Below are 288,358 nucleotides of genomic sequence, written 5' to 3'. Positions count from 1 at the left end.
GTTTATCTCACTCTCTCCATTCTATCAATGTGTTTATCTCACTGTCTCCATTCTATTAGTGAGTTTATGTCAGTCTCCATTCTATCAATGTGTTTATCTCACTCTCTCCATTCTATCAATGTGTTTATGTCAGTCTCCATTCTATCAATGTGTTTTTCTCACTGTCTCCATTCTATCAGTGTGTTTATCTCACTCTCTCCATTCTATCAATGTGTTTTTCTCACTGTCTCCATTCTATCAGTGTGTTTATCTCATCGTCTCCATTCTATCAGTGTGTTTATCTCACTGTCTCCATTCTATCATTGTGTTTATCTCACTCTCTCCATTCTATCAGTGTGTTTATGTCAGTCTCCATTCTATCAATGTGTTTTTCTCACTGTCTCCATTCTATCAATGTGTTTATCTCACTGTCTCCATTCTATCAGTGTGTTTATCTCACTCTCTCCATTCTATCAGTGTGTTTATCTCACTCTCTCCATTCTATCAGTGTGTTTATCTCACTCTCTCCATTCTATCAATGTGTTTATCTCACTGTCTCCATTCTATCAATGTGTTTATCTCACTCTCTCCATTCTATCAGTGTGTTTATCTCACTCTCTCCATTCTATCAATGTGTTTATCTCACTCTCTCCATTCTATCGGTGTGTTTATCTCACTCTCTCCATTCTATCAATGTGTTTATCTCACTCTCTCCATTCTATCAATGTGTTTATCTCACTCTCTCCATTCTATCAATGTGTTTATCTCACTCTCTCCATTCTATCAATGTGTTTATCTCACTCTCTCCATTCTATCAGTGTGTTTATCTCACTCTCTCCATTCTATCAATGTGTTTATCTCACTCTCTCCATTCTGTCAATGTGTTTATCTCACTCTCTCCATTCTATCAGTGTGTTTATCTCATCGTCTCCATTCTATCAATGTGTTTATCTCACTCTCTCCATTCTATCAATGTGTTTATCTCACTCTCTCCATTCTATCAATGTGTTTATCTCACTCTCTCCATTCTATCAATGTGTTTATCTCACTGTCTCCATTCTATCAATGTGTTTATCTCACTGTCTCCATTCTATCAGTGTGTTCATCTCACTCTCTCCATTCTATCAGTGTGTTTATCTCACTCTCTCCATTCTATCAGTGTGTTTATCTCACTCTCTCCATTCTATCAGTGTGTTTATCTCACTCTCTCCATTCTATCAATGTGTTTATCTCACTCTCTCCATTCTATCAGTGTGTTTATCTCACTCTCTCCATTCTATCAATGTGTTTATCTCACTCTCTCCATTCTATCAATGTGTTTATCTCACTGTCTCCATTCTATCAATATGTTTATCTCACTCTCTCCATTATATCAATGTGTTTATCTCACTGTCTCCATTCTATCAATGTGTTTATCTCACTCTCTCCATTCTATCAATATGTTTATCTCACTTTCTCCATTCTATCAATGTGTTTATCTCACTCTCTCCATTATATCAATGTGTTTATCTCACTCTCTCCATTCTATCAATGTGTTTATCTCACTCTCTCCATTATATCAATGTGTTTATCTCACTTTCTCCATTCTATCAATGTGTTTATCTCACTCTCTCCATTCTATCAATGTGTTTATCTCACTCTCTCCATTCTATCAATGTGTTTATCTCACTCTCTCCATTCTATCAATGTGTTTATCTCACTGTCTCCATTCTATCAATGTGTTTATCTCACTCTCTCCATTCTATCAATGTGTTTATCTCACTCTCTCCATTCTATCAATGTGTTTATCTCACTGTCTCCATTCTATCAATGTGTTTATCTCACTCTCTCCATTCTATCAATGTGTTTATCTCACTCTCTCCATTCTATCAATGTGTTTATCTCACTCTCTCCATTCTATCAGTGTGTTTATCTCACTCTCTCCATTCTATCAATGTGTTTATGTCACTCTCTCCATTCTATCAATGTGTTTATCTCACTGTCTCCATTCTATCAATGTGTTTATCTCACTCTCTCCATTCTATCAATGTGTTTATCTCACTCTCTCCATTCTATCAATGTGTTTATCTCACTCTCTCCATTCTATCAATGTGTTTATCTCACTCTCTCCATTCTATCAATGTGTTTATCTCACTGTCTCCATTCTATTAGTGTGTTTATGTCAGTCTCCATTCTATCAATATGTTTTTCTCACTGTCTCCATTCTATCAATGTGTTTATCTCACTGTCTCCATTCTATTAGTGTGTTTATCTCACTCTCTCCATTCTATCAATGTGTTTATCTCACTCTCTCCATTCTATCAATGTGTTTATCTCACTCTCTCCATTCTATCAATGTGTTTATCTCACTCTCTCCATTCTATCAATGTGTTTATCTCACTGTCTCCATTCTATTAGTGTGTTTATGTCAGTCTCCATTCTATCAATGTGTTTATCTCACTCTCTCCATTCTATCAATGTGTTTATGTCAGTCTCCATTCTATCAATGTGTTTTTCTCACTGTCTCCATTCTATCAGTGTGTTTATCTCACTCTCTCCATTCTATCAATGTGTTTTTCTCACTGTCTCCATTCTATCAGTGTGTTTATCTCATCGTCTCCATTCTATCAATGTGTTTATCTCACTGTCTCCATTCTATCAGTGTGTTTATCTCACTCTCTCCATTCTGTCAATGTGTTTATCTCACTGTCTCCATTCTATTAGTGTGTTTATGTCTGTCTCCATTCTATCAATGTGTTTTTCTCACTGTCTCCATTCTATCAGTGTGTTCATCTCACTGTCTCCATTCTATCAATGTGTTTATCTCACTGTCTCCATTCTATCAGTGTGTTTATCTCACTGTCTCCATTCTATCAGTGTGTTTATCTCACTCTCTCCATTCTATCAATGTGTTTATCTCACTCTCTCCATTCAATCAATGTGTTTTTCTCACTCTCTCCATTCTATCAATGTGTTTTTCTCACTCTCTCCATTCTATCAATGTGTTTTTCTCACTCTCTCCATTCTATCAATGTGTTTATCTCACTGTCTCCATTCTATCAGTGTGTTTATCTCACTCTCTCCATTATATCAATGTGTTTATGTCACTCTCTCCATTCTATCAGTGTGTTTATCTCACTCTCTCCATTCTATCAGTGTGTTTATCTCACTCTCTTCATTCTATCTGTGTGTTTATCTCACTCTCTCCATTCTAACAATGTGTTTATCTCACTCTCTCCATTCTATCAGTGTGTTTATCTCACTCTCTCCATTCTATCAATGTGTTTATGTCACTCTCTCCATTCTATCAGTGTGTTTATCTCACTCTCTCCATTCTATCAATGTGTTTATGTCACTCTCTCAATTCTATCAATGTGTTTATCTCACTCTCTCCATTCTATCAGTGTGTTCATCTCACTCTCTCCATTCTATCAATGTGTTTATCTCACTCTCTCCATTCTATCAATGTGTTTATCTCACTCTCTCCATTCTATCAATGTGTTTATCTCACTCTCTCCATTCTATCAGTGTGTTCATCTCACTCTCTCCATTCTATCAGTGTGTTTATCTCACTCTCTCCATTCTATCAGTGTGTTTATCTCACTCTCTCCATTCTATCAATGTGTTTATCTCACTCTCTCCATTCTATCAGTGTGTTCATCTCACTCTCTCCATTCTATCAATGTGTTTATGTCACTCTCTCCATTCTATCAGTGTGTTTATCTCACTCTCTCCATTCTATCAGTGTGTTTATCTCACTCTCTCCATTCCATCAATGTGTTTATGTCACTCTCTCCATTCTATCAGTGTGTTTATCTCACTCTCTCCATTCTATCAGTGTGTTTATCTCACTCTCTCCATTATATCAATGTGTTTATCTCACTCTCTCCATTCTATCAGTGTGTTTATCTCACTCTCTCCATTCTATCAGTGTGTTTATCTCACTCTCTCCATTCTATCAGTGTGTTTATCTCACTCTCTCCATTCTATCAATGTGTTTATCTCACTCTCTCCATTCTATCAGTGTGTTCATCTCACTCTCTCCATTCTATCAATGTGTTTATGTCACTCTCTCCATTCTATCAGTGTGTTTATCTCACTCTCTCCATTCTATCAGTGTGTTTATCTCACTCTCTCCATTCCATCAATGTGTTTATGTCACTCTCTCCATTCTATCAGTGTGTTTATCTCACTCTCTCCATTCTATCAGTGTGTTTATCTCACTCTCTCCATTCTATCAGTGTGTTTATCTCACTCTCTCCATTATATCAATGTGTTTATGTCACTCTCTCCATTCTATCAGTGTGTTTATCTCACTCTCTCCATTCTATCAGTGTGTTTATCTCACTCTCTTCATTCTATCTGTGTGTTTATCTCACTCTCTCCATTCTAACAATGTGTTTATCTCACTCTCTCCATTCTATCAGTGTGTTTATCTCACTCTCTCCATTCTATCAATGTGTTTATGTCACTCTCTCCATTCTATCAGTGTGTTTATCTCACTCTCTCCATTCTATCAATGTGTTTATCTCACTCTCTCCATTCTATCAGTGTGTTTATCTCACTGTCTCCATTCTATCAATGTGTTTATCTCACTGTCTCCATTCTATCAGTGTGTTTATCTCACTCTCTCCATTCTATCAGTGTGTTTATCTCACTCTCTCCATTATATCAATGTGTTTATGTCACTCTCTCCATTCTATCAGTGTGTTTATCTCACTCTCTCCATTCTATCAGTGTGTTTATCTCACTCTCTTCATTCTATCTGTGTGTTTATCTCACTCTCTCCATTCTAACAATGTGTTTATCTCACTCTCTCCATTCTATCAGTGTGTTTATCTCACTCTCTCCATTCTATCAATGTGTTTATGTCACTCTCTCCATTCTATCAGTGTGTTTATCTCACTCTCTCCATTCTATCAATGTGTTTATCTCACTCTCTCCATTCTATCAGTGTGTTTATCTCACTGTCTCCATTCTATCAATGTGTTTATCTCACTGTCTCCATTCTATCAGTGTGTTTATGTCACTCTCTCCATTCCATCAATGTGTTTATGTCACTCTCTCCATTCTATCAGTGTGTTTATCTCACTCTCACCATTCTATCAGTGTGTTTATCTCACTCTCTCCATTCTATCAGTGTGTTCATCTCACTCTCACCATTCTATCAGTGTGTTTATCTCACTCTCTCCATTCTATCAATGTGTTTATGTCACTCTCTCCATTCTATCAGTGTGTTTATCTCACTCTCTCCATTCTATCAATGTGTTTATCTCACTCTCTCCATTCTATCAGTGTGTTTATCTCACTCTCTCCATTCTATCAGTGTGTTCATCTCACTCTCTCCATTCTATCAATGTGTTTATCTCACTCTCTCCATTCTATCAGTGTGTTTATCTCACTCTCTCCATTCTATCAATGTGTTTATCTCACTCTCTCCATTCTATCAGTGTGTTTATCTCACTCTCTCCATTCTATCAGTGTGTTTATCTCACTCTCTCCATTCTATCAATGTGTTTATGTCACTCTCTCCATTCTATCAGTGTGTTTATCTCACTCTCTCCATTCTATCAATGTGTTTATCTCACTCTCTCCATTCTATCAGTGTGTTTATCTCACTCTCTCCATTCTATCAGTGTGTTCATCTCACTCTCTCCATTCTATCAATGTGTTTATCTCACTCTCTCCATTCTATCAGTGTGTTTATCTCACTCTCTCCATTCTATCAATGTGTTTATCTCACTCTCTCCATTCTATCAGTGTGTTTATCTCACTCTCTCCATTCTATCAGTGTGTTTATCTCACTCTCTCCATTCTATCAGTGTGTTTATCTCACTCTCTCCATTCTATCAGTGTGTTCATCTCACTCTCACCATTCTATCAGTGTGTTTATCTCACTCTCTCCATTCTATCAATGTGTTTATCTCACTGTCTCCATTCTATCAGTGTGTTCATCTCACTCTCTCCATTCTATCAATGTGTTTATCTCACTCTCTCCATTCTATCAGTGTGTTCATCTCACTCTCACCATTCTATCAGTGTGTTTATCTCACTCTCTCCATTCTATCAATGTGTTTATCTCACTCTCTCCATTCTATCAGTGTGTTTATCTCACTCTCTCCATTCTATCAGTGTGTTTATCTCACTCTCTCCATTCTATCAGTGTGTTTATCTCACTCTCTCCATTCTATCAGTGTGTTCATCTCACTCTCACCATTCTATCAGTGTGTTTATCTCACTCTCTCCATTCTATCAATGTGTTTATCTCACTCTCTCCATTCTATCAATGTGTTTATCTCACTCTCTCCATTCTATCAATGTGTTTATCTCACTGTCTCCATTCTATCAATGTGTTTATCTCACTCTCTCCATTCTATCAGTGTGTTTATCTCACTCTCTCCATTCTATCAATGTGTTTATCTCACTCTCTCCATTCTATCAATGTGTTTATCTCACTCTCTCCATTCTATCAGTGTGTTCATCTCACTCTCTCCATTCTATCAATGTGTTTATGTCACTCTCTCCATTCTATCAGTGTGTTTATCTCACTCTCTCCATTCTATCAGTGTGTTTATCTCACTCTCTCCATTCCATCAATGTGTTTATGTCACTCTCTCCATTCTATCAGTGTGTTTATCTCACTCTCTCCATTCCATCAATGTGTTTATCTCACTCTCTCCATTCTATCAGTGTGTTTATCTCACTCTCTCCATTCTATCAGTGTGTTTATCTCACTCTCTCCATTCCATCAATGTGTTTATCTCACTCTCTCCATTCTATCAGTGTGTTTATCTCACTCTCTCCATTCTATCAATGTGTTTATCTCACTCTCTCCATTCTATCAGTGTGTTTATCTCACTCTCTCCATTCCATCAATGTGTTTATCTCACTCTCTCCATTCTATCAGTGTGTTTATCTCACTCTCTCCATTCTATCAATGTGTTTATCTCACTGTCTCCATTCTATCAGTGTGTTTATCTCACTCTCTCCATTCCATCAATGTGTTTATCTCACTCTCTCCATTCTATCAGTGTGTTTATCTCACTCTCTCCATTCTATCAATGTGTTTATCTCACTGTCTCCATTCTATCAGTGTGTTCATCTCACTCTCTCCATTCTATCAATGTGTTTATCTCACTCTCTCCATTCTATCAATGTGTTTATCTCACTCTCTCCATTCTATCAATGTGTTTATCTCACTCTCTCCATTCTATCAATGTGTTTATCTCACTGTCTCCATTCTATCAGTGTGTTCATCTCACTCTCTCCATTCTATCAATGTGTTTATGTCACTCTCTCCATTCTATCAGTGTGTTTATCTCACTCTCTCCATTCTATCAGTGTGTTTATCTCACTCTCTCCATTCCATCAATGTGTTTATGTCACTCTCTCCATTCTATCAGTGTGTTCATCTCACTCTCTCCATTCTATCAATGTGTTTATGTCACTCTCTCAATTCTATCAATGTGTTTATCTCACTCTCTCCATTCTATCAGTGTGTTCATCTCACTCTCACCATTCTATCAATGTGTTTATGTCACTCTCTCCATTCTATCAATGTGTTTATCTCACTCTCTCCATTCTATCAGTGTGTTCATCTCACTCTCACCATTCTATCAATGTGTTTATGTCACTCTCTCCATTCTATCAATGTGTTTATCTCACTCTCTCCATTCTATCAATGTGTTTATGTCACTCTCTCAATTCTATCAATGTGTTCATCTCACTCTCACCATTCGATCAATGTGTTTATGTCACTCTCTCCATTCTATCAGTGTGTTTATCTCACTCTCTCCATTCTATCAATGTGTTTATCTCACTCTCTCCATTCTATCAATGTGTTTATGTCACTCTCTCCATTCTATCAATGTGTTTATGTCACTCTCTCCATTCTATCAGTGTTTTCATCTCACTCTCACCATTCTATCAATGTGTTTATGTCACTCTCTCCATTCTATCAGTGTGTTTATCTCACTCTCTCCATTCTATAAATGTGTTTTTCTCACTCTCTCCATTCTATCAATGTGTTTTTCTCACTCTCTTCATTCTATCAGTGTGTTTATCTCACTGTCTCCATTCTATCAGTGTGTTCATCTCACTCTCTCCATTCTATCAATGTGTTTATGTCACTCTCTCCATTCTATCAGTGTGTTTATCTCACTCTCTCCATTCTATCAATGTGTTTATGTCACTCTCTCCATTCTATCAGTGTGTTTATCTCACTCTCTCCATTCTATCAGTGTGTTCATCTCACTCTCTCCATTCTATCAATGTGTTTATGTCACTCTCTCCATTCTATCAGTGTGTTTATCTCACTCTCTCCATTCTATCAATGTGTTTATCTCACTCTCTCCATTCTATCAATGTGTTTATCTCACTGTCTCCATTCTATCAATGTGTTTATCTCACTCTCTCCATTCTATCAGTGTGTTTATCTCACTGTCTCCATTCTATCAATGTGTTTATCTCACTGTCTCCATTCTATCAATGTGTTTATCTCACTGTCTCCATTCTATCAATGTGTTTATCTCACTCTCTCCATTCTATCAGTGTGTTTATCTCACTCTCTCCATTCTATCAGTGTGTTTATCTCACTGTCTCCATTCTATCGGTGTGTTTATCTCACTCTCTCCATTCTATCAATGTGTTTATCTCACTCTCTCCATTCCATCAATGTGTTTATCTCACTCTCTCCATTCTATCAGTGTGTTTATCTCACTCTCTCCATTCTATCAATGTGTTTATCTCACTGTCTCCATTCTATCAGTGTGTTTATCTCACTCTCTCCATTCTGTCAATGTGTTTATCTCACTGTCTCCATTCTATTAGTGTGTTTATGTCTGTCTCCATTCTATCAATGTGTTTTTCTCACTGTCTCCATTCTATCAGTGTGTTTATCTCACTGTCTCCATTCTATCAGTGTGTTTATCTCACTGTCTCCATTCTATCAGTGTGTTTATCTCACTCTCTCCATTCTATCAGTGTGTTTATCTCACTCTCTCCATTCTATCAGTGTGTTTATCTCACTCTCTCCATTCTATCAGTGTGTTTATCTCACTCTCTCCATTCCATCAATGTGTTTATCTCACTCTCTCCATTCTATCAGTGTGTTTATCTCACTCTCTCCATTCTATCAATGTGTTTATCTCACTCTCTCCATTCTATCAGTGTGTTTATCTCACTCTCTCCATTCCATCAATGTGTTTATCTCACTCTCTCCATTCTATCAGTGTGTTTATCTCACTCTCTCCATTCTATCAATGTGTTTATCTCACTGTCTCCATTCTATCAGTGTGTTTATCTCACTCTCTCCATTCCATCAATGTGTTTATCTCACTCTCTCCATTCTATCAGTGTGTTTATCTCACTCTCTCCATTCTATCAATGTGTTTATCTCACTGTCTCCATTCTATCAGTGTGTTCATCTCACTCTCTCCATTCTATCAATGTGTTTATCTCACTCTCTCCATTCTATCAATGTGTTTATCTCACTCTCTCCATTCTATCAATGTGTTTATCTCACTCTCTCCATTCTATCAATGTGTTTATCTCACTGTCTCCATTCTATCAGTGTGTTCATCTCACTCTCTCCATTCTATCAATGTGTTTATGTCACTCTCTCCATTCTATCAGTGTGTTTATCTCACTCTCTCCATTCTATCAGTGTGTTTATCTCACTCTCTCCATTCCATCAATGTGTTTATGTCACTCTCTCCATTCTATCAGTGTGTTCATCTCACTCTCTCCATTCTATCAATGTGTTTATGTCACTCTCTCAATTCTATCAATGTGTTTATCTCACTCTCTCCATTCTATCAGTGTGTTCATCTCACTCTCTCCATTCTATCAGTGTGTTTATCTCACTCTCTCCATTCTATCAATGTGTTTATCTCACTCTCTCCATTCTATCAGTGTGTTTATCTCACTCTCACCATTCTATCAATGTGTTTATGTCACTCTCTCCATTCTATCAATGTGTTTATCTCACTCTCTCCATTCTATCAGTGTGTTCATCTCACTCTCACCATTCTATCAATGTGTTTATGTCACTCTCTCCATTCTATCAATGTGTTTATCTCACTCTCTCCATTCTATCAATGTGTTTATCTCACTCTCTCCATTCTATCAATGTGTTTATGTCACTCTCTCAATTCTATCAATGTGTTCATCTCACTCTCACCATTCGATCAATGTGTTTATGTCACTCTCTCCATTCTATCAGTGTGTTTATCTCACTCTCTCCATTCTATCAATGTGTTTATCTCACTCTCTCCATTCTATCAATGTGTTTATGTCACTCTCTCCATTCTATCAATGTGTTTATGTCACTCTCTCCATTCTATCAGTGTTTTCATCTCACTCTCACCATTCTATCAATGTGTTTATGTCACTCTCTCCATTCTATCAGTGTGTTTATCTCACTCTCTCCATTCTATAAATGTGTTTTTCTCACTCTCTCCATTCTATCAATGTGTTTTTCTCACTCTCTCCATTCTATCAATGTGTTTATCTCACTGTCTCCATTCTATCAGTGTGTTTATCTCACTCTCTCCATTCTATCAATGTGTTTATGTCACTCTCTCCATTCTATCAGTGTGTTTATCTCACTCTCTCCATTCTATCAGTGTGTTTATCTCACTCTCTTCATTCTATCAGTGTGTTTATCTCACTGTCTCCATTCTATCAGTGTGTTCATCTCACTCTCTCCATTCTATCAATGTGTTTATGTCACTCTCTCCATTCTATCAGTGTGTTTATCTCACTCTCTCCATTCTATCAATGTGTTTATGTCACTCTCTCCATTCTATCAGTGTGTTTATCTCACTCTCTCCATTCTATCAGTGTGTTTATCTCACTCTCTCCATTCTATCAATGTGTTTATGTCACTCTCTCCATTCTATCAGTGTGTTTATCTCACTCTCTCCATTCTATCAGTGTGTTCATCTCACTCTCTCCATTCTATCAATGTGTTTATGTCACTCTCTCAATTCTATCAATGTGTTTATCTCACTCTCTCCATTCTATCAGTGTGTTCATCTCACTCACCATTCTATCAATGTGTTTATGTCACTCTCTCCATTCTATCAATGTGTTTATGTCACTCTCTCAATTCTATCAATGTGTTTATCTCACTCTCTCCATTCTATCAGTGTGTTTATCTCACTCTCACCATTCTATCAATGTGTTTATGTCACTCTCTCCATTCTATCAGTGTGTTTATCTCACTCTCTCCATTCTATCAATGTGTTTATCTCACTCTCTCCATTCTATCAGTGTGTTCATCTCACTCTCACCATTCTATCAATGTGTTTTTGTCACTCTCTCCATTCTATCAGTGTGTTTATCTCACTCTCTCCATTCTATCAATGTGTTTATCTCACTCTCTCCATTCTATCAATGTGTTTATCTCACTGTCTCCATTCTATCAATGTGTTTATCTCACTCTCTCCATTCTATCAATGTGTTTATCTCACTCTCTCCATTATATCAATGTGTTTATCTCACTGTCTCCATTCTATCAATGTGTTCATCTCACTCTCTCCATTCTATCAGTGTGTTCATCTCACTCTCTCCATTCTATCAGTGTGTTTATCTCACTCTCTCCATTCTATCAATGTGTTTATCTCACTCTCTCCATTCTATCAATGTGTTTATCTCACTCTCTCCATTCTATCAGTGTGTTTATCTCACTTTCTCCATTCTATCAATGTGTTTATCTCACTGTCTCCATTCTATCAATGTGTTTATCTCACTGTCTCCATTCTATCAATGTGTTTATCTCACTGTCTCCATTCTATCAATGTGTTTATCTCACTGTCTCCATTCTATCAATGTGTTTATCTCACTCTCTCCATTCTATCAGTGTGTTTATCTCACTTTCTCCATTCTATCAATGTGTTTATCTCACTGTCTCCATTCTATCAATGTGTTTATCTCACTGTCTCCATTCTATCAATGTGTTTATCTCACTGTCTCCATTCTATCAATGTGTTTATCTCACTCTCTCCATTCTATCAATGTGTTTATCTCACTCTCTCCATTCTATCAATGTGTTTATCTCACTCTCTCCATTCTATCAATGTTTTTTTCTCACTCTCTCCATTCTATCAATGTGTTTATCTCACTCTCTCCATTCTATCAATGTGTTTATCTCACTCTCTCCATTCTATCAGTGTGTTTATCTCACTCTCTCCATTCTATCAATGTGTTTATCTCACTTTCTCCATTCTATTAGGGTGTTTATCTCAGTCTCCATTCTTTTGCCTCCCTTCTGCTAGTGTGCTTATCCCATTGTCTTTTTTCTCTGCAATCCCTCAATGTATTGATTCTCCATCTTCAATCTCTTGGTGTATTTTCTCTCCATTACCAGGCCTTCGTTGTATTGTCTCTATCTCCAGACCACAGTGTGTTGCCCTCCATTTCCAATCCCTCAGTGTATTGTCCCTATCTCCTGTCCCTCAACGTGTTGCCTCTATCTCCAGTCCCTCAATGTGTTGTCTCTGTCTCCAGTCCCTCAGTGTGTTGCCTCTATCTCCAGTCCCTCAGTGTGTTGCCTCTATCTCCAGTCCCTCAATGTGTTGTCTCTATCTCCAGTCCCTCAGTGTATTGTCTCTGTCTCCAGTCCCTCAGTGTATTGTCTCTATCTCCAGTCCCTCAGTGTATTGTCTCTGTCTCCAGTCCCTCAGTGTATTGTCTCTATCTCCAGTCCCTCAATGTGTTGTCGCTATCTCCAGTCCCTCAGTGTATTGTCTCTGTCTCCAGTCCCTCAGTGTATTGTCTCTATCTCCAGTCCCTCAGTGTATTGTCTCTATCTCCAGTCCCTCAGTGTATTGTCTCTGTCTCCAGTCCCTCAGTGTGTTGCCCTCCATTTCCAATCCCTCAGTGTGTTGTCTCTATCTCCAGTCCCTCAGTGTATTGCCTCTATCTCCAGTCCCAAAGCACATTGCTCCTCCAGTGCCAGTCCCTTAGTGTGTTGTCTCTCCATCTCAACTCCCTAGGTGGGTGTTGTTTCTCCATGCCTATGCCCATTGTACTGTCCGTCCATTTCTACTCTGTCTCTGTGTCCACCTTCCTTTTCTGGTTCTTCATTGTGCCTGTGCCTTTATTTCCAAACACACTGAAAATTTAGAGGTGGAAAGATTAACACAGCATTGTATATAATGCATTGGCAGGGAGTATGCTCATGCTGGCGCAATGACTTTTTCTCAATCCTTTCTGTATGTTCTTTTGAATGGAGGAATCATTACACTGTGGTGTGTATGGTCCAATAATAGCACTCTATATTCTATACAGTAGTATAGTACATCAGATGATTATTTGCAGCATCTTGTACTCACATAACCTTTAGTGTTTTCCTGCGAATCTTTCAGCCTCATCCCAGCGCTTTACTAAATATTTATTAGGAAATAGTTTCTTCAGATATATCAGTGCCACACAGCTTCAAGTCAAGACACCATATGGAACCACTCAAGTGGCAGTTTGCTCCAGGCTGTGATCAAGTTGAGAACGTACCAGAATAAAACAGCAACCCTGCCTGGTTGTAATTGTTCCACTTGACATTTCGTAGATCCTGCAAGGTTCCGCACCAGACATTAAATACAAACATTATCGTAATTGTGTCAGCCATGGCTCAGTGGGTAGCACTCGCGTCTCTGAGTTAGAGAGGTCGTGAGTTCAGGTCACACTCCAGAGACTCGAGCCCAGTAACTCAGGCTGACACTCCCAGTGCAATACTGAGGGAGTGCTGCACTGTTGGAGGTGCCGCCTTTCAGATGAGACATTAAACCCAGGCCCTGTCTGCCCTCTCGGGTGGATGTAAAACATCCCATGGTCACTATTGGAAGAAGAGCAGGGGAGTTCTCCCTGCTGTCCTGGCCAATATTTATCCCTCATCCAAAATCACAAAAAAACAGATGATCTGAGTCATTATCACGTTGCTGTTTGTGGGATCTTGCTGTGCGCAAATTGGCTGCGACATTTTCTACATTACCACAGTGACTACACTTCAAAAGTATTTCATTGGCTGTGAAGCGCTTTGAGACATCCTGAGGTCATGAAAGGTGCTACATAAATGCAAGTCCTTTCTTCAAATCTAGAATTTTCTGGAAAAAGACACTCTCTAACTTTGATGGTTGATGGGAGAGGGACAGAATATCAGAGAGTATCATATTATGAATAAAGATAACGTGTAAAACAATGAGACCAGCTAATTGTTTCCTCTTCATCCTTTCATTGCTCCATTCACCCCTGGCTCGTCCTCACTGACAGCTGAAAGCTCCACCTCTTCCACTGTGACCTCCTTGCTCCTTCTATACCAGTGACCTCTGAGGCTGGAGATCTTCAATGTCAGATAGTTGCCGATAACAAAATAATGGACTCACCAAACACTTCTCTACATCTCAAAGAGTACGTCACTCCCTCAGACTTGTGGGACGCGGAGTTCTGACAATAATTCAACCCAACCCCCATGTCTCGGCCGTACTGCCTTAGGAAGGTACCAAGTGCAGGCCAAGGAGGGAGGGAGGTGAAATCAGGTCATGAGCCACTCCACTCCCACCTCAGGCCACATTCCCTCACCTGGCAGCTACCAGATCTCGTGTAGCATTGACAGAAGCCTGGGAGCAGATTAGCTGCCCGCCCTTTGGGCAGTGGGTGGTGTGATCAGATCAGGGAAGGGATGGGGGTGAATTAGGGGGTCTTGCCTTCAACTGAACACTTTTATTTTATAGCTTCCCCCCCACCCCCCGGTGGTTCGGTTGGTGAGTGCGTGGCACTGAGCCATACGGAATGGGAGAGACCAGAGAAGCTGACATTGTTTTCTTCAGAGCAGAGAAGGTTAAGGGGAGATTTAATAGAGGTTTTCAACGTTACGAGGGGTTTTGACAGTGTAAATAAGGAGAAACTATTTCCTCTGGCAGGAGGGTTGGTAACCAAAGGTTTAAGCTAATTGGCAAAAGAACCAGAGGGGGAGATCAGAAGTATTTTTTTTACGCAGCGAGTTGTTATGATCTGGAATGCGTTGCCTGAAAGGGCGGTGGAAGCAGATTCAATAGTAACTTTCAAAAGGGAATTGGATAAACACTTGAAAAGGAAAAATTTGCATGGCTATGGGGAAAGGGCAGGGGGGAGTGGGACTAACTGGATAGCTCTTTCAAAGAGCTGGCAAGGGCACGATAGGCTGAATGGCCTCCTTCTGTGCTGTAAGATTCTATGATTCGTATCCTGCCCTGATCTCGGCCAAAACTGCACAGGGGCATAAGAAATGGCCAAGGTGGCCTTTGTCTAGAGAGGGCACAAAATCAGCGAGGGTCTCGGCTCCTGACCACCATCGAGTCACCCCCCTCCTGGAAGTTGTCTGGATGTTGGAGGAGGGACCAGTGCAGACCAATTGCCAGCTGGCACTCCCTGTATTGGCACAGTGGAACGGTCAATCCAGTGAGGGATTGGAAGGCCTACCGGTGCTGGTGAAACCGTGGCCCAACCAAGGTCAGCCAGGAGCCAAGGAAATTATGAAGGAGAGGGGAAAAAAAGAAGGAACTTATTTTGAAAGTATCAAATTTTTACTGCTGGGATCGTGTCTCGCTGGGAACAAGAGTCCTTTGTAGTTTTTGTTCTTGAGAGTTCTGTGCTGGCTGAATTCATGACTTCGTATCAGTGAATAATTCAGTCTGCATAAACACATTTTTTGGCCTGGGTAGCTTGGACCGATGCCCCTGACAGTAGTCAGAGTCCTTCCTCCATCCAGCTGCTCAAGCCAATGCCACCTTAAGTTGCGAGAGGGGGGAGGGGCGAGGTTTCACCATTGAATGGGAACTGGCCCTGTTGTCGCTGGGAGTCCACGAGAACCCCGATCTTCCCCTTCGCTAATCCTGTGAATCTCAGGTACCTTGATGAGGGAAATGCGACAGAGACCATATCAGAGTCAGATCTCTGTCCCCACTGCCCTGCCTTGGATTCCCGAGAGCTTCCCCAGTCATCCTGAATGAGGCTGTGCACCTTTCTATATTAGTAGACCCCTGTACTTTCTATATTAGTAGACCCCTGTACTTTCTCTATTAGTAGACCCTCTGTATTCTATATTAGTAGACCCCTGTACTCACTCTATTAGAAGACCCTGCTTCTCTTGTTCTGCCTGTCTCTTGGAGAGCAGCTTCAATCGAAACCAATGAACCCTATGTGAGAGAACCGGTCAGCCAGACCTGCAAGTGCAAAGGATTGTTCAGTTCAGCCAGGAGTTCGACACCTCGGGAGACGACAGTTCAACAAGGCGAGGGGGCAACAGAGAGAAGTATAAATTAGTAGCCCCTCTGTATTCTATATTAGTACACACCTGTACTTTCTACATTAGTAGAACCCTGTATTCTATATTAGTCGACCCCTGTACTTTCTATATTAGTAGACCCTCTGTTTCCTATATTAATTGTAGGAGGTGGTGGTGTGTGTCAGCATCACCTCTGATTTCTGAACAGTTCGAATCGCTCCCACTCCCTGGGGTTCTGGACCTTGGACTTATTTGGGGGTTGTGACAAAGTGCAGGAGACAACCGGTTTTAGTGCAAGAAACTTCGATCTTTATTCAAGAGAGAAAATACAACACAACAATCTTAACACTCTAATAAAATGGGGAACACTTCGGTACACACGAGGGAAATTACAGTAGAAAAATACCTCACCCCCCCCCCCCCACAATCCCACTTTACTAGCTAAGTTGGACTCTAAAGGACCAGAGATAATGCTCACCAAATGAATCCTTGACAGTAACTCACCCAGAGGTAAGTCAGGAATAGGTTGTAGAGTGGAAACTTTGCAGATCTTTGGTTTTCTCTCGAGTTGGTTTTCTTTGGCCGCGGTGGCCCAATATTACCCGGTTGGTTGATGGTAATATTCGGTTGGTTGTTTCGTAAGGCCCTTGTTGCCGCGAGGTGTCTGATGGTCACTGGGGCTGTTGCTCTGGTTTCTTCTTGTGTGTCGGCCTGCTTCTAGAGCTGCTGGCCTTCTCTCTGTTGTCCCCTCGCCTTGTTGAACTGTCGTCTCCCGAACTGTCGAACTCCTGGCTGAACTGAACAATCCTTTGCACTTGCAGGTCTGGCTGACCGGTTCTCTCACATAGGGTTCGTGGTTTCGATTGAAGCTGCTCTCCAAGAGTCAGGCAGAATAAGAGAAGCAGAACGCAAGAGCCAGAGAGAGAGAGAGAGAGAGGTTTCGAGTTTCCACTTCTATATCCCTCTCTTACAATGGTCTTTGTCACTTAAAAAAAAACACTTCATGTCTGTTTAAACAGTTCTTACAAAGTCCTTAAGAATCTTTGATGGCTTTTGATGGTCCCTCATCATGTTGCAATTGCTTCTCCCGATGGGTCATTGTTTTAATTCCAATTTGCTGATCACCTGGTATACAGGCTTTCTTTTGTATCCAACGTCCTAGGTGTTGATCGGTTTTGCTTTTAAACAAAGACATGGCCCCACCGTGTCTGGCGCAGTTGCCTCTTTCAATGGCCTTTCGAATTAGTGCTGAGTGTTGACCACCTGCTGTAGGTTTCGCATTAAAACAGAGACATGTCTGAAGCAGTAATTCTCCCACATTCCACTGTGTGTGTTGTTGATTCGTCTGGTGACCTCTCACCTATCCTTCCATCTTAGGATTTTAGTCAATGGCCAAAGTTTTCCATACTCAGGGAAAAGGTGAATTCCCAGAATTCTTACAGTTGCCCCTACGAGGAAGCGAGTCCCTTAAAGGACGTGGATTCCTCGAAAAGTACATTTCCATGGTTGATGCTTCCTGGTGCAGTGTGTGTGAGTCGGTCCAATATTTCATCACCCTGAAATGGTGAGAAAAGAGTCCAAAGTCCTTTTCTTTAGGGTTTTTCTCCGAGTTTTGGGGGATCTGTGAATTTTGAGAATCTTATTTAATAGACCCCTGTACTTTCTACATTAGTAGTCCCTCGGTATTCTATATTAGTGGATCCCTGTACTTTCTATATTAGGAGACCCCTGTACTTTCTATATTAGTAGCCCCTCTGCATTCTATATTAGTAGACCCTCTGTATTCTATATTAGTGGACCCCTGTACTTTCTATATTAGTGGACCCCTGTACTTTCTATATTAGGAGACCCCTGTACTTTCTATATTAGTGGACCCCTGTACTTTCTATATTAGGAGATCCCTGTACTTTCTATATTAGGAGCCACTCTGTATTCTATATCAGTGGACCCCTGTACTTTCTATATCAGTAGACCCCTGTACTTTCTATATTAGTAGACCCCTGTACTTTCTATATTAGCAGACCCTCTGTATTCTATATGAGTAGACCCCTGTACTTTCTATATTAGTGGAGCCTCTGTATTCTATATTAGTGGACCCCTGTACTTTCTATATGAGTAGACCCCTGTACTTTCTATATGAGTGGACCCTCTGTATTCTATATTAGTGGACCCCTGTACTTTCTATATTAGTAGACCCCTGTACTTTCTATATTAGTAGACCCCTGTACTTTCTATATTAGCAGACCCTCTGTATTCTATATTAGTAGACCCCTGTACTTTCTATATTAGTAGACCCCTGTACTTTCTATATTAGTAGACCCCTGTACTTTCTATATTAGTGGACCCTCTGTATTCTATATTAGTGGACCCCTGTACTTTCTATATTAGTGGACCCTCTGTATTCTATATTGGTAGACCCTCTGTATTCTATATTGGTAGACCCTCTGTATTCTATATTAGTGGACCCCTGTACTTTCTATATTAGCAGACCCCTGTACTTTCTATATTAGTAGACCCTCTGTATTCTATATTGGTAGACCCTCTGTATTCTATATTGGTAGACCCTCTGTATTCTATATTAGTGGACCCCTGTACTTTCTATATTAGTAGACCCCTGTACTTTCTATATTAGTAGACCCCTGTACTTTCTATATTAGTGGACCCCTGTACTTTCTATATTAGTAGACCCCTGTACTTTCTCTATTAGTAGACCCTCTGTATTCTATATTGGTAGACCCTCTGTATTCTATATTGGTAGACCCTCTGTATTCTATATTAGTCGACCCTCTGTATTCTATATTAGTAGACCCTCTGTATTCTATATTAGTGGACCCCTGTACTTTCTATATTAGTGGACCCCTGTACTTTCTATATTAGTAGACCCCTGTACTTTCTATATTAGCAGACCCTCTGTATTCTATATTAGTAGACCCCTGTACTTTCTATATTAGTAGCCCCTCTGTATTCTATATTAGTAGCCCCTCTGTATTCTATATTAGTAGACCCTCTGTATTCTATATTAGTAGACCCTCTGTATTCTATATTAGTAGACCCTCTGTATTCTATATTAGTCGACCCTCTGTATTCTATATTAGTAGACCCTCAGTATTCTATATTAGTAGACCCTCTGTATTCTATATTAGTAGACCCTCTGTATTCTATATTAGCAGACCCTCTGTATTCTATATTAGTAGACCCTCTGTATTCTATATTAGTAGCCCCTCTGTATTCTATATTAGTAGACCCTCTGTATTCTATATTAGTAGACCCTCTGTATTCTATATTAGTAGCCCCTCTGTATTCTATATTAGTAGACCCTCTGTATTCTATATTAGTAGACCCTCTGTATTCTATATTAGTAGCCCCTCTGTATTCTATATTAGTAGACCCTCTGTATTCTATATTAGTCGACCCTCTGTATTCTATATTAGTAGACCCTCTGTATTCTATATTAGTAGACCCTCTGTATTCTATATTAGTAGACCCTCTGTATTCTATATTAGTAGACCCTCTGTATTCTATATTAGTCGACCCTCTGTATTCTATATTAGTAGACCCTCTGTATTCTATATTAGTAGACCCTCTGTATTCGATATTAGTCGACCCTCTGTATTCTATATTAGTAGACCCTCTGTATTCTATATTAGTCGACCCTCTGTATTCTATATTAGTAGTCCCTCTGTATTCTATATTAGTAGACCCTCTGTATTCTATATTAGTCGACGCTCTGTATTCTATATTAGTCGACGCTCTGTATTCTATATTAGTAGCCCCTCTGTATTCTATATTAGTCGACCCTCTGTATTCTATATTAGTCGACCCTCTGTATTCTATATTAGTAGACCCTCTATATTCTATATTAGTCGACCCTCTGTATTCTATATTAGTAGACCCTCTATATTCTATATTAGTCGACCCTCTGTATTCTATATTAGTAGACCCTCTATATTCTATATTAGTCGACCCTCAGTATTCTATATTAGTCGACCCCTGTACTTCCTATATTAGCAGCCGTTCTGTTTTCTCTATTAATAGACTCTGTACTTTCTATATTGGTAGCCCCTCCATGTTCTATATCAGTAGACCCCTGTACTTTCTATATTAGTAGACCCTCTGTACTCTATATTAGTTGACCCTCTGTATTCTATATTAGCAGACCCTCTGTATTCTATATTAGCAGACCCTCTGTATTCTACATTAGTAGACCCCTGTACTTTCTATATTGGTAGACCCTCTGTATTCTATATTAGTAGACCCTCTGTATTCTATATTAGTCGACCCTCTGTATTCTACATTAGTAGACCCCTGTACTTTCTATATTGGTAGACCCTCTGTATTCTATATTAGTAGACCCTCTGTATTCTATATTAGTAGACCCTCTGTATTCTATATTAGTCGACCCTCTGTATTCTATATTAGTAGACCCTCTGTATTCTATATTAGTAGACCCTCTGTATTCTATACTAGTAGACCCTCTGTATTCTATATTAGTAGACCCTCTGTATTCTATATTAGTAGACCCTCTGTATTCTATATTAGTCGAACCTCTGTATTCTATATTAGTCGACCCTCAGTTTTCTATATTAGTCGACCCTCTGTATTCTATATTAGTAGCCCCTCTGTATTCTATATTAGTAGACCCCTCCGTATTCTATATTAGTAGCCCCTCTGTATTCTATATTAGTAGCCCCTCTGTATTCTATATTAGTAGACCCTCTGTATTCTATATTAGTAGACCCTCTGTATTCTATATTAGTAGACCCTCTGTATTCTATATTAGTCGACCCTCTGTATTCTATATTAGTCGACCCTCTGTATTCTATATTAGTAGACCCTCTGTATTCTATATTAGTAGACCCTCTGTATTCTATATTAGCAGACCCTCTGTATTCTATATTAGTAGACCCTCTGTATTCTATATTAGTAGCCCCTCTGTATTCTATATTAGTAGACCCTCTGTATTCTATATTAGTAGACCCTCTGTATTCTATATTAGTAGACCCTCTGTATTCTATATTAGTAGCCCCTCTGTATTCTATATTAGTAGACCCTCTGTATTCTATATTAGTAGACCCTCTGTATTCTATATTAGGAGCCCCTCTGTATTCTATATTAGTAGACCCTCTGTATTCTATATTAGTAGACCCTCTGTATTCTATATTAGTAGACCCTCTGTATTCTATATTAGTAGACCCTCTGTATTCTATATTAGTAGACCCTCTGTATTCTATATTAGTCGACCCTCTGTATTCTATATTAGTAGACCCTCTATATTCTATATTAGTAGACCCTCTGTATTCTATATTAGTAGACCCTCTGTATTCTATATTAGTCGACCCTCTGTATTCTATATTAGTAGACCCTCTGTATTCTATATTAGTAGACCCTCTGTATTCTATATTAGTCGACCCTCTGTATTCTATATTAGTCGACGCTCTGTATTCTATATTAGTAGCCCCTCTGTATTCTATATTAGTCGACCCTCTGTATTCTATATTAGTCGACCCTCTGTATTCTATATTAGTAGACCCTCTATATTCTATATTAGTCGACCCTCTGTATTCTATATTAGTAGACCCTCTATATTCTATATTAGTCGACCCTCTGTATTCTATATTAGTAGACCCTCTATATTCTATATTAGTCGACCCTCAGTATTCTATATTAGTCGACCCCTGTACTTCCTATATTAGCAGCCGTTCTGTTTTCTCTATTAATAGACTCTGTACTTTCTATATTGGTAGCCCCTCCATGTTCTATATCAGTAGACCCCTGTACTTTCTATATTAGTAGACCCTCTGTACTCTATATTAGTTGACCCTCTGTATTCTATATTAGCAGACCCTCTGTATTCTATATTAGCAGACCCTCTGTATTCTACATTAGTAGACCCCTGTACTTTCTATATTGGTAGACCCTCTGTATTCTATATTAGTAGACCCTCTGTATTCTATATTAGTCGACCCTCTGTATTCTACATCAGTAGACCCCTGTACTTTCTATATTGGTCGACCCTCTGTATTCTATATTAGTAGACCCTCTGTATTCTATATTAGTAGACCCTCTGTATTCTATATTAGTCGACCCTCTGTATTCTATATTAGTAGACCCTCTGTATTCTATATTAGTAGACCCTCTGTATTCTATATTAGTAGACCCTCTGTATTCTATACTAGTAGACCCTCTGTATTCTATATTAGTAGACCCTCTGTATTCTATATTAGTAGACCCTCTGTATTCTATATTAGTAGACCCTCTGTATTCTATATTAGTAGACCCTCTGTATTCTATATTAGTCGAACCTCTGTATTCTATATTAGTCGACCCTCAGTATTCTATATTAGTCGACCCTCTGTATTCTATATTAGTAGCCCCTCTGTATTCTATATTAGTAGACCCCTCCGTATTCTATATTAGTAGACCCTCTGTATTCTATATTAGTCGACCCTCTGTATTCTATATTGGTAGACCCTCTGTATTCTATATTAGTCGACCCTCTGTATTCTATATTGGTAGACCCTCTGTATTCTATATTAGTAGCCCCTCTCTATTCTATATTAGTAGACCCTCTGTATTCTATATTAGTCGACCCTCTGTATTCTATATTAGTAGACCCTCTGTATTCTATATTAGTAGACCCTCTGTATTCTATATTAGTAGACCCTCTGTATTCTATATTAGTCGACCCTCTGTATTCTATATAAGTAGACCCTCTGTATTCCATATTAGTAGACCCTCAGTATTCTATATTAGTCGACAATCAGTGTTCTATATTAGTAGCCCCTCCATGTTCTATATCAGTAGACCCCTGTACTTTCTATATTAGTAGCCCCTCTGTATTCTATATTAGTAGCCTCTCTGTATTCTATATTAGTAGACCCTCTGTATTCGATATTAGTCAACCCTCTGTATTCTATATTAGTAGCCCCTCTGTATTCTATATTAGTAGCCCCTCTGTATTCTATATTAGTAGCCCCTCTGTATTCTATATTAGTAGACCCTCTGTATTCTATATTAGTCGACCCTCTGTATTCTATATTAGTAGCCCCTCTGTATTCTATATTAGTCGACCCTCTGTATTCTATATTAGTAGACCCTCTGTATTCTATATTAGTAGACCCTCTGTATTCTATATTAGTCGACCCTCTGTATTCTATATTAGTAGACCCTCTGTATTCTATATTAGTAGACCCTCTGTATTCTATATTAGTCGACCCTCTGTATTCTATATTAGTAGACCCTCTGTATTCTATATTAGTGGACCCTCAGTATTCTATATTGGTGGACCCTCAGTATTCTATATTAGTAGCCCCTCTGTATTCTATATTAGTAGACACTCTGTATTCTATATTAGTGGACCCTCAGTATTCTATATTGGTGGACCCTCAGTATTCTATATTAGTAGCCCCTCTGTATTCTATATTAGTCGACCCTCTGTATTCTATATTAGTAGACCCTCTGTATTCTATATTAGTCGACCATCTGTATTCTATATTAGTAGACCCCTGTACTTTCTATATTGGTAGACCCTCTGTATTCTATATTAGTAGACCCTCTGTATTCTATATTAGTCGACCCTCTGTATTCTACATCAGTAGACCCCTGTACTTTCTATATTGGTCGACCCTCTGTATTCTATATTAGTAGACCCTCTGTATTCTATATTAGTAGACCCTCTGTATTCTATATTAGTCGACCCTCTGTATTCTATATTAGTAGACCCTCTGTATTCTATATTAGTAGACCCTGTGTATTCTATATTAGTAGACCCTCTGTATTCTATACTAGTAGACCCTCTGTATTCTATATTAGTAGACCCTCTGTATTCTATATTAGTAGACCCTCTGTATTCTATATTAGTAGACCCTCTGTATTCTATATTAGTCGAACCTCTGTATTCTATATTAGTCGACCCTCAGTATTCTATATTAGTCGACCCTCTGTATTCTATATTAGTAGCCCCTCTGTATTCTATATTAGTAGACCCCTCCGTATTCTATATTGGTAGACCCTCTGTATTCTATATTAGTCGACCCTCTGTATTCTATATTGGTAGACCCTCTGTATTCTATATTAGTAGCCCCTCTCTATTCTATATTAGTAGACCCTCTGTATTCTATATTAGTCGACCCTCTGTATTCTATATTAGTAGACCCTCTGTATTCTATATTAGTAGACCCTCTGTATTCTATATTAGTAGACCCTCTGTATTCTATATTAGTCGACCCTCTGTATTCTATATAAGTAGACCCTCTGTATTCCATATTAGTAGACCCTCAGTATTCTATATTAGTCGACAATCAGTGTTCTATATTAGTAGCCCCTCCATGTTCTATATCAGTAGACCCCTGTACTTTCTATATTAGTAGCCCCTCTGTATTCTATATTAGTAGCCTCTCTGTATTCTATATTAGTAGACCCTCTGTATTCGATATTAGTCAACCCTCTGTATTCTATATTAGTAGCCCCTCTGTATTCTATATTAGTAGCCCCTCTGTATTCTATATTAGTAGCCCCTCTGTATTCTATATTAGTAGACCCTCTGTATTCTATATTAGTCGACCCTCTGTATTCTATATTAGTAGCCCCTCTGTATTCTATATTAGTCGACCCTCTGTATTCTATATTAGTAGACCCTCTGTATTCTATATTAGTAGACCCTCTGTATTCTATATTAGTCGACCCTCTGTATTCTATATTAGTAGACCCTCTGTATTCTATATTAGTAGACACTCTGTATTCTATATTAGTCGACCCTCTGTATTCTATATTAGTAGACCCTCTGTATTCTATATTAGTGGACCCTCAGTATTCTATATTGGTGGACCCTCAGTATTCTATATTAGTAGCCCCTCTGTATTCTATATTAGTAGACACTCTGTATTCTATATTAGTGGACCCTCAGTATTCTATATTGGTGGACCCTCAGTATTCTATATTAGTAGCCCCTCTGTATTCTATATTAGTCGACCCTCTGTATTCTATATTAGTAGACCCTCTGTATTCTATATTAGTCGACCATCTGTATTCTATATTAGTAGACCCTCTGTATTCTATATTAGTCAACCCTCTGTATTCTATATTAGTAGCCCCTCTGTATTCTATATTAGTAGCCCCTCTGTATTCTATATTAGTAGACCCTCTGTATTCTATATTAGTCGACCCTCTGTATTCTATATTAGTAGCCCCTCTGTATTCTATATTAGTCGACCCTCTGTATTCTATATTAGTAGACCCTCTGTATTCTATATTAGTAGACCCTCTGTATTCTATATTAGTCGACCCTCTGTATTCTATATTAGTAGACCCTCTGTATTCTATATTAGTAGACCCTCTGTATTCTATATTAGTCGACCGTCTGTATTCTATATTAGTAGACCCTCTGTATTCTATATTAGTGGACCCTCAGTATTCTATATTGGTGGACCCTCAGTATTCTATATTAGTCGCCCCTCTGTATTCTATATTAGCAGACACTCTGTATTCTATATTAGTCGACCCTCTGTATTCTATATTAGTAGACCCTCTGTATTCTATATTAGTCGACCATCTGTATTCTATCTTAATCGACCCTCTGTATTCCATATTAGTAGAACCTCAGTATGCTATATTAGTCGACCCTCTGTATTCTATATTAGTCGACCCTCTGTATTCTATATTAGTCGACCCTCTGTATTCTATATTAGTAGACCCTCTGTATTCTATATTAGTGGACCCTCAGTATTCTATATTGGTGGACCCTCAGTATTCTATATTAGTAGCCCCTCTGTATTCTATATTAGTAGACACTCTGTATTCTATATTAGTCGACCCTCTGTATTCTATATTAGTAGACCCTCTGTATTCTATATTAGTCGACCATCTGTATTCTATATTAGTCGACCCTCTGTATTCCATATTAGTAGAACCTCAGTATTCTATATTAGTCGACCCTCTGTATTCTATATTAGTCGACCCTCTGTATTCTATATTAGTCGACCCTCTGTATTCTATATTAGTCGACCCTCTGTATTCTATATTAGTCGACCCTCTGTATTCTATATTAGTAGACCCTCTGTATTCTATATTAGCAGACCCTCTGTATTCTATATTAGTCGACCCTCTGTATTCTATATTAGTCGACCCTCTGTATTCTATATTAGTAGACCCTCTGTATTCTATATTAGCAGACCCTCTGTATTCTATATTAGTCGACCCTCTGTATTCTATATTCGTAGACCCTCTGTATTCTATATTAGTCGACCCTCTGTATTCTATATTAGTAGACCCTCTGTATTCTATATTAGCAGACCCTCTGTATTCTATATTAGTCGACCCTCTGTATTCTATATTAGTCGACCCGCTGTATTCTATATTAGTAGACCCTCTGTATTCTATATTAGTCGACCCTCTGTATTCTATATTAGTAGACCCTCAGTATTCTATATTAGTCGACCCTCTGTATTCTATATTAGTCGACCCTCTGTATTCTATATTAGTAGACCCTCTGTATTCTATATTAGCAGACCCTCTGTATTCTATATTAGTCGACCCTCTGTATTCTATATTAGTCGACCCTCTGTATTCTATATTAGTAGACCCTCTGTATTCTATATTAGCAGTCCCTCTGTATTCTATATTAGTAGACCCTCAGTATTCTATATTAGTCGACCCTCTGTATTCTATATTAGTAGACCCTCAGTATTCTATATTGGTAGACCCTCAGTATTCTATATTAGTAGCCCCTCTGTATTCTATATTTGTAGACCCTCTGTATTCTATATTAGTCGACCCTCTGTATTCTATATTAGTAGACCCTCTGTATTCTATATTAGTCGACCCTCTGTATTCTATATTAGTCGACCCTCTGTATTCTATATTAGTAGACCCTCAGTATTCTATATTAGTCGACCCTCTGTATTCTATATTAGTCGACCCTCTTTATTCTATATTAATCGACCCTCTGTATTCTATATTAGTCGACCCTCTGTATTCTATATTAGTAGACCCTCTGTATTCTATATTAGCAGACCCTCTGTATTCTATATTAGTCGACCCTCTGTATTCTATATTAGTCGACCCTCTGTATTCTATATTAGTAGACCCTCTGTATTCTATATTAGCAGACCCTCTGTATTCTATATTAGTCGACCCTCTGTATTCTATATTAGTAGACCCTCTGTATTCTATATTAGTCGACCCTCTGTATTCTATATTAGTAGACCCTCAGTATTCTATATTAGTCGACCCTCTGTATTCTATATTAGTCGACCCTCTGTATTCTATATTAGTCGACCCTCTGTATTCTATATTAGTCGACCCTCTGTATTCTATATTCGTCGACCCTCTGTATTCTATATTAGTCGACCCTCTGTATTCTTTCTTAGTAGACCCTCTGTATTCTATATTAGCAGACCCTCTGTATTCTATATTAGTCGACCCTCTGTATTCTATATTAGTCGACCCTCTGTATTCTATATTAGTCGACCCTCTGTATTCTATATTAGTCGACCCTCTGTATTCTATATTAGCAGACCCTCTGTATTCTATATTAGTCGACCCTCTGTATTCTATATTAGTCGACCCTCAGTATTCTATATTAGTCGACCCTCAGTATTCTATATTGGTAGACCCTCAGTATTCTATATTGGTAGACCCTCAGTATTCTATATTAGTCGACCCTCTGTATTCTATATTAGTCGACCCTCAGTATTCTATATTGGTAGACCCTCTGTTTTCTATATTAGTAGACCCTCAGTATTCTATATTAGTAGACCCTCTGTATTCAATATTAGTAGACCCTCAGTATTCTATATTAGTACACCCTCTGTATTCTATATTAGCAGACCCTCTGTATTCTATATTAGTAGACCCTCTGAATTCTATATTAGTACACCCTCTGTATTCTATATTAGTAGACCCTCTGTATTCTATATTAGTAGACCCTCTGAATTCTATATTAGCAGACCCTCTGTATTCTATATTAGTAGACCCTCAATATTCTATATTAGTACACCCTCTGTATTCTATATTAGTAGACCCTCTGTATTCTATATTAGTAGACCCTCTGAATTCTATATTAGCAGACCCTCTGTATTCTATATTAGCAGAACCTCTGTATTCTATTTTAGTCGACCCTCTGTATTCTATATTAGTAGACCCTCTGTATTCTATATTAGTAGACCCTCTGTATTCTATATTAGTAGACCCTCTGTATTCTATATTAGTAGACCCTCTGTATTCTATATTAGCAGACCCTCTGTATTCTATATTAGTAGACCCTCTGTATTCTATATTAGTAGACCCTCTGCATTCTATATTAGTCGACCCTCAGTATTCTTTTGGTAGACCCTCTGTATTCTATATTGGTAGACCCTCAGTATTCTATATTAGTAGACCCTCAGTATTCTATATTGGTAGACCCTCTGTATTCTATATTAGTAGACCCTCTGTATTCTATATTATTAGACCCTCAGTATTCTATATAAGTAGACCCTCTGTATTCTATATTAGTAGACCCTCTGTATTCTATATTAGTAGACCCTCTGTATTCTATATTATTAGACCCTCAGTATTCTATATTATTAGACCCTCAGTATTCTATATAAGTAGACCCTCTGTATTCTATATTAGTAGACCCTCTGTATTCTAAATTATTAGACCCTCTGTATTCTATATTAGTAGACCCTCAGTATTCTATATTGGTAGACCCTCAGTATTCTATATTAGTAGCCCCTCTGTATTCTATATTAGTAGACCCTCAGTATTCTATATTAGTAGACCCTCAGTATTCTATATTGGTAGACCCTCAGTATTCTATATTAGTAGACCCTCTGTATTCTATATTAGTAGACCCTCAGTATTCTATATTGGTAGACCCTCAGTATTCTATATTAGTAGACCCTCTGTATTCTATATTAGTAGACCCTCTGTATTCTATATTAGTAGACCCTCTGTATTCCATATTAGTAAACCCTCAGTATTCTATATTAGTAGACCCTCAGTATTCTATATTAGTAGACCCTCAGTATTCTATATTAGTAGACCCTCTGTATTCTATATTAGTAGACTCTCAGTATTCTATATTAGTAGACCCTCTGTATTCTATATTAGTAGACCCTCTGTATTCTATATTAGTAAACCCTCAGTATTCTATATTAGTCGACCCTCAGTCTTCTATATTAGTAGACCCTCAGTATTCTATATTGGTAGACCCTCAGTATTCTATATTAGTAGACCCTCTGTATTCTATATTAGTAGACCCTCAGTATTCTATATTAGTAGACCCTCTGTATTCTATATTAGTGGACCCTCAGTATTCTATATTAGTAGACCCTCTGTATTCTATATTAGTGGACCCTCAGTATTCTATATTAGTAGACCCTCAGTATTCTATATTAGTAGACCCTCTGTATTCTATATTAGTAGACCCTCTGTATTCTATATTAGTAGACCCTCTGTATTCTATATTAGTAGACCCTCTGTATTCTATATTAGCAGACCCTCTGTATTCTATATTAGTCGACCCTCTGTATTCTATATTAGTAGACCCTCTGTATTCTATATTAGTAGACCCTCTGTATTCTATATCAGCAGACCCTCTGTATTCTATATTAGTAGACCCTCAGTATTCTAAATTAGTAGACCCTCAGTATTCTATATTCGTCGACCCTCTGTATTCTATATTAGTAGACCCTCTGTATTCTATATTAGTAGACCCTCTGTATTCTATATTAGTAGACCCTCTGTATTCTATATTAGTAGACCCTCTGTATTCTATATTAGTCGACCCTCTGTATTCTATATTAGTCGACCCTCTGTATTCTATATTAGTCGACCCTCTGTATTCTATATTAGTAGACCCTCTGTATTCTATATTAGTAGACCCTCAGTATTCTATATTAGTAGACCCTCAGTATTCTATATTAGTAGACCCTCTGTATTCTATTTTAGCAGACCCTCTGTATTCTATTTTAGCAGACCCTCTGTATTCTATATTAGTAGACCCTCAGTATTCTATATTAGTAGACCCTCTGTATTCTATATTAGTAGACCCTCTGTATTCTATATTAGTAGACCCTCTGTATTCTATATTAGTCGACCCTCTGTATTCTATATTAGTAGACCCTCTGTATTCCATATTAGTAGACCCTCAGTATTCTATATTAGTCGACAATCAGTATTCTATATTAGTAGACCCTCTGTATTCTATATTAGCAGACCCTCTGTATTCTATATTAGCAGACCCTCTGTATTCTATATTAGTAGACCCTCAGTATTCTATATTAGTAGACCCTCTGTATTCTATTTTAGCAGACCCTCTGTATTCTATTTTAGCAGACCCTCTGTATTCTATATTAGTAGACCCTCAGTATTCTATATTAGTAGACCCTCTGTATTCTATATTAGTAGACCCTCTGTATTCTATATTAGTAGACCCTCTGTATTCTATATTAGTCGACCCTCTGTATTCTATATTAGTAGACCCTCTGTATTCTATATTAGTAGACCCTCTGTATTCTATATTAGTAGACCCTCTGTATTCTATATTAGTAGACCCTCTGTATTCTATATTAGTCGACCCTCTGTATTCTATATTAGTCGACCCTCTGTATTCTATATTAGTAGACCCTCTGTATTCCATATTAGTAGACCCTCAGTATTCTATATTAGTCGACAATCAGTATTCTATATTAGTAGACCCTCTGTATTCTATATTAGTCGACCCTCTGTATTCTATATTAGTCGACCCTCTGTATTCTATATTAGTAGACCCTCTGTATTCCATATTAGTAGACCCTCAGTATTCTATATTAGTCGACAATCAGTATTCTATATTAGTAGACCCTCTGTATTCTATATTAGCAGACCCTCTGTATTCTATATTAGCAGACCCTCTGTATTCAATATTAGTAGACCCTCAGTATTCTATATTAGTAGACCCTCTGTATTCTATATTAGCAGACCCTCTGTATTCTATATTAGCAGACCCTCTGTATTCTATATTAGTCGACCCTCTGTATTCTATATTAGTAGACCCTCAGTATTCTATATTAGTAGACCCTCAGTATTCTATATTAGTAGACCCTCTATATTCTATATTAGTAGACCCTCTGTATTCTATATTAGTAGACCCTCTGTATTCTATATTAGTAGACCCTCTGTATTCTATATTAGTAGACCCTCTGTATTCTATATTAGTAGACCCTCTGTATTCTATATTAGTAGACCCTCTGCATTCTATATTAGTAGACCCTCTGTATTCTATATTAGCAGACCCTCTGTATTCTATATTAGTAGACCCTCTGTATTCTATATTAGTAGACCCTCTGCATTCTATATTAGTCGACCCTCAGTATTCTATATGAGTAGACCCTCTGTATTCTATATTAGTAGACCCTCTGCATTCTATATTAGTCGACCCTCAGTATTCTATATTAGTAGACCCTCTGTATTCTATATTAGTAGACCCTCTGTATTCTATATTAGTAGACCCTCTGTATTCTATATTAGTAGACCCTCTGTATTCTATATTAGCAGACCCTCTGTATTCTATATTAGTAGACCCTCTGTATTCTATTTTAGTCGACCCTCTGTATTCTATATTAGTAGACCCTCTGTATTCTATATTAGTAGACCCTCTGCATTCTATATTAGTCGACCCTCAGTATTCTATATTAGTAGACCCTCTGTATTCTATATTAGTAGACCCTCTGTATTCTATATTAGTAGACCCTCTGTATTCTATATTAGTAGACCCTCTGTATTCTATATTAGCAGACCCTCTGTATTCTATATTAGTAGACCCTCTGTATTCTATATTAGTAGACCCTCTGCATTCTATATTAGTCGACCCTCAGTATTCTATATTAGTAGACCCTCTGTATTCTATATGAGTAGACCCTCTGTATTCTATATTGGTAGACCCTCAGTATTCTATATTAGTAGAGCCTCAGTATTCTATATTGGTAGACCCTCTGTATTCTATATTAGTAGACCCTCTGTATTCTATATTGGTAGACCCTCTGTATTCTATATTTGTAGAGCCTCAGTATTCTATATTGGTAGACCCTCAGTATTCTATATTAGTCGACCCTCAGTATTCTATATTAGTAGACCCTCTGTATTCTGTATGAGTAGACCCTCTGTATTCTATATTGGTAGACCCTCAGTATTCTATATTAGTAGACCCTCTGTATTCTATATTAGCAGACCCTCTGTATTGTATATTAGACGACAATCAGTATTCTATATTAGTAGACCCTCTGTTTTCTATATTAGTAGACCCTCAGTATTCTATATTAGTAGACCCTCTGTATTCAATATTAGTAGACCCTCAGTATTCTATATTAGTACACCCTCTGTATTCTATATTAGCAGACCCTCTGTATTCTATATTAGTAGACCCTCTGAATTCTATATTAGTACACCCTCTGTATTCTATATTAGTAGACCCTCTGTATTCTATATTAGTAGACCCTCTGAATTCTATATTAGCAGACCCTCTGTATTCTATATTAGTAGACCCTCAGTATTCTATATTAGTACACCCTCTGTATTCTATATTAGTAGACCCTCTGTATTCTATATTAGTAGACCCTCTGAATTCTATATTAGCAGACCCTCTGTATTCTATATTAGCAGAACCTCTGTATTCTATTTTAGTCGACCCTCTGTATTCTATATTAGTAGACCCTCTGTATTCTATATTAGTAGACCCTCTGTATTCTATATTAGTAGACCCTCTGTATTCTATATTAGTAGACCCTCTGTATTCTATATTAGCAGACCCTCTGTATTCTATATTAGTAGACCCTCTGTATTCTATATTAGTAGACCCTCTGCATTCTATATTAGTCGACCCTCAGTATTCTATATTGGTAGACCCTCTGTATTCTATATTGGTAGACCCTCAGTATTCTATATTAGTAGACCCTCAGTATTCTATATTGGTATACCCTCTGTATTCTATATTAGTAGACCCTCTGTATTCTATATTATTAGACCCTCAGTATTCTATATAAGTAGACCCTCTGTATTCTATATTAGTAGACCCTCTGTATTCTATATTAGTAGACCCTCTGTATTCTATATTATTAGACCCTCAGTATTCTATATTATTAGACCCTCTGTATTCTATATTAGCAGAACCTCTGTATTCTATTTTAGTCGACCCTCTGTATTCTATATTAGTAGACCCTCTGTATTCTATATTAGTAGACCCTCTGTATTCTATATTAGTAGACCCTCTGTATTCTATATTAGTAGACCCTCTGTATTCTAAATTATTAGACCCTCTGTATTCTATATTAGTAGACCCTCAGTATTCTATATTGGTAGACCCTCAGTATTCTATATTAGTAGCCCCTCTGTATTCTATATTAGTAGACCCTCAGTATTCTATATTAGTAGACCCTCAGTATTCTATATTGGTAGACCCTCAGTATTCTATATTAGTAGACCCTCTGTATTCTATATTAGTAGACCCTCAGTATTCTATATTGGTAGACCCTCAGTATTCTATATTAGTAGACCCTCTGTATTCTATATTAGTAGACCCTCTGTATTCTATATTAGTAGACCCTCTGTATTCCATATTAGTAAACCCTCAGTATTCTATATTAGTAGACCCTCAGTATTCTATATTAGTAGACCCTCAGTATTCTATATTGGTAGACTCTCAGTATTCTATATTAGTAGACCCTCTGTATTCTATATTAGTAGACCCTCTGTATTCTATATTAGTAAACCCTCAGTATTCTATATTAGTCGACCCTCAGTATTCTATATTAGTAGACCCTCAGTATTCTATATTGGTAGACCCTCAGTATTCTATATTAGTAGACCCTCTGTATTCTATATTAGTAGACCCTCAGTATTCTATATTAGTAGACCCTCTGTATTCTATATTAGTGGACCCTCAGTATTCTATATTAGTAGACCCTCTGTATTCTATATTAGTGGACCCTCAGTATTCTATATTGGTAGACCCTCAGTATTCTATATTAGTAGACCCTCAGTATTCTATATTAGTAGATCCTCTGTATTCTATATTAGTAGACCCTCTGTATTCTATATTGGTCGACCCTCTGTATTCTATATTGGTAGACCCTCAGTATTCTATATTAGTAGACCCTCAGTATTCTATATTAGTAGACCCTCTGTATTCTATATTAGTAGACCCTCTGTATTCTATATTGGTAGACCCTCTGTATTCTATATTAGTCGACCCTCAGTATTCTATATTAGTAGACCCTCTGTATTCTATATTGGTAGACCCTCAGTATTCTATATTAGTAGACCCTCTGTGTTCTATATTAGTAGACCCTCTGTATTCTATATTGGTAGACCCTCAGTATTCTATATTAGTCGACCCTCTGTATTCTATATTGGTAGACCCTCAGTATTCTATATTAGTAGACCCTCTGTATTCTATATTAGTCGACCCTCTGTATTCTATATTGGTAGACCCTCAGTATTCTATATTAGTCGACCCTCTGTATTCTATATTGGTAGACCCTCAGTATTCTATATTAGTAGACCCTCTGTATTCTATATTAGTAGACCCTCTGTATTCTATATTGGTAGACCCTCAGTATTCTATATTAGTAGACCCTCTGTATTCTATATTGGTAGACCCTCTGTATTCTATATTAGTAGACCCTCTGTATTCTATATTAGTAGACCCTCTGTATTCTATATTAGTAGACCCTCAGTATTCTATATTAGTAGACCCTCAGTATTCTATATTAGTCGACCCTCTGTATTCTATATTAGTAGACCCTCTGTATTCTATATTAGTAGAGCCTCTGTATTCTATATTAGTAGACCCTCTGTATTCTATATTAGTAGAGCCTCTGTATTCTATATTAGTAGACCCTCTGTATTCTATATTAGTCGACCCTCTGTATTCTATATTAGTAGACCCTCTGTATTCTATATTGGTAGACCCTCAGTATTCTATATTAGTAGACCCTCTGTATTCTATATTGGTAGACCCTCTGTATTCTATATTAGTCGACCCTCAGTATTCTATATTGGTAGACCCTCAGTATTCTATATTAGTAGACCCTCAGTATTCTATATTAGTAGACCCTCTGTATTCTATATTAGTAGACCCTCAGTATTCTATATTAGTATACCCTCAGTATTCTATATTAGCAGACCCTCTGTATTCTATATTGGTAGACCCTCAGTATTCTATATTAGTAGACCCTCTGTATTCTATATTAGTAGACCCTCTGTATTCTATATTAGTAGACCCTCTGTATTCTATATTAGTAGACCCTCAGTATTCTATATTAGTAGACCCTCAGTATTCTATATTAGTCGACCCTCTGTATTCTATATTAGTAGACCCTCTGTATTCTATATTAGTAGAGCCTCTGTATTCTATATTAGTAGACCCTCTGTATTCTATATTAGTCGACCCTCTGTATTCTATATTAGTCGACCCTCAGTATTCTATGTTAGTAGACCCTCTGTATTCTATATTAGTAGACCCTCTGTATTCTATATTAGTCGACCCTCTGTATTCTATGTTAGTAGACCCTCTGTATTCTATATTAGTAGACCCTCTGTATTCTATATTAGTCGACCCTCTGTATTCTATGTTAGTAGACCCTCTGTATTCTATATTGGTAGACCCTCAGTATTCTATATTAGTAGACCCTCTGTATTCTATATTGGTAGACCCTCTGTATTCTATATTAGTAGACCCTCTGTATTCTATATTAGTAGACCCTCTGTATTCTATATTAGTAGACCCTCAGTATTCTATATTAGTAGACCCTCAGTATTCTATATTAGTCGACCCTCTGTATTCTATATTAGTAGACCCTCTGTATTCTATATTAGTAGAGCCTCTGTATTCTATATTAGTAGACCCTCTGTATTCTATATTAGTAGAGCCTCTGTATTCTATATTAGTAGACCCTCTGTATTCTATATTAGTCGACCCTCTGTATTCTATATTAGTAGACCCTCTGTATTCTATATTGGTAGACCCTCAGTATTCTATATTAGTAGACCCTCTGTATTCTATATTGGTAGACCCTCTGTATTCTATATTAGTCGACCCTCAGTATTCTATATTGGTAGACCCTCAGTATTCTATATTAGTAGACCCTCAGTATTCTATATTAGTAGACCCTCTGTATTCTATATTAGTAGACCCTCAGTATTCTATATTAGTATACCCTCAGTATTCTATATTAGCAGACCCTCTGTATTCTATATTGGTAGACCCTCAGTATTCTATATTCGTAGACCCTCTGTATTCTATATTAGTAGACCCTCTGTATTCTATATTAGTAGACCCTCTGTATTCTATATTAGTAGACCCTCAGTATTCTATATTAGTAGACCCTCAGTATTCTATATTAGTCGACCCTCTGTATTCTATATTAGTAGACCCTCTGTATTCTATATTAGTAGAGCCTCTGTATTCTATATTAGTAGACCCTCTGTATTCTATATTAGTCGACCCTCTGTATTCTATATTAGTCGACCCTCAGTATTCTATGTTAGTAGACCCTCTGTATTCTATATTAGTAGACCCTCTGTATTCTATATTAGTCGACCCTCTGTATTCTATGTTAGTAGACCCTCTGTATTCTATATTAGTAGACCCTCTGTATTCTATATTAGCAGACCCTCTGTATTCTATATTGGTAGACCCCTGTCCTTTCTCTATTAGTCGACCCTCTTATTCTATATTAGTAGCCCCTGTGCTTTCTATATTAGTAGCCCCTCTGTTTCCTATATTAGTAGACCCCTGTACTTTCTATATTCATAGACACCTGTATTTTTTATAGTAGTAGACCCCTCCGTTAAGTCGGCTGTTTGACCACAGGGGGCGTCACAGTTGAGCGTGGCCATTTTCTCAGCAATGTGCACTTTCTAGCAAAGTTGACTGTATCGCAGTCAGGAGCTGAAACCTTGGCTCAAGGACTCTGAGGCGAGTTGCACTGCTACTTTGTAATCACTCCATGAGCCCGACACCCAGTAGAGATCGGCTAACTGAGGTCAGATTGGCGATTAAACTGCATCTTTCTGGTGTGTGTTCCTCAGTGTCACAGTGCGCAGTGAATTTACTGACAGCCATCAGGAGAGCCTCATTCTCCACACTGTGTCATGTTTCCATTAATTACCACGGCTGGTGTGAGATTCCTCCTGGTTAACAGTTGCTGTTTCCTGATAGTGTTGTTCTTCAGCCAATGGGGTTGGGCGTCAACTATATTTGTGTTGCCAGCATGATTGGGGTTTGAGTCACTGCCGAATGTATAAAAGTCAAACAGACACTTTCTTCCCTGAGTGAGTCTGAGCGCCTCTTTCCTTCATATTTATTAACACAGGGCCTCGTTAAAGGGAAATTCCATATACAGTGTACACATAGCCTCATTAAAGGGAAATTCCATATACAGTGTACACATAGCCTCATTAAAGGGAAATTCCATATACAGTGTACACAGGGCCTCATTAAAGGGAAATTCCATATACAGTGTACACATAGCCTCATTAAAGGGAAATTCCATATACAGTGTACACATAGCCTCATTAAAGGGAAATTCCATATACAGTGTACACATAGCCTCATTAAAGGGAAATTCCATATACAGTGTACACAGGGCCTCATTAAAGGGAAATTCCATATACAGTGTACACATGGCCTCATTAAAGGGAAATTCCATATACAGTGTACACATAGCCTCATTAAAGGGAAATTCCATATACAGTGTACACAGGGCCTCATTAAAGGGAAATTCCATATACAGTGTACACAGGGCCTCATTAAAGGGAAATTCCATGAACAGTGTGCACAGGGCCTCATTAAAGGGAAATTCCATATACAGTGTACACATGGCCTCATTAAAGGGAAATTCCATAATCAGTGTGCACAGGGCCTCATTAAAGGGAAATTCCATAAACAGTGCACACAGAGCCTCATTAAAGGGAAATTCCATAAACAGTGCACACAGAGCCTCATTAAAGGGAAATTCCATATACAGTGCACACATGGCCTCATTAAAGGGAAATTCCATAATCAGTGTGCACAGGGCCTCATTAAAGGGAAATTCCATATACAGTGTACACAGGGCCTCATTAAAGGGAAATTCCATATACAGTGTACACATGGCCTCATTAAAGGGAAATTCCATATACAGTGTACACATGGCCTCATTAAAGGGAAATTCCATATACAGTGTACACATGGCCTCATTAAAGGGAAATTCCATATACAGTGTACACATGGCCTCATTAAAGGGAAATTCCATATACAGTGTACACAGGACCTCATTGAAGGGAATTTCCGTATACAGTGTACACATGGCCTCATTAAAGGGAAATTCCATATACAGTGTACACAGGACCTCATTAAAGGGAATTTCCGTATACAGTGCACACATGGCCTCATTAAAGGGAAATTCCATATACAGTGTACACATGGCCTCATTAAAGGGAAATTCCATATACAGTGTACACATGGCCTCATTAAAGGGAAATTCCATATACAGTGTACACATGGCCTCATTAAAGGGAAATTCCATATACAGTGTACACAGGACCTCATTGAAGGGAATTTCCGTATACAGTGTACACATGGCCTCATTAAAGGGAAATTCCATATACAGTGTACACAGGACCTCATTAAAGGGAATTTCCGTATACAGTGCACACATGGCCTCATTAAAGGGAAATTCCATATACAGTGTACACAGGGCCTCATTAAAGGGAAATTCCATATACAGTGCAGCAGAAATTAACCCTTTCAGGCCGTCCTCTTCCCATTTGCAGCAGGAGGAGTCTCTGCCCAGCGGAAGAAATTAACCCTTTCAGCCATCATGATTGAGAATCCAGTCAATGAAATGGGAGAAACCAATAATTAGATGCTTCTAATGGGGCCAATTTTTTGCCGATTTGTTTTTCTATGAGATTTTGTGATGAACAACAGATTAAATGAGTATATCCCAAAGCTGCTGTGTCCATAAATCCAACAATCCTAACCCCGAACACACCAACGCATTACTGGGAATGGGGTGGGATTTAAATCATGTTTGTTTTCTCTCTTATTTTTGAACTAGAACTCCCAGAAATGGTTGAGATTGAGATACATTCAAATATTTCCAGGAACATGTTTATTTTGGTGCTGGCTCCTTCACTCTACATTTGCTGAACCCTCCTTCGGAATTGGAACGGAAACAATATTCCACCACTGAACCCAATGTGATGCTGGACTTGCAAAGGGGTTTAGCTGCTTCGTGCTTCCAGCGAATCCCTCCAATCTGCTCAGGGGCACCTTCAAGCAGCCAATGATGCAGCAGTACAGGCCGAAGCCTGGGGGCAGGTTACCAAGCTACGGCCTAAGAGCAGGTTTCCAGGCTGTGGCCTAAGATGAGGTTTCGAGGCTGTGGCCTAGGAGCAGGTTTCCAAACTGTGGCCTGGGAGCAGGTTTCCAGGCTGTGGCCTAGGAGCGGGTTTCCAAACTGTGGCCTAGGAGCAGGTTTCCAAACTGTGGCCTAGGAGCAGGTTTCCAAACTGTGGCCTAGGAGCAGGTTTCCAAACTGTGGCCTAGGAGCAGGTTTCCAAACTGTGGCCTAGGAGCAGGTTTCCAAACTGTGGCCTGGGAGCAGGTTTCCAAACTGTGGCCTGGGAGCAGGTTTCCAAACTGTGGCCTGGGAGCAGGTTTCCAAACTGTGGCCTAGGAGCGGGTTTCCAAACTGTGGCCTAGGAGCAGGTTTCCAAACTGTGGCCTGGGAGCAGGTTTCCAAACTGTGGCCTGGGAGCAGGTTTCCAAACTGTGGCCTGGGAGCAGGTTTCCAAACTGTGGCCTAGGAGCGGGTTTCCAAACTGTGGCTTAGGAGCAGGTTTCCAAACTGTGGCCTAGGAGCAGGTTTCCAAACTGTGGCCTAGGAGCAGGTTTCCAAACTGTGGCCTGGGAGCAGGTTTCCAAACTGTGGCCTAGGAGCAGGTTTCCAAACTGTGGCCTAGGAGCGGGTTTCCAGGCTGTGGCCTGGGAGCAGGTTTCCAAACTGTGGCCTAGGAGCAGGTTTCCAAACTGTGGCTTAGGAGCAGGTTTCCAAACTGTGGCCTAGGAGCAGGTTTCCAAACTGTGGCCTAGGAGCAGGTTTCCAAACTGTGGCCTGGGAGCGGGTTTCCAAACTGTGGCCTAGGAGCAGGTTTCCAAACTGTGGCCTGGGAGCGGGTTTCCAAACTGTGGCCTAGGAGCAGGTTTCCAAACTGTGGCCTGGGAGCGGGTTTCCAAACTGTGGCCTAGGAGCAGGTTTCCAAACTGTGGCCTGGGAGCAGGTTTCCAAACTGTGGCCTGGGAGCAGGTTTCCAAACTGTGGCCTGGGAGCGGGTTTCCAAACTGTGGCCTGGGAGCAGGTTTCCAAACTGTGGCCTGGGAGCAGGTTTCCAAACTGTGGCCTAGGAGCGGGTTTCCAAACTGTGGCCTGGGAGCAGGTTTCCAAACTGTGGCCTGGGAGCAGGTTTCCAAACTGTGGCCTAGGAGCGGGTTTCCAAACTGTGGCCTGGGAGCAGGTTTCCAAACTGTGGCCGTGGAGCAGGTTTCCAAACTGTGGCCTGGGAGCAGGTTTCCAAACTGTGGCCTAGGAGCGGGTTTCCAAACTGTGGCCTAGGAGCGGGTTTCCAAACTGTGGCCTGGGAGCAGGTTTCCAAACTGTGGCCTAGGAGCAGGTTTCCAAACTGTGGCCTAGGAGCAGGTTTCCAAACTGTGGCCTGGGAGCAGGTTTCCAAACTGTGGCCTAGGAGCAGGTTTCCAAACTATGGCCTAGGAGCAGGTTTCCAAACTGTGGCCTAGGAGCAGGTTTCCAAACTGTGGCCTGGGAGCGGGTTTCCAAACTGTGGCCTGGGAGCGGGTTTCCAAACTGTGGCCTGGGAGCAGGTTTCCAAACTGTGGCCTGGGAGCAGGTTTCCAAACTGTGGCCTAGGAGCAGGTTTCCAAACTGTGGCCTAGGAGCAGGTTTCCAAACTGTGGCCTAGGAGCAGGTTTCCAAACTGTGGCCTGGGAGCAGGTTTCCAAACTGTGGCCTAGGAGCAGGTTTCCAAACTGTGGCCTAGGAGCAGGTTTCCAAACTGTGGCCTAGGAGCAGGTTTCCAAACTGTGGCCTAGGAGCAGGTTTCCAAACTGTGGCCTAGGAGCAGGTTTCCAAACTGTGGCCTAGGAGCAGGTTTCCAAACTGTGGCCTGGGAGCGGGTTTCCAAACTGTGGCCTAGGAGCAGGTTTCCAAACTGTGGCCTGGGAGCAGGTTTCCAAACTGTGGCCTAGGAGCAGGTTTCCAAACTGTGGCCTAGGAGCAGGTTTCCAAACTGTGGCCTAGGAGCAGGTTTCCAAACTGTGGCCTAGGAGCAGGTTTCCAAACTGTGGCCTAGGAGCAGGTTTCCAAACTGTGGCCTAGGAGCAGGTTTCCAAACTGTGGCCTAGGAGCAGGTTTCCAAACTGTGGCCTAGGAGCAGGTTTCCAAACTGTGGCCTAGGAGCAGGTTTCCAAACTGTGGCCTGGGAGCAGGTTTCCAAACTGTGGCCTAGGAGCAGGTTTCCAAACTGTGGCCTAGGAGCAGGTTTCCAAACTGTGGCCTGGGAGCAGGTTTCCAAACTGTGGCCTGGGAGCAGGTTTCCAAACTGTGGCCTGGGAGCAGGTTTCCAAACTGTGGCCTAGGAGCAGGTTTCCAGGCTGTGGCCTGGGAGCAGGTTTCCAAACTGTGGCCTAGGAGCAGGTTTCCAAACTGTGGCCTAGGAGCAGGTTTCCAGGCTGTGGCCTGGGAGCAGGTTTCCAAACTGTGGCCTAGGAGCAGGTTTCCAGGCTGTGGCCTGGGAGCAGGTTTCCAAACTGTGGCCTAGGAGCAGGTTTCCAAACTGTGGCCTAGGAGCAGGTTTCCAAACTGTGGCCTGGGAGCAGGTTTCCAAACTGTGGCCTGGGAGCAGGTTTCCAAACTGTGGCCTAGGAGCAGGTTTCCAAACTGTGGCCTAGGAGCAGGTTTCCAAACTGTGGCCTAGGAGCAGGTTTCCAAACTGTGGCCTGGGAGCAGGTTTCCAAACTGTGGCCTAGGAGCAGGTTTCCAAACTGTGGCCTAGGAGCAGGTTTCCAAACTGTGGCCTAGGAGCAGGTTTCCAAACTGTGGCCTAGGAGCAGGTTTCCAAACTGTGGCCTAGGAGCAGGTTTCCAAACTGTGGCCTAGGAGCAGGTTTCCAAACTGTGGCCTGGGAGCGGGTTTCCAAACTGTGGCCTAGGAGCAGGTTTCCAAACTGTGGCCTGGGAGCAGGTTTCCAAACTGTGGCCTAGGAGCAGGTTTCCAAACTGTGGCCTAGGAGCAGGTTTCCAAACTGTGGCCTAGGAGCAGGTTTCCAAACTGTGGCCTAGGAGCAGGTTTCCAAACTGTGGCCTAGGAGCAGGTTTCCAAACTGTGGCCTAGGAGCAGGTTTCCAAACTGTGGCCTAGGAGCAGGTTTCCAAACTGTGGCCTAGGAGCAGGTTTCCAAACTGTGGCCTAGGAGCAGGTTTCCAAACTGTGGCCTGGGAGCAGGTTTCCAAACTGTGGCCTAGGAGCAGGTTTCCAAACTGTGGCCTAGGAGCAGGTTTCCAAACTGTGGCCTGGGAGCAGGTTTCCAAACTGTGGCCTGGGAGCAGGTTTCCAAACTGTGGCCTGGGAGCAGGTTTCCAAACTGTGGCCTAGGAGCAGGTTTCCAGGCTGTGGCCTGGGAGCAGGTTTCCAAACTGTGGCCTAGGAGCAGGTTTCCAAACTGTGGCCTAGGAGCAGGTTTCCAGGCTGTGGCCTGGGAGCAGGTTTCCAAACTGTGGCCTAGGAGCAGGTTTCCAGGCTGTGGCCTGGGAGCAGGTTTCCAAACTGTGGCCTAGGAGCAGGTTTCCAAACTGTGGCCTAGGAGCAGGTTTCCAAACTGTGGCCTGGGAGCAGGTTTCCAAACTGTGGCCTGGGAGCAGGTTTCCAAACTGTGGCCTAGGAGCAGGTTTCCAAACTGTGGCCTAGGAGCAGGTTTCCAAACTGTGGCCTAGGAGCAGGTTTCCAAACTGTGGCCTGGGAGCAGGTTTCCAAACTGTGGCCTAGGAGCAGGTTTCCAAACTGTGGCCTAGGAGCAGGTTTCCAAACTGTGGCCTAGGAGCAGGTTTCCAAACTGTGGCCTAGGAGCAGGTTTCCAAACTGTGGCCTGGGAGCGGGTTTCCAAACTGTGGCCTAGGAGCAGGTTTCCAAACTGTGGCCTAGGAGCAGGTTTCCAAACTGTGGCCTAGGAGCGGGTTTCCAAACTGTGGCCTAGGAGCGGGTTTCCAAACTGTGGCCTAGGAGCAGGTTTCCAAACTGTGGCCTAGGAGCAGGTTTCCAGGCTGTGGCCTAGGAGCGGGTTTCCAAACTGTGGCCTAGGAGCAGGTTTCCAGGCTGTGGCCTAGGAGCGGGTTTCCAAACTGTGGCCTAGGAGCAGGTTTCCAAACTGTGGCCTAGGAGCGGGTTTCCAAACTGTGGCCTAGGAGCAGGTTTCCAAACTGTGGCCTAGGAGCAGGTTTCCAGGCTGTGGCCTAGGAGCGGGTTTCCAAACTGTGGCCTAGGAGCAGGTTTCCAAACTGTGGCCTAGGAGCAGGTTTCCAGGCTGTGGCCTAGGAGCGGGTTTCCAAACTGTGGCCTAGGAGCAGGTTTCCAAACTGTGGCCTAGGAGCAGGTTTCCAGGCTGTGGCCTAGGAGCGGGTTTCCAAACTGTGGCCTAGGAGCAGGTTTCCAAACTGTGGCCTGGGAGCAGGTTTCCAAACTGTGGCCTGGGAGCGGGTTTCCAAACTGTGGCCTAGGAGCAGGTTTCCAAACTGTGGCCTAGGAGCAGGTTTCCAAACTGTGGCCTAGGAGCAGGTTTCCAAACTGTGGCCTAGGAGCAGGTTTCCAAACTGTGGCCTGGGAGCAGGTTTCCAAACTGTGGCCTGGGAGCAGGTTTCCAAACTGTGGCCTAGGAGTGGGTTTCCAGGCTGTGGCCTAGGAGCAGGTTTCCAGGCTGTGGCCTAGGAGCAGGTTTCCAGGCTGTGGCCTAGGAGCAGGTTTCCAAACTGTGGCCTGGGAGCGGGTTTCCAAACTGTGGCCTAGGAGCAGGTTTCCAAACTGTGGCCTAGGAGCAGGTTTCCAAACTGTGGCCTAGGAGCAGGTTTCCAAACTGTGGCCTAGGAGTGGGTTTCCAGGCTGTGGCCTAGGAGCAGGTTTCCAAACTGTGGCCTAGGAGCAGGTTTCCAGGCTGTGGCCTAGGAGCAGGTTTCCAGGCTGTGGCCTAGGAGCAGGTTTCCAGGCTGTGGCCTGGGAGCGGGTTTCCAGGCTGTGGCCTAGGAGCAGGTTTCCAGGCTGTGGCCTGGGAGCGGGTTTCCAAACTGTGGCCTAGGAGCAGGTTTCCAAACTGTGGCCTAGGAGCGGGTTTCCAAACTGTGGCCTAGGAGCAGGTTTCCAAACTGTGGCCTGGGAGCAGGTTTCCAAACTGTGGCCTAGGAGCGGGTTTCCAAACTGTGGCCTAGGAGCGGGTTTCCAAACTGTGGCCTAGGAGCAGGTTTCCAAACTGTGGCCTAGGAGCAGGTTTCCAAACTGTGGCCTGGGAGCAGGTTTCCAAACTGTGGCCTAGGAGCAGGTTTCCAAACTGTGGCCTGGGAGCAGGTTTCCAAACTGTGGCCTAGGAGCAGGTTTCCAAACTGTGGCCTAGGAGCAGGTTTCCAAACTGTGGCCTAGGAGCAGGTTTCCAAACTGTGGCCTAGGAGCAGGTTTCCAAACTGTGGCCTAGGAGCAGGTTTCCAAACTGTGGCCTAGGAGCGGGTTTCCAAACTGTGGCCTAGGAGCAGGTTTCCAAACTGTGGCCTAGGAGCAGGTTTCCAAACTGTGGCCTAGGAGCAGGTTTCCAAACTGTGGCCTGGGAGCAGGTTTCCAAACTGTGGCCTAGGAGCAGGTTTCCAAACTGTGGCCTAGGAGCAGGTTTCCAGGCTGTGGCCTGGGAGCAGGTTTCCAAACTGTGGCCTAGGAGCGGGTTTCCAAACTGTGGCCTGGGAGCAGGTTTCCAAACTGTGGCCTAGGAGCAGGTTTCCAAACTGTGGCCTAGGAGCAGGTTTCCAAACTGTGGCCTAGGAGCAGGTTTCCAAACTGTGGCCTGGGAGCAGGTTTCCAAACTGTGGCCTAGGAGCAGGTTTCCAAACTGTGGCCTGGGAGCAGGTTTCCAAACTGTGGCCTAGGAGCAGGTTTCCAAACTGTGGCCTAGGAGCAGGTTTCCAAACTGTGGCCTAGGAGCAGGTTTCCAAACTGTGGCCTAGGAGCAGGTTTCCAAACTGTGGCCTAGGAGCAGGTTTCCAAACTGTGGCCTAGGAGCAGGTTTCCAAACTGTGGCCTGGGAGCAGGTTTCCAAACTGTGGCCTGGGAGCAGGTTTCCAAACTGTGGCCTAGGAGCAGGTTTCCAGGCTGTGGCCTGGGAGCAGGTTTCCAAACTGTGGCCTAGGAGCAGGTTTCCAAACTGTGGCCTGGGAGCAGGTTTCCAAACTGTGGCCTAGGAGCAGGTTTCCAAACTGTGGCCTAGGAGCAGGTTTCCAGGCTGTGGCCTAGGAGCGGGTTTCCAAACTGTGGCCTAGGAGCAGGTTTCCAAACTGTGGCCTGGGAGCAGGTTTCCAAACTGTGGCCTAGGAGCAGGTTTCCAAACTGTGGCCTAGGAGCAGGTTTCCAAACTGTGGCCTAGGAGCAGGTTTCCAAACTGTGGCCTGGGAGCAGGTTTCCAAACTGTGGCCTAGGAGCGGGTTTCCAAACTGTGGCCTAGGAGCAGGTTTCCAAACTGTGGCCTAGGAGCAGGTTTCCAGGCTGTGGCCTAGGAGCGGGTTTCCAAACTGTGGCCTAGGAGCAGGTTTCCAGGCTGTGGCCTAGGAGCGGGTTTCCAAACTGTGGCCTAGGAGCGGGTTTCCAAACTGTGGCCTAGGAGCAGGTTTCCAAACTGTGGCCTAGGAGCAGGTTTCCAAACTGTGGCCTAGGAGCAGGTTTCCAAACTGTGGCCTAGGAGCAGGTTTCCAGGCTGTGGCCTGGGAGCGGGTTTCCAAACTGTGGCCTAGGAGCAGGTTTCCAAACTGTGGCCTGGGAGCAGGTTTCCAAACTGTGGCCTGGGAGCGGGTTTCCAGGCTGTGGCCTAGGAGCAGGTTTCCAGGCTGTGGCCTAGGAGCAGGTTTCCAGGCTGTGGCCTGGGAGCGGGTTTCCAAACTGTGGCCTAGGAGCAGGTTTCCAAACTGTGGCCTAGGAGCAGGTTTCCAAACTGTGGCCTAGGAGCAGGTTTCCAAACTGTGGCCTGGGAGCGGGTTTCCAAACTGTGGCCTAGGAGCAGGTTTCCAAACTGTGGCCTAGGAGCAGGTTTCCAAACTGTGGCCTAGGAGTGGGTTTCCAAACTGTGGCCTAGGAGCGGGTTTCCAAACTGTGGCCTAGGAGCGGGTTTCCAAACTGTGGCCTAGGAGCAGGTTTCCAAACTGTGGCCTAGGAGCAGGTTTCCAAACTGTGGCCTAGGAGCAGGTTTCCAAACTGTGGCCTAGGAGCAGGTTTCCAAACTGTGGCCTAGGAGTGGGTTTCCAGGCTGTGGCCTAGGAGCAGGTTTCCAAACTGTGGCCTAGGAGCAGGTTTCCAAACTGTGGCCTAGGAGCAGGTTTCCAGGCTGTGGCCTAGGAGCAGGTTTCCAAACTGTGGCCTGGGAGCAGGTTTCCAAACTGTGGCCTAGGAGCAGGTTTCCAAACTGTGGCCTGGGAGCAGGTTTCCAAACTGTGGCCTAGGAGTGGGTTTCCAGGCTGTGGCCTAGGAGCAGGTTTCCAGGCTGTGGCCTGGGAGCGGGTTTCCAGGCTGTGGCCTAGGAGCAGGTTTCCAGGCTGTGGCCTGGGAGCGGGTTTCCAAACTGTGGCCTAGGAGCGGGTTTCGAGGCCGTGGCCCGGGAGCAGGTTTCGAGGCCGTGGCCTGGGAGCAGGTTTCCAGGCTGTGGCCTGGGAGCAGGTTTCCAGGCCGTGGCCCGGGAGCGGGTTTCGAGGCCGTGGCCCGGGAGCAGGTTTCCAGGCCGTGGCCCGGGAGCGGGTTTCGAGGCCGTGGCCTGGGAGCGGGTTTCGAGGCCGTGGCCTGGGAGCGGGTTTCGAGGCCGTGGCCTGGGAGCGGGTTTCCAGGCTGTGGCCTGGGAGCGGGTTTCGAGGCCGTGGCCTGGGAGCGGGTTTCGAGGCCGTGGCCCGGGAGCGGGTTTCCAGGCCGTGGCCCGGGAGCGGGTTTCCAGGCCGTGGCCCGGGAGCGGGTTTCCAGGCCGTGGCCCGGGAGCGGGTTTCCAGGCCGTGGCCCGGGAGCGGGTTTCGAGGCCGTGGCCCGGGAGCGGGTTTCGAGGCCGTGGCCCGGGAGCGGGTTTCGAGGCCGTGGCCCGGGAGCGGGTTTCCAGGCCGTGGCCCGGGAGCGGGTTTCCAGGCCGTGGCCCGGGAGCGGGTTTCCAGGCCGTGGCCCGGGAGCGGGTTTCGAGGCCGTGGCCCGGGAGCGGGTTTCGAGGCCGTGGCCCGGGAGCGGGTTTCCAGGCCGTGGCCCGGGAGCGGGTTTCCAGGCCGTGGCCCGGGAGCGGGTTTCGAGGCCGTGGCCCGGGAGCGGGTTTCGAGGCCGTGGCCCGGGAGCGGGTTTCCAGGCCGTGGCCCGGGAGCGGGTTTCGAGGCCGTGGCCCGGGAGCGGGTTTCGAGGCCGTGGCCCGGGAGCGGGTTTCCAGGCCGTGGCCCGGGAGCGGGTTTCGAGGCCGTGGCCCGGGAGCGGGTTTCGAGGCCGTGGCCTGGGAGCGGGTTTCCAGGCCGTGGCCCGGGAGCGGGTTTCGAGGCCGTGGCCTGGGAGCGGGTTTCCAGGCCGTGGCCCGGGAGCGGGTTTCCAGGCTACGTATTGCTGTGACTGTGGAAAAATGAACAGGGCGAGGAGACCTAAATAATTGATAGCGATTGATTGTCACGAATAGTCAACAACTCCAGGACTACCAGGATGGTAGAAGGAGAACTAGATGGACCTTGGTCTTTTTCTCGTCTGGGAATTCCTATGTTCTTATAAGAGGGGGAAGATTAACTAAAAATAGCAGGGAAGGAATATAAATACAAAGTAAAACATAGAATTTACAGTCTTTTTTGACTGGAAAGTCAAACTTTAATCCCATTTCACTCTGCCAGTGGTCTATAAGGGAAACTGTAGATGGTGATTTGGAGCTGACTCCGAGAGTTCAGTCCCTTTTGGATCTATATATACATATATCTGAGCGAGTTTCGAACCTTTAGGTTTCTCCCTTTGCTCTGTGGTATCGATCACGATAAAGTGGACCTTGTTAGGCCCGACGGATGAAAGCAATGGCCTGACCCAATCTCCTTTTCATTAAAACGATGTATTGACTTTATATTATTTAAAGGCGAAGAAAGTAAACAAATCCAGAAGCCAGGAATGCAGGATATTGCCCCAAAATCCGATAGAGGCCTGATTATTTACAGCTTGGGGTTTCTGCTCAAACACAGGCCGCATTCTACCATTCAGGGCAGCTAAGAAAGAGCCATATTGTCTCCGAAATGCTAAGGTAATAATATATCATATTTTTTTTTCCCTTTGCTGTCTCTCTCTCTCTCTCTCCACCTCCCTTGCCGCCTTGTGCCCTGGCTGTCAGAATGCTGTAGTTGGCGCACTTCCACTTTCAGCCAAATAATAGCTCTCTCAGACACTTACAAGTGTATCCTTTGTTGGAACGTCAGAACAACCTGCATCTCCTGAGGTGTGTGTGGGGGCCTTTTGACGTGGGCCTGTGGGTTAGCGTTAGATTTTTGCAGTGCTGTGCCTTTTCAGTCTCTGCTGAATCGGGGGTTTCTGTTTGCGGTCAAGTGCGAAGCAGTTTGTGCACTCCTCAAAAGGTGCCACCTACTCCCCTCTCCTTCCCGCCGACCTGCAGTTTTCTCTCTCTCTTCTATCTGCTCTTGAAGGCCATTGACTCACGCTGGAGTGCAGTTCAATGAGAGCTCCAATCCTCCGTTGCTGTCCAATCTTGGCATCAGATACCTTTGATTTATGCCTGAAAGTTGGGCGAATACGATCAGAAAGTCTAGGTTCGAGTGTCAGCCAGCTTGTCTACCATTGGTTGTGTCACCGATCAGCCTGATCCCGCCCTCCACATCCGCCTATACCCACTCTTAAGCAAGGGCTACCAGATGGTGGCAAGGACCCGAAACCCCGGCAGATTTGTTCTTTTGCTTTCTAGCCCTGGGTTCCTGAGGCAGCTTCGATTGACTAATTCTGCACGGGCCCCGGGATCAAACCTGGGAATTTTATCCGAATTAACTTTACGGGACTGCAGCTGGGGGAGCAATTTTAACCTAACCCATCCATCGGGAAACTGACGGGATCGGGTGCAATGCTGGTTTTACACCCCGCCCGATTTTGCTCCCCGTTGAAGTCAACGGAGAGTGATATTGGATGTGGAGTGCAAAACCGGCATTCCATCCGATCCCGTGGGTTTCCAGCCCGGAGAGTTAGGTTAAAATTACCCTCAAACCCCCCACATGATGCATTCACTCAGTGCTCATGTGGGAACGGTTGTGAGCTGACTGACAAGTAGGCACATCTTGATTGTAGTTCACTCTGTGGTGCAAAGCCAGAACACCAGGCCAGTGATTTTCCTTTGCGATGTTTCTGCTGCGTATCGAGAAATTCCGCACCCCCAGCCAATGATTATCCCACCAGCCTGATGTTGGAAACTCACAGACTGAGATTGTGGGATTTCCCCACTGAAATTCCAGCCCAGGACGAGTGAGTCTTTAGCTTCTGCTCGTTCATCAGTGCGATTTGCCCAAGTGTGGAGAATGAGTACATTATTTAACCAGGTACACTGACACTGCTGATGATTGTGACCGAGCGTGAAAACTATGGTCTAGAATCACTAATCTATGGTAAGTTTTTTAAAGTGCCCGCTTTGACCCAACACCAGTCATGTGATTATGCCGCCACTTTCTAGCAAGGACATTGACCAATAGTTATTGTGTGATTTTCCCAACTGGCATTGTTTTCTAGAAATGTTATTGGCCAGTAAAGATCTCATGAACATTATCCGAGTGTTACTTTCTAGGAATTTCATTGGCCAACAGTAATCACAAGCTATTCGGATTATTAATGTGTTTGATTGACAGGATTGTGGGCCAATGGCAGTAAAGGCAGGTTAGGCGAGGGCAAGGATTCATCGGGTTTCATTTAATACAGTAACTATACCAAATGCACGTTTGTACAAAACTCAGTGCCTATAACAACTTAAATCCATGGTGAACATCCGTGTTAGTTTTGTGATCTTTTCCTTCCCTCTATCAGGAATCCCTTGTCTTTGGAGCCAGCCTACCTCCTCTTTTAAAGGTTTAATGTGAGATGTGAGTCGGGAAAGTGAAGAAAGAACTTTCATTTATATAGCGCCTTTCACCACCACAGGATGTCCCAAAGCGCTTTACAGCCAATGAAGTCACTGTTGTAATGTAGGAAATGCGATGAAGCAATAGCAAGAGGGGAACAGAGGCAGGGAGACAGGGTGGGAGAGAAGGAGAGGGAGCAGGGTATGGCACAGGGAGGGAGTAGAACCCAATCACAGCCTTGGATCCACAAGCAAGAGATACATTCGCTTTAAATAAAAACTCACTTGTTATGGTGCTGACCAGAATTGGGCAATTTGCCAAAAATTGTGACCCAAAGCCTATAATTTACTTTCTTACGTCCTGGGCTGTAAACATGTGCTTAACAAAATAATCCGGGCCACTTGTGGTTCTGTGTGTTCTCTCTTTCTCTCTTACACACATTTTCTTTCACTCTGTTACACATTGGCCTTTTCACTCTCGTGTGTTTTCTCCTGCTGTCTCCCTGTCTGTCACATGCTGTTCCTCTCTGGCCCTTTCACATTCCCTTTCTCTCTCTCATGCTCTTTCTCTCTCTCTCATAATCTTTCTCTCTCTCATCGTCTTTCTCACTCTCACATGCTCTTTCTCTCTCTCTCTCATACTCTTTCCCTCTTTCTCATCCTCGTTCTCTCTCTCAAGCTCTGTCTCTCTCTCATCCTCTTTCTCTCTCTCATCCTCTTTCTCTCTCTCATCCTCTTTCTCTCTCTCATGCTCTTTCTCTCTCTCATGCTCTTTCTCTCTCTCATCCTCTTTCTCTCTCCCATGCTCTTTCTCTCTCTCTCATGCTCTCTCTCATTCTCTCTCTCATGCTCCTTTTCTCTCGCTCTTATCCTCTTTCTCTCTCATGTTCTTTCTCTCTCTCTTATCCTCTTTCTCTCTCCCATGCTCTTTCTCTCTCTCTCATGCTCTCTCTCATTCTCTCTCTCATGCTCCTTTTCTCGCTCTCATCCTCTTTCTCTCTCATGTTCTTTCTCTCTCTCTTATCCTCTTTCTCTCTCTCTCTCATGCTCGTTCTCTCTCTCATGCTCGTTCTCTCTCTCTCATCCTCTTTCTCTCTCTTATCCTCTCTCTCTCATTCTCTTTCTCTTACTTGCTTTCTCTCTCACATGTGCTTTCTCTTTTTCTCTCATGCTCTCTCTCACTCACAACTTTCTCTATCTCTCACATGCACTTAGAATCATAGAATCATAGAAAATTTATGGCACAGAAGGAAGCCATTCGGCCCATCATGTCCGCGCCAGCTGAGAAACGAGCCACCCAGCCTAACCCCACTTTCCCGCACTTGGTCCGTAGCCCTACAGGTCACGGCACTTCAGGTGCACATCCAGGGATTTTTTAAATGAGTTGAGGGTTTCTGCCTCTCCCACCCTCTCAGGCAGTGAGTTTCAGACCCCCACCATCCTCAAAAATGTTTCCTCATTTCCGCTTTAATCCTTCTACCAATCACTTTAACCCCCTGGTTATTGGCCCCTCTGCTAAGGGAAATAGATCCTCCCTATCCACTCTATCTAGGCCCCTCATAATTTTGTACACCTCAATCAAATCACCCCTCGGCCTCCTCTGTTCCAAGGAAACAACCCCAGCCTATCCAATCTGTCATCATAGCTAAAATTCTCCAGTCCTGGCAACATCCTCATAAATCTCCTCTGCACCCTCTCCCGTGCACTCACATCCTTCCTGTAATATGGTGTGCGCAGTACTCTTGCTATCTCTCTCATGTGTTCCCTATCACATTCTACTCTTCAAGCACTTGCTCTCCCTCGTTCACATTCTGTCCCTCTCTCAATCTCTCAGTGAAGCCAGTGTGCTCCTGTCTGTTTGTTATTTTGTTTATAAGGCGTTTAAACTATTTACTCGTTCAAGCAAATAAACTCAAGCAAACGAAATATCTGCTGACTGACGGCCAATGTTGTGCCCTGTCTCAGTGAGGTGGCATTGTGGCTGGTGATCGGTACGGGCTGCAGTTGAGACTTTCTCTGATCAAGGTCGTGGATATTAGTGCTGGAGAATGGAAGAGTTTACTAACCCAGGCTCCAGTGTTGGCATCAAGCACTGCCAGGTCAGGGTCGGCTGTACAGTTCCTCTGCTCCGCCCCAGCAATGGGTTCAGTTCAGTCTCAGTCAAGTGCCCCCCACCAGTGAGACCAGACCCCAGCCATCCTCATCACGTGTCTGATCTGACTGAGATTGGTAATTGGCGCTGTCTGTGTCAGGAGCCCTGCCCTACTTCATAAGGTCATTGTGGGGCAGATTCTCCTGTTCTTGCATCTGGGCAATAAAAAGAAAGAAATAAAGAAAGATTTTGCATTTATATAGCACTGTTTTCAACCTCAGGACGTCCCAAAGCACTTTAAGGCCAATGAAGTACTTTTTGAAGTGTCGCCACTGTTAGAATCATAGAATGGTTACAGCACGGAAGGAGGCTACTCGGTTTGCCGAGCCCGTGCCGGCTGTCTGCAGGAGAAATCCAGCTAGTCCCACTCCCCCGCCCTTTCCCCGTAGCCCTGCAAGTACTTATCCAATTCCCTTTTGAAAACCACGATTGAATCTGTCTCCATCACCCCCTCAGGCAGTGCATTACAGATCATAACCACTCGCTGTGTAAAAAAACTTTTCCTTATGTCGCCTTTGGTTCTTTAGCCAATCACCTTAAATATGTGTCCTCTGGTTCTTGACCCTTCCGCCAATGGGAACAGTTTCTCTCTATCTACTCTGTCTAGACCCCTCATGATTTTGAACACCTCTATCAAATCTCCTCTCAACATTCTCTGCTCTAAGGAGAACAACCCCAGCTTCTCCAGTCTATCCACGTAACTAAAGTCCCTCATCCCTGGAATCATTCTAGTAAATCTTTTCTGCACCCTCTCTAAGGCCTTCACATCCTTCCTGAAGTGCGGTACCCAGAATTGGACACAATATTCCAGTTGTGGCTGAACCAGTGTTTTATAAAGGTTCATCATAACTTCCTTGCTTTTGTACTCTATGCCTTTATTTATAAAGCCCAGAATCCTGTATGCTTTTTTAACCGCTTTCTCAACCTGCCCTGCCACCTTCAGCAATTTGTGCACATATACCTCCAGATCTCTCTGTTCCTGCACCCCCTTTAGAATTGTACCCTTTAGCTTATATTGCCTCTCCTCGTTCTTCCCACCAAAATGTATTCACTTCACACTTCTCCGCATTAAATTTCATCTGCCATGTGTGTCCGCCCATTCCACCAGCCTGTCTATATCGTCTTGAAGTCTATCACTATCCTCCTCACTGTTCACTACACTTCCAAGTTTTGTGTCATCTGCAAATTTGGAAATTGTGCCCTGTACACCCAAGTCCAAGTCATTAATATATATCAAGAAAAGCAGTGGTCCCAGCACTGACCCCTGGGGAACACCACTGTACACCTCCCTCCAGTCCGAAAAACAACCGATTACCACTTCTCTCTGTTTCCTGTCACTTAGCAAATTTCGTATCCATGCTGCCACTGCCCCTTTTATTCCACGGGCTTCAACTTTGCAGACAAGCCTATTATGTGGCACTTTATCAAATGCCTTTTGAAAGTCCATATACACCACATCAACTGCATTGCCCTCATCAACCCTCTCTGTTACCTCATCAAAAAAGTCAATCAAATTAGTTAAACATGATTTTCCTTTAACAAATCCGTGCTGGCTTTCCTTAATTAATCCACACTTGTCCAAGTGACTGTTAAAGCTGTCCCGGATTATTGTTTCTAAAAGTTTCCCCACCATCGCGGTTAATGTGATAATGACCAGATAATCTGTTTTAGTGATGTTGGTTGAGGGATAAATATTGTCCAGGACACTGGGGAGAACTCCCCTTCTCTTCTTTGAAATCGTGGCCACGGGTTTTTTTACATCCACCTGAGAGGACAGACGGGGCCTCAGTTTAACATCTCATCCAAAAGACAGCACCTCAGACAGTGCAGCACTCCCTCAGTACTGGCACTGGGAGTGTCAGCCTGGATTTTGTTCTCAAGTCTCTGGAGTGGGGACTTGAACCCACAACCTCCTGACTCAGAGGCGAGAGAATACCACTGAGCCACAGCTGAGATCAGAGTTCGAACAGTGATTCCATTCCATCTCCGCTCCCCCTCCATGTTGTGTTTAGATTGGGACCTCCTGATCCCTCTCCATGTTGTGTTTAGATTGGGACCTCCTGATCCCTCTCCATGTTGTGTTTAGATTGGGACCTCCTGATCCCTCTCCATGTTGTGTTTAGATTGGGACCTCCTGATCCCTCTCCATGTTGTGTTTAGATTGGGGCCTCCTGATCCCTCTCCATGTTGTGTTTAGATTGGGACCTCCTGATCCCTCTCCATGTTCTGTTTAGATTGGGACCTCCTGATCCCTCTCCATGTTCTGTTTAGATTGGGACCTCCTGATCCCTCTCCATGTTGTGTTTAGATTGGGACCTCCTGATCCCCCTCCATGTTCTGTTTAGATTGGGACCTCCTGATCCCTCTCCATGTTGTGTTTAGATTGGGACCTCCTGATCCCTCTCCATGTTCTGTTTAGATTGGGACCTCCTGATCCCTCTCCATGTTGTGTTTAGATTGGGACCTCCTGATCCCTCTCCATGTTGTGTTTAGATTGGGACCTCCTGATCCCTCTCCATGTTCTGTTTAGATTGGGACCTCCTGATCCCCCTCCATGTTCTGTTTAGATTGGGACCTCCTGATCCCTCTCCATGTTCTGTTTAGATTGGGACCTCCTGATCCCCCTCCATGTTCTGTTTAGATTGGGACCTCCTGATCCCTCTCCATGTTGTGTTTAGATTGGGACCTCCTGATCCCTCTCCATGTTCTGTTTAGATTGGGACCTCCTGATCCCTCTCCATGTTGTGTTTAGATTGGGACCTCCTGATCCCCCTCCATGTTCTGTTTAGATTGGGACCTCCTGATCCCCCTCCATGTTGTGTTTAGATTGGGACCTCCTGATCCCCCTCCATGTTCTGTTTAGATTGGGACCTCCTGATCCCCCTCCATGTTCTGTTTAGATTGGGACCTCCTGATCCCTCTCCATGTTCTGTTTAGATTGGGACCTCCTGATCCCTCTCCATGTTCTGTTTAGATTAGGACCTCCTGATCCCCCTCCATGTTCTGTTTAGATTGGGACCTCCTGATCCCTCTCCATGTTGTGTTTAGATTGGGACCTCCTGATCCCTCTCCATGTTCTGTTTAGATTGGGACCTCCTGATCCCTCTCCATGTTGTGTTTAGATTGGGACCTCCTGATCCCTCTCCATGTTCTGTTTAGATTGGGACCTCCTGATCCCTCTCCATGTTCTGTTTAGATTGGGACCTCCTGATCCCCCTCCATGTTCTGTTTAGATTGGGACCTCCTGATCCCTCTCCATGTTGTGTTTAGATTGGGGCCTCCTGATCCCTCTCCATGTTCTGTTTAGATTGGGACCTCCTGATCCCTCTCCATGTTCTGTTTAGATTGGGACCTCCTGATCCCCCTCCATGTTGTGTTTAGATTGGGACCTCCTGATCCCCCTCCATGTTCTGTTTAGATTGGGACCTCCTGATCCCTCTCCATGTTGTGTTTAGATTGGGACCTCCTGATCCCTCTCCATGTTGTGTTTAGATTGGGACCTCCTGATCCCTCTCCATGTTGTGTTTAGATTGGGACCTCCTGATCCCTCTCCATGTTGTGTTTAGATTGGGACCTCCTGATCCCTCTCCATGTTCTGTTTAGATTGGGACCTCGCTGTTGTCAGGTGGATCAGGTGGAATGTTTCCTTCTTCCTCTCTGGAAATAAGTGAAAATCCCAGACAACTCACTGCCGGAAAGTCGAACATTTAAGGAGCTGAAAGTTCCGATGCAGGCTGTGCCAACGTACCAAGAACGAAATTGCGCCCTCTCGGCCCCCTCGGCCCTTTCGGCCCCCTCGGCCCCCTCGTCCCCCTCGTCCCCCTCGGCCCTTTTGGCCCGCTCGGCACCCTCGGCCCTTTCGGCACCCTCGTCCCCCTCGTCCCCCTCGTCCCCCTCGTCCCCCTCGTCCCCCTCGGCCCTTTTGGCCCGCTCGGCCCTCTCGGCCCCCTCGGCCCCCTCGTCCCCCTCGTCCCCCTCGTCCCCCTCGGCCCTTTCGGCCCTTTCGGCCCGCTCGGCCCCCTCGGCCCCCTCGGCCCCCTCGTCCCCCTCGGCCCCTTCGGCCCCCTCGGCCCCCTCGGCCCTTTCGACCCCCTCGGCCCCCTCGGCCCTCTCGGCCCTCTCGGCCCCCTCGGCCCCTTCGGCCCCCTCGGCCCCCTCGGCCCCCTCGGCCCTTTCGACCCCCTTGGCCCCCTCGGCCCTTTCGGCCCTCTCAGTCCGCTGTGTTTCCTCCATTAAAGTTAATGGACAGAATCCCCTGGGTGAGGTGCAGTGTTACAACAGGCAATCTCCTCGCGGCCCGTGGACTCGTTAGCCCCAATTCCCTCCGGGACTGGTGCCTGTGGGGGTCTGTCAATGTAACGTCCTGACTCAGTGCCCATTTCCTCCTCTTGTAACAGACCTCTGGCTCTACAAAAGTCTTTAAATATATAATAATAATACGGATCGCAGTGTAGTGAGGGGCCCAGCCAATTGAGGTTTGAAAATGGCACAGTCTTTGGAAGAAGTGTTGGGCAAACTTCTTTGAGTTTAGCAGGAAGTTTCTTGCTAACCTCCAGCTATTATTTTGAGTCTTCAGCATTCCCAATTTTAATCGCCCCACCATTGCCGGCCATACCTTCAGCTGCCTAGGCCCTAAACCTCTCCACCTCTCTCTCTCCTCCTTTAAGACGCTTCTTAAAACCTACCCCTTTGACCAAGCTTTTGGACACTTGTCCTGATGTCTCCTTATGTAGCTCGGAGTCAATTTTTGCCTCCTAATCGCTCCTGTGGGATGTTTTGCTATGTTAAAGGTGCTATATAAATGCAAGTTGTTGTTGAGACTGACCAAGAGGGGCAAATACAGAATTCCCAGAAAGTGCAAATGCAGGATAACAAGTTATCAAAAAAGGCCAACAGCATTTTCGGTTTTATAAATAGTGACCTAGAGTACAAGAGTAAATGTGTGATGATAAATTTGTTCAAAACATTGGTTAGGCCACAGTCCGAGTACTGTGTGCAGTCTTGGGCAGGTTGGCGCAGGGAATGTTTCACCACAGGTTGAGGCAGAAACCATCGCATCTTTTCAGGAAAAGCAGATAAATATTTGAAGCTGAGGAAGATACAGGGCTATGGGGAGAGAGAGCGAGGAAGAGGGATTTGTTTGGGATTGCTTTAGCAAAGATCCAACACAGACACAAAGGGACCAGTGGCCCCTTCTGTGCTGTAAACTCCATCAGAGTTTTAAAATTGTCACTAAGAGAGTAAAGAGAGATGTTTGGAGAAATTTCCTTTACTCAGAGGGTTGTCGGAGCAGGGAATGGTTTGCCACAGCGAGTGGTTAAAGCAGAAACCATTGCATCTTTTAAGAGTCGATAAATATTTGAAGCAGACGAAGATACAGGGCTTTGGGGAAAGAACAGGGCAGTGGGATTAGATTTGGACTGCAAAGTGAGCCGGGCACGGTCAGAATGGGCCGAATGGCCTCCTGTGCTGTAAATGCCTATGGAGATGCCAGAGTGGTGGAACAAGTGCTACAGGTGGCCTGAGTGCTAGTGGGTGGGGGGGCGGAGGTGGGGACAGGGAGGGGGGAAATCATCCAGGGATAGGATCAGATTGTGCTCCCGCTCCTGCCCGGTAGATAAATACTCCCATTAAAACACCAACACCCCACCAACACGTCTGGTCCATTTTGATGAAATACATCCATTGGACTGAAGCTGACCGTGACCTTTACGAGAGGAGAGGAAAACTAAAGGAGAATCAACCTGAAAGGTAACTTCAGGGACGTGAGCCCTTAGATCTATAACTGAGGGGGACATGAGTCATGAAGAGGGAAAGACAAGTGCAGAATGCAAAGCGCAGGAAGATAAGTGCAAGTGCAGAAAATGCTGGAAACACCCCTCAGCGAGTCAGGCAGCATCTGTGGAGAAAGAAACAGAGTTAATGTTTCAGGTCGATGATCCTTTCATCTGGAAGAACTGGAAGAAGTTAAAGATTCAACAGTTATTAAGTAAGTACAGAACCAGGCAAAAGTGGGGGAGGACGGGGAGGGGAGGAAAGAACAAAAGGGAGGGTCTGTGATGGGGTGGGGGGTAGGAGTGATTAAATAACAAAAGGGAGGGTCTGCGATGGGGTGGGGGGTAGGAGTGATTAAATAACAAAAGGGAGGGTCTGTGATGGGGTGGGGGGTAGGAGTGATTAAATAACAAAAGGGAAGGTCTGTGATGGGGTGGGGGGTAGGAGTGATTAAATAACAAAAGGGAGGGTCTGTGATGGGGTGGGGGGTAGGAGTGATTAAATAACAAAAGGGATGATGGTGCAAGGCAAGGAGGGTGGGAATGGGACAAGGAAAGAAACAAAAGATGGGTCCAGGGGAGGTGTAAATGGCAACATCAGAACCATTAGCAGCACTTTCTGTCCAAAAAAATAAGAGCAGTATTTATGATCTGAAGTTATTGAAATCGATGTTGAGTCCGGAAGATTGTAAAGTGCCGGAAGATGTTTAAAGAGGATGACTTGAGTAGAAAGTTATTGCCAGCAGTTTTTTAAAAATATCTTTCAATTCATATTTTGAACAGTTTGTCACCAGGGAAGCTTCCTGTGAGGCTCCCAGAATTAAAAACTCTTAACCAGCAGCCCAGTTCCACACAAAGGGACTGTTTGACACTGGCCTTTTACATCGTTCCACAGTATGAACGTCCTTATTTTTAGAAAGAAAGAACTTGTACTTATATATCTGCTTTTACAACCTCAGGACATCCCAAAGCGCTTTACAGCCCATGAATTTGAAATGTAGGGGGTGATTTTAAACCCCAAGAATGGGTGGGTTGGGGGCAGGTGGGAGTTGAAAATAATTGTTTTTTTGGGTTGCGATGGGAAGCCTGGACTTTTACTCACCGACGTTAAACCCGGGTAAATAAAGCCGGGTTGTGGTCGCGACCCAAAAAACAACTATTTTCAACTCCCACCCGCCCCCAACCCACCCGTTCTTGGGGGTTAAAATCACCTCCGTAGTCACTGTTGTAATGTAAGGAAACACAGCAGCCAATTTTCACACAATAGGATCCCACAAACAGCAATGAGATAACGACCAGATCATCTGCTTTTTTAGTGGTGTTGATTGAGGGTTAAATATTGGCCCAGGACACCTCCCTTGGTCTTCTTCGAAATAGTGCCATGGGATCTTTTACATCCACCTGAGAGGGCAGACAGGGCCTCGGTTTAATGTCTCACCCGAAAGACGGCACCTCCAACAGTGCAGTGCTCCCTCAGTACTGTGCTGGGAGTCTCAGCCTAGATCCTGTGCCTCAAGTCACTAGAATGGGGCTCGAACCCACGACCTTCTGACTCAGAGGCGAGAAAGTGTTACCCAATGGGCCATGGCTGACACCTGATTTCAGAGGCAATTAGCAGTTTCCCTCAGAGAGGCCAAAAGGAGGGCTGTACTGGAAACAGACGCTTCTCCCTGGTGCAGTAAGGGGGTGCGTTTCTGAGCTTCATCCTGTATTATTCCAAGTTGTACCTGACTCAGTCATTTTAGGATGTAGGACCTTATAACTAGCAGGGCAAGGAGACTTTCACTCCATCATTGTGCTGGCTTCAAACACAGGATCCCAGAATATCTAGTATTTAAAAATGGAAGATCGTTGGTGTAATCTTCCAGTGGGGATTTGACGAGATGATTTAAACTCACTGTCAGGTGAAGTATAAGCAAACTCTCACTTATTCACCGGATTTCATTTCCTTCCCTCCATTATGGTGGGTAATTTAGGTCCAATTGCAAATTAAAAATGATTAGAAGTTAGAAAGTAAATTAATTGATGTCTCCATTCATTCCAATCGGGCAAACAATGGCCTCTTGAAAGGTTTAGATATTTGTGAACACTCCTGGGCTCTAACCTTAAACGGCTTTGATGGGAAGGGGCAGTGTAGGGGGGTGGGAGGTTTGAGCAGAAAATTGTGACAAATCAAGTTTTTATTTTCATTCAATTTATTTTTCTGATCTGCTGCAATCAAATCTTCCAGCGAACTTTCCAACATCAGCAATGTGCTGAACCGTGGCCCGGTCTAGTACAGTGGGGCCCTTTCATCGAGCACTCTCGAAGGTTTATGTGCACATCAGATGAGGACATGTCAGTGATTAGGAGTGGAGCCCTTTACACTTCAGCCTGCACTTGCACCTTACAGAACAGTGCGATTCACGCCAAGGCCCGCCGTTCCTCAGGGTGTCGGTCTGGTAGCGATGAGGATCCATGGGTTTCTGAGGGTCCCATGAAGGGGCTGGCTAGATTCACCGGCTCCGCTTCTGTCCCTCTAAAGATGCCGAGCCGGTTTTACTTCACCCGGTGCCACCTGGTCAAAGATCGGCCGGTTAGAGCGACCAGATTGAATCCTCGTGACGTCATTGTGCTGTCCACCATTGCTGGTATTGGACTTCTTTGTTCCCAATTAGACCTCATGGGTCTACAGAGAGTGAGATAAAAATGAATTTTATTGGCAGCGAGGGGAAAGAGCCTTCTGCTCATGTTCAGTACTCCCCCATGGTGGGTACAGTACAAGTAAGGTACAAAGTAAAGCTCTGTCTGTACTGCCCCATCAAGCAGTTCCATGCCAGGTCACATCTAGGTGAGGCAGAGGGAGCGGTTCTCTCTTAGCTGGCTCATCAAGTACTCTTGGGTAAGGAACAGCCTGAGTTAGATTTACAGTGAAGCACCCTCTACACAACTCCATCAAACACTGCCAGGTCAGGTACAGCCTAGGGTAGATATAGAAACATAGACAACAGGAGCAGGAGTAGGTCATTCGGCCCTTCGAACCGACTCCGCCATTCAATATGATCATGGCTGATCCTCTACCTCAATACCATATTCCTGCTCTCTCCCCACACCCCTTGATGCCTTTTGTGTCTAGAAATCTATCTAGCTCCTTCTTAAATATATTCAGTGACTTGGCCTTCACATCCTTCTGTGGTAGAGAATTCCACAGGTTCACCACCATCTGAGTGAAGAAATTTCTCCTCATCTCAGTCCTAAATGTCCTACCCCGTATCCTGAGACTGTGACCCCACGTTTTGGACCCCCCAGCCAGGGGAAACATCCTCCCTGCATCCAGTCTGTCTAGCCCTGTCAGAATTTTATATGTTTCAATGAGATCCCCTCTCATTCTTCTAAACTCGAGTGAATACAGGCCGAGTCGACCCAATCTCTCCTCATACGACAGTCCTGCCATCCCAGGAATCAGTCTGGTGAACCTTCGTTGCACTCCCTCCATGGCAAGTATATCCTTTCTTAGGTAAGGAGACCAAAACTGCACACAATACTCCAGGTGTGGTCTCACCAAGGCCCTGTATAACTGCAGTAAGACATCCTTGCTCCTGTACTCAAATCCTCTTGCAATGAAGGCCAACATACCATTTGCCTTTCTAACTGCTTGCTGCACCTGCATGTTTGCTTTCAGTGACTGGTGTACAAGGACACCCAGGTCTCTTTGTACATCAACATTTCCCAATCTATCACCATTTAAATAATACTCTGCCTTTCTGTTTTTCCTTCCGAAGTGGATAACTTCACATTTATCCACATTATACTGCATCTGCCATGTATTTGCCCACTCACTCAACTTGTCTAAATCGCCTTGAAGCCTCTTTGCATCCTCCTCACAACTCACGATCCCACCTAGTTTTGTGTCATCAGCAAACTTGGAAATATTACGTTTGGTTCCCTCATCCAAATCGTGTTTAACTAACCTGGTAGAGTTTTTTGATGAGGTAACAGAGAGGGTAGATGAGGGCAATGCAGTTGATGTGGTGTATATGGACTTTCAAAAGGCGTTTGATAAAGTGCTGCATGGTAGGCTTATCAAGATTGCGGCCCATGGAATAATGGGGGCAGTAGCAACATGGATACAGAATTGGCTAAGGGACAGGAAACAGAGAATTGTGGTGGACGGTTGTTTTTCGGACTGGAGGGAGGTGTACAGTGGTGTTCCCCAGGGGTCGGTGCTGGGACCACTGCTTTTCTTGATATATATTAATGACTTGGACTTGGGTGTACAGGGCACAATTTCCAAATTTGAAGATGACACAAAACTTGGAAGTGTAATAAACAGTGAGGAGGATAGTGATAGACTTCAAGAGGATATAGACAGGCTGGTGGCATGGGCGGACACATGGCAGATGAAATTTAACCCAGAAAAATGCAAAGTGATACATTTCAGTAGGAAGACCGAGGAGAGGCAATATAAACTAGAGGGCACAACTCTAAAAGGGGTACAGGAACAGAGAGACCTCAGGGTATATGTGCACAAATCATTGAAGGTGGCAGGGCAGGTTGAGAAAGCGGTTAAAAAAGCAAACTGGATCCTGGGCTTTATAAATAAAGGCATAGAGTACAAAAGTATGGAAGTCATGATGAACCTTTATAAAACACTGGTTCGGCCACAACTAGAGTATTGTGTCCAGTTCTGGGCACCGCACTTTAGGAAAGATGTGAAGGCCTGAGAGAGGGTGCAGAAGAGATTTACTAGAATGATTCCAGGGATGAGGGACTTTAGTTACGTGGATAGACTGGAGAAGCTGGGGTTGTTCTCCTTGGAACAGAAACGGTTGCGAGGAGATTTGATAGAGGTGTTCAAAATCATGAAGGGTCTTGACAGAGTAGATAGAGAGAAACTGTTCCCATTGGCGGAAGGGTCAAGAACTGGAGGACATAGATTTAAGGTGATTGGCAAAAGAACCAAAGATGACATGAGGAAAAACTTTTTTACACAGCAAATGGGTAGGATCTGGAATGCACTGCCCGAGGGGGTGCTGGAGGCAGATTCAATCATGGCCTTCAAAAGGGAACTGGATAAGTACATGAAAGGAAAAAATTTGCAGGGCTACGGGGACACCTGATCTGAGCCTGATACTGAACCATAGTGACCAGGAATGCTCCTGATCTCAGTGTGAAACTGAGCCATAGTGACCAGGAACGCTCCTGATCTCAGTGTGAAACTGAACCATAGTGACCAGGAACGCTCCTGATCTCAGTGTGAAACTGAGCCATAGTGACCAGGAACGCTCCTGATCTCAGTGTGAAACTGAACCATAGTGACCAGGAACACTCCTGATCTCAGTGTGAAACTGAGCCATAGTGACCAGGAACGCTCCTGATCTCAGTGTGAAACTGAGCCATAGTGACCAGGAACGCTCCTGATCTCAGTGTGAAACTGAGCCATAGTGACCAGGAACGCTCCTGATCTCAGTGTGAAACTGAGCCATAGTGACCAGGAACGCTCCTGATCTCAGTGTGAAACTGAACCATAGTGACCAGGAACGCTCCTGATCTCAGTGTGAAACTGAACCATAGTGACCAGGAACGCTCCTGATCTCAGTGTGAAACTGAGCCATAGTGACCAGGAACGCTCCTGATCTCAGTGTGAAACTGAGCCATAGTGACCAGGAACGCTCCTGATCTCAGTGTGAAACTGAGCCATAGTGACCAGGAACGCTCCTGATCTCAGTGTGAAACTGAGCCATAGTGACCAGGAACGCTCCTGATCTCAGTGTGAAATTGAACCATAGTGACCAGGAATGCTCCTGATCTCAGTGTGATACTGAACCATAGAGTCCAGGAACACATCTGGGGCAAAAAACATTGGTGGGAGTTAGGCCACCAAACAGTAATGGTAATATAGGGCACGGTATAAAGAAGGAAATTAGAAGTGCATGTAACAAGGGTAATACAGTAACCACGGGGGACTTTAATCTACATATAGATTGGGCAAATCAAATTAGCACTAATACTGTGGAGGACGAATTCCTGAAAAGTATACGAGATGGTTTTCTAGATCAGTATGTTGAGGAACCAACTAGGGAACAGGCTATTTTAGATCTAGTATTGTGCAATGAGAAAGGGTTAATTAATAATCTTGTTGTAAAGGAGCCCTTAGGGAAGAGTGACCATAATATGATAGAATTCTTCATTTAGTTTGAAAGTGATGCAGTTCAATCCGAAACTAGGGTCTTAAATCTAAACGAAGGAAACTACGAAGGTATGAGGCGCAAGTTGGCTTCGATTGACTGGGGAACTACCTTAAAGGGTATGATGGTAGACAGGCAATGGCTAGCATTTAAAGAATTAATACATAATTTGCAACAAATATATTTTCCTTTAAGGCATAAAAATCCAACCCAGGAAAAGTGGTCCAACCGTGGTTAACAGGACAATTAAAGATAGTATTAAATCAAAGAAAGAGGCAGATAAAGTTGCCAGAAAAAGCAGTAAGCCTGAGGATTGGGAGCATTTTAGAATTCAGCAAAGGAGGACCAAGAAATTGATAAAGAGGGAAAATAGAATATGAGTGTAAACTAGCGAGAAACATAAAAACAGACTGTAAAAGCTTCTATAGGTATGTAAAAAGGAAAAGACAGGTGAAGGCAAATGTAGGTCCCTTATAGACAGGGACGGGAGAATTTATAATGGGGAATAAGGAAATGGCAGAGAAATGAAACAAATACTAAGGGCCCGATTTTACCGGGGGTGCGGGTTCCCGGCGGGTGGGCCAGCGGGCGCGTTGTGAAATTAGTGGGTTTCCCGCGCGATCGTAGCAGGCAACACACTAATTGGATCCACTTACCTGCTCCTCCGGGTTCCCCGCTGCTGATCTGCGCGTCGGGCGGGCTGCGCATGCGCAGTCAGATCTGTCAGCTGGAGGCGCTCTATTTAAAGGGGCAGTCCTCCACTGACAGATGCTGCCACAAACAGCAAAAATTACAGCATGGAGCAGCCCAGGGGGAAGGCTGCTCCCAGTTTAATGATGCCTCACCCCAGGTATCATTAGATGGGGTGAGGAGGAGGGGGAGGACAGAGATCTTCCCCCCGGCGGGTGGGAGGAAGCGGCCTGCCTCTGCCACCAAGAAGGCCTGGCTCGAGGTGGCAGAGGGGGTCACCTGCACCACCAACATATCGCCCACCTGCACACAGTGCAGGAGGCGCTCCAATGACCTCAGTAGGTCAGCCATAGTGAGAACACGTAGTCTTTCCCCTACACTCCGTCTGCCACAACACTGCCCCCACCCCACATCTCCTTCGGCACCGCCAACACTACTCTGTCACATGACCCCTCATACCCACTCAAACCCCATCCTCATCTTACCTGCACCTACTCACCTCGCCAGTACTCACCCTGCCACTAACACGCAACCCAATCCTCATACAATCTCATGGCTCCATCCCATACTCACCCTCTCGTGCATCTCTCTCACGGCCAGCCTCACTCAACCTGCCACCACCTGTGCTGCAGCCACAGGGCATGCATCACATATGTGCAGTAGGCAGCGTAAGGCAAACGTGTCGTGAGCATGAAGGGGATGCACAAGGGTGTTTGAGGGTTTGTCATGGTCCTTACTTCTATTGAATTAAGGAACAACTCACATCACACATTATATTGGCACCACTACTGCCATGTCTTCGCGAATCCTGTCCGGTTTGTGCAATAATGCCCGCTCCTGGGTATCCCTATGAGGACCCACCACTGATGCCACCCAGTGTGTCACTGCAGAGTGGGTGTAGGTGTATTTGCAGGGCTCTTCTGCGCAGACAACTGAGAGACATCGGGGATGTCCCCGGTTGCAGCCTGGAAGGCTGTGGAGCAGAAGTTCGGGAGGGCAGTGGTGACTTTGACAGCGACAGGTAGGAAGATGGTGCACGGGCCAGCCAGGAGCAGCTCGGCACGAAAGAGGCTGCAGATGTCCACGGCTACATGTCGACTGACTCTGAGCCTCCGTGTGCACTGCTGCTCAGAGAGGTCCAGGAGCTCTGTGGAACGTGTGGCGAGGGTAGTGCCCTCTGCGACGCATCTCTCTCTGCGGTAGCCCTCCCCCCCGCTGTACAGGTGGATGTGTCACAGCACTCTGTTGTGGAGCTCCACGTGTCAGAGGTGGACGGCGTGGATGGCGAGGCTGGTGATGCTGTTCGCCCTCCGAGGAGGTCATGACTGCAGCTACAGCGGCTCCCATCCGCAAGATGTGCATCTGAGGGGGTCCACAAGGTAGGTACATGTCTCCGGACCCCGGGGTAAGTGTGCAGGTTGGTGACTTCGACCATCAGGAGGAGGGTGGTGGAGGCCAAACTTTGTCCCAGGTGACAGAGCGGCCTCCTGCAATGGCTGAGGGTCTCCCCTCCACCCGACCTGTCAAATGGACCTTTGCAGCTGCCACAGGCTGACGGCTGCAACATGTCCATTTCAACTGGGACTGTTTCCCCCAGTGTGGGAATCAGTCCCATGTTTATCCAAAATCACACACAGTCCCTTAATCAGGTCAGTTAATGACCTGAACAAGCAAAGTAAATACACTCAAGTGGCATCCCACTGGCTTTAATTGCCTTCGGGATTCCCACCAGCGGGGGCTGCGCACGCACCCCCGCACGTCAGCGCGGAACCCGGAAGTGGGCGGGATCGAGGCGCGGTCCGGTCCCGCTCCGGGATTTCGCGATTTTCGGGGCCCCCCCCGCCGAGAACGCACCCGGTAGTGGGTGCTAAAATCGGGCCCTTTGTGTCTGTCTTCACAGAAGAAGACACAAAAAACCTCCTATAAATTCTAGAGAACCAAGGGTCTGGCGAGAATGAGGAACTGAAGGAAATTAGTATTAGTAAAAAAATAGTACTAGAGAAATTAATGGGACTGAAAGTCGATAAATGCCAAGGACCAGATGATCTACATCCCAGGGTTTTGAAAGAGATGGCTATAGAGAGATAGTGGATGCACTGGTTGTCATCTTCCAAAATTCTATAGATTCTGGAATGGTTCCTGCAGATTGGAGGGTAGCAAATGTAACCCCACTATTTAAGAAAGAAGGGAGAGAGAAAACAGGGAACTACAGACCTGTTAGCCTGACATCAGTAGTAGGGAAAATGCTAGAGTCTATTATAAAGGATGTGATAACAGGACACTTAGAAAATAATAATAGGATTTGGCAGTCAACATGGATTTCTGAAAGGGAAATCATGTTTGACAAATCTACTGGAGTTTTTTTGAGGATGTAACTAGTAGAATAGATAAGGGGGAACCAGTGGATGTGGTGTATTTGGATTTTCAGAAGGCCTTCGATAAGGTCCCACACAGGAGGTTGGTGAACAAAGTTAAAGCACATGGAATTGGGGGTAATATACTGGCATGGATTGAGAATTGGTTAACAGACAGAAAACAGGGAGTAGGAATAAACGGGTCTTTTTCAGGTTGTGACTAGTGGGGTACCACAGGGATCGGTGCTTGGGCCCCAGCTATTCACAATATATATCAATGATTTGGATGAGGGGACCAAATGTAATATTTCCAAGTTTGCTAATGACACAAAACTGGGTGGGAATGTGAGTTGTGAGGAGGATGCAAAGAGGCTTCAAGGGGATATAAACAGGCTAAGTGATTGGACAAGAACATGGCAGATGGAATATAATGTGGAAAAATGTGAAGTTATCCACTTTGGTTGGAAAAACAGAAATGCAGAGTATTTTTTAAATGGTAAATGTTGATGTTCAAAGCAACCTGGGTATCCTTGTACATGAGTCACTGAAAGCTAACATGCAGGTGCAGCAAGCAGTTAGGAAGGCAAATGGTATGTTGGCCTTTATTACAAGAGGATTTGAGTACAGGAGTAAAGATGTCTTACTGCAATTCTATAGGGCCTTGGTGAGACTGCGCCTGGAGTGTTGTGTACAATTTTGGTCTCCTTACCTAAGAAAGGATATACTTGCCATAGAGGGAGTGCAACAAAGGTTCACCAGACTGATTCCTGGGATGGCGGGATTATCATATGAGGAGAGATTGAGTAGACTAGGCCTGTATTCTCTAGAGTTTAGAAGAATGAGAGGTGATCTCATTAAGACATACAAAATTCTTACAGGGTTCGACAGGATAGATGCAGGGAGGATGTTTCCCCTGGCTGGGGAATCTAGAACCAGGGGTCACTGTCTCAGAATAAAGGGTAGTCCATTTAGGACTGAGATGAGGAGAAATTTCTTCACTCAGAGGGTGGTGAATCTTTGGAATTCTCTACCCCAGAGGGCTGTGGAGGCTCAGTCATTGAGTACATTCAAAACAGAGATCGATAGATTTCTAGATATTAAAGGCATCAAGGGATATGGGGATAGTGCAGGAAAATGGCTTTGAGGTAGAAGATCAGCCATGATCTTGTTGAATGGCGGAGCAGGCTCGAGGGGTGGGATGGCCTACACCTACTCCTATTTCTTATGTTCTTATGTTTTTAAGATCTCAGTGTGATACTGAACCATAGAGACCAGGAACACTCCTGATCTCAGTGTGATACTGAACCATAGAGACCAGGAACACTCCTGATCTCAGTGTGATACTGAACCAAACAGACCAGGAACACTCCTGATCTCAGTGTGATACTGAACCATAGAGACCAGGAACACTCCTGATCTCAGTGTGATACTGAACCAAACAGACCAGGAACACTCCTGATCTCAGTGTGATACTGAACCATAGAGACCAGGAACACTCCTGATCTCAGTGTGATACTGAACCAAACAGACCAGGAACACTCCTGATCTCAGTGTGATACTGAACCATAGAGACCAGGAACACTCCTGATCTCAGTGTGATACTGAACCAAACAGACCAGGAACACTCCTGATCTCAGTGTGATACTGAACCAAACAGACCAGGAACACTCCTGATCTCAGTGTGATACTGAACCATAGAGACCAGGAACACTCCTGATCTCAGTGTGATACTGAACCAAACAGACCAGGAACACTCCTGATCTCAGTGTGATACTGAACCATAGAGACCAGGAACACTCCTGATCTCAGTGTGATACTGAACCAAACAGACCAGGAACACTCCTGATCTCAGTGTGATACTGAACCATAGAGACCAGGAACACTCCTGATCTCAGTGTGATACTGAACCAAACAGACCAGGAACACTCCTGATCTCAGTGTGATACTGAACCAAACAGACCAGGAACACTCCTGATCTCAGTGTGATACTGAACCAAACAGACCAGGAACACTCCTGATCTCAGTGTGATACTGAACCATAGATACCAGGAATGCTCCTGATTCACCATGAAACTGAACCATAGAGACCAGAACACTCCTGATCTGAGCTGGGGTAGAAGTGGTGGAGGCCAGAATTGGCCTCAGTGCTGCCGTGTTAGAGGGGGGGAAAATCAGGCAAAATTCCCACGACTGGACAGTAATGAGTGTGTGTGTGTGTGTGTGTGTGTGTATGTGTTCGTACCTGTGTGTGTGTGCAATGTGTCTGTGTGTGTGTGCAACACGTGTGTGTGTGTGTACGTACCTGTGTGTGTGCAACGTGTCTGTGTGTGTGTGTGTGCAACATGTGTGTGTGTGTGTATGTGTACGTACCTGTGTGTGTGTGCAACGTGTCTGTGTGTGTGTGCAACACGTGTGTGTGTGTACGTACCTGTGTGTGTGTGCAACGTGTCTGTGTGTGTGTGCAACATGTGTGTGTACGTACCTGTGTGTGTGTGCAACGTGTCTGTGTGTGTGTGCAACATGTGTGTGTGTGTGTGTATGTGTACGTACCTGTGTGTGTGCAACACGTGTGTGTGTGTGCAACACGTGTGTGTGTGTGTGCAACATGTGTGTGTGTGCCTGTGTGTGTGTGCAACATGTGTGTGTGTGTGTGTGTGTGTGTACGTACCTGTGTGTGTGTGTGTGTGTGTGTGTACGTACCTGTGTGTGTGTGCAACGTGTCTGTGTGTGTGTGTGCAACACGTGTGTGTGTGTGTGGGTGAGATGGGCTCAGCTGTGATACCCAAAAGGTACTCGGTTCCTAGGCTCACAAAGAAACATACAAAATAGGAGCAAGAGTAGGCCATTCGGCCCTTCGGGCCTGCTCCACCATTCAAAATGATCATGGCTGATCGTCTAACTCAGTACCCTGTTCCCACTTTTTCCCCATATCCCTTGATCCCTTTAGCATTAAGAAATATATCTATCTCCTTCTTGAATACATCTAATGACTTGGCCTCCACTGCCTTCTGTGGTAGAGAATTCCACAGGTTCACCACCCTCTGAGTGAAGAAATTTCTCCTCACCTCGGTTCTAAATGACATGGCCCGTTTCCTGAGACTGTGACCCCTGGTTCTGGACTCCCCAGCCATCGGAACATTCTCCCTGCGTCACATGAAGATCGGTGACTTGCTGAAGGCGCTGGGGAACTGCTGATACCTGTGGAATCACACCACACACCAACCTGAGTCAGCACTTCTAGGACAGGAGTAGGGAAGAAACTGGGGGAGGGACGCGGTGGGATTGGGGGAGGATGTAAAAGAGTAATACCTTGGTCAGACCACACTTGGAGTACTGCAAAAAGTTCTGGTCTCCATATTACAAAATGGATATAGAGGTCCTGGAGAAGGTGTAAAAAAGATTTACAAGAATGGTATCAGAGATGAGAGGTTATACCTATCAGGAAAGATTGAACAGGCTGGGGCTCTTTTCTCTAGAAAGGAGAAGGCTGAGAGGCGACCTGATCGAGGTCTTTAAAATTATGAAAGGGTTTGATAGGGTAGATGTGGAGAAGATGTTTCCACTTGTGGGGGAGACCAGAACTAAGGGCCATAAATATAAGAGAGTCACTAATAAATCCAATAGGGAATTCAGGAGAAACTTCTTTACCCAGAGAGTGGTGAGAATGTGGAACTCGCTCCCACAAGGAGTAGTTGAGGTGAATAGTGTAGATACATTTAAGGGGAAGCTGGATGAACACATGGGGGAGAAAGAAATAGAAGAAAACCCTGATAGGGGGAGTTGAAGTAGGGAGGGAGGAGGCTCATGTGGAGCATAAACACCAGCATGGACAGTTGGGCCGAATGGCCTGAATCTGTGCTGTAAATTCTATGTAATTCGATGTGATAGCATTTAACAGGACTCTCAACTCCAGTAGGAGGCTTGAAATGATGCTGAGTGAATATTGGAGTCATTACTTTGTTATTTTAAGGGAGATCATGACCCAGGTATGTTAGGCAGTATTTGGGGGGTCGGTGGGAGAGGGGCAGTGGGGGGAGTGGAGGGGAGGGGGGCAGTGGGTGGGGGAATGCCCAGAGTTAAAATAGTAGGCAGGAGAATTTTATGTGAACGCAGTACGATATCCACTATTTACTTTAAATGAGTTAACATTGCCATTAAATTAGAGGACAAAATAATTTCACCTCAACACATTAAGGCCGGGATTTTCAGTGCTCTGGTGCATATCAGGAAACTCTGCACCCCAGCTGGTGGTTTCCCAATCATTAGTTTTAATGGTCAGTAAGCCATGGGTTGGGAGTGCAGATTTTTCCGATATGCGTTCCCGGCAGGAAAATCCCAGCATCAGTGTCCACTCGTTAATACCCACATGGTGTAATTTCAAGCACTACATTATTTTAAAGGTGCTCCTATATCCACCTAACTGTGGGAGCACCATCTCCACACGGACTGCAGCGGATCAAAGAGTAGGCCCACCATCGCCACCACCTTCTCGGGGGCATGTCGGGACGGGCAATCAATGCCCACCTTGCCAGTGTCCCGAGAACACATTACAAAAAAAGAAATTTAAACTCTCACAGTGGGTCAATTATAGTTAGCACATTGAGAATTAAAGAAAAAGAGAGAATTGGGGAAAGTTTAGTGCTTGAATTAAGGTTTGTTGTACTTGGATGGGGAATTCCATAATCGTGAGTGATGAGGAAGTGGTTTGGCCTGGTGCAGTTCTATGCTTGGATACTGAACACACACATTCTCTCCTCAATGGGTCTATTTACCTGGAGCTGTTCAGCACTGAATCCGCTGTCTCTCCCGAGTTTCTCCATTGGGGTTTTCGGACCAATGTGATGACTGAGAGGCGGTTTGACTCGCGATTACTCATCAAAATCGAGGGGCTTTGTTGACAAGGGGAATGGGTCGATAAACTTGCGGCTCTCTCCCAGCCGGCTGTGTCCACACCTCTTGGCCAAACTGACCGTCAGGCTCTGCTGGCGACAGACATTAGCTTCGGCTCTCTGACTTAACGTCTGCACCAGCTGTCGGGGGAAGGTTTGTGGTCAAATCGGTTTGACTGGGTGTAAAAGAGTTTTGGGACAATGTGTTCATTTCTGCTCATCTGCTAGGTTCTACCCGTAGCCCATTTGCCGCGTCAATTTGCCTCCGAAAGAAGCAGCAGATGGGCGCAATCGGCACACCGGACCCATCTCCAAGGGGTGGGTCTCTGGACATCTTCCGGAGATGCAAAAACCCAAGTCCTTCCTTTAGGCATCCAAACTGAAGCAGTGCTGAAACATGGCAACCCACCGGCCCCAAGGGTTAACTACTGGCCTTCTTCTCCCCTCCTTCAGTACAGGTAGGCAGATGCTTTTTGGAATCACTCATAGAATCTTACAGCACAGAAGGAGGCCATTCGGCCCATTGCGCCTGTGCCGGCTCTTTGAAAGAGCTATCCAATTAGTCCCACTCCCCCCTGTTCTTTCCCCGTAGCCCTGCAATTTTTTTTACCTTTTCAAGTACACATCCAATTATTTTGCTCATTTGACACGAAATTTTCTACGCTAAAAAATGCACATTTTTCACTTTAGGAAACGTTTCAACTTTTTTTTTGTCCCCCTTCCTTGCCCGAAGGATTGGACTTTTTCTGGGGTACAGCTGGGTACTGGGTGCCCTGGACTGAGGGGCCCAGTCTTCATGCGCGAGGACTCATTCATAAGGAGCTTCCTCTGCAGTAGTTGGAGCAAAGAAAATTAAAAATTCTTTCTCAAAACAGTTATCAAACTCCTGGGATTCGCTGTCACCGAGCAGCCTCCATGTGGATGTGGGGGGAATGAAACGACTTCACCAGCTGTACCAGTGTGGGGGGAATTGGGGGCAGGATGAGGGCTTCAGCCACTCAGGTAGATGGTGGGCCTCTTTCTTTGGTCCTCCTCTCCCTGGTCCCTCATACAGTTAGTAAGTTGGGGGGGGTGAGAGTTTGAGCAGCGGATCCATGTATTAAAGTAAACCCACATTGTATGTTGACAGGTGGACTTTGTGTAATTAGACCACCCGTGACAAGTCATGTTGAAATCGTTGTGTAGACTCCGTGAAAGCACTGGGACTGCATCACATTTTTGACCTATTTCAACATTTGTGTACATTAAGAAAATCTCTAATATATTCAAAATATATAAAGGAAGAACTATCCAGGTGTCCTGGCCAATATTTATCCCTCAACCAACATCGCTAAAAAAACAGATTATCCCATCATTATCACATTGCTGTTTGTGGGATCTTGCTGTGCACAAACTGTCTGCCACGTTTCCCTACATTACAACAGTGGCCACGCTTCAAAAAGTACTTCATTGGCTGTAAGTCGCTTTGGGACGTCCTGAGGTGGTGAAAGACACTGTATATAAATACACTTTCTTGCTTTCTAGATTTTTTTTAAAGAGTGTACTTTAGGCATTTTTCAAGTGGCTGTAAGTTTTTTAAAACTTTCTTAAAACATTTGTAAAATTTTTTGACAGTTTTTTTTTTAAAGCTCAATGTTGCAGACTGAGTTGCGGGAATGATCGGGGTCTCCCCTGGGCCTCCCCCCTGTTCCTTTGCCTTGGAAAGGAAGGAGACAAGGACCAGGAGGACAACCGCAGAGATGCCAGTCTGAACAGACACTTGAGGTGCCCTCAGCCACTACTCAGTGGTGCCCCCCCTGCCTCCCTGTATATCCAGCTAGGGCTACTTTACCGCGACCCCCCCTCCTCGATAACGCTTGAGAAGGCCGCACCTCCCTTACGAAGCAACAACTGAGTTTTACCGGACAGTTGCAGATGCAGCTCACAAGGGACACCTTGAGCTGATGAAGATTTGAGTCCTGACATCATGGGCTCTCATTGGCAGCAAACTCAACTCAGACACTTTACATTACATAGAATTACATCGAGTCTACAGCACAGAAACAGGCCATTCGGCCCAACTGGTCTATGCTCCACACAAGCCTCCTCTCACTCCTCTTCATCTAACCTTATCAGCATATCCTTCTATTCCTTTCTCCCTCATATACTTATCTAGCTTCCCCTTAAATGTATCTACACTATTCACCTCAACTACTCCTTGTGGGAGCGAGTTCCACATTCTCACCACTCTCTGGGTAAAGAGGTTTCTCCTGAATTCCCTATTAGATTTATTAGTGACTATCTTATATTTATGGCCCCTAGTTTTGGGCTCTCCCACAAGTGGAAACATCTTCTCTATGTCTACCCTATCGAACCCCTTCATAATTTTAAAGACTTCTATCAGGTCACCCCTCAGTCTTCTCTTTTCTAGAGGAAAGAGCACAGCCTGTTCAGTCTTTCCCGATAATTATAACCTCTGAGATCTGGTATCATCCTTGTAAATCTTTTTTGCACCTTCTCCAGTGCCTCTATACCCATTTTATAATATGGAGACCAAAATTGTGTACAGTACTCCAAGTGTGGTCTAACCAAGTTTCTATACAAGTTTAACATAACTTCCCTACTTTTCAATTCTATCCCTCTAGAAATGGACCCTAGTGCTTCTAAAGGTCCAGGTTCACTAATGTCCTTTAGGGAAAGAGACCTGCCATCCTTACCTGCTCTGGGCCTATATGTGACTCCAGTCCCACACCAATGTGGTTGACTCTTAACAGCCATCTGAAGTGGCCTAGCAAGACATTCAGTTGTATCAAACCGCTAAAGAATAACAAGACTGCAGTGGTTCAAGAAGGTGGCCCACCACCACCTTCTCAGGGCAACTAGGGGATGGGCAATAAATGCCGGCCTTGCCAGCAACGCCCACATCCCAAGAATGAATAAGTCACGTGTAGCTCTGCCCCACAACCAGCAAGGTTCCCCTTTGGAGATCACTCTGCTACTCCTTCACACAAGCACTCCCCGCCTTGACCCCAAATCATTCTGCACAAAAAAACCAACTCCGCTGTCTTGTTCTTTCCCTGGTGCTTGCTATCCCGTGCCCTTTCAATCCTAGAGTGGTAGGAGGTTCTGAGGTGGCTGGCTGATGACTTGCAGCAAGGGCCTTGGACGATTGAAGTGGGCCTTCCATGGTTTTCAATCTGGGGTGTTTCCCCTTTAAGAATAAAGTAGAAGGAGTGAAGGCAGCCCAGATTTTAGAAGGCATTCCTTAATGGGATGAGAACAGGTGCTGGCAATGAAACACTCATCACGTAGGTCCTCCACTGCTTCCCGATGTGTGCAGCTATGAGTAAAGGGATATTCGCAGGAGAAGGAAGGAGGTGTGAAGGGTGTTGTGGACACACACATGGGGTAAGTAGCTGATGGTATTCGATGCAGTGACGGGGAGGGTGACTGCATCTGGGAAACGTGCTCTGTTACAAGGTAGGACTGCTTCCACATAGTCATAAAATGGCTGCCTTGGCACTTCCAGCTGCCCTCCCCACGCTCCACCGTCCTCCCCCGGAGAGGCGGGCTGCCTATAGAGGGCACTGATTGCACTGCGAGCCCACCATGAATCTGTAATGTAGGCGCAAGATTCAAAAATTGGGCCGGTTCTTGGCAGAGTTACACTGACAGGTGGAAATGCAGCTCTGGTACTATTTTTTGATTCCGCAACTGAGGAAAATCCTGTCCCGAGTCTCTTGATCTGACCATTGGGGTTATAATCCTATTCGGATTTAGAATTCACAATTTATTCTTCTTTTGTTATCTAACTACTGAGTTCCTTGCTAATCAACTGGGCGCTGCAGCCATGCCACGAATCCAGGGTTGTCAGATCTGGTTGGACGTATTCCTGGAGGTTTTATCACATGACCTCCTGTCTCTAACAGCCCTGCCCACACGCTCCCGCCATTGGTCGTCCGACACGTCCATCCTCGCGCGCCCTGCTTTCCCAGGCCAATTGGAAAGCGGATAGACTCTTTGTCACCTGGTTGGATGATTCCTGACTGTCAGTCAAACAGCCTTTTTTCCCATTTCCAATATTTTTCGAACTAATAATGCTCTCGTCAGAGCAGAGAAGGTTAAGGGGAGATTTAATAGAGGTGTTCAAAATTATGATGGTTTTTGATAGAGTAAATAAGAAGAAACTGTTTCCAGTGGCAGGAGGGTCGGTAACCAGAGGACACAGATTGAAGATAATTGGCAAAAGAACCAGAGGGGAGATGAGGAAACATTTTTTAAGCAGCGAGTTGTTATGATCTGGAAGGCGCTGCCTGAAAGGGCGGTGGAAGCAGATTCAATAATAACTTTCAAAAGGGAATTGGATATAAACTTGAAAAGGAAAAATTTGCAGGGTTGTGGGGAAAGAGCAGGGAGAGTGGGACTAATTGGATAGCTCTTTCAAAGAGCCAGCACAGGCACGATGGGCCGAATTGTCTCCTCCTGTGCTGTATGATTCTATAGATAAAAGTGTTCAAAGAAAATGGGAAAAAAAACCACACCATTTTTTTAATGCCCCTATGATTTTGATCCTGGTTTTTTTTTTTGCTCGCAGCAGTGTCCTGGAAATTAATATTCAATTCCTGGAGGCTCCAGGACAATCCTGGAAGGTTGGCAACCCAGACATGTACCAGTTGCATTGATCAGAACCAAACGGGATCGACTCTGGTTTTCGAGGCCTCATCTCAGCCTGAATGGCCATCAGTCATGCCGTCTGCCCTGGTCAACTTGAGACTGTTTATTAATTGTTTATTTTCTCCCCTCCTTGTTTCTCCACCAGTCTGGGAGCCTACCAGGTGTCAATACTTTTTTTTAACGTAAATACTAAATAGGAAAGTCAGTCAGCTTCACAGGTTTAACCCGCACAGATGGATATTCATCAGCAGCTCCCCGGGGTGGAGGGCAAGAAGGAAGGAACAGCCATAACTCACATTACTCCAGCAGAAACAAAAATACCTGTGGTTCACATTGAGGGGGTAGATGGGGCTCGCAATTCTGAGATGAGCTTCAAGGCCTAGCGGAGATCAAAAGCCTGAGGCTCAGCGTCTGGTGGAAGGCCAAGGTATTGAAGTCCCTTCAAGGGCCCGAGCTGAAACTGGCTTGGCTTGTAAAGAAACAAAGAGGGTTTATAATATTCCTTCAGGTGCTACAGAGCTTTTTCTTTTCTATACAGTCCTATTCCTGTTTAGCCTGAAATCCGTTCAATGTGAAATGTTACACGTTTCAGTCAGGAACATGTACTTAAATAGAGTTTACCTCCAGACTCGGCAATGTGTGTTTTATAGTTAGACATTTTCTGGGCTCTATCCAACTGCTACAGTTTAATACTGACCGTTTTGTTCGAGGATTTGCGGTCATAGACTTAGATATTTACAGTTTTCAGTTATTTTTTTCCACAAAAAAATTAAAATTGAGGAAACTTTTCAGGTATTTCCTTTAATATATTTTCTTTTTTCAGGAGATCACGTTGGGTATGACTTTGGGGTATTAGCACAGTTAGACTACACACTAAGAGTAATAATTTACTCCTGTGTGCTATTTTAGGGCTTGTGTGTGTCTCTGTATCAGCTCCTGCACATGTACAGTTCACACTGTGTAACTGGGTAATAATTCACCCACATCTGGTATGGCATAGCTTGTGTGTGTCTCAGTATCAGCTCCTGTATATGTACAGTACACACTGGGTAAAAGGGAATAATTCACACCTGTCTGTATGGCTTGTGTTTGACTCAGTCTCAGCTCCCGGACATACATTGTACGTGCTGAAAAACTGCAAAATGCTTCACTCACGTCTGGTACTGCATGGTTGTGGGTCTCTGTATCGGCTTCTGTACATGTACAGCAAATGTGGGATAATTAAAATTAGTGGTCAGAAAATCGCAGGCAATTTTCTGATATGTGCTCCCAGCATGTGTGTCTGTGTACATGTGTGTGACTGCATGTGTTTATGCTCATGCCAGTGTTGGTGTGTGTGTGTGTGTGTGTGTTTTGTGCACAGGTACCACTGTCTGATACACACAAATCTGCGAGCTGGTATGAAGAGTTCCAGATTGCTGAAGGAGAATCATTTTCTACTTTGGAAAATCCCCGGGAAGGTCCTGTGCAACACAGCATACGCATTCATTGAGGCAAACAATGGAATGGAACCTTCCGGAAAACAAGAGAGCTTTTCTTTGATTTCACTAACAACGACAATGGAACTTGTCCTGGAACACGGCAAAGTGGGAGAGACTGTCCTTTAGAGAGAAGCTGGACTTTGTTCCTCCATCGACTGGCTTCTGAGCGGATTATATCAGAGAAAACACAAGCGGGTGTTCTCGGGGGATGAGGGGGATGGATGTGCTGGGGTGGTGGGAGGAGGCACACCTCTGCTACAGGTCCACATTAAACCCTTGAAACCTCCCTCTAACACTACCTGCGCAGAGAGACAGGAGGAGACAGAAGAAACTTGCTTGTCCGTGAACTGGCTGGGTGGGAAGCTGTTCTCCAACCGCCCCCCCGCCATCTCCGCACTTCACCTCTGGGCTGCTGCTTCCTCGCCAGCTCAGCCAGATGTGCTGAAGGTCCTGCTTTTTCTGCGGGCTGAGATATGGAGGGCCTGCAGTGGCCAAATCTGCAGTTTCATGTAAACCTGCTGGGATTCGAGGAGAAATGATAGCTGGCAGGATCCCAGAGGACGTGAGTGGAGACTCGATAAAGATGTTCACCATTTATCATGAAGCAAAACTCCCTCTGAGGAGCCTGGAGGGTGGGAGTCCGTGTCTGAGGTGAGAATGGTTATGGTCTTGATGAGTCCTGTGGAAATTGACTGATGCCGATTCTTGTCTTCTGAAGAATCTTTCTGGGCCATGTGCTGACTAGTTTATCACATACGTTCAGTGTTACTTTCCCTGAAAATATTATGTTAGCATTTAAACTTTATATTTTTATTTGTTTCAGGTTTTTTTTGGTGTACTTTTTTCCTAATCAAGATGAGGAACATTGTGCACCCATCACACCACCCAGTCCCAGAGCGGGAAAGGACAGTGTCTGACCCACTGTACCGCCCAGTCCCAGAGGGGGAAAGGACAGTGTCTGACCCACTGTCCCACCCAGTCCCAGAGGGAGAAAGGACAGTGTCTGACCCACTGTACCGCCCAGTCCCAGAGGGGGAAAGGACAGTGTCTGACCCACTGTCCCACCCAGTCCCAGAGGGAGAAAGGACAGTGTCTGACCCACTGTCCCACCCAGTCCCAGAGGGGGAAAGGACAGTGTCTGACCCACTGTCCCACCCAGTCCCAGAGGGGGAAAGGACAGTGTCTGACCCACTGTCCCGCCCAGTCCCAGAGGGGGAAAGGTCAGTGTCTGACCGACTGTCCCGCCCAGTCCCAGAGGGGGAAAGGACAGTGTCTGACCCACTGTCCCACCCAGTCCCAGAGGGGGAAAGGACAGTGTCTGACCCACTGTACCACCCAGTCCCAGAGGGGGAAAGGACAGTGTCTGACCCACTGTACCACCCAGTCCCAGAGGGGGAAAGGACAGTGTCTGACCCACTGTACCATCCAGTCCCAGAGGGGGAAAGGACAGTGTCTGACCCACTGTACCACCCAGTCCCAGAGGGGGAAAGGACAGTGTCTGACCCACTGTACCATCCAGTCCCAGAGGGGGAAAGGACAGTGTCTGACCCACTGTACCACCCAGTCCCAGAGGGGGAAAGGACAGTGTCTGACCCACTGTACCACCCGGTCCCAGAGGGGGAAAGGACAGTGTCTGACCCACTGCACCACCCAGTCAGTTTTTGTTTTCCTGCTGGAATCAGATCTCTAATGACGTTGGCCCCAGATTAACTCCTGTACCTGATCCAAGCAGAATCCTGTTTCAATCCTGAGACCGCAGTGCATTCAAACCACACCCATTCATTCCAATTATCCAAGCTCAGCACCTTTTCAGAAATGCTAAAGGCAGCATGAAAAGAGCCTGTCAAGTGACTTGTTGTTTATTGATTAACGCTCAGCAGATTAAACACAGTCGGCCAGTGTCAAATCGCAGTGATGGGACAGTGGGACATTGTGGGCATCTGTTGCCTGTCCGATGCTGCTGAGCGGTTCTGGGTGAGGTTGGTGCCGTGGGCGGTGGGGCAAAAGATTGACAAATGGGCTGTTTTCATCAGATGTTTATAGTCTCGGCGTAGTCCTCACCTGAGCATAACGCTGAGCCAAACACAGGGCTGAGCTTGCCTGACTGGTTCTTTGTCCGTGGGGGAACTGGCTGGGCGGCAGCAGCATCATCGAAAGCCCCTGAGCCACTCCCTTCAACGTTCCTGCTTCATCAAGAGAAGAACGCGTGGGTCTGTCTCGAACTCTCGGAGGCATTGGGCACGCGGACGAAGAACCAAAGACCTGTTGCTGCTAGATCATGAGGTGCGGCATAAGCAGTTATAGATCCTACAGCACATAAGGAGGCCATTTGGCCCATCGAGCCTGTGCCGACGCTTTGACAGAGTTATCTAATTAGTCCCACTCCCTTGCTCTTTCCCCATAGCCACTTTTCAAGTATTTATCCAATTCCCTTTTGAAAGTTGCTATTGAATCTGCTTCCACCGCCCTTTCAGGCAGTGAATTCCAGATCAGAACAACTCGCTGCGTAAAAAAAATCCCCTCATCTCCCCCTCTGGTTCTTTTGCCAATTATCTTAAATCTGTGTCCTCTGGTTACCGACCCTCCTGCCACTGGAAACATTTTCTCCCCATCCACTCTATCAAAACCCCATTATAATTTTGAACACCTCTATTAAATCTCCCCATAACCTTCTCTGCTCTAAGGAGAACAATCCCAGCTTCTTTAGTCTCTCCACATCAGAGGCAGTTCTTTCCTCCTGTACCTCGTCTTGTGGTCGTAAAGGGGAGAATTAACAGCGCAGTGCAGTTTGTTAGGCTTTAAGACAAACCTGTTCGCGAGTGCCCCTGAGATCATGTGGTGCTCAGTCCAGTGATGGAAATGCATCTTAAAGAACAATCCTATAATGTGAGTTTGCGTTAATTTATTGGAGAATGTGAAGATTGATAGCTTAATCCCATCAGAGTAAGAGTGCAGGAAGGTGTGTGCATCATATAGAAGTTTACTTTGTAAGGACACCGCCAGGCACTGACCTTCAAATCACCTTCACATCAAAGCAAGACTCTGGGCTGACGGCCTCACTTTGCACAATTGATCATCAAATATCGTAAAGAATAGCGGCAGGTCCCAGGGTGTGACAGACAGACTCGAGTGACGTTCTCTGAGCCTCTCATTCCATCGAGAGACACCCACCGCCCTCTGTACCAGAACTTATCAAGACATTGCTTTGTGTTAAAACTGTTCCTTTTTCCCTTGTAATGGATTTATTTTGCCAATTGCCCTTTCACAGCCATTGTGCCCTGTGTCAGTAACGCCACAATGGGCTGATTGTCACGTTGCAAGTGTGGAGATATGGAAAATATTTCCCCAGCAGTGCCAGCCCACGTGTGAGATAATCACATCTGTCCTGGCATTGCAGATAAATATTTCCTACTTCATGGTTGAACCATCCATTTAAAGCACTTTTGTCAGGGGTCATGCCTTTATCAGTCCATAATGTCAGCTATGAATTTAAAGCAGCATTTTTACCCTGGCTGAACAATGATGTGCTTTTGAAGTGTAGTCACTGTTGTAATACAGGAAACATGGCAGCCAATGTGTGCACAGCAAGATCCCACAAATAGCAATGTGATAACGACCAGATAATCTGTTTTTTAGTGATGTTGGTTGAGGGCTAAATATTGGCCCAGGACACTGGGGAGAACTCCCTTACTCTTCTTTGAAATAGTGGCCATGGGATCTTTTACATCCACCCGAGTGGGCAGACGGGGCCTCGGTTTAACGTCTCATCTGACAGACGGCACCTCCGACAGTGTAGCACACCCTCAGTACTGCACTGGGAGTGTCGGCCTGGATTTTGGAGGTGTTCACGACCTTCTGGCTGAGACTTAAGAAGTAGTTTGATGAAGAGATGTATAAATGTGGCATTCTGACTTGCCATCCCGTGGGAAGGTGTCCAAGTGAGGACTTGTACTCACCTCATTTAAAAACAAAACAATAATTACAAACATATTTAGCTTTGGGCATCAGTTTAATTCATCGGTCTGCCAACTTGTGAGCCCTCCTCCCATCCCAATGTAAAGTGAACTGACACTGAAGGATGAAATATAATCTCTGATCACTGTCACACTGGTCAATCAGTTTCTGAATCAGAATTCATGTGGATGAAATCACTTTTTTCACTGCATATAAAATTCCAATGGACTAAATGATGTTCCGTTTCCACCCATTGGATGGAATTGTAATGGATCAAACCACTTTACGTTCATTCCCACTGTACAGAATTGCAATGGATCAAATGACTTCCCATTCGTTCCCACTGTACAGAATTCCAATGGGTGAAACACTTTCCCATTTATTTTCAATTGAACAGAATCCCAGAAAATCAAACCACTACTCATTCACTTGTAATTACAGAGCTCCTGTAGACGTAGACATAACCTTTCCCCGTTCATTGCCATTGTGCAGAATTCCAATGGACCAAATGCCTTCCTAGTAGTTCCAATTGTTTAGAATGCCAATGTATGAAGGACTTCCCATTCACCTCCATTATGTAGAGTTCCTTACTCGTACATAACAATGTTATATGGACCCTCTCCAGTCCTCACCGCATAATTACAATACAGTTAGAAGCCTAATCACTAGCATGTAAAACATGTGGTTATGTTTTTGCTTAAGTTGAACTGCTGAATGAATCATGAGGGAGCAGCGGTGGGAACAAATTGCCAACTGGCCTGGCCGCTCTGCAGTTTATCATGATCCTGACAAACTAGGGAATCACTTGTCAGGTTATAAACCTCCAAGATGAGAGTTAATCTGGAAAGCTCTGAGTCCTGGAGCAGCTGTGAGTGTAAATGAGTTCGCAATGACGAAATTCTTAATAACTATCTCTGTCTGAATGTCCCTCGGCTGCTGCTCATACAACACTGAGTGATGTGTTCATGGATTCCAGATTTGGGTCTACCATAGGCACATTCTCGGGGTCAGTCACAACAGTCGCTCTTGTAAACTGTCTGAGCATTCAGGAGGGAGGGAGACTAAAACAAAGGCTTTATTGACGTGTTATTTGGTGGCGTAACAATAGGGTGCATCTAGTGATAGTGGAACGTGCATAGATATCTTATGAGGATTCAGCGTTTTGGTAAGTGAGATGTCTTTTGACGGTCAAGGTGGGTCCATCGTGACAGTAGTGGCTTAGAACCATTGTCCAGTCAGCCTGTCTCACTACTGGAACCTGCAGGGGCAGACCTGATCACTGATGTCCACTGTGGGCCATGGGATTCTTCCCACTAGGCCCCAGGTAGCCCTGAAAGCCAAAGGCCCAACAGGCAAAGTGTTCCTCGCTGGACGGTGACCAGTGCTGTGCTGGGAAGCTGTGTGGTTTTAGCTGCAGTGCTCCTGTGCACATTTTGGGGATCTCTAGGCCTTGGCTCTGTTATTCCACACCTGAATTGTCTGGACTTGTGTAACAGGGTCATGTCCCTAAAGGGCAAAGTGCACACTCCATATAAAGAAAGAACACCCATTTATATACAGCACCTTTCATGATGTTCCAAAGCACTTTTCAGCCAATTAAGTACTTTTTGAAGTGTAGTCACTGTTGTAATGTAGGAAACATGGCAGCTAATTTGCACACAGCAAGATCCCACAAACAGCAATGACCAGATAATTTGTTTTAGTGATGTTGGTTGAGGGATAAGTATTGGCCCAGGACACCGGGGAGAACTCCCCTGCTCTTCTTTGAAATAATGCCGTGGGATCTTTTACGTCCATCTGAGAGGGCAGACTGGGTCTTGGTTTAATGTCTCATCAGAAAGACGGCACCTCCGACAGTGCAGCACTCCCTCAGTACTGGAACTGGGAGTGTTAGCCTGGATTTTGTGCTCAAGTTTCTGAAGTGGGACTTAAACCTATGACTTTCTGACTCAGAGGGTGAGAGTGCAACCCACTGAGCCACGGCTGACACCACATTCTACATGTGTGAACTTCTCAGTTGCTTGGTTTGAAATTCTTAAAGCTTGGTTTCCAGTGGGAGTCAGACACCTGGCTAACCAAAAGGAAAAATGAGTTTGACCTTTTTGTGTTTACTAGCTACATCTGGACGTGAGATCAAACAATGGATCTTCTTTCCTCCTTCCTACACTCTTCTGTCACTGCATTCTTTAATCTCACGTCACCCTGGATTCTGCAAAAAAAAAAAATTCTTAATTGAAATAGTGGTCTTGAACTCCAACCTGTTTAACGCTGCAGTTCCCCATCCACTCCAGCCCGCCCGCTCGTGCGCTCTCTCTCTCTCTCTCTCTCTCTCTGTTGCACAGATTCTATCCTCCCCAACATACCCACAGGCAGGAGACACAAAGTGGGGTCTGTGTGGGTTCTGAACTAGTTACTAGAGGCCGGGACTGAGCTGGGTGAAGTGAGGAGGCTTTTTCACCAACCCATGCTTCTGACGTTGGTACAATTCAGCTTCTTGAATTTACTGATACCAGTCGGTAGGGAAAGAAGGAAAGTCCTGCATTTATACAGCACCTTTCATAACCTCAGGATGTCCCAGAGCACTTTACAATCAATGAAGTACGTTTTGAAGTGTAGTCACTGTTGTAATGTAGGAAATACAGCAGCCAATTTGCGCACAGCAAGATCCCATAAACAGCAATGAGATAAATGACCAGATAATCTGTTTTCGTGATGTTGGTTGAGGGATAAATATTGGGTCCAGGACACCGGGGAGAACTCTCCTGCTCTTTGAAATAATGCCGTGGGATCTTTTACGTTCACCTGAGAGGACAGATGGGGCCTCAGGTTTAATGTCTCATCCAAAAGACGGCACCTCAGACAGTGCAGCACTCCCTCAGTACTGCACTGGGAGTGTCCGCCTGGATTATGGGTCAAGTCTCTGGAGTGGCGATTTGAACCCACGACCTTCTGACTCAAAGGCAGGAGTGCTACCCACTGAACCACGGCTGACACCTGTACACCAGAGTACTCCATAGAATGTTCCGGCAGGCAATCGTGTACAGCAGCGAAAAACTTCACCACAGAATAGGCTTGTTGATTCTCAGCTTTTAAGAGAACCTTCACCGAAGTTTAAAATTTGTTCTAATTGTGCACTAGTGCAGCCCCTCCAAGGGGTTAAAGGTGGGCGGTCTGCCCAGGAGAACAGATGTGGTGGGTGGGGGGAGAGGTGACAGGGAGGGGATAGGGGAGAGGCGGAGTGAGTTAGGGATGGGAGGGGATGGGGGCGTCAGTAAGAGTTGAAGCTAATGAATGTTTCTTTGGCATTTCCTCGATGACATCACTGGCTAAAATCACATGGGTGAAGTTTTGTGGAGAGAGTTTGTGTGAAGTTCTGAAGCCTGGCTGATCTCACTGTGGCAGAAGGAATTTACTTGACAGTCGTTCCATCAGTCTACAGGCAGCCAGCTCACACCAGCCATCCACTCCCACTGAGGTAAGAGATCCGACTGCTTAGGAATAATACCAGATTACTTTTTTATATATATATATATATATATATAAAAAAAAATTGGAAATTAAGACAGTGAGGGGAGGAAAAGGCAAGTCTATAAATCACATTTCAAAATGATACAACTTTAACTCTTTATAGAGCTGAGCTTCATCCAGGCATAAGGCTGCTCAATTCTCGCCATTCCCAATTTCCCATCGAGCTTTTGTATTTAAAGTTACGCACCTGAAAAAACGGTGAATTCTCCTTAAAGCATGCAGAGAATATTTCTGTTGAACGAACAGAAATTGAGATTTTCAAATTGGCCCTCTATCTTTTACTTAGCACTAAAGTGAACTGAACAATTTCAGTTACTGTTCACTGAAATACATTTTTTGCCTAGAATTGTACAGGATCCCAGCCCATGTGGGGAGGGACTTTGTAAGATTTTCATGTGATGCTTGTAGGAGAAGGGGAGTTTGACACCAAGACCTGTGGGTTTGTAAATGGATCATGTAAGCTTTTCCTGTGTGTTGAACAGATATTTATGCAGCAAGAATTTTTTCAAAGTAATAGGGTTTTTTGAAACAATTTTTCTGTTTTTTTTTTAAAGTCTCATCATTTTAAGATAATGAGCAAAAGATCCAGAGGGGAGGTGAAGAGATAGTGACTTTCAAAAGGGAATTAGATAAATACTTGAACAGGAAGAATTGCAGGGCTATGGAGAAAGAGCGGGTGAGTGGGACTAATTGGACAGCTCTTTCAAAGAGCCAGCACAGGCACGATGGGCCAAATGGCCTCCTTCTGTGCTGTAGGAGTCTATGATCTTTGGATCTTGAGGGCAGAGAGACTGAATTGCACACGATTAAAGAATAGAAATAGTACAGGATTCACTGTGGGATCGTGTCCTGGCTGCATTCGAGATTGCGGGACTGTAATACGAAGTTCAGTCTGCTCAGAGCACACACCAGCTTTTCCCAGTACCTCAGTTACAAACCTCAGGCAGGGCATGTCTCAGCTCTCTGCTGTAAATCATCAGTACAAAACCACAGAACATAGGAAAGGGACTGGAATGTCTATCAGGTTAGCTTTCTGCTACAGTTACAAACCTGGGACAGAGTGCACCGTGAGTGGGGGTAATTGTGTGGAAGTTGAATTATGTCTTTAACAAGTACTTGCTGCCTCTGCTAAAATGCACAGCTTTTCTGAACAGCCTCTATTTGCTCTCGTTCATTCCCAGTAGCCTGTTATATTCAGTGTATTGCAGTTTTCAAGGCTATATATGTGTGTACATATGTATCTGTGTATATATACAGCCCCCACCACTTACACTGTGCTTATCACAGACAACTACCCGTATCAGGTATATGGCACTAATCATTTCCCATTACCATAGGACTTAATTACAGAAGTGCAGCATGTAGTGTATTAAGCGTGCCGACCCGTCCATTAGGACATTGGCTTATAGGGTTATCAGGATCTGACTGGGACAATGTCCCTTCCAGCCCCACGGTGACTGTTGTTCCACCCCACCCCTCCCTCACCAGGCTCCAGTAACAAGCCGGGTCGGCAGGTCATTCACCAGCAGTGCCCTGGGGGTACCAGGTACCAGATCACCGAGTCTGCTACAGGTTACCGGTTCCTAACTACCGTCACCAGGCTGGTCACCTGGAGCCTCCCTACTCACGAAGAAGGAATTCAACCGATATCCTGTCATCCTTTATCGAACAACTTCCAACTCACTGATTATTTGTGGATGTACCTGAGCAGACAGATTAACATCTTGATATCCAGCGTATCTCATTTCTGTACTCTTTAGTCTAAACAGATCAGTTGGAATCCATTCCTATTCACTGGCCTCTTTCCTGTGATAACTGATCTTAAAGGGGTCAGTGAAAGACGTCAAGGCTCAGTAATTATTTGAGCCAGTCATTCTAAGTGTCAGATGCCGATTAATCTGTGGCGGTTAAATTGATCAATTGTGTCCTGTGGTGCACGCTGGTTAACACTTCTCACACAAAATTCTTCTGTGCATTTGTTTTTTTTTTAAGTGCTGGCGTTAAAACAGCTGGATTAAAAGTTAATGGGTTGGCAACAGCTTTAAAGCAGCGCGCAGGAGAATTTTACATGAAGACGTTAACCCGCGCGTTACCGGAGGGGATTAAGTCCGTCAACTAGCTGAGCGCAGGCCAGTCAGTCAGTGAGGTCGGCTGTCCCATCCCCGTGCTATTGGGTTGCCTGGGGGTTGCGAGGAGAGGACAATCTGGTGGGAGGTGGGGAGCGCATGTCCGTGATGGAGCCGCCTGATTCTCTCTACATTTAGATCAATGGGAGCCAGGAGTTAAATGTTACATTTGGCCCCCGAGGCTCCATGGTACACTGCTATGTGGCCACAATGATAATGAAGGAAAGAACTTGCATTTATATAGCGCCTTTCACGACCTCAGGACATCCCAAACACTTTACAGTCAATGAAGTGCTTTTAAGAGGAATCACTGTCATGATGTAGGAAACACAGCAGCCAATTTGCATACAACAAGGTTTCATAAACAGCAATGAGATAATCTTTTTTTTTAGTGATATTGATTGAGGGAATAATATTGACCAGGACACTGGGGTGAACTCCCCTGCTCAACTTTGAAATAGTGGCCATGGGATCTTTTACATCCACCTGTGAGAGCAGACAGGGTCTCAGTTTAATGTCTCATCTGAGAGACGGCACCTCCAACAATGCAGCACTCCTTCAGTGCTGCACTGGATTTCAGCCTGGATTTATGTGCTCAAGTCTCTGGAGTGGGGCTTGCACCTATACCTATCTCATATCAGAGTCGAGAGTGCTACCCACTGAGCCACTGCTGACAGCTTAAATCAGGGGTGGCCAAATACTTTTATGAGTTTATATAACACCTTACAGAACCTAATTATTTGAGCTAGTCTCTATAAATGTCACAACGCACAGGAGTCTAAATAGATCAGTTTATCCACTAGTCGGCCCAGTCCAGTCAGCGTAGTGTATCTCTCTGTCTGTGATCATGCATTTAAATATAAACATCAGGGAAACATTAGGAGTGTGATTCATGTTCAAAATGAGGGAAAGAAGTTACAAACTATATAAACATCTGGAGTGTATGACAAAACAGGTGCCATTTAAAACAGAAATGAGTGAGATAAAAACTGGAAAATGTTGGAAACCAGGAATAAAAACATTAATAAACATCCTTCAGAGTCTGTGAAGAGTTAGGATAGGTTAACAATTCAGGGAAACTCTTTGCAAGACCTTGCTGTGCATTCCCACCATTTACTCCAGCTGAGCGAGATCTGGTAGCTCCAAAAACAGCTCAGTGTAACACCCAGCAATTCACTAATTATCTGAGCTCAGCTGTGTAAATATCATGACCCAAGATATCATGATACCAGGTTACATAAACCTAGCTTGTATTGTCTTGAGTATAGGAGATTGAGGGGTGATCTGATCGAGGTGTTTAAAATGATAAAAGGATTCAATAGGTTAATATTTCCTCTGGTGGGGGAATCAAGAATGAAGGGACATAATCTTAAGATTAGAGCTAGTATATTTAGGAGGGAAATCCAGAAACACTTTTTCACACACAGGATGCACAATGCATTATTGCGGCACCGTGTTTTTTTTATTTGTTCGTGGGATGTGGGTGTCGCTGGCGAGGCCGGCATTTATTGCCCATCCCTAATTGCCCTTGAGAAGGTGGTGGTGAGTCGCCTTCTTGAATCGCTGCAGTCCGTGTGGTGAAGGTTCTCCCACAGTGCTGTTAGGAAGGGAGTTCCAGGATTTTGACCCAGCGACGATGAAGGAACGGCGATATATTTCCAAGTCGGGATGGTGTGTGACTTGGAGGGGAACGTGCAGGTGGTGCTGTTCCCATGTGCCTGCTGCTCTTGTCCTTCTAGGTGGTAGAGGTCGCGGGTTTGGGAGGTGCTGTCGAAGAAGCCTTGGCGAGTTGCTGCAATGCATCTCTGTTCTTTCAATGTGACTATCCCTCTATCTCTGATCTTTGAGTGTATCTGTCTTCCCCCGTTTCATCACTGTGTCCCTCTCATTTCTTCCTTGTTTTCTCCCTTTGTCACTGCTTCAAGCTAATGTATTCTAATCTGTTGGAGCTGATGCTGTAACTAATGGATTTGCACTTCTGTCCACCCAACATGTATTTAATTTTTTGGGGGACTCGGGGTCATCCTGACTGCGACAGTGTAAAACGGGTGATAGCGAATCGGCAGCTCGTTTTACATATCTCCCCATTGACTTCAATGGAAAGAAAAATGGGGAGAGATGTAAAACGGGTTTACACCCCCACACAGAGTCGCAATCTGCCCCCTTGTCCCTGGATAAAGTTGTTAAAAATATTGGATAATAGGTTCTTTCAAAATTCAAGTTGCAACACAATGAGTGAGTTTAAAAATATTCAGTGACCAAGTAAGGTTGGAAGATGAAATTCTGTAGCCAGATTCTCTACTGATCTGGTGATAGGGGATGAGTCCGGTGTATCTATCCTTCTGTGTCTGTCTGTGTCTCTGTCTTCATATCCAGACCTTCTACGGTAGTGATTGGAAATGAGTGTGTGTTAACTTGTGATCTAGTGGTAGATGAGTGTGTGATATCTTATGATCTAGTGGTAGATGAGTGTGTGTTAACTTGTGATCTAGTGGTAGATGAGTGTGTGTTAACTTGTGATCTAGTGGTAGATGAGTGTGTGATATCTTGTGATCTAGTGGTAGATGAGTGTGTGTTAACTTGTGATCTAGTGGTAGATGAGTGTGTGATATCTTGTGATCTAGTGGTAGATGAGTGTGTGTTAACTTGTGATCTAGTGGTAGATGAGTGTGTGACACCTCGTGATCTAGTGGTAGATGAGTGTGTGACACCTTGTGATCCATGGTTGAGGATGAGTGTGTGATACCTTGTGATCTAGTGGTAGATGAGTGTGTGATACCTTGTGATCTAGTGGTAGATGAGTGTGTGGTACCTTGTGATCTAGTGGTAGATGAGTGTGTGTTAACTTGTGATCTAGTGGTAGATGAGTGTGTGTTAACTTGTGATCTAGTGGTAGATGAGTGTGTGATATCTTATGATCTAGTGGTAGATGAGTGTGTGGTACCTTGTGATCTAGTGGTAGATGAGTGTGTGTTAACTTGTGATCTAGTGGTAGATGAGTGTGTGTTAACTTGTGATCTAGTGGTAGATGAGTGTGTGATATCTTGTGATCTAGTGGTAGATGAGTGTGTGTTAACTTGTGATCTAGTGGTAGATGAGTGTGTGATATCTTGTGATCTAGTGGTAGATGAGTGTGTGTTAACTTGTGATCTAGTGGTAGATGAGTGTGTGACACCTCGTGATCTAGTGGTAGATGAGTGTGTGACACCTTGTGATCCATGGTTGAGGATGAGTGTGTGATACCTTGTGATCTAGTGGTAGATGAGTGTGTGATACCTTGTGATCTAGTGGTAGATGAGTGTGTGGTACCTTGTGATCTAGTGGTAGATGAGTGTGTGTTAACTTGTGATCTAGTGGTAGATGAGTGTGTGTTAACTTGTGATCTAGTGGTAGATGAGTGTGTGATATCTTATGATCTAGTGGTAGATGAGTGTGTGGTACCTTGTGATCTAGTGGTAGATGAGTGTGTGTTAACTTGTGATCTAGTGGTAGATGAGTGTGTGATATCTTGTGATCTAGTGGTAGATGAGTGTGTGTTAACTTGTGATCTAGTGGTAGATGAGTGTGTGATATCTTGTGATCTAGTGGTAGATGAGTGTGTGTTAACTTGTGATCTAGTGGTAGATGAGTGTGTGACACCTCGTGATCTAGTGGTAGATGAGTGTGTGACACCTCGTGATCTAGTGGTAGATGAGTGTGTGACACCTCGTGATCTAGTGGTAGATGAGTGTGTGACACCTTGTGATCCATGGTTGAGGATGAGTGTGTGATACCTTGTGATCTAGTGGTAGATGAGTGTGTGATACCTTGTGATCTACTGTTGACGATGAGTGTGTGATACCTTGTGATCTAGTGGTAGGGGATGAGTGTGTGACACCTTGTGATCTATGGTTGAGGATGAGTGTGTGACACCTTGTGATCTATTGTTGAGGATGAGTGTGTGATACCTTGTGATCTACGGTTGAGGATGAGTGTGTGACACCTTGTGATCTATTGTTGAGGATGAGTGTGTGACACCTTGTGATCTATTGTTGAGGATGAGTGTGTGATACCTTGTGATCTACGGTTGAGGATGAGTGTGTGACACCTTGTGATCTATTGTTGAGGATGAGTGTGTGTTATCTTGTGATCTACGGTTGAGGATGAGTGTGTGATACCTTGTGATCTACGGTTGAGGATGAGTGTGTGACACCTTGTGATCTATTGTTGAGGATGAGTGTGTGATACCTTGTGATCTATGGTTGAGGATGAGTGGGTGTTATCTTGTGATCTACTGTTGAGGATGAGTGTGTGACACCTTGTGATCTACGGTTGAGGATGAGTGTGTGATACCTTGTGATCTATGGTTGAGGATGAGTGTGTGACACCTTGTGATCTACGGTTGAGGATGAGTGTGTGTTATCTTGTGATCTACTGTTGAGGATGAGTGTGTGATACCTTGTGATCTACGGTTGAGGATGAGTGTGTGTTATCTTGTGATCTACGGTTGAGGATGAGTGTGTGACACCTTGTGATCTATTGTTGAGGATGAGTGTGTGACACCTTGTGATCTACGGTTGAGGATGAGTGTGTGACACCTTGTGATCTATTGTTGAGGATGAGTGTGTGACACCTTGTGATCTATGGTTGAGGATGAGTGTGTGATACCTTGTGATCTATGGTTGAGGATGAGTGTGTGATACCTTGTGATCTACGGTTGAGGATGAGTGTATGATACCTTGTGATCTATTGTTGAGGATGAGTGTGTGACACCTTGTGATCTATTGTTGAGGATGAGTGTGTGATACCTTGTGATCTACGGTTGAGGATGAGTGTGTGATACCTTGTGATCTACGGTTGAGGATGAGTGTGTGACACCTTGTGATCTACGGTTGAGGATGAGTGTGTGACACCTTGTGATCTATGGTTGAGGATGAGTGTGTGACACCTTGTGATCTACGGTTGAGGATGAGTGTGTGACACCTTGTGATCTATTGTTGAGGATGAGTGTGTGACACCTTGTGATCTATGGTTGAGGATGAGTGTGTGACACCTTGTGATCTACGGTTGAGGATGAGTGTGTGACACCTTGTGATCTATTGTTGAGGATGAGTGTGTGTTATCTTGTGATCTACGGTTGAGGATGAGTGTGTGACACCTTGTGATCTATTGTTGAGGATGAGTGTGTGATACCTTGTCATCTATGGTTGAGGATGAGTGTGTGTTATATTGTGATCTACTGTTGAGGATGAGTGTGTGACACCTTGTGATCTACGGTTGAGGATGAGTGTGTGATACCTTGTGATCTATGGTTGAGGACGAGTGTGTGTTATCTTGTGATCTACTGTTGAGGATGAGTGTGTGATACCTTGTGATCTATGGTTGAGGATGAGTGTGTGTTATCTTGTGATCTACTGTTGAGGATGAGTGTGTGACACCTTGTGATCTATTGTTGAGGATGAGTGTGTGATACCTTGTGATCTACGGTTGAGGATGAGTGTGTGACACCTTGTGATCTATTGTTGAGGATGAGTGTGTGATACCTTGTGATCTACGGTTGAGGATGAGTGTGTGACACCTTGTGATCTACTGTTGAGGATGAGTGTGTGATACCTTGTGATCTATGGTTGAGGATGAGTGTGTGTTATCTTGTGATCTACGGTTGAGGATGAGTGTGTGATACCTTGTGATCTATGGTTGAGGATGAGTGTGTGTTATCTTGTGATCTACTGTTGAGGATGAGTGTGTGATACCTTGTGATCTATGGTTGAGGATGAGTGTGTGTTATCTTGTGATCTACTGTTGAGGATGAGTGTGTGATACCTTGTGATCTATGGTTGAGGATGAGTGTGTGATATCTTGTGATCTATTGTTGAGGATGAGTGTATGACACCTTGTGATCTATTGTTGAGGATGAGTGTGTGACACCTTGTGATCTATTGTTGAGGATGAGTGTGTGATACCTTGTGATCTATTGTTGAGGATGAGTGTGTGATACCTTGTGATCTACGGTTGAGGATGAGTGTGTGTCACCTTGTGATCTATTGTTGAGGATGAGTGTGTGATACCTTGTGATCTACGGTTGAGGATGAGTGTGTGACACCTTGTGATCTATGGTTGAGGATGAGTGTGTGTTATCTTGTGATCTACTGTTGAGGATGAGTGTGTGATACCTTGTGATCTATGGTTGAGGATGAGTGTGTGTTATCTTGTGATCTACTGTTGAGGATGAGTGTGTGATACCTTGTGATCTATGGTTGAGGATGAGTGTGTGATATCTTGTGATCTATTGTTGAGGATGAGTGTATGACACCTTGTGATCTATTGTTGAGGATGAGTGTGTGACACCTTGTGATCTATTGTTGAGGATGAGTGTGTGATACCTTGTGATCTATGGTTGAGGATGAGTGTGTGTTATCTTGTGATCTACGGTTGAGGATGAGTGTGTGACACCTTGTGATCTATTGTTGAGGATGAGTGTGTGTTATCTTGTGATCTATGGTTGAGGATGAGTGTGTGATATCTTGTGATCTATTGTTGAGGATGAGTGTGTGATACCTTGTGATCTATTGTTGAGGATGAGTGTGTGACACCTTGTGATCTATTGTTGAGGATGAGTGTGTGATACCTTGTGATCTATGGTTGAGGATGAGTGTGTGTTATCTTGTGATCTACGGTTGAGGATGAGTGTGTGTCACCTTGTGATCTATGGTTGAGGATGAGTGTGTGACACCTTGTGATCTATTGTTGAGGATGAGTGTGTGATACCTTGTGATCTACGGTTGAGGATGAGTGTGTGTCACCTTGTGGTCTATGGTTGAGGATGAGTGTGTGACACCTTGTGATCTATTGTTGAGGATGAGTGTGTGTTATCTTGTGATCTACGGTTGAGGTTGAGTGTGTGACACCTTGTGATCTATTGTTGAGGATGAGTGTGTGATACCTTGTGATCTACGGTTGAGGATGAGTGTGTGTTATCTTGTGATCTACGGTTGAGGTTGAGTGTGTGACACCTTGTGATCTATTGTTGAGGATGAGTGTGTGATACCTTGTGATCTATTGTTGAGGATGAGTGTGTGTTATCTTGTGATCTACGGTTGAGGTTGAGTGTGTGACACCTTGTGATCTATTGTTGAGGATGAGTGTGTGACACCTTGTGATCTACGGTTGAGGATGAGTGTGTGACACCTTGTGATCTATGGTTGAGGATGAGTGTGTGTTATCTTGTGATCTACTGTTGAGGATTTCCGGACGGGACACCTGGAAGTATGGGTTTCCCACACGACCTGGCAATTTTGATGTCAGGACGTCTTTTGCATTTTTTCAGCAGGTTTCCCGTCCAACAGGCAGCCAGATTGACCAGCAGATTGACAGGCTGGCTGGCTGTCAGATGGGAAAGCAGCCGGGAAGCAGATGCCAGGTAAGTCTGACCTCGACCTGCCTCCGTTAAAACCAGAAGTAGGCAGATTGGGTTAAAATTACCCCCAATGAATTCCTTTTGGAGTGCAGTGACCATTATTCTGTATCCTCCTCTTCCCTGGAATGTCTGACTTTTAAAGAAAGGACTTGTATTGATATAACACCTTTCATGTTCTCAGGACATCTCAAAGCATTTAAAAAAACAATGAATTATTTCTAGTGAACTTCAGAGGGCAGTTAAGGTCCCACCTACAGCAACACGATGAACAACCAGTTAATGTGTTGTAGCAATATTGGTTGAATGATGAATATTGGCCAGAACTCAGGGAGAACTCCCCTGCTCTTCTTTGACTGGTGCTGTGGGGTCTTTAATAACAACCTGAAGATGGCAGATGGGGCCTTTGGTTTATCATCTCACCTGAAAGGACAGTGCCTCTGACAATGCAACATTCCCTCAGTGTTCACTGTATTGCCAGTCTAGATTACGCACTCAAGTTCTAGAGTGAGTCTGGAAGCCCCAAGCTTCTGACTTAGCGGTGGGAGTCCTGCAACTCAGCCAAGCTTACACTGACTGACTAGCCGTGGTTTGGGAGGTTGTGCCAGCCCAGAAGCACCGTTCGTTATCTCTCTCACAATGGCGTCGAATGTAAGCCCCCCAAAGTCACTCTTGATGTATTTCTAAACAGCTTTCCCAATGGCATTGCATGGTGATGATGACTCTTCAGTTGGTACAAAGATGTGGGGTCATCCCAGGTTCGAAAGAACAGATGTGAGAATATCTCTCGTTGCAGCATTAAGCAATCAGAATTGCCAGATGTGTCAGCATTTAATCTCCGCCCATTGCTGCACTGCCTCTGATTGAAGCAGTTCTGTTTGATGTTCTCCACTCACCGCAAGGCTGGTTCTTGTTGGGCTTTTAATTTGTGGACGATGTTGCCATTGAGCCACATCTGTTCTTCGTGTTCCAGATTAATGAGGCGTTTTATTAACTGGACTTACAAAGGAGATTAGGGCGGTCGAGCACCTTTCGGTTGCAGAGCTCTTCCCTGGGGCATGATATGGAAGAGGCCGACCCACGATAATAACGGACACACACAGGGTGTCGGAGGGAGTGGGGCCAGCACTCATCAGCGTTGATGACCAGGGCAGGAAGCTACAACATGTACCAGCAGACTTGCTAACATTAATAGAAGCAAATTCTATCCACTGATGTTCAGGGACCTTGCTTCCCGGGAAATGTCTAACAGCTAGACAAAACAGGAATTTTGGGTGAATACTCCCCATCCAATTTCTGTCCACACCTTGGGCTCAATTTTAAATTTAAATTGCGGGGGCGGGGAGACTGCGAAAATTGCAAAAATGCAGAGCGGGTTCAGAAGCCGGCTCCAACCCGCCGGCTTCCGAGTTTCCCACAGACGCACCTGTGTGCGCACGGGCGTCCCAAATCCTGAAGTCTCGCCAGCAATTAAAGCCGGCGGGATGATAATTAAAGAATCAAATGTGCCTCATTGAGGTACTTAAGGCACTTTACTTGTGACATATTAGGTAGTTAGAACGATTTTTAACTTACCTGGATGGCTTTCCCATGTCTTCTGATTCATGCCTGGTTTTCCTAACCCTAATGCAGGGCCGGATCAGGCAAAAAAAACCAAAATAAATTAAATAAAAAACCATTGCACAAAGTTAAAACACAACATCAACCCACCTTTCCGCCCTGCTCCGATGTCCGATGTCTCCCTCTCTGATGTCCTCTCAGCTTCCAAAGTCTCCCTTTCCGATCTCCCCCTCTTCCCACTCCCGATGTCCCCCCCGATCTTTCCCCCTCTTTCCCCCCCCCCACCACCCCAACCAGATGACGACCTGCTCTCTTTCTCTCACCCCCACCCGGCGTTGACAGGCTGGCTGCCGACAGGAGCTGCAATCAGGCTGGCTGCCAGGCACGAAACCCAGAAAGAGCTTTGATTACCACCAATTACATTTCGATCGCATCGGAAATGGTAATTTTTTTTTTATTAGGGTTTTATCCCCCCCGCCCCCCCAACCATTGCCAACCCGTCACCATTTCAAAATTGCGCCCCATAAGTTTTGATCTGTGTGGCAGTTTGGCTCAGCGAGCGGTACCTCCAGACTTGACTATTCCAATGCTCTCCTGGCTGGCCCCCCATCTTCCACTTGCCATAAACTTCAGCTCATTCCAAAACTCTGCTGTCCGTATCCTAACTCGAACCAAGTCCCGTTCACCCATCACCCCCGTGCTCGCTGACCTACATTGTTCCCAGTCCGGCAATGCCTCATTTTTGAAATTCTCATCCTTGTGTTCAAATCCCTCCATGGGGTCACCCTCTCCCTATCTCTGTAACCTCCTCCAACCCTACAACCCTCTGAGATCTTTGTGTTCCTTCAATTCTGGTCTCTTGTGCATCCCCAATAATCTTCACCCCACCATTGGCGGCCGTGCTTTCAGCTGCCTAGGCCCTAAGTCTGGAATTCCCTCCCTAAACCTCTCCGCCTCTCTCTCCTCCTTTTAAGACGCTCCTTAAAACCTACCTCTCTGACCAAGCTTTTGGTCACCTGTCCTAATGTCTCCTTGTGTGGCTCAGTGTCAAATTTTGTTTGATAATCGCTCCTGTGAAGTGCCTTGGGATGTTTTACTACGTTAAAGGCGCTATATAAATGCAAGTTGCTGTTGTTGTTGAGTCGGAAGGTCGTGGGTTCAAGTCCCACTCCAGAGAACTGAGTACTGCAATTGGCCCTGGGCAAGGGTGGAGAGAATCAGCGAGGCTTCTGTTCTTCCAGGGACTCCTGCTGAAAGGTGGGTGTGTGCAGGGGTCTGGTGAGGACAGGACTAGGCTTTGCTGAGAGTCTGCAGTGGTCAGACAGTATCTAGACACACACAAAGTAAGTAGTCACCTGAGGGAAGTATCGGAGGGCTGGCAGGGCCTTCTGAATAAGGGTTGCCAACCCTCCAGGATTGTCCTGGTGTCTCCAGGAATCGAAGATTAATCTCCAGGACACTGTTGCTGCGAGCAACTCTGGGAGAAAAAGAATAGGGGTATTAAAGAAAAATTGTCTGCTTTTTTTTTCATTGAACAGTTATAAAAACTATTGAAGATGGGGGGAAAAACGGTTGTTTTGACTGACGGTCAAGAATCATCCAATCGGCTTTCCATTTGGCATGGGAAGGTGGTGTCCTGTGAGGATGGACGTGTTGGGTGACCAATGGTGCGAGCGTGTGGGCGGGGCAGTTAAAACCTCCAGGAATATGTGTAACCAAAGTTGGCGACCCCACTGCTGAACCATATGCCAAGCAGGGGTCAGTACCTTCAGGGTACCAGAGGAGAAAATTAAAATTGCACAGGACACGATGGGCTGAATAGCCTCCTTCTGTGCTGCATCATTTGATGATTCTATGAGTAGATTTTCCAGTGCCTTGCTCCTGGGGCTATTGGATTACCTGGGAGCAATGAGTACAGGAAAATCGCGGCCAGGGAGAAGCGCCTACTCATAATGGGGCCCACCCAGTTCTCCCTGCATCAATGACCATTCAGGCAGGGTTCCACCAAATCTCCTTCCAGATGTGGGGCACATTGATACGCATGTTCTCACATTGGTAAGTGATGGCTCTGATCTCTGCCAAGAATGGCACCAGATTAGAAGTTTCCCCTTTCCTTCAGACCGTGATATCAACAAACCCTCACTGTGCTTCCAACAAGGTGGTTGACGATGATGTTTTCGAAGTTACTTGTGTCCGTTGGAATAGGAGATAAACCATCTGGATCTCCAATCGACACAGAAACTGTTTCAAAAGTTAAAGACGTCACTACATCATGAGTTCACATTCGTAGAATCTTTTGGATTTAAAAAAAATTCCAAATCACTTGAAAGAAAATTGGAAAGGAAAATTGAGTCAGTGTTTGGGAAGTGATGTGATGTGTTGTAGTGATATTACTGGGTCAGCCATAAATATAACATGTGTCCCACCAGAGGGTAGTCTGTGCACCTCCTTCTTACAGTGCATTGTATATAGATGTCATCAATTGTACCCAATTACTGTTCTGTCTGACTTTTCACAGACCTTGAGTCTTATATTTGCATTTAAATTCTGGCCAGAACAAAGACAATAATGTCTTGGCTCAGAACTGCGAAAGATACATATTGTTTCCAGATGGAGGCCAAACACTGTGGAAAGTTTTGCTAACCAGGGTGGAGTTTTCCTTTAACCAGTAACGCCCTGTGAAGGTCACAGTGGCAAGTTTACGAAGAGGATGCATTGGCAAGGTACAGCTTTAATCTGACATAATCAACGCTTGGAAATTCAGAGAGTTTCGGTTTCTAGACAGCTCGCTGCTCATTCCAGGGACACAAAGGGCAGCAATTCTTCCAGATCTCTTGCTTGCAGCTTCTTTGAGCTGTCGCTTCTGATAAGGACCTTGTACTATGATCCGGGCTTGGACTTTGGAATTACTTTGAATCATAGAATGATACAGCACTGAAGGAGGCCATTCAGCCCATTGTACCTGTGCCGGCTCTTTGAAAGAGCTATTCAATTAGTCCCACTCCCCCTGATCTTTCCCCATAGCCCTGCAATTTTTTCCTTTTCAAGTATTTATCCAATTCCCTTTTGAAAGTTATTATTGAATCTGCTTCCACCACCCTTTCAGGCAGCGCATTCCAGATCATCACAACTCACTGAGAAAAAAAAAATTCTCCCCTCTGGTTCTTTTGCCAATCACCTTAGATTGAATGGGCAGGTCCATGTAAATAGTGGGGTTTTTTTAGAATGAGTTGGCAACCAAGAAAGCACAGATGCAGTATATGTGTACATATTAATTTAAGCAGTACACTTCATTTATATTAATCTGTATTTAGACAGCCCCTCTCTAGATCCCAGAAGAAATCCAATTCCAGCGAATGTAAGTCAAGCGGAGATGTGGCAGTAATACAGTCCAAGAGAATCCCTCGCCGTGAGCTCACTGCTCGTCTCACCTTATATATTTCATAACTAACTGGGAGACATTTTTTCAGAAGCTCAATTTGAATTTTATGGCTGTTTAATTTCTTACGAAGCTTGTACAATGTGCCTCAGTCTTGGGTTTCTTACTGGATTTGGTTCAACTCACTGGCCGACGTCCTCGCAAAGAGCCAGTAGATTGTGATACCTAAACGGGGGGTAAACTGAGAAACACTCGGACTCTAGACAGCTGTACGTATCTCTCCTACTTTTAACTTTGCTCTCTCCCCGCTCCACCCACCCAGCTGGGTGAAATTCTTTAATGTTTTGTTTTAAATACATGATTGGCCCAAGAATCGATAAAGCAACATTCACCAGCGGTTTGATCCCTAGGAATTTGGGGTGAGTTCAGGACGCCACATTCCACAAACAAATTCTGAACCTTTTGCCTCTAGAAAATCTCCACTTATTCCTTCATCTGCATAGGAAAATAAAGAAATATAAAACTGCTCTTTGACTCCACATTGTGCAGTCCAGTTAACTAGTCGTTAAAATGTCAAACGTACCTACGCTCAACCTCAAACAAAGAGGCAGATTTTCCCGTTCGTGCAGCTGGGACTAATGGATTGCTGGGACTTAGGGAATACAGGGAAGATCCGGAGGGGAGAAGGCACACGCCCCTGTCAGAGCCTGCCCAAGCTTCCAGGCGATCTAGCAACCTCAGATGTAGAGGCTGAAAATTCTGCCCCCTTGTGAGAGATATCCATGGGATTAAAGTGAGTTGTGGACCAGAAACCTCTCCGCTCCGTGACGGAAGCTCAGAAATGACTTGCTGACAATAGCCGACGATGCTTAACATATTTCTACGGCCTTCCCTTATCCACTACTTTCACACAGGCTTGAACCATACAAAGACATAGAGAGGTTACAACATGGAGACGAGCCAGTCGGCCCAACCAGACCCTGTTGCCGTTTACCCTTGTTAGACTCGAATTTTTGGAGCAAAACCAGACGGAGACGGAACTGCTGACAAAGTTAAAGTTTATTAGAAAGCTTTGTGCACAAAGGGAGAGTGGTAAACTTCCTCAAGCTCGCACCCAACTCTCAAAGGAACTTCAGCACTACAAACATGTTTATACCTTTCAATAAGCAACACCCACCTGCTGTGAAAGGTGAGGGTACATGTTTACGTAACTACAGTGGGTTTCATTGGGTGGTATCGTCTGCCACTCACTTGTCAGGGGCTACCTTGGGTCGTCCCGTGACATTAAACATCTCACATTCCTGAGGAGGACCCTTATCAATAAACACACAAGTCCCAGACATTGAGACTACACGGGGGTCTTCACAAAGTCCTGATCAGCTCATCCCTCACTCCCTTTTGTGCTGGGGTGACCTTGGAGATACCCACCGCTCCTCCCTTAAACTGGTTAGGATAAACAATGTCAGCCTCGGCCTTGGGTAAACATTCCTTAATGTGTTCTGGAGATAAGTGATGGGGTGGCCATAAATCCAACAAACCTGCCTTAGTCAGCTCTTACAGTGTGAGTCACGAACTGCTCACATAATGGTCAAGTATCCCATCATGCTTTGCTGCTACCTAAAGTCTACATGTGCGATTTAACTACTTATGTATGTGAGGATAGGAGTGGCTAATCATTCTTTAATATATATATTAATCAGGTTAGTTGAGGGGAGGCTGGAGGTTTTGGATTTCTGTTCACAAGCCTATTTTTCCAGTCCAACACCCTCCACACAAACAAACAGTTCTAATCACCTTCACCTCCATACGCTTTTCATGTAATATTTATGGATTATTCATCACCCTCGTGCATTATTGTAAACAATTTTACAACACCAAGTTATAGTCCAACAAATTTATTTTAAATTCCACAAGCTTTCGGAGGCTTCCTCCTTCCTCAGGTGAATGGTGTGGAAATGAAATTTTCGAATCCTTCGCATTTGAAAATCACAGAACAATGCCTGGTGATTACTGCCCGTTGCCAAGGCAATCACAGTGAGCAGACAGAGAGGTGTCACCTAAAAGGCCACTGAATATACAAACCCCCCCAAAAAAAAGAGAGAGAGAGAGAGAGAAGGAAGACAGTCAATGACCCGTTATATTAAAAACAGATAACATTTGTTCGCTGGTGGGGTTACGTGTAGTGTGACATGAACCCAAGATCCCGGTTGAGGCCGTCCTCATGGGTGCGGAACTTGGCTATCAATTTCTGCTCGACGATTTTGCGTTGTCGTGTGTATCGAAGGCCGCCTTGGAGTACGCTTACCCGAAGGTCGGTGGCTGAATGTCCTTGACTGCTGAAGTGTTCCCCGACTGGGAGGGAACCCTCCTGTTTGGCGATTGTTGCAACCTGTCGGGGAACACTTCAGCATTCAAGGACATTCAGCCACCGACCTTCGGGTAAGCGTACTCCAAGGCGGCCTTTGAGAAACACGACAACGCAAAATCATCGAGCAGAAATTGATAGCCAAGTTCCGTACCCATGAGGACGGCCTCAACCGGGATCTTGGGTTCATGTCACACTACACGTAACCCCACCAGCGAACAAATGTTATCTGTTTTTAATATAACGGGTCATTGACTGTCTTCCTTCTCTCTCTCTTTTTTGGGGGGTTTGTATATTCGGTGGCCTTTTAGGTGACACCTCTCTGTCTGCTCACTGTGATTGCCTTGGCAACGGGCAGTAATCACCAGGCATTGTTCTGTGGTTTTCAAATGCGAAGGATTCGAAAATTTCATTTCCACACCGTTCACCTGAGGAAGGAGGAAGCCTCCGAAAGCTTGTGGAATTTAAAATAAATTTGTTGGACTATAACTTGATGTTGTAAAATTGTTTACAATTGTCAACCCCAGTCCATCACCGGCATCTCCACATCGTGCATTATAACCTAGAGTTGCTCTCCAAGCCTCTGTTATCTTCTCTATGCTCAATCCTTGCGTTTACTGTGAAGATAAGCCCTTACAACCATTAAGTAATTTGGGTGGAACCCACAATTGAGGGAATTCTACAGGCCTAAGGGATCAAAAGGTATTTCCTCACTCCATATTTACTAAACATAGAAACATAGAAAATAGGAGCAAGAGTAGGCCATTCGGCCCTTCGGGCCTGTTCCACCATTCAAAATGATCATGGCTGATCGTCTAACTCAGTACCCTGTTCCTGCTTTTTCCCCATATCCCTTGATCCCTTTAGCATTAAGAAATATATCTATCTCCTTGAATACATCTAATGACTTGGCCTCCACTGCCTTCTGTGGTAGAGAATTCCACAGGTTCACCACCCTCTGAGTGAAGAAATTTCTCCTCATCTCGGTTCTAAATGGCATTCCCCATATCCTGAGACTGTGACCTCTGGTTCTGGACTCCCCAGCCATCGGGAACATCCTCCCTGCATCTAGTCTGTCTAGTCCTGTTCGAATTTTATATGTTTCGATGAGATCACCTCTCATTCTTCTAAACTCTAGTGAATATAGGCCTAGTCGACCCAATCTCTCCTCAATACTATTACTAATTATTAATGTTCGTACTAGGCCTGAAGCTTCCAACTTGAGTCCAGTTTCAGAACTCAAAGTCTAAATCCACCTTTCTATTTGAATTTATACATGGAGCAGGACTCATTTGATAGTTGCAGCTTATGGTGTTATTTGTTGCATCACCTGTTCCCACATAAACATCGGAACAAACTGGGAAAACTCAGATCAATCCAAATGGACCAGTATGGATTTAACAACAACAACAACAACAACAACAACAACAATGTGCATTTATATAGTGCCTTTAATGTAGTAAAATGTTCCAAGGTGCTTCACGGGAGCGATTATCAGACAAGATTTGACACTGAGCCATGTAAAGAGACATTAGGACAGGTGACCAAAAGCTTGGTCAAAGAAGTAGGTTTTAAGGAGCGTCTTAAAGGACGAGAGAGAGGTAGAGAGGCGGAGAGGTTTAGGGAGGGAATTCCAGAGCTTAGGGCCCAGGCAGCTGAAGGCACGGCCGCCAATGGTGGAGCGATGAATACCGGGGATGTGCAAGAGGCCAGAATCGGAGGAGTGCAGAGATTTCGGAGGGTTGTAGGGTTGCAGGAGGTTACAGAGATCTCGGAGGATTGTAGGACATTTGAAAACCACCATTTGAAAACTCAGCCTAATCTAGCTAAATTTTTAGAGCAGCCTAACCTCAGACCTCAGCTTATACCCTCAACTTTCCACCTGCCTTCTCCTTTTGATTCCTTCCATTTTGGAACAGTTTTTACCTTCCAATACCGGTTTAACAAACCTGTTTACGGGCTATTAAACCCAATGAACACTACTGCTTGCAACGAAAGTTAGCAAATCTGACCATTGAGTTTAGCGAGTTACTCTCTTGCCCTCTCCTGGTATTGTTCGGTCCTCGAGAGCCCTTGCTTATCTTCCAGTTTGGACGGAGGACTCGCTGTATATTTTTTCAGCGCCTTCTGTTTTTATTTCAGTGTGTCCTCTGTTTGTTCAGTTACTTCACCAACATTCCATGGGCTGGTTTGAGTTTTGTACGTGCAAACCCACATTAAAATGGATTCAAAGCCAGGAGGTTTGGTACTCAATGAAAAGAAAGCTCTGTGTACCAAATACTAAACTTTTCCTTGACAATCCAGCCAAAATATTACGGAACTGGAAGATCTCATCCAGCAAAAGCTACAGGTGCAAATGTGTCTCCCAGAAGATGTTGGAGAGTGAAGAGAGAAGGTACTTGCTTTTACATAGTGCATTTATAAACTTATATATAGTTTATACACCCACAGATTTAAGATAGAATCATAGAAAGGTTACAGCATGGAAGGAGGCCGTTCGGCCCATCGGGTCCGCGCCGGCTCTATGCAAGAGCAATCCAGCTAGTCCCACTCCCCCGCCCTATACCTGTAGCCCTGCAAATTTTTTCCTTTCAAGTACTTATCCAGTTCCCTTTTGAGGCCACGTTGTGTTGGAGCAGAAACAGTGTGAAGTAGTGTGGCCTGCGCAAAAGAAAAAAGTGTAAAAGTGACGAGTTCTTTAGGTGTGGAAATTGGGTACAACCCTCATAGTAAAGGACAATGTCCCATTTTCCCCATTGCTTCTCCGTCAATGGGAATGAAAATCCTGATGTCTATTGTTCAAGTTTATTCCGCTCATTCCTAGTATTTTTAGCTTGTCAATGAAGATTGATTCGGGTCTATCAGAGGAACTGGGTGAATCTACTGTCTTTTGCTTTTAAAACCTGAGATTAAATCTGGTCCAGGCAAACAAGATTAAATGATCCTTTGAACTGGGTGGTCAACTGGGTGAGAGCACTGTCCTTTCACCTCTGAGGCCAGGACTGGAACCTAGCCCAGAGAAATGAGATGAAAGCCCTTCTGTGTGATTAACCGGGGAGGGGTTGGGGAAGAGAGCTCCATGGTTAAATGCTTTAGAACAGTGACCATTCCCCTCTTGATCTGAGGCTGGGATTAGGCCCGTGAAGTTAGAATGAAGCTCTCTCTGATGAGGGATTGGGTGGAGCAGTTTGTTCGAACTTGGAAAAATAGTCTTTCATTTTTGGTTTGTCTGTCTTTGATGGGGGGGGGGGAGGTGGAGTCGAGAGCCGCATGGGCTAAACACACTTTCCTTGTACTTCATGGATTCAGTACTGAATCCACCCTAGACTGGTGGAATATATTCATGTACCTGATAGTTGTGAGGTTCCTAATGCGAAATGAGATTGGATATTCTCAGCCCAGTTCCCAATGACGTGACTCCACAGCACAAAAATGGTCTTCATTTGTCTCAAGTTAGCAATCTCATTCAGGCAGTGGTTGTGTTTAAGACTCGGGGCAGGGTAGAGAAGGTTTAACTCTGCACTGACCAGTGCTTGGGGGAGGAAGAGGGTGGAATGCAATCATCAGTATGAGGGACGAGGATGGGATGAACCAAACTGTAGTGGGTGAGTGTATTGAATTCACTCGCAGTTATCCAGAGTGGGACTGGTATGAGAGCTATTATCAAGGCCTGTTCGGTTTATACATGGACAACAATTCAGCAAATTTATATGGCCAAATACCATGGGTTAATATTGGAGGGTTTACACCACACACACGCACCCAATAACCGAGTCTTTCAGCTTCAGCTCTCCTGCCACTCACTGGGAGAATACATCGAGCCACTCCCCACCCCCATCCCATTAAAAGAACGATCAGCAAAATCATGGTCTGGGGCTGCAACATTTCCCAATTTGTAGTCCTGGTGTGCACCAGGTGTACCGACGCAATACATCCTGGGCGATGGTGCCAGAACATATGTTACTAGCTAGGATCTGAGGTGGCAAAGGCACATCAAGAGAAACTGGGCAGAGCACAGAAGAGAGTGAAGTAGTTTGAAGGGTGAAGCAATGAGTTGATGAAAGTTTCTGATGAAAGCTGAAATTTAGAAATATTTATGAAATTTATTTATGTGGAATTTAGTGAAGTCCACTGCCTGCAACTGGTCCTTTGGATGAATATGATGGGTTTACGAGCAGGTATATAACAACCCCAAAATCCAACCTACAGTGGATGTACAAAGCATTCTTGAACTACAAGCTTGGTATAATTACCACCAACAACAACTTGCATTTATATAGTGTCTTTAACGTAGTAAAACGTCCCAAGGCACTTCACAGGAGTGCAATCAGAAAAAAAATTGACACCCAGCCAAAGAAGGAGATATTAGGAGGTGTGACCAAAAGTTTGGTCAAAGAGGTAGGTTTCAAGGAGGGTCTTAAAGGAGGAGAGAGAGGTTTAGGGAGGGAATTCCAGAACTTAGGGCCTACACGGCTAAAGGCACGGCCACCAGTGGTGGGGCGAAGGAAGGGGAGGATGGATAAGAGGCCAGAATTGGAGGAATGCAAAGATCTCTGAGGGTTGTAGGGCTGGAGGAGGTCCATGGAGGGATTTGAACATGAGGATGAGAATCCTAAAATGGAGGCGTTGCCGGACCTGGAGCCAATGTGTGAGTGTCGTTCACCCGAGGCCATGTCTGGCATTGATGAGTAAGGCAAGTGGTTCAGTACAGTGCAAAACCCAATGATAAACTGCACCAATTTCCACAGTTGCCATATGTAAGACATGAAGGGATACAAATACTAAGATGTGAACTTTAAACCGGGAGCCAATGTAGGGCAGAGAGGTCAGGAATGTTGGGTGAGTGGGACATAATGCAGGATAGAGGACGGGCAGCAGGGTTTTTTTGATGAGCTGAAGATTACAGAGGATGGAAGACAGGAAGCTATCCAGGAGAGCATTGGATACAGTCGAGTCTGGGGATGAGTAACTATTTCACCAGCAGATGGGCGGAGGTGGGAGTGGATAGAGGAGGCCCTTGTGCTGGAGAGAATATGAGGGTCAGAAGCTCAGCTCAGGGTCAAACAGGATGCTGAGGCTGCAAACAATCTGGTTCAACCTGAGACAGTGGCCAGGGAGGAGGATGGAGTTGGTGATGGGGGCTGAAAACAATGGGATAGATTCTCAACTTGTCTCCCAGGTGTAAAACTGGTGCAGCAAATCGAGGGGAATGGAAATCGGGCAGATTCTATAATGAGCGTCTGTTTCACAAGCCAAGTTTTACGCCCAGGCATCAAGTTGAAAATCTAGCCCGTTGTTTAGCAGGAGGAAGTTCTGGTTTATCCAATACTGGAGGTCAATATAAGCAGCCTCTCAGCACAGACGTAGTGGAGGGATGCAGGGAGGTGGTGGGGAGGGGTAGAATCTCATTGCCATACATGTGGAAGCTGACTCCATGGCTCTGGATGATATTGCCAAACAGTAGCATGTAAATGAGAAGGAGGGTGGTTGAGGTGGGGGCAAAGCTGGGAACCATTAGCCCCCTGGGGAGATGTCTTGTGTTGATGAGTGAGGCAAGTGATTGAGTGCGGTGCCAGGCTCCGTGACAAGCCACACTAATTCTGACAGTGATCGCAGGCAGCTGCAACTCCCCTAATACGTTCCAGAGGGAGTGAAAATGCTGGTTTCTGAATGGACCTGAGCAATAAAGTTTATGCTCCACATGAGCATACACATATTAACATGTCATTTTTTTTGGTCAGCTGGGTTTCTGATACGTACAGAAACCCATCGTCATGTTTAAAAGCCTACAAACCAAGCTACTGATAAGGGTGAAGTTTCTGTTTGTCCAATCAGACCTATCGGGAAAGATTGAACAGGCTGGGGCTCTTTTCTCTAGAAAAGAGAAGGCTGAGGGGTGACCTGATAGAGATCTTTAAGATTATGAAAGGTTTGATGGGATAGACATAGAGAAGATGTTTCCACTTGTGGCAGAGACCAGAACTAGGGACCATAAATATAAGATAGTCATTAATAAATCCAATAGGGAATTCAGGAGAAACTTCTTTACCCAGAGAGTGGTGAGAATGTGGAACTCGCTCCCACAAGGAGTAGTTGAGGCGAATAACAAAGAGGCATTTAAGGGGAAGCTCGATAAACACATGAGGGAGAAAGGAATAGAAGGATATGCTGATAGGGTGAGATGAAGTAGGGAGGGAGGAGGCTCGTGTGGAGCATAAACATCGATATGGACCAGTAAGGCCGAATGGCCTGTTTCTGTGCTGTACATTCTATGTGATATGGAGTGCAGTCTCTCTCTCTCTCTGTCCAATGGGACACGAACCACATGTCCCAAGTGCAAGGGGGTTAGGCCTAGGTTGGCAGAGATAAGGCTTAGAGAGTAGAGTTAAAAGTAGGAGGGATACATAGAGCTGCCTAGAGTCCGAGTGTTTCTCAGTTTACCCCCTGTTTAGATTTCACAACCTACATGCTCTTTGTGAGGGCATCGGACAATTTGCTGAGCCATTTTCTGAGTAAGAAACCCAAGACCAAGGGACGTTGTAGAAGTTGATAAGAAATTAAATTTAGCTGTAAAATTCATCTTTTGGCTTTTGAAAGATATGTTTGCCATTCAGTTTTGAAATAAATAAGGTGCCTGTGACTTCAGTTCTGAGTGGTGAGCTCACAGTGAGGGATTCTCTCGGCCCATATTACTGCCACATCTCCGCTTGACTTATGTTTGCTGGAACTAGTTGTCTTCTGGGATCTAGAGAGGGGCTGTTTAAATACAGATTAATATAAATGAAGTGTACTGCATGAAGTTTAGAAAATATTTCCAAAGTGGGAGCAGAGTTCAGTTCCGGGCCAGACCCGATGGGATGAGGGGCTACGATTTCTGCCAGCTGTCAGGGGTCCTTGGTTCCACTCTGGCCAACTCCTACTGAGCAGAAGTGCACGCCACAAAACTCCCTGTAATTTGGCACAAATGGCAGTCTTGCTTTGAGAGGTCCGAACGTCAGCTACTGTAGGAAACGGAGATCTCACACTGGCACAGTAAGAAGAGGGTGCACTTCTCAGGCTGATGTTGAGGGTCGAGGTATTGTGTTGTGGTAAGGGTGGAGAGGACTCTACCTTGTAGGGTAAGTCTTGTGATCCCCTGCCTCCAATAGGGAGCCATACTCGAAAGGAGCTTGGCCAGGAGATGAGAATCCAGTGCTAATTCTTCAGCTTACGCTCCCTATTAGTGCAGCTCCTCACTGGGAGCTCAGCATTGCTGGATTGGCTCTTGCATCGAATCTGTGTAATAACTGACTTCTATATAGTTTAACAGTCTTCTATTAAGCAATTTGAGGGCCATCCAACTCACCGACCCCTTTCTCTAATTGAGAATCTGTTGATTCTCTCGCATTTTGTTCTCTCCATTTTTCCAACCTCACCAATATGAGTGTTTAACTTTCAAGCTTCAGTTCTGTTGAAGGGTCTACAGACCCAAACTGTTAACAATCCATCTTTCCCCTTCATGTATTACCAGCACTCTCTGCTAGATTTACAGACTTTGCATTTTTATTTGAGTTTTGCCTGATTTGGAATCTTTGATGCTGATTCTGGGAGGCCAACCTACTTGTACATTTCTCACCAATAACATCCCTCACCTGGGGTGAGCTCAAAAGTTTAACGTGGAGCACATTGAGGTCATGTGGAGTGTGGGGGTGGGGAAGAGGGGTTTGGGGGACGGGGGGGTGGAATTGGGTGTGGGATGGGGGGGTGAGTGGAATTGGGTGTGGGCGGGGACGCAAAACAATAGGAAACATTAGGACAGGTGACCAAAATCTTGGTCAAAGAGGGAGGCTTTAAGGAGGAGAGAGAGAGGTAGAGAGGTTTAGGGAGGGAATTCCAGAGCTTAGGGCCCAGGCGGCCGAAGGCACGGCCGACAATGGTGGAGTGATGAAAATCGGGGATGCGCAAGAGGCCAGAATTGGAGGAGCGCAGAGATCTCGGAGGGTTGTAGGGCTGGAGGAGGTCACAGAGACAGGGAAGGGCAAGGCCATGGAGGGATTTGAAAACAAGGATGAGAATTTTAAAATCCAGGTGTTGCCGGACCGGGAGCCAATGTAGGTCAGCGAGCGCAGGGGGGGAGGGGTGAACGGGACTTGGTGCGAGTTAGGATATGGGCAGCAGAGTTTTGGACATAGTCATTGGGTTTTATCACTTGGTGTGGCTTTAGCATATTAGGCCTTGCTCATGCCTCTAGGCAGCACTCCCCGCTGGCTGGATGTATAACTGATAATACCAAGTGCAATAGGGATTATTGATGTAACTCTGACGCACTGTAGAGAAGTCCTGTACCTCAGCTCTCTGGACTTTGGCGTCTCTCCCTACAGGGAGACAGTGTGCACACCATATCGAGAATCCAGCTCTACTGATTTCTCAATACCGTGCTTTGGAGACTCGTAAACACGGTTATGGGTTTCCAGCCAATGAAGAACATAATAAAAAAACAGTACTCTGTTTAGAGCAATTTATCTCTCTGTTTATCCATTTGCCTCTCTGGGGAACTTGACCCAGATTGTTACATCCAGTAAGCCTGAAGAGAGAGAACTACTGGGAAGTCGCTGCATTACTGCATCTGGAAAAAGATATCATGAAGAGGTTCAGTGAAAAGGTGATAAATTACCCAACCAGAGTCGTTGAGGCAGTAACATTGGGGTTCAAAATACAATTAGAGGCTTTAATGGGGAGTTAATTTTCTGGAAAGATTCACTTTGATGGGCTCAATGGTCTTTTTGCCTTCAGCTGTCTAGGCTGTAAGCACTGGAATTCCCTCCCTGAATCTCTCGACCTCTGCTCCTTTAAGACGCTCCTTAAAACCTATCTCTTTGGCCAAGCTTTTGGTCACCGGTCCTAATATCTCCTTATGTGGCTCGGTGTCAGTTCTTGTCTGATAATGCTCCTGTGAAGCACCTTGGGATGTTTTACTATGTTAAAGGCACAGTTACATGTGTTGTCATTTGAATTTCTCTAACTTTTCTTATCTTCTATCTGCGACCCTCTCTGATCTGACCTGACCTATCCTCATTCCCTCCACCCCCCACCCCCTCCAAACCATCTTTCAGTGTGTGAATGCAGCAGGTCATGGTCATTCAGTCCTTATCTGTCTTTCACGCACACATTTTCCCTCCAGTTGATTCCCACCGTGTCTGCTGGCAGAGGTCAGACTGGAGGACTCCAACCTCACAACTTGTTTCTCGATCTTGCATTGAAACGCAGCAACCTCTCCGCTGCCAGACTCAGCACTCGGGTTTAAAAAACCCCCGCCCTAGGGACAACCACAAGGTCCTGCTCACCCTGCCCCTCCTTCTCCATGCCCCAGTGCCACACGAGCACTCGCCCTGCCAACGTGGTGCCAGGCGAGGAATCCAATAACAAATTGAGTCATCTCAGTGCAGTGCTGAGGGAGTGCTGCACTGTCGGAGGTGCCATCTTTCATATGAGATGTTAAACCGAGGCCCCCTCTGCCCCCACAGGTGGATGTAAAAGATCCCATGGCCACTATTTCAAAGAAGAGCAGGGGAATTCTCCCCGGTGTCCTGGCCAATATTTATCCCTCAACCAACATTACTGGAAAACAGATTATCTGGTCATTATCACATTGCTGTTTGTGGGATCTTGCTGTGCACAAATTGGCTGCCGAATTTCCTACATTACAACAGTGACTGCACTTCAAAAGTACTTCATTGGTTGTAAAGTGCTTTGGGACGTCCTGAGGTCGTGAAAGGTGCTATATAAATGCAAGTCTGTCTTTCTTTCTTGGAGGAGCCATTCGATGCGAATCAACATTGAGAAAAGAGAACATCAGCAGCTGTAAACTCTGCACAAAGTGAGCTGAGATGTTTCCAAGACAAACTGTTTGTTGCTTCCAGATTATATATTCTTCCTGGACTAGTTGTGAATTAGTGATTTATATCTGTAGTGCAGATACAGGGAAACAACAAAAGCCTTGTTACTTTGTGTGTCAAGATGCTGGAAGGGCTATTGCAATTTCCTATATATTCATGAACCTTCATCTCCTACAATGTGATTTATACATTACAACAGCGACTACACTTCGAAAGTACTTCATTCATCGTGAAGCACTTTGGGACATTATGAAAAGTGCCGTATAAATGCAAATACTTTCTATGTTTCACTGTACACAGAGCAGGCATTCCATGCCAGTAACTTCTAAATGCTCATGATTTCAGCCGTGCCCTCAGGGTGGGGCTCTCAAGTAAAGGGCAAGGGGGCTTGCCTATAGAGATTTAAGAGGATACTGGATGTGCGACCATTCCTGGGGCTGCTCTTATAGAACCCCTGGCTCCCAGATCCAGTGGGACAATAGCGAAGAGCTGACAGATCTCCTGAGCAAACGGTCGACGAGTGACCATTAATGGCACAGCGTCACGCCAGAAAGGGGAAGGGAAGACCAAAGACTTTATGGTGAAAAATAGGCGATTAAAGAGGTGCTGCCCTCATGAAAAAGTGGCAGACAACTATGTTTCATCCTGTCTGGGCAGAGAAAAGAGTCAGTGAATCTGTAAACCATTTTGTAATGTAATGTCTTGTCGATCTCCCCTGGCATTGCTCTTGGGCAGTGAAGACCAAGTGTAGTCTTCAGGGAAGTAGGGTTAGAGGGCAGACGATAATTGGACCAGAGCGCACAGACACAATTCAGTCATGCATTCTGCCCTTGCTTTTATATTTCCATAATAAATTCCTATGATAGACACATTTATAATGGCATCTGCCTATGTAAACTTGTCCCAGTGTAATTACACCCTCTCAGTTAGTGGTGGCGCTATGCTGGCAGAACAAACTTAGGTTGGCAGTTCCCTTTATAAATGTGGACATAAGGATTTATAATGGAAAACATTGTCAGGAAGTGCGTGTAGATATATAAAGACAAACACAGACAGGCACATGGACAGATAGACAGATAGATCTGTTGATGTAATGATTGCATTATGCACTTTGAAAATAAATAGATTTGCCAAAACAGTTCTTCATTAGGATGGTTCCCTTAAAGTACAGGAGACCCAGAGCTGAGATTTGTATGTGAGAATGAGGGATTCTGTGAAATGTCTGTAATGAAAAGTTTCCCCCCTCCTGCCCTAACCCCAAGGTTAAAACAGTAAAATGATACCACACAAACTGCTCATCCCAAGCCAGCATTAAAATACTTTGGGAATGCTGGAACACTGCGAGATGCAGGAATGGAAGATATCTGCTACACAGTGTCTTTGACACAACCGGAGAGCAGAGGCCAGATTGGATTACTTGGGCAGAAATGAATGTGGTAATTAAACATATCTACAAGTGCCAGGAGCCCGTCCAATAGTCATAACTTTACATCCTCTTTCCCCCGCATGTGCTTATACACACAATCCCTCAGAGATTCAAATCCGTCTGTGCTGGGAGTTTATTGCATCTGTGCATGCTACAGTACATCACCGGAGTCTGTCTCAGTGACGAGCCCCACAAATCCTCATCTGATAACATTCGGGGGCCGCGCAGCCCCACTTGGCCAAATTGCCTGCCAGCTGATTGCAATGGCGGGGAAACAGATAACAGCTGTGAAGCAGTTCACGGCCCTGAATGCCTCATGTTCTTATCTGACTAAAGATGCTGTCTCACGGAAATGAAACCTTGCCCCATGTGGGAGGATATTTCCACATTTCATCATGCTATTGTATAATTTGAAATTCTTATGTGTGTGGGGTGGGGGTCCCATTCTATGTAGAGGCATTTAAGGGGAAGCTAGATAAGTACATGAGGGCGAAAGGAACAGAAGGATATGCTGATAAGTGAAGTAGGGTGGGAGGAGGCTCGTGTGGAGCATAAACACCGGCATAGACCTGTTGGGCCGAATGGCCTGTTTCTGTGCTGTACATTCTATGTAATTCTATGTAAAATACTGACATACTCTCAGGGATCCCCCCCACACTCTCAGGGACCCCACTTCCAGCCCCCCCTCCCACTTTCAGGGCCCCCCTCCCAACTCTCAGGGGCCCACTCTCAGAGACCCCCCTGCCCCACTCTCAGGGCCCCCACCCATTCTCAGGACCCTCCCACTCTCAGGGATCCCCCCCACTCCCACTCTCAGGGTGACCTTCCCACTCCCAGGGTGACCCCCCCCCTCCCACTCCCAGGGTGACGCCCCCCCTCCCACTCCCAGGGTGACGCCCCCCCCTCCCACTCCCAGGGTGACCCCCCCCCTCCCACTCCCAGGGTGACCCCCCTCCCACTCTCGGGACCCCCCTCCCACTCTCGGGACCCGCACACTCTCACAGTCCCCCCGCACCCCTCTCAGGACCCCCCTACATTCTCAGCCCCTCCCCTCTCGGGACCCCCTCGCTCTCAAGGTCTACACCCCCGCTCTCAGGGACCCCCCCTCACTCTTAAGGACCCCCCCAGGGCCACCCCCCACTCTTGGGACTCCCCCCCCTCACCCAGTCACAGCCCCCCCCCACCCTCAGGGTCCCCTCCTCACTTAGGGAACCCCCCTACTCTCAGCACCCCACCCCCCATTCTCAGGGAACCCCCCCCACCGGCCCCTCATTAAAAAAAAGTACTATAACTGCAGAAAACATTTCCTTTTAGCACACAGCGAGAGGAAATACAGGCAACACATACAGAGAAACACTGACAACAGAATTCCCAAGACATTGCTTGTAGTGAGAAGGAAGCCTAAAGATGCTTAAAGTGTAAAACAGTTTAAGACACTCACTTAATATTTTACCAAATAACATTGCTTCAACTCCACTTATCTAACTATGAGGTCATCGACTTTGGATCCAAGAAAGACAAATGGGAATATTTTCTTAATGGTTCGAAACTAGGGGTTGTGGAGGAGAAAAGGGATTTGGGGGTCCCAGGACACAAATCACTAAAAGCTCGTTGACAGGTACAAAAAGCAATTAAAAAGGCTAATGGAATGTTGGCCTTTATCTCAAGGGGGCTGGGATACAAAGGGGAGGCAATTATGCTTCAGTTGTACAGAGCCTTGATCAGACCCCCATCTGGAGAGACTGCATTCAATTCTGGGCACCGCGCCTCAGGAAGGCCAGATTGGCCTTAGAGGGGACGCAGCGCAGATTCACCAGATTGATACTAGGGCTAAAGGGAGGACAGGTTACATAGACTTGGCTTGCCAGGTTGTTTTCCCTGGCTGGCGAGTCTCAATCTCGGGGGCATAGTCTCAGGATAAGGGGTCGGCCATTTAAGACTGAGATGAGGAGGAATTTCTTCACTCAGAGGGTTGTGAATCTTTGGAATTCTCTACCCCAGAGGGCTGTGGATGCTCAGTCGTTGAGAATATTCAAGGCTGAGATTGATAGATTTTTGGACTTCGGGGGAATCAAGGGAAATGGGGATCGGGCGGGAAAGTGGAGTTGAGGTCAAAGATCAGCCATGATCTTATTGAATGGCGGAGCAGACTCGAGGGGCCGTATGGCCTACTCCTGCTCCTGTTTCTTATGTTTAGACCATAGACCGTAAGACCATAAGAGATAGGAGCAGGAGTAGGCCATTCGGCCCCTTGAGCCTGCTCTGCCATTTAATGAGATCATGGCTGATCTGATTTTTACCTCAACTCCACTTTCCCGCCCTTTCCACATATCTTTTGACTCCCTTGCTGATCAAAAATGTGTCTAACTCAGCCTTGAATGTATTCAATGACTCGGCCGCCACAGCTTTTTGGGGTAAAGAATTCCAAAGATTCACGACCCTCTGGGAGAAGAAATTCGTCCTCATTTCCGTCTTAAACGGGCGACCCCTTATTTTGAGACTATGCCCCCTAGTTTCTTATTCCCTTGAGTATAGAAGACTGAAGCGTGATCTGATCGAGGTATTGAAAAGGTTAAAAGCATTCGATAGGGTTGATACGGAGAAACTATTTCTCCTGGTGGGGGAATCCAGAACAAGGGGGCATAATCTTAAAATTGGAGCTCGGCCGTTTGTGTGAAAAAGTGATTTCATTTCTAAAGGGTGATAGAAATCTGGAAGTCTCTCCCCCAAAAGGCTGTGGATGCTGGGGGACAATTGGAGCTTTCACGACTGAGATCGATAAATTTTTGGTGGGTAAGAGTATCAAGGGATATGTAGCAAAGGCAGGTAAATGGAGTTGAGATGCAGATCAGCCATGATCTAATGAAATGGTGGAACAGGCTCGAGGGGCTGAATGGCCTCCTCCTGTTCCTGTGTTCCTACCTTCCACTCCTGATCACTACCCAGAAATCCCTCGTGGGAAAGTGCACATCTGCAGACAGCAGGAAGAGGACGTGATTAAGAGCAGCCGTGACACACTCCATGGTGGAATAGTCTACTGACACTTACTGACCAGGCCTGTATGTGAGGAATGACCAATTGGCTGAAGTAACCACAGGAAAGCAGAGGATTGGAAAAAAGGGTGGGAGTGGGAGGTGAGGGCGGGGGGACAGTCCTGTTTTGCTGGGATTAGAAGACCAGGAGTTGAAATCCTTGTGTGTGCTGTTTTAGCAAAGTCGCTAACCTGTTAACTTTAAACTGAGTGCACTATTTTAATTCCTGCGTGCTCCTAACACTGCAAAAAGTGCAATACATGTTTGGAGCAGGTTCAGTCTCTTACCATTTAACATGTGTCATCAAGCTGTTAATTTTAAACTGAGTGCACTATTTTAATTCCTGCGTGCTTCTAACACTGCAAAAAGCACGATATGTACTTGGAAACTGTTCTGCCTGCACTATTTAATCATTCATCTATTTATTTTGTAACAAATTTGTTAAAATAATGCACCAAGGAAGTTGGTGCAAATATGGTAACATATGCATTATAAAGAGTGTACAGAGGATATTGAACCCCTGGCCATGTCTCTTACTGTAATCAGCTCATCGTCCTTTAATTCTAACCTCAGTGTGACCATATAAGCACAGGCTGCACCCAATCTAACAGCGATCGTTAATCCCTGCCAGACATCTTGGACGGAGACTGCTTCCAAATTTATTAAACGGTCAAACATGAAAGAGTAGAACAGCAAGGAAGGTCCTCAGGACACACGTTCCAACATCTCAAGCTCCTACAGGGAAATAAATCAATGTTTGCCTAAAATAGACAGCTAGCTCGGGCAGTGCAACTGAGGACAATCAGTGAGGCCACTTGCTTTATAAAAACGTTGATTACATTGGCGCTTATTCTAACGCTACTGTCGAAATAGAGGCCGTTTCTGTTGAAACAGGAGGTCCCTGCCTTCAACACATTCTTTAACGAGGGACCTGTGTCAATCTGGTCATTATGGCAATGCTGAGCCAGTGAGGTAACAATCTCTCACTGTGATTTACATCATCACCTCGTGATTATCATGGCAGAATGATACTGGAACATTTAATCACAGTGCACATACTAGAATGTTTAATCACAGTGCAGATACTGGAATATTTAATCACACAGTGCAGATACTGGAATATTTAATCACAGTGCAGATACTGGAATGTTTAATCACACAGTGCAGATACTGGAATGTTTAATCACACAGTGCAGATACTGGAATGTTTAATCACACAGTGCAGATACTGGAACATTTAATCACACAGTGCAGATACTGGAATGTTTAATCACAGTGCAGATACTGGAATGTTTAATCACATAGTGCAGATACTGGAATGTGTAATCACACAGTGCAGATACTGGAATGTTTAATCACACAATGCAAATACTGGAATGTTTAATCACACAGTGCAGATACTGGAATGTTTAATCACAGTGCAGATACTGGAATGTTTAAACACAGTGCAGATACTGGAATGTTTAGACATTGTGCAGATACTGGAATGTTTAATCACACAGTGCAGATACTGGAATGTTTAATCACACAATGCAAATACTGGAATGTTTAATCACACAGTGCAGATACTGGAATGTTTAATCACACAATGCAAATACTGGAATGTTTAATCACACAGTGCAGATACTGGAATGTTTAATCACACAATGCAAATACTGGAATGTTTAATCACACAGTGCAGATACTGGAATGTTTAATCACACAATGCAAATACTGGAATGTTTAATCACACAGTGCAGATACTGGAATGTTTAATCACACAATGCAAATACTGGAATGTTTAATCACACAGTGCAGATACTGGAATGTTTAATCACAGTGCAGATACTGGAATGTTTAAACACAGTGCAGATACTGGAATGTTTAGACATTGTGCAGATACTGGAATGTTTAATCACAGTGCAGATATTGAAACATTTAATCACAGTGCAGACACTGGAATGTTTAATCACAGTGCAGATACTGGAATGTATAATCACAGTGCAGATACTGGAATGTATAATCACAGTGCAGATACTGGAATGTTTAGACATTGTGCAGATACTGGAATGTATAATCACAGTGCAGATACTGGAATGTTTAATCACACAGTGCAGATACTGGAATGTTTAATCACACAGTGCGGATACTGGAATGTTTAATCACACAGTGCAGATACTGGAATGTATAATCACAGTGCAGATACTGGAATGTTTTGACAGTGCAGATACTGGAATGTTTAATCACACAATGCAGATACTGGAATGTTTAATCACAGTGCAGATACTGGAATGTTTAGACATAGTGCCGATACTGGAATGTTTAATCTCACAGTGCAGATACTGGAATGTTTAATCTCACAGTGCAGATACTGGAATGTTTAATCTCACAGTGCAGATACTGGAATGTTTAATCTCACAGTGCAGATACTGGAATGTTTAATCTCACAGTGCAGATACTGGAATGTTGAGATTCAGTACAATATCTGCATAGGTGTACTAAATTAACAGATAAAAGTAACATAGGGACATATTGGAGCTTTTGTTTTTGCTACTGAATTAACATTCACTCGACAAGTAGCTTTCACGATTCTGAAATCCTGAGAAGTCTGCTCGACATATTTCAGACTCTGCTCTGCTGTCCTGATCCATTGCCCCAGGATGGAGACAACAGCCAAGTCCCACAGACTGGCACCAGCTCCATCAGGAGAGGTAAGTCCCACAGAGGACTCATTAGTCCATTCCAAGCCCTCTTGCCAGTCACGTTCTCCCTGTGCTTCTTGTAGTTGATGTCTCGGAGGTTCTTGGCCGTCTGGTTGACTGTTTGTCTGGGTCAGGGAGTCACTTTCGAATCGGTTTCCATGAACTAACAAGCCGCCTGTTTGGACAAGCCCGGCATCATTGGTTTCCTTTGTTAAGCGGCTTTAATCGAGTCCACGAAAGAAAGAGGGAGCGAGCCGTTTTTCAGGCCCGTGCTCGTGCAGCTGGCATCTTGCTCAGCAGTTCATGTGATCCCAGGAATTTTGTTTGTAGATTTTTAGAAATGGCAGCGGATGTGGGGATTCCTGAACATGGGGTGGGGGGTGGGGGGAAGATTCCCTGTGTGCGCAGGATGTTGAGAGATTGGGAACGTGTTTACGATTTTGCTGCACCTGAATGCACAGAGATCTCCCCCCAGTTGTGAAGTGATGAGTATTGAAGCATCAACCAGAGGAATCTTCCCCTCCCACTACCCCCGGTGCTAAATTAAACTGGAAAGAAAGATTTGCATTTATATAGCGCTTTTCATGACCTCACAACATCCCAAAGTGCTTTACAGCCAATGAAGTACTTTTTGAAGTGTAGTCACTGTTATAGTGTAGGGAAGCATGGCAGCCAATTTGCGCACAGCAAGATCCCACAAACAGAAATGTGATAATGACCAGATAATCTTTTTTTTTTAGTGATGACGTTTGAGGGATAAATATTCTGCAGGACACCAGTGGAGAACTCCCCTGCCCTTTTTCAAAATAATGCCGTGGGATCTTTTACGTCCACCCAAAAGGGCAGACGAGGCCTCGGTTTAATGTCTCATTGGAAAGACGGACAGGAAAACGCAGACCGCTAATGTCTGTGGCAGTCATTGTTAGTTAACGGGCAGAAAGGGTGCACTCCAGATCGTAGGGGACGCAAGGGCCTAGAAAACGTCTTGGGAGCAAACCTGAAAACCATGACAACATAAAAATATAGGGGCAACATTTTATATTTTTTTAAGTTTAGGATGTTGGGACTACCATGGTATCCATATTCTTCCTCTGGATTTGAGACTTTATTTGCAGTGTGGGATTCCCAGCATCGGTCACGCACCAGGCTGCAATCTATGTGTTTGTTTCACTAATTGCCCCTTCTCCATAATGTTATATTTTTACATGTCATCCAGCCTGACAACAGCCTGTGTCGGCTGCTGCCAGATTCAATTGGAGCCTTGTCTTTGAGATTCAATGGGACCTCTCTCTCTCTCTCTCTCTATCTCTGAGTGGGCATAAAGCAGCTCTTTTAGGGAGAGAAAGGTCAGGTTGCTAACCACACACACAAAGACAGACAGACACACACACACACACACAGAGACAGAGACAGACACGCACACACACACACACACACACACACAGAGACAGAGACAGACACACACACACGCACACACACACACACACACAGAGACACACACACACAGAGAGACAGAGACAGACACACACACAGGCACACACACACACACACACAGAGACAGAGACAGACACACGCACAGACACACACACACATGCACACACAGACAGAGACAGACACACGCACAGACACACACACACATGCACACACAGACAGAGACAGACACACGCACAGACACACTCACAGACACACACACACACTCACAGACACACACACACATGACCTCTCTGAGTCTCTGTGTGCCTGAGTCTTATTCAACGAGTGGTTTTAACATTTTGGCTCTTTGAATCAGGAACTGTGTGTCTGTCTGTGTGTCTGTGTGTGTGTGTCTGTGTGTGTGTGTGTGTCTGTGTGTGTGTGTGTCTGTCTCTGTCTCTGTGTGTGTGTGTGTGTCTGTGTGTGTGTGTCTGTGTGTGTGTGTGTCTGTGTGTGTGTGTCTGTCTCTGTCTCTGTGTGTGTGTCTGTGTGTGTGTGTCTGTCTCTGTCTCTGTGTGTGTGTGTGTCTGTGTGTGTGTGTGTGTGTGTGTGTCTGTGTGTGTGTGTGTGTGTGTGTCTGTGTGTGTGTGTCTGTCTCTGTGTGTGTGTCTGTGTGTGTGTGTGTCTGTGTGTGTGTGTCTGTCTCTGTCTCTGTGTGTGTGTCTGTGTGTGTGTGTCTGTCTCTGTCTGTGTGTGTGTGTCTGTCTCTGTGTGTGTGCGTGTGTGTGTGTCTGTCTCTGTCTCTGTGTGTGTGTCTGTGTGTGTGTGTCTGTCTCTGTCTCTGTGTGTGTGTGTCTGTGTGTGTGTGTGTCTGTCTGTGTGTGTGTGTCTGTCTCTGTCTCTGTGTGTGTGTGTCTGTGTGTGTGTGTGTGTGTGTCTGTGTGTGTGTGTGTGTGTGTCTGTGTGTGTGTGTGTGTCTGTGTGTGTGTGTGTCTGTGTGTGTGTGTCTGTCTCTGTCTCTGTGTGTGTGTCTGTGTGTGTGTGTCTGTCTCTGTCTGTGTGTGTGTGTGTGTCTGTGTGTGTGTGCGTGTGTGTGTGTCTGTCTCTGTGTGTGTGCGTGTGTGTGTGTCTGTCTCTGTCTCTGTGTGTGTGTCTGTGTGTGTGTGTCTGTCTCTGTCTCTGTGTGTGTGTGTCTGTGTGTGTGTGTGTCTGTCTGTGTGTGTGTGTCTGTCTCTGTCTCTGTGTGTGTGTGTCTGTCTGTGTGTGTGTGTCTGTCTCTGTCTCTGTGTGTGTGTGTCTGTGTGTGTGTGTGTGTCTGTGTGTGTGTGTGTGTCTGTGTGTGTGTGTGTGTCTGTGTGTGTGTGTGTCTGTGTGTGTCTGTGTGGGGGGGGGATGAAATTGGACATCGGGAGGGGGGGCGCAAAATGGGCACAATGGCTTTTACCGCCCGTTCTACCACACGCCCGTTATTCCGTTGTATTGAAGTTAACGGAACTGTTTAAGGGAGGGGGCGTATAATGGGTGACCGATGCGATCCCCGCCCATGTCCGATTTCGTCCACCCACTAAATTGCAGCAACAAAAAATGTTTTGTACTTTCCCTTTAAGAGGGCAGATGTTGGAACCCAATCCCTCTCTTTCATTAGAGCCAAGCTAACAAACTTTGGAACTTAGGCTCACCTATGGCTCACCTGTAACTGAGCTGAGATCCACTCCCGACCTGCACTGAGGTGGGTGGCAGTTTGTCCTCAGTGTCCCCTGGGCTGGGGAGAGTTAAAATTGGCCTTGGCTGGGTTGTAGTGCCCTCGTTTGAACTTCACCAAAATTGCTGTTTGTGGGATCTTGCTGTGCGCAAATTTGTGCCCCGTTTCCTGCATTACAACAGTGTCTACACTTCAAAAGTACTTAATTGTCTGTAAAGCGCTTTTGGACATCCTGAGGTTGTGAAAGACGCTGTAGAAAAGCAAGTTCTGTCTCTTTCTTTCTTTCCGTTGTCGGGGGCTGGGTTTTTATTTCCCTGTGTCTCACTGTGACTCCCGTTCTATTCTTCCCAATCGGCTCATTATGAATTTCATTCAATGTTTTTTCTCAAAAATCCTAAACTGCTTTCCAAAAGGCTGAACTTGGCAACGCTGAGACGATGTTATTTCACTCGCGTGGGAGCTCAGCCGGACCTGATGATTTCCCGGGAGGACCCCTGTGAGAAGGCCGAGAGCCAAGATTAGCTCTTGCGCTCCTCCGAGCTTTTCTCCAGGCAAGTGCTGGAGGTTGGCTGCCCAGCTGCAGCAAGCACGCAACGATTCACAGACAGAGGGAGGAACCCATTCAACCCGAGAACCTTCTCACTCACTAACTCTCATTGCAAGTTTCTCAGCTGGGCCATTAGGAGCCGGCCTGTTTTTGGATGAGGCTGTGTTCGTAAAAGCACGGCTTCGGTTGCTGAGTTTCCCCATCGGTGAAGCACATGTACAAATGCTTAATGTGCTGCTCTCTCTAAAATTCTTAGAGGGCTTGACAGGGTAGATGCTGAGAGGTTGTTTCCCCTGGCTGGAGAGTCTAGAACTAGAGGTCAAAGTCTCAGGATAAGGGGTCGGACATTTCAGGACTGAGATGAGGAAAAGTTTTTTCGCTCAGAGGGCTGTGGGTGCTCAGTCGTTGAGTATATTCAAGGCTGAGATCGACAGATTTTTGGACTCTAGGGGAATCAAGGGATATGGGGATCAGGCAGGAAAGTGGAGTTGAGGTCGAAGATCAGCCATGATGTTATTAAATGGTGGAGCAGGCTCGAGGGGCCGAATGGCCTACTCCTGCTTCTATTTCTTATGTTCTTAAAATAAAGGGATCACTGACTAAAGGAATGAAAGACTTGCATTTATATAGCGCCTTTCACGACCTCAGGACGTCCCAAAGCGCTTTACAGCCAATGAAGTACTTTTGAAGTGTACTCACTGCTGTAATATAGGAAATGCGGCAGCCAATTTGCACACAGCAAGATCCCACAAACAGCAGTGAGATAATGACCAGATAGTGCAATAGAGGGAGTGCTGCACTGCCGGAGGTGCCGTCTTTCAGATGAGACGTTAAATCGAGGCCCCGTCTGCCCTCTCAGGTGGATGTGAAAGATCTCGCAGCCACTATTTCAAAGAAGAGCAGGGGAGTTCTCCCAGGTGTCCTGGGGCCGATATTTATCCCTCAACCAACATCACTAAAACAGATTAGGGTAGAGTTTCCGTTAGTTTTGTGCCCAGATTCCAGCGCAATCGGCTGAAACAGCGCAAAAGATCGGGGGAATTTTAAACGTCAATGAGTTACGCCCAAAACCATTTATGTTCGTGTTTTCCACAATCCTTTACACTGGTTCAAGATTCAATCCGACCGAATCAGGCCCCACCCACAAAACTGGCCATGGCCTCAGGTCGGTATTGTGAGTTTCCACCGATTGTGCTGGCTCGGGAAGGATCTTCACATTATGTTCATTTTCTTGGGAGCACAGGCACTAGACGCCACGTTTGAAAAGTATTTTCACGTCAAAAAATATTTAATTTACTAATAAACTGACTGGTGTACACCAATGAAACTATTCAATGGTTCAGAGTAGTTTTTTTTAAGTCATTTTCAGTGATTTTAAATCAGGTCACTCACAGGTGGAGGACTGGACACCCTTATTACAAATGCTGATTTTTGCTGATAAACCCATTTTCAGCTGTATTAATAAAACTGCTCCAGGTTACCGCTCTTAAATACATCAAGGAATACTTCTAAATGGAAAGGAGAAAGAAGAGATTCCGTCCTATCACGCTGCCCGATTGCACTGGTTCATGGGAGATTTTACATTTGTGATTATGCGAATGAATTTTAGCAGAAACTTGAAGTGTAACCCGACCAGCACAATCTCAAGCGCATTGTGGGCGCAATTTCCTGATGCCACTAGACGGCACCTCCGGCAGTGCAGCACTCCCTCTGTACTGTACTGGGAGTGTCGACCTCGGTCTTGTGCTCGTGTCTCTGGAGTGGGGATTTGAATCTACGACCTTCTGACTCAGAGGCGCAAGAGAGAGGGAGAGAGAGAGAGAGAGTGCTACCCACTGAACATGAGCTGACACCATATAAGACAGAGGAATGTATTACGAGAGTGTAAAATATGGCGGGTAAATCTCGGGAATCAGAAAATACAGCCCCAAAAAGAAAATCTGAAATGAACCCAGATAATCTGCAGCAGGTCCATCGGTGTTTTTGAAAAAAGATAAGGCAACGTTTCAGGTAAAGACCCTTCAGATTGATGGAAAGTAAAATCGGGTGGCCAGTCCGAACCCCTCAGTTTCCCGTTGGTAATTACCTCTGTTGTTTCCGCACTTTTCTCCGTTTCAATTCCTCCTTCTCTTCCCAGTTCTGACACAAAGTGGGAGTAATGTTATGTACGTAGCTAATTGTATTATTTCCATCTTATAGGAATCGCGGTGCAATTAAGGCCTGAGGTGGTTGCAACAGCTCTTCTTCCTGAGCAAGACTGGACACCTTTCGCCCCCAATTTACAGCTACAGAGATGGGGCCTGCCTTCAAGATCCTGCTCCTCTTCCTGGCGGTGTCTCTGGATGGAGGCGACTGCGGGGTCTTCCTGAAGACCACCCGTCAGAGGCGGGCTTTGCTGCCCAACGCCACCTCCAGCCGCCCCACCACCTTCAACCACGTCTACAACATCAAGCTGCCCCACTGCAAGTCCTGCTCTGCCAACATCTCCAGAACCGTGGCCCGGATCTTCGAGGCCCAGGACGAGGCGCGGGACGACAAGCGCTTCGAGCACACCGTGGACCCCACCAACCAGGTCGTCTTCACCCACAGGATCAACATTCCGCCGCAGGTGTGCGGCTGCGATGACGTTCAGGCCCTTCTCAGCCGGCTGGAGGTCCTCGAGAACCAGGTGTCCACTCTGCGCCAACAATGCTCCAGCAAGACCTGTTGTGGGAGGGACGTCTCAGGTGAGTCCAAAGCCGCTGACTGGACCTCGCGCCCATATCAAAGGTCAGGTGACGTTTTCAGAACGTTGGTGAACATCCCAGAATCCCACCTTGGTTGAGTTTTACAGTGTCTTGGTTGGGTAAACGTTGACTTTGATGGGTATACACTGCCTTGGTTGGAGTTTTATTCCACCTTGGTTGGGTTTTACCAATTGTAAAAGCCAAACAATGGAGGGAGTTACCCTGAGATGGTCTTACGAACCTGCTGAAAGTCACCATCAGAACAGAGGGTTATCTGAGGCCTGGAACTGGTCACGCGCTACCATCCACCCTGGCAATTTATCACTAATGGGCACAAAACAGGAAATAATACACAGAGGCCACAGGGGTGACTGATGGTGGGGGGGGGGGGGATAGAAATACCACACGGTTCCACTAGGGCGGGCTGTCCTAAAGTTGGGCATTAAGTGGAGGGAGTTTTAGATCTAACTTGTGTTCACTTGGTGCGATACTCAGTGCTGAAATCAGGAGAGGTTGGATTTTACCCTGTGAATATCGCTCTTTTAGATAAGCTCAAAGATTGAGTCAATAAAATGGTGATTTGGAAGTGGATTGTTCCAACTGCTCCATCGAATTACAGACACGGGGCCCAATTTATTGGAAGGTATCACCTTGTAACTGCTCTGCAGAGGACTAGGATAAGCTCATTCATGTCGGAGGACTCACAGTTTGCAAAATAATAACACAAACAGGATTTATTTCAGTACTAGTTTAAAAAAAACACATTTTAGTTTTACTCAACAGAAGGTGACACAACGTTGGCTGTAAAACTAGTCAGAGGAGTATAGACAACAAAAGCACAAAGTCTTTAGATGTAATTGGTATAAATGGAGGTGGCTTCAAATTCTGTCCTAACCAGAGGACACAGATTTAAGATCATTTGCAAAAGAACCAGAGGGGAGATGAGGAGGATTTTTTTTTACGCAGCGAGTTGTGATGATCTGGAATGTGCTGCCTGAGCGGGTGATGGAAGCAGATTCAATAATAACTTTCAAAAGGGAGTTGAATATATACTTGAAAGGAAAAAAAATTCAGGGCTGTGGGGAAGAGCTGGGTTAGTGGGACTAATTGGATAGCTCTACTAAAGAGCTGGCACAGGCATGATGGGCTGAATGGCCTTCTTCTAACTGTATGATTCTATGATTCTATAATTGGTGATAGCATCACATTCACTTGGAGAGCACCTAGCCTTGGCTCTTGCTAACCCGCATGTAAGTTCTCTGAGCTTATGTAAGCGTGGTGTGTCACCACGGGGAGATAGTGGGCACGCTATAATCAGACAGGCGGAAACTCTACTAAAGTAGATTTCTCAGTGGTTTGGTTTGGAGACTCTTTAGCAAATTAGTGACAGGTTTCCATGTGTCAGACACCCAGTTGGCCACAAATAAACAACCACATAACCAAGGCTTGATGAAAGCAAAGAGCACTAACTTGAGACTAGTCAACCTCCCTCAATATGTAGACCTTAGCAGCGCCATTAAACGGGTTGATTTGGGCATCCCCCTTTGTGACTCTGGTGATGAATGCACTGCTCCCTTGTGTAGAACTGAAGGTTCGATTCCTGGTCCATCTCAGCTGGGGATGGAACGGGGGAGGGCGGGTTGCTAAAATTGGCCCTCATCTTCCTGATGCAGACGGGGAAAACAAGCCAAGGTTTTCATTTCTCATCCACTGTGTAGAGGCTCCTCCTGGGAGATTGTCTGTGCCTGTGGATGTGAGGTCGGGGCAGGATTGGGTCTAGCTGTGAGAGCTCTGCCTGGTCAAACAATCTTACTGACACTCACTCTCTAGACTTACGGAGGAGGTGTTGCTGCCAGTACCGGGTGGGGAGGCCCGAATTTCCTCAGCCTTATTTGGAGGGGGCTGGGGTGGGGATCCAATTATATCGTGCCTTACCTTCATCAGTATCCTATTCTATTGTCTATAAACCTATCGCCCTTCTCCAGTGTAATCTCAGCAACCTTTGCTCCTTATCTTTACTCTTGCTGAACTATGGGGGTAATTTTAACCTAACCCGCAGCTCGGGAATCCCATGGGAACCAGTAAAACATTGGTTTTACACATCCACCTGAGTTTACTCAACGGAGAGTGATATTGGACGGGGTGTAAAACTCAGCCGATCCCATGGGATTCGGTGAGTTAGCTTAAAATCCTCCCCCCTCCCCAATGTATTTACTTCAGGACTATTATTATGATCAAAAGATAGGATCTGCCAGCACACAGCTGACACCAATTCTGATCTCCTCGCGTGGTTTGACCATAATTGCTACGTTGATCGATATTCTTTGCCGATTAACCATTTCACTCTCCACTTTCCAGGCTCTGAGCATGTGATAGAATGTGGCGATCATGGGACCTTCAGCCCCTCTACCTGTGGCTGCCTCTGTGAGGAAGGGTGGAGTGGACCCACTTGCTCCGACCCCAGCTGCCCAGCCGGCTGTCACCGCCAGCGTGGAGATTGCGTGGATGGGACCTGCGTCTGCCGCCAGGGCTTCACGGGGGACGACTGCAGCCAGGAGGTCTGCCCCGATGAATGCAATGACCAGGGCCGCTGCGTGGAGGGGAGGTGCGTCTGCTTCCAAGGGTACACAGGGCCGGGCTGCACCCAGGAGACCTGCCCCGGCGACTGCAGCGACCGAGGGCGCTGCGTGGAGGGGAGGTGCGTCTGCCGCAAGGGGTTTTCCGGGGCCGCTTGCGAGACACTGGACTGCCCCAAGAACTGCAGCGAGCAGGGCCACTGCGCCAACGGGAAATGCGTCTGCCACAAAGGGTTCTCCGGGCCGGCCTGTAGTGTCCGAGGCTGCCCCAATAACTGTACTAACCGGGGCCAGTGCGTCAACGGCAAGTGCGTCTGCAAGGAGGGGTATTCAGGGCCCAAGTGTGGCGTCCAAGACTGCCTGAATAACTGTAACAATCAAGGGAGCTGCGATGACGGGCAGTGCATCTGCAACGCTGGGTTCACAGGAGATGATTGCTCAGTAGGTAGGAGCCCTTTACTTGCCTCTTTATCCCTTATTGTTCTGCTCATCGTGCTGGTGAAACAGATGAGAAGCTCGTGGTGTATGGGTCCTCCTTCAGTGAAACTCACCTGCACAGGTTTGGACAAGATGCACTGGATTCTGAGAGGGATGCGGAAATGTGCTTTGTCTCCCAAGCGGACAGATGGGGGGACTGGACGGTGCAGTAGGCCAATGCACTGTCCTTTCAACTCCTTAAACCTTGGCTTGAATCTGGCCCAGACTTAACGAGGGAATGGTTCCTCTCTCGTTTGGCTATGACGGTCCTACGTGAAATGAGTTCACACAGCCTCAGCCTGGTGCCTCAGGCCCACAGCTCAAAACTACCATTAGAGCAGCACAAAATTTGTACTTTCACTCACAGAGGCCGCAAGTATGGGAAACAGATATGTCACGGTATGTGTGGTAGGGGGTGAGGGCCAGAAATTGGGGCAGAGTAGAGGGAGCCTTACTCTGTGTCTAGCCTGTGCTATACGTGACCTGGAAGTGCTTGATGCTGACAGTGGACCCTGAAATAAAGAAGCATTCCGTATTCCAGCACCAAAATCGCCTTCGATAAACACAAAAAACTCACCAGTACATAAGAGAGAATGTGTCTGACTTGTTATCTGACTCTCTAGGGCTTGTGTTGTATCTCCTGTTGGTTGCCCTGCTCTTGTAGGTGAGCCCAGAACTTGCTTTAGGGTCCTATATCCATCAGAGTGGTCATAAAGAGGTTTATAATTCTGCCTTTGACCCCATTAAGTCCAACTGGGAAAAACACAGAATGAACAACTATAACCTAAAACAGTATGATTCTTAACAAAGAGGCCCAGGGGTCCAGATTACATTGATCCTCAAAGGTGGGAGGTAAGTGTAAAGGCCCGTTAAAACGTGTTAATTGCTAATGTTGCACAGTGCGATCCCAAATCTTTCGGTGTTCAAAGCCCAAATCCAGAGTGCTTTATTGAAGTTTTATTGGGGAGCTCAGTCGGACCTGAGATGCTGTAACGTAGCTTCTCATTTATGGTAGTTTATGGGGAGTAAGCTGAAGCAGGCTACTAAGAGAGGGGGACGCTGTCTGCTTTGACTTTCCTTCAGTTATTTTGAAAGAAGGACCCCATTTAGATTGGACGGATGGGGGGAGGAACAAAATCTTCCAAGAAAATGCCCTTTTTGTTGACAGAATGGTTTGAAAGCCTCTGATAAAAGCAGCCGCGGGTAATTTGAGAAGCAATTGATAAATGCTACCCCTTGTCACCGAGAGACCATATTGGCTGCGATATTTATTTGAAAGGGAAACACGGTGTGTGGGGGGAGACGAAACCCCAGAGTTATTATCACTGGTTAGACTCCTACCCTTTCATAACCTCAGATCTGCAAAGCCTTGTGTTTTCCAGCAAAGATCCCACAGGCGCTGGAAAGACTGCAAGGGAGGAATTAGCGTTTCGATCCGGTTTGTGTCTGTGATATGTGACTTATTAAAAAAAAAACACATTTGGCTTTAAAAAAAAGTTTCAGTTAACTTTAAAATCAGTTTTCTTCTTCTGGTTTTATATTTATCCCTCAATCGACATCACTAAAATTGGCTCATTATCTCATTGCCGTTTGTGGGATCTTGCTGTGGGCAAATTGGCTGCCTCGTTTTCCCTACATTACAACAGTGACCGTACTTCAAAAAAAGTACTTTGTTGGTTGTAAAGCGCTTTGGGACGTCCTGAGGTTGTGAAAGGCTCTGTATTTAATTGCATGTCTTTTCTCTAAGGGCATCGAGTGGGGCCCCATGCTCTGCGATGAGTCTGTCCCTGCGAGCGCAGGTTAGGTGCTTCTCCAGAGGGAGAGGTGAGCAGACACCCCATGTCACATTGTTATAGTCCCATCGAGGGAGGTCTGGGGTCTCCTGCTCTCTCAACTTCAGATAATCTGAGCTCAATCCTGATGATTAATTAACTGCTGAACTTAAGAAAATCTGGGTACCAGCATATGGGGTTAATTTGCACAGCTGACATCCATTATTTATGTATACAGAGTTTCTTATAGTCCCGTTTACATAAGGCCACTCCAGGTTAAGCTCTCGACACAAGCATTAGCCGCAGTCTCATCCTGAGGGACAGATCTGTCTCTAGAATTCCACACTTCCTTACTGAACTCTGGCAACTGTTTACATGAGGCAATCTGCCAGGTGTCTGCGACCCTTTGAAATGTATCTATTGAAGGATGTTCCTGTCGGGAATTTATGTCTTCTATTCCTCCAACAGACAGTTAATAGTCTAACTGAACACAACGGAAGATATTGAAATTGAATTGTGTTAAAACATTGTGCCCTCTAACTCACCACGAGCAATGCCACAGGAGATTCACTAGTATTCTATAATAATACATGTTCATTACTTGCCTCAAACACCATAAGACAGCATATCCTGTGACTCACCATCATGACAGGAGTGTCACTAGTATGTTATATAATAATACATTGTACAGTACACAGCACAATGCCATGATTATTATAAAACCATGTCTCCACTGATTCACCGCGAGCAATGCCAGGGGAGACCTGTTGGTGTTTAATATATTAATACATTGTCCGCAACCTGGTATAATGGTATTACCATTATAAAACAGGGTGTCTGCTAAACACCGCGAGCAATGCCAGGGGAGATCTGTTGGTATTATGCATAATAATACATTGTGCGTGACATGGTGTGACCCTATTATCATTATTACAAAGAATTACAAAGAATGTACAACACAGAAAGAGGCCATTCGGCCCAACTGGTCCATGCCGGTGTTTATGCTCCACACGAGCCTCCTCCCTCCCTACTTCATCTCACCCTATCAGCATATCCTTCTATTCCTTTCTCCCTCATGTGTTTATCTAACTTCCCCTTAAATCCATCTACACTATTCGCCTCAACTACTCCTTGTGGTAGTGAGTTCCACATTCTCACCACTCTCTGGGTGAAGAAGTTTCTCCTGAATTCCCTATTGGATTCATTAGTGACTCCCTTATAATCAGGGCCCCTAGTTCTGGCCTCCCCCGCAAGTAGAAACATGGTATAAAACATCGGATCCTCTAACGACCATGAGCAATGCCAGGGGAGATCCGTTGATATTTAATACATTGTGCGTGACATGGTGTAACCCATTACCCCAATATTATCATTCAACAGTGCGTCCTCCACGGGGTGGGGGTGGTGATTAATTAGTATGAAACAGCACATCCTGCCGTTTATGGTCCAATGCCACTATCATAAACAGGCTATAAACGCAGGCTGGTGTCGCTTGCATGCATCAGACTCGATGTCACCACCATATTCAGCCAAATGAGCCTCTTATCGTATGGAAGGCAGGATAAAGGCCATTCAAGGAGGGCACGGCCACACTCTGCCCCCCTGTGCCCAGCTCTTGGGCTTTTCTTTTTTTGATTTTATCAATAATTCCTTTGGTTTTTCTTTTTGCAGAAATCCCAGCTCCTGTTGGGCTCATTGTGAAGAAGATCCTGGAGAGCAAGGCCACAGTGGAGTGGCAGTTACCGCGGGTTCGACTCGATGCCTGGGTGATCACCTTCCGTCACCTGGTAAAGGAGAATCCGGGGGGGGGGGAGAACATCGGAGGGGCTGCAATCCCGGCTTCAGCTTCCCAGGGACGCACCGCAGGAAACCTCGGCCGATAATCCGGAGTGCACGGAGTTCGCCGACTGAAGTGGATCTGCCGAGCGTCCTGCACCACTATTGGTTACATCTCAGCTGCCCCACCTTTGCGGAGGGTGTAGATATTGTGGCACCGGAAAGCTGCTCCAGTGGGCAATGGCCCCACAAGCCCCAGAACAATAAAGGTTGTGCCCCCACCCACCCACTCCTCTTTATGAGGGGGATGGGGTGAAAGAAATTGGCAAATCCTTAGGGGTTGCCTCCCAGATGTGCCTGACATCTGCCAGCCAGCTGGTACACCTCTGCCCATTTGTTGTACCAGCTGCCTCCAGGGTTGAGACCTCTCCCCCCCTCTCATGCCCCCCCCCCCCCGCCAACGCCTCCCCCTCAGCCGTGACCCCTCTGACTTGGGCGACCGTGTTTGCGACAGAAAGAGGTTCTGCCCGGTGGGATGCTGGCAGTGCCGGCCAGGGAGAGGCCGTTTACCGCGATCCGGCTTAACCCGTGGGCCTCCCGCCCAACGAGCAGTGAGAATGTGCCGGAAGGCCAACGGAGATTGAGGGCTGAGCAGCCTGGTGGGGGAGGAGGAGTGTGGGGGGAGGGTTGGAGAGGGCGACGATAGATTTTCCTCCACGAACACGAAAGCTGCTGCAATGGAGCAGGCCAAACAGGGCGGGAAGGCCTGAGGCCTACTCCCCGCTCCAGAAATTGCCATCAACAATTTCTCCCCCTTTTTGACTGCCTGTCTGTTGATTGCCCCACTGTATGTAAATGGCATTGGGGGAGTGATGGGCAGGGGTAGTTTAACTGACCAATATCCCTGCCCTCTGGCAGCAAAGCCACCGACCCCCAGCTAAGACCAGAAGACTGTACTGATGGTGGCAGTGACACTGAAGGAGGGGGAAAGAACCTGGTGGTGGCCTCCTCACACCCAGATCCAATATTTAGGCCCATCCAGAACTGCTTTATAACATTTCATTGAATCATAGAATCATAGAGCTCAGAAGGAGGCCATTCGGCCCACTGTGCCTGTGCCGGCTGTATGAAAGAGCTATCCAATTAGTCCCACTTTCCCTGCTCTTTCCCCATAGCCCTGCAATTTTTTCCTTTTCAAGTATTTATCCAATTCCCTTTTGAAAGTTACTATTGAATCTGCTTCCACCATCCTTTCAGGCAGCGCATTCCAGATCATAACAACTCGCTGCGTAAAACATTCTCCTCATCTCCCTCCTGGCTTTTTTGCCAATTATCTTAAATCTGTGTCCTCTGGTTATCGACCCTCCTGCCAATGGAAACAGTTTCTCCCTATCTACTCTATCAAAACCCATCTTAATTTTGAAAACCTCTATTAAAATCTCCTGTTAACTTTCTCTGTTCTAAGGAGAACAGTCCCAGCTTCTCTCGTCTCTCTGGTGTCTTCAGATTTCGATTCTCCCCCCTCAGGTACGGCAGTGAGTGTCCCAATGTGGAACCACTGGATTCTAGTGTTCTCCATCTGTGGAGTGGAGTTACCCCAGGGAGCCCACCCTGCACGCGCACTGCACCCCAACCCGAGAAAATGGGTCTTGGTCACGGTGGGCCGCATCTCGACCCACCTCCGGTGGGTGGGGATCGTAACTGTCCCGCAGGAAGACCCAGCCAATGGAGGGTAACGCAGGATTTGGTGCGAGGAGAGGAGCATGTTACCCGGTAGAGTACAGAGTCCGGCTAAGATTAGAGGTCCATCTCTCTGGGTTTGCTGGATTTTGACGTGTTCCAGTTTGGTCAGGGTGTATCTCTCTCTTACCTCTCAACAGAAAGAGGACAATGGCAAGCTGACCAATCGTGTGACTGGCTCCAAGACCTCCTTCCAACAGACAGGTCTGGCATCAGGGCAGGAGTACGAGGTGACCCTGCAGGCTGAGAAGGACAAAAAACTCGGACCGGCTGTTTCGAGAACCTTTACAACACGTAAGTGTTCTCCAGAACCCTGTCGACCAACTTGTGTCTTAAGCTGAATTGTCTCCACGGATGGCCACAAATTTTCAGTTGCCATCCACTGTTGACTTGATATTGGCCCAATCTGCTTGACTTGAGAAAGACAATGGAGATGAAATTGGACCTGGGGCGGTGGACGCAAAACGGGAATCATATTCACCGCCCGATATACCACACGCCCGATATACCACACGCCCGATATACCACACGCCCGATATTCCATTCTATTGAAGTTAACGGAAGTGAATGCGGGTTGGGGTGGATAACGGATGATCAATGGGATTCCGCCTGTCTTGCGTCCCCGCCCCATGTCCAATTTCACTCCCCATTATCATAGCTTAACAGTTAGGTCAACGGTTAGGTAAAGCTCTTCTCCTCGTCTGCTCTCAGATAGCTGGTGTTCTGGATGACAAATTTCCCTACAACTCATTGACAAGCCGGTTGACTCATTACGGGGATTGGTTGACCAGTTACGGAGATTGGTTGGCCAGTTACAGGGATTGGTTGACCAGTTACGGGGATTGGTTGACCCATTATGGGGATTGGTTGACCAGTTACGGGGATTGGTTGACCAGTTACGGGGATTGGTTGACCATTGGTTGACCAGTTACGGAGATTGGTTGGCCAGTTATGGGGATTGGTTGACCAGTTATGGGGATTGGTTGGCCAGTTACAGGGATTGGTTGACCAGTTACGGGGATTGGTTGACCAGTTACGGGGATTGGTTGACCCACTATGGGGATTGGTTGACCAGTTACGGGGATTGGTTGACCAGTTACGGAGATTGGTTGGCCGGTTACGGAGATTGGTTGACCAGTTACGGGGATTGGTTGACCAGTTACGGGGATTGACCAGTTACGGGGATTGGTTGACCAGTTACGGGGATTGGTTGGCCAGTTACGGGGATTGGTTGACCATTGGTTGACCAGTTATGGAGATTGGTTGGCCAGTTATGGGGATTGGTTGACCAGTTATGGGGATTGGTTGGCCAGTTACAGGGATTGGTTGACCAGTTACGGGGATTGGTTGACCAGTTACGGGGATTGGTTGACCCACTATGGGGATTGGTTGACCAGTTACGGGGATTGGTTGACCAGTTACGGAGATTGGTTGGCCGGTTACGGAGATTGGTTGACCAGTTACGGGGATTGGTTGACCAGTTACGGGGATTGACCAGTTACGGGGATTGGTTGACCAGTTACGGGGATTGGTTGGCCAGTTACGGAGATTGGTTGACCAGTTACGGGGATTGACCAGTTGCGGGGATTGGTCGACCAGTTGCGGGGATTGGTCGACCAGTTACGGGGATTGGTGGGCCAGTTACGGGGATTGGTGGGCCAGTTACGGGGATTGGTCGGCCAGTTACGGGGATTGGTCGGCCAGTTACGGGGACTGGTCGACCAGTTACGGGGATTGACCAGTTGCGGGGATTGGTCGACCAGTTACGGGGATTGGTCGGCCAGTTACGGGGATTGGTGGGCCAGTTACGGGGATTGGTCGGCCAGTTACGGGGACTGGTCGACCAGTTACGGGGATTGGTCAACCAGTTACGGGGACTGGTCGGCCAGTTACGGGGATTGGTTGACCAGTTACGGGGATTGGTCGGCCAATTATGGGGATTGGTCGACCAGTTACGGGGATTGACCAGTTACGGGGATTGGTTGACCAGTTACGGGGATTGGTTGGCCAGTTACGGAGATTGACCAGTTGCGGGGATTGGTCGACCAATTACGGAGATTGGTCGACCAGTTGCGGGGATTGGTCGGCCAGTTACGGGGATTGGTCGACCAGTTACGGGGATTGGTCGACCAGTTACGGGGATTGACCAGTTACGGGGATTGGTTGGCCAGTTATGGGGATTGGTTGGCCAGTTATGGGGATTGGTCGGCCAGTTACGGGGATTGGTCGACCAGTTACGGGGATTGACCAGTTACGGGGATTGGTTGGCCAGTTACGGGGATTGGTCGGCCAGTTACGGGGATTGGTCGGCCAGTTACGGGGATTGGTCGGCCAGTTACGGGGATTGGTCGGCCAGTTACGGGGATTGGTCGACCAGTTGCGGAGATTGGTCGACCAGTTACGGGGATTGGTCGGCCAGTTACGGGGATTGGTCGGCCAGTTACGGGGATTGGTCGACCAGTTACGGGGATTGGTCGGCCAGTTACGGGGATTGGTCGACCAGTTACGGGGATTGGTCGACCAGTTACGGGGATTGGTCGACCAGTTACGGGGATTGGTCGGCCAGTTATGGGGATTGGTTGGCACTGACACTGATGCCCTGAGTGGCAGGGATGAAGATCAGAATCCATCGATATTCCTAATCCCAGCCTGAGCCCTACAAGGAGGCACAGATACAGGTCAATCCGATTCAGGGAGAAGATGGAGGAAACCCAGAATGAAGACAGGCTCCAGTGGCAGTAACAAAGGTGGGTCTTTGTGAATCTATACATATATATTGCACTGCCCGAGGGGGTGGTGGAGGCAGGTTCAATCGTGGCCTTCAAAAGGGAACTGGATAAGTATTTGAAAGGAAAAGATTTGTAGGGCTATGGGGAAAGGGCTGGGGAGTGGGACTAGCTGGATTGCTCTTGCATAGAGCCGTGGTGGACTCGATGGGCCGGATGGCCTCCTTCCGTGCTGTACCTTTCTATGATGCTATATATATAAAATGAGAGAGAGATGTGTGTCTGTCATACTTCAGAGTGTCAAAATATAGAGATGGAAAGAAAAGCTGTCATTTTATGCTGGTTTTTCTGACCTGGAGCCAGGAATTTACAAGCAACTGGTTGACCAGTTACGGGGATTGGTCGGCCAGTTACGGGGATTTACAAGCAACTGCCAATCTAGAAGTAAAGGGAATTAGGGGTTATGGGGAGCGGGCAGGAAATTGGACATGAAGCTGAGTTCGGATCGGTCAATGCCCTGTGGGTGGCGGAGAGGGCCCAGGGGCTATGTGGCCGGGTCCTGCTCCGACTTCTTGTGTTCTTTAGATTTGTGGTTGGGATCAGATCAGCCATGATCTTATTGAATGGCGGAGCAGGCTCGAGGGGCCGATTGGCCTACTCCTGCTCCAATTTCTTATGTTCTTATGTTCTTATGTAATCTAAGGACTTTCCTCACTAAGCAGCAATTAGCCTCTAATTGGCCTCAGCTGTGCCTGGTTACGAACGGCTGGGCCCAGTTACTCACAGCCTGCACCTGAGCAGCAGATAATAGGCTGTGCATCCCACGGTATGACACTGACGTCCCCCTGGTAACATCGCGACTTACCGTGCGTTACGCCACGGGAGGTCCGCGGGTGAGGAATGGAGCAATTGCTCCGACAGGTAGGCCTGAGTTCACCAGCCGGGTTATTGAAGGGAGTCAGAGGTCTCCCTCTCTCTGGGCCACTCGGTCCTCGGACGAGCCAGCGCCCGCTGACTAAACGTCTCTCTTTGCCGCAGTGATCGACGGCCCCCGGAACCTGCACGTGGTCTCGGCGACCAACTCCACCATCGAGCTGGGGTGGAAGAGGCCCCTGGCGTCGATCGACCGCTACCGCCTCAACTACTCCTCGGCAACGGGCAAGCGTAGCCAGGCAGTGGTGCCCCCTGGCGACAGTAGCACCGTGCTGACCGGGCTGGAAGCCGGAGTGGAACATACCATCTCTCTGGTGGGGGAGCGTGGTGGGCATCAGAGCAAGGCGGCTGCAACCAAAGCGACAACTGGTAAGACCAAACTCCAGACGGGAAAACTCAACTGTTCCTCAGCCTTTAAGGAAGGACTTGCATTTGTATAGCGCCTTTCACCATCTCACTACAACCCAGAGCGCTTTACAGCCAATGAAGTACTTTTCTGAAGTGCAGTCACTGTCGTAACGTAGAAAACGCGGCAGCCAATTTGCGCACAGCAAGATCCCACAAACAGCAATCAGATAATGACTAAATAATCTGTTTCTAATAATGTTGGTTGAGGGATGAAATATTGGCCAGGACACCGGGGAGAATTCCGCTGCTGTTCTTCGAAATAGTGGCCATGGGATCGTTTATGTCCACCTGAGAGGGCAGACGGGGCCTCGGTTTAACGTCTCATCCGATAAACGGGACCTTCAAACTCAGTACTCCCTCAGTACTGCACTGTAGTGTATGTATGAAAGTACAGCACAGCAGGAGGCTTTTCAGCCCATCGCACCTGTGCTAGATCTTGAACTGGAGCAGTCTGTTTTAACCCCATCTCCCTGCCCTATCCCTGTACCGTTTTATTTTCCCTCTCTTTTTTTTAAAATGCTTATTCATTTCTGTGAGTGTGAGAAAGAGGAAGTGAGAGAACGGGTAATGGAGTCTAACCTATTAGGGTTTGTTTTTCTCATCTGGTTTAATAAAAACCAGCCTCGAAAAATAGACTCAATCAGAGGCATTGGCTCGTTCAGAGCTGTGTAGAGTCCATCGGACCTGGCCACTGATTCTTGACCACACCACTACTTTATATTTCCCTTGCCCAAGTCAACCACTGACACTCACACACTTAGTTTTCACCATGTTGCTAAATATTAGCCTTAAAACCATGCTGTGATTGAAGCCAAGAGATGCAAAACACACCACATGGAACCATGCAGGGTTTGGCTCGGGGAAATATCTCTGGTCATCTCAGCAAATAACTGAATGTCTGAATGTGGAACTCTGAACCATTCGTGCGTACACACACACACACAGACACAGACACACACACACACACACACACACACAGACACACACACACACACAGACACAGACACACACACACACACACACACACACACAGACACACACACAGACACAGACACAGACACACACAGACACACACACACACAGACACAGACACAGACACACACAGACACACACACACACACACACAGACACACACACAGACACAGACACAGACACACACAGACACACACACACACACACAGACACAGACACACACACAGACACACACACACACACACACAGACACACACAGACACACACACACACAGACACAGACACACACACACACACAGACACACACACACAGACACACACACAGACACACACACACACAGACACACAGACACACACACACAGACACACACACACAGACACACACACACACAGACACACACACACAGACACACACAGACACACACGCATAAAATCCGAGCGGTGCCTTGAAACCTGGCGATCTCTCATCACTGATAACTTCACCCACATTTGATGAGCATACAATAAAGAATCTTAAAAGAACAACAACAACTCCCATTTATATAGCACCTTTTAACATAGTAAAACCTCCAAAACAAAATTTGACACCGAAGAATGTGGAAAGATATTAGGACAGGTGACCAAAAGCTTGGCCAAAGAGGTAGGTTTTAAGGAGCATCTTAAAGGAGGAGAGAGAGGTGGAGAGGTTTAGGGAGGGAATTCCAGAGCTTAGGGCCCAGGCAGCTGAAGGCACGGCCGCCAATGGTGGAGCGATTAAAATCGGGGGATGCGCAAGAGGCCAGAATTGGAGGAGCGCGGAGATCTCGGAGGGTTGTAGGGCTGGAGGAGGTTACAGGGATAGGGAGGGAGGCGAGACCATGGAGGGATTTGAAAACAAGGATGAGAATTTTAAAATTGAGGCGTTCCCGGACCGGGAGACAGTGTAGGTCAGCGAGCGCCTAGAAATTGGACTCTGCGTGTTGTGACTGTGGCTATTTGTCTCCTTACCTCCTGCAGTGATCGACAGCCCCAGAAACCTGCGAGTTGTCACGGTGACGGACTCCACCATCGAGCTGGAGTGGGAGAAATCTGTAGCCCGGATTGGCCATTACCACATTGTGTACAGCTCCGCGACGGGCAAGCGCGGAGAGCTGAGGGTGCCTGGCAAAAGCAACACTGCCACCTTGCCGGGGCTGGAGGTTGGCACCGAGTACACCATTTCTTTGGTGGGGGAGCAGGGAAAGCTGAAGAGCAAGCCGGTGATCACCAAAGGAACCACTGGTGAGTGGGATCTGAGAACGAAATGGTGCCCACGTCAGCTGGCACTTGTGTAGTTCCACGGATTGGTACCACACGACATTCCTGTTTAATAACACAGGCTCTTTACCAGGGGCTCTGACTAGATTCAAGAAGGAGGTCGATAGATTTTTATCGGATAAGGGTATTAATCAATTATGAAACCAAGGGGGCATAACCTTAAAATTAGAGCTAGGTCGTTCAGGGGTGATGTCAGGAAGCACTTCTTCACACAAAGGGGAGTGGGAATCTGGAACTCTCTCCCCCAAAAAGTTGTTGAGACTGGGGGTCAATTGAAAAATTCAAAACTGAGATTGATGGATTTTTGTTAGGTAAGGGTATTAAGGGATATGGAACCAAGGTGGGTTTTTCATGGTTCAGTCCATTTCTGGGCTGTGTTTCGTGGTTCATTCCATTGCTGGGCTGTGTTTCATAGTTCATTCTATTTCTGGGCTGTGTTTCATAGTTCATTCTATTTCTGGGCTGTGTTTCGTGGTTCATTCCATTTCTGGGCTGTGTTTCATAGTTCATTCTATTTCTGGGCTGTGTTTCATAGTTCATTCTATTTCTGGGCTGTGTTTCGTGGTTCATTCCATTTCTGGGCTGTGTTTCGTGGTTCATTCCATTTCTGGGCTGTGCTTCATGGTTCATTCTATTTCTGGGCTGTGTTTCGTGGTTCATTCCATTTCTGGGCTGTGTTTCGTGGTTCATTCTATTTCTGGGCTGTGTTTCATAGTTCATTCTATTTCTGGGCTGTGTTTCATAGTTCATTCTATTTCTGGGCTGTGTTTCATAGTTCATTCTATTTCTGGGCTGTGTTTCATAGTTCATTCTATTTCTGGGCTGTGTTTCGTGGTTCATTCTATTTCTGGGCTGTGTTTTGTGGTTCATTCTATTTCTGGGCTGTGTTTCATGGTTCATTCCATTGCTGGACTGTGTTTCATGGTTCATTCCGTTGCTGGGCTGTGTTTCATGGTTCATTCCATTGCTGGGCTGTGTTTCATGGTTCATTCCATTGCTGGGCTGTGTTTCATGGTTCATTCTATTGCTGGGCTGTGTTTCATGGTTCATTCCATTGCTGGGCTGTGTTTCATGGTTCATTCTATTGCTGGGCTGTGTTTCATGGTTCATTCCATTGCTGGGCTGTGTTTAATGGTTCATTCCATTGCTGGGCTGTGTTTCATAGTTCATTCTATTTCTGGGCTGTGCTTCATGGTTCATTCTATTTCTGGGCTGTGCTTCATGGTTCATTCTATTTCTGGGCTGTGTTTCGTGGTTCATTCTATTTCTGGGCTGTGTTTCGTGGTTCATTCCATTGCTGGGCTGTGTTTCATGGTTCATTCTATTGCTAGGCTGTGTTTCATGGTTCATTCTATTTCTGGGCTGTGTTTCCCGGGTCATTCCATTGCTGGGCTGTGTTTCACGGGTCATTCTATTGCTGGGCTGTGTTTCATGGTTCATTCCATTGCTGGGCTGTGTCTTGTGGTTCATTCCATTGCTGGGCTGTGTTTCATGGTTCATTCTATTGCTGGGCTGTGTTTCATGGTTCATTCTATTTCTGGGCTGTGTTTCATGGGTCATTCTATTTCTGGGCTGTGTTTCGTGGTTCATTCCATTGCTGGACTGTGTTTCATGGTTCATTCCATTGCTGGACTGTGTTTCATGGTTCATTCCATTGCTGGGCTGTGTTTCATGGTTCATTCTATTGTTGGGCTGTGTTTCATGATTCATTCTATTGCTGGGCTGTGCTTCATGGTTCATTCTATTGCTGGGCTGTGCTTCATGGTTCATTCTATTGTTGGGCTGTGTTTCATGATTCATTCTATTTCTGGGCTGTGTTTCACGGGACATTCTATTGTTGGGCTGTGTTTCATGGTTCATTCTATTGTTGGGCTGGGTTTCATGGTTCATTCTATTTCTGGGCTGTGTTTCATGGTTCATTCTATTTCTGGGCTGTGTTTCATGGTTCATTCTATTGTTGGGCTGTGTTTCATGGTTCATTCTATTGCTAGGCTGTGTTTCATGGTTCATTCTATTTCTGGGCTGTGTTTCCCGGGTCATTCCATTGCTGGGCTGTGTTTCATGGTTCATTCTATTTCTGGGCTGTGTTTCGTGGTTCATTCCATTGCTGGATTGTGTTTCATCGTTCATTCTATTTCTGGGCTGTGTTTCGTGGTTCATTCCATTGCTGGATTGTGTTTCATCGTTCATTCTATTTCTGGGCTGTGTTTCATGGTTCATTCCATTGCTGGGCTGTGTTTCATGGTTCATTCTATTTCTGGGCTGTGTTTCATGGTTCATTCCATTGTTGGGCTGTGTTTCATGGTTCATTCTATTGCTGGGCTGTGTTTCACGGGTCATTCCATTGCTGGACTGTGTTTCATGGTTCATTCTATTGCTGGGCTGTGTTTCATGGTTCATTCTATTGCTGAGCTGTGTTTCACAGTTCGTTCCATTGCTGGGCTGTGTTTCACAGTTCGTTCCATTGCTGGGCTGTGTTTCACGGTTCATTCCATTGTTGGGCTGTGTATCACGGTTCATTCCATTGTTGGGCTGTGTTTCACGGGTCCTTCCATTGTTGGGCTGTGTATCACGGTTCATTCCATTGTTGGGCTGTGTTTCACTGTTCATTCCATTGTTGGGCTGTGTTTCACCGTTCATTCCATTGCTGGGCTGTGTTTCATGGTTCATTCCATTGTTGGGATGTGTTTCACTGTTCATTCCATTGCTGGACTGTGTTTCACGGTTCATTCCATTGTTGGGCTGTGTTTGTTGGCTCATTCCATTGTTGGGCTGTGTTTGATGGCTCATTCCATTGTTGGGCTGTGTTTCACTGTTCATTCCATTGCTGGACTGTGTTTCACTGTTCATTCCATTGCTGGACTGTGTTTCACGGTTCATTCCATTGTTGGGCTGTGTTTCATGGCTCATTCCATCGTTGGGCTGTGTTTCACGGTTCATTCCATTGTTGGGCTGTGTTTCACGGGTCGTTCTATTGCTGGGCTGTGTTTCACGGGTCATTCTATTGCTGGACTGTGTTTCACGGTTCATTCCATTGTTGGGCTGTGTTTCATGGTTCATTCCATTGCTGGGCTGTGTTTCATGGTTCATTCTATTTCTGGGCTGTGTTTCACGGGTCGTTCTATTGCTGGGCTGTGTTTCATGGGTCATTCTATTTCTGGGCTGTGTTTCGTGGTTCATTCTATTTCTGGGCTGTGTTTCACGGGTCGTTCTATTGCTGGGCTGTGTTTCACGGGTCATTCTATTTCTGGGCTGTGTTTCGTGGTTCATTCTATTTCTGGGCTGTGTTTCACGGGTCAACAGAAAACTTTTTTGTTAGTTGTGAGGTGCATCATATTGGCACAGTTTATAGTATGGTCGATTTTGGGCCAGAAATTTGTGGGTTTGAGCTCCAGGGGTTTAAGCCTCTGATGTAGGCTGACCCTCTGGTGCAGTACTGATGGAGTGCTGCATTGTCAGAGATTCAGTCCTTCGACTGAGGTATGAAGTTCAGGGCCAGGTCTCGCTGCTCCATTGATTTAGCTGGACATGGAAAGATCCTGTGGCACGATTTGAAGAGCTGAGAGATCTCCCTGTGCCCTGGCCAATATTCCCCCCCCTCAACCAAAAACAACAACTTGCATTTATATAGCGCCTTTAACACAGTAAAACGTCCCAAGGCGCTTCACAGGAGCGATTATCAAACTAAATTTGACACCAAGTCACATAGGAGATATTCGGACAGGTGACCAAAAGCTTGGTCAAAGAGGTAGGTTTTAAGGAGCGTCTTAAAGGAGGAGAGAGAGGTAGAGACACTGGAGAGGTTTAGGGAGGGAATTCCAGAGCTTAGGGCCTGGACAATTGAAGGCTCAGCTGCCAATGGTGGAGTGATGAAAACCAGGGATGTGCAAAAGGCCAGAATTGGAAGAATGTGGAGATCTCAGAGGCTTGTAGGGGCTGGAGGGATTTGAAAACGAGGATGAGAATTTTAAAATTGAGACGTTACCAATGAAATCAATAACATTGCAATTGGCCATTCATCTCATTGCTGTTTGTCAAGATCGCGACAAATGTGTGTCAATTAGCTGCTGTATTTGTCTACGTGAAAGTGGTCACTGATCTTTAACTCACTGTATGTGAAGCACTTGAAATGTTTTTGAGGCATCGTCAGACTCGATACAAATCCAAGTCTGTCTTTTCACGGTCCACATTCACTGTTTCGAACATCTCCGCGCTGCTGCTTGTAAGATACTGCAGGCTGTGTTTCATTGTGTGGGTCATGTTGCCTGAATTCCCAGTGGGAGTCGAGGGAAGTGAAAACGGAACTTGTTTCCAGGGGTTCCCAGATTTTTACTGCTCTCCGATTCCATCACTTGTGAATTCCATTTCTTTAATGATATTCCGTTGGCCGCAGATATCGAACTCCTCAGCCAGGGAAGCCTCATCTCACAGACCGCAGAAATAAAAGGACCACTCTGTCCGGCCGTCAGCCTTGAGTGCCAGCTCCAATACTCGACCCTAACGCAGGGAGACTTCAGAGGCCATGTTTTATGAAATCCAGCCCTGGGCACGGAGCCACGCCCGCTGGGAGCACGCGTCAGGAATCCGGGCACGCTACCAAATTCCTGACGCGTGCTCCCGCTTACCGAGGCTCCGCGCACGGAGAGCACTTTCGTCAAATCGTCCGTCACCTGTCTGTAATGGACCACTTGAAGCCTTCCCCGAAAGTGGCCACTGGGGACAGATTTTACAGTCGGGGACGTTATGGAGTGAAATTCAACTTTGTCAGAGGGGGGGCAAGGTGGGCCGCAGAGAATCAGCTGCCAGAGAGACACCCCACCCCAATTTACCTTCCCATTGATGTAGTTGGAAGGAAGAATGAAGGAAAGGACCTGCATTTATATAATGCCTTTCACAACCTCAGGACGGCACATGGTGCTTTACAACCAATGAAGTACGTTTTGAAGTGTAGTCACTGTTGCACTGTAGGAAATGCAGCAGTCAATTTGTGCACAGCAAGATCCCACAAACAGCAATGTGATAATGGCCAGATAATCTGTTTTTTTAGTGATGTTGGTTGAGGGATAAATATTGGCAGGACACCCGGGGGGAGCTCCCCTGCTCTTCTTCGAAATAGCACCATGGGATTTTTTTCCATCCAATTGAGCGGGCAGACGGGGCCTCGGTTTAACATCTCAACCGAAAGACGGCACCTTCGACAGTGCAGCACTCCCTCAGTACTGACCCTTCGACAGTGCAGCGCTCCCTCAGTACTGACCCTTCGACAGTGCAGCGCTCCCTCAGTACTGACCCTCCGACAGTGCAGCGCTCCCTCAGTACTGACCCTCCGACAGTGCAGCGCTCCCTCAGTACTGACCCTCCGACAGTGCAGCGCTCCCTCAGTACTGACCCTCCGACAGTGCAGCGCTCCCTCAGTACTGACCCTCCGACAGTGCAGCGCTCCCTCAGTACTGTACTGAAGTGTCAGCCTGGGTTTTGTGAACCCACAGTCTCTGACTCAGAGGTGAGAGCACTACCCAATGAGCCACAGCTGATTTAGGTCCATGTGCTTTTGGTGGCCTGAAGTTCTTGGACTGACCACGAGATGCAGCAGCTCCAGGTATGGGAATAGGGGAATCCACCTCTTCAACATTCATTATATCAGTCCCCAGCTACTGACTCCTCCTGCATTTCCTTCATTACACTGATTTGCAGTCTAATGATGGATGCAAGCGCCTCAGTTGGACAAGAAGAAGGATTAATGAGGGGGCCCCTTGATCCAGCACGAGAGAGAAGTGATGGGGCTGATTGTAATGGGAACATTGGCACCATGAGTATATTATCGGGGAGTCGCAAGGAAAATAGTTGGGCTCTTACTGTCTGGAAAAGTTGACGGTAAGAGTCCAAGAGGCAGGCAAAGTGAGATATGGTGAGACAATATGGTGGTACAGGGCAGGGATGATATCAGGGGATGATACAATTCACCTGCACAAAGGTCAGAGGGTGTAGGGTGCTCTGTTCAACCTCTGGAGTGGGAGAAGATACATCTGGATAGGGTGCCAGTTTCACTTCCCATGGGCAATTATGCTGGTAAAGGACCTGCATGGGCAAAGCAAGGGCAATGAGGGACATCCATCAATGCCACACACGGTCTTGATGAATACCAGCTCAGATCTGGAATCTCCTTTTTATAACCTTGACCCTTTGACCCAGTTGCAGATATTATCTCAAACCGTGCCAATTACCAATGTGTTGAAGTAAAGTTTTAGTGCTGATCTTTGCTTAAACTCAATACCTCAATCGGCCCGTTCTTGCCTAGACCTGCCTGTCGGGAGATTTTATTCCCCCAGTGGGGGCCTTAGACATCTGTCGATTGGCAGCGTGTTTCTGGAGGGAGATGAGAGAAGCAGAATCGAGCCTTGTTTTCCCCTGGCCCACTCTCTCTGAGGCTGCCTTTCAGAGGCCCACAAAAAGCCTGCTGTGCTGGGAAACCTATATAGAGAGGTTGCTTTATACAGTGCCTTCTGGCAAGGGAGCAAAAAGCAATGGGTGTTAGAGCTGAGGTCACAGCCTGTTGGAGAGTGTTACAGTGAGAAGTGTGTACAGTGTGGTTTCTACTTGTGAGGGGGAGTTGTAAATGAATGTGCACCAGTTCAAGGCATGTTACAGAGAGAGGAACGTTACAGAGAAAGTGTTCACATAACTCCTCATCTGAGGGACTAATGAGTGTTATATCAGAGAGTGATATTGTCTGCGGCATGTTATGGAGGATATTTGTATATAATACGAGGAATTGTGTATTATATCAGAGTTATAGCGAGGGCTCGGTTCTAGAAAGGATGTTTGTTCTCGGAGGGTTATATCCTGCTGTACACTAGATGTTACACTGTGCGATATTATCACTTAACGACTGAGAGGTTCTAACTATCAGGAGACTGTGAGCAGGCTGGGGGTCTTTTCTCCAGAAACTGCTTTTCTTGATATATATTAATGACTTGGACTCGGGTGTACAGGGCACAATTTCAAAATTTCCAGATGACACAAAACTTGGAAGGTAGTGAACAGTGATGAGGATAGTGATAGACTTCAAGAGGATATAGACACCTGGCAGATGAAATTTAACCCAGAGAAATGCGAAGTGATACATTTTGGTAGAACGAGGAGAGGCAATATAAACTAAAGGGTACAATTCTAAAATGGGGTGCAGGAACAGAGAGACCTGGGGGTATATGTGCACAAATTGTTGAAGGTGGCAGGGCAGGTTGAGACAGTGGTTAAAAAAGCATGCAGGATCCTGGGCTTTATAAATAGAGGCATAGAGTACAAAAGCAAGGAAGTCATGATGAATCTTTATAAAACACTGGTTCGGCCACAACTGGAGTATTGTGTCCAGTTCTGGGCTCCGCACTTTAGGAAAGATGTGAAGGCCTTAGAGAGGGTGCAGAAGAGATTTACTAGAATGATTCCAGGGATGAGGGACTTTAGTTACGTGGATAGACTGGAGAAGCTGGGGTTGTTCTCCTTGGAACAGAGAAGGTTGAGAGGGGATTTGATGGAGGTGTTCAAAATCATGAAGGGTCTAGAAAGAGTAGATAGAGAGAAACTGTTCCCATTGGTGGAAGGGTCAAGAACCAGAGGACATAGATTTAAGGTGATTGGCAAAAGAACCAAAGGTGACATGAAGAAAATCTTTTTTTACACAGCGAGTGGTTAGGATCTGGAATGCACTGCCCGAGGGGGTGGTGGAGGCAGATTCAATCATGGCCTTCAAAAGGGAACTGGATAAGTACTTGAAGGGAAAAAATTTGCAGGGCTATGGGGATAGGGCGGGGGAGTGGGACTAGCTGGATTGTTCTTGCAGAGAGCCAGCACGGACTTGATGGGTTGAATGGCCTCTTTCCGTGTTGTAACCTTTCTATGTTTCTATGAAAGAGTAATCGGGAGAGGTGTATAATGGGCGGCTGATCCAATATCTCCTGTTTTACACTCTCAGCCAAAGTTAGAATCATCCCTCTATATGCGAGCTTTCAATGGGTGGGGATATTAATCTCAATAGTCAGCTGGTAATCCTCGCTCTGACAACAATGCTGTTCTGAAAGGAAAGGAACAAACCCAGTTAACAACAGAGAACAGCCAGTAACTATCACTGATAACTAACTAGTAGAGTGGCCAGTAACTATCACTGATAACTAACCCAGAGAGTGGCCAGTAACTATCACTGATAACTAACCAGGAGAGTGGCCAGTAACTATCACTGATAACTAACCAGGAGAGTGGCCAGTAACTATCACTGATAACTAACCCGGAGAGTGGCCAGTAACTATCACTGATAACTAACCCAGAGAGTGGCCAGTAACTATCACTGATAACTTACCAGGAGAGTGGCCAGTAACTATCACTGATAACTAACCCGGAGAGTGGCCAGTAACTATCACTGATAACTAACCTGGAGAGTGGCCAGTCACTATCACTGATAACTAACCCGGAGAGTGGCATGTGGTAAGTGCTCTTTCAAAAAAAGAGTGGGTTATGGAGAGTTTAACCAGTGCATTGATGATAACTGTCTGAAGGAAACTCCTCCAATGGGTGTGTTGTGTAAAACTTTACAAGGACGGTGTTTACAACCTGTGGTCATGGCCATCTCCAATCCACTGGACTCCACTCAAGTACTTGAATTTGTGTCTTGCAAGCCAGAAACTCTTGGTGAAAATGGTTCCTAATCACTCCCCCCCCTCCCTCTCCCTGGTATCTGGCTGTTTATCTGAAAGTTACACGGTGAACTTGTCTGCAAAGCTCAGGGACGATGTTAACCATTTGATTCTGTTTCTTCTCTCCAGGTTCCTCTGTTGCTGTAATCCCAAACCACGCTTCAGTTTCATTCTTTTCCGTACCTTTTCCTTCAGTAGGTTCTTCAAGGATATTGAGAGAAGTGAGCAACCGAAGGTGAGGAGTGGCCGGCCAGTGTGGATCACTCCGCTCCGCTCACTCCAGTACTGGTTCTGTTCACGAGGCAGTCTGTAAATCTCCTGGATTTCCTCTTCTTTTCTTCCCCCAGGGAATCCTTCCTTCCATCACCTTATTTCTTCCCCCCGTTCATTTTACAGTTGTCACCGCAGCATCCTGGGGACCTGGATGAAGTTTGACAGATGTGAGCTCCGCTATACTCGGTCCCCTTTCACCCCCAACCACACCCCCCCGCCCCCCCCCCCCTCCGACCTTGTGATAGAACTAACTGTTTTTAAAGGGCCGCTGCCTTTCTTTGGCAAAATCGTTTTGGTTGGGTTCCCGGAATGCTCAGAGTTACTGATGGAACGAAAAGCTCTCTGGCTCGTGCCTGGGGATGTGTCAACACGGAGACAGCGGAGTGGGTGGGGGTGGCTGTTCTTTGTTCACCCCCAGGCACCGCGCAGGCTACGGCTCTTAAAACAAAATCACTGAAGCCCAGAAATGACTATCGAAGCTCATGTGACATTCCTACGTTAGCGGCTAACCCGTTTAAAATAAACCCGGTTAACGCCCGTGTTAAAAAGGTGCAGGGAGGAATGTCTTGGGACACTCGATCCCACTTCAAGAAACTCCACAACTTAAAGCAGAATGGACCAACTTGCTAAAGGGCAACGGGACCTTGGAAGAGAGCGGGGTTTGACCCATTGACCTTTGATCCTTTGAGCTACGTAGCGAGATGGTGGTTTGTGTTTGGCACCTCCGTTAAGGTGCCTGCCTTATTCTGGTGACAGTGCGATCCTTGGGGAGAATCAGCATTCATTTCACCGGCAGTAATTTCTGGGCTTGAGTCAGCTTCCAAAATAAATGAATGAGGGTTTAGACCCGTCGTCTGAGGAGCCATTGCCTTCCTCTCAGTCCTTGAGTTGAGGAAGGGTGGGGGGTGTATTACTTTGGATGCCTCGTCCCCCAGTTTTCCCTCCCTCCCTGTATGTCACGAGCTGACAGCTTTCTCTCGTTATTTGTATGGTAGTGGAAGGCCCTTTGCATTGATCTCCCCGACAATCGCACCGTCTCTGAGATAAGGCAGGCACCGTAGGGGAACATATCTCCATCTCGCTACTAAGCTCAGTGGGGTCAAAGCTCATTGGGGTCAAATCCCACTCGTTGGGTCAAAGTTCACTGGGTCCAACCCCGCTCACTCCAAAGGTCCCGTTGCATGTTCACAGGTTTGTCCATTCTGCTTTAGGTTGTGGAGTTTCTTGAAGCGAAATAGAGTGTAGCTACCAGGAGCGAAAGCTCTTTCGTCACAGCAGGCGGTGAGCGCAGGATTCAGGTCATTCTTCATGTTTAAAGTGAAGGTCACAACAGGTCAATGGGCAACAGTGTCGTTCTGCCCCCTTGTCACAGGCGCACGGCCACAAATACTTAACGTCAGCTCTGTTTTAACAGAAGGTCTCACCCAGCGGGAATTGACTGGCAGTCACTCAACGCAAGCAGTGGCTGCCAATGAAAACCAATTCATCCAGGACATATCGAGGGCCATCTCCAGAAAGATAGCGGCCGCTGACTTCCCAGCCAATGTGGGCGTGACAGCGCGATCTGCCATTAGACGCTACCCGGCGTTTACCAGAAAGCCTGCTGGCTCTCCCAAGGTACTTCTTGCTTCCCCGCCTTCCAGAGTCAAAGTCAGGCTTCCCATTGGAGGGGTGGACGCTTCGGAGAGGGGACAGGAAACTGAGGAGTCCAAAGACAGACAAGGCCCCAGTAGGAAGACACAAGAACGCAGCTGGGTAGCAAAGTGGAAAATAGAAGGTCCTGGAAGGAAGATAAACGGGTCCCCTGGGACTCCCTCGATGTTTAGGGGAAGGAATAAACTTGTTGGTTCTCCTTCTTCGAGTGGAGTGCGAGGATCTTCCGCTGGTGCCAGGCGAATCAGTGAAGGACCCGAGACCTCCCCACACTCACGGACATCTGTACCGACCGTGCAGGACATTCCCGGAGGTATTTAAACACAAGCACCAGTCAGCCAGTTTCCTCATGTTACTTTACCAGGGTTCAATTCCAGATTATTTACATGTAAATGAAATCAAAGACATTCACTATTTATTTATAATAACGAGGAGAAATTATTTTTACGCAGCGAGTTGTGATGATCTGGAATGCGCTGCCTGAAAGGGCGGTGGAAGCAGATTCAATAATAACTTTCAAAAGGGGAATTGGATAATTACTTGAAGGGGAGAAAATTTGCAGGGCTATGGGGAAAGAGCAGGGGAATGGGACTAATTGGATGGCTCTTTCAAAGAGCCAGCACAGGCACGATGGGCCCAATGGCCTCCTTTTGTGCAATAAGATTCTAATTAAGGCCAGGGAGCTTATGGTGACTTTACTAAGCCATTTTTGTTCAATGGGATTCTGGAATTCCTTCCAATTTCCATGAAAAAAGTGATGAGCATACTAAAGCAATGCTGAGGGATTAAGGCCCATTCGTAACTTTTGAATCACACTTTGCACTCATCATCACTTGGAAGGTGGCCTCAAGGCTAATAATCACACACATTGTACAAAAAAAACTTATTTCCAAACAATAATTGACCTTTCATCTTCTCTCCCTCCATTTCCTTTTTAGCCGGGAAGGAAAAACCAGAAATCGATGTTTCATTCCAAATAACTTCCAATATCCATCAATCTTCTCTCGTGAGGCCCAGTGAAGCTCCAGTTTCCAACACTTCAGTCACAGGCTCCAAGGAGTCTCGAAACCCCCTCGTGTTGGACACCACGTCCAGTCGTTACCGGGTCTCCTGGGAGGTCACCAAAGGCTTGTTTGATACGTTTCTTCTAAGTTACAGAGATACTTCCACAAACGCTGACCTATCCCAGGTGATCCTGGACGGCAGTCAACGGGCGACCAACGTAACGGGTCTAATCCTTGGCAAAAGTTACGAACTTTACCTTCACGGAATGTCCCAGGGCAAACCTTCCCAATCCATTAACATTACAGGAGCCGCAGGTACTTGTCTCTCAACTTTGGTGTTTTCTTTTCTTTCCTAGGTAACGATCATGGTTGGCCATCTCTCTGATGTGCTGGATGTTATCCTTAACTTAAAAAAAACATTTTTTTTTGAAAAGGGAACTTCAGAAGGAGTTGGCGCTGGATTGTGATATATTTATTTTCCTACCTCACTTTCAAAGAAAAGGTACCTCATGACCCATACAGAACAACAACAACCTGCATTTATATAGCGCCTTTCATGTAGTAAAACGGTCCAAGGCCCTTCACAGGAGCGATTATCAAACATAAATTGACACCCAGCCACAGAAGGAGATATTCGGACAGGTGACCAAAAGCTCGGTCAACGAGGTAGGTTTTAAGGAGCGTTTTAAAAGGAGGAGAGAGAGGCGGAGAGGTTTAGGGAGGGAATTCCAGAGCTTCGGGCCCAGGCGGCTGAAGGCACGGCCGCCAATGGTGGAGCGAAGGAAATTGGAAATGCTCAAGAGGCCAGAATTGGAGGAGCGCAGAGATCTCGGAGGGTTGTAGGGCTGGAGGAGGTTACAGAGATGGGGGGGGGCCGAGGCCACGGAGGGATTTGAAAACAAGATGAGAATTTTAAATTTGAGGCGTTGCTGGACCGGGAGCCAATGTAGGTCAGCGAGCACAGGGGTGATGGGTGAACGGGACTTGGTGCGAGTTAGGATACGGGCAGCAGAGTTTTAGATGAGCTCAAGTTTATGGAGGGTGGAAGATGGGAGGCCGGTCAGGAGAGCGTTGGAATAGTCCAGTCTGGAGGTAACAATGGCACAGATGAGGGTTTCAGCAGCAGATGATCTGAGGCGGGGCGGAGACGGACGATGTTACAGAGGTTGAAGTAGGCGGTCTTGGTGATGGAGCGGATATGGGGTCAGAAGCTCATCTCAGGGTCAAATAGGACACCGAGAGATACAGACAACCGATTGGGCTGTGGAGGTCACCTTGGGAATAAACTGTGTATTCCATCACTGACACGTCAATATCAAAGCTATGGTTGGCCATCTCCATGTATAAAACAGTAACACATATAATAAAACTTATTATACACAAGCTTATTATACACAGGTTTATAACACAGGGGTTTATTGTACACAGGGGTTTATAGTACACAGGGGTTTATTGTACACAGGGGTTTATAGTACACACGGGTTTATTGTACACAGGGGTTTATAGTGCACAGGGGTTTATTGTACACAGGGGTTTATAGTACACAGGGGTTTATAGTACACACGGGTTTATTGTACACAGGGGTTTATAGTGCACAGGGGTTTATTGTACACACGGGTTTATAGTACACAGGGGTTTATTGTACACAGGGGTTTATAGTACAGGGGTTTATAGTACACAGGGGTTTATTGTACACGGGTTTATAGTACACGGGTTTATAGTACAGGGGTTTATAGTACACAGGGGTTTATTGTACACGGGTTTATAGTACACGGGTTTATAGTACACAGGGGTTTATAGTAAACACGGGTTTATAGTACACAGGGGTTTATTGTACACAGGGGTTTATTGTACACAGGGGTTTATAGTACACGGGTTTATAGTACAGGGGTTTATAGTACACAGGGGTTTATAGTACACAGGGGTTTATAGTACACAGGGGTTTATTGTACACGGGTTTATAGTACAGGGGTTTATAGTACACGGGTTTATAGTACACGGGTTTATAGTACAGGGGTTTATTGTACACAGGGGTTTATAGTACAGGGGTTTATTGTACACACGGGTTTATAGTACACAGGGGTTTATTGTACACAGGGGTTTATTGTACACAGGGGTTTATAGTACAGGGGTTTATAGTACACAGGGGTTTATAGTACACAGGGGTTTATTGTACACGGGTTTATAGTACAGGGGTTTATAGTACACAGGGGTTTATAGTACACAGGGGTTTATTGTACACGGGTTTATAGTACAGGGGTTTATAGTACACGGGTTTATAGTACAGGGGTTTATTGTACACAGGGGTTTATAGTACAGGGGTTTATTGTACACAGGGGCTTATTGTACACAGGGGTTTATTGTACACAGGGGTTTATTGTACACAGGGGTTTATAGTACAGGGGTTTATTGTACACAGGGGTTTATAGTACACAGGGGTTTATAGTACAGGGGTTTATTGTACACAGGGGCTTATTGTACACAGGGGTTTATTGTACACAGGGGCTTATTGTACACAGGGGTTTATTGTACACAGGGGTTTATAGTACAGGGGTTTATAGTACACAGGGGTTTATTGTACACAGGGGTTTATTGTACACGGGTTTATTGTACACAGGTGCATGATGTGTTTGCTTGAATTGATTTTGAACAGGGAACTGAACACTGTCCTGCTGCTATTTTAATTTCAGTCAAAAACACTGTTTCTCCAGAGGATAAAGAACGCCTCATGAACTCGCCAATGTCTTTGTCAATTAACAAGTAAATATTAACGGAACTTTCTTCCCTCCTTTTTCAACGTGACATCCATCAGTGCCGTGGGAAGATGAAACCCCGATGGTCACAAATGAGGATTCAACTCCCCTTCAAACGGCACAAGTAGAAACTCAGGAGGAAGGCAGCGAGGAAGGCAGTGAGGAGGAGGAGGAGGGGGAGGAGGATGAAGAGGAGGAGGAGGAGGAGGAGGAAGTGGAGCAGGAGGAGGTGGAACTGGAGCCAAGTGCTCCCTCTAAAGTAGGGCCGACGGACCTGGAGAGCTTGGTGATTTTGAACGTTACCTCTGAGAATCTGACTCTGTGGTCGACGGCAGATCCCACGGCCTTCAATGATTCTCTCATCGGTTCCAAGAACTCCACCGCCTTGAACTCCTCCGATGCACAGGTTCCTGGTGACCTTCGGCCATTTGACCTTACGGGTTTGACCCCTGCCGCTAACTCTAGCATTACCTTCCAAGTTGTGACTGATCTCAAACTCCCAACTCCTCTTACAGGTAACTGACTAACATTGGATTTATCGATTGATTCTCTCCACACAGGAAGCTATTCATTGGACACTTTCTTATCCACAGGAAAACCGTTTTGTTGGACACCCTCCCTCTCCGTTCTTTACAGGTTGCTGTAACATGTCTGCGTGTCTGTATCTTTTTATAGGCCTGTACTGAAGAAACTACATAAAGTTAGAGATTGGGATTTTTTTTCTCTTCATGCTGCATAGGAACAAGAGTAGGCCATTCAGCCCCTCGAGCCTGTTCCGCCATTCAGTTAGATCGTGGATGATCTGTATCTTAACTCCATCTACCCGCCTTGGTCCCGTAACCCTTAATACCCTTACTTAAAAATCTTTCGATTTCAGTTTTGAAATTTTCAATTGACCCCCAGCCTCAGCAGCTTTTTTGGGGGAGGGAGTTCCAGATTCCCACTCCCCTTTGTGTGAAGAAGTGCTTCCTGACATCACCCCTGAACGGCCTGGCTCTAATTTTACGATTATGCCCCCTTGTTCTGGACTCCCCCCACCAGAGGAAATAGTTTCTCTCTCTCTCTACTCTATCAAATCCTTTAATCATCTTAAACACCTTGTACACTGGCTTTAACCAGTTCTTACTGGTTAACATATATTTTAGGCGAGGGGTGTCGTTTACCTAGGCGACAACTCGATGGGAGGTAACCATCCCAGAATTGTCTTAAAGCAACATTGCCGGCATCTTAGGGATCTCAGTGATGATTTGCTGGTGTTGATCTATTGCAATAGATTTTCCTGGTCTTGGATTATCTGTGCGAATGCAGGAGAATCGGGTGGACATAAATGTGTGGTCCTAACAGAATCAAGGAAGGGGATTGTTGTTTGTGGCTCTCTCACCTCTGAGTTCAAAGGTTGTGGGTTCATGACCCACTCCAGAGAATCAGCTGGGATCTCTTATGTAATGTTGTAATTGAAAATCAGGAAATGGCAGACTTGCTAAATATTTACTTTTATATTGGTCTTCACAGCAGAGGAAGGGGTTAAAGTATCAGAGATACGGAATTTAAAATAAATCAAGGGGAGGAACTTACTCGATTTAATATACGTTGGTAATGGAGAAAGTAATATATATCATGAAACAACTGCGTTTCTTTAAAGCTACAATGTATTTTTGATTAACGGATTGTTGCAAGTAAATCTGATCAAATGATGATGGGTTTGGATAAGGTAAATACGGAAAGGCTGTTTCCATTTGGGAGTGAGTCGATAACTGGAGGACGTCAAAGTAAATCCACATCAAAAGAACGAAGGGGGAGGTTAGGGGAGTTTATTTTTACACAGAGGGTTGTTGGGATGTGGAATGCCTGACCAGACACAGAGGGAGAAGCAGAATCCAGAATAACTTTTAAAGGGGAAGTGGATAAATATTTGAAAAAGAAAAATATTAAAGAGTAACGGGAAAGGACAGGGGAATGGACTGAGGGGAGAGCTCTTTCAGAGAGAGGGAACAGGGGCGATGGGCCAAATGGGAAAGGACAGGGGAATGGGACTGAGGGGAGAACTCTTTCAAATAGAGGGCACAGGGGCGATGGGCTGAATGGGGAAAGGGTAGAGAAAAATGAGAGCTCTTTGAGAGAGTGCACAGGTAAGATGGATCGAATGGCCTCCTTCTGTGCTGTGAAGTTCTACGACTCCATTATTGGCACATTAGTCAGGATCGCTGCTCTAGCTTACATATTCTGGGTCTCTGGTTTTATATCTGGGGGCATTGAAGGTAAGAACAAGGAAGTAATGTTGGAATTTGTACAAGGCATTGGTTAGACACAGCTGGAGAATTGCATTCCAGTCCTGGGAATTCCAGATAGGGACGAGATTCGAACCATGGAAAGGGTGTGTCAGCGATCCACTGGAATGCCAGGAAGGAGAGATTATAGATGGGACTTTAGATGGAAGAGTAAGTGGGGATCTAATAGAGGTTTTGAAGATTTGGAAAGGTTTTGCAAGGGTAAATAGTGTGAGATTGTTTTCCACCAGTTGGTGAATCGGTAACAGGGGGAGGTATAAACTATCACTAGAAGATCAAAGGGAGAAGTGAGAAGGAATACTTTCACACAGAGAGTTCTTGGGGCATTTTACCCGCAGGGCTATTGAGGCAGAGACTGTACCAACGTTTAAAAGGGAGTTGGATAAGTATAGATAAATGGGATTCAAGTAGCTAGCTCCAGGTGGGGTAGTACAAGTACCGATATGAAGGGCTGAACTGCCTCCTGTGCTGTAAGTTCTGTTTCAGTCAAGGCAGCAGAGCGAATATGGCTCCTTCCCTGAATGAAAACAGCACCTTGGGATAGTCAGGCCGTGAGATCCCACATCAGCAGTCCTGGGGCACCCTGGCAATGCATGTTGGGAAATTCCGCACTTGGTCGTGATTTTCCAAATAGTAGGGGGAGTGGGGGAGGGGAGGGGAGGGGGGAGTGGGGGAGGGGAGGGGGGAGTGGGGGAGGGGGGGAGGGGGAGGGGGGAGTAGGGGAGGGGGGAGTGGGGGAGGGGAGGGGAGAGGGGAGTTGGGGAGGGGGGGAGGGGGGAGGGGGAGGGGGGAGTGGGGGAGGGGAGGGGGGAGTGGGGGGAGGGGAGGGGGGAGTGGGGGAGGGGAGGGGGGAGGGGAAGGGAGGGGAGGGGGGAGTGGGAGGGGGGGAGTGGGGGGAGGGGAGGGGAGGGGGGAGTGGGAGATGGGTGGAGAAGAGGGAAGAGGGGCAGGAGGGAGATGGAGAGGGGTAGAGAAATTCCCTGACCTGAGTTCTCAGGTTGCACCAGGGCCGCCGGGCCTGAATATCTCGGTCCCTCAAATGTCCTCAAGTGTCGAGCTCATTAACAAATAACTTTCTTTCTCAACTCACTTTATTTCCTACATCTTCCAGAACTAAAACTCCTTCTGCTCGTTCAAACAAAAAAGATCTCTTGCTGGAAAGGGGTGGGGGATAAAAGTGAGACCCTCACTTTCCTTACTTTGTTTTTCTTTCCTTTTGTTTTTTAGTCTCTTCAGACCAGGTTGCTGGGTTTACCAACATGACGGTTAAAGATATTACCCCCAAGGCCTTCCGCCTGAGCTGGAAGGTTCCGGAAGGGGCCTTCGACTCTTTTGTTATCCAATACAGGGTCTCGACGGGATCAGCTGCGCTGGCAGGAGCGCAAAGTGCAGGGCCGTTTCCGTTCCGCTGTGGTGAAGGGCCTGAGTCCAGCCACTGAGTACGCGGTGCACCTGTATGGAGTCCGAGCTGGCCGTCGCAAGGGACCCTTCACGATGCTCGTCAGCACAGGTAACGGTTAAAGGCACACCTGGGAAGCAGAGGGCATGTGTCCCCAGTAGTCCCTCGGTGTCAATCATCGCAAACTCGCCTTCTGAAAAGAAAGACAGAGTTGCATTTATACATACAGCACCTATCACCATCTCAGGAGGACCCCGAGGGCTTTCCAGCCAATGAAGTACTTTTTCTGAAGTATAGTCACTGTTGTAATGTGGGAAATGCGGCAGCCAATTTGTGCCCATATATCTAATTGAGAAATGGGATTGTCAGCTGTGACTCAGTGGGCACACTCTCACCTCTGAGTCAGGAGGTCATACCCTCTCAGGTACATAGGAACAGGAGTAGGCCATTCAGCCCCTCGTGCCTGCTCCGCCATTTGATAAGATCATGGCTGATCTGTGATCTAACTCCATGTACCTGCCTTTGGCCCATATCCCTTAATACCTTTGGTTGCCAAAAAGCTATCTATCTCACATTTAAGTTTAGCAATTGAGCTAGTATCAATTGCCGTTTGCGGAAGAGAGTTCCAAACTTCTACCACCCTTTGTGTGTAGAAATGTTTTCTAATCTCGCTCCTGAAAGGTCTGGCTCTAATTTTTAGACTGTGCCCCCTACTCCTAAAATCCCCAACCAGCAGAAATAGTTTCCCTCTATCCACCCTATCTTTTCCCCTTAATATCTTATAAACTTCGATCAGGTCACCCCTTAACCTTCGAAATTCTAGAGAATACAACCCCAATTTGTGTAATCTCTCCTCGTAACTTAACCCTTGAAGTCCGGGTATCATTCTAGTAAACCTACGCTGCACTCCCTCCAAGGCCAATATGTCCTTCCGAAGGTGCGGTGCCCAGAACTGCTCACAGTACTCCAGGTGTGGTCTAACCAGGGTTTTGTATAGCTGCAGCATAACTTCTGCCCCCTTGTACTCCAGTCCTCTAGATATAAAGGCCAGCATTCCATTAGCTTTCTTGATTATTTTCTGCACCTGTTCATGACACTTCAATGATCTATGTACCTGAACCCCTAAGTCCCGTGGCCACTATTTCGAAGAAGAGCAGCGGAGTTCTCCCCGGTGTCCTGGCCAACAGGCCTAGACCAGTGTTTATGCTCCACAAAAGCGTAAATCTATCAGGATATCCTTCTATTCCTTTCTCCCTCATGCACCTATCCAGCTTCCCCTTAAATGCGTCTATACTATTCACCTCAGCTACTCCTTATGGTTCCACATTCTCACCACTGTCTGAGTAAAGTAGTTTCTCCTGAATGGAAATGTAAATCCAGGTCTTCCTGTCTTCCTCATGAAGAACACACCACAGGTACTTCTGGTGCAGAGAAAGGTCATCCCTATCTTTCCAGGGGAATATGATACTTTATCTCCATCTGCTCTGGGTGTCAGACGAGGCAGAGTCGAGCTCTCCTCAGTGGAGATTACTGAGGGGTTTTTATTTTTTTGTTTTTCCTGTTAGCTTAAAATGCATGGCCATTGTCAAAGGTCATTTCATGTTCCCCTTTCACAAGGGATGGATGCAGCTGTCTGACATTTCGTCTGCTTTTTGTTTCTTTCCCCCTTTCAGCTTCCACAGACAAGGACAGTCCGCGGCAAAATAAAGTAGGCGGTCTCTCGGTATCTAACATCACGGCAGACTCCTTTCAGCTCTCCTGGATCTCAGAGAGTGACTTTGACTCCTTCCTTGTCCAATACGGAGCTGAGGAAGATCAGGACATGCAGAGCCTCACGGTAACTGGCGACCGTCGATCGTCCATCATCGCAGGCCTCAAGCCTACTACCGCGTACACGGTCTATCTCTACGGGGTCTCTGGTGGCCAACGCACTAAGCCATTGACTGCCGTCGCCACCACTACAGGTAACATTAGAAACCAACCAATTTCCTCTTTCACCAGAGAAATATTGACAGCACTGATCCGACAAAGAGCAAGTCCTACATGGTTCTTTCTCTGCTAGCCTTTTGCTTCACAGGCCAGTCTTTGTTATTTCAGGATGATATCTTGCAGAATTACATAGAATCTGCAGCACAGAAACAGGCCATTCGGCCCAACAGGTCCATGCCGATGTTTATGCTCCACACGAGCCTCCTCCCAACCTTACTGCATCTCACTCTGTCAACATATCCTTCTGTTCCTTTCTCCCTTGATTTTATAGAGCTTCCCCTTAAATACATCTATGCTGGTCGCCTCAACCACTCCACGTGGTAGCGAGTTCCACATTCTCGTGGAAAAGTGTGGGGATGGGGAAACGGGGGGGTTGGGGGGAGGGGGGAATGATTTGGGAATTGCTGGCCTGCACTTCCAATGGACCCAGGAGCGTCCGCTCACCCCGACGTTACCCTGCTCCCCGCCGTGTAGCAAAGAGCCCCTCCCACCGCTGGTCCACCAGGTGCCCGCACGGTGGTGACAGATCCCACTGTACTCCCCCCACCCACCTCCAACTAAGTTCAGTACTTGCGATTTGGAAATTGTGAACACCCACTGAAGCTGGTCTGATGGGTTTTGTTTTTTTATGATCCCCACGATATAAATCTGCTAAAAATGAAACCATGCAAAGAATTTTTAAAAATCTGCTTTTGATTGTACAACTTAAACAATTCAGGACCTCAGTCTGTGCACGGTGAGATCTTAATTAATTATTGGCAGTTGTACAGTTTCAAATGATGCTCCCTGGGGGCAGATGGATAAACATTATCTCATTAACGCCAGCACGGTTTTAACTGTTTCGTTGCCAGGACTAGAACAATTTCTCCTCCTTTCCCAAATTGACCCTCCCCTCCGCCCCCCCCCCATGTGTGTGTGAGATGTCTCTCTCTTCCAAATGACCTCCTTCTAATGGGACAGCCAATCAGGATTAGCCGTTAATTTGGCTGGAACCCGAGGCTGGAGCCGTTCGGTTCTGGTATCCCATGGTGCATCAGTGAGCCATCTGGCCAATCCTGATTGGCTCCTTGGCTCACCCCCCACCCCCCCCCCCCCTCAAACAGATGGAGGTGAGGGGGAAGAGAGTCGGAATGTTCTGATATCCCAAGGTCAGCCATCGAGCCAGGGAATGACGCAAAAAGAAACAACAGTCAGTTGAGAGCACCGAGGAGGGTTTGAGTGAGATTTTGCCCGCGATTTTATATTTAGGAAGCCCGAGGAGTCTACCGCACTAAAGAGGCATCTCAGCTCTGGAATACCAGAGGCCCAACTAAATCCAGCCTTGGATACAATCCAGCCTCTCCCTCGTCATCCCCTTCAGCACAGTGTGATGGAGCACGGGGTTCAGCTACAGCTTAACCGTTTACTTTCTCGGCAACGCAGCAAAATATTTGCTATGTTTGGACGGCACACAAACCTGCTGTGGAAAATTAACGTTAGCTATTTAGCCACAGCTCTTCCTGCTGATGGAATGGGGTCTACGGGAGAGCAGGAGGAGCCTGCATGGTAGGCCGTACACAGGATGTAACTTGTACGCGGGACAGATTTGGAACTGATAACCCAGAGCACATATGGTTCGCTGTCCGAGTTATTTTTTGATTTAATGCGGAACATTTCCTGGTAATTTTCAAGAGATGAATCATTTGCGACACATCCATGGCCTAGAGATTGCTGATGGTGATAATAGAAGATGAAGATTTAACATAGCCGCTGTCTGTTGCTTTAGTTCCAGGCATTAACCCATTTCTGGTATACGTTAGTGTCATGGTTATTGGTCCTGAAACCAGCAACTCGAAGGCGGTGAGTTCAAATCCCATCACGGCCAGTTTCTGTTTTTATTATTCATTCTCAGGGTGTGGGTGTCACTGGCGAGGCCAGCATTTATTGCCCATCCCTAGTTGCCCTTGAGAAGGTGGTGGTGAGCTGCCGCCTTGAACCGCTGCAGTCCGTGTGGTTATGAAATTGAATTCAATAAATGCGAGTCTTTGCGCGCTGGCACCAAACGGTTCACTAAATGTCCTTCAGGGAAGAGCATCTTGTCGCCCCCCCTTTACCTGGTCCCACCTACACGTGACTCCAGTCCAACACTACCTGACTGACTCGTTTTAATGCCCTGCGAATCGGCCTAACACGGGTCACCCCGGTTGTAAAACTATCGTCATGAGTCACAATTTGTCAGGGCGTCTGGGGATGAGCAGTAAATTCGAGCTCACAAACACCGCCCACATCCCTAGGGCAATTTTTTAAAAATACCTGCGATAAAGGAATATCGTACAAGATATCGAGTGTTGATCTGATCTTAGCTCCAACCGTAATCTCTCGGCTGATATGACACAGTACGAGTGAGTGTCAGATCAACACCATTAGGGTCCAGGGTGAATAATCCAGTAACAATTCACCTTTTCTCTTCTTCCCCTTTTTTGACTTCCACAGATCAGGACTTGACAAAACTGAAAAAGCTTGGCCCTCTTTCGGTCTCTAACGTCACAATTGACTCCTTTCAGCTCTCTTGGACAGCAGAGAGAGGCTTTGATTCCTTTGTCATACAGTTCAGAGTCCCGGGCTCTAAGGTGGCACGGAAACGCACGGTAACTGGCGACCATCGATCCTCAGTCATCACAGGCCTCAGGCCTACTACCAGCTACAGAATCTTTCTCTACGGGCTTTCCCGTGGCCAACGCACAAGGCCCTTGACCGCTCTTGTGTCCACCAAAGGTATATTTTTAACGGACGGATCCCTTAGACCTTCAAAAACAGGGAACGCGTTTCCCCGTCCTCTTCCTCGAGCCTTTGCTGTCGTCCCCCTCGTTTTTGGCAATAATGCTTGTGACCCTGAGGGGCACGGACTGCATGACAGGTTCACCCCGGGGTCAAAGGGCAAGGCCTCGCTCACTCTAGTCACTCCAGGGAAACCCAACCTCATTAAAAAAAAAATCCTCAAACCCCCCCACTTGCATGAAGCTTGGAAGTTCACCTGGATTTGGCCCAAGCTGGGACTCAACGTTGGAAGCTTTTGTCTCCATGTGTGATTGGTTTTCATGAATATATATATATATATTTATCTATGTCTGATCTATATAAATATAATCCATCATTGCTACAGTTTTTTGCATGCACTACAGATTGTTCTGATGCACTGGAACCCATTCTTCACTTTCAGGACCATGTCTTCAGTTTGGCCGATGTTTGTCCATCACTCGCTCCCGACTCATGACTCACTGTCGATCCCTGTTGATTCCATAACATCATGGCTGCTGAGGGGGGAAACTGCGGGAAAATCTACCTCTGTTTCCGTCATCTTCTTCCAACTATTTCACTTCACTCTTTGTTGACTAAATAAAACTACAAAGGAATTACTCCCATCATCTTGCACGCTTTCTCTCTCAGACCCGGGGATGGTGGATCGGGCCGGGCAAAATGTCACTTAGTGCTTGGCCAGCGGCTTTACGGATAACACTTGGTCTGTGTGGCCTCCTGGACTGGTTCCGATCGCCTGAGGGGGCCAGAGAGGAATTTTCCAGTGTATTTTTTTCCCTTTATTGGCCCTATGGTTTTCTCTCTGGCTTTTTGCCTCTCCTAAAGGATTACGTGGCAGAAGGGGAGGGGGTGGGGGGAGGTGAGGGGGGGATGGGAAGGGAAGGGAGGGAGGGAAGAAGTGTCTAGTCATGATGCCCCGGCCATCATGAGGTGTGGAGCAGGCTTGATGGACCAGCTGGTCTTTTCCTACCCATCATTTTCGCATGTTCGTATAAGAATTCTCTACCCCAGAGGGTTGTGAATCTTTGGAATTCTCTTCCCCAGAGGGCTGTGGATGCTTAGATGTTGAGTATAACCAAGACTGAAATCGATAGATTTTTGGACACTAAGGGAATCAAGGGATAGGGCGGGAAAGTGGAGTTGATGTAGTGATGTATTCAGCACCATCCTTATGGATTCTATAATCACTGTTTGAAATCCATTGGTTTCTAAGGTGATCCTATAATAACACACCGGGGGGAGGGGAGATAATCTTGGTCTCTCTATGATTCATAAGTTGGACTCTCATTTGCGCACTGCGATCCACAGGGGTTTCACAAACTCATATAACGCGATAAGAGGTGGATTCTATACATTAGCCTGGTGCTGTCAGTTTGAAGTTTGAGGTGGGCGCTTTACATTTGCTACAAGAAGTTGACTCTGGCTGGGTCAGTGTATCGATCAGACCAGTCCCAGCAGCTAGTTCAATATAACGTTATCAAACGTAAGGGTATGTGGAGCCAACAGTGGGGTAAATGGAGCTGCCGTACGGATCAGCCATGATCTGATTGAACGGCGGAACAGACTCGAGGGGCTGAATGGCCCACTCCTGTTTCTGTGTAAACCCGGACTAATGATCATTCTGTTGTTTAACTGCGATGTGAATTCTGTTTTTAGCTTCCACAGATAAAGACGGAATCAAACTGAGAAAAGTGACAAAACTGGGCGCCCTGTTGGTCTCTAATGTCACGACTGAATCCTTCCGACTCTCCTGGACAGCGGACAGGGCCTTTGATTCTTTCCTTATACAGTATAGCGTGCAGGGGTCCCAGGATTTGCAGAACCTGACGATGAATGGCAGTCGGCGATCTTCCGTCATCACAGGCCTGAGGCCTACTACCAAATACACGGTCTATCTCTACGGGGTTTCAAGTGGCCAACGTACAAAGCCATTGACCACTGTCGTAACCACTAAAGGTATTAACTCACACAGCCATCCAGTCATTTCCACACAAGGCTGTACTGTACAATGCCATCTATCTTAGTCCAGAGAGACACCATCAGGTTTCATTGGGTTTTCTGTAGTGAATTAGCCTGTGATTGTTCACGGCCAATCCTTCAGTCATTGAAATGTTCATCCCGCCCACCTCTTTGCTGAATGACAATGCTGGGATACATGCTGTGAATTTAAAATAAAATTGCTGGACTATAACTTGGTGTTGTAAAATTGTTTACAAATGCTGGGATAGGTAGGGCCGGAGGTAGAGGGGATGGGAGCAGGTACAGTAAGAACAGTAAGTCAACTGATCTCTCAAAACTAAACAGAAACATCTGGAGAAATGTGTACGATTGAGAACTGCAAGGTGGGAAAATGAAAAGTGTTGCAGTAAATAGAGTGAGGCAGGAAAAAAAGATCTGGATTAATAGTTAACAAAATCAGTGAAAGCATCGTTCCAATGGGAGAGAAGGAGTGGGAAAGGGAGATTAAAACATGGAGATGTGTAAGGTTCACAGAATCCAAGCTCGGGGGAAGAATTCTCTACCCCAGAGGGTGGTGAATCTTTGGAAGGGGAGGGGGTGGGGGGGAGGTGAGGGGGGGATGGGAAGGGAAGGGAGGGAGGGAAGAAGTGTCTAAGTCATGATGCCCGGCCATTAGTGAGACCGACCACATATAGAGTGTCATGTCCGATTAGTGGAAAGATAAGTGGCCTGGGAGAATGTCAAACCAGGAGATGATCTGTGAAGGGAGGCCGTAGAAACTTGATACAGAGATCAAATCCTGAACTAAAGAAGAGAATTAATGAGTCGATTCTACGGAGTTGTGTTGTGGCAAAACAAAAAAGTAGGGGAACCAGAGGTTGCAATTGTGAACCGAAGGAGCCTTTGAGCTAAACTTTGGGAATAAGTATTTCACGGTTCAGGCTCTCTAGCTGTGGTTTAGATTGCCACCTAGTGATTGTACACTGGCTACTGAAGAATTCAGCAGAGAATTGGGTTGATTCTCTGCTCATTGCTCGATGATGGGCTGGGCTGAACATCCTTTTCCTGCTCTTGCATTCTGTGTCCTTATGGACCATTTGCTAACGATGGCTGTCAGTATTTATAACATTGCGCTCTCTTCTTCCACTCTCATCAAATTTTCCATCCTTTCTGAACAAGCAGAGCAGAATCAGCGTTAGCAACCAAATTGTCCCCTTTCCAAAGGGTTTGGGCCTCATGGATGTGGCTGAATCATTCTCAGGACTGTATGGGGGTGATTTTAACCCCCGAGAACGGGTGGGATGGGGGCGGGTGGGAGTTGAAAATAGTTGTTTTTTTGAGTTGCAACCGCAAAGTTTTCGGACTTTGCATTCCCCGTGGGAAGCCTGGACTTTACCCGCTGACGTTAAACCCAGTAATAAAGCCGGGTTACGGTCGCGACCCAAAAAACAACTATTTTTAACTCCCGCCCGCCCCCAACCCACCCGTTCTCGGGGTTTAAAATCACCCCCTTTATATCTGATCTTCTCTTTCCTTTTCAACTCTGAAAGGGAAAATTTTGCCTTTGACCGTGAAGCTGCAGCCGGTAGGGATGAATTTCCTCGGCATTTCTGGAATGTCGTATTGGGGAACGAGGAGGTTACGTTGTAAGCTGGGGTTTGTCAGTGTTACTAAGGGAATCAGAGGTTGTTACATTGTTCCAGGCCAGGGTTTGTCAATGCTATTAAGAGAGTCTTAAGAATGCTTAAGGCCGTGCCTTCAGCAACCTGGGCCCTAAGCTCTGGAATTCCCTCCCTAAACCTCTCCGCCTCTCTACCTCTCTCTCCTCCTTTAAGATGCTCTTTAAAACCTAACTCTTTGACCAAGCTTTTGGTCACCTGTCCAAATATCTCCTTATCTGGCTCGGGGTCAAATTTTTTCTGAAGCACCTTGGGAGCTTGCTCCAGGGAGGAAGGGAAACGAGGAGAGAGAAGTTGTAATTCCTGGCCAGAGTTACGCACGTCCTGGCAATCAGTTCAAGGAGGCACGGCAGAGTTCTTGGGTATAACTGGGATACGGTCCTGGGGAGTCAAAGTGGAGGGAAAAGTGAGGAAAACATTGATTTCAACAGTTTGGTTTTGTTTCCAGTGGTGAAATCGACCAATTGTTGGGTCTTGTTGTTTTTTTAAAAAAAGCATTTGGACCCAGCAACAAAATAATATTGAGTTTCGGGTCCTGTAATTTCAATAAAGCTTTGTTACATTGGTGAGTTATTTTCTGGTTTCAATTTCACTACAAGGAATTCCTGGTCATTAATGGGAACTAAAGGAATTCTGAGAGTTAGAGTTATCCCACAAGAGTGTCCAGAGTGGAAATCCCATCAGTCTTCCTGGGATTTAACATTGTGCAGGGTTGATATCAATTCTAATCTCACATTTCTAGACCGTCTTTGAGTTTAAGAGGTGGTAACAGAGGTTCTATCTACTGGACATTGCGGTGTTAGACTCAAAGTTCTCTTGTTCAATCGAAGACCTTGAGACAAGTAAAGCTTTTATCCCTTGCCAGAGCCTTGACTTAGACTCCGAACCCTACTTGTTTGATTTTGCTTTTCCATATGTTCCTCTGTGTGTTCCCAGCGGGCGGTCGCTCGGTTGTAAATTCTCACCTCTAATTTTGCTTTTAGCATCAACGGACCAAGTCAAAATCAAACCGAGTGGAGTGAGCAGACTGGGCAACCTCTCCGTGTCTAATGTCACGACGGACTCCCTCGGACTGTGCTGGAGTGCGGAGAAGGTCTTTGACTCCTTCCTTGTGCAGTACGGAGCTCAGGGATCTGAGGAGGTGCAGAACCTCACGGTAACAGGCGAGGGACGCTCCTCGACCATCACCAGCCTAAGGCCCGCCACCAAGTACACGGTCTATGTCTACGGCCTTTCTCGTGGCCAAACCACAAAGCCACTGACCGCTGTGGTGACCACCAAAGGTATTGTCCACCCCACAAGGCATTCATTTCCGTTTTCAACAAAGGAACTGCTTTCGCCCTTCTCTTTCAGTCCTTCAGTTTTCTTTCTGAAACCCTTGCATGTCAATACTGTGGGAGACAGACTGTTTCTTAAGCAATATTACAGAAACAGGCCATTCGGCCCAACTGGTCCATGCCAGTGTTTATGCTCCACACAAGTCTCCTCCCTCCCTACTTCATCTAACCCTATCAGCATATCCTTCTATTCCTTTCACCATCATGTATTTATCCATCTTCCCCTTAAATGTATCTACACTATTCACCTCGACTACTCCTTGTGGGAGCGAGTTCCACATTCTCACCACTCTCTGGGTAAAGAAGTTTCTCCTGAATTCCTAGGATATTGTCCTTCTCTTCTCACTATTTCCAGATACCGAACAGGAAATATTTCCTCTTTTCTTCCTGAGAACACCCAGGTAAGCACTGCAGCTTCCTGGGTTTCTCAAACCATGCCCGTGTCCTTGGAGAAAACGTAACTCACGATGGACCGGGACCTCAGCTCACCGTAAGATCACCTTGGATCCACCAGACCCACGGAGGCCTGATCTCGGTCCCAGCCACTCGCTCCGGCAATCGATGGCGTAAAGATTGGAATAAGCATGCTCGGAAACTCCTCTCATCTCCCTGCGTGACAGTTTTCAGCGATATGTTGCTCGTCTATATTTATATAACTCGTGTATAAATATATCTCCGATCTTCACATCCTCTCTGCATGAATCCTCCGTAAGGGAATGGTTTCTGAAGATTCTGAAGTTTTTGGCGCACTTTTTAAAGCTGTGAACTCATTCTCCATTTCAGAAACATGACCTGGCGGCCCTACTTTTCAACTGGTTTCTCTCTAGGGATGGAACTGACTTCCCATCTCCGTCAATAATATGGCCTCCTGGAGGTCAAATGGCCTGTGGACAATCCTACGGTTCACTGTCCGCATCTTAATCTATCCCTTCTTTGCTCTTTTTCTTTTGACTAAACAATGCAAAATCATCGCTGAGAACCATTTTGTGTTCTGTACCTCACATTACACGCTCCAAAGATGAGGCTGGGTAATGTGCTGCTTTGACTTGTTCAGTTTGTACTTTATTTCTATCCAAACGCAACTTTACTCTCTACAGGAGTAATTTTGACTTTAGGCGAGAGTGTAAAACGAACGATATTGGATTGGACCTCTCCCGACTTTTCCCTTCCGTTGACTTCAGTAGAAATGAAAATCGGGAGAGGTGTATAACGGGCATTCAATCCGATATCGTCCAAGTCAAAATTAACCCCCCCCTTACTTGTGGAACAATCTCCTTCTGAAGATCAGTTGGAGATTCTTTGAACCACAAGGTCTAAGGAACATACTTCAGTCTCTCGCTCTTTCCACCTTATTTAGAATTTGTGTCAAGTACATCAGGGATGTCCAAGCTTCTGTCTTTTCGTGGGCCGTGCAAGATGGGGTCGTGAGGACCATATCCAGGGTTTAAATCCCTGCTCCCCTTAATCCCCATGCATCTCAAGTTGCTGATACCAACAGATCTAGTTGTTCTGCTTATAATTTGTCCACCAGTGAGGTAACAGGGCTAAGACTAAACCTCCAGGGCCCAAAATTCAAATGGGACAAACCAGCGAGTAAGAAATCTAAGCACAAAGAGGACTGACCTGAGCTTTGAAGGCAGGATTGCCGAGGTTCAGGGGTCAAGGGTTGGACTATCCCTGATGTAATTCTTTCCAGCTACATTGGTTTCACTTGTTTACAAGAGTTATTTCTTCACGAAATGCACGTAATGTCGAAAGCACAGCTTTTGGGAGCAACAGTGAGGTGGGAAAATTCACATTTTATCATGGAGTAACTTTCACCACCAGCCGCCATTGTTGATTAGAGTCCCCCTCTGACTTGGCCCGGACGGGGACCTCTTGGGTCTAAGGGATGGAGATGCGAGCTATTGGCCAGGCATTTCCTCAGAGCTGCTCCCGCCATAAGTAACGGCGGATAAACGGGAGCAGCACTGAGGAAATTCCCGGCCGTTACCTGGGAATTTGAGAAATCTCTCTGAATTTGAACCTCGGTGACAGATGGGCTCCAGTATTAAAGGCTGTAGTGAAAAAACCCCGGTGGGATCTGTGGTCCAAGGAAGGAGCTCAAACTGAAATAAAGAAGCCTTGTTCTTGCCTGATTCTCCCTTCTAGGTCAAGATCCCAATCCCACGATATAATCCTTGGGCATAGAATGGGACCTCATCAAATGCCTCTCAGCAGTTGTTCCATTGGTAAAAGTTCACACCTATTTTCCTTTTTAGCTTCCACAGGTAAAGACAAAATAAAGCCAAGTAAAGTGACTAAACTGGAGAGTCTTTCAGTCTCTAACATCACAGCTGACTCTTTCCGACTCTCCTGGAGTGCGGAGAAGGTTTTTGACTCCTTTATCGTACAGTACGGAGTTCGGGGATCTGCCGATGTGCAGAACCTCACGGTAACTGGTGACCATCGAATGTCTCTCATCACAAGCCTGAGGCCTACCACCGTGTACACAGTCTATGTCTACGGGATCTCTGCTGGTGTGCGCACAAAGCCTCTGACCGCTGTAATAACCACCAAAGGTATTAATTTCAGCATCTTTTCTTTTTAAAAGCTACAAAAAAAATTGCCTTTTTCTTTCCAGAGACCCTGCTCGTTGCTATGGCGACTGTGTGGCCTGTGCCTTTAGAGAGGCCTGAGGTACAAGACGAGCTAAGAGACTCACTCAACACTAGGGCACCTTGAGCAGAGCCGTGGCTGCATTTACATAGAATTGCACAGAAAAAGGCCATTCGGTCCAACTGGTCTATCCCGGTGTTTATGCTCCACATGAGCCTCCTCCCTCCCCTCTTCATCTCACCCTATCAGCATATCCTTCTATTCCTTTCTCCCCCATGTGTTTATCGAGCTTCCCCTTAAATGCATCTATGCTATTCGCCTCTGTTAATTGTAACATGTGATTTATATCAATTAGTGTTAATTGTATTCAGGTGGTGCACATCAATTGGGGACTCTCTTGTATCCTTTTCATGTGAGAGCTTATCTAGGGTGTGTGTAAGAGGGAATCTCTGTGAATAAAGGCTTGGAAGCTACTGAAGACCAGGCTCTATTATTCGATCCTTCACCACCGGGCTATCCAATTTATAACAGCCTCAACCACTCCTCATGGGAGTGAGTTCCACATTCTCACCTCTCTCTGGGTGAAGAAGTTTCTCCTGAATTCCCTATTGGATTTATTAGTGATTATTTTATATTTTTGGTCCTTAGTTCTGGTCTCCCCCACAAGAGGCAACATTTTCTCAATTTCTGCGCTATCGAACCCTTCATAATCTTAAATTTAAATGTAATTTTATAAATGTTATAATTTTACAAACATAATTTTAAATTTACTGCAAGTAAGGTTTATCTTAAGGTTGGCCTTAAGGTTTATCTTATTGGTAATTTATTGGTGGGCCTTATTGGACGCTGGGTTTTTAGGTAAGTAAATAAATATTTGCTCTAATTGTGTATCTTTTGCATGAATCACATCTTTCAGGAAATGAAAAAATCAGTAGCCCGTGGACCTGAATTTCAGGGAACTCACCAGAATGTACGTGTCAGACACGCGTCTATCTATAGATATGAAAGATTTCACTTGCTTCTAATCTAATTGCTATTTTTGTTTCTGTGGAACTGTGAATCCAGAAGGAGTCTGAGCAGAAGGGCCCACAGGTTGAGATTGGCCCCGATGTTTTTGGTTTTCTGAAGACAATCATTCTCAGCGGGGGTTTTGTTTAAATTTTTTAAACGCTATTAAGAATTGAGTAATCCTTTGTTTTAAAATCCCTCCAGGGCCTCGTCCCCTCTCTCTATCTCTTTAGGTCGAGACCCCAATCCCACGATATAACCCTTGGGCATAGAATGGGACCTCATCAAATGCCTCTCAGCAGTCGTTCCATTGGTAAAAGTTCACACCTATTTTCCTTTTTAGCTTCCACAGGTAAAGACAAAATAAAGCCAAGTAAAGTGACTAAACTGGAGAGTCTTTCAGTCTCTAACATCACAGCTGACTCTTTCCGACTCTCCTGGAGTGCGGAGAAGGTTTTTGACTCCTTTATCGTACAGTACGGAGTTCGGGGATCTGCCGATGTGCAGAACCTCACGGTAACTGGTGACCATCGAATGTCTCTCATCACAAGCCTGAGGCCTACCACCGTGTACACAGTCTATGTCTACGGGATCTCTGCTGGTGTGCGCACAAAGCCTCTGACCGCTGTAATAACCACCAAAGGTATTACATTTTTTTAAAAAAACAAATAAAACTGCCATTTTCTTTCAGGAGACCCTGCTTGTTACTATGGCAACTGTGTGGCCTGTGCCTTTAGAGAGACAAAAAGATAACCTGATGTCAACTCGAGCTGAGACGCTCATTCATCCCAATTGAGCAATCCTTGTTTTCAAATCCCTCCAGGGCCTCGCCCCTCCCTATCTCTGTAACCTCCTCCAGCCCCTACACCCCTCCCTATCTCTGTAACCTCCTCCAGCCCTACACCCCTCCCTATCTCTGTAACCTCCTCCAGCCCTACACCCCTCCCTATCTCTGTAACCTCCTCCAGCCCTACACCCCTCCCTATCTCTGTAACCTCCTCCAGCCCTACACCCCTCCCTATCTCTGTAACCCCCTCCAGCCCCACACCCCTCCCTATCTCTGTAACCTCCTCCAGCCCTACACCCCTCCCTATCTCTGTAACCCCTCCAGCCCCACACCCCTCCCTATCTCTGTAACCTCCTCCAGCCCTACACCCCTCCCTATCTCTGTAACCCCCTCCAGCCCCACACCCCTCCCTATCTCTGTAACCCCCTCCAGCCCGACAACCCTCCCTATCTCTGTAACCTCCTCCAGCCCCACACCCCTCCCTATCTCTGTAACCCCCTCCAGCCCCTACGCCCCTCCCTATCTCTGTAACCTCCTCCAGGGCCTCGCCCCTCCCTATCTCTGTAACCCCCTCCAGCCCTACACCCCTCCCTATCTCTGTAACCTCCTCCAGCCCCACACCCCTCCCTATCTCTGTAACCTCCTCCAGCCCTACACCCCTCCCTATCTCTGTAACCCCCTCCAGCCCTACACCCCTCCCTATCTCTGTAACCCCCTCCAGCCCCTACGCCCCTCCCTATCTCTGTAACCTCCTCCAGCCCTACACCCCTCCCTATCTCTGTAACCTCCTCCAGCCCTACAACCCTCCCAATCTCTGTAACCCCCTCCACCCCCACACCCCTCCCTATCTCTGTAACCTCCTCCAGGGCCTCGCCCCTCCCTATCTCTGTAACCTCCTCCAGCCCCTACGCCCCTCCCTATCTCTGTAACCTCCTCCAGGGCCTCGCCCCTCCCTATCTCTGTAACCTCCTCCAGCCCCTACGCCCCTCCCTATCTCTGTAACCTCCTCCAGGGCCTCGCCCCTCCCTATCTCTGTAACCTCCTCCAGCCCCTACGCCCCTCCCTATCTCTGTAACCTCCTCCAGGGCCTCGCCCCTCCCTATCTCTGTAACCTCCTCCAGGGCCTCGCCCCTCCCTATCTCTGTAACCCCCTCCAGCCCTACGCCCCTCCCTATCTCTGTAACCTCCTCCAGCCCTACACCCCTCCCTATCTCTGTAACCTCCTCCAGCCCCTACACCCCTCCGAGATCTCTGCCCTCCCAATTCTTGCCTCTTGCCCATCACCAATTTTCACCGCCCCACCATAGGCAGCCGTGTCTTCGGCCGTCCAGGCCCTAAGCTCTGGAATTCCCTCCCTAAACCTCTCCGCCTCTCTCTCCTCCTTTAAGACGCTCCTTAAGACCTCCCTCTTTGACCAAGCTTTTGGTCGTTTATCCTAATATCTCCTTATGTGGCTCGGTGTCAAATTTTGTCTGTTAATCGCTCCTGTGAAGCGCCTTGGGACATTTTACTATGTTAAAGGCTCTATATAAATGCAAATTGTTGTAACAAGTAGTTAGAAATGTTCATTTAGTAAATTACTGGCGGGCGGTTTAGATTTTCTCTTGTTCTCTTGTGTTGCTTAGTGCAGTACCAAAATCAATAGGCGTCCACGACAGAGAACACAAGAACTGGGAGAAGGGGTTCAAAAGGTAGTTTGACATTGGGATGGGAGGGTCAGGACACTGGACAGATGGGCTTCAGTGATCTTACATAGAATTACACAGAATCTGCAGCACAGAAACACAACTGGTCTAGGCCGGTGTTTATACTCCACACGAGCCTCCTCCCACTCTAATTCCCTCTTCCCACCCTGCCCCCCCCCTCCCATATCCCTCTATTCCCTTCTCCCTCATGTCTGCATCAAGCCTCCCCTTAAATACATCTCTGCTTCACCCACTCCATGTGGCAGTGAGTTCCACATTCTCAACGCTCTCTGTAGAAGTTCCTCCTAAATTCTTTATTTGATCTGTTAGTGACTCTTTTATGTTCGTGCTCCCTTGCTCTGGACTCATGCACAAGTGGAAACAATTGCTCCACATCCACCCTATTGAACCCATTGATAATATTCGATAGGGTGGATGTGAAGAAATTGTTTTCACGTGTGGGTGACTGAGATCTGAATGGCCTTTTCTCATTCTTGGTCATTCTTGTGTTCTTATTTTGAGGGTCAGAGGTCTCCAGAAGGGTCATGTGATCCCACAAGAGGGTACCAGAATGGGCATTCTGGGGCCTGATGGTATTTCTACAATCCATAGGAGGCTATTCAGCCCCTCAAACCTGTTCCGCCATTTAATTAGATCACGGCTGATCTAATTAACTCCATCTACCCACCTTGGTTCCCTAACCCTTAATACCCTTACCCAACAAAAATTCATCAATCTCAGTTTTTGAAATTTTCAATTGACCCCCGGCCTCAACAGCTTTTTGGGGGAGAGAGTTCCAGATTTCCACTCCCCTTTGTGTGAAGAAGTGCTTCCCGACATCACCCCTGAACGGCCTGGCTCTAATTTTAAGGTTATTCCCCCTTGTTCTGGACTCTCCCCACCAGAGGAAATAGTTTATCTCTATCTACCATTTTAAATCCTTTAATCATCTTAAACACCTCAATTAGATCACCCCTTAATCTTCTATACTTGAGGGAATACAAGCCGAGTCTGTGTAACCTGTCCTCATAATTTAACCCTACAGCTAGATTCTACAACATGTGGGGGACTGATGGTGTTCTGAGATCTGTAGGTTAATCCAAGGTACTCTCTGACATTGCTGAACTCTCCCTGAAACTGAAAGCCAGTAACATCTGGGTTCCGACTGCTAAAGTGCGCATCGACTGGCCAAGTTAGATACGTGCTTTAATTGTAAGGCCTGAAGCCTGTTACTGTGAGGAATTGTCTCCCTTTTTGTTTAGGTGGAAATCCCTCCCGCAATTTTGCCTTTACAGGAATCAGTCGATTTAAATTTTAGCAACTGGGCCGGTTTAAAAAAAACAATTCTGTCTCTTTTTGATTTTAGCTTCCACAGAAACGGCGAGTAAAGTGATTAAAATGGGCCGATTGACGGTCTCTAACGTCACAGCTCATTCCCTTCAGCTCTCCTGGACAGCGGAGAAGGGCTTTGACTCTTTTATTATACAGTACGGAGTGCGGGGTTCTGGGGCCCGGCAGAACATCACAGTAAAGAGTGACCGGCGATTTTTAGTCATCACAGGCCTGAGGCCTACCACCAAGTACCTGTTCTATCTCCATGGTGTCTCCGGGGGTCAACGTCAAAAACCACTGACCGTTGGAGTAACCACAAAAGGTAGCTTTCACCAAACTGATGTATTGCTGCTTTCACAGGCGATTAGCTCCACCCTCGTCTCTTTTTTACCCCCCCCCCCCCCCCTCTCGTCAGTGTTGCTAAGTTTTGAAAATCGTTTGTTTCTGTTGCTTTTCCCTGAAACGGTCATGTGTCATGTTGGCAAATCACAGCAGGTTCCTACTTTTGACCTATTTTCACCTTCAACCTTTCCTCTTCAAGAAAATGGACAATAGTCCCTCTTCTTCTTTCCAGCTAGATTGCTGCTCTGCTGCGATCTCGCTCCCTTCTTGAATCACGCCAGTGCTGTTTACGGGACACATGAAGCCCACGCTGAGCTGGAGATGTCGGCCGACCACAGGAGTTGTCATTGCGCGCTCCACGCGTGGATTAAACCCCCGTTTCCCCCCCCCCCCGTTAGACAGTCAGCGCTGGCTATGGCTGCGAGCATGACCTATCTGCATGGGTGCTCATTTTCAAAGACTACAAATATTTTTATATCACTCATATATAAATATACACATCTGCCGTGTGTGTTTAACAGGAATCCTATCGAGAGCTATTCCTGAAGAATGTTGTTCTGTACTTGACGTGCGTAGAGCTGTGAAAGATTTCCTCAGTATGCAGAGCCTGTCACAGTGGGCCAGTTTGTCTATGTGTCCTGGTCAATGCCACCAGTCTTTCTGTTTAATGACGGCTTGTGCACAGATTTTATGTCAGATTTTCCATTTTCACCAAAGCTGAACAAAATGATTCCTGGAGGGTCATTTTGCACATTTACCCAAACAGGCAGGATTTTTTAGACCTCACGCAGTTAAATCCTGCCAGCGGTCTGTGTGAATCTGTGTCTCTTTGTCTGTCAAGCTTTCTATGTTGTCTTGTGGGTGATATACGGTCACAGCTATTTACACAGAGATGTAAATATCACTGCCTGTTTATCTGACGTTACGAGCAATCGATCTGCCGATTGCTATGATGGGAGAGGAGAGGGAGGTTAATGAGGCCAGTCGGAATTACTTGTTTTTAGGAGAATGGTTCCGAGTCGCCGATTTATTTCAGAAATCTCCAACAATCTGTTGCTGCTTCATTCTGAAGAATTCCATGAATCATACGTCCAACTCAAGTACTTCTGAGAATTGGAATATCATACAAATGTCTCCTGGGATTCTGGTATTGATCATCTGGGGTCTATAGAAGTCTTTTAAATGTTAGGATCTATAGAGCTCTTACACACTAGCATCTATGCAACTCTTGCACACTATGATCTATAGAACTCTCTTGCACACTAGGATCTATAGAGCTCACTTACACACTAGGATCTGTTGAGTACTCATGCACCATGGGATCTATATGACTGTTACACACTAGGACCTGTTGAGCACTTACTAGGATCAATAGAGCATCTTAAACACTAGGATCTATAGTGCACTTACACATTAGGTCTATAGAGCTCGCTTACACACTAGATCTATAGATCTCTTACACACTGGGACCTATAGAGCTCTTACACACTAGATCTATAGATCTCTTACACACTGGGACCTATAGAGCTCTTACACACTAGGATCTATAGTGCACTTACACATTAGGTCTATAGAGCTCTCTTACACACTAGATCTATAGATCTCTTACACACTGGGACCTATAGAGCTCTTACACACTAGATCTATAGAACTCTTACACACTGGGACCTATAGAGCTCTTACACACTCAGACCTATAGAGCTCTTACACACTAGGACCTATAGAGCTCTTACACACTCGGAACTATAGTGCTCTTACACACTAGATCTATAGAGCTCTCTTACACACTAGGACCTATAGAGCTCTTACACACTAGGATCTATAGTGCACTTACACATTAGGTCTATAGAGCTCTCTTACACACTAGATCTATAGATCTCTTACACACTGGGACCTATAGAGCTCTTACACACTAGATCTATAGAACTCTTACACACTGGGACCTATAGAGCTCTTACACACTCGGACTTATAGAGCTCTTACACACTAGGACCTATAGAGCTCTTACACACTCTGATCTATAGTGCTCTTACACACTAGATCTATAGAGCTCTCTTACACACTGGGACCTATAGAGCTCTTACACACTGGGACCTATAGAGCTCTTACACACTATATCTATAGAGCTCTCTTACACACTAGATCTATAGAGCTCTTACACACTCGGACCTATAGAGCTCTTACACACTAGGACCTATAGAGCTCTTACACACTTGGACGTATAGAGCTCTTACACACTAGGACCTATAGAGCTCTTACACACTAGATCTATAGTGCTCTTACACACTAGGACCTAAAGAGCTCTTACACACTAGGACCTATAGAGCTCTTACACACTCGGACCTATAGAGCTCTTACACACTTGGACCTATAGAGCTCTTACACACTAGGATCTATAGTGCTCTTACACACTAGATCTATAGAGCTCTTACAAACTAGGACCTATAGAGCTCTTACACACCAGGATCTATAGTGCTCTTACACATTAGATCTATAGAGCTCTCTTACACACTAGATCTATAGAACTCTTACACGTTAGGATCTACAGACCTCTCTTACAGACTAGATCTATAGAACTCTCTTACACGCTATGAACTATAGAACTCTCTTACACACTAGATCTATAGAACTCTCTTACACGCTATGAACTATAGAACTCTCTTACACATTTGGATCTATAGGGTTCACTTACACACTAGGACAATGGTGTTAATCTCAATTCTGATCCCACATTAGTGCAGCCTTCTGTGAATGAGTTAATCAGTAGCCTGTAAGTACCAAGCACGAATCGCTGTACTGAAAGGCCAGTTTGGGCCTAGTTAAAGGACCTTGTGCTCTGATCAGGCAATGTTCCTGCTCCCCAGGATCTAAACCCATGAGATTCATCGGTTGGATTTGTCAAAAGCCTCCCAGCCATCATTCCACTGGTAAAATGTCACGTCTCTTTTGCTTTTAGCTTCCACAGAGAAAGACAAACTGAAACTGAGCAAAGCAACTAAATTGGGCAGTCTTTCAGTTTCTAACGCCACATCTGACTCCATCCTCCTCTCCTGGACAGCGGAGAAGGGTTTTGATGCCTTTCTAATACGGTACAAAGTGCATGGGTCTGATGCTGTGCAGAACTTCACAGTGACCAGTGACCATCGATCTACAACCATCGCAGGCCTGAGGCCTATGACCAAGTATACAGTCTATGTCTATGGGCTTTATAATGGCCAACGCACAAAGGCTTTGACCAGAGTAATTATCACTAAAGGTACTGATTTCCCTTTTTTTTCCCAGTGGCACATTCTCACTCTCCAACTGTTCCTATCCATGTTGAACTAGAAAAGGAAAATACTTTCTATTCTCTGAAGTCTGACATTAATATAAAACTATATCATAATGCGTAGAAGTATGTATTTATGCAGCCATGTTTAACAAATAGTTTACTGGAAATCACAAGTGTTTTACATTATAGTTGAGAATTGATAATGTGAGAAAATTTAGGGAGAAGTACGGAAATCCTCTGACTGCGGAACGTTGAACACTGTACAGAATCCCTCATTGTACCTGAAATTACCTGCGGGTCACAAGGGACACGAAACATGTCTGCTCATTTCCTAAGTCATATACGGATCAAGAGACTTTCTTTCTCCACTGTTTAAATATTATTTAATTTTTCTTCTAGCCTTGCAGATAAAGACACTGTGAAGCCAGTTAGATTTACATCGAATTTACAGCACAGAAACAGGCCATTCGGCCGAACTGGTCTATGCCGGCGTTTATGCTACACACAAACCTCCTCCCTCCCCTCTTCATCTCACCCTATCAGCATATCCTTCCAATCCTTTCTCCCTCATGTGTTTATCCAGCTTCCCCTTAAGATTATCTATGTTATTCGCCTCATCTACTCCTTGTGGGAGTGAGTTCCACATTCTCACCACTCTCTGGGTAAAGAAGTTTCTCCTGAATTCCCTATTGGATTTATTAGTGACTATCTTATATTTATGGCCCTTAGTTCTGGTCTCCCCCACAAGTGGAAACAGTTTATCTACATTTACCCTATCGAACCCTTTTATTATCTTAAAGATCTCTATGAGGTCACCCCTCAGTCTTCTCTTTTCCAGAGAAAAGAGCCCCAGCCTGTTCAATCTTTCCTGATAAGTATATCCTCTCAGTTCTGCTTATCTTCCTTGTGACTCTTTTTTGTACCTTCTCCAGTGCCTCCAAAATTTTGTAATATGGAGACCAGAATTGTGCACAGTGCTCCAGGTGTGGTCTAACCAAGGTCCAAGTTTAAAATAACTTCTTTGTTTATCTATTCTGTCCCTCTAGAAATGAACCCCAGTGCTTAGTTTGCCTTTTTTTAATGGCATCGCTACTTTTAGTGATTTGTGTATCTGTACCCTCAGATCCCTCTGCTCCTCTCCCCCATTTAAACTCTGATTATCCAAGCAGTATGTGGCCTCTTTATTCTTCCCTTGATCCAAATATGACTTAGGAAATCAGCAGACATGTTACATGTCCCAAAAGCACCGCCCCATACTCACCTATATTGAAATTAATTTGCCAATTACACACTCATTCTGCAAGTTTTTTTATTGTCTTCCTGCATTTTGACGCATTCTCCCTTTTACATTAACTACATTCCCCCACACCCCACGACTTGGCCGTCGTTGTGCCTCTGATGTGACGGTCAGTTCTTTACTCTCCTGGATGGTGGGGGAGGGTCTTTGATTCCTTCCTGGGGCAGTGCAGAGTTCAGGGTCCTGAGGACAGGCAGAACCTCACGGTGACCGGTGACCTCTAACACCTCTTCCTCAGAGGCCTGAGGCCTCCTACCAAGTACTCGGTGTGTCTCCACGGCGTTTCTCGGGACCAGTGCACCCGACCATCGGCCAGGGTAGAAACCACCTCCAGTACTTCCAAAGGAATAAGTGATTCACTAACTTGGAAACTTATGCTACTCTCTGCTAAATTCGTGATCCATTGAAATGTTGCCCTGAAAGACTAAAATTCTGCTAAAAAACCTGAGGCCAACCTCAGACATTTGTCCCTTTGACCTGGACTTGTGTTACCAGAAATGTGTTTTTTCATTTGCGTATTTTGTGTTTGGGAACCTGTTCCTTCATTTCTCAGAATGGTTTATCAATCTTCTCTTTTCCCTCAAGGACTAGCTGTTGCCTGTTTTAGGGAATAATGGGGAATAATGGTACTGAGCCAGTTTTTGTACATTGATGTGTTTTTGGGACCACAACACCTTTCATTGGGCAGCGTCATAAATCCATAAATCCTCTTGCTGCCTCTTTCAGTTTCTTCCTCTGAGGTAGATTTTTCTATTATCTATCTGGGTCCTGATTGTGGCCCCATCAAGAACTGATGCAACACTTTCCAACCAGGTAAAAGTGCTGCAAGCTTTCTGTATATCCGAAGACTTGCCCTCTCTGTCTGGGCGTTTGTTTATGGGACTGTCTCTCTCTATTATATATTCGTTTCCGGTGTATAAATATATAGTTTCACAATCAACCAGGAAATGATTCTTCCCGTTCCATGTGATCTCTTCAATTCCCATTCCTTGTGATCTCTTCAATTCCCGTTCCATGTGATCTCTTCAATTCCCATTCCACGTGATCTCTCCAATTCCCATTCCTTGTGATCTCTCCAATTCCCATTCCTTGTGATCTCTTCAATTCCCGTTCCATGTGATCTCTTCAATTCCCATTCCTTGTGATCTCTCCAATTCCCATTCCTTGTGATCTCTCCAATTCCCGTTCCATGTGATCCCTTCAATTCCCATTCCTTGTGATCTCTCCAATTCCCGTTCCATGTGATCTCTTCAATTCCCATTCCTTGTGATCTCTCCAATTCCCGTTCCATGTGATCTCTTCAATTCCCGTTCCATGTGATCTCTTCAATTCCCATTCCTTGTGATCTCTTCAATTCCCGTTCCATGTGATCTCTTCAATTCCCATTCCTTATGCTCTCTTTCATTCCCATTCCTTGTGATCTCTTTCATTCCCATTCCTTGTGATCTCTTCAATTCCCATTCCTTGTGCTCTCTTTCATTCCCATTCCTTGTGATCTCTTCAATTCCCATTCCTTGTGCTCTCTTTCATTCCCATTCCTTGCGATCTCTTCAATTCCCATTCCATGTGATCTCTCCAATTCCCATTCCATGTGATCTCTTCAATTCCCGTTCCATGTGATCTCTCCAATTCCCATTCCTTGTGATCTCTTCAATTCCCGTTCCTTGCGATCTCTTCAATTCCCATTCCATGTGATCTCTTCAATTCCCGTTCCATGTGATCTCTTCAATTCCCATTCCATGTGATCTCTTCAATTCCCATTCCTTGTGATCTCTCCAATTCCCGTTCCTTGTGATCTCTTCAATTCCCGTTCCTTGTGATCTCTTCAATTCCCGTTCCATGTTATCTCTCCAATTCCCGTTCCTTGTGATCTCTTCAATTCCCGTTCCATGTTATCTCTCCAATTCCCGTTCCTTGTGATCTCTTCAATTCCCGTTCCTTGTGATCTCTTCAATTCCCATTCCATGTGATCTCTCCAATTCCCGTTCCATGTGATCTCTTCAATTCCCGATCCTTGTGATCTCTTCAATTCCCATTCCATGTGATCTCTTCAATTCCCATTCCTTGTGATCTCTTCAATTCCCATTCCATGTTATCTCTTCAATTCCCATTCCATGTGATCTCTCCAATTCCCGTTCCATGTGATCTCTTCAATTCCCGTTCCTTGTGATCTCTTCAATTCCCATTCCATGTGATCTCTTCAATTCCCATTCCTTGTGATCTCTTCAATTCCCATTCCATGTGATCTCTTCAATTCCCATTCCATGTTATCTCTTCAATTCCCATTCCTTGTGATCTCTCCAATTCCCATTCCTTGTGATCTCTTCAATTCCCATTCCTTGTGATCTCCCCAATTCCCATTCCTTGTGAGGTTTTCCGGTTTCTTTGTGCTGGGGAAGAATCTGAGGCAGCTTTTAACTTCTCGATTTATGAGCTAGTCGATGGCTGATATCCTTCACTCCTGTCGATTTTGACTGTGACTCATTAATGAACGCTCAGTATTGTTTTCTTGTTTTCAATCTTGTTTTCTATTCCACCATTGTTTTCTTCTGAGAATGAAAATAAACACCCAAAATGATTCTCCCTAACGGTGCAAGCTGCACGAATGTGATGGAAGAAGTTTTCCCGTACATTATAATCTCATTGTCATCATTTTTCATTCATTTTCCAATGGTGCAGGACGATATCTGTGGATTTGTTAAACTGGATTAAGAGGTTTCTACCATTTTACTGAGTTTGTCCCTGGGCTAGGTTTGGTTCCTGACAGTTTGAAGTAGTTATACACTAATGGAATCATAGAATCTTACAGCATAGAAGGAGGCTGTGTCAGCTGATTGAAAGAGCTATCCAATCAGTCCCACTCCCCTGCTCTTTCCCCATAGCTCTGCAAATTTTTCCTTTTCAAGTATTTATCCAATTCGCTTTTGAAAGTTATTGAATCTGCCTCCACTGAATTCAGTCAGTGAATTCCAGATCAGGACAGTTCTCCTCCTCTCCCCCTCTGCTTCTTTTGCCAATTATCATAAATCTGTGTCCTCTGGTTACCGACCCTCAAGCCAGTGGAAAGAGTTTCTCCTTATTTACTCCATCAAAACCCCATATAATTTTGAACATCTCTATTAAATCTCCCCTTAACCTTCTCTGTTCTATGGAGAGCAATCCCAGCTTCTCCAGTCTCTCCACATAACTGAACTCCCTCACCCTCAGGCTCATATCTGCTCAGGAGGATCTACTCTCTATTGTAACAAACAACTCATCCACTTGTTCAATTTATGTTTTTTTTTTATTTTTTATTAGCTTCCACGGATAAAGGCCCCGTAAAGCTGGGCAGTCTGTCAGTCCCTAATGTCACTGCCGATTCCCTCCATCTCACCTGGACAGTGGACAGGACCTTTGACTCCTTTTTGATACAGTACAGGGTCCATGGTTCTGAGGAGACCCACAATGTCACAGTCGCTGGTGGGCGTCGATCTTTCATCGTCGTAGGCCTCAGGCCTACTACCAAGTACACCGTCTATCTCTACGGGATTTCTGGGGCCCTTCGAACAAAGCCTTTAACCACTGTAGCAACCACCACAGGTACTATGAAGCAATCGGGTCCTTTTTACTGTGAAAATGTTTTTCTTTGTCAATCATTTTCCTGTTCCTTTCAGGTACACGTCTATACCCCGTGCAGTAGGCATTTACACGGTTGGAGTTGCTGAGGAAAGGCTGTGAATTAGCACAACAAATGTGCACACACGAGGCAACATTATCATAATTCATTCATGTGACCTCAATTTTAACAACAATTTGCATTTATATAGCGCCTTTAACGTAAAAACATCCCAAGGAGCGATTATTAGACAAAATTTGACGCCGAGTTACATAAGGAGATATTAGGGCCAGTGACCAAAAGCTTGGTCAAAGAGGTAGGTTTTAAGGAGCGTCTTAAAGGAGGAGAGAGAGGTGGAGAGGTTTAGGGAGGGAATTATGTGGAGAGATTGGAGAAGCTGGGATTGTTCTCCTTAGAGCAGAGACAGTTACGGGATAAATTTAATGGAGGTGTTCAAAATCATGAAGGGTTTTGATAGAGTAAATAAGGAGAAACTGTTTCCAGTGGCAGAAGGGTCGGTAACCAGAGGACACAGATTTAAGATAATTGGCAAAAGAACCAGAGGGGAGATGAGAACAATTTTTACGCAGCAAGTTGTTCTGATCTGGAATGCGCTGCGTGAAAGGGCGGTGGAAGCAGATTCAATAGTAACTTTCACAAGGGAATTGGATAAACACTTGAAGGGGGAAAAATTTGCAGGGATATGGGGAAAGAGCAGGGGGAGTGGGACTAATTGGATCGCTTTTTCATACTGCCGGCACAGGCACGACGGGCCGAATGGCCTCCTTCTGTGCTGTAAGATTCCATGATTCTAGGAATTCCAGAGCTTAGGGCTCCAGAGATTTACTAGAATGATTCCAGGGATGAGGGACTTTGGTTACATGCATGGATTGGAGAAGCTGGGGTTGTTCTCCTTGGGACAGAGAAGGTTGAGAGGAGATTTGATTGATCGAGGTATTCAAAATCATGAAGGGTCTAGACAGAGTAGATAGAAAGAAACTGTTCCCATTGGCAGAAGGGTCAAGAACCAGAGGACACAGATTTAAGGTGATTGGCAAAAGAACCAAAGGTGACATGAGGAAAAACTTTTTTTACACAGCGAGTGGTTAGGATCTGGAATGCACTGCCCGAGGGGGTGGTGGAGGCAGATTCAATCATGGCCTTCAAAAGGGAACTGGATAAGTACTTGAAAGGAAAAAAATTGCAGGGCTACGGGGATAGGGAGTGGGACTAGCTGGATTGCTCTTGCAGAGAGCCGGCATGGACTCAATGGGCCGAATGGCCTCCTTCTGTGCTGTAACCTTTCTATGATTCTATGAAGATCCCACGGCCACTATTTTGAAGAAGAGCGGGGGAGTTCTCCCCGGTATCCTGGGCCAAAATTTATCCCTCAACTGATGTCATTAAAACAGATCATTGCTGTGTGCAAATTGGCTGCTGTGTTTCCTACATTACAACAGTGACTACACTTTGGGACGTCCCGAGATCGTGAAAGGCTCTATATAAATGCAAGTTCTTCCCTTTTTATTGTGTTATAGCCCTATTTCTGACGCATACTCCAATCTACCAAGATTCCTAGCCAGGAGAACAAAAATAACTCCTATCGAGCTTCGGTTCACTCTTGTGTGGAAAGAGGTGTGTGTGTGTGAAAATATATTTACATAAAACCAATTTAGAAGACGGCTTTCATTAGCTGAAGGGAAGCAAGTTTCTTTTATCGAGTTACATTAAATTTGGACAATGTAGTCACGCCCACATTCAGACTGAACTTGACGTCGTGTATCGAGTTTGTGTGGAACGTATAGATGACCTTTTTTCCCTCTGCTGTGGAGTCGGCAGCAGTAACCTTTGATTGTTTTTTTGTTTTTCTCTCTCTCTTTTAGCTTCCGCAGATAAAGATGCCGTAAGACCGGTTAAGCTGGGCAGTCTTTCAGCCCCCAATGTCACAGCTAACTCAGTCCGACTCTCCTGGGCAGTGGACAGGGCCTTTGATTCCTTTTTGATACAGTACAGGGTCCAGGGATCTGAGGAGACCCACAACGTCACAGTCGCCGGTGGGCGTCGATATTTCATCATCGTAGGCCTCAGGCCTAGTACCAAATACGTGGTCTATCTCTACGGGATCTTCAAAGATAAACATACCAAACCCCTGACCACTGTCGTGACCACCACAGGTACTTCTTGACCTCTGCCTCAGGATAGGGGTTGCCAACTCTGGTTGGACGTATTCCAGGAGGTTTCATCACATGACCTCGCGCCCCCATCCTCCCGCCATTGGTGGTCCAACACATCCATCGTCAGGGCCCTCCTGCAGCCCATTGGAAAGCAAACAGATTCTTCGTTGCCCGATTGGATGATTCCTTGTCCATCAGTCGAGCAGACCTTTATTTCCCCATTTCCACTATTGCTTTTATAACTAATAAACAAAAGGGTTAAAAGAAAATGGGGAAAAAAATACACTCTTTTATTTTTAACGCTCCTGTGATTTTTTTCTCCCCGGGTTTATTTTGCTCGCTGGAGATTAATCTTCAATTCCTGGAGACTCCAGGCCAATCCTGGAGGGTTGGCAACCCTACCTTCAGCATCTTACCTTCTCCCATTATTGAAAGCAACAAAAGGGGAGGGGGTGAGTGTGGGGATAATAACCTTGTTACTATGGCCACCCCGGCCATTTTACGTAACACAGCAGAGTAAAGACCATGACGCTCCTGTTGAGCTGAGGTTGGCCCACCACTAGACCTCCTTTGGCGGATAATGTTCCTGGTGCCAAAGGCCAACACAACTCTGGGAAAGCTGCTGACTGTCCCTGCCGGGCGAGTTAGGTTAAATTCAGGGCTGGTAGTCGACGTGACCCAGGCCACGCCACAGGGACCTGACCCATCGTGCTTCATCCGCCAAATGCTCCGTCAATGATGGAGTGAGTTCTATGCTGGGATAAGGTGGAGATTTCAGGCCTGTTAAAGAGTGTTCCTCTCTCTTCCTGTCGTCACTGAGTTTTGCTTTCCGCCACCACCCCCCCCAACTTGTTCCTCTCCAGAACCCCCACTCGATCATTCACTTGTCCACAGGCCGGTTAACCATCATTCTGCTTTCTTTCTTTTTAAATGTTTAGTTTCTACAGATAAAGATGGTCAAAAGCCCAGCGGGGTGACAGAACTGGAGAGCGTCTCGGTCTCTAATGTCACGGCTCACTCCCTCCACCTCTCCTGGGCAGCAGAGAGGGACCTTGACTCCTTCCTCATCGAGTATGGAGCCGAGGGATCTGAGGGTGTGCGCAACCTCACGGTAACTGGCCACCGTCGATCGTCCATCATCACAGGCCTCAGGCCTGCTACCGCGTACACGGTCTATCTCTACGGGGTCTCTGGTGGCCAACGCACCAAGCCATTGACTGCTGTCGCCAATACCTCAGGTACTTCTGATAGGACCAGGGCCAATTCTTGTTTCCACAGAGAAATAGTTTTATTACCCATCTACACACTGTGTCCAAATTTGCTTTGTGTTACCGTGGTAACGTGCGCCATTCCAGACTGGTGCTTGATAACCTTGTATGAGAATCGATTGTCATCTCACTCTGGGATTCATTAAGAACCTCACGAGGAGGCAGAACTGCCCCTGGTCACTGTATACCCAGACTGAGATAAGCGGAGCTCTGAATGTGACTACGCCAAGCAAGCAGTGTGATTCCCTTCCCTTCTCTCCCCATCAACTTGATCTTTGGACCTGAACTCCTCAATCTCTCCACTCTGCGTTAAGCTGCAGTAATCATCTGTTGCCATTGTAGATCGATGTATACTGCACGTAGATACCAGGCTTTGATTCACAATCCAGGCTCACACTGCAACCTCCGATTCACGTCGATCGCCTCAAATTCCTGTCCGTGCTAGTTTAACCCGTAAACGGGTTAGCGACTCCGTTACAATCGTGCAGCTGAAGGGGATTTAAAGTTAAATTACGGAAAGTTTACCCTTTAAATCCCAGAGCGACATCCCGACATTCCCTCTCCCATCAGCCTCTCAGGGTCTCGGCCACCTCCAAGGAGATTCCAATATCACCAATGCTCAGACTTTGAGCAGGTGAGATCACAGTGCGTCTGATTCCTGCCTCTGCATCCCCCTGGGCTCAGACACACTCAGCACCCTCGGCTCGGTGGGTAGCACCCGTGTGTTTCAGCTGTTCACACTGTGAGTGGGGTTATTCCTATTTAGCACCTAATCTGAAGATCTGGTTTGTAAGGAGATTGGTCAGTCAGTGAGTGTCACTATGACTCATATTTGATGCATTCAACGAATGTGTTTGTTCTGTTGTTTGTTCACTCCCTCCACTTATCCCAAGTTTCTCTGAGTCTCCGCGCTCAGTTTGCTAGTTCCTCGCAGTGTAAGCCACCACCTTGTCCAGGCTTTCAGTCAGTGACGCCTCCATCTTCCCCCAAAGGGGTCGCCAACTCTGGTTGGACGTATTCCTGGAGATTGCATCACACAACCTCCTGCCTCTAACTGCCTCAGCCCCCATTGGTCGCCCGACACATGGTGTCCTGCCCCCACACTCTCCCCATTGGTCTCCCAACATGTCAATCCTCGCGACACTCCACCTTCCCAGGCCAATCAGAAAGAGAAAAGATTCTTCGTTACCCCATTGGATGATGTCAGTCAAACAGCCTCTTTGTCCCGTCTCCAATATTTTTATAACGAATAAATGTTCAAAGAAAATGAAACTATCTCACCCAATTTTGTTTCAGTGCCCTGATGATTTTTATCCTGGGTTTTTGTTTGTAGAAACGTCCTGAAAATTAATCTTTAACTCCTGGAGACTCCAGGACAATCCTTGGTAACCGTAATCCCCCTATCAGGGGAGGGGCGGTCTTTCGGACAGTGAGGCCCACATTCCCCCAGGAGGCGGATGGGCTAGTTTACCCCGGCCAGAAAGAATATTCTGTTAGCCTGAAGCCTAGCTGCAAAATAGGCCAACACAGTCCACCAATCATGAAGCAACGAATCGAAGGTCCTGGCCTTGGGCTGATGCCACCTGTTGTGGAATAGTTGACCATTTAGGACGTGCTTTGGCTTCACATTAATCACAGGCACAGTCCCGGTTCTACATGGGACCAGGATCAGCTGGTTGGTGCGTAAACAACCTCGTAGTTATGGCCCATCTGGTCCCAGCCCCCCAGCAGCACAGGATACAGCAGCTGGTTACAATCCGCCCCCAACTGTCCGAGACCCAGGTCAGGGATTCCCGATTTCCCCGGACGCAGGTTATCCTGTCTATCCCAGTTCACCGGTTTTCCAGAACTGCAGGTGCGGAATAAATGGGGGCCTGTTTCCCATTAAAGACAGTCGGGGGTGAGATGTCTCCAGTAACTCCTTAACGCTGCGTAAATTAACCTGTGAGAAACCCAACTCAAAGGTCGAGTCTGTCGACCATCTGGGTGTTTAGTGCCTTAAGCTTAGAAATTAATGTTGTGAATGTGAGTGGGCTATTGCTCCTAGTTTCCCTCTGTCCCCTCTCTATTCCCCAGACCCCCTCCATCCTCCCTTTATCCACCCCCTCTCAGTCCCTCAATATCCCCAGTCTCTCTCTTTTACCCTGGTTCCTTTATCCCTCTCACCCCCTCTCTACCCATCCCCTCTATCCCTCTCACCCCCTCTCTACCCATCCCCTCTATCCCTCTCACCCCCTCTCTACCCATCCCCTCTATCCCTCTCACCCCCTCTCTACCCATCCCCTCTATCTCTCTCACCCCCTCTCTACCCATCCCCTCTATCCCTCTCACCCCCTCTCTACCCATCCCCTCTATCCCTCTCACCCCCTCTCTACCCATCCCCTCTATCCCCCTCACCCCCTCTCTACCCATCCCCTCTATCCCTCTCACCCCCTCTCTACCCATCCCCTCTATCCCCCTCACCCCCTCTTTACCCATCCCCTCTATCCCCCTCACCCCCTCTCTACCCATCCCCTCTATCCCTCTCAGTCGCTCTATCCCTCTCACCCCCTCTCTACCCATCCCCTCTATCCCCCTCACCCCCTCTCTACCCATCCCCTCTATCCCTCTCACCCCCTCTCTACCCATCCCCTCTATCCCCCTCACCCCCTCTCTACCCATCCCCTCTATCCCTCTCACCCCCTCTCTACCCATCCCCTCTATCCCTCTCACCCCCTCTCTACCCATCCCCTCTATCCCTCTCACCCCCTCTCTACCCATCCCCTCTATCCCTCTCACCCCCTCTCTACCCATCCCCTCTATCTCTCTCACCCCCTCTCTACCCATCCCCTCTATCTCTCTCACCCCCTCTCTACCCATCCCCTCTATCTCTCTCACCCCCTCTCTACCCATCCCCTCTATCCCTCTCACCCCCTCTCTACCCATCCCCTCTATCCCCCTCACCCCCTCTCTACCCATCCCCTCTATCCCTCTCACCCCCTCTCTACCCATCCCCTCTATCCCCCTCACCCCCTCTCTACCCATCCCCTCTATCCCTCTCACCCTCTCTCTACCCATCCCCTCTAACCCTCTCACCCCCTCTCTACCCATCCCCTCTATCCCTCTCACCCCCTCTCTACCCATCCCCTCTATCTCTCTCACCCCCTCTCTACCCATCCCCTCTATCCCTCTCAGTCCCTCTCACCCCCTCTATCCCTCTCACCCCCTCTCTACCCATCCTCTCAGTCCCTCTCACCCCCTCTCTACCCATCCCCTCTATCCCTCTCACCCCCTCTCTACCCATCCCCTCTATCTCCCCAGATGCCCTCCACCCTCCCTTTATCCCCCCCAGTCCTTCTTTAATCCCCAGTCCCTCTCTACCCTTCCCCTCTATCCCCCTAGTCCCTCTATCCCCTTCAGACCCTCTGTCCCTCTATCCCCCACCCCCACACACAATCCTTCTCTATCCCTGTCAGGCCACCTCTATCCTCCAAGCTTACCGTGTTCGCGTGTCATAACGTGTTCACATGACATAACGTGTTTGCACGACACACCGTGTGCATATGACATAACATGTTCATATGACATTCCTCTGTCCCCTGTTTTAGCAGAGCCATTATCCTATTTAAAATGACGAATTGAGTTTGTGTATGGGCAATGTGCAGAGTAACGTCACATAAATGCGTCAAGCATTCACCCATTAACATCGCCAACTTGTAGACTCCAGTTACTGGACAACACGGATTGCTGTGAAAATAAGTCACATGGATGGGATTAACCTATTGAATTTGCAGATTGCAGGATTGTGTGAAGCCCGTGTATCGATTACACAAGGATCTACGGCTTTCCCGCCAGTAAAATGTCATTTACTTTTCCCTTTCAGCCTCCACAGTTAAAGACACTGTGAAGCCGAGTAAACTTGGAGACCTTTCCGTTTCTCACATCACCCCTCAATCCTTCAAACTCTCCTGGACCGCGGGCAAAGGCTTTGATTCCTTTCTGATCCAGTACAGAGCCCCGGCAGCCCAGGACGGACACAACCTGACTGTGAGCAGTGATCGACGGTCCTCCTTCATCAAAGGCCTGAGGCCTACCACCATGTACACCGTCCGTCTCTACGGGGTTACGAGCGGTCAGCGCACAAAGCCATTGACCAGTGTCGTGACCACCGCAGGTATTTGTCAAACACCAAATTATTAATTTCCCTCCAAAGTCCTTTGTAGATTCTCTCAGAAATCGCCCCTGATCCAATGCTGTTTTGTTCAGCTGTTGTTGACGCTCCACAAATATCGAAACCCACAACCCAAGTTTTCATGCCATCTCTCCTATTAGGCCAGAATCTGGAACCAAGAGAAGGTTCCTCCAGCTTGCTTTTGACGTTCCTTAAGCTTGCACGAGGCAGCTGAGTTTCTTGCAAGCTTAATCCCCACTCGGAAAACTCTGGGCGTTTGAATATAAACAAAGGTTTGAAAACAATGTGTGAAGTAGTCCCTTGAAAGTTTATTCTTTCACTCTTGGGTATAACTTGCTTGACATTCTACCTCATTGTAAGACCTAATCCTTTGCTTTTTTCCAGGAATAATCACAGTTGGCCAGCTTGCGGTACCTTAAAGATTATTCTCTCACCGTTTCAGCTGAAGTATTGGGACATGTAACGACCTGAGTTCCATGAACCCCAATGTTTCATTAACCTTCCTTCCTTTCTTGGAACAAAGTAAAATGATTTATCTCTTGTCATTTTCTTTGCAATCCCTACAGACGGAGCAGGGTGAATGGGTGTGATGTGAGGGCCTCCCATCGATTATTACACTGCATTTCCTGCATGCTCCTTCCAGCTGTTTGGCTCGCACTATGTAGATCAGTTTTACAGTTGCTGCTATTTCTCCTGTTTATGGAGCTGTCTTTGATCTATCGGGATATCTGAGAGACGTGTTCTATACATCCATGTGTGCAACAATCTGTAAATAGCTGAAAAGTCTTGAACGTTGCATGCACTTCCTGTAAGTGTCGCACTTACTTCCTGTAATGTTTCCCCGTCACACATTGTTGATTACAACCACATTACAAAAATTGCCATGGGCGATTCTCTAGCCTAACAAACCTGCGCTGTGTCTCTCTGTCTCGTTTGATATCTTTTTGAATTGGTTTGTGAGGAGAGTGACCTCCTCCAGCCCTACAACCCTCCGAGATCTCTGCGCTCCTCCAATTCTTGCCTCTTGTGCCGATTTTATCCCCGATTTTAATCGCTCCCACCATTGGCGGCCGTGCCTTCAGCTGCCTGGGCCCTAAACTCTGGAATTCCCTCCCTAAACCTCTCCGCCTCTCTCTCCTCCTTTAAGACGCTCCTTAAAACCTACCTCTTCGACCAAGCTTTTGGTCACCTGTCCCAATATCTCCTGAGGGGGCTCGGTGTCAAATTTTGTCTGATTTACGCTCCTGTGAAACGCCGCGGGACGTTTTACTACGTTAAAGGCGCCATATGAATGCAAGTTGTTGTTGTTGTTGTTGTTGTCGTCGTCGTCGTCGTCGTTGTAGCTTCCAGAGGAACGGCTGCCACGAAACCCAGTGAAGGACCGGGACTGGGCAGCCTTTCTGTTTTTGGGGTGACGCCCCACTCCGTCCGGCTCTCCTGGGCCGCCGAGAGGGACTTTGACTCCTACGTGGTGCAGTACAGAGCTCGGGGGCCGGAGGAAGTGTGGAAACTCGCAGTGACCGGCAGCAGTCGATCGCACACGGTCGCAGGCCTCGGGCCTACCACCAAGTACACCTTCTACCTCTACGGGGTCTCCGGCGGCCGACACACGCCCCCCCTTGGCCACTGCAGCGACCACGAAAGGTGCCTTGGCGGCGACGAGAGACCTTGGTGGAAATATTTCCTCAGCCCTTCTTGAAGAAGGAGGCGAAATAATCCCCTTCTGAAAATAGCGCCCAGGCGGTAAGATCTCGTCTGTAGTTTGGTAGGACGTCGATGGCCTGATGGAAAGGCCGAAGCCTATGACTTCATGTGGCTTATGGGGGCAGTGGGCTGTGGGCGTGAGGTCGGCTGGTCTTTGGGGCCCAAGTGCAGTGAAGTATCCTTCAAGGCAACACCCACCTCCGTAACGTTTGCACAGGGTATCTGTTTCCTCGAAGCTTTCTGTATATCCGAAGACTTGTCCTCTCTGGGCATTTGTTGATGGGAATGACTCTCTATTATATATTTGTATCCTGTATATAAATATATCGTTCCACTGTCAACCAGGGAATGATTCCTTCCCATTCCTTGTGATTGCTTTAATTCCCATTCCTTGTGACCTCTTTAATTCCCATTCCAGTGAGGCTTCCCGCTTTCTTTCTATTCAGGAAGATTCTGAGGTAGCTTTTAACTCCTCGATTTTTCCAGTCAATCCATGGCTGGTGCTCTTTGTCCCTTTTGGTTTAATTTACTCTCACTGAACGTTTAATCATCTCTCTCTCTCCCCTCACCTTACATCTCCTCTTGGCCGAATTAAAGCAAAAAGCAGAATGATTCCCAGCACCATTCTGCAGGCGTGCCCCACCCTCCGAGCTCCATTAATATCCTACAGCGGAAAGCTGTTTCTGGGACATTTAATCAACGTTCCTTTCAACTGTGTGCAAGAAAAGATCTTCCTCATTTGTAAGCCATTTTAAGGAGGCCGGGTTGGTTTGTTAAGTTCGAGCAGGAGCTGCCTGGTTTGGACCTGTGTCTGCCATGATGTGTAGCTACAGGCCAGCACTGCGCTAGCCAAGACCTGGTAGTTGGGAGCTGTCCACCATCCACTGGGTCTTTGGCCCTGTTACCTCTCCCGCCATGCCTGCATTTCAACTGAGCTGCTAGCTCTCCTCGTGTCTAGCAGTCCAGCAGTAAGAGATTACTCGCTAGGCTGTGGAGGTGGAGCAGTGTATCCAGTAACGTACGGAATTCACAGAATCTTACAGTGCAAAAGGAGCAGGCTATTTGGCCCTTCGTGCCTGTGCTGGCTCTTTGAAAGAGCTATCCCATTAGTCCCACTCCCTCTGCTCTATCCCCTTAGCCCTGCAAATTTTTCAGTTTCAAGTATTTATCCAATTCCCCTTTTGAAAGTTACTATTGAATCTGCTTCCACCGCCCTTTCAGGCAGCACATTCCGGATCGTAACAGCTCGCTGAGTAAAAATGATTTCTCCTCTTCTCCCCTCTGGTTCTTTTGCCACGAGTCCATCACAGAATCTGTCAGTGATTAAGAGCTTCAATTGTGATTCTCCGTCGACACAAATCGTGGTTTTCTGTTGCTCAGCGACAACACGGGGCGTTTTCAAACCAGTAACGCTGCATCTACATTTTTTCTTTTAGCTTCCACAGATAAAGGCAGTCCAACGCTGAGCAGCTCGGTCAGACCCGGGGTTTCCAATGTCACGGCCAACTCCCTCCGGCTCTCCTGGATAGTGGGGAGGGTGTACCAGCTCTTTTTGATACAGTACAGAGCCCATGGCTCACAGGATATGCGGAACCTGACAGTGGCAGGCGATCAACGATCCTGTGTCATCACAGGCCTCAGGCCTAGCACCAAATACACCCTCTATCTCTACGGGGTCTCTGAAAGCCAACTCACAAAGCTAATGGGCTTTGTAGCTTCCACCACAGGTACCTTGCGATACGACAATAGGTTAAACGACTGTTTGCCCCAGGAAATAGTTCCCCTTTCTCTGTTTTAACCCATCACCTTTCCTCTGAAAGCCCATTGTTACTAAGGCAACCTCTTCCATTTTAGAATAACACTTGAGCCTTGGGGAAATCCTGATGTAACATGCTTTTTTTTGTATGTAGGAGGGGAAGGTGAGGTGAGCACGCTTACTTGTGAGGTGACCTTTACACCCAGACGTGACAAACGTCACGCTTGCCTGAACAGGAAATAAATGCCGAGACAGCTAAATATCTAACCAGTGTCCCGAAGTGAAATCACATGACCACAGAATCCTACAGCACAGTAGGAGGCCATTCGGCCCATCGTGCCTGTGCCGGCTCTTTGAAAGAGCTCTCCAATTGGTCCCACTCCCCTGCTCTGCCCCCATAGCCTGACAATACTTTCCCCCTTCAAGTATTTATCCAATTCCCTTTTGAAAGTTATTATTGAATCTGCTTCCACCGCCCTTTCAGGCAGCGCATTCCAGATCATCACAACTCGCTGCGTAAATATTTCAGTGAATATTTCAGTGAATTCCAGATCATGACAATTTCTCCTCATCTCCCCCTCTGGTTCTTTTGCCAATCACCTTAAATCTGTGTCCTCTGGTTACCGACCTTTCTGCCACTGGAAACAGTTTCTCCTTATTTACTCTATCAAAACCCCTTCATGATTTTGAACACCTCGATCAAATCTCCTCTTAACCTTCTCTGTTCCAAGGAGAACAACCCCAGCTTCTCCAGTCTCTCCACATAACTGAAGTCCCTCATCCCTGGTACCATTCTAGTAAATCTCCTCTGCACCCTCTCTAAGGCCTTGACATCCTTCCTAAAGTGCGGTGCCCAGAATTAGATACACTTTGTTTCTTTGAATATTCTAGAATATTGATCCCTCTAAACAACCTTAGAAAGGACACAGAAGGAGGCCATTCGGCCCATCGTGTCCGTGCCGGCTGGAACAACCCATGACCAATCGCACTGCCCCGCTCTCTCCGCAGAGCCATGAATCTTCCCCTGCATCAAATCTGTACCTTCCCTTCCCTTTAAAAGATGCAAAGGTCTCTGCGCCAACCACTAACTGTGGCAGAGTATTGTGTGGAACCCACAACAATGGCGTAATTCGGATAGAATTTAGCAGTTTGTGGCATCTCTGCCAATCTTACATTTCACTTCACAGGATCACAAGACCATTACGGAGGAAGAAGGCCATTCAGCCCATCTTAATTTGACCATTCAGAAGTCTCCCTATTGTAGCATCCGATTGTTTGTTAAATGATCCCACAGTTTGTGCCTCCATTACTCCCTCTGGGAGCCCAGTACATTGACCTCTCTTTGGGGGTCATTGTGACTTTGGGTGAGAGTATAAAGTGGGTGATATGGGATGGACTGCCCATTATACACCTCTCCCCATTTTTATCTCCTTTGACATCAATCGGGAGATGTACAAAGAGTGGTTTATCTGATGTCGCCCGTTTCACACTATCGCCCTAAGTCAAATTTAGCCCTTTTTGTGTGAGAAAGAATCTCTTAATATCGTTGCTACAATTACCTTTTACTAGTTTAAACCTGTGTCTCCTTGCTCTACCCTCACAGTTTAATTTAAAGTCATATTCCAGATTAACCTCTTCAATATCCATCATTTATCCCTCTATAAGGTCACCTCTCAGCCCGAGTCACTCCAACCTTTCCTCATCACTCAGACCCTTTGACATTGGGGATCAGCCTCGTGGCTGTGCTCTGCACTGCCTCTAGTGCTCGAATATCTCCATAGGTCACCTTTATATCTAGAGAGTTGGCAGTATTAGGTGTCAGCCCTGACTCAGTGGGTAACACTCTCGCCTCTGAGTCAGATACTTCATGGGTTCAAGTCCCACTCCAGAGATTTGAGCACAGTGCAGTACCGAGGGAGTGCTGCAGTGTCAGAGGTGCCGTCTTTCAGATGAGATGTTAAACTGAGGCCTCATCTGCCCCCTGAGGTAGATGTAAAAGATCCCATGGCACTATTTCGACAAAGAGCAGGGGAGACCTGGCCAATATTTATCCCTCAACCAACATCACTTAAAAATAATCAGATTATCTGGTCATTATCACATCGCTGTTTGTGGGATCTTGCTGTGTGTAAATTGGCTGCCACGTTTCCCACATTACAACAGTGACTACACTTCAAAATGTACTTCATTGGCTGTAAAGCGCTTTGGGACATCCTGAGGTCGTGAAAGGTGCTATAGAAATGTAAGTCTTTTGAATTTTTCACAGTAGAATCTCCTCCATATGTTTTCATTTGTTACTTTTCTTTCTCTCTCTCTCCCTCTCTCTCTCTCCCTCTCTCTCTCTCATGCTCCAGCTTCCAAAGTTAAGGTTGGTGTAAGACCAAGTAACGTGAGGGCCCTGGGCAGCCTGTCCGTCTCTAACATCACAGCTGACTCAGTTGAGCTCTCCTGGTCAACACAGTGGGGCTTCGACTCCTACGTCATCCAGTACAGAGCTCAGGGCTCTGAGGACGTCAAGAAGCTCCGAGTGACCGGGAACCGGGCGTCGTACGTCATCCTAGGCCTCAGGCCTACCACCAAGTACACCATCTATGTCTATGGGGTGTCCGGGGGCCGCCACACCAGCCCCCTCTCCATCGTCGTGACGACAACAGGTATAGCTTCCATGCAATGAAGATTACTTGCTGCGTGGAAATATTTTCATTGCCCATCTTTGGTGCAACGGGACAAATATTTCCCGACCTTATCTCTTGAGGCAATCCCCGTTACTATGGTAACTTCTACCTCCTCCTCTAAAACACCAGCAGTGGCAAGTTTCGTTGGGCCAACTCTCCTGCACAAACGTTGAAACTTACCATCTCTGTCTGGGTGTTTGTTGATGGGAATGTCTCTCTCTATTATATATTTGTATCCTGTATATAAATATATGGTTTCACCTTCAACCAGGGAATGATTCTTCCCATTCCTCTTTCATTCCCATTCCTTGTGCTCTCTATAATTCCCATTCCTTGTGCTCTCTATAATTCCCATTCCTTGTGCTCTCTTTAATTCCCATTCCTTGTGCTCTCTTTAATTCCCATTCCTTGTGCTCTCTTTAATTCCCATTCCTTGTGCTCTCTATAATTCCCATTCCTTGTGCTCTCTTTAATTCCCATTCCTTGTGCTCTCTTTAATTCCCATTCCTTGTGCTCTCTTTAATTCCCATTCCTTGTGCTCTCTATAATTCCCATTCCTTGTGCTCTCTTTAATTCCCATTCCTTGTGCTCTCTATAATTCCCATTCCTTGTGGTCTCTTTAATTCCCATTCCTTGTGGTCTCTTTAATTCCCATTCCTTGTGCTCTCTTTAATTCCCATTCCTTGTGCTCTCTTTAATTCCCATTCCTTGTGCTCTCTTTAATTCCCATTCCTTGTGCTCTCTTTAATTCCCATTCCTTGTGCTCTCTATAATTCCCATTCCTTGTGTTCTCTTTAATTCCCATTCCTTGGGATCTCTTTAATTCCCATTCCTTGTGCTCTCTTTAATTCCCATTCCTTGTGCTCTCTTTAATTCCCATTCCTTGGGATCTCTTTAATTCCCATTCCTTGTGCTCTCTTTAATTCCCATTCCTTGTGCTCTCTTTAATTCCCATTCCTTGGGATCTCTTTAATTCCCATTCCTTGTGCTCTCTTTAATTCCCATTCCTTGGGATCTCTTTAATTCCCATTCCTTGTGCTCTGTTTAATATTCCCATTCACTGAGATCTCTTTAATTCCCATACCTGTGAGGTTTCCCAGTTTCCGTCTGTTCGGGAAGATTCTGGGGCAGCTTGTAACTTCTTGTGTTTCCTGGGCAGGTCATTGACTGGAGCCCTTCACTGCTGTCTATTTAACCGAGGCCCTGAACAGACTGTTTGCCTCAGACTGTGCTGCTAACTGCTCCATGATTGCTCACTCTACTTTCTCCTTTTTTTTTGTCTGCAAAAATAAGGCAAAATGGCTTGCGGCCTCATTTTGCCTCAGTGACCTGCGGCCCGGTCTCTGTGAAGCCACTGGAGCAATCGGTGTTGTTCTGCCGTCTCTACGGTTCGAAGTGTACAGTGCGCGATTTGGAGCCCAGTTTACGCGGCGAATGGTCCCAGCCATCAGTCGGCTATTGCTGTCTGTATCTGTGGGGCTTCTCTCCCTGTGTTTGGACCTGGGGATCTTATGTACCATAATACATGGTATATGTAGAGCTGTAGATCTTCTGTATCATAATATACAGTCTATATAGACATGTAGATCTTCTGTATCATAATATACAGTCTATATAGACATGTGAATCTTCTGTATCATAATATACAGTCTATATAGACATGTGGATCTTCTGTACCATAATATACAGTCTATATAGACATGTGGATCTTATGTACCATAATACATGGTATATGTAGAGCTGTAGATCTTCTGTATCATAATATACAGTCTATATAGACATGTAGATCTTCTGTATCATAATATACAGTCTATATAGACATGTGGATCTTCTGTACCATAATATACAGTCTATATAGACATGTGGATCTTCTGTACCACAATATACAGTCTATATAGACATGTGGATCTTCTGTACCATAATACACAGTGTATATAGACATGTGGATCTTCTGTACCATAACATACAGTCTATATAGACATGTGGATCTTCTGTACCATAATATACAGTCTATATAGACATGTGGATCTTCTGTACCATAACATACAGTCTATATAGACATGTGGATCTTCTGTACCATAACATACAGTCTATATAGACATGTGGATCTTCTGTACCATAACATACAGTCTATATAGACATGTGGATCTTCTGTATCATAATATACAGTCTATATAGACATGTGGATCTTACCTATCGTAATATATAGTGTATATAGACCTGTGGATCTTATGTACCATAATATAAGGTGTATATACCCAATGGATCTTATCTGCAGTAATACATAAAATGTACAATGGTCTGTGAAGCTTCTCTACCATAATATATGGTGTATATAGGTCAGTGCACCAACAGTGTGCCTTTACCCCCCAACTTCAGCCAGCAATGACCTTTGCCCCCAAGGAACCAAAGTGACATTTCCACATCTGAATCCACAATAATTGGCTTCCAGTTAGGAGAAACACTGCAAGTTGGGCCTGTTGTATAGAGGAACAGAGTGCCTCCTGTATATCTGATGGAATCTCTGAACTAGAGAATCTGTAATTTGTACGAAGTTTTACCCACCCATCTTCAGGAGGCTGTGGCTGTTTTGACCGAACGTCAAAAAGAAAGCTGTAGATGACTTTTACCAATTTACTGCGAGGGTGCAATTCCCCACAACGCGGTCTTTAAATCGAGTGTTTCTCTGCTTTTTTTTCCAGTTTCCATAGACACCAATGGCATAAAACCAAGCAGGCTGAGTAAGCTGATCCGTCTTTCAGGAAATAATGTCACGTCAGACTCCCTCCAACTCTTTTGGGCTGCAGAGAGCGGCTTTGACTCCTTTCTCATCCAGTACAGAGTCGAGGGTTCAGAGGACGTGCAGAACCTCTCAGTAACTGGGGACCAACAATCATCCTTCATCACAGGCCTGAGGCCTGGTACCAAATACCTGGTTTCTCTCTATGGGATGTCTGGCAGCCGACGAACAAGGCCATTAACCACTATAATAACCACTGCAGGTATTCTTCTTCGAAGCAAAGTTTTCTCAGGGAAATATTTTAACCGTGTAGCCTTTTTCCATCCTGTACAAAGAGAATTATCTCCTCAGGTGCTCCTGGAAGTTTTGGTGCTGCTATGGCAACCTCTATCCGCCATCTTGGAATGATGCCCACGTTCATTGTCCAATTACCCAGACCCCAAAAACTCAAATGTTGTTTGTTTTTTGCACCGTGTTCACACGTTGTAGGGAAGAAATGATTTGTAATACTCTCGAATTGATTGTTCTCCTTAGAGTGGAGAAGGTTAAGGGGAGATTTAATAGAGGTGTTCAAAATTATGCGGGGTTTTGATAGAGTAATTAAGGAGAAACTGTTTCCACTGGCGGAAGGGTCGGTAACCAGAGGACACAGATTTAAGATAATTGGCAAAAGAACCGGGGGGAGATGAGGAGAATTTTTTTACGCGGTGAGTTGTTATGATCTGGAATGCGCTGCCTGAAAGGGCGGTGGAAGCAGATTCAATAATAACTTTCAAAAGGGAAATGGATAAATACTTGAAGGGGAGAAAATTTGCAGGGCTATGGGGAAAGAGCGGGGGACTAATTGGAGAGCTTTTTCAAAGAGCCAGCACAGGCACAACGGGCCGCATGGCCTCTTTCTGTGCTGTATCATTCTATGATTGTGACGCGCTGACAACCGGAGTCATCACATAAATCACTTACTGGCGACAGGCAGTCGCCTGGTCCATTCGAGAGTTGAAACTGTATGAAAGCGCTTCCTCTCATAGTCGAGCAGCAGCAGTTTCCCCTCAGTAAAGTGTTGTGTATTTCTTTTTCTTCTTCTTCCTCCAGCTTCTGCAGACAAAGATGGAGTCAAATTGAGCACCTTAGGCGGCCTTTCATTCTCTAACATCACAGCCGACTCCTTCCAACTCTCCTGGATGGCAGAGAGTGTCTTTGACTCCTTCCTGATACAGTACAGAGCTCAGGGTTCTGAGACTCTGCAGAACACCACAGTAACTGGCGAACGTCGGTCAGCTTTCATCACAGGCCTCAGGCCTACTACCAACTATACCATTTACCTCTATGGGGTGTCCAGGGGCCAACTCTCTAGGCCATTGGTCGCTCTCTTAACCATCACAGGTATTTGCAATTCAAGAATGGATCAACATATCCATTGCTTACCTCATAAGGAAATATTTTCACGATCCGCCTCTCTTTTCTCAGCATCTCCAGCTGGGAGAAAGAAAATATTTCTTCATGTTTCTTTTCTGAAATAATTTCTGTCGCCATGGAAACCACCACCATTTTTCCCCCCCAAAGTAAGGCAGCAGGTTCCACAGGTAGGCTTGTCAGGCCTATTGGGCCTTTCTTCTGTCTTAATTGAATTAGTTACGCTTTAGTGTTAAGCAACTGTGCACTTCCCTGGTATAAGGCAGTGTAAAATGGGGTAAGAGCCAAATTAAGTCACCTTTTCTTGATGGGTGGGTTTTGGGCCTGTACATGTCCACAAACGTGCGTGTAGTTTCTAGGCATTGGCTGAATGTGCTCAGCTGTGAGTTCCCGTTCTTTCCCCTTCCAGGATTACAAGTCAGAATTTCACCTTCAGGGAGCAGAGGCCACCATTAATCAGTTCTCCTTCCTGGCATCTGCAATAAGCATGGAGGCCACTTAACTGCGAGTTTTATTTTCAGGAACATTCTCGATTCTCCTCCGATTTAGGCCGAGCGAAGAAAAAGTAATTTCTAGGGGCCGTGTTTGTTCCTCTTCCTCACAGTATTCACTTCAGAGGACAATCTCCCTTAGTGCACATGACAGGACTGTATGTATTGTGAAATGTTATTAGTGTATAGAATAACAGATACCCGGGAGTGAGTTACAGGCTGGAATCTAATCGAGGGGTTCGGGGGGTTTTATATATAGAATAACAGATACCCGGGAGTGAGTTACAGACTGGAATCTAATTGAGGGGTTCGGGGGGGTTTATATATAGAATAACAGATACCCGGGAGTGAGTTACAGGCTGGAATCTAATCGAGGGGTTCAGGGAGTTTATATATAGAATAACAGATACCCGGGAGTGAGTTACAGGCTGGAATCTAATCGAGGGGTTCGGGGGAGTTTATATATAGAATAACAGGTACCCGGGAGTGAGTTACAGGCTGGAATCTAATCGAGGGGTTCGGGGGAGTTTATATATAGAATAACAGATACCCGGGAGTGAGTTACAGGCTGGAATCTAATCGAGGGGTTCGGGGGGGTTTATATATAGAATAACAGATACCCGGGAGTGAGTTACAGGCTGGAATCTAATCGAGGGGTTCGGGGGGGTTTATATATAGAATAACAGGTACCCGGGAGTGAGTTACAGGCTGGAATCTAATCGAGGGGTTCGGGGGGGTTTATATATAGAATAACAGGTACCCGGGAGTGAGTTACAGGCTGGAATCTAATCGAGGGGTTCAGGGAGTTTATATATAGAATAACAGATACCCGGGAGTGAGTTACAGGCTGGAATCTAATCGAGGGGTTCGGGGAGTTTATATATAGAATAACAGATACCCGGGAGTGAGTTACAGGCTGGAATCTAATCGAGGGGTTCGGGGGGTTTATATATAGAATAACAGATACCCGGGAGTGAGTTACAGGCTGGAATCTAATCGAGGGGTTCGGGGGGTTTATATATAGAATACCAGATACCCGGGAGTGAGTTACAGACTGGAATCTAATCGAGGGGTTTGGGTGGTTTATATATAGAATAACAGATACCCGGGAGTGAGTTACAGGCTGGAATCTAATCGAGGGGTTCGGGGGGTTTATATATAGAATAACAGATACCCAGGAGTGAGTTACAGGCTGGAATCTAATCGAGGGGTTCGGGGGGTTTATATATAGAATACCAGATACCCGGGAGTGAGTTACAGACTGGAATCTAATCGAGGGGTTTGGGGAGTTTATATATAGAATAAGAGATACCCAGGAGTGAGTTACTGGCTGGAATCTAATCGAGGGGTTTGGGTGGTTTATATATAGAATAACACTTACCCGGGAGTGAGTTACAGACTGGAATCTAATCGAGGGGTTCAGGGGGTTTATATATAGAATAACAGATACCCGGGAGTGAGTTACAGGCTGGAATCTAATCGAGGGGTTCGGGGGGTTTATATATAGAATAACAGATACCCGGGAGTGAGTTACAGACTGGAATCTAATCGAGGGGTTCGGGGAGTTTATATAAAGAATAACAGATACCCGGGAGAGAGTTACAGGCTGAAATCTAATCGAGGGGTTCAGGGGGTTTATATATAGAATAACAGATACCCGGGAGTGAGTTACAGACTGGAATCTAATCGAGGGGTTCGGGGGGTTTATATATAGAATAACAGATACCCGGGAGTGAGTTACAGACTGGAATCTAATCGAGGGGTTTGGGGAGTTTATATATAGAATAACAGATACCCGGGAGAGAGTTACAGGCTGGAATCTAATCGAGGGGTTTGGGTGGTTTATATATAGAATAACAGATACCCAGGAGTGAGTTACAGGCTGGAATCTAATCGAGGGGTTCGGGGAGTTTATATATAGAATAACAGATACCCGGGAGTGAGTTACAGACTGGAATCTAATCGAGGGGTTTGGGTGGTTTATATATAGAATAACAGATACCCGGGAGTGAGTTACAGGCTGGAATCTAATCGAGGGGTTTGGGTGGTTTATATATAGAATAACAGATACCCGGGAGTGAGTTACAGGCTGGAATCTAATCGAGGGGTTCGGGGAGTTTATATAAAGAATAACAGATACCCGGGAGAGAGTTACAGGCTGAAATCTAATCGAGGGGTTCAGGGGGTTTATATATAGAATAACAGATACCCGGGAGTGAGTTACAGACTGGAATCTAATCGAGGGGTTCGGGGGGTTTATATATAGAATAACAGATACCCGGGAGTGAGTTACAGACTGGAATCTAATCGAGGGGTTTGGGGAGTTTATATATAGAATAACAGATACCCGGGAGAGAGTTACAGGCTGGAATCTAATCGAGGGGTTTGGGTGGTTTATATATAGAATAACAGATACCCAGGAGTGAGTTACAGGCTGGAATCTAATCGAGGGGTTCGGGGAGTTTATATATAGAATAACAGATACCCGGGAGTGAGTTACAGACTGGAATCTAATCGAGGGGTTTGGGTGGTTTATATATAGAATAACAGATACCCGGGAGTGAGTTACAGGCTGGAATCTAATCGAGGGGTTTGGGTGGTTTATATATAGAATAACAGATACCCGGGAGTGAGTTACAGGCTGGAATCTAATCGAGGGGTTCGGGGAGTTTATATATAGAATAACAGATACCCGGGAGTGAGTTACAGACTGGAATCTAATCGAGGGGTTTGGGTGGTTTATATATAGAATAACAGATACCCGGGAGTGAGTTACAGACTGGAATCTAATCGAGGGGTTTGGGTGGTTTATATATAGAATACCAGATACCCGGGAGTGAGTTACAGACTGGAATCTAATCGAGGGGTTTGGGTGGTTTATATATAGAATAACAGATACCCGGGAGTGAGTTACAGACTGGAATCTAATCGAGGGGTTCGGGGGGTTTATATATAGAATAACAGATACCCGGGAGTGAGTTACAGACTGGAATCTAATCGAGAGGTTCAGGGAGTTTATATATAGAATAACAGATACCCGGGAGTGAGTTACAGACTGGAATCTAATCGAGGGGTTCAGGGGGTTTATATATAGAATAACAGATACCCGGGAGTGAGTTACAGACTGGAATCTAATCGAGGGGTTCAGGGTGTTTATATATAGAATAACAGATACCCAGGAGTGAGTTACAGACTGGAATCTAATCGAGGGGTTCGGGGGGTTTATATATAGAATAACAGATACCCGGGAGTGAGTTCCAGACTGGAATCTAATCGAGGGGTTTGGGTGGTTTATATATAGAATAACAGATACCCGGGAGTGAGTTACAGACTGGAATCTAATCGAGGGGTTCGGGGGGTTTATATATAGAATAACAGGTACCCGGGAGTGAGTTACAGACTGGAATCTAATCGAGGGGTTTGGGTGGTTTATATATAGAATAACAGATACCCGGGAGTGAGTTACAGACTGGAATCTAATCGAGGGGTTCGGGGGGTTTATATATAGAATAACAGATACCCGGGAGTGAGTTACAGACTGGAATCTAATCGAGGGGTTTGGGGAGTTTATATATAGAATAACAGATACCCGGGAGAGAGTTACAGGCTGGAATCTAATCGAGGGGTTTGGGTGGTTTATATATAGAATAACAGATACCCAGGAGTGAGTTACAGGCTGGAATCTAATCGAGGGGTTCGGGGAGTTTATATATAGAATAACAGATACCCGGGAGTGAGTTACAGACTGGAATCTAATCGAGGGGTTTGGGTGGTTTATATATAGAATAACAGATACCCGGGAGTGAGTTACAGGCTGGAATCTAATCGAGGGGTTTGGGTGGTTTATATATAGAATAACAGATACCCGGGAGTGAGTTACAGGCTGGAATCTAATCGAGGGGTTCGGGGAGTTTATATATAGAATAACAGATACCCGGGAGTGAGTTACAGACTGGAATCTAATCGAGGGGTTTGGGTGGTTTATATATAGAATAACAGATACCCGGGAGTGAGTTACAGACTGGAATCTAATCGAGGGGTTTGGGTGGTTTATATATAGAATACCAGATACCCGGGAGTGAGTTACAGACTGGAATCTAATCGAGGGGTTTGGGTGGTTTATATATAGAATAACAGATACCCGGGAGTGAGTTACAGACTGGAATCTAATCGAGGGGTTCGGGGGGTTTATATATAGAATAACAGATACCCGGGAGTGAGTTACAGACTGGAATCTAATCGAGAGGTTCAGGGAGTTTATATATAGAATAACAGATACCCGGGAGTGAGTTACAGACTGGAATCTAATCGAGGGGTTCAGGGGGTTTATATATAGAATAACAGATACCCGGGAGTGAGTTACAGACTGGAATCTAATCGAGGGGTTCAGGGTGTTTATATATAGAATAACAGATACCCAGGAGTGAGTTACAGACTGGAATCTAATCGAGGGGTTCGGGGGGTTTATATATAGAATAACAGATACCCGGGAGTGAGTTCCAGACTGGAATCTAATCGAGGGGTTTGGGTGGTTTATATATAGAATAACAGATACCCGGGAGTGAGTTACAGACTGGAATCTAATCGAGGGGTTCGGGGGGTTTATATATAGAATAACAGGTACCCGGGAGTGAGTTACAGACTGGAATCTAATCGAGGGGTTTGGGTGGTTTATATATAGAATAACAGATACCTGGGAGTGAGTTACAGACTGGAATCTAATCGAGGGGTTCGGGGAGTTTATATATAGAATAACAGATACCCGGGAGTGAGATATTAGGACAAGGACCTTGAAGTGATGAAGGGGGAGAGGTGACTTCCTCATTCCCTCGGGAGTAGAGGGATGTGGGATTGGGATTGGGAAAAGGATGATTTCAGCCTCTGAAGTGTGCTCTGGATGCTGGAGATTGGTCCTGAACTCCCTTGCTTACTCCTAACTTCTTCCAATCCTTTCCCTTTTTCCCGCCCATTGACGCTGCATTTAATCCTCTCTCTCTCTCTAGCGGTTCCCATGCACTCTGCCTCGTTCAGTACCCTGGGAAGACTCTCGGTGTCAGAGGTCACCAGACACGGTCTCAAACTCTCCTGGATGGTGGAGGAAGGGGCTTTTGACTCTTTCGTTGTCCAATACAGAGACTCCCAGGGGCGGCTGGGGTCCAAGGAGGTCACGTTGCCGGGTGACATTCGAAACGTGGCCATCGCAGATCTCACCCCCGACACCGAGTACCTCATCTCTCTCTACGGAGTGTTGGAGAACCAACAAACGGAACCTATCCCCATCATGGCACGAACAGGTATTAACCGGGGCCTAATCATCAAACTCTTCATTACCAGATTTTATCTTCATTTCCCTCCCCCAATACAGGAGGCCCTATTGAGTTGTTGACAATTTTTCTCTCCATTCTTTTCTTAGTCTAGAGGCTGGAGTGTAGCGATACCGTCTGGGACACCTCTCTTATTTTAGTTTGGCTCAGGGTCCATGTTGGCGAGATCAGGTGGCCAACTATGAAGTCTCTCCTTACAGGACCTCCCACGGCTTGAATAGAACGCAAAAAAAATAATAATACTGGACGTGATGGCAAATGGAAACCAAAAAAAAAAATCAGAAAATGCTGGAGACGCTGTGGAGAGAACAGAGGTGAAAACGTTTCATAGAATCCTACCCCACAAAAGGAAGCCATTCAGCCCATCGAGCCTGTGCCAGCTTTATGAAAGAGCTATCCAATTAGACCCAGTCTCCCCCCCACCAACCCCGGCCCTTTCTCCAGAGTCTTGTAAATTTTTCCCCTTCAAGAATTTATCCAATTCCCTTTTGAAAGTTATTATTGAATCTGCTCCCACCGCCCTTTCAGGCAGCGCGTTCCAGATCAGAACAACTCGCTGCGTAAAATAATTTCTCCTCAGCTCCTTCCTGGTTCTTTTGCCAATTACCTTAAATCTGTGTCCTCTGGTTACCGACCCTCCTGCCGGTGGAAACAGTTTCTCCTTATTTAGTCTATAAAAACCCCTCATGATTCCCCTTAAATGCATCTACACTATTCGCCTCGATTATTCCTTGTGGGAGCAAGTTCCACATTCTCACCACTCTCTGGGTGAAGAAATTTCTCCTGAATTCCATATTGGATTTATTAGTGACTATCTTATATCTGTGATCCCTAGTTCTGGTCTCCCCCACAAGTAGAAACATCTTCTCTACATCTACCCTATCAAACCCTTTTCATAATCTTAAAGACCTCTATCAGGTCACCCCTCAGCCTTCTCTTTTCTAGAGAAAAGAGCCCCAGCCTGTTCAATCTTTCCTGATAAAGATATCCTCTCAGTTTTGGTATCATCCTTGTGATATTTATGAACCCAGTAACTTTTGCCCCTTCTCCTGGAGACCACCATCTTCTGCGAGCTACTAACCATCAAATCCCATGGTCCCACCACCCAAAATTCAGCAGCTCAGTCATCGTGCTCTAACCACAAAGAGCTACAGTCGATTTGATGCATTAATAGCCTCGAACTCAACTTAAGCTCAATACAAATTTTATATTTTTAAAACACTCGTAGATCTTCTCCTGCCTCCACTACAATGAGCTGGTTTACCACGTTGTGAATGAAAGTGTTTTGTCAGCAAAAAAGGCCTTTGTGAGTTTGACCGTCTTTGGGGAGTTCATGGAGGCGTGGGGGTGAAACTGCAACCCATGGTGTTTTGTGATTGGTCAGAATGCCACCAATAACGCCTGAGGTTACTGCCTCTCGTTCCCTTCCGGGTCGAGTGGCCATTTTCTGTCTTTGTTCCGCATTTCCTCACCAGTGTCTCCTTGGGGTCAATTTTCGATTGACCGAGGGGGTGCGTTCGTGGCGGGGGGGTGGGCTCCTAAAATTGGGGATTGCCGGAGCGGGTCCGGAGCCCGGCTCCAACTTCCGGGTTCCCCAATGACGCGAATCGGTGCGCACGCAGCCCCCTCATGCGGGACTCCCACTGTCAATCAAAGCCGGCGGGATCCCACTTAAGATCATTATCTGGGTACTTGAGGTCGTTTACAGACCTCATTAGTTGGAGATTTTAGGAGGATTTGGATTTTGGACTATCCAGAGCATGTTTCCCATGCTGGGGGAAACACTCCCTGTTTAAACAGATGTGTTGCAGCCAGCAGCCAGTGGCAGCTGCAGAGATCCATTTAACAGGTGCGGGGTAAACCCTCATTCATTGCAGCAGGGTACTCTTGTCACCTCAGACAAAGTTTTGCATGCCACATTGTTGTCTCCACATTCCAAATTATTAAATCGTACCCTAAACTTTGCTGTCCAAACACGTTCACCTACTTTGTGGACCCCCTGACACTCGCACTCTGTCAGGATGGGGGGGGGTGTAGGGGCTCCATTCATCACTCCATTGGAGGACGAGCAACATCACCAGCCTTGCCAGGTATGCCGTCCACCTCCGCCACGTGGAGCTACACAACACAGTGCTGCGCAACAGGCACGTGCACAAAGTAGTCGTGCAACTACACATACACCCAATGGGTGGCATCAAGGGTGTTCACGGAGAACCTCATGAAAGGGCATTATTGCACAAGCCAGTCAAGAATGGCCAAGACGTGGCTGTAGTGGTGACAATATAATAAGATGTGGACATGCCGGTGATGGACTGGGGTTGACAATTGTAAACAATTTTACAACACCAAGTTATAGTCCAGCAATTTTATTTTAAATTCACAAGCTTTCGGAGGCTTCCTCCTTCCTCAGGTGAACGAAATGAAATCCTCGAAATGAAATCGCATTTATAATTCACAGAACAATGCTTGGTGATTACAGACAGTTTTTTCAACTGCACTGATTGCCTTGGCAACGGGCAGTTGAAAAAACTGTCTGTAATCACCAAGCATTGTTCTGTGAATTATAAATGCGACTTCATTTCGAGGATTTCATTTCGTTCACCTGAGGAAGGAGGAAGCCTCCGAAAGCTTGTGAATTTAAAATATAATTGCTGGACTATAACTTGGTGTTGTAAAATTGTTTACAATATAATATGTAATGTGAGTTGATCAGAAATCAAATATAAGTAAAAACCATGACAAACCCTCAAACACCCTTGTGCATCCCCTTCATGCTCACGACACGTTTGCCTTACGCTCCCTACTGCACATATGTGATGCATGCCCTGTGGCTGCAGCACAGGTAGTGGCAGGTTGGGTGAGGCTGACCGTGAAAGAGATGCATGAGAGGGTGAGTATGAGATAGAGCCATGAGATTGTTTGAGGATTGGGTTGAGTGGTAGTGGCGGGATGAGTACTGGCGAGATGAGTAAGTGCAGGTAAGATGAGGATGAGCTTTGAGTGGGTATGAGGAGTGATGTGACAGAGTAGTGTTGGCAGTGCAGGAGGAGATGTGGGGTGGGGGTGGTGATGTGGCAGACGGAGTGTAGGGGAATGAGTAAGTGTACTCACTTCGGCTGACCTGGTTAGATCATTGCAGCGCCTCCTGCACTGTATCCAGGTGTGGGAGATGTTGGTGGTGCAGGTGACCTCCTCTGCCACCTCGAGCCAGGCCTTCTTGGTGACAGAGGCAGGCCACTTCCTCCCGTCCGCCAGGGAGAAGATCTCTGTCCTCCCCCTCCTCACCCCATCCAACGATACCTGGAGTGAGGCATCATTAAACCTGGGAGCAGCCTTCCCCCCTGGGCTGCTCCATGCTGTAATTTTGGCTCCCTTCTGCAGCATGAGTCAGTGGAGGACTGCCCCTTTAAATCGGGCTCCTCCAGCTGACAGCGCGAAACCCGGAAGCCAAGGTAAGTGGCTTCAATTAGGCTGCGATCGCGTGCGGAACCCACCGATTTTACTGGGGGGGGGCGGGGGTTACCCACGGGCCCAGTCGACCCCCCGCTGCCAACCCGCCTCCCTCCTAATATCGGGCCCCTTGTCTTTAAACAGGTATCTGTGTAACGCACTGATCCCACTTTAGAGGATTTCGATATTGTTAATCTTGCTCTTCCATCCTCGTTCCTCTCTCCCACTGGTTCACGGCGAGAGAAAGTTTGAATGAATCTATTTCGGAATGTCTTTATTTTTTTCTTCCCCAGCTGCAGAAAGTCCGATGGGATTGACGTTCACCGATCTCGGAGACACCTCCGTCACCGTCAGCTGGACAGCAAGTTCCGTCCCCGTCGATCTCTTCAAACTCTTCTATGTCCCGACTCAGCAAGGTGCGTCCTTGATTGGCCGTCCCTGCGGCCAGTAACCAGCGACCGGGGCGGGGGGGTTCTGGGGGGAGGGAGATGTCGGAGAGTTTCTCCAGCAGCTCATTAATTCTTCATCCCTCTGACAACGCAGGAGGAGAAAGGGATTGCAAGTCCCTCACAGTGCAGGAGTGTCAAACCTTTCCGCCAGGCATGGGATACCTGAACAGTTTAAATGATTCCTTCCCCCCACTCTGGGGACCTTTAACCCCCGCGGTGTGCCACATATCAGTGACCTTTAACCCCCCACCCCGGTGTGCCGCGTATCAGTGACCTTTAACCCCCCCCGGTCCGGTTGCTTTTTTTGTGCAGGTGAACCGAGAAGCACCACATTGGACGGCGGGAAAACCAACACCACCCTAACGGGCCTGGTCCCCGGCACCGAGTACGAGATCAATCTGGTGGCCGTGCGAAGGCTCATCGAGAGCCCACCCATCCTGGACCACTTCACCACCGGTGAGCAGAGAGACTCCATCCTCCAGACCCTGGGGGGCAACGCCTGAAGGGTTAGCGATCGTCCGACCCACGCACCAAGTCCACGTCCCCCTCCCCCTCCTCAACCCCCTACCCCTCTCCCTCCCTCCCTTCCCCCTCCCCCTCCCCTCCCCTCCCCCTCCCCCCCCCCCTCCCCCTCCCCTCCCCTCCCCCTCCCCCTCCACTTCCCCGTCCCCCTCCCCATCCCCCTCCCCATCCCCCTCCCCGTCCCCCTCCCCATCCCCGTCCCCCTCCCCAACCCCTCTCCCTCCCTCCCCTCCCCCTCCCCATCCCCCTCCCCGTCCCCCTCCCCATCCCCCTCCCCCATCCCCCTCCCCGTCCCCCTCCCCATCCCTGTCCCCCTCCCCAACCCCTCTCCCTCCCTCCCTTCCCCTCCCCTCCCCTCCCCTCCCCCTCCCCCTCCCCTCCCCCTCCCCCTCCACCTCCACCTCCCCGTCCACCTCCCCCTCCCCTTCCCCGTCCCCCTCCCCATCCCCCCTCCCCGTCCCCCTCCCCATCCCCCTCCCCAACCCCTCTCCCTCCCTCCCCTCCCATCCCCCACCCCCTCCCCGTCCCTCTCCCCATCACCTTCCCCCTTTCCTCCCCCTGTTCCTCTCCATCCATCCTCCCTCCCCTCCCCATCACCCTCCCGATCCCCCCAACCCCCTCCCCATTACCCTCCCCCTCCTCCCCCCAACACCCCCTTCTCCTGAACTCTCTATTGGATTTATTAATGACTGTTTTATATTGATGACCCTCTAGTTCTGGTCTCCCCACAAGTGGAAACATTTTCTCCACAGCCACCCTATTAAACCCTTTCATTATTTTAAAGCCCTCGATCAGGTCACCCCTCAGTCTTCTCTTTTCTTGTGAAAAGAGCCCCAGCCTGTTCATCCTTTGCTGATCAGTGTAATCTCTCAGGTCTGGTATCATCCTAGTGAATCTTTGATGCACCTTCTCCAGTCCTTACCCAAAGTAGTGGGAAGTGACTGGAAATATATTGGAATTTAAGTGAAGCATTATTCAGACATCACAGGATATAAACTCTAAACTAGTGTTACAAAACTGGAAGTCTCCACAATTTTAATACATTATTACAGACAGATTGAGTTGGAGATTTATTGGAAAGTGAATGATTTGACTGCTAAAAGCAGCAATTAAAGAATAAAGTACAGGGTTAAAACGAGTAAAGTTAACCCTCCCTTTACTAGTGTGTAAAGTGTCACCAAGCATTGAATGATCTCCACATTGCTCTGTTTGTTCAGCCCCCGATGCTGCGTCCGATCTGAAAGCCATTAATGTCACGGAGTCTGCGGCCCTCCTGGTTTGGAGACCGGCCGTTGCTGCGATTGATCACTACGTCATCACCTACGGTGGGAGAACCGGTGAGTGGCGAACGATGGAAGGTGATTGTAACACCGTGCGCAGGTCGGAAAACTCTTCCCACCCCCACCCGCGCCCCCCCTCGCTGTCACTAACCTGGGCATTTCCACCCTCACTGTCACCGCTCACTGCGTTGGGATTAATCTTCGATTGTGTCAGAATCCCTTCACAGACAAAACTCTAGATCCTGCAATCACTGTTAAAGGAGAGTCCCTTCCGAACCAGGCCCCAGGCCTTGGGGAGTCCCCTCCTAACCAGGCCCCAGGCCTTGGAGAGTCCCCTCCTAACCAGGCCCCAGGCTTGGAGAGACCCTTTCTAACCAGGCCCCAGGCCTTGGGGAGTCCCCCTCCGAACCAGGCCCCAGGCTTGGAGAGTCCCCTCCTAACCAGGCCCCAGGCCTTGGGTAGTCCCCTCCTAACCAGGTCCCAGGCCTTGGGGAGTCCCCTCCTAACCAGGCCCCAGGCTTGGAGAGACCCTTTCTAACCAGGCCCCAGGCCTTGGGGAGCCCTCTCTTAACCAGGCCCCCAGGCCTTACAGTCATGGATGAGGGGAATCCCTTCACAATAATTTCAGAAGGCACGATGATAAATACAGGATGAATGAAATACTTTTCCCCTTTGAGCCACGGATTCTAACGGGCTCTGAATATTTTCCTTTATTGTTTCTCGTAGTTCAAAATGTAACTAGGACTGTCCCGGGTAACACTGCCGAACTCCAACTGACCGGTCTCCAGATCAACACTGAGTACAAGGCCGGTGTCCACAGTGTCAAGGGAACGAGGAAGAGCTCAGTTATCAACACAACCTTCGTCACCGGTGAGTAATTCAGGGAGCACCGTCAGCAGAGCAGGTCGCAGGACAGAGATCGGGCCCCCCCGGGAGGGAGACCAGGCCCCCCCGGGAGGGAGAATGGGCCCCCGGGACGGAGAGCGGGCCCCCGGGAGGGAGACCGGGCCCCCCCGGGAGGGAGACCAGGCCCCCCCGGGAGGGAGAACGGGCCCCCGGGACGGAGAGCGGGCCCCCCGGGAGGGAGAGCGGGCCCCCCGGGAGGGAGACCGGGCCCCCGGGAGGGAGTCCAGGCTGCGGGCCTCGTTTCACATCCGATTATTACCAACACCTCGCCAATCCTGACGGGCTGCGGCAGTGCCAGAGGGCATTTCTGTACAGAGGGAGACCCGTCTGACCTCCACCCCGCCCCCCCTCAAAAGGAGGTGCAGTCTGAATCCCCCCAGTCTCAGATCTCTCTGGTACAGTCTCCATCCCTCAGCCTTGGGTCACTCTGCCTCCTACAGGACCATGGGGTATTGAGGGCTGGGGTCAAACCCAGGACCCAGGATCTCCCGCACGACTCGACTCCTGACCATGGGATAGTTTCTGTGGGGAGGAGCTGATCGGAAGTGAGATCCCTCCCCCAACAGGGATTGAATATCAGAGGGAGGTGGGGGTGGGCGGGTCGAGGCTTTTCCTGACATCGTGCCTCGCTGCCGCTCTCCTCTCTTCCTACCCCCCCCCCCCCCCACCAAGAGTGACGCTGGAGTGGTCCTGGGTGACCATCACTCCCCAGGGCATCGGAGGCCACTGGATGTGAGAGAGCCCCCTGGAGCACAACTATAGATGGGGAAACCACGTGTCCCCCAGGAAGGAAGGAGACGCCAATTGTAGAGGGTGAGCAAGCTCCCTCTCGCCCTCTTTCGATGGTCTCTTCGTAAGGTATCGGCCGTCGCTCAGTGGGTAGCACTCTCTCTCTGTCTCTCTCTCGCCTCTGAGGCAGAAGGTTTGTGAGTTCAAGTCCCCAGTCCAGAGACTTGAGCACAAATTCCAGGCTGACATTCCCACTGCAGTACTGAGGGAGAGCTGCACTGTCGGAGGGTCAGTACTGAGGGAGAGCTGCACTGTCGGAGGGTCAGTACTGAGGGAGCGCTGCACTGTCGGAGGGTCAGTACTGAGGGAGAGCTGCACTGACGGAGGGTCAGTACTGAGGGAGCGCTGCACTGTCGGAGGGGCAGTACTGAGGGAGCGCTGCACTGTCGGAGGGTCAGTACTGAGGGAGAGCTGCACTGACGGAGGGTCAGTACTGAGGGAGAGCTGCACTGTCGGAGGGGCAGTACTGAGGGAGAGCTGCACTGTCGGAGGGTCAGTACTGAGGGAGCGCTGCACTGTCGGAGGGTCAGTACTGAGGGAGAGTTGCATTGTCGGAGGGTCAGTACTGAGGGAGTGCTGCATTGTCGGAGGGTTAGTACTGAGGGAGAGCTGCACTGTCGGAGGGTCAGTACTGAGGGAGCGCTGCACTGTCAGATGTTAATACTGAGGGAGTGCTGCACTGTCGGAGGGTCAGTACTGAGGGAGTGCTGCACTGTCGGAGGGTCAGTACTGAGGGAGTGCTGCACTGTCGGAGGGTCATTACTGAGGGAGCACTGCATTGTCGGAGGGACAGTACTGAGGGAGAGCTGCACTGTCGGAGGGTCAGTACTGAGGGAAAGCTGCACTGTCGGAGGGTCAGTGCTGAGGGAGAGCTGCACTGTCGGAGGGTCATTACTGAGGGAGCACTGCATTGTCGGAGGGACAGTACTGAGGGAGCGCCGCACTGTCGGAGGGTCAGTACTGAGGGAAAGCTGCACTGTCGGAGGGTCAGTGCTGAGGGAGAGCTGCACTGTCGGAGGGTCAGTACTGAGGGAGCGCTGCACTGTCGGAGGGTCAGTACTGAGGGAAAGCTGCACTGTCGGAGGGTCAGTGCTGAGGGAGAGCTGCACTGTCGGAGGGTCAGTACTGAGGGAGAGCTGCACTGTTGGAGGGTCAGTGCTGAGGGAGAGCTGCACTGTTGGAGGGTCAGTACTGAGGGAGAGCTGCACTGACGGAGGGTCAGTACTGAGGGAGAGCTGCACCGTCGGAGGGTCAGTACTGAGGGAGAGCTGCACTGACGGAGGGTCAGTACTGAGGGAGAGCTGCACTGACGGAGGGTCAGTACTGAGGAAGCGCTGCACTGTCGGAGGGTCAGTACTGAGGGAGAGCTGCACTGTCGGAGGGTCAGTACTGAGGGAGCGCTGCACTGTCGGAGGGTCAGTACTGAGGGAGAGCTGCACTGACGGAGGGTCAGTACTGAGGGAGCGCTGCACTGTCGGAGGGTCAGTACTGAGGGAGAGCTGCACTGTCGGAGGGTCAGTACTGAGGGAGCGCTGCACTGTCGGAGGGTCAGTACTGAGGGAGAGCTGCTCTGTCGGAGGGTCAGTACTGAGGGAGAGCTGCTCTGTCGGAGGGTCAGTACTGAGGGAGAGTTGCATTGTCGGAGGGGCAGTACTGAGGGAGTGCTGCATTGTCGGAGGGTCAGTACTGAGGGAGAGCTGCACTGTCGGAGGGTCAGTACTGAGGGAGCGCTGCATTGTCGGAGGGACAGTACTGAGGGAGTGCTTCACTGTAGGAGGGTCACTACTGAGGGAGAGCTGCACTGTCGGAGGGTCAGTACTGAGGGAGAGCTGCACTGTCGGAGGGTCAGTACTGAGGGAAAGCTGCACTGTCGGAGGGTCAGTGCTGAGGGAGAGCTGCACTGTCGGAGGGTCAGTACTGAGGGAGAGCTGCACTGACGGAGGATCAGTACTGAGGGAGAGCTGCACCGTCGGAGGGTCAGTACTGAGGGAGAGCTGCACTGACGGAGGGTCAGTACTGAGGGAGAGCTGCACTGACGGAGGGTCAGTACTGAGGGAGAGCTGCACTGCCGGAGGGTCAGTACTGAGGGAGAGCTGCTCTGTCGGAGGGTCAGTACTGAGGGAGAGCTGCACTGTCGGAGGGTCAGTACTGAGGGAGCGCTGCACTGTCGGAGGGTCAGTACTGAGGGAGCGCTGCACTGTCGAAGGGTCAGTACTGAGGGAGCGCTGCACTGTCGGAGGGTCAGTACTGAGGGAGCGCTGCACTGTCGAAGGGTCAGTCCTGAGGGAGCGCTGCACTGTCGGAGGGTCAGTACTGAGGGAGAGCTGCACTGTCGGAGGGGCAGTACTGAGGGAGAGCTGCACTGTCAGAGCTGCCGTCTTTTGGATGATACGTAAAATTGAGGCCCCATCTGCCCCCTCAGGTGGACGTAAAAGATTCTGTGGGCACTATTTTGAAGAAGAGCAGGGGGGAGTTCTCCCCGGTGTCCTGGGGCCAATTTTTATCCCTCAACCAACATCACTAAAAAACTGATTTTCTGGTCATTATCCATTACCACATTGCTGTTTGTGGGATCTTGCTGTGCGCAAACTGGCTGCTGCATTTCCCACATTACAACAGTGACTACACTTCAAGAAAAGTACCTCATTGTCTGTTAATGCGCTTTGGGACATTCTGAGATGGTGAAAGGCACTGTGTATAAAGGCAAGTTCTTCCTAACTTTCATCCTCTTCCCCGTCTAGACTCTGATCAGCCGAGCGAGGTCACAGTGCGCAATGTCTCGTCGAGCGGCTCCCTGGTCTCCTGGAAAGCCCCGAGAGCCTCGGTGACCGGCTACCTCCTGCTCTACGGGACCGCAGGCAGCGAAACTCAGGCAAGTGTCCGCGATCAGGCGGCTGGGCCCAGAAAGACACCCGCCACTCCGAGGAGCCCGTGGGAAGCGCTCCTCAACTCTGCCGATAACATTTATCACCGTGCGACGCTCGGGGGAATTTCCCATTCCTTTCGATATCCACCACAGGGAGTGAAAGACCTTTCCCACAGAATATCTCAAAACCCACCCCCATCCCACACACCTCCTGTGGGAAACCTCAGTGTGAGGAGAGTACATTGAAAGGCAGGGGGGGCTGGGATTAGTGCAAATGTTCTCACCGCCCCCCCCGCCCCCCCCCCCAGGAGTGTGAGTGGGTGGGGAGGGGTGTGGAGGGAGCAGGGGGCGGGGATTTATGGATTACGAGGCAGCACCATCCCTGGGTGGGACGGGCCTGAATGGACAGCAGGACTTTCCCTATGAAACGCGGGCCCGTGATTAAAAACGCAGGTCTGTGTTTCATACACGGGCCTCTGATCAAAAACGCGGGTGAGTTGCATCTTCACCATTGGCGGGTTTCTGACTGGGTTAAATCGGCAGGGAGTCGAGGTTTTGGGATCTGACTGCTCACTTTTGCCAATACAGTCCTCACCGCTTAAAATGGCCACATTTATACCGATGACCATTATCCATTCGCATTAATGTCGATGTCATCGATGCCGGTTATGGAACGATCTGTATATCCCGGGCAGAGTGTTTACTCTCTGGTTCACATCTCCCAGTCCAGTGAATTACCCAAGTTTCCAGGGTCATGAACGACAGGAAGACTTGAAACGTTTGTCTGGGTCCAAGGCATCAACAGTGGGAGAAGAAAACAGTTCAGCCGTTCGCCTCACGTTATCCAATCGCCTACACGAGGTGTCCGGGGTCTTTGATCGCGTCCTCGTGTCCGGGGTCCCCGATCGCGTCCTCGTGTCCGGGGTCCTCGATTGCATCCTTGTGTCCGGGGCCCTCGATCGCGTCCTCGTGTCCGGGGTCCCCGATCGCGTCCTCGTGTCCGGGGTCCTCGATCGCGTCCTCGTGTCTGGGGTCCCCGATCGCGTCCTCGTTTCCGGGGTCCCCGATCGCGTCCTCGTGTCCGGGGTCCTCGATCGTGTCCGGGGTCTTCGATCGCGTCCTCGTGTCCGGGGCCCTCGATCGTGTCCTCGTGTCCGGGGTCCTCGATCGTGTCCTCGTGTCCGGGGTCTTCGATCGTGTCCTTGTGTCCGGGGTCCTCGATCGTGTCCGGGGTCCTCGACCGTGTCCTCGTATCTGGGGTCTTCGATCGTGTCCTCGTGTCCGGGGTCCTCGATCGTGTCCTCGTGTACGGGGTCCTCGATCGTGTCCTCGTATCTGGGGTCTTCGATCGTGTCCTCGTGTACGGGGTCCTCGACCGTGTCCTCGTATCTGGGGTCTTCGATCGTGTCCTCGTGTCCGGGGTCCTCGATCATGTCCTCGTGTACGGGGTCCTCGACCGTGTCCTCGTATCTGGGGTCTTCGATCGTGTCCTCGTGTCCGGGGTCCCCGATCGTGTCCTCGTGTCCGGGGTCCTCGATCGTGTCCTCGTGTACGGGGTCCTCGACCGTGTCCTCGTATCTGGGGTCTTCGATTGTGTCCTCGTGTCCGGGGTCCTCGATCGTGTCCTCGTGTCCGGGGTCCTCGATCGTGTCCTCGTGTCCGGGGTCCTCGATCGTGTCCTCGTGTCTGGGGTCTTCGATCGTGTCCTCGTGTCCGGGGTCCCCGATCGTGTCCTCGTGTCCGGGGTCCTTGATCATGTCTTCGTGTCCAGGGTCTTCGATCGTGTCATCGTGTCCGGGGTCTTCGATCGTGTCCTTGTGTCCGGGGCCCTCGATCATGTCCTCGTGTCTGGGGTCTTTGATCGTGTCCTTGTATCTGGGGTCCTCGATCGTGTCCTCGTGTCCGGGGTCCTCGATCGTGTCCTCGTGTCTGGGGTCTTCGATCGTGTCCAGGGTCCTTGATCGTGTCCTTGTATCTGGGGTCCTCGATCGTGTCCTCGTGTCCGGGGTCCTCGATCGTGTCCTCGTGTCCGGGGTCTTCGATCGTGTCCAGGGTCCTTGATCGTGTTCTCGTGTCCGGGGTCCTCGATCGTGTCCTCGTGTCCGGGGTCCCCGATCGTGTCCTCGTGTCCGGGGTCCTTGATCATGTCTTCGTGTCCAGGGTCTTCGATCGTGTCATCGTGTCCGGGGTCTTCGATCGTGTCCTTGTGTCCGGGGTCCTCGATCATGTCCTCGTGTCTGGGGTCTTTGATCGTGTCCTTGTATCTGGGGTCCTCGATCGTGTCCTCGTGTCCGGGGTCCTCGATCGTGTCCTCGTGTCTGGGGTCTTCGATCGTGTCCAGGGTCCTTGATCGTGTCCTTGTATCTGGGGTCCTCGATCGTGTCCTCGTGTCCGGGGTCCTCGATCGTGTCCTCGTGTCTGGGGTCTTCGATCGTGTCCAGGGTCCTTGATCGTGTTCTCGTGTCCGGCGTCCTCGATCGTGTTCTCGTGTCCGGGGTCCTCGATCGTGTCCTCGTGTCCGGGGTCCCCGATCGCGTCCTCGTGTCCGGGGTCCTCGATCGTGTCCTCGTGTCCGGGGTCCTCGATCGTGTCCTCGTGTCCGGGGTCCTCGACCGTGTTCTCGTGTCCGGGGTCCTCGATCGTGTCCTCGTGTCTTGAGTCTTCGATTGTGTCCAGGGTTTTCGATCGTGTCCTCGTGTCCGGGGTCCTCGATCGTGTCCTCGTGTCCGGGGTCCTCGATCGTGTTCTCGTGTCCGGGGTCCTCGATCGTGTTCTCGTGTCCGGGGTCCTCGATCGTGTCCTCGATCGTGTTCACGTGTCCGGGGTCCTCGATCGTGTCCTCGTGTCCGGGGTCCTCGTTCGTGTCCTCGTGTCCGGGGTCCTCGATCGTGTCCTCGTGTCCGGGGTCCTCGATCGTGTCCTCGTGTCCGGGGTCCTCGACCGTGTCCTCGTGTCCGGGGCCCTCGATCGTGTCCTCGTGTCCGGGGCCCTCGATCGTGTCCTCGTGTCCGGGGCCCTCGATCGTGTCCTCGTGTCCGGGGTCCTCGATCGTGTCCTCGTGCCCGGGGTCCTCGATCGTGTCCTCGTGTCCGGGGTCCTCGATCGTGTCCTCGTGTCCGGGGTCCTCGATCGTGTCCTCGTGTCTGGGGTCCCCGATCGTGTCCTCGTGTCCGGGGTCTTCGATCGTGTCCTCGTGTCCGGGGTCCTCGATCGTGTCCTCGTGTCCGGGGTCCCTGATCGTGTCCTCGTATCTGGGGTCTTCGATCGTGTCCTCGTGTCCGGGGTCCTCGATCGTGTCCTCGTGTCTGGGGTCCCTGATCGTGTCCTCGTATCTGGGGTCTTCGATCGTGTCCTCGTGTCCGGGGTCCTCGATCGTGTCCTCGTGTCTGGGGTCTTTGATCGTGTCCTTGTATCTGGGGTCCTCGATCGTGTCCTCGTGTCCGGGGTCTCCGATCGTGTCCTCGTGTCCGGGGTCCTCGATCGTGTCCTCGTGTCCGGGGCCCTCGATCGTGTCCTCGTGTCCGGGGCCCTCGATCGTGTCCTCGTGTCCGGGGTCTTCGATCGTGTCCTCGTGTCCGGGGTCCTCGATCGTGTCCTCGTGTCCGGGGTCCGCGATCGTGTCCTCGTGTCCGGGGTCCTCGATCGTGTCCTCGTGTCCGGGGTCCTCGATCGTGTCCTCGTGTCCGGGGTCCTCGATCGTGTCCTTGTGTCTGGGGTCCCCGATCGTGTCCTTGTGTCCGGGGTCCTCGACTGTGTCCTCGTATCTGGGGTCCCCGATCGTGTCCTCGTGTCCGGGGTCCTCGACCGTGTCCTCGTGTCCGGGGCCCTCGATCGTGTCCTCGTGTCCGGGGTCCTCGATCGTGTCCTCGTGTCCGGGGTCCTTGACCGTGTCCTCGTGTCCGGGGTCTTCGATCGTGTCCTCGTGTCCGGGGTCCTCGATCGTGTCCTCGTGTCCGGGGTCCTCGATCGTGTCCTCGTGTCTGGGGCCCGCGATCGTGTCCTCGTGTCCGGGGTCCTCGATCGTGTCCTCGTGTCCGGGGTCCTCGATCGTGTCTGGGGTCCCCGTGTCCAGGGTTCCAGCAGTAAGGAGGTTCATTCAGGTGTAAATCGCCCCCCCTCCCCTCCCGGTTATACCGGCCATCGCATGTAAAGAGGCAAATTGCTACATGTGTTGGGGCACTGATTGACTCAAGGACCTGTGGGTAAGGTTTCCGCGAGGGACCAGCTGGACCTCCGCCTCACCACTCGGAATACCGCGGCTGCGCTGACGGCGATCATCCTGTAACACGCCCGTTGGATTTGGGAGGTGACGAGGGGAAGTTTGGAAAAATTCCACCCAGGGTCTGGACAGGAGTGGTGGGTAGAATGAGCAGGTGGAAGTTCGCCTCGTTTGGTCAACGTCCAATGGGAGCTGAATATCGGGCAGGGGGTATGACAGGCGATGCCTGCCCAAGGTGAATTTCAGGGGCTTTTCCCTCCCGCCTCTGACTCTGTCGGTCTCCTTCTGTCCACAGCGAGTGACCTTGGACGCCACGGCGACGAGCCATGGACTGAGCCATCTGCTGCCCGGCACGAGGTACACAGTGAGGCTGCACGCCATTCGGAACGGCCAGAGGACGGCCGCCATTACTGTACACTTCACCACAGGTATGTGTTTGGGCCTGAACATTCCTGGACCCTAACCCCCAACCCCCAGCTCTCCCCCCCCGCCATCAGCAGCGAGCTCTGGGCTGTGGTCGTGGCTGGCAAGGCCGGCATTTATTGGCCATCCCCTAGTTGCCCCTTGAGAAAATTTGATACAATTGATTGGCTTGCTCGGCCGTCTCAGAGCGTGGTTAAGAGTCAACCATGTTGGTGTGGGGACTGGAGTCACATAGACCCAGACCGGGTAAGGACAGCAGGTTTCCTTCCCTAAAATTCTGGCCTCTTGCACATCCCCGATTTTAATCGCTCCACCATTGGCGGCCGTGCCTTCAGCTGCCTGGGCCCTAAGCTCTGGAATTCCCTCCCTAAACCTCTCCGCCTCTCTACCTCTCTCTCCTCCTTTTAAGACGCTCCTTAAAACCTCCCTCTTTGACCGACCTGTCCTAATATCTCCCTATGTGGCTCGGTGTCAAATTTTGTCTGATAATGCTCCTGTGAAGCGCCTTGGGACGTTTTACTACGTTAAAGGCGCTATATAAATGCATGTTGTTGTTGTTGTAAAGGACATTCATGAACCAGTTGGGTTTTTACGACAATCCGACAGCTTCATGGTGACTTTTACTGATCCCAGCTTTTTATTTCCAGATTTTTTTTTTAAATTTAAATTCTCAAACTGCCCTGGTGGGGATTTGAACTCTCGCTCTCTGGATTATTAGTCCAGGTCTCTGGATTACTGGCCCAATATCATAACCGCTACACAACTGTAACCGGGCAAGTTAGCTGTGACCACCCCCCGCGTCCTCCGCGAGCTGTTTTGCTGTGTCGCCATCGCTCTCCTTAAAGGGGCCACGTAAGTTCAGACTTTCCACTCGTTCCCAGTTGCCGACACGGCGAAACGGGATTCTCCTCCTCCTCCGCCGGCAGGCACTCCGGGATGTCTCACACTGGGATCCTCTCTCTCATTCTTCCCATAGTCGGTGTACTCGTCCCGTTCCCCAGGGACTGTGCGGAGGAACAGATCAACGGGAGGACAGAGTCCGGTGTTGTCACTCTCTACCTCAACAACAGCAAGGACAAGCCGCTGAAAGCTTACTGCGACATGAGCACCGACGGAGGGGGCTGGCTCGTAAGTACGACTCTCTTAGAGGGAGGGTCAGGGGCCCAGACCGAAGCTATAGGACCAGGAGGGGAGATGAGGAGAATATTTTCTTACGCAGCGAGTTGTTCTGATCTGGAATGCGCTGCCTGAAAGGGCGGTGGAAGCAGATTCAATAATAACTTTCAAAAGGGAATTGGACAAATACTTGAAAAGGAAAAATTTGCAGGGCTATGGGGAAAGAGCAGGAGGGTGGGACTAATTGGATAGCTCTTTCAAAGAGCCAGCACAGGCACGATGGGCCGAATGGCCGAATGCTGTATCATTTTATGATGAGCTGCTAGGATCCTGTGACTGATAGCTCTCAGCTAACAGGTCTTGGAGGTGGGACCCGGGGTCAGAGGTGGGACATGGGGTCAGAGCCGAAACATTAAAGGTTAAAGTCACTCCACCTTTTCCTGTCCCAGCACGTTAAGGGTTAATATCCCCGTAAGTATTCCCAAGCTGGCGATCACACACTGAGCTGGTGATGTTCCCTCAGCTTGTCCTTCCAGCACCGTAGAGGCAGGGTATCAGTGATGGTCATTTTCCTCGTTCCCCCCTAAAGGTTATCCAGAGGAGAATGAACGGCAAGGTCAACTTCATGCGGACTTGGAAGGCCTATGTGACTGGCTTCGGGGAGCTTGCTGAGGAGCACTGGCTGGGTAAGGGTTTCACCGGCTCAGAGGGGTTAATAACACCTCCTCTGGTCTCCACTGGGGTCCCAGCTGAGGCCAGCTGGAGAAGGGAGCAATTCAGCACACTGCAAAACACCTTCAATCTTCGTCATACTTTAAATCTTCGAGTTCTGAACAGCAGAAGGCGAGAACAATAACGCTTTCTTACCTTGTTAATAAATATCCCAGGGTCTCTTTACCATACTCACGTGTTCAAAATATTCATGCTTCCATCTGGAATCTATAAAAAAATTTTCAATACGCTCCCGGTCAACTACTTTTTATGATTAATTCTTCGGTCCACGTTTAGAATGGGACCTGCCTATGTAAACTTGTCACGTTGTAATTACATCCTCCCGCCAGTGGGGGCACTGCAACGCCATCAATGGCAAGAGGGTGTAATTACAGTGTGACAAGTTTACATAGGCAGGACCCATTCTAAATATGGACACGGGAATTTATAACGGAAATAGAAAAATAAGGAGAGAGTGTGTTGCTTTAAAATGGTGGCTGAGTTATGTCTGCACAACCCTGGTCCACTTATCCCTCGTCCTCCAATCTCACTTCTCCTGAAGACTACACTTGGTCTGTGCAACACCACAGGACATTGACTAGTGTCTATTTGATTTTTTTGGGCTGGATTCTCTGGTGGTCTGGGTGAGGGATGTCACTGTTGGAGAAGTTATTGCATTCCCACTTAAATCCCCAGTGTCCATATCAAATCAATCCCAGCTCATCTGGAGTGAAGCTTCCACAATACTGGCCCTACAATGTGCCTCAGTCCCAGAGGGGGAAAGGACAGTGTCTGACCCACTGTACCACCCAGTCCCAGAGGGGGAAAGGACAGTGTCTGACCCACCGTCCCACCCAGTCCCAGAGGGGGAAAGGACAGTGTCTGACCCACCGTCCCACCCAGTCCCAGAGGGGGAAAGGACAGTGTCTGACCCACTGTCCCACCCAGTCCCAGAGGGGGAAAGGACAGTGTCTGACCCACTGTACCACCCAGTCCCAGAGGGGAAAGGACAGTGTCTGACCCACTGTACCACCCAGTCCCAGAGGGGGAAAGGACAGTGTCTGACCCACTGTACCACCCAGTCCCAGAGGGGGAAAGGACAGTGTCTGACCCACTGTCCCACCCAGTCCCAGAGGGGGAAAGGACAGTGTCTGACCCACCGTCCCACCCCGGTCCCAGAGGGGGAAAGGACAGTGTCTGACCCACTGTCCCACCCAGTCCCAGAGGGGGAAAGGACAGTGTCTGACCCACCGTCCCACCCAGTCCCAGAGGGGGAAAGGACAGTGTCTGACCCACTGTACCACCCAGTCCCAGAGGGGGAAAGGACAGTGTCTGACCCACTGTACCACCCAGTCCCAGAGGGGGAAAGGACAGCGTCTGACCCACTGTACCACCCAGTCCCAGAGGGGGAAAGGACAGTGTCTGACCCACCGTCCCACCCAGTCCCAGAGGGGGAAAGGACAGTGTCTGACCCACTGTCCCACCCAGTCCCAGAGGGGGAAAGGACAGTGTCTGACCCACCGTCCCACCCAGTCCCAGAGGGGGAAAGGACAGTGTCTGACCCACTGTACCACCCAGTCCCAGAGGGGGAAAGGACAGTGTCTGACCCACTGTACCACCCAGTCCCAGAGGGGGAAAGGACAGTGTCTGACCCACTGTACCACCCAGTCCCAGAGGGGGAAAGGACAGTGTCTGACCCACTGTCCCACCCAGTCCCAGAGGGGGAAAGGACAGTGTCTGACCCACCGTCCCACCCGGTCCCAGAGGGAGAAGGACAGTGTCTCACCCACTGTCCCACCCAGTCCCAGAGGGGGAAAGGACAGTGTCTGACCCACCGTCCCACCCAGTCCCAGAGGGGGAAAGGACAGTGTCTGACCCACTGTCCCACCCAGTCCCAGAGGGGGAAAGGACAGTGTCTGACCCACTGTACCACCCAGTCCCAGAGGGGGAAAGGACAGTGTCTGACCCACTGTCCCACCCAGTCCCAGAGGGGGAAAGGACAGTGTCTGACCCACTGTACCACCCAGTCCCAGAGGGGGAAAGGTCAGTGTCTGACCCACTGTCCCGCCCAGTCCCAGAGGGGGAAAGGACAGTGTCTGACCCACTGTACCACCCAGTCCCAGAGGGGGAAAGGACAGTGTCTGACCCACTGTCCCACCCAGTCCCAGAGGGGGAAAGGACAGTGTCTGACCCACTGTACCACCCAGTCCAGAGGGGGAAAGGTCAGTGTCTGACCCACTGTCCCGCCCAGTCCCAGAGGGGGAAAGGACAGTGTCTGACCCACTGTCCCACCCAGTCCAGAGGGGGAAAGGACAGTGTCTGACCCACTGTACCACCCAGTCCCAGAGGGGGAAAGGACAGTGTCTGACCCACTGTCCCACCCAGTCCCAGAGGGGGAAAGGACAGTGTCTGACCCACTGTACCACCCAGTCCCAGAGGGGAAAGGTCAGTGTCTGACCCACTGTCCCGCCCAGTCCCAGAGGGGGAAAGGACAGTGTCTGACCCACTGTCCACCCAGTCCCAGAGGGGGAAGGACAGTGTCTGACCCCACTGTACCACCCAGTCCCAGAGGGGGAAAGGACAGTGTCTGACCCACTGTACCACCCAGTCCCAGAGGGGGAAAGGACAGTGTCTGACCCACTTTATCCAGCCATGCAGTTAACAAAGTTTTTGAGAAGGGACCAGGCTCTGAAAAATGTTTAATTGTTGTCCTTCCTTTTAATATTCTTGACTTTCAATGTTCAGTTCTTGAATGGAGCAGAGATCGCTTCATTTCGATGGTAAGTGCCTTGCTCGATAACACTCGGTCAATGTGATCACCTGGAATGGTTTCGAGGTTCTGAGGGGGGGGGTCGGAGAGGAATTTTCCAATATTATTGGCCCCTGGATTTTTTCTTGAGAGGGAATGAGGGGGGGGGGAGGAATGGGTGGGTGATGTGGGGGAGGGAGTGGAGGGGAGATGGGAGGGGGTGAGAGGGGAGATGGGAGGGGAGTGTGCAGGAGGGTGAGAGGGGGGAGTTGGAGGGGGTGAGAGGGGAGATGGGAGGGGGGTGAGAAGGGGATTGGAGGGAGTGTGGGGGAGGGTGAGAGGGGGGAGTTGGAGGGGTGAGAGGGGAGATGGGAGGGGGTGAGAAGGGGATAGGAGGGGAGTGTGGGGGAGGGTGAGAGGGGGGAGTTGGAGGGGGTGAGAGGGAGATGGGAGGGGGTGAGGAGGGATAGGAGGGGAGTGTGGGGGAGGTGAGAGGGGAGATGGGAGGGGGTGAGAAGGGGATAGGAGGGGAGTGTGGGGAGGGTGAGAGGGGGGAGTTGGAGGGGGTGAGAGGGGAGATGGGGAGGGTGAGAAGGGGATAGGAGGGGAGTGTACAGGAGGGTGAGAGGGGGGAGTTGGAGGGGGTGAGAGGGGAGATGGGAGGGGGGGTGAGGAGGGGAGTGCGGGAAGAGTGAGAGGGGAGATGGAGGGGGGTGAGAGGGGAGTGCGGGGAAGGGCGAGAGGGGAGATGGGAGGGGGTGAGAAGGGGATCGGAGGGGAGTGTGGGGGAGGGTGAGAGGGGGGAGTTGGAGGGGGTGAGAGGGGAGATGGGAGGGGGTGAGAAGGGGATAGGAGGGGAGTGTACAGGAGGGTGAGAGGGGGGAGTTGGAGGGGGTGAGAGGGGAGATGGGAGGGGGTGAGGAGGGGATTGGAGGGGAGTGTACAGGAGGGTGAGAGGGGGAGTTGGAGGGGTGAGAGGGGAGATGGGAGGGAGGTGAGAAGGGAATGGGGGTGAGAGGGGGAGGGGGATGAGGTGAGAGGCGGGAGGGGGGGGTGAGGTGTGGGGGAGTCAGAAATACCTGGTAATGATGCTCCAGCCATCACATGGTGTGGGACAGGCCTGTTGGACCCACTGGTCTTTTCCTGCCCCTTGTTTTCATCTGTTGGTGATGTTATTCCCCCATCGCCCCCCATCGCCCCCCACCCCCGGGCCTCTCGCTAATCCTGAGCTCCTCCTACACTTTAGGTCTGGAGAACATCCATGAGTGACCTCACAGGGGCGTTACGAGCTGCGTGTAGACCTGAGAAACGAAGATGACTTGCTCACGCCACCTACGATAACTTTGTGGTGGACAGCGCAGCCCAGAAATACAAACTGAAACTGGGAAAATATACTGGGACTGCCGGTGAGTGTGACCTCCTAGAGACACAGGGCGGGGAAAGGACTCCAGCTCACTCCTGCTGCCTCTCTGATCCTCTCTCTCCCTCTCTCTCTCTCTCTCTGATCCTCTCTCTCCCTCTCTCCCCTCTCGATCCTCTCTCTCCCTCTCTCTGATCCTCTCTCTCTCTCTCTCTCTGATCCTCTCTCTCTCTCTCTCTCTCTCTTGTAAACAATTTTACAACACCAAGTTATAGTCCAGCAATTTTATTTTAAATTCACAAGCTTTCGGAGGCTACCCCCTTCCTCAGGTGAACGATTTTCACATCGTTCACCTGAGGAAGGGGGAAGCCTCCGAAAGCTTGTGAATTTAAATAAAATTGCTGGACTATAACTTGGTGTTGTAAAATTGTTTACAATTGTCAACCCCAGTCCATCACCGGCATCTCCACATCTCTCTCTCTCTGATCCTCTCCCTCCCTCTCTCTCTCTCTGATCCTCTCTCTCTCTCTCTGATCCTCTCTCTCTCTCTCTCTCTCTGATCCTCTCTCTCCCTCTCTCTCTCTCTGATCTCTCTCTCTCTCCTCTCTCTGATCCTCTCTCTCTCTCTCTTGATCCTCTCTCTCTCTCTCTCTCTCTGATCCTCTCTCTCCCTCTCTCTCTCTCTGATCCTCTCTCTCTCTCTCTTGATCCTCTCTCTCTCTCTGATTTTCTCCCTCTCTCTCTCTGATCCTCTCTCTCTCTGATCCTCTCTCTCCCTCTCTCCCTCTCTCTCTCTGATTCTCTCTCTCAGATTCTCTCTCTCCCTCTCTCTCTCTCCGATCCCTCTCTCCCTCTCTCTCTCTCTGATCCTCTCCCTCTCTTCTGAATTCTCTCCCTCTCTCTCTCTGATTCTCTCTCTCTCTGATCCTCTCTCTCTCTCTCTTCTCTCTCTGATCCTCCCCCTCTCCCTCTCTCTCTGATCCTCCCTCTCTCTCTCTGATCCTCCCTCTCTCTCTCTGAACCTCCCTCTCTCTCTGATCCTCCCTCTCTCTCTGATCCTCCTCTCTGATCCTCTCTCTCTCTCTCTGACCTCCCTCTCTCTTTCTGATCCTCTCTCTCTCTGATCCTCTCTCTCTCTCTCTCTGATCCCTCTCTCTCTGATCCTCTCTCTCTAATCCTCTCTCTTTCTCTCTCTCTGATCCTCTCTCTCTCTGATTCTCTCTCTCTCTCTCTCATTCTCTCTCTCTCCCTCTCATTCTCTCTGAACCTCCCTCTCTCTCTCTGGTCCTCTCTCTCTCTCCCTGACCCCTTCTCTCTCTCTCTGGTCCTCTCTCTCTCTCCCTGACCCCTTCTCTCTCTCTCCCTGACCCTCTCTCTCTCTGATCCTCCCTCTCTCTCCCTCTGAACCTCCCTCTCTCTCTGATCCTCTCTCTCTCTCTCTCTGGTCCTCTCTCTCCTCTGATCCTCTCCCCTCTCTCTCTCTCTGATCCTCTCTCTCTCTAATCCTCTCTCTCTCTCAGATCCTCTCTCTCTCTCAGATCCTCTCTCTCTCTCCCTGATCCTCTCTCTCTCTGATCCTCTCTCTCTGATCCTCTCTCTCTCTAATCCTCTCTCTCTCTCTCTGATCCTCTCCCTCTCTCAGATCCTCTCTCTCTCTCAGATCCTCTCTCTCTCTCAGATCCTCTCTCTCTCTCCCTGATCCTCTCTCTCTCTGATCCTCTCTCTCTGATCCTCTCTCTCTCTAATCCTCTCTCTCTCTCTCTGATCCTCTCCCTCTCTCAGATCCTCTCTCTCTCTGATCCTCTCTCTCTCTCAGATCCTCTCTCTCTCTCTGATCCTCTCTCTCTGATCCTCTCTCTCTCTAATCCTCTCCTCTCTCTCTGATCCTCTCTCTAATCCTCTCTCTCTCTCTGATCCTCTCTCTCTCTCTGATCCTCTCTCTCTCTCTGATTCTCTCTCTCTCTCTGATCCTCTCTCTCTGATCCTCTCTCTCTCTCTGATCCTCTCTCTCTCTCAGATCCTCTCTCTCTCTCTGATCCTCTCTCTAATCCTCTCTCTCTCTCTGATCCTCTCTCTCTCTCTGATCCTCTCTCTAATCCTCTCTCTCTCTCTGATCCTCTCTCTAATCCTCTCTCTCTCTCTGATCCTCTCTCTCTCTCAGATCCTCTCTCTCTCTCTGATCCTCTCTCTCTGATACTCTCTCTCTCTAATCCTCTCTCTCTCTCTGATCCTCTCTCTAATCCTCTCTCTCTCTCTGATCCTCCTCTCTCTCTCTGATCCTCTCTCTCTCTCTGATTCTCTCTCTCTCTCTGATCCTCTCTCTCTCAGATCCTCTCTCTCTCTCTGATCCTCTCTCTCTCTCTGATCCTCTCTCTCTGATCCTCTCTCTCTCTAATCCCTCTCTCACTCTGATCCTCTCTCTCTCTCAATCCTCTCTCTCCTCTGATCCTCTCTCTCTCTAATCCTCTCTCTCTCTGATCCTCTCTCTCTCTCTGTTCCTCTCCTCTCTCTGATTCTCTCTCTCTCTCTGATCCTCTCTCTCTCTCTGATCCTCTCTCTCTCTCTGATTCTCTCTCTCTCTCTGGTCCTCTCTCTCCCTCTGATCCTCTCCCCCTCTCTCTCTCCCTCTGATCCTCTCCCCCTCTCTCTCTCTCTCTGATCCTCTCTCTCTCTGATCCTCCTCTCTCTGATCCTCTCTCTCTCTGATCCTCTCTCTCTGATCCTCTCTCTCTCTAATCCTCTCTCTCTCTCTAATCCTCTCTCTCTCTCAGATCCTCTCTCTCTCTCAGATCCTCTCTCTCTCTCGATCCTCTCTCTCTCTGATCCTCTCTCTCTGATCCTCTCTCTCTCTAATCCTCTCTCTCTCTCTGATCCTCTCTCTCTCAGATCCTCTCTCTCTCTCTGATCCTCTCTCTCTCTCAGATCCTCTCTCCTGATCCTCTCTCTCTGATCCTCTCTCTCTAATCCTCTCTCTCTCTGATCTCTCTCTAATTCTCTCTCTCTCTCTGATCCTCTCTCTCTCTCTGATCCTCTCTCTCTCTCTGATTCTCTCTCTCTCTCTGATCCTCTCTCTCTCTCAGATCCTCTCTCTCTCTCTGATCCTCTCTCTCTCTGATCCTCTCTCTCAGATCCTCTCTCTCTCTAATCCTCTCTCTCTCTCTGATCCTCTCTCTCTCTCAGATCCTCTCTCTCTCTCTGATCCTCTCTCTCTCTAATCCTCTCTCTCTATCTCTCTCTCTCTCTGATTCTCTCTCTCTCTCTGATCCTCTCTCTCTCTCTGATCCTCTCTCTCTCTCTGATCACTCTCTCTCCTCTCTCTCTGATTCTCTCTCTCTCTCTGTCCTCTCTCTCCCTCTGATCCTCTCCCCTCTCTCTCTCCTCTGATCCTCTCCCCCTCTCTCTCTCTCTCTCTTGATCTCTCTCTCTCTGGTCCTCTCTCTCTCTGATCCTCTCTCTCTCAGATCCTCTCTCTCTCTCTGATCCTCTCCTCTCTCTCTGGTCCTCTCTCCCTCTGATCCTCTCTCTCTCTCTCCCTGACTCTCTCTCTCTCTCTCCCTGACCCCTCTCTCTCTGGTCCTCTCTCTCTCTCCCTGACCCCTCTCTCTCTCTCTCTGGTCCTCTCTCTCTCTCCCTGACCCCTTCTCTCTCTCTCCCTGACCCTCTCTCTCTCTCTGAACCCTCCTCTCTCTCTCTCTGAACCTCCCTCTCTCTCTCTCTGATCCTCTCTCCTCTGATCCTCTCCCCCTCTCTCTCTCTGAACCTCCCTCTCTCTCTCTCTGATCCTCTCTCTCTCTGATCCTCTCTCTCTCTCTCTCTCTGGTCCTCTCTCTCCCTCTGATCCTCTCCCCCACTCTCTCTCTCTCTGATCCTCTCTCTCTCTCTGATCCTCTCTCTCTCTCTGATCCTCTCTCTCTCTCTGATCCTCTCTCTCTCTGATCCTCTCTCTCTCTGATTCTCTCTCTCTCTCCCCCTCTCTCACTGAACCTCCCTCTCTCTCTCTGGTCCTCTCTCTCTCTCCTGACTCTCTCTCTCTCTCTCTCCCTGACCCCCTCTCTCTCTGGTCCTCTCTCTCCTCTGATCCTCTCCCCCTCTCTCTCTCTCTCTGATCCCTCTCTCTCTCTCTGATCCTCTCTCTCTCTCTGATCCTCTCTCTCTCTGATCCTCTCTCTCTCTCTGATTCTCTCTCTCTCTCTGATCCTCTCTCTCTCTCAGATCCTCTCTCTCTCTCTGATCCTCTCTCTATCTGATCCTCTCTCTCTGATCCCTCTCTCTCTATCCTCTCTCTCTCTCAGATCCTCTCTCTCTCTCTGATCCTCTCTCTCTCTCTGATCCTCTCTCTCTCTCTGATCCTCTCTCTCTCTCTGATCCTCTCTCTCTCTCTGATTCTCTCTCTCTCTCTGATCCTCTCTCTCTCTCTGATCCTCTCTCTCTCTGATTCTCTCTCTCTCTCTGGTCCTCTCTCTCCCTCTGATCCTCTCCCCCTCTCTCTCTCCCTCTGATCCTCTCCCCCTCTCTCTCTCTCTCTGATCCTCTCTCTCTCTGATCCTCTCTCTCTGATCCTCTCTCTCTCTGATCCTCTCTCTCTGATCCTCTCTCTCCTAATCCTCTCTCTCTCTAATCCTCTCTCTCTCTCAGATCCTCTCTCTCTCTCAGATCCTCTCTCTCTCTCTCTGATCCTCTCTCTCTCTGATCCTCTCTCTCTGATCCTCTCTCTCTCTAATCCTCTCTCTCTGATCCTCTCTCTCTCAGATCCTCTCTCTCTCTCTGATCCTCTCTCTCTCTCAGATCCTCTCTCTCTCTCTGATCCTCTCTCTCTCTGATCCTCTCTCTCTCTAATCCTCTCTCTCTCTCTGATCCTCTCTCTAATCCTCTCTCTCTCTGATCCTCTCTCTCTCTCTCTGATCCTCTCTCTCTCTCTGATTCTCTCTCTCTCTGATCCTCTCTCTCTCTCAGATCCTCTCTCTCTCTCTGATCCTCTCTCTCTCTGATCCTCTCTCTCTGATCCTCTCTCTCTCTAATCCTCTCTCTCTCTCTGATCCTCTCTCTCTCTCAGATCCTCTCTCTCTCTCTGATCCTCTCTCTCTCTAATCCTCTCTCTCTCTGATCCTCTCTCTCTCTGATCCTCTCTCTCTCTCTGATTCTCTCTCTCTCTCTGATCCTCTCTCTCTCTCTGATCCTCTCTCTCTCTCTGATTCTCTCTCTCTCTCTGGTCCTCTCTCTCCCTCTGATCCTCTCCCCCTCTCTCTCCCTCTGATCCTCTCCCCCTCTCTCTCTCTCTCTGATCCTCTCTCTCTCTGGTCCTCTCTCTCTCTGATCCCTCTCTCTCTCTCAGATCCTCTCTCTCTCTCTGATCCCTCTCTCTCTCTCTCTGGTCCTCTCTCCCTCTGATCCTCTCTCTCTCTCTCCCTGACTCTCTCTCTCTCTCTCTCTCCCTGACCCCTCTCTCTCTGGTCCTCTCTCTCTCTCCTGACCCCTTCTCTCTCTCTCTGGTCCTCTCTCTCTCTCCCTGACCCCTTCTCTCTCTCTCCTGACCCTCTCTCTCTCTGAACCTCCCTCTCTCTCTCTCTGAACCTCCTCTCTCTCTGATCCTCTCTCCCTCTGATCCTCTCCCCCTCTCTCTCTCTGAACCTCCCTCTCTCTCTCTCTGATCCTCTCTCTCTCTGATCCTCTCTCTCTCTCTCTCTCTGGTCCTCTCTCTCCCTCTGATCCTCTCCCCCACTCTCTCTCTCTCTGATCCTCTCTCTCTCTCTGATCCTCTCTCTCTCTCTGATCCTCTCTCTCTCTCTGATCCTCTCTCTCTCTGATCCTCTCTCTCTCTGATTCTCTCTCTCTCTCCCCCTCTCTCACTGAACCTCCCTCTCTCTCTCTCTGGTCCTCTCTCTCTCTCCCTGACTCTCTCTCTCTCTCTCTCCCTGACCCCCTCTCTCTCTGGTCCTCTCTCTCCCTCTGATCCTCTCCCCCTCTCTCTCTCTCTCTGATCCTCTCTCTCTCTCTGATCCTCTCTCTCTCTCTGATCCTCTCTCTCTCTAATCCTCTCTCTCTCTCTGATCCTCTCTCTCTCTCTGATCCTCTCTCTCTCTAATCCTCTCTCTCTCTCTCCCTCTCTCTCTGAACCTCCCTCTCTCTCTCTCTGAACCCCCCTCTCTCTTCTGGTCCTCTCTCTCCCTCTGATCCTCTCCCCCTCTCTCTCTCTCTGATCCTCTCTCTCTCTGATCCTCTCTCTCTCTGAACCTCCCTCTCTCTCTCTGAACCTCTCTCTCTGAACTCCCTCTCTCTCTCTCTGATCCTCTCTCTCTCTGAACCTCCCTCTCTCTCTCTGAACCTCTCTCTCTGAACCTCCCTCTCTCTCTCTCTGATCCTCTCTCTCTCTCTCTCTGATCCTCTCTCTCTCTGATCCTCCCTCTCTCTGATTCTCTCTCTCTCTCTCTGAACCTCCCTCTCTCTCTCTGAACCTCTCTCTCTTTCTCTCTCTGAACCTCCCTCTCTCTCTGATGCTCCGATCCTCTCTCTCTCTCTCCCTGATCCTCTCTGTCTCTGAACCCTTCTCTCTCTCTCTGAACCTTTCTCTCGCTCTGAACCTTTCTCTCTCTCTCTCTCTCTCTCTCTGATCCTCTCTCTCTAAACCTTTCTCTCTCTCTGTCCTCTCTTTCTGAACCTTTCTCTCTTTGAACCTTTCTCTCTCTGATTCTCTCTCTCTGATCCTCTCTATCTCTCTGATCCTCTCGTCTCTCTCTCTGATCCTCTCTCTCTCTCTGATCCTCTCTATCTCTCTGATCCTCTCTCTCCCTCTGATCGTCTCCCTCTCTCTCTCTGAATCTCTCTCTCGTCTTGCTCTGACCTCTCAACCTCTATCTCTCTCAACCTCTATCTCTCTCTCTCTCTGACCTCTCTCTCTCTTTGTCTCTCTCTCCCTCTGATCCTCTCCCCCTCTCTCTCTCTCTCTCTCTGAACCTCTCTCTCTCTCTGTCTCTCTTGCTCTGATCCTCTCTCTTGCTCTGAACCTCTCTCTCTCTCTCTCTCTTGCTCTGATCCTCTCTCTTGCTCTGATCCTCTATCTCTCTCTCTCTCTCTCTGATCCTCTCTCTCTCTCTCTGCCTCCGACCTGCTTTGTACCTCACCCTGCCGACCTGCACCAGAGCAGATCAGAAATCCCGCTGGTCTGGGTCTGGGTCAGACCACCATCGATTCAACAGGACACTTGGAGGAGCACAGATGCTGCCCCAACATGACTCGAATACCCCTCGTGCTCACTATGGTGTTCTCACTGTATGTTAGACCCACCCATTATCAGCTTCTCTGGTAGAACATTAAATATACCCCTCCCTCATTGTCAGCCTCTCAGTTCTATATACCCCTCCCTCACTTTGGTTGACGTTGCCTGTGTTTTTTTTTTATCATTCATGGGATGTGGGTGTCGCTGGCAAGGCCGGCATTTATTGCCCATCCGTAAATGGAGTAAATGTTTAGGGTGGTGGATGGGGTGCCAATCAAGCGGGCTGCTTTGTCCTGGATGGTGTGGAGCTTCTTGAGTGTTGTTGGAGCTGCACTCATCCAGGCAAGTGGAGAGTATTCCATCACACTCCTGACTTGTGCCTTGTGGTGGAAAGGCTTTGGGCAGTCAGGAGGTGAGTCACTCGCTGCAGAATACCCAGCCTCTGACCTGCCCTATTAGCCACAGTATTTATGCGGCTTATGTGTGACATTGCCCGTTGCCCGTGTGACATTGCCCATTGCCCGTTTGACGTTGCCTGTATGACATTGGCCATGTGTCAATGCCTGTGGACATTGCCCATGTGACATTGCCCATTGCCCGTTTGCATTGCCCGTGTGACAATGGCCATGTGTCAATGCCTGTGGACATTGCCCATGTGATGTTGCCCATTGCCCGTTTGACGTTGCCTGTATGACATTGGCCATGTGTCAATGCCTGTGGACATTGCCCATGTGACATTGCCCATTGCCCGTTTGACGTTGCCCGTGTGACAATGGCCATGTGTCAATGCCTGTGGACATTGGCCATGTGACATTGCCCATTGCCCGTTTGACGTTGCCCGTGTGACAATGGCCATGTGTCAATGCCTGTGGACATTGCCCATGTGATGTTGCCCATTGCCCGTTTGACGTTGCCCGTGTGACAATGGCCATGTGTCAATGCCTGTGGACATTGCCCATGTGATGTTGCCTGCAATGAATTTACTGTAACTGAACCTTGTCATTTTCACAGGAAACTCCCTGTCCTATCACCATGGCAGCAACTTCACCACCATGGATTTGGATAATGACAGCGCCCTGACAAACTGCGCCGTGTCATATCGAGGCGGTTGGTGGTACAAGAACTGCCACCTCGTCAATCTAAACGGACAGTATGGCAACAACAAGGACCATCAGGTATCATTTCATCATTCAGTCACTCTCAGTCACTTATTCTCTCTCACCCACTCTCACTCATTCACAAACTCAGACTCACTTATTCCCACACACTTATTTATTTACTCATTCTCACTCACACTCATTCAGGCACTCACTCACTCGCACAACCTCGGGCATTGTATTGAGTTCTGTTTCTTGGGACTAAGTTTCTGTTTCACTGACCCGCCTCTTTCCTGCGCAGGGTGTGAACTGGTACAATTGGAAAGGATTCGAGTTTTCCATCCCCTTCACTGAGATGAAGATCAGGCCTCATAAGTTTGCAAAGGTCATCGAGGAGGCAGTGAGGATGAGGGGCATCTCTGGAGAACCTTTCTAGATCTCGCAGCTAATTCTTCCGCCCAAACTTTCCAATGTTACCACGGTTACGATGAAGCCTTCATATTTGCCTTTGTTTCTGTTCTGCTGGGCCCAGGCTCATTGACCCTTGCCCCTTGACCCCAACAACAACAACAACAACAACAACAACAACAACAACAACAACAACACCGTGGCCTCTCACTTGCCGGCCCTGCTTGTTATGATACGATCGGGATTGTACAGTTCCAAATTATTCACCAAAAAGCTCAAAGAATGAAGCAAACATTGGAGAAGGAATTGAAAGGACCTCTAAAACTCCAAGACTGTAGATGGCGCAGTTTTCAAATCACTAGTCTCTTTTTCTGCTGCTTGATAGTGCATAAGAAGAGTGTTAATCTCAGTCTCCAACAGTATAAGAGTGTTAATCTCCGTCTCCAACAGTATAAGAGTGTTAATCTCAGTCTCCAACAGTATACGAGTGTTAATCTCCGTCTCCAACAGTATAAGAGTGTTAATCTCAGTCTCCAACAGTATAAGAGTGTTAATCTCCGTCTCCAACAGTATAAGAGTGTTAATCTCAGTCTCCAACAGTATACGAGTGTTAATCGCAGTCTCCAACAGTATAAGAGTGTTAATCTCAGTCTCCAACAGTATACGAGTGTTAATCTCAGTCTCCAACAGTATAAGAGTGTTAATCTCAGTCTCCAACAGTATAAGAGTGTTAATCTCCGTCTCCAACAGTATAAGAGTGTTAATCTCCGTCTCCAACAGTATAAGAGTGTTAATCTCAGTCTCCAACAGTATAAGAGTGTTAATCTCCGTCTCCAACAGTATAAGAGTGTTAATCTCAGTCTCCAACAGTATACGAGTGTTAATCACAGTCTCCAGCAGTATAAGAGTGTTAATCTCAGTCTCCAACAGTATAAGAGTGTTAATCACAGTCTCCAACAGTATAAGAGTGTTAATCACAGTCTCCAACAGTATAAGAGTGTTAATCACAGTCTCCAACAGTATAAGAGTGTTAATCTCAGTCTCCAACAGTATAAGAGTGTTAATCACAGTCTCCAACAGTATAAGAGTGTTAATCTCAGTCTCCAACAGTATAAGAGTGTTAATCTCCGTCTCCAACAGTATAAGAGTGTTAATCTCAGTCTCCAACAGTATAAGAGTGTTAATCTCAGTCTCCAACAGTATACGAGTGTTAATCTCAGTCTCCAACAGTATAAGAGTGTTAATCACAGTCTCCAACAGTATAAGAGTGTTAATCTCAGTCTCCAACAGTATAAGAGTGTTAATCTCCGTCTCCAACAGTATAAGAGTGTTAATCTCAGTCTCCAACAGTATAAGAGTGTTAATCTCAGTCTCCAACAGTATACGAGTGTTAATCTCAGTCTCCAACAGTATAAGAGTGTTAATCTCAGTCTCCAACAGTATACGAGTGTTAATCTCAGTCTCCAACAGTATAAGAGTGTTAATCTCCGTCTCCAACAGTATAAGAGTGTTAATCTCCGTCTCCAACAGTATAAGAGTGTTAATCTCAGTCTCCAACAGTATACGAGTGTTAATCTCCGTCTCCAACAGTATAAGAGTGTTAATCTCAGTCTCCAACAGTATAAGAGTGTTAATCTCAGTCTCCAACAGTATACGAGTGTTAATCACAGTCTCCAACAGTATAAGAGTGTTAATCTCAGTCTCCAACAGTATACGAGTGTTAATCTCAGTCTCCAACAGTATAAGAGTGTTAATCACAGTCTCCAACAGTATAAGAGTGTTAATCACAGTCTCCAACAGTATAAGAGTGTTAATCTCAGTCTCCAACAGTATAAGAGTGTTAATCTCAGTCTCCAACAGTATAAGAGTGTTAATCTCAGTCTCCAACAGTATAAGAGTGTTAATCTCAGTCTCCAACAGTATAAGAGTGTTAATCTCAGTCTCCAACAGTATAAGAGTGTTAATCTCAGTCTCCAACAGTATAAGAGTGTTAATCTCAGTCTCCAACAGTATACGAGTGTTAATCTCAGTCTCCAACAGTATAAGAGTGTTAATCTCAGTCTCCAACAGTATAAGAGTGTTAATCTCAGTCTCCAACAGTATAAGAGTGTTAATCTCAGTCTCCAACAGTATAAGAGTGTTAATCTCAGTCTCCAACAGTATAAGAGTGTTAATCTCAGTCTCCAACAGTATAAGAGTGTTAATCTCAGTCTCCAACAGTATACGAGTGTTAATCTCAGTCTCCAACAGTATAAGAGTGTTAATCACAGTCTCCAACAGTATAAGAGTGTTAATCTCAGTCTCCAACAGTATAAGAGTGTTAATCTCAGTCTCCAACAGTATAAGAGTGTTAATCTCAGTCTCCAACAGTATAAGAGTGTTAATCTCAGTCTCCAACAGTATAAGAGTGTTAATCTCCGTCTCCAACAGTATAAGAGTGTTAATCTCCGTCTCCAACAGTATAAGAGTGTTAATCTCAGTCTCCAACAGTATAAGAGTGTTAATCTCAGTCTCCAACAGTATAAGAGTGTTAATCTCAGTCTCCAACAGTATAAGAGTGTTAATCTCAGTCTCCAACAGTATAAGAGTGTTAATCTCAGTCTCCAACAGTATACGAGTGTTAATCTCAGTCTCCAACAGTATAAGAGTGTTAATCTCAGTCTCCAACAGTATAAGAGTGTTAATCTCAGTCTCCAACAGTATAAGAGTGTTAATCTCAGTCTCCAACAGTATAAGAGTGTTAATCTCAGTCTCCAACAGTATAAGAGTGTTAATCTCAGTCTCCAACAGTATAAGAGTGTTAATCTCAGTCTCCAACAGTATACGAGTGTTAATCTCAGTCTCCAACAGTATAAGAGTGTTAATCACAGTCTCCAACAGTATAAGAGTGTTAATCACAGTCTCCAACAGTATAAGAGTGTTAATCTCAGTCTCCAACAGTATAAGAGTGTTAATCTCAGTCTCCAACAGTATAAGAGTGTTAATCTCAGTCTCCAACAGTATAAGAGTGTTAATCTCAGTCTCCAACAGTATAAGAGTGTTAATCTCCGTCTCCAACAGTATAAGAGTGTTAATCTCCGTCTCCAACAGTATACGAGTGTTAATCTCAGTCTCCAACAGTATAAGAGTGTTAATCTCAGTCTCCAACAGTATACGAGTGTTAATCTCAGTCTCCAACAGTATAAGAGTGTTAATCACAGTCTCCAACAGTATAAGAGTGTTAATCTCAGTCTCCAACAGTATAAGAGTGTTAATCTCAGTCTCCAACAGTATAAGAGTGTTAATCTCAGTCTCCAACAGTATAAGAGTGTTAATCTCCGTCTCCAACAGTATAAGAGTGTTAATCACAGTCTCCAACAGTATAAGAGTGTTAATCTCAGTCTCCAACAGTATAAGAGTGTTAATCTCAGTCTCCAACAGTATAAGAGTGTTAATCTCAGTCTCCAACAGTATAAGAGTGTTAATCTCAGTCTCCAACAGTATAAGAGTGTTAATCTCAGTCTCCAACAGTATAAGAGTGTTAATCACAGTCTCCAACAGTATAAGAGTGTTAATCTCAGTCTCCAACAGTATAAGAGTGTTAATCTCAGTCTCCAACAGTATAAGAGTGTTAATCTCAGTCTCCAACAGTATACGAGTGTTAATCTCAGTCTCCAACAGTATAAGAGTGTTAATCTCAGTCTCCAACAGTATACGAGTGTTAATCTCCGTCTCCAATACCAACAACTCCACTCTGGATCTATCTCCTATGAACTCCTGCAAGACTTTATTTGAAGTTATTTGTGTTTTTCGATTAGTTGAAATACATTTTGTGTGCCTTTTTAAATCCCCTTTTGTGTGCTGTTCGTCTGCCTCACTGTCTCCTCTCTGCCGCCTCCAACTCGATTAGAGCTTTTGGTGGGGGGGGGTCCCCATCAGGCCATTCAGCCCCTCCAGCCTGTTCAGCCATTCAATTAGATCACGGGCTGATCTGTATCGTAACTCCCATCGATCCACCTTGGTCCCGTAACCCTTATAACCATTAATAAATACCCTGACTTAACACAAATCTATCAATCTCAGTTTTGAAATTTCCAATTGACCCCCAGCCTCAACAGCTTTTAGGGGGAGAGAGTTCCAGATTCCCACTCCCCTTTGTGTGACGAAGTGCCTCCTGACATCACCCCTCATCACCATGACCTTCAATCTTCAATGAAATGTCCTCCCTCCCCAATAGAAAGCAGGTGATGGCCTAAAATTTCCCCTTATCATCCGCCGCCCCCCTCCCCGCCACTCATCTGTTGAAGTTTCTTTGAGCTCTGCTTTTCTATTTGATCTTGAGGTACAGGTTTAATCTACGTTGTCAGCGATAGCGCAAAGTTCCAGATGGGGCAAGCGGATGTGATGTTGTGGCGTCTGTCCAGTGTGGTGCTCCATGTACAGTCAGTCCAGGTTGGCACATCAGGGACATGCAGTCCCGGGGGCAACAGATTTTACTCTCACTCCCCAGGACCGGACGGCCAGTGTACCCCTCCCAGACTGTGTGGGCAGGGCTGAGCTCCGACATTGTCCCCAACCTTGAATTAACTTGGATCCAACAAATGTCACCAGCTGAACCCCCTGTTTCCAACTGGTACCTGAGTGTCAGTGAGGTCCCAAGTATCTCAACCAAAACAAACCAACCTCAGGCCTTGCTTAGAAGAGTAATGCCAAGGTGAAGGAATCTGAGCATAGGCCTGCGGGGGTGGGGGGGGGGCAGAATCTGCAGGTGTGGAGATCTGCAGGTGTGGAGATCTGCAGGTGTGGAGATCTGCAGATGTTGGGATCAGGTGTGGAGATCTGCAGGTGTGGAGATCTGCAGATGTTGGGATCAGGTGTGGAGATCTGCAGATGTTGGGATCAGGTGTGGAGATCTGCAGGTGTGGAGATCTGCAGGTGTGGAGATCTGCAGATGTTGGGATCAGGTGTGGAGATCTGCAGGTGTGGAGATCTGCAGATGTTGGGATCAGGTGTGGAGATCTGCAGATGTTGGGATCAGGTGTGGAGATCTGCAGGTGTGGAGATCTGCAGGTGTGGAGATCTGCAGGTGTGGGGATCTGCAGGTGTGGAGATCTGCAGATGTTGGGATCAGGTGTGGAGATCTGCAGGTGTGGAGATCTGCAGGTGTGGAGATCTGCAGGTGTGGGGATCTGCAGGTGTGGAGATCTGCAGATGTTGGGATCAGGTGTGGAGATCTGCAGGTGTGGGGATCAGGTGTGGAGATCTGCAGGTGTGGGGATCAGGTGTGGAGATCTGCAGATGTGGAGATCTGCAGATGTTGGGATCAGGTGTGGAGATCTGCAGGTGTGGGGATCAGGTGTGGAGATCTGCAGGTGTGGGGATCAGGTGTGGAGACCTTGGCCTGAATCAGACCCAGCTGCTTGTCCTCATGTCTACAAAGTTAGCACAAAATCCAATGTCTTCCTTCCATTTTTCTCAGATATAGTATCATGGGCTTTGGCAGACCGACCCATGGACCGGTCAGACCGAGCTCACTGACCGACCCGTGGACCGGTCAGACCGAGCTCACTGACCGACCCGTGGACCGGTCAGACCGAGCTCACTGACCGACCCGCGGTACAGTCAGACCGAGCTCACTGACCAACCCGTGGACCGGTCAGACCGAGCTCACTGACCAACCCGTGGTACAGTCAGACCGAGCTCACTGACCAACCCGTGGACCGGTCAGACCGAGCTCACTGACCAACCCGTGGTACAGTCAGACCGTGCTCACTGACCAACCCGTGGTACAGTCAGACCGTGCTCACTGACCAACCCGTGGTACAGTCAGACCGAGCTCACTGACCGACCCATGGACCGGTCAGACCGAGCTCACTGACCAACCCGCGGACCGGTCAGACCGAGCTCACTGACCAACCCGCGGTACAGACAGACCGTGCTCACTGACCAACCCGCGGTACAGTCAGACCGAGCTCACGGACCGACCCGCGATACAGTCAGACCGAGCTCGTGGACCGACCCGCGGTACAGTCAGACCGAGCTCACTGACTGACCCGCGATACAGTCAGACCGAGCTCACTGACCGACCCGCGGTACAGACAGACCGAGCTCACTGACCGACCCGCGGTACAGTCAGACCGAGCTCACTGACCGACCCGTGGTACAGTCAGACCGAGCTCACTGACCGACCCGCGGTACAGACAGACCGAGCTCACTGACCGACCCGCGGTACAGTCAGACCGAGCTCACTGACCGACCCGTGGTACAGTCAGACCGAGCTCACTGACTGACCCGCGGTACAGTCAGACCGAGCTCGTGGACCGACCCGCGATACAGTCAGACCGAGCTCACTGACCAACCCGCGGTACAGACAGACCGAGCTCGTGGACCGACCCGCGGTACAGTCAGACCGAGCTCACTGACTGACCCGCGATACAGTCAGACCGAGCTCACTGACCGACCCGCGGTACAGACAGACCGAGCTCACTGACCGACCCGCGGTACAGTCAGACCGAGCTCACTGACCGACCCGTGGTACAGTCAGACCGAGCTCACTGACTGACCCACGGACCGGTCAGACCGAGCTCACTGACCGACCCGTGGTACAGTCAGACCGTGCTCACTGACCGACCCGCGATACAGTCAGACTGAGGACTGACCCGCGGTACAGTCAGACCGAGCTCACTGACCGACCCGCGATACAGTCAGACCGTGCTCACTGACCGACCCGTGATACAGTCAGACCGAGCTCACTGACCGACCCGCGGTACAGTCAGACCGAGCTCACTGACCGACCCGCGATACAGTCAGACCGAGCTCACTGACCGACCCGCGGTACAGTCAGACCGTGCTCACTGACCGACCCGTGGTACAGTCAGACCGTGCTCACTGACCGACCCACGGTACAGTCAGATCGAGCTCGCACACACAATGATGATTTAAGTTGTAATGATATAACACAGTGGCTGGGAACACGTCCAGCCCTGCCTGTTAGGATGAAGATTCCTTCTCTCCGCTGACTGTTGCTCAGTGGAATGAGCTGGTGTATCTCTCAGCCCAGCTGCCTGTGCCCTGGGAACGTGTCGCTCCACATCTGGTGCTGACACTGGATGTAAAAGTATATCCATTCGCTGGGAAAAGATAGATATTTTGTGCATGTCAGGGTGGGGAAGGATGCAGTCTGTGGCAACCAGACACTTAGCTGGGTGGAGCCCTGAGATCTTTGCTTCAATTGGTCTTCTCTGCTTCGACTGACAGAGACAAACAACAACGCAAGTTTGGGACTGCCCTCTGGTGCTGTAAGTCAGACAATCTGAGTCTTCAGCTGGCGAGTATTTTGAGTTTAGAGCCCCTCTCTCGCCCCCCTCCCACCGCAGCTGAATTTCCTTGTTCCTTATTTAAATAGGTAATGTCACCTCTCTTAAAACAGCCAAACAAATCGTGTCAGAACACCCACTGCAACTCATACAGTGAAAGCTCGAGGCCCAGATTACTGTTCAAACAGGAGGCACCATCTTTATATTAACACCCGAGAGATACTCGAGCTCCACACACCCAGGATCAGGGTCCCAGCAAAACGATCGCAACAAAAAGAAAAACAGCAGTTACTGGGTTTGTGTTTGAGGTGCTCGTATTTAAATAAAGTTCTGTTTGAAAGGCCGGTGTGGTCTGAGTGTTTTGCGGGTCACCTGAGGAGGGGTGAGGGGGGGGGGGAGAGGGAGAGAGGGAGGAAGTGGGGAGAGAGAGGGGGGAGAGGGGTGAAGAGAGGGGGGGAGAGAGAGAGAGGAAATGTGGAGGTGGTGGGGTGAGGAGAGGGGGTGGGAAGAGGGGGAGAGAGAGAGGGGGTGGGGAGAGGGGGTGGGGAGAGGGGGAGAGAGGGGGGGTGGGGAGAGGGGGAGAGAGGGGGGGTGGGGAGAGGGGGTGAATACGCACTCCAATCGGATGGAACTCTGGGCCCAGATCACTAACTCGTGAAGTTTACCCCAATAGTTCAACTCGGAGTGAAAAACACGGGTTTTTGTTTTTTAAAAATCATTCTAATGTTTTTCTCACTCGCCGTGACGTGGATTATGAGAGAGAATTCCGTCACTTGCTGGCACCAGATTCCATTTATTTGTAGATATTTGATAACATTCATTTTTTTTTCCAAAACACAATTTTTAAAAAATAATTAAATCTCAGCGAGCAAAATCCAGCAACAGCTTCAAAATGGAGGGAGAGAGGGAAAGAGGGAGGGAGGGAAAGACTGAGGGAGGGAGGGAGGGAGGGAGAGAGGGAAAGACTGAGGGAGGGAGGGAGGGAGAAGAGAGGGAAAGAGGGAGGGAGAGACTGAGGGATGGAGGGACAGAGAGAGGGAGGAAGGAAGGGAAGGAAAGAGGGAGGGAGAGGGAGGGACGGAGGGAGTGAGGGAGGGAAATCATTTCCCAAATCGAAACCCGAAGCCGCCTTTCTTGCGGTCCAAAGACTGCAGCCCACCAGCTATCGAGGTGAGTGACTGGATTCCCTTGGCTTCATTCTCAAATTCTCCCAGGTCCAGTGCGTCGCTGTAGGGACCCTCCTCCGCATCCTCCGCCTCCTCCTCCTCTCCCCCAATCAGGAGGGTCTTGCCCGAATGGCCTGCTGCTTGCTCCTTGCTGCCCTCCGCCTGCCTGTCCAAAACCCACTTCTTTACGGCCCCCCCGCCCCCCAGGCGGGCTCCGTTCACCCAGCCCAGGAGGCCCTCCAGTTGCTGTTGGGGGACCAGTTGCCCCAGTACGGGCAGTGCCAGCCCCGGGAGCCAGGCCGGCAGGTGGGAGGGGCGGAGATTTTCCACGTCCCCGGCTGCGGAGGTCCGGGTGCAGACCGGTGCGGTGAGGCAGCAGCAGGCGGTGAGAGCCAAGGTCGGGAAGTGAAGTAACCAGAGCTTCATCTACAAAGTAAGGGGAGAAAGAACGGGACAGAGAATTACTCCATTCACCCGCAGGGTCCGGGGGACCCCCCCTCACCCATCAGCAACGAAACTCTCTGCTGGCAGCTCTTCTAAAACCAACACTTTCAATCATGCGAACAGGTCCTGCTTTTGGTCACAGGATCACGGTGACCACTTCAACAAACTGATGGTCTCCTAAACGGCCTGCCCCCTCACCCTAAAATTCCAGCTGCCAGGATATCCATTACTCTGAATATAAACCCCCCGAACCCCTCATTGTATTTATTGTGAATGTAAAATATTCAGAATAAAACAAGTTGAACTCATTAATGAATTAATTTAACCCACAATAAGTCAGAGACTTAATACTCACCCTGTTGAGTGAGGGTTCTTCGGTGATGGTTCGATTGTGCCCTCCTTCTCCTCCGACAACTTGTCTCTCCCACCAACCCCTGATGCCATCCCGATCTTATATGTTGTCGGATTCCCGTGTCATCGCCTCCTGGCGAAATCCTTTTCAAAAGCTCAGGAATTTCCATCCCAAGTCGGAGTGAGTTGACCTTCATTACAGTAAATTCTTGGCGCTGCGATACTTAAACAAGCCGTCCTTATTAATTAAAGCCTTTTCTGTCAGGCCGATCATTATAATCATATTAAAATAAGACCGACTGACTCACCCCACGCGTTAACTGAGCTCCTTGGTTTTTGCAAAATGTTCTTAAGCCCCAACATATCTCCATGGGAACGTGTTGAAGCTATAATGAGGAACTTAAAATCATTAAATTGTTTAATTTCTAAACCCTGTCTGAACGACCATCTCGTCTGACCTGTAAGATTAGCCTGGCCGCCATTTTGGAATTTGGCCTCCGAGGAGCTCAGCTAGCCCATCATGCAACGGGATTGCAGGTAGCACAATGGGTCAAGTCGACCGCTGAGAACGGGCTTCAAATCTGTCCCATACTAAGGAGATGCGAGTCCCCGTTCGTTGCTATTTCAGCCTGCGCCTCGCTCCGAGTGAGCTTTGATCTGCGGCACCAAACTACCATGATTTCTCACCAATAAATGTATCTAAGAGAGGCAATGGATGCATATATAGGAACAGGAGGAGGCCATTCAGCCCCTCGAGCCTGTTCCGCCATTCAATTAGATCATGGCTGATCTGCAGCTTAACTCCCATTTCCCGCCTTGGTTCCTCAACAGTTTTTTTTGGGGAGAGAGTTCCAGATTCCCACTCCCCTTTGTGTGAAGAAGTGCTTCCTGACATCACCCCTGAACGGTCCAGCTCTAATTTTAAGGTTATTCCCCCTTGTTCTGGACTCCCCCCACCAGAGGAAATAGTTTCTCTCTATCTACCTCATTTAATCATCTTAAACACCTCCTTTAAAAATCCGATTGTCATTAAAAAAATGGTTTGAGGGGTCCTGATCCTTCTGGGAGGTCGATTTTTGAACTTACAATATAATTTCTAGTACAACGTTACACTTTTTATACGTTTAGCAAGGTGAGGGACTTCAATTCTGGAGAATAAAGCACAAGCCCACGTTTTGATATCCAGATTTAACGCCAAGCATTCCCAGCTCAGGAAGAGTGTGAGTCAGATAATCACAACCAAACAAGAGGATAAATGTACCCAGGACCTGGGCAGATGGGCCAGTTCCCTACACCTGGAGCTATTGGATTGACAGGGACACAGAGCTCCATCCACCGCCTCTTTAGGGGGTCGCCAACCCTCCTGGATTGTCCTGGAGTCTCCAGAAATTCATGATTAATCTCCTGGATATTGCTATGAGCAAAAAACCCGGGTGGGGGAAAGGGGGGGTGAAAATTTTCAATGGACACTTTCATTTATTATTAAAAATAATGGACATGAGGGGAGAAAAAGGGTGTTTGACTGACAGTCAGGAATCATCCAATCGGGTAATGAAGAGTCTGTTCACTGTCCAATCGGAGTGGGAAGGCGGGGCTCAGTGAGGATGGACGTGTCAGGCAACCAATGGCAGGAGAGTGGGTGGGAACAGGGCCGTGAGGGGCAGGTGGTCATGTGATAGATCCTCCAGGAATACGTCCAACCAGCGATGACAAGACTACTCTCCCCCCACCCTTATTCTTGATCCGTTTAATGGGTGGAAAACTTGGGAGGATCCATTATGGGAGTGCGCTCCTCCTCCTCCCCCGATGATTTCCCCGTATTCCCTGGGCCCCAAGACAACCCAATGGGTCTGGATGAAAGAACTGTAGCGAGTAACCAATAGGCCCAGAGAATATAACACTCCCTCGGATAGACCAATCACAACCAGCAAGCTTCAACCAGCGTGTAGCGTTTATTAAGCTGAAGACATAAAACCAATAATATTTAGTGGGCACAAGATTCGTACAAAAACAATACACAATAACCAAACACTAGCCCTTATATAACAGAAACCAAGATAATCATGTCTTGTTAAAAGAGAGGGAGTCAGAAAAAGAGGCTTCCTTTAATCAGGGACACAGCCATAACAGGGCACGTGATTTGTTCTGATTCACTATGAAACTAGCGGGGGGGGGGGGAAAGTTTACGTAGAATTTTACAGCACAGAAACAAGCCATTCGGCCCAACTGGTCTCTGCCAGTGTTTATGCTCCACACGAGTCTCCTCGTCAGATTTGACATTTTTCAATTGACCCCCGGCCTCAACAGCTTTTTGGGGGAGAGAGTTCCAGATTCCCACTCCCCTTTGTGTGAAGAAGTGCTTCCTGACATCACCCCTGAACGGCCTAATTTTAAGGTTATGGCCCCTTGTTCTGGACTCTCCCCACCAGAGGAAATAGTTTCTCTCTATCCACCCTATCAAATCCTTTAATCATCTTAAACACCTCAATTAGATCACCCCTTAATCCCCTACAGCCAAATGCACAGTTTACCTGCACAGGGCACTGGTGAACACCTCTCTGTTTAACCAGCCTGGGCCACCCTATCTGTTGGAGCATTGACTCATTGCACTAACGAATAAGAAAATAAGCAAAGCCACAAAACACAAAAAGGCCACAGAAATCTAGAGGCAAATGTGAAGAATCCCAGCAGAACCCCCCCCCCTCTCCACCCAAACCCCCCACAAACCTGCAGCACCAATAAAGAGCACAACACTTCTCTATCAATAGTGCTGGCGGCTTGGTCTGGGTATGATCATCATACGATAGGGTTTCACTTTCAGCAGGAATCCAAGCACCCCATGCAGATCCGGGAGCTGGCCAGCCTCGGCCGGCAGGAACTGAAAATCCTTCAGGAGGTACGCCATGAAAAAGAAGGTTTCCATTCGCGCAATGGCCTCGCCCATACACAACCTGGCACCAGCCCCGAACGTGATCACGTTCCTCATGGTCCTCTCAGCATCAGCTGTCTCCAAGAAACGTTCTGTGGTCAGCAAAACAAATCAACCCTCAGTTCACAGAAAATTCTCCACTTTCTCAACTACAGCTATTGATCTTTACCTGCACTGAAATCTATTGGGCCAGTCCCAATCCATTGCCCATTGATCTTTACCTGGTCTGAATTGTGTTGGATCAGTTCAATCCATTGCTCATTGAGCTTCACCTGGTCTGAATTGAGTTGGATCGGTTCAATCCATTGCCCATTGATCTTTACCTGGCCTGAATCGAGTGGGATCGTGTTCAATCCATTGCCCATTGATCTTTACCTGGTCTGAATCGAGTGGGATCGGTTCAATCCATTGCTCATTGATCTTTACCTGGTCTGAATCGAGTGGGATCGGTTCAATCCATTGCCCGTTGATCTTTACCTGGTCTGAATCGAGTGGGATCGTGTTCAATCCATTGCCCATTGATCTTTACCTGGCCTGAATCGAGTGGGATCGTGTTCAATCCATTGCCCGTTGATCTTTACCTGGCCTGAATCGAGTGGGATCGGTTCAATCCATTGCCCATTGATCTTTACCTGGCCTGAATCGAGTGGGATCGGTTCAATCCATTGCCCGTTGATCTTTACCTGGCCTGAATCGAGTGGGATCGGTTCAATCCATTGCCCATTGATCTTTACCTGGCCTGAATCGAGTGGGATCGGTTCAATCCATTGCCCGTTGATCTTTACCTGGCCTGAATCGAGTGGGATCGGTTCAATCCATTGCCCGTTGATCTTTACCTGGCCTGAATCGAGTGGGATCGGTTCAATCCATTGCCCATTGATCTTTACCTGGCCTGAATCGAGTGGGATCGGTTCAATCCATTGCCCGTTGATCTTTACCTGGCCTGAATCGAGTGGGATCGGTTCAATCCATTGCCCATTGATCTTTACCTGGCCTGAATCGAGTGGGATCGGTTCAATCCATTGCCCGTTGATCTTTACCTGGCCTGAATCGAGTGGGATCGGTTCAATCCATTGCCCGTTGATCTTTACCTGGCCTGAATCGAGTGGGATCGGTTCAATCCATTGCCCATTGATCTTTACCTGGCCTGAATCGAGTGGGATCGGTTCAATCCATTGCCCATTGATCTTTACCTGGCCTGAATCGAGTGGGATCGGTTCAATCCATTGCCCGTTGATCTTTACCTGGCCTGAATCGAGTGGGATCGGTTCAATCCATTGCCCATTGATCTTTACCTGGCCTGAATCGAGTGGGATCGCTCCATTTCCGTTCGTCGTGATGAGCTCCGAACAGGTTCGGGATCACGTTCGTTCCCTTCTCAATAAAATAACCTGCAACACTGAGAAAAACACCAATTAAATCGACTCAAAGGAGACTCGGCACCGGAAAATATCAAACTCGGTCCCGGGGAAAGTGGAGGAGGTTTCACCGCCCGAGGGGCTCGGAGAGGGGGGGGGTCACTGAGCGACTCGTCCCTCATTGGCCCTGAGTTTATTCTCTGTTATATTTGCCTCTGGGGGGGAGGTGGGGGGGGGGGGGGGAGTGTGGGGGGGGTGAGTGTGGGGGGGGAGTGTGGGGGGGGAGTGGGGGGGGTGAGTGTGGGGGGGTGAGTGTGGGGGGAGAGTGGGGGGGGAGTGGGGGGGGTGAGTGTGGGGGGGGTGAGTGTGGGGGGGTGAGTGTGGGGGGGGGTGAGTGTGGGGGGGGAGTGTGGGGGGGTGAGTGTGGGGGGGGAGTGGGGGGGTGAGTGTGGGGGGGGTGAGTGTGGGGGGGTGAGTGTGGGGGGAGAGTGGGGGGGGAGTGGGGGGGGTGAGTGTGGGGGGGGTGAGTGTGGGGGGGTGAGTGTGGGGGGTGAGTGTGGGGGGGTGAGTGTGGGGGGAGAGTGGGGGGGGGGAGTGGGGGGTGAGTGTGGGGGGGGAGTGGGGGGGGGAGTGGGGGGGGGGGAGTGGGGGGGGGAGTGGGGGGGAGTGGGGGGTGAGTGGGGGGGGGGGGAGTGGGGGGTGAGTGGGGGGGGTCTGTGGGGGGGGCGGAGCGGGGGAGGAAGTGTTGATTTGTGCGGCTCCCTCTCTCTCGGGCTGGTGTTTCCGGCCCATCAATTTTGTATTTTTGTCTATCAATTAAGCCATTGTTTGAAAGTGCTGTGGAGGGGACGGTCGGTCGGTGAGTGGAGGGGACGGTCGGTCGGTGAGTGGAGGGGACGGTCGGTCGGTGAGTGGAGGGGACGGTCGGTCGGTGAGTGGAGGGGACGGTCGGTCGGTGAGTGGAGGGGACGGTCGGTCGGTGAGTGGAGGGGACGGTCGGTCGGTGAGTGGAGGGGACGGTCGGTCGGTGATGATTTGTTACCCAAGGTATTTTGTTTCAATGCTTTCCCACTTGACAAGAGCGACATAAGTGATCTTGAATTTGTTGGTCAAACTCTTATCTATGAATCAATGATTATCGTTCAAATTCCATCCCAGCATTCGGGTTCACCACCTCGACTGACATTTCACTGAGGGAGTGCTGTACTGTCGGAGGGTCAGTACTGAGGGAGCGCCGCACTGTTGGAGGGTCAGTACCGAGGGAGCGCTGTACTGTCGGAGGGTCAGTACTGAGGGAGCGCCGCACTGTCGGAGGGTCAGTACTGAGGGAGCGCCGCACTGTCGGAGGGTCAGTACTGAGGGAGCGCCGCACTGTCGGAGGGTCAGTACTGAGGGAGCGCCGCACTGTCGGAGGGTCAGTACTGAGGGAGCGCTGCACTGTCGGAGGGTCAGTACTGAGGGAGCGCCGCACTGTCGGAGGGTCAGTACTGAGGGAGCGCCGCACTGTCGGAGGGTCAGTACTGAGGGAGCGCTGCACTGTCGGAGGGTCGTTACTGAGGGAGCGCTGCACTGTCGGAGGGTCAGTACTGAGGGAGTGCTGCACTGTCGGAGGGTCAGTACTGAGGGAGCGCTGCACTGTCGGAGGGTCAGTACTGAGGGAGAGCTGCACTGTCGGAGGGTCAGTACTGAGGGAGCGCTGCACTGTCGGAGGATCAGTAGTGAGGGAGAGCTGCACTGTCGGAGGGTCAGTACTGAGGGAGTGCTGCACTGTCGGAGGGTCAGTACCGAGGGAGCGCTGCACTGTCGGAGGGTCAGTACCGAGGGAGCGCTGCACTGTCGGAGGGTCAGTACCGAGGGAGCGGTGCACTGTCGGAGGGTCAGTACCGAGGGAGCGCTGCACCGTCGGAGGGGCCGACTTTCAGATGAGATGTTAAACCGAGGCCCCGTCTGCCCTCTCAGGTGGATGTAAAAGATCCCACGGCCACTAGTTCTCCCCGGTGTCCTGGACAATATTTATCCCTCAACCAACATCACTAAAACAGATTATCTGATCATTTATCACATTGCTGTTTTGGGATCTTGCTGTGCACAATTTGGCTCCTGTGTTTCCTACATTACAACAGTGACTACACGTCAAAATGTACTTCATTGGCTGTAAAGCGCTTTGGCACATCCTGAGGTCATGAAAGGCGCTGTAGAAATGCAGGACTTTCTTTCTTCTTTCTTTCCTTTCTGCCATCATCCTTCCCTTCATTTCCCTCTCTCCTCCTCCGGCCACCCATCCTTCCCTTCATTTCCCTCTCTCCTCCTCCGGCCACCCATCCTTCCCTTCATTTCCCTCTCTCCTCCTCCGTCCACCCATCCCTCCCTTCATTTCCCTCTCTCCTCCTTGGTCGACCCATCCCTCCCTTCATTTCCCTCTCTCCTCCTCCGGCCCCCTATCCCTCCCTTCATTTCCCTCTCTCCTCCTCCGGCCCCCTATCCTTCCCTTCATTTCCCTCTCTCCTCCTCGGTCGACCCATCCTTCCCTTCATTTCCCTCTCTCCTCCTCCGGCCACCCATCCTTCCCTTCATTTCCCTCTCTCCTCCTCGGTCGACCCATCCCTCCCTTCATTTCCCTCTCTCCTCCTCGGTCCACCCATCCCTCCCTTCATTTCCCTCTCTCCTCCTCCGGCCCCCTATCCCTCCCTTCATTTCCCTCTCTCCTCCTCGGTCGACCCATCCTTCCCTTCATTTCCCTCTCTCCTCCTCCGTCCACCCATCCTTCCCTTCATTTCCCTCTCTCCTCCTCCGTCCACCCATCCTTCCCTTCATTTCCCTCTCTCCTCCTCCGTCCACCCATCCTTCCCTTCATTTCCCTCTCTCCTCCTCCGTCCACCCATCCTTCCCTTCATTTCCCTCTCTCCTCCTCCGGCCACCTATCCTTCCCTTCATTTCCCTCTCTCCTCCTTGGTCGACCCATCCCTCCCTTCATTTCCCTCTCTCCTCCTCCGGCCACCCATCCTTCCCTTCATTTCCCTCTCTCCTCCTCGGTCCACCTATCCCTCCCTCCTTCATGCCCTCCTTTCTCTCTCACACTGTTGATGGGTTCGGGTAAGGTCTGAGCCCATGAGATAAAAGATTTTCTGATTAATTCCAATTTTTGAACCAATAGGGCTGTGGGATAGTGGTCACATGTTCTTTTCAGTTGGTTCCTGGGAAATTTGAGCCATTTAGAAGTGTCTTGGTCTACCTTTGAGCCAATCATAATCCTTTGCCTTATGTTTTTCTGCATCCTACAGAACACACAAGTAACGCAGTAAATTGGTTTGTCACTGAGACCCGTCTCTCCATCCCTTTGAGTTGTGTAATGAATATTTCTGTTCAATCTGCTTTCCCTCTGCCTAGAAAGTAAAGCCCGGCAAAGCTCCAAAGACCCTGCCAACCCTCTCAGTCATGGGATGGTGGGGGATAGCAACCAAAGTCACTGCAGAAAATGACATAGGAATTGAGCAGGAGTTGACTGGCTGGGAGGTGGAGATACCTTGTGTCGCAGGTCGTACGGTGCATCATGGACAGAGGGACTATGGGTCTCAGGCGCAGAACCTCTGCAATGGTGGCATTAAGGAGCAGCAGCTTCTTCCTGTCAGCGTACGTCGGGTATCGGTCGTCTCCGACAATGTCGCAGATTTCACGATAAATTCTGTCCTGAATCTGAAAAGACAACGGTGGATCTTATTAAAGGGGTTGACCGGACTGTCACGCATTGTCACGTGTTGACCAGACTGTCACGTGTTGACCAGAGTGTCACGCATTGTCACGTGTTGACCGGAGTGTCACGCGTTGACCGGACTGTCACGCGTTGACCAGACTGTCACGCGTTGACCGGAGTGTCACGCGTTGACCAGACTGTCACGCGTTGACCGGAGTGTCACGTGTTGACCGGAGTGTCACGTGTTGACCGGACTGTCACGCGTTGACCGGAGTGTCACGTGTTGACCGGAGTGTCACGCGTTGACCGGAGTGTCACGCGTTGACCGGAGTGTCACGCGTTGACCGGACTGTCACGTGTTGACCGGACTGTCACGCGTTGACCGGACTGTCACGCGTTGACCAGAGTGTCACGTGTTGACCAGAGTGTCACGTGTTGACATGGTTGACCGGACTGTCACGTGTTGACCAGAGTGTCACGTGTTGACACGGTTGACCGGACTGTCACGTGTTGACCAGAGTGTCACGTGTTGACACGGTTGACCGGACTGTCACGTGTTGACCAGAGTGTCACGTGTTGACACGGTTGACCGGACTGTCACGTGTTGACCAGAGTGTCACGTGTTGACACGGTTGACCGGACTGTCACGTGTTGACCAGAGTGTCACGTGTTGACACGGTTGACCGGACTGTCACGTGTTGACCAGAGTGTCACGTGTTGACACGGTTGACCGGACTGTCACGTGTTGACCAGAGTGTCACGTGTTGACACGGTTGACCGGACTGTCACGTGTTGACCGGACTGTCACGTGTTGACCAGAGTGTCATGTGTTGACATGGTTGACCAGACTGTCACGTGTTGACATGGTTGACCGGACTGTCACATGTTGACCAGAGTGTCATGTGTTGACCAGAGTGTCACGTGTTGACATGGTTGACCACAGTATCACTGGTTAGCTGGGGTCTAACCTTGCCAATCTCCTTCCCGTCCTACTCACCCCTCCCAGCGCTGACCCTGTGAACTCTGCCAGTGGGTCAGCTCTCACCGCCCCTCTCTGCATCTCCCTCCCGAATGTCCGTTCACTTGTGAACAAGGCCCTTGCCATCCATGAGCTTATTGTGGATGATTGCATCGACAGCATGGCCTTGACGGAAACCTGGCTTGACCATGAGACCCACCTCCTGCTCCCTCGACCCTATTCCCACCAAACTGCTGACCACCCAACTTCCCTTCCTGGCCCTTATATTAGCTAATATTGTTAACAGTATCTCCTCTGGTACTGTCCCCCTCCCCTTCAAATCTGCTCAATCACCCACCTCCTCAAAAAAACCATCCTTGACCCCTCTGTCCTTGCAAACTACTGCCCCATCTCCAACCTCCCTTTTCTCTCCAAAGTCCTTGAATGTGTGGTCACCTCCCAAATCTGTACCCATCTTTCCTGCAACTCCATGTTTGAATCTCTCCAATCAGGTTTCTGCCCTTGCCACAGTACTGAAACGGCCCTTATCAAAGTCACAAATTACATCCTATGTGACTATGACGATGGTAAACTATCGCTCCTAATCCTTCTCCACCTGTCTCCAGCCTCTGACACGGTCGACCACACCATCCTCCTCCAACCCCTCTCCTCCGTCGTCCAGCTGAACTCACCTGGTTCCATTCTTATCCATCCAGTCATAGCCAGAGAATCTCCTGCAATGGCGTCTCTTCCCTCTCCTGCACCGTTACCTGTAGAGTCCCCAATGATCTATCCTTGGCCCTCTCCTATTTCTCATCTACATGTTGCTCCCCAGTGACATCATCCGAAAACACGACGTCAGGTTTCACATGTACGCTGACACCCAGCTCTACCTCACCACCACCTCCCTCGACCCCTCCACTGTCTCTCATTTCTGGTCCAACATCCAGTACTGGATGAGCAAAAATTTCCTCCAACTAAATATTGGGAAGACCGAAGCCATTGTCTTTGGTCTCCTTCAAAAACTCCATTCCCTCGCCACCGACTCCATCCCTCTCCCCGGCCTCTGTCTGAGGCTGAACCAGACCGTTCACAACCTTGGCGTCCTATTTGACCCTGAGATGAGCTTCTGACCCCATATCCGCTCCATCACCAAGACCGCCTACTCCCACCTCCGTAACATCGCCCGTCTCCGCCCCGGCCTCAGCTCATCTGCTGCTGAAGCCCTCATCCGTGCCTTTGTTAACCCCAGACTGGATTATTCCAATGCTCTCCTGGCCGGCCTCCCATCTTCCACCCTCCATAAACTTGAGCTCATCCAAAACTCTGCTGCCCGTATCCTAACTCGCACCAAGTCCCGTTCACCCATCACCCCCCTGTGCTCACTGACTTACACTGGCTCCCGGTCTGGGAACGTCTCGATTTAAAATTCTCATCCTTGTTTTCAAATCCCTCCGTGACATGGTTGACCAGACTGTCACGTGTTGACACGGTTGACCAGACTGTCACGTGTTGACATGGTTGTGATTGACAGGAGTCACACGCTGACATGCCTTCTGCTCTCCCCTCCCTACTTGTTTTCACTTAATGTCTCCCCATCTGCCCGCCCCGGCCCCCCCAAACAGTAAGACACTTTCTCCGAGGAGAATAATGGGGGTCATGAACTTACATTGTATCACTACAGCACACTGTAAAAAGTCACCACAAAGACTGAGTGTGGTGGAGCAGAGGAACATTGAAAAGAGGAGAATCTTCATCCCCTCTCTCTGAGTTGGGATTGACTTTGTTGCATGTGCGTTACAGCAGTTTCAAGTTGCCTTGCCTTGAACGGTTGGACTGACGGGACCGCGGGAGATGACACCTTTGCTTTGAACACGTGCTGTATAATTTATGGGCTGTCACTCACCTCTGGCCGATGAATCAGAAAGGCAATTGCCCAGCCTAAGAAGGAAGCTGTAGTTTCCATGCCACCAACAAACAGGTCCACAATTGCCATATGAATATGTTCCTCTGTGATCTCCCCCAAATCTGAAGTGCCTTTCTCTTGGTCCCAGAAGTACTTCATCATTGCATCTGTGATATCTCGAATCTTCCCCTTCTGATATGTCTCCTATAACACAAAGCTTTTAATGTAACCTCCCAAACCCGCAACCTCCACCACCTAGAAGGACAAGAGCAGCAGGCACATGGGAACAACACCACCTGCACGTTCCCCTCCAAGTCACACACCGTCCCGACTTGGAAATATATCGGCCGTTCCTTCATCGTCGCTGGGTCAAAATCCTGGAACTCCCTTCCGAACAGCACTGTGGGAGAACCTTCACCACACGGACTGCAGCGGTTCAAGAAGGCGGCTCACCACCACCTTCTCGAGGGCAATTAGGGATGGGCAATAAATGCCGGCCTCGCCAGCGACGCCCACATCCCGTGAATGAATTTTTTTAATGTGCTGACTCAGGACAGATCCTGGGACAATGGAATAATTTTTTTCCCAGTCCGTTTTAGCCCAGATACTTTCATTCCCTCGTATTAATTATTCTGACAAACTGTTCCAATCCCTTCTTTTATTGAGCCAGTATCATGTGTAATTACTCATACTCTTTATCTTCTCTTATCACTGGGGCAGTCAGGGGGGGGGGAATTCCTGCCGGGGACCTCAAAGTCCATTGTCGTAGCTTTAGCGGAAGATCGGCTGAAATCCGGGAGATACGATTCCCGGGTCTGCTCCAGCTTCGCCAGATGCAGAGTAAAGCTCCCTCAACTTGGCCCCAACAAAGAGTTTCAACCCCCCCCGCCCCCCCGTCCAACCCCAGAAGAGCGCCCCCTACTGCAACCAGTGGGACATTTGTTTTCCAAACTCCACCCCAGCCACCCTGAAGCTGGTTGGGTGACATTGTCAATTAATGCCATGTCTGGGCAGTCAGTCTGCCCAATAGTCATTTCACATCTTACAGCTGGCAGGCTCAGAAGACTTTCACTACCATAGCTGCCAGCCATGTCTCAGTGGGCAGCACTCTCTCACCCTCGCCCCTAGGTCAGAAGGTCATGGGTTTGAGTCCCCACTCCAGAGACTTGAGCACATAATCCAGGCCGACACTCCCAGTGCAGTACTGAGGGAGTGCTGCACTGTCAGAGGTGCCGTCTTTCAGATGAGACGTTAAACCGAGGCCCCCTCTGCCCCTCTCAGGCAGATGTAAAATATCCCATGGCACTATTTTGTAGACGAGCAGGGGGAGATCTCCACGGTGTCCTGGGGCCAATATTTATCCCTCAACCGACATCACTAAAACAGATTATCTGGTCATTATCACATTGCTGTTTGTGGGATCTTGCTGTGCGCAAATTGGCTGCCGTGTTTCCTACGTTACAACAGTGAGCACACTTCAAGAAAGTACTTCATTGGCTGTAAAGCGCTTTGGGACATCCTGAGGTTGTGAAAGGTGATATATAAATGCAAGATCTTTCTTTCCTGCCATCGATCTGGGCTGGCATGAAGAGAAGTCACAATATTTCTTACTTACACTGGGTTTGGTTCATTTTTATCTCTACGACTACACCCGATGCTCTCTCCTGAGACTCATAAGAACGTAAGAAATGGGAGCAGGAGTAGGCCATCCGGCCCCTCGAGCCTGCTCCGCCATTCAATCAGATCATGGCTGATCTCCAACCTCAACTTGGGCTTGAGTTCACTGTTTGGGCAGAGAAGAATGGTCTTTACCTCGTATCGAACGTACCTTGTCAATGGGACCGGGAATCTTGGAATGCCAACACTGGGCCGCAGAATGGAAACGTTCCCACTCCCGCACTCTGAGTGCCATCGCACTGAGCAGAAGCAATTAATCACTAGACAGCCACCTGACTTCTTGCAGAAATCAAAATTAGGGGTGGAATTTTCTGAGACCCCCCCGAGCAGAGAGAGACTTACTGGAAAATCTGGGTGGCGCTGTCCATGATTTTGCTTCTGTTGACGTTAATGGGTAGACAATCGCAGGCACTACAACCGTGCTTTTCTGATAGGCCGCTCACCGCGTGAGAGGCCCCTCCCCCACCATCCCCCACCCTCTGGTGACGTGGGGGGGGGTCTCAGGAAATTCCAGTCGCGGTCTCAGAAGCCTGCAGGAAATATTTCAGCCTGGGCAGTGCTGTAGACGTGCTCACTCACCTTGTGTCTCTGAATCTGCTGTCGGACAAAGATGTCTCGTTTCTCCACTGCCTTCAGAAAGTCTTTCCATGCTGAATTAGGAAAATTCTAATGAGAAGCACATGAAAGAAGGACATGAGACTCCAGTGTTATTTACAGACATCCAGTGAATGAGACTCCAGCGCTATTCACGGACATCCAGTGCATGAGACCCCAGTGTTATTTACAGACATCCAGTGCATGGAACACCAGTGTTATTTACAGACATCCAGTGCATGAGACTCCAGTGTTATTTACAGACATCCAGTGCATGAGACTCCAGTGCTATTCATGGACATCCAGTGCATAAGACCCCAGTGTTATTTACAGACATCCAGTGCATGGAACACCAGTGTTATTTACAGACATCCAGTGCATGAGACTCCAGTGTTATTTACAGACATCCAGTGAATGAGACTCCAGCGCTATTCACGGACATCCAGTGCATGAGACCCCAGTGTTATTTACAGACATCCAGTGCATGGAACACCAGTGTTATTTACAGACATCCAGTGCATGAGACTCCAGTGTTATTTACAGACATCCAGTGCATGAGACTCCAGTGCTATTCATGGACATCCAGTGCATAAGACCCCAGTGTTATTTACAGACATCCAGTGCATGGAACGCCAGTGTTGTTTACAGACATCCAGTGCATGGAACACCAGTGTTATTTACAGACATCCAGTGCATGAGACTCCAGTGTTATTTACAGACATCCAGTGCATGAGACCCCCAGCGTTATTTACAGACATCCAGTGCATGAGACCCCAATGTTATTTACAGACATCCAGTGCATGAGATTCCAGTGTTATTTACAGACATCCAGTTCATGAGACCCCAGTGTTATTTACAGACATCCAGTTCATGAGACCCCAGTGTTATTTACAGACATCCAGTGCATGAGACCCCAGTGTTATTTACAGACATCCAGTGCAAGCGAGTCCAGTGTTATTTACAGACATCCAGTGCAAGCGAGTCCAGTGTTATTTACAGACATCCAGTGAATGAGACTCCAGCGCTATTCACGGACATCCAGTGCATGAGACCCCAGTGTTATTTACAGACATCCAGTGCATGGAACACCAGTGTTATTTACAGACATCCAGTGCATGAGACTCCAGTGTTATTTACAGACATCCAGTGAATGAGACTCCAGTGCTATTCACGGACATCCAGTGCATGAGACCCCAGTGTTATTTACAGACATCCAGTGCATGGAACGCCAGTGTTATTTACAGACATCCAGTGCATGGAACACCAGTGTTATTTACAGACATCCAGTGCATGAGACTCCAGTGCTATTCATGGACATCCAGTGCATAAGACCCCAGTGTTATTTACAGACATCCAGTGCATGGAACGCCAGTGTTGTTTACAGACATCCAGTGCATGGAACACCAGTGTTATTTACAGACATCCAGTGCATGAGACTCCAGTGTTATTTACAGACATCCAGTGCATGAGACCCCAGCGTTATTTACAGACATCCAGTGCATGAGACCCCAGCGTTATTTACAGACATCCAGTGCATGAGACCCCAATGTTATTTACAGACATCCAGTGCATGAGACTCCAGTGTTATTTACAGACATCCAGTTCATGAGACCCCAGTGTTATTTACAGACATCCAGTTCATGAGACCCCAGTGTTATTTACAGACATCCAGTGCATGAGACCCCAGTGTTATTTACAGACATCCAGTGCAAGCGAGTCCAGTGTTATTTACAGACATCCAGTGCAAGCGAGTCCAGTGTTATTTACAGACATCCAGTGCATGAGACTCCAGTGTTATTTACAGACATCGGGGGTAGATTGTGACTCTGTGTAATGGTGTGAAACAGTTGATAGATAATCAGCTGCCCTGTTTTCCATCTCTCCCCGATTTTTATTTCCATTGAAGTCTAGCTGTAGAAAGACTGGCCACTCAAGCGAGGTGCCCAGAGGCTCCCCTAGCATTGGGGCACTGCCTCCAGGGGAGGAGAGGGAAGGGAGGGGAGAATTGGAGGAGAATAAAAGGAAAGGCCATTCTGCATATATGGGCCAAATGACCAGGGTGGGGCTTCGAGCTGCAAACGTGGTGACCCAATCTCAAATCCCAGGGACATGGTCATTATCAAAAGATGGGGTAGGTGCCAGCAGCGTCTACGGTGATTCCTGGGGATCCAAACCCGCTAGAGGGTTGTGGGGGGGAGTGGGGGGGTGCTGGGGCAGGGAGGGGGGAGAAGGAAAATTGGAGTGGAAGTTTGGTGCTCCTTCAGAAGAGCTGGCGCTGTTTCGGGCAATCAATCTGTCGAGACTTCCCCAATGGTAATTGCCCTGGGCATCCTCCACCACCTGAGCACACTTGCTTCATGCCAGGGTGGACTTTAACTCGGCTGCGGGAAAGGCGGAATTGGCCGGGATTTCAGGCGGGTAAACATTTCCCACCTCTCCTGCCTCTGAGTGATGCTGGGGAGTCAGGGGGTTCAGAAGTTACAAACAGGTATAGGGACCGAGCAGGACCACGTCCCATCCCTAATTCCGACCTCCCCACACAAGCCTCCTCCTTGTTCTGCTCTCACAGGCCCAGGAATTTCAAGGGGGGGCCATGGTTTTTGGCGGGAGAGAAAGAGAGAGAGAGAGAGAGGCCGTTTTGTAGATTGTGCGGTGCCCTGCACCATGTGCGCTGAGAACCCTGTGTTAGAGTCAGTGAGGATAAAGTAAGATCTTCCTTCTTTCTTACCTGGAGAAAAGGGAACGTGTTGAGAATATTGATTGAGGGCGAATCCCAGAGATTGAGCAGCTTCACCACACTGTCATGTATATCCCCAAGTTCAGCATGGTTCTCATCGTGCTGAAATCAGTCATAAAATGAATTATACGATGTATACAGTGAGAGACCCTCCAACTGGTGCCCATGGACCTGCACTGACCCACCACACACTCCCCTTCACCAACACTGACCCACCACACACTCCCCTTCACTAACACTGACCCACCACACACTCCCCTTCACCAACACTGACCCACCACACACTCCCCTTCACTAACACTGACCCACCACACACTCCCCTTCACTAACACTGACCCACCACACACTCCCCTTCACTAACACTGACCCACCACACACTCCCCTTCACCAACACTGACCCACCACACACTCCCCTTCACCAACACTGACCCACCACACACTCCCCTTCACCAACACTGACCCACCACACACTCCCCTTCACCAACACTGACCCACCACACACTCCCCTTCACTAACACTGACCCACCACACACTCCCCTTCACTAACAAACACTGACCCACCACACACTCCCCTTCACCAACACTGACCCACCACACACTCCCCTTCACCAACACTGACCCACCACACACTCCCCTTCACCAACACTGACCCACCACACACTCCCCTTCACCAACACTGACCCACCACACACTCCCCTTCACCAACACTGACCCACCACACACTCCCCTTCACTAACACTGACCCACCACACACTCCCCTTCACTAACAAACACTGACCCACCACACACTCCCCTTCACCAACACTGACCCACCACACACTCCCCTTCACCAACACTGACCCACCACACACTCCCCTTCACCAACACTGACCCACCACACACTCCCCTTCACCAACACTGACCCACCACACACTCCCCTTCACCAACACTGACCCACCACACACTCCCCTTCACTAACACTGACCCACCACACACTCCCCTTCACTAACACTGACCCACCACACACTCCCCTTCACCAACACTGACCCACCACACACTCCCCTTCACCCACACTGACCCACCACACACTCCCCTTCACTAACACTGACCCACCACACACTCCCCTTCACCCACACTGACCCACCACACACTCCCCTTCACCAACACTGACCCACCACACACTCCCCTTCACCAACACTGACCCACCACACACTCCCCTTCACTAACACTGACCCACCACACACTCCCCTTCACCCACACTGACCCACCACACACTCCCCTTCACCAACAAACACTGACCCACCACACACTCCCCTTCACTAACACTGACCCACCACACACTCCCCTTCACTAACACTGACCCACCACACACTCCCCTTCACTAACACTGACCCACCACACACTCCCCTTCACTAACACTGACCCACCACACACTCCCCTTCACCAACACTGACCCACCACACACTCCCCTTCACCAACACTGACCCACCACACACTCCCCTTCACTAACAAACACTGACCCACCACACACTCCCCTTCACTAACACTGACCCACCACACACTCCCCTTCACCAACACTGACCCACCACACACTCCCCTTCACCAATACTGACCCACCACACACTCCCCTTCACTAACACTGACCCTTTATGTTAATTGTGTCCATGTGATTTATATCAATTAGTGCTAATTGTATTCAGGTGGTGCTTATCAATTGGGAACTCTCTTGTATCCAGTAAGAAGAGAGCTGATCCGGGGTGTGGTGGGTGTTGTGTGAAACTCTGTGAATAAAGGCTTGGAAGCAACTGAGGACCAGGCTCTGGTATTCTCTCCCTCACCACTGGGCTATCCCTTTAATTACACAGTGTACGGTCCCATTGACTCATTATATGCTCCCATTCACTAACACTGACCCCGTGTGTAGTTCCATTCTCTAACACTGACCCCGTGTGTAGTTCCATTCTCTAACACTGACCCCGTGTGTAGTTCCATTCTCTAACACTGACCCTGTGTGTAGTTCCATTCACTAACACTGACCCCGTGTGTAGTTCCATTCTCTAACACTGACCCCGCATGTAGTTCCATTCTCGAACACTAACCCCGTGTGTGGTTCCATTCTCTAACACTGACCCCGTGTGTAGTTCCATTCTCTAACACTGACCCCGTGTGTGGTTCCATTCTCGAACACTAACCCCGTGTGTAGTTCCATTCACTAACACTGACCCCGTGTGTAGTTCCATTCTCTAACACTGACCCCGTGTGTGGTTCCATTCTCGAACAATAACCCCGTGTGTAGTTCCATTCACTAACACTGACCCTGTGTGTAGTTCCATTCTCTAACACTGACCCTGTGTGTAGTTCCATTCTCTAACACTGACCCTGTGTGTAGTTCCATTCACTAACACTGACCCCGTGTGTAGTTCCATTCTCTAACACTGACCCTATGTGTAGTTCCATTCACTAACACTGACCCCGTGTGTAGTTCCATTCTCTAACACTGACCCCGTGTGTAGTTCCATTCTCTAACACTGACCCTGTGTGTAGTTCCATTCTCTAACACTGACCCTGTGTGTAGTTCCATTCTCTAACACTGACCCTGTGTGTAGTTCCATTCACTAACACTGACCCTGTGTGTAGTTCCATTCTCTAACACTGACCCTGTGTGTAGTTCCATTCTCTAACACTGACCCTGTGTGTAGTTCCATTCTCTAACACTGACCCTGTGTGTAGTTCCATTCTCTAACACTGACCCTGTGTGTAGTTCCATTCACTAACACTGACCCCGTGTGTAGTTCCATTCTCTAACACTGACCCTGTGTGTAGTTCCATTCTCTAACACTGACCCTGTGTGTAGTTCCATTCTCTAACACTGACCCTGTGTGTAGTTCCAATCACTAACACTGAACCTGTGTGTAGTTCCAATCACTAACACTGACCCTGTGTGTAGTTCCATTCTCTAACACTGACCCCGTGTGTAGTTCCATTCTCTAACACTGACCCTGTGTGTAGTTCCATTCACTAACACTGACCCCGTGTGTAGTTCCAATCACTAACACTGACCCCGTGTGTAGTTCCATTCTCTAACACTGACCCTGTGTGTAGTTCCAATCACTAACACTGACCCTGTGTGTAGTTCCATTCTCTAACACTGACCCCGTGTGTAGTTCCAATCACTAACACTGACCCTGTGTGTAGTTCCATTCTCTAACACTGACCCCGTGTGTAGTTCCAATCACTAACACTGACCCTGTGTGTAGTTCCAATCACTAACACTGACCCTGTGTGTAGTTCCATTCACTAACACTGACCCCGTGTGTAGTTCCATTCTCTAACACTGACCCTGTGTGTAGTTCCAATCACTAACACTGACCCCGTGTGTAGTTCCATTCTCTAACACTGACCCTGTGTGTAGTTCCAATCACTAACACTGACCCCGTGTGTAGTTCCATTCTCTAACACTGACCCCGTGTGTAGTTCCATTCTCTAACACTGACCCCGTGTGTAGTTCCATTCTCGAACACTGACCCCGTGTGTAGTTCCATTCTCTAACACTGACCCTGTGTGTAGTTCCAATCACTAACACTGACCCCGTGTGTAGTTCCATTCTCTAACACTGACCCTGTGTGTGGTTCCATTCACTAACACTGACCCTGTGTGTAGTTCCATTCTCTAACACTGACCCTGTGTGTGGTTCCATTCACTAACACTGACCCTGTGTGTACTTCCATTCACTAACACTGACCCCGTGTGTAGTTCCATTCACTAACACTGACCCTGTGTGTAGTTCCATTCTCTAACACTGACCCTGTGTGTGGTTCCATTCACTAACACTGACCCTGTGTGTAGTTCCATTCACTAACACTGACCCCGTGTGTAGTTCCATTCTCTAACACTGACCCCGTGTGTAGTTCCATTCACTAACACTGACCCCGTGTGTAGTTCCAATCACTAACACTGACCCTGTGTGTGGTTCCATTCACTAACACTGACCCTGTGTGTGGTTCCATTCACTAACACTGACCCTGTGTGTAGTTCCATTCACTAACACTGACCCCGTGTGTAGTTCCATTCACTAACACTGACCCTGTGTGTAGTTCCATTCACTAACACTGACCCCGTGTGTAGTTCCATTCTCTAACACTGACCCCGTGTGTAGTTCCATTCACTAACACTGACCCTGTGTGTAGTTCCATTCACTAACACTGACCCCGTGTGTAGTTCCATTCTCTAACACTGACCCCGTGTGTAGTTCCATTCACTAACACTGACCCTGTGTGTAGTTCCATTCACTAACACTGACCCCGTGTGTAGTTCCATTCACTAACACTGACCCCGTGTGTAGTTCCATTCTCTAACACTGACCCTGTGTGTAGTTCCATTCACTAACACTGACCCTGTGTGTAGTTCCATTCTCTAACACTGACCCTGTGTGTAGTTCCATTCTCTAACACTGACCCTGTGTGTAGTTCCATTCTCTAACACTGACCCTGTGTGTGGTTCCATTCTCTAACACTGACCCTGTGTGTAGTTCCATTCTCTAACACTGACCCTGTGTGTAGTTCCATTCACTAACACTGACCCTGTGTGTAGTTCCATTCTCTAACACTGACCCTGTGTGTAGTTCCATTCACTAACACTGACCCTGTGTGTAGTTCCATTCTCTAACACTGACCCTGTGTGTAGTTCCATTCTCTAACACTGACCCTGTGTGTAGTTCCATTCTCTAACACTGACCCTGTGTGTAGTTCCATTCTCTAACACTGACCCTGTGTGTAGTTCCATTCACTAACACTGACCCTGTGTGTAGTTCCATTCACTAACACTGACCCTGTGTGTAGTTCCATTCACTAACACTGACCCTGTGTGTAGTTCCATTCTCTAACACTGACCCTGTGTGTAGTTCCATTCTCTAACACTGACCCTGTGTGTAGTTCCATTCTCTAACACTGACCCTGTGTGTAGTTCCATTCACTAACACTGACCCCGTGTGTAGTTCCATTCTCTAACACTGACCCCGTGTGTGGTTCCATTCACTAACACTGACCCCGTGTGTAGTTCCATTCTCTAACACTGACCCTGTGTGTAGTTCCATTCTCTAACACTGACCCTGTGTGTAGTTCCATTCTCTAACACTGACCCTGTGTGTAGTTCCAATCACTAACACTGACCCTGTGTGTAGTTCCAATCACTAACACTGACCCTGTGTGTAGTTCCATTCTCTAACACTGACCCCGTGTGTAGTTCCATTCTCTAACACTGACCCTGTGTGTAGTTCCATTCACTAACACTGACCCCGTGTGTAGTTCCAATCACTAACACTGACCCCGTGTGTAGTTCCATTCTCTAACACTGACCCTGTGTGTAGTTCCAATCACTAACACTGACCCTGTGTGTAGTTCCATTCTCTAACACTGACCCCGTGTGTAGTTCCAATCATTAACACTGACCCTGTGTGTAGTTCCATTCTCTAACACTGACCCCGTGTGTAGTTCCAATCACTAACACTGACCCTGTGTGTAGTTCCAATCACTAACACTGACCCTGTGTGTAGTTCCATTCACTAACACTGACCCCGTGTGTAGTTCCATTCTCTAACACTGACCCTGTGTGTAGTTCCAATCACTAACACTGACCCTGTGTGTAGTTCCATTCTCTAACACTGACCCCGTGTGTAGTTCCATTCTCTAACACTGACCCCGTGTGTAGTTCCATTCTCGAACACTGACCCCGTGTGTAGTTCCATTCTCTAACACTGACCATGTGTGTAGTTCCAATCACTAACACTGACCCCGTGTGTAGTTCCATTCTCTAACACTGACCCTGTGTGTGGTTCCATTCACTAACACTGACCCTGTGTGTAGTTCCATTCTCTAACACTGACCCTGTGTGTGGTTCCATTCACTAACACTGACCCTGTGTGTACTTCCATTCACTAACACTGACCCCGTGTGTAGTTCCATTCACTAACACTGACCCTGTGTGTCGTTCCATTCTCTAACACTGACCCTGTGTGTGGTTCCATTCACTAACACTGACCCTGTGTGTAGTTCCATTCACTAACACTGACCCCGTGTGTAGTTCCATTCTCTAACACTGACCCCGTGTGTAGTTCCATTCACTAACACTGACCCCGTGTGTAGTTCCAATCACTAACACTGACCCTGTGTGTGGTTCCATTCACTAACACTGACCCTGTGTGTGGTTCCATTCACTAACACTGACCCTGTGTGTAGTTCCATTCACTAACACTGACCCCGTGTGTAGTTCCATTCACTAACACTGACCCCGTGTGTAGTTCCATTCTCTAACACTGACCCCGTGTGTAGTTCCATTCACTAACACTGACCCTGTGTGTAGTTCCATTCACTAACACTGACCCCGTGTGTCGTTCCATTCTCTAACACTGACCCCGTGTGTAGTTCCATTCACTAACACTGACCCTGTGTGTAGTTCCATTCACTAACACTGACCCCGTGTGTAGTTCCATTCACTAACACTGACCCCGTGTGTAGTTCCATTCTCTAACACTGACCCTGTGTGTAGTTCCATTCTCTAACACTGACCCCGTGTGTAGTTCCATTCTCTAACACTGACCCCGTGTGTAGTTCCATTCACTAACACTGACCCTGTGTGTAGTTCCATTCACTAACACTGACCCCGTGTGTAGTTCCATTCACTAACACTGACCCCGTGTGTAGTTCCATTCTCTAACACTGACCCTGTGTGTAGTTCCATTCACTAACACTGACCCTGTGTGTAGTTCCATTCTCTAACACTGACCCCGTGTGTAGTTCCATTCTCTAACACTGACCCTGTGTGTAGTTCCATTCACTAACACTGACCCCGTGTGTAGTTCCATTCTCTAACACTGACCCCGTGTGTAGTTCCATTCACTAACACTGACCCTGTGTGTAGTTCCATTCACTAACACTGACCCCGTGTGTAGTTCCATTCACTAACACTGACCCCGTGTGTAGTTCCATTCTCTAACACTGACCCTGTGTGTAGTTCCATTCACTAACACTGACCCTGTGTGTAGTTCCATTCTCTAACACTGACCCCGTGTGTAGTTCCATTCACTAACACTGACCCTGTGTGTAGTTCCATTCTCTAACACTGACCCTGTGTGTAGTTCCATTCACTAACACTGACCCTGTGTGTAGTTCCATTCTCTAACACTGACCCCGTGTGTAGTTCCATTCACTAACACTGACCCCGTGTGTAGTTCCATTCTCTAACACTGACCCCGTGTGTAGTTCCATTCTCTAACACTGACCCCGTGTGTAGTTCCATTCTCTAACACAGACCCTGTGTGTACTTCCATTCTCTAACACTGACCCCGTGTGTAGTTCCATTCTCTAACACTGACCCCGTGTGTAGTTCCATTCTCTAACACTGACCCTGTGTGTAGTTCCATTCTCTAACACTGACCCTGTGTGTAGTTCCATTCTCTAACACTGACCCTGTGTGTAGTTCCATTCTCTAACACTGACCCTGTGTGTAGTTCCATTCTCTAACACTGACCCTGTGTGTCGTTCCATTCTCTAACACTGACCCTGTGTGTCGTTCCAATCACTAACACTGACCCTGTGTGTAGTTCCATTCTCTAACACTGACCCTGTGTGTAGTTCCATTCTCTAACACTGACCCCGCGTGTAGTTCCATTCTCTAACACTGACCCCGTGTGTAGTTCCATTCTCTAACACTGACCCCGTGTGTAGTTCCTTTCTCTAACACTGACCCCGTGTGTAGTTCCATTCTCTAACACTGACCCTGTGTGTGGTTCCATTCTCTAACACTGACCCCGTGTGTAGTTCCATTCTCTAACACTGACCCTGTGTGTAGTTCCATTCACTAACACTGACCCCGTGTGTAGTTCCATTCTCTAACACTGACCCTGTGTGTAGTTCCATTCTCTAACACTGACCCTGTGTGTGGTTCCATTCACTAACACTGACCCCGTGTGTAGTTCCATTCTCTAACACTGACCCTGTGTGTGGTTCCATTCTCTAACACTGACCCTGTGTGTAGTTCCATTCTCTAACACTGACCCCGTGTGTAGTTCCATTCACTAACACTGACCCTGTGTGTAGTTCCAATCACTAACACTGACCCTGTGTGTAGTTCCATTCACTAACACTGACCCCGTGTGTAGTTCCATTCACTAACACTGACCCTGTGTGTCGTTCCATTCTCTAACACTGACCCTGTGTGTAGTTCCATTCTCTAACACTGACCCTGTGTGTAGTTCCATTCTCTAACACTGACCCTGTGTGTAGTTCCATTCACTAACACTGACCCCGTGTGTAGTTCCATTCACTAACACTGACCCCGTGTGTAGTTCCATTCTCTAACACTGACCCTGTGTGTAGTTCCATGCACTAACACTGACCCTGTGTGTAGTTCCATTCTCTAACACTGACCCCGTGTGTAGTTCCATTCACTAACACTGACCCTGTGTGTAGTTCCATTCTCTAACACTGACCCTGTGTGTAGTTCCATTCACTAACACTGACCCTGTGTGTAGTTCCATTCTCTAACACTGACCCCGTGTGTAGTTCCATTCACTAACACTGACCCCGTGTGTAGTTCCATTCTCTAACACTGACCCTGTGTGTAGTTCCATTCTCTAACACTGACCCCGTGTGTAGTTCCATTCACTAACACTGACCCCGTGTGTAGTTCCATTCTCTAACACTGACCCTGTGTGTAGTTCCATTCACTAACACTGACCCTGTGTGTAGTTCCATTCTCTAACACTGACCCCGTGTGTAGTTCCATTCACTAACACTGACCCCGTGTGTAGTTCCATTCTCTAACACTGACCCTGTGTGTAGTTCCATTCTCTAACACTGACCCTGTGTGTAGTTCCATTCTCTAACACTGACCCCGTGTGTAGTTCCATTCTCTAACACTGACCCTGTGTGTAGTTCCATTCTCTAACACTGACCCCGTGTGTAGTTCCATTCTCTAACACTGACCCCGTGTGTAGTTCCATTCTCTAACACTGACCCCGTGTGTAGTTCCATTCACTAACACTGACCCTGTGTGTAGTTCCATTCACTAACACTGACCCCGTGTGTAGTTCCATTCTCTAACACTGACCCCGTGTGTAGTTCCATTCTCTAACACTGACCCCGTGTGTAGTTCCATTCACTAACACTGACCCCGTGTGTAGTTCCATTCTCTAACACTGACCCCGTGTGTAGTTCCATTCTCTAACACTGACCCCGTGTGTAGTTCCATTCTCTAACACTGACCCTGTGTGTGGTTCCATTCTCTAACACTGACCCCGTGTGTAGTTCCATTCTCTAACACTGACCCCGTGTGTGGTTCCATTCTCTAACACTGACCCCGTGTGTAGTTCCATTCTCTAACACTGACCCTGTGTGTAGTTCCATTCTCTAACACTGACCCTGTGTGTAGTTCCATTCTCTAACACTGACCCTGTGTGTAGTTCCATTCTCTAACACTGACCCTGTGTGTAGTTCCATTCTCTAACACTGACCCCGTGTGTAGTTCCATTCTCTAACACTGACCCCGTGTGTAGTTCCATTCTCTAACACTGACCCTGTGTGTAGTTCCATTCTCTAACACTGACCCTGTGTGTAGTTCCATTCTCTAACACTGACCCTGTGTGTAGTTCCATTCTCTAACACTGACCCTGTGTGTAGTTCCATTCTCTAACACTGACCCTGTGTGTAGTTCCATTCTCTAACACTGACCCTGTGTGTCGTTCCAATCACTAACACTGACCCTGTGTGTAGTTCCTTTCTCTAACACTGACCCTGTGTGTAGTTCCATTCTCTAACACTGACCCCGCGTGTAGTTCCATTCTCTAACACTGACCCCGTGTGTAGTTCCATTCTCTAACACTGACCCCGTGTGTAGTTCCATTCTCTAACACTGACCCCGTGTGTAGTTCCATTCTCTAACACTGACCCCGTGTGTAGTTCCATTCTCTAACACTGACCCCGTGTGTAGTTCCATTCTCTAACACTGACCCTGTGTGTAGTTCCATTCACTAACACTGACCCCGTGTGTAGTTCCATTCTCTAACACTGACCCTGTGTGTAGTTCCATTCTCTAACACTGACCCTGTGTGTGGTTCCATTCACTAACACTGACCCCGTGTGTAGTTCCATTCTCTAACACTGACCCTGTGTGTGGTTCCATTCTCTAACACTGACCCTGTGTGTAGTTCCATTCTCTAACACTGACCCCGTGTGTAGTTCCATTCACTAACACTGACCCTGTGTGTAGTTCCAATCACTAACACTGACCCTGTGTGTAGTTCCATTCACTAACACTGACCCCGTGTGTAGTTCCATTCACTAACACTGACCCCGTGTGTAGTTCCATTCTCTAACACTGACCCTGTGTGTAGTTCCATTCTCTAACACTGACCCTGTGTGTAGTTCCATTCACTAACACTGACCCTGTGTGTAGTTCCATTCTCTAACACTGACCCTGTGTGTAGTTCCATTCTCTAACACTGACCCCGTGTGTAGTTCCATTCTCTAACACTGACCCCGTGTGTAGTTCCATTCTCTAACACTGACCCCGTGTGTAGTTCCATTCTCTAACACTGACCCCGTGTGTAGTTCCATTCACTAACACTGACCCTGTGTGTAGTTCCATTCTCTAACACTGACCCTGTGTGTAGTTCCATTCTCTAACACTGACCCTGTGTGTAGTTCCATTCTCTAACACTGACCCTGTGTGTAGTTCCATTCACTAACACTGACCCTGTGTGTGGTTCCATTCACTAACACTGACCCCGTGTGTAGTTCCATTCTCTAACACTGACCCTGTGTGTAGTTCCATTCTCTAACACTGACCCTGTGTGTAGTTCCATTCTCTAACACTGACCCTGTGTGTGGTTCCATTCACTAACACTGACCCTGTGTGTAGTTCCATTCTCTAACACTGACCCTGTGTGTAGTTCCATTCACTAACACTGACCCTGTGTGTGGTTCCATTCACTAACACTGACCCCGTGTGTAGTTCCATTCTCTAACACTGACCCTGTGTGTAGTTCCATTCTCTAACACTGACCCTGTGTGTAGTTCCATTCTCTAACACTGACCCTGTGTGTAGTTCCATTCTCTAACACTGACCCTGTGTGTAGTTCCATTCTCTAACACTGACCCTGTGTGTAGTTCCATTCTCTAACACTGACCCTGTGTGTAGTTCCATTCTCTAACACTGACCCTGTGTGTAGTTCCATTCTCTAACACTGACCCTGTGTGTAGTTCCATTCTCTAACACTGACCCTGTGTGTGGTTCCATTCACTAACACTGACCCTGTGTGTAGTTCCATTCTCTAACACTGACCCCGTGTGTAGTTCCATTCACTAACACTGACCCCGTGTGTAGTTCCATTCACTAACACTGACCCCGTGTGTAGTTCCATTCACTAACACTGACCCCGTGTGTAGTTCCATTCACTAACACTGACCCTGTGTGTAGTTCCATTCTCTAACACTGACCCCGTGTGTAGTTCCATTCTCTAACACTGACCCTGTGTGTAGTTCCATTCTCTAACACTGACCCTGTGTGTAGTTCCATTCTCTAACACTGACCCCGTGTGTAGTTCCATTCACTAACACTGACGCCGTGTGTAGTTCCATTCACTAACACTGACCCTGTGTGTAGTTCCATTCTCTAACGCAGGCTCTCCCATACATCACCAGTACTTGTTGAATAGTTTTTCCTCTTGATCTAAATAAAATTGTGTTCATTCAAAGAAATATATTGCAAGAGAGAGTTGCAGGTGTGCCCAGCGGTGCTGAGCCATTAATGCACCGATGCATTGGTGCAGGCGTGGATGTCGGCCGCAATACAGCTTTTCCCTTTTCACTGTGACCTGCTGTGACGGGGAGATGCTGTGCAGAAGTGAGGGACAGACGGAGAGGGCCGTTACCCTGGTAACAAGCTGAAGGGCTCACTGGGAGCATTCAGAAAACAGCCATCGTTCCCTCTCTCTCACCTCCAGGTGTCCAGCAGGCAGTGACAGTAACACACAACAGAGCAGGTCAAATTTATTCAAATAACCCTGGAATATAATACGTGAAATGAGTAAAGGACGTAGAATAATTATCATGGGAGATTTTAACGATCAACAAATAAACTGGTAAGCAGAGGAAGGTAAGGGAGTACAGGGAATGGAGTTTGTACAATGTGTGCAGGGCTCCTTTCTTACCCAGTATGTTAAAAGCCCAAGAGAGGAGTCACTGCTGCATCTCGTAATGGGAAATGAACCAGAACAGGTAAGACTGTTCCCATTGGCGGAAGGGTCAAGGACCAGAGGGCATAGATTTAAGGTGATTGGCAAAAGAACCAAAGGTGACATGAGGAAAAACTTTTTTACACAGCGAGTGGTTAGGATCTGGAATGCACTGCCCGAGGGGGTGGTGGAGGCAGATTCAATCATGGCCTTCAAAAGGGAACTGGATAAGTACTTGAAAGAAAAAAATTTGCAGGGCTACAGGGAAAGAGCGGGGGAGTGGGACTGGCTGGATTGCAGAGAGCCGGCACGGACTCGATGGGTCGAATGGCCTCCCTCCGTGCTGTAACCTTTCTATGATTCTAAGGGAAGTAAGTGTTGGTGAACATCTAGGCAATAGTAATCACAACATAATAAGGTCTAAGATAAAGATTGAGAGGGACATAAATAAGGCAAAGACCAAAGTAATAAATTGGAAAAAAGCTGAATTTCAGGGGATGAGAATGGAAACTAGGGAAAATAAACTGGAAAAATGTATTGATAAACAAAGAGATAGAACAGCAGTGAGAAACATTTAAAACAGTGATCAATAGAGTCCAGGAGAAATATATCCCACTAAAAAGCAAGAACAAACTAACCAGTAATGACACACCATGGATGAGTAAAGAAATAAGAGCAAAATTGAAACTATTGTAAAAGGCATTCATTAAATAGAGTCATAGAGTCATAGAGTTATACAGCACGGATAGAGGCCCTTCGGCCCATCATGTCCGTGCCGGCCATCAGCCCTGTCTACTCTAATCCCATATTCCAGCATTTGGGATTAGAGTAGACAGGGCTAAATACACAGACAATAACGGAGAGGATGACAAAAGGGAATATGAAAAGATTAGGAAATAAGTCAGAAAAATACTTAGGAAGGCAAAAAGAAACTACAAAATTTAATTAGCAAGGAATATAAAAAGAATTAGTAAATTATTCTACAGACACATAAATAATAAAAGAAAAATCAGGATCAGGATAAGACCACTAAGGGATACACACGATAAACTCACAGGTAATGACAGTGAAATGGCAGAAATACTAAATAATTACTTTGCCTCAGTATTTACCAGGGAGACTAACATGGTGGGCATGAGATTAGAAGAAGAGATCAAAAAAGATATAGAGACATTTAAGATAGAAATGGGGAGATAATTGATAAACTGATCAAACTTAGAGAGGATAAAACCCCTGGTCCGGATGGATTGAATCTGTGAATATTAAAAAGTTGGGGAAGAGATTACAGAGGCACTATTACATACATATAAAAATTCATTAGAAAAGGGAATAGTGCCGGAGGACTGGTGGACAGATAGTGTGATTCCTAAATTTAAAAAGGGAGCTGGAACAAGTCCAGGGAACTATAGACCAATTAGCTTTACATCGGTGGTAGGAAAGATAGTGGAATCTTTACTCAAAGATGTAATAGTAAAACATCTGGAAACTGAAAATACAATAGTATTATAGTAGGTACAGCACAGAAGGAGGCCATTTAAAGACTAGTCAGCTCAGATTTCAAAACACTTGATCAACCTTATTGAATTCTTTGGAGAAGTAACAGAAAGGGTAATGTAGTAGATGTAATATATTTGGATTTTCAAAAGGTTCGTGTAGTAGGCTCATGATTAAGGTCAGAGCATGTGGAGTCAGGGGACAGGTAGCAGATTGGACAGCAAGCTGGCGACAAAACAGAAAACAGAGTATGTTAAAGGTAGTTCCTCAGACTGGCAGAAGGTGGGAAGTGATGTTCCACAGGGATCGGTCCTGGGACCGCTGTTGTTCACCATTAATATCAACGATTTGGACGCAGGAATCGGAAGTACAATTTCAAAATTTGCAGATGACACCAAATTGGGGGGTGTAGTTAATAGTGAGGTGGACAGCGACAAAATACAGGGAGACATTAGTCAACTTACAGAATGGGTGTGTAATTGGCAAATGAATTACAATGTTGATAAGTGTGAGGTGGTACATTTTGGTAGGAAGAATAAGGAGGCCACACACTGCTTGGAAAATAAGAATGTAAATGGGGTGGAGGGGCAGAGGGATCTGGGGGTACAGATTCACAAATCACTAAAAGTAGTGACGCAGGTTATTAAGGCCATAAAAAGCAAACCATGCACTGGGGTTCATTTCTAGAGGGATAGAATTGAAAAGCAGAGAAGTTGTGTTAAACTTGTATAGAACCTTGGTTAGACCACACTTGGAGTATTGTGAACAGTTCTGGTCTCCATATTATTAAAATGATATAGAGGCACTGGAGAAGGTGCAAAAAAGATTTACAAACTGATATCAGAACTGAGAGATTATACCTATCAGGAAAGATTGAACAGGCTGGGACTCTTTTCTCTAGAAAAGAGAAGACTCAGAGGTGACCTGACAGAGGTCCTTAAGATTACAAAAGGGTTTGCTAGGATAAACATAGAGAAGATGTTTCCACTTGTGGGGGAGACCAGAACTAGAGGCCATAAATATAAGATAGTCACTAATAAATCCAACAGGGAATTCAGAATAAACTTCTTTACCCAGAGAGTGGTGAGAATGTGGAACTCACTCCCACAAGGAGTAGATGAGGCGAATAACAGAGATACATTTAAGGGGAAGTTAGATAAACACATGAGGGAGAAAGGAATAGAAGGATTATGTTGATAGGGTGAGAGGAAGTAGAGAGGGAGGAGGCTCGTGTGGAGCATAAACACCAGCATGGACCAGTTGGGCCGAATGGCCTGTTTCTGTGCTGTACATTCTATGTAATTCTCTGTAAAAAATGACCAAAGGTTCCTTAGACATGTTTACCGTAGTGCCAAAGATCAGGGAGGAGATTACGTTACAGGTAGTCATGGTGAATGTTTCGGTGGAGACCACTACCGTCCCTCTGTAGCTCTGGAATTCCTAGGGGATGTCAGTGAGAGACGATTCATTAAAAGAACATTCTCTCCCAGTTCTGAAGTTTATCAAGTGAATGTAAGGCTACATAATATGAACCATTTCCGCAATATAATTTATCTGAAAATTTACAGTAAACCCCACACACAGATCATCAGGCATTCAGCCCACAGACTGTACTTACAGGCAGTACCTGTACAATGTCATTAATCCCTGCCCACAGACTGTACTTACAGGCAGCACCTGTACAGTGTGATTAATCCCTGCCCATAGACTGTACTTACAGGCAGCACCTGTACAGTGTGATTAATCCCTGCCCACAGACTGTACTTACAGGCAGCACCTGTACAGTGTGATTAATCCCTGCCCATAGACTGTACTTACAGGCAGCACCTGTACAGTGTGATTAATCCCTGCCCACAGACTGTACTTACAGGCAGCACCTGTACAGTGTGATTAATCCCTGCCCATAGACTGTACTTACAGGCAGTACCTGTACAATGTCATTAATCCCTGCCCACAGACTGTACTTACAGAGAGCACCTGTACAGTGTGATTAATCCCTGCCCACAGACTGTACTTACAGGCAGCACCTGTACAGTGTGATTAATCCCTGCCCATAGACTGTACTTACAGGCAGCACCTGTACAGTGTGATTAATCCCTGCCCACAGACTGTACTTACAGGCAGCACCTGTACAGTGTGATTAATCCCTGCCCATAGACTGTACTTACAGGCAGCACCTGTACAGTGTGATTAATCCCTGCCCACAGACTGTACTTACAGGCAGCACCTGTACAGTGTGATTAATCCCTGCCCATAGACTGTACTTACAGGCAGCACCTGTACAGTGTGATTAATCCCTGCCCACAGACTGTACTTACAGGCAGCACCTGTACAGTGTGATTAATCCCTGCCCACAGACTGTACTTACAGGCAGTACCCACACCACTCCTGTGATTAATCCCTATTCATGGTGCTCATTAAGCTAGATATCAGAATTAGTCTTGCCGATTCCCATGGTTAAAATTTGTTCTTGGGTTGTGGGTGAGCTGGGCAGAGCTGCATTTATAGCCCATCCCTGGTTGCCCTGAGAAGGTGGTGGTGGTAACAGTAGTGGGCCTTCCCCGTAATCCTCTGCAGTCCTTGTGATGATGGTGCTCCCACAATGGTCTTACTGCCTTCATACTGCTTAGTCCCTCAACTGTGCCTCTATTTCCAGTCCTACCTCACACAGTTTCTTGGCTTCTCCCACGACCACAGGCTCGAAAGCCGTGCCATGACCCTGCTGTATCGCACAATGGACCAGCTTCTTCTGGACCTTCCAGGCCGCGGTGTAGTCTCCGAGAGACAGATCCTTCCCTCCGAAGGATATAAAGTTGCCTGCAGTACAAAGGGGGTTGCATAAAAACATCTGGGCAGAAACAATGGGGCAGAAACGCATCTCGGAAGCAGATGGAACTGTACCGACCGCTCATTATACACCCCGTCTGAAATCAGCACAACTGAATGTCAGGCGTGGGGTGTGATGGGCACCCCAGCGAAGCAAAAGGCAGACAGCTGCAAGTACGGAGGAGAGGCGGGCGATGGTACATTGCTCTCCTCACCTCCTGGGTGCTATTCTAGCGGAGTGAATCGAACGCTTATTATCAACCCCACCCCCCGCCCCGACTTTCATTGTAGGCGGGGTCTTCAATGGTCGGGCAACTGTCTCCGCCATTTACCACCCAACGGTGAAACAGAAAACCTCCCGCAGGTTATCAGAACCGACGAAGGACGCACACACCCAGAAACATCCTGTTTGTTTCATTCTTTCATTCTTTCTTTTGTTCATTCTTTCATTCATTCGTTCATTCTTTCATTGTTTCACTGAATGACTGACCGACCTGACTGACTGACTCAGCCACTCACTCACTCACTCACTCACTCAGCCACTCAGCCACTCACTCACTCACCCACTCACTCACCCACTCACCCACTCACTCACTCAGCCACTCACTCACTCACTCACCCACTCACTCACCCACTCACTCACTCACCCACTCACTCATCCACTCACTCACTCAGCCACTCACTCACTCACTCATCCACTCACTCACTCAGCCACTCACTCACTCACTCATCCACTCACTCATCCACTCACTCACTCAGCCACTCACTCACCCACTCACTCACCCACTCACTCACCCACTCACTCACTGACTCGCCCATTCTCTGACTCGCTCAATGACTCACTCATTCATTCATTGACTCACTCACCATCCCCACTGACCTGCCGCCTAATTCCACCATGTTCTGTTTTTATTTCAAACTTCCAGCATTTACTGTCATTCCCCTTTCTACGTCAGAGACACTCATATTTACCTATAGACCCAGCGGGTAAAATTCACCCAAGGCTATAAAAACATAAGAAATAGGAGCAGGAGTAGGCCATTCGGCCCCTCGAGCCTGCTCCGCCATTCAATAAGATCATGGCTGATCTCCGACCTCAACTCCACTTTCCCGCCTGATCCCCATATCCCTTGATTCCTGAGTCAGCATCTTACTCCCTGAGTTACTCCCTGAGTCCGCATCTTTAGACTCAGATACTGTAGAGTGACCAACCCTTATAGGAACTGTTACTCCCTGAGTCCGCATCTTTAGACTCAGATACTGTAGAGTGACCAACCCTTATAGGAACTGTTACTCCCTGAGTCCGCATCTTTAGACTCAGATACTGTAGAGTGACCAACCCTTATAGGAGCTGTTACTCCCTGAGTCCGCATCTTTAGACTCAGATACTGTAGAGTGACCAACCCTTATAGGAACTGTTACTCCCTGAGTCCGCATCTTTAGACTCAGATACTGTAGAGTGACCAACCCTTATAGGAACTGTTACTCCCTGAGTCCGCATCTTTGGACTCAGATACTGTAGAGTGACCAACCCTTATAGGAGCTGTTACTCCCTGAGTCCGCATCTTTAGACTCAGATACTGTAGAGTGACCAACCCTTATAGGAACTGTTACTCCCTGAGTCCGCATCTTTAGACTCAGATACTGTAGAGTGACCAACCCTTATAGGAACTGTTACTCCCTGAGTCCGCATCTTTAGACTCAGATACTGTAGAGTGACCAACCCTTATAGGAACTGTTACTCCCTGAGTCCGCATCTTTGGACTCAGATACTGTAGAGTGACCAACCCTTATAGGAGCTGTTACTCCCTGAGTCCGCATCTTTAGACTCAGATACTGTAGAGTGACCAACCCTTATAGGAACTGTTACTCCCTGAGTCCGCATCTTTAGACTCAGATACTGTCGAGTGACCAACCCTTATAGGAACTGTTACTCCCTGAGTCCGCATCTTCAAGCGCAGAAAAATGGGGGGGAATGTGGAGCAAAGCAAAGTCCGGTGATAATTGGGAAGCTTTCATTGGAGGAGCACTTACCTCCGGGAGATTTCCTTATCCCTCCTGGGTGAGATGTCCTGTCAATCATTAAATGTGACGAGATCTCAGGGCTAACGGCTTCTATAAGGGGCTGGTCACCGTACAATATCTCATTCCAAAGTGAGCAGGCTTCATATGCGAGACTTAACAGTGAGTGTGAGAGGACGGTGGGGATTGGGAGAGTGTCATCACAGTGCAAACCGATGGTGCCTCACTGGATATCTGTACACAGAAATTTCGCAGCCAGAGTCAGGAGGTAGTGTCAGCAATGGGAAAGTGGGCTGATTTCCTCCTCCCTGGGCTGCAGTACTGACGCTAACGTCCCAGTGAGAGCAGCAAACTCAGCGTCCTGATTGACCGTTAGCAGCTGACCCACATTATTCTTCCATCACATGGTGCTGCTGTGCATCATCAATGATTTCATCTCAAGTACCTGTGCACAGGAGAGCAGGAGTGAAGGAGAGAAAGTAAAGGAGGACGGAGAGAGAAGTGAAGGAGAGAAAGTAAAGGAGGACGGAGAGAGAAGTGAAGGAGAGAAAGAGAAAATAAGGGAAGGAGGAGAGAGGGAGAAGGGGAGAAGTGGAGGAGGACACCAGAGTGTCCATTAATAGATCAGCCATGGCAGAACAGGCTCGAGGGGCTGAATGGCCTACTCCTGTTCCTATGTTCCTAAAGTGAAGGGTATGAGCAAGATAGAAGAGGAGGAAAGAGAAACATAACCAAAGGAAGGGAGAGAGAGAGAGAGAGAGGGCAAGGAGGAAAGAGAAATTCAAGGGAAGGAGGAGGAGAAAGGAGTGAAGCAGCAAGACATAGAAGTGAAGGGTATGAGCGAAAAAGAAGAGGGGGAGAGAGAGAAGAGAAAGAGGAGACAGAAGTGAAGAAGAGAGAGGCAGAAGTGGAGATGCAAACACCATTATCTGACGACGCCAAGAGGTAGTAACTATGTTGGGAGTTAGACATGGTGTTTAATTGTGATTCTACTAAATCTAGAAGCAATACCTGGCAGGGGGGCCTACCTAAGATCTCCTGATTAATTCCACCCGACAGATAGTGCTCCCCGTGTCTAAGGGGAAGTCCTAATATCGACCCCTCTGGCCAGATCCTTAGTTACTGCGCACGGATTCAGCTCCGCTGATTTCAAAGTTTCAGGAATCCTGGAATGAGCGAGCCCGTCATTTCCCGGGAACTGACCCTAATCCCCCCCCGCCTCCCCCCGACCAAAAAAAAAATCCCAAAAGTGTGACCTAAAGCTACCTTCAAGATGGCAGCTGAAAGCCCGCGGCCTGAAGGAGACGCATCTCGTACCTGTAAACGTCTGAGGACGCCCAGCAAAGTCCAACGATCTCTTCACCAGCGCCTCCTTAATAAGGTCTGTGCTGTTCAGGACAACGATATCTGAAATTAAATGAAGGGTTTTGGACTTGTCAATATGGACTTCTCCATAGAATTAGATAGAATTAACAGCATAGGAACAGGTCATTCAGTCCGACTGCTCCACATGAGCCCCCTCTCACCCCTCTCCATCTCACCTTGTCAACATGTCCTTCTAGAATCATAGAAATTTACAGCACAGAAGGAGGCCATTCAGCCCATCGTGTCTGTGCCGGCCGAGAAAGAGCCATCCAGCCTAATCCCACTTTCCAGCACTTGGTCCGTAGCCCTGCAGGTTACAGCTCTTCAGATGAACGTCCAGGTACTTTTATAAATGCGATGAGAGTTTCTGCCTCTACCACCCTTTCAGGCAGTGAAATCTATTCCTTTCTCCCTCATGTGTTTATCGAGCTTCCCCTTAAATGTATCTCCACTATTCGCCTCAACTACTCCCTGTGGGAGTGAGTTCCACATTCTCACCACTCTCTGGGTAAAGAAGTTTCTCCTGAATTCCCGATTGGATTTATTAGTGATTATCGTCTATTTCTGACCCCTAGTTCTGGTCTCCCCCAAGTGTGGGAACATTTTCTCTACGTCTACCCTATCGAACCCCATCAAAATTTTAAATACCTCTATTAGGTCACCCCTCAGTCTTCTCTTTTCAACTGAAAAGAGCCCCTGCTCTCTCCATGCTCCTATTTAATGCTCTCTCCACGTTCCTATTTAATACTCTCTCCACGCTCCTATTTAATGCTCTCTCCACGCTCCTATTTAATGCTCTCTCCACGCTCCTATTTAATGCTCTCTCCACGCTCCTATTTAATGCTCCCTCCACGCTCCCATTTAATGCTCTCTCCACGTTCCTATTTAATGCTCTCTCCACGCTCCTATTTAATGCCCTCTCCACGCTCCTATTTAATGCCCTCTCCACGTTCCTATTTAATGCTCTCTCCACGCTCCTATTTAATGCTCTCTCCACGTTCCTATTTAATGCCCTCTCCACGTTCCTATTTAATACTCTCTCCACGTTCCTATTTAATGCTCTCTCCACGTTCCTATTTAATGCTCTCTCCACGCTCCTATTTAATGCCCTCTCCACGCTCCTATTTAATGCTCTCTCCACGCTCCTATTTAATGCTCTCTCCACGTTCCTATTTAATGCTCTCTCCACGTTCCTATTTAATGCTCTCTCCACGCTCCTATTTAATGCTCTCTCCACGCTCCTATTTAATGCCCTCTCCACGCTCCTATTTAATGCCCTCTCCACGTTCCTATTTAATGCCCTCTCCACGCTCCCATTTAATGCTCTCTCCACGCTCCTATTTAATGCTCTCTCCACGCTCCTATTTAATGCTCTCTCCACGCTCCCATTTAATGCTCTCTCCACGCTCCTATTTAATGCTCTCTCCACGCTCCTATTTAATGCCCTCTCCACGCTCCTATTTAATGCCCTCTCCACGTTCCTATTTAATGCCCTCTCCACGCTCCTATTTAATGCCCTCTCCACGTTCCTATTTAATGCTCTCTCCACGCTCCCATTTAATGCTCTCTCCACGCTCCTATTTAATGCTCTCTCCACGCTCCTATTTAATGCCCTCTCCACGCTCCTATTTAATGCCCTCTCCACGTTCCTATTTAATGCTCTCTCCACGCTCCTATTTAATGCTCTCTCCACGTTCCTATTTAATGCCCTCTCCACGTTCCTATTTAATGCTCTCTCCACGTTCCTATTTAATGCTCTCTCCACGTTCCTATTTAATACTCTCTCCACGCTCCTATTTAATGCCCTCTCCACGTTCCTATTTAATGCCCTCTCCACGTTCCTATTTAATGCCCTCTCCACGCTCCTATTTAATGCTCTCTCCACGTTCCTATTTAATGCTCTCTCCACGTTCCTATTTAATGCTCTCTCCACGCTCCTATTTAATGCTCTCTCCACGTTCCTATTTAATGCCCTCTCCACGTTCCTATTTAATGCCCTCTCCACGTTCCTATTTAATGCCCTCTCCACGTTCCTATTTAATGCTCTCTCCACGTTCCTATTTAATGCTCTCTCCACGTTCCTATTTAATACTCTCTCCACGCTCCTATTTAATGCCCTCTCCACGTTCCTATTTAATGCCCTCTCCACGCTCCTATTTAATGCTCTCTCCACGCTCCTATTTAATGCTCTCTCCACGCTCCTATTTAATGCCCTCTCCACGCTCCTATTTAATGCTCTCTCCACGCTCCTATTTAATGCTCTCTCCACGCTCCTATTTAATGCTCTCTCCACGTTCCTATTTAATGCTCTCTCCATGCTCCTATTTAATACTCTCTCCACGTTCCTATTTAATGCTCTCTCCACGCTCCTATTTAATGCTCTCTCCACGTTCCTATTTAATGCCCTCTCCACGTTCCTATTTAATGCCCTCTCCACGCTCCTATTTAATGCTCTCTCCACGTTCCTATTTAATACTCTCTCCACGCTCCTATTTAATGCTCTCTCCACGTTCCTATTTAATGCTCTCTCCATGCTCCTATTTAATACTCTCTCCACGCTCCTATTTAATGCTCTCTCCACGCTCCTATTTAATGCTCTCTCCACGCTCCTATTTAATACTCTCTCCATGCTCCTATTTAATGCTCTCTCCACGTTCCTATTTAATGGTCTCTCCAAGCTCCTATTTGAGTTCATGTTCTCCGCACTCTCTATCAGTTTTTTTGTTTTACATAGAATGTACAGCACAGAAACAGGCCATTCGGCCCAACAGGTCTATGCTGGTGTTTGTGCTCCACACGAGCCTCCTCCCACCCTACTCCATCTTACAGCTCCCTAAAGTTACACCACTCGATCAATCACTCTGGGGTCTCTGAACAGAGCAGATATTCCAGTGAGCTAAATCAGAAACGTGCTTTCATGGAGTTTTGCAATTCTGGGACCACCTCCAATGTCACAATTTCCAATGAAGCTGTTGGAGAGCGTTCGCTGGGGGGTGGTCCCATTACTGAGTCGAGCCGAGCTCACAGCTTCTGGGCAAGTGAGCAAACTGGTGCTTTGAAAGAACAGCAAAAGAAACTCTTTGTTTCCCATTTGAGCAATGAAATTCAATATGTGCTGTACAGACTGTCGTACTTGATTTGAAATTACAATTGCTTTCAAAGTATCCATGGAAGACTAAATTTGTCCCAACTGTGTGAGTTAGTTAGCCCTGGGGTCTATAGACAGTTCACTGGATAAACAGGTGCCCTGTCCCTCAGTCGGACTCTGAAATAACACCTGAATGGCTCACCTTGGCTCCATAATCTGAGTCTGTAGATTGGCCCGAGAGTCTTGCCCAGTTTGGAGAGGTAGATGTGAAGGTCCTTGCGTCTCAAGTCCCATAGGTTCCCAATGATCGGCAGTGAAGGAGGCCCTGGAAGCACCTGCTGAATCCGTTCCGTCTGGAATCTCCCTTCTTTCCAGAACTGTAGGGCCAGTAAGAGAAAGATAAGAAAGAGCAGGAGGATAGTGATCATGGTTAGTTCTTGTTGGCCGTTCCAATGGGTGAATGTGTAAGTTCAGTGCTATTTGTAGCTCAAGATAAAGGGAGACACTGTATCCATCACATTGACAAGTCAGTACAGCCCACGTCATGACAGATTCAGGCCACGCAGAATTAGGCAATGAGGGGGACAGCCTTCCAATCTGCAACACTTTAAATGTCCCTCCTGCATCTCCCACCCAACCCGTAAAAGCCCAGCTTCTCTCCCACCCATCATTCTTACAGCCAACTCCAGGCCCCTGCCCCTCTCCATCCAATCACAAGACAAGGAAGGCCATTCTGCCCATCGCAGTCCATCCATCCATCCAACCATTCAGAGAGATTCTGCGTTGTAGCCTCCTGAGCTTGTAAAAAAATGGTAGGAGGGACAACGTGAGTGAGTGGGGTCAGTACAGGAACACACGGGGGTGGGGGAGGACCAGGAGAGAGAGAGAAGGGCGTCAGAGAGAGGGAGACAGAAAAGAGTCAGACATAACTGAGCTGTGAGAAGGACAAAGAGTCTGTACAGAGGCACAGGGACAGAGTCAAAAGAATCGGAGTGGGCCACACGGGAGAAGCAGTTACACCAACAGGACGAGACTGTGAGAGTTTGGTGCCAACAGCTATCGATAGGTACATGCTGTTCAACCTTCTCCTTGAAGGACAGACAGCATCTGCATCATAAGGTCAGGGGGAAAGGCTCAGTGACTGGACTTCATATATCAATGTGGGGGGCGGGGGGTTGCAGTAGAATCATGGTCACAGTGACCCCCACCCGAAACGGGAAGAGAGAATGAGGAGAGGCATCATGCACTGAATGGGAGACTTCTAAACGGGGAGCAGGAACAGGGAGAAGGAACTTGCATTTATATAGCGCCTTTCACAACCTCAGGATGTCCCAAAGCTCTTAAAGCCAATGAAGTACTTTTGAAGCGTGACCATCGTTATAATGCAGGAAACGCGGCAGCCGATTTGCACACAGCAAGATCCCACAAACAACAATGTGATAATGACCAGATCATCTGGTTTTTAGTGATATTGGCCCCAGGACACCGGGGAGAACTCCCCTGCTCTTCTTCGAAACACTGACCGCAGGATCATTTACGTCCACCCGAGAGGGCAGACGGAGCCTCAGTTTAACGTCCCATCCGAAAGACGGCACCTCCAACAGTGCAGCGCTCCCTCAGTACGGACCCTCCGACAGTGCGGCGCTCCCTCAGTACTGACCCTCCGACAGTGCGGCGCTCCCTCAGTACTGACCCTCCGACGGTGCGGCGCTCCCTCAGTACTGACCCTCCGACAGTGCGGCGCTCCCTCAGTACTGACCCTCCGACAGTGCGGCACTCCCTCAGTACTGACCCTCCGACGGTGCGGCGCTCCCTCAGTACTGACCCTCCGACGGTGCGGCGCTCCCTCAGTACTGACCCTCCGACGGTGCGGCGCTCCCTCAGTACTGACCCTCCGACAGTGCGGCGCTCCCTCAGTACTGACCCTCCGACAGTGCAGCGCTCCCTCAGTACTGACCCTCCGACAGTGCGGCGCTCCCTCAGTACTGACCCTCCGACAGTGCGGCGCTCCCTCAGTACGGACCCTCCGACAGTGCGGCGCTCCCTCAGTACGGACCCTCCGACAGTGCGGCGCTCCCTCAGTACTGACCCTCCGACAGTGCAGCACTCCCTCAGTACTGACCCTCCGACAG

General features: G+C 47.2%; 2 protein-coding genes across 2 annotated transcripts; one reads left to right on the top strand and one right to left on the bottom strand.

The window, feature by feature from the left end:
• The first annotated feature begins 86,068 nt into the window (after window positions 1-86,068).
• LOC137305077 (tenascin-X-like) lies at window positions 86,069-238,162 on the top strand. The gene is given in 40 exon segments (XM_067973854.1): window positions 86,069-86,157; window positions 125,909-126,435; window positions 128,794-129,456; window positions 132,932-133,047; window positions 134,917-135,070; window positions 138,541-138,804; window positions 140,812-141,075; window positions 151,486-152,037; window positions 152,663-153,043; window positions 155,541-155,996; window positions 158,997-159,136; window positions 159,138-159,279; window positions 160,842-161,132; window positions 163,630-163,911; window positions 165,610-165,909; window positions 168,575-168,874; window positions 171,190-171,489; window positions 172,878-173,177; window positions 176,373-176,660; window positions 179,637-179,936; window positions 184,546-184,827; window positions 186,727-187,017; window positions 187,956-188,255; window positions 192,148-192,438; window positions 201,294-201,593; window positions 202,424-202,714; window positions 208,239-208,529; window positions 212,303-212,425; window positions 212,771-212,914; window positions 214,198-214,317; window positions 214,987-215,130; window positions 218,697-218,827; window positions 223,336-223,468; window positions 224,440-224,591; window positions 225,169-225,265; window positions 229,286-229,303; window positions 229,306-229,356; window positions 229,359-229,445; window positions 237,624-237,787; window positions 238,011-238,162. Coding segments are annotated over 39 exon segments (9,471 nt in total). The 5' UTR covers window positions 86,069-86,157; window positions 125,909-126,002; the 3' UTR covers window positions 238,146-238,162.
• An 11,972-nt stretch (window positions 238,163-250,134) lies between these two features.
• cyp21a2 (cytochrome P450, family 21, subfamily A, polypeptide 2) lies at window positions 250,135-286,654 on the bottom strand. The gene is made up of 10 exons (XM_067973744.1): window positions 286,429-286,654; window positions 283,091-283,180; window positions 279,588-279,742; window positions 278,270-278,365; window positions 263,215-263,325; window positions 260,472-260,558; window positions 258,216-258,419; window positions 255,184-255,353; window positions 251,598-251,701; window positions 250,135-250,394 (listed from the first exon to the last, which is right to left on the bottom strand). The coding sequence occupies exons 1-10, from the start codon at window positions 286,652-286,654 to the stop codon at window positions 250,135-250,137; spliced, it is 1,503 nt and encodes a 500-aa protein (XP_067829845.1).
• Window positions 286,655-288,358: the final 1,704 nt, after the last annotated feature.

The sequence above is a fragment of the Heptranchias perlo genome, chromosome 39, assembly GCF_035084215.1.
Source record: "Heptranchias perlo isolate sHepPer1 chromosome 39, sHepPer1.hap1, whole genome shotgun sequence".
NCBI classification, from domain to species: domain Eukaryota; kingdom Metazoa; phylum Chordata; class Chondrichthyes; order Hexanchiformes; family Hexanchidae; genus Heptranchias; species Heptranchias perlo.
The sequence above is the reverse complement of the archived record's forward strand: the minus strand, read 5'-3'. Positions and strand labels throughout refer to the sequence as shown.

Coding starts and splice junctions, on each gene's coding strand:
- cyp21a2 (XM_067973744.1), bottom strand. CDS start 286,654: ATGATCACTATCCTCCTGCTCTTTCTTATCTTTCTCTTACTGGCCCTA. Junction 279,743..283,090: donor GCGTCCTCAGACGTTTACAG/GTACGAGATGCG, acceptor TTTGTACTGCAG/GCAACTTTATATCCTTCGGA. Junction 250,395..251,597: donor TCCCACTCGATTCAGGCCAG/GTAAAGATCAAT, acceptor TGCTGACCACAG/AACGTTTCTTGGAGACAGCT.